Source organism: Bemisia tabaci, chromosome 1, assembly GCF_918797505.1.
Source record: "Bemisia tabaci chromosome 1, PGI_BMITA_v3".
Taxonomy (NCBI): domain Eukaryota; kingdom Metazoa; phylum Arthropoda; class Insecta; order Hemiptera; family Aleyrodidae; genus Bemisia; species Bemisia tabaci.
In genome coordinates, this window is record NC_092793.1 from 71,692,621 (window position 1) to 71,907,021 (window position 214,401).

Here is a 214,401-nt window from a genome sequence, read left to right on the forward strand (position 1 = left end):
CCTTTTATCGGGGATTTCATTCATTAAAATATTAAGTTAATTTCAAAATTTCACTTTGATGTTATTATTTAACTTTTAATTTTTGTACATGAGAAAAATTGAGCTTTTTTAACTAACCGTATAAAGATATTGGAAAATAAACATATACATCGATATTGCTAAATAGTATTTCTATGCATCTACCTGAGCTGATAACTCTCCCACCTTCTTCTTGCACTGATACTCATTAGAGTTTTTTTGGTGACTTTCGTGCTAGTTTTTGGCCTTGATTTCCCCACAGGATATCTTACCTAATTACTCTCATTGCCTGTTTCGTCTCTGCCCGCACACAGTGCGGCGATTTCGGCCTGCCAATGAGAATAATACCTACTCTTATACATTTTATATCTAAAGACGGGACGATTTGTATAATTGGACTGCATTTTGCAATTTGGAACTATAAATTCTGAATCATCTGAAAAAACGCTTATGTGCATAGGTAAACCAATGGCACATACGTTGTTTTTAAAGTGGGCCGGAATTTATAGTTCCTAATTGCAAAATGCAGTCCAATTTAAAACATGTCATTATTCAATGAGAAAACGCACTTGGCAGCATCACAGACACACCGAGGGTCTCCCAAAAGGGTAAGTAAATGCAATGGCAAAGGTGAGGGTAAGTAAATGCAGTGGCAAGTGTGAATTATCGACTATCGACATTCACCCATTTTAGGCTATGGTTATAAGTATCGATTATTGAAGGGTTCGCAACACTCTTAATCGATACTTTGCATGGGTTTAAATAGCATATTATTCGATTCATCACAGTGAACGACTCGCTATTTGCCACTGCAGGGTGAATGTTGCGGCTGACGTAAATGCCTCACCCCCTAAAACTTAATCCCTATAGTAAAATGAGAAGCGAGGTTTTTGAAATACCGATTTGTAGAAGTCCAGATGGAAGAAAAAAGTCCGATGTGTTAGCAACGATAGTGATGATGAATTTCTCAACAAAAATCATTCATTCGCATGCACTTAACTTAAAAAACTGTACTTACAAAATTCTGTAGTACAGACAAACATACTAGAACTGGTAAAAGAAGAGAGGAGACAAAAGTCACATCAGTCTGCATGCATCAATCATCAGTTGGCCCATTGGTTAGCATGTAAATATCTGTTGAATGGTGCAATTTTAGGATGTGACTTTTGTCTCTTCTCTTCTTTCCCCAGTTCTACCTTACAGTAGTTCTCTAATGCTTTACAGATACCACCTACTTGCAGAAATGAGCCGATCAACCGGGATTTTAAAAGAAAAAAAATGAGAATTCTAGCCGAGAGATTGGAGCATTTTCAGACTTGAATGCTTCGTTGCAAACTGCCTCTACCTGAGAGAATTTGAGGTGACAGAATACGCCTTTCGAAGGTATGAATCAAAGCACTACGCGACGTACTTTCTCTTCAAAATTTCACGAAAGAAAACAGATCACTCAATGGAAAGTCCGGAAATCAAACCTTAAACTACATAAATAAAAGAATTAAATTGGTTGAATGGCAAGAATTAAAATTACGCCTTTTTTATAAACTAATTTTCATTTGATCTATGTTAGAAGCACTTGTTATTTTTTCGTTCAAGAATTGATATTCGAACTTCCCGTTGTGCGAATAATTTCCTGCGTACGATTTTGAAGAGGGCACAAGTCTGGCGGTCATGTCTTAAGAATCATTGAGAGGCTATAATAAGTGGTTGTTTGGACGTCTTGAGTGATTTTTAATTATGTTTTCTCCTTTGGTTGACATTAAATTGTTAGCAACGGGAAATATTAAAATGCTTTCTCGACATATCTAAAGGATAGAAATACACGCACGATCTTTCGGCTCTTTACTGCAGACTTCATTACAAAGAGATAAACCTAAAATGTATGACATTTTTTTTTTTGTTGTTTTTTGTTTTTTGTTTTTTTTGTTTTTTTTTTTTTTTTTTTGTTTTTTGTTTTTTTTTTTTGTTTTTTTTTGTTTTTTTTTTTTGTTTTTTTTTGTTTTTTTTGTTTTTTTTGTTTTTTTTTTTTTTTTGTGTTTTTTTGTTGTTTTTTTGTTGTTTTTTTGTTGTTTTTTTGTTGTTTTTTTTTTGTTTTTTTTTGTTTTTTTTTGTTTTTTTTTTTTTTTTTTCTTTTGTTATTTTTTTTTTGTTTTTTTTTCTTTCATTTCTTTTATTTTTGGTTTTTTTCTTGCTTTCTTTGTTAATTTCCATATAAAGTAATTCGATGTTCTAATATGCCAGTTCTGGCATCAGCGAATGACTTTCGTGCAAAAATACGATACGAAAGTTTTTAACAATGCTTTTCCTTCAAAGGTATTATGCAATTAATTTGGTTGAAGGAATTTGCACCGGCATATTCACTTCACTTATTGGGTTCCACGCCGTGTTCATCCGCACCATCAAAATCTTCTGCAGAGGTCATCTTCTTCTCCTTCTCCCATCTTGAGTGTACTACTCGGGTATTTTTCTTGATCCATCGTTGAAATTTGTTGGAGCAAAGTCACAGTCCCGGTTAAGAATAACTCGCGCATTTGAGAAAAGGTGCATCTGACAGAGATAAATTTTTACGGGCTCCAAAAGCTCTCCACTCCAGCCGTCGGATCCATCGACGAATTCTTAGGCTTTCTATATCAGCGTGACATTTGATGAACTCACCGAATCGGTGGCTCTGCAACAAATATTTTTCAAGTGAAACGCCCATAATGACATGTAATCCACGGCGAAGAACGCCAGCCTTGCTCAAATGACCAATTTAAGGTCCATGGACGTTGAAAAGTATTGGTCGATCCGCAATTTCTCCATGTGACTAATTTGTGAAGTCGCTAAAATTTTAGACATAGGTAAGCGAGCAGATGTTATTTGTCTGAAAAAATAGGGTTCGCCGTGATTCCAACTCATCGTGCTACGTTGATTTGATCAGCGGTTCATGCGTCACCAGCCGTTACTAAAGCCCATGTCGGGGCCACGCTACGAGGGCTCTTTGCAGCCCACTTGCTTGTTCCTTAAATGAAAAAAATAAAGGCCACAACCCTCAGCTTGCCTGTGAAAAACAGAAAAAGGCCACAATTCTAAGTCAGCTTGCCTGTTGACAGGGAGAGGCTGCTTCAATTCAAGGACCAGCATGCCTGTCAACGGGGAGAGGCTGGCTTAGCGTATTATGCCGATAAATTTCTGTCGTTCTGTGTTGATTTGATCAATGTTCCATGCGTCACCAGCCGTTGCTGCAGCCCATGTTAGGACAATGTTTACGAGGGCTCTTTGCAGTTCACTTGCTTGTTCCTTCAAAGGAAAAAATAAAGGCCACAACACTTTGCTTGCCTGTTAAAAACAGAGAGTGGACACAATTCTAAACCAGCTTGCCTGTTGACAGGGAGAGGCTGCTTCAATTAAGGGACCAGCATGCCTGTCAACGGGGAGAGGCTGGCTTAGCGTATTATGCCGATAAATTTCTGTCGTTCTGTGTTGATTTGATCAATGTTCCATGCGTCACCAGCCGTTGCTGCAGCCCATGTTAGGACAATGTTTACGAGGGCTCTTTGCAGTTCACTTGCTTGTTCCAATTCTAAACCCCAATTCTAAACCAGCTTGCCTGTTGACAGGGAGAGGCTGCTTCAATTAAGGGACCAGCATGCCTGTCAACGGGAAGAGGCTGGCTTGGCGCACAATGCTCACAGGTTTCAGGACGATTCTGTCTGCAACGGCGCTTCTTGAAATCGCAAGGAGGAAAGAAAACAGGATCATGTCCATGGAGGTTGACGAATGTTGGTGGATGCGCGGAGCATTCTTTTCGAGCGATGAAATTTTGGTATCGGTGAAACTGCGACATCAATGAAATGTTTGTCGAAAGTCAGCGAGCTGACATTCGATTCCAGGAAAAATCGGGCTTGATTTCGAATTATTGTGCTGTATTGATTTGATCAACGATTCGTGCGTCATTGGAAGTTACTACAGCCCAGACGGCTAAAACCTCGGGCCTAAAATGCGTGGACAAGTTATATTTTTCAGCTCACAGAGGTGAAAATTGCTAAATTTCAATTTTCAAATTGACGTACGCAGGGCAGCAATCCGACCGTAAGTATTCCAAGATTTTTTATTACGGACGTTGCTTCTGTTGCCGAAAGAGGGGGAAAAATGAGATTAGCAACCTTGCAAATCTTGATTGCGACTCCAGTATAATCAGGCATCGAGAACGAAATCTCTGCGTCGTAGGTGGTTCAGCGAATTTTGGGTATTGCATCACTGTATCAGAGATAAGGACTGCGACGAAGGTAGTGTCTCCAGACTTGAGTGCCTCTAGAAATGCGCGATCAACAATTTGATGAAATCAGAATCCTATCGAGATGAAGTTCGGGGCCTGTCTCGCCTCCTTTCCGGATTCCGTGATTTTGAACAGTCACGAGAAAAATCCACGAAGTCAAATCAGCATGAACCGTTTGGAGCGTCTGCAACATCGTATGGATACTTCCAACAATGCACCATCAAACGCCAAGATGCGCCAGCTGCCTCACCAACGAGGTTACGTCAGCATGAACCGTTTGGAGCGCCTGCAAAGTCTTACGAATACTTCAAGCATTGCATCATCGAACGCAAGGATGCGCCGATTGCTTACATGGCGCTTACCGTCGATCAACGCCATTTCCGGCGAGGGCTGCTATCTCATCAGGATATTTTCACCAACTCGTGAATTTTTCGCCTCCTCAATGATTTACCGCGGCTGTTTGACTTTGACTTGAAACGAATTTCACTTGATTAAGGAGGAATTTCAGCCAACTAGAGATCAGAATATGTCCTTGTAATTTTCACATGAATTTTGTATGAAACGAAAGTCGTAAGTGTGAGGATGAATGTGATTTGAGGACCATTCGTACTAAGAGTTCGAAAACGGAAAATATCTTCTTCGGGATACATTCATTGACCAAATCGAATCCAGTTGCCTTCTTTGAATAAAAATTCAACTAATGGTTGGAACGAAATCCGGTCGAAACTCCCGTGAGCACACGTCAAGAGATGGGAAAAGGGCTGGAAACGTTGCGACGATAGGGATGTTCGGCATGAAACCCACGGACCGAGAAAAAACGACACTTATTTAAATTCAATTTACAACACTGCCATAGTAAGGAAAAGAGCCGCATGACCATCCAAACGTCACCACTCTTTCCCCTATTAAACATTCATTTTCAGGAAACGTTATCAATATTTTTCTTTGACATTTTCAAAAACAGTATAGATTAAGTTGCGAATGAAATTTCGTGAGGATTAGGAAGAAAAATATCCACAAGTTTCCTTGAAAACTGGTTCTTTATAGGAGGAGATTTGGCAACGTCCGAAGGCTCATACGACGTATTCTTTAGCAAGGCAGAACAATGAAGCTGCAGACAGCCCCTGCAGGCTATAGGCATTTATACATTTCAAAGTCACAAGTACACGAGATTTGAACTTGATTTTGGAAACACGAAGTAGGTAAGTACTATTTCTGGCTTATTTCAAAGACAACGTACGTCGTGCCATTAGTTCCCTTATCTAGATAGGTGCTTTAACAAAAGATTTAGAGTTATTGGTACTTAGTAACTGCAGTCAAAAATAATAAACATAAATAAGGCCGACGTTTCCTTCCAAAATTAATTTTAGCAGTTTTTTCAAGCGCGCGGTAGAAACATCTCAAGTGTTGTTTGAGCTAAAACGATATGGATGTCTTGAAAACGATCAAAATCGCTTACTGTATTGTTTGTTAGAGGGCATCTTTGATTTGTGGCTTATGCTGCTGTACTTGTTGTTGTTGTTGTTTTTTTTTTTTTTTTTTTTTTTTTTTTTTTTTTTTTTTTTTTTTTTACCATAAAATGTAGAGTTACAAAGAGAGCCGGAAAGACTTGTTTTCTTTCCGGGAAAAAACTGATTTTTCTTAAATAATACAGGAAGCAATTTTGGTCATTATATGACTAATACCATACCCATAGCTCAGTCATGAACTAGAAACATTTCTTACATAAATTACGTCTAAAAAATGATCAAATTTTAATTTAGGTATGTGCTGTGCCATACTACGACTACTTTTGACCAAATTTCGGCAAATCTTGATTCACGGGTATTATGAATCAAAAGTAAAATTTAAAAAAAAGGCCAGCTATTTGACAAACAAAATTACATTAAATAAAAGTTGATTAAAAGCTGGAGTGAGTAACCCTTAAACACTGAAGGTAGGAAAATCAGCTTACAATTGGACGTATTTCTATCAAACGGAACTATGTGCATTATGAGGTGAGCCCTGTTGTGCATGTATTCTCATGGGTATCAGGGCTCATACCTTCATGCACATAGTTCCGTTTGGTAGAAATACGTCCGATTATAAACACAGTTATCAACCTTTCCTGAATTCGCAAAAAACTGAACGTACAACATGCGCTACTTAATGTACAACATGAACGCATCAAGTAGAGGAAATAAAACTTTTCGCAAGTTCTCATTGATTATTTAGTTAAAATCATACATTATAAACATTCCACACACATTTGTAAAATTATAAACACATTTAGTTTCAGTAATGCTACAGTCGAAAGAAATTCATCATCACCATACGAAACATGTTTGAACGTTTCCATTTTCATTACTTGCCTGCCATCAGTGCCATCTACTCAACATTCTCAGAGAAAATACTAAATACAGCTGCGATGCTAGCATTATTCGCGAAAAACTTAACGAGGAAGATTAGGCGTCTAAGTCACTGTCATGTCAGGCCTGCCATGATCAGCGCAAGACTTAAAAAAATTGAGAGTCTATTCATGCTCAATGTCAGTTACATTACGATTACCGACAACGGTAATGTTACACAATTATATGATTGGAATAATTTTCTTGCAGACTGAGTTGCAAGAATTTTTGACACCGAGGCGTCAATTTACTGAAAGAGTTGCTCGCACCGAGAGGATCCTGACAAACATTAGAGTTTCTATACATGGGTGGGAGTGGGAACATTTTGCGGGGGGGGGGGGGGACACCTCGTCAGGGAAAGTAAGGGGACATTAAAAAACACCCCGTAAAGAAGGATTGGTGGGACCACTCCGCAGTTCTAAAAAGGAGCTGAGAGGATTGCTCAAACCTTAAAGGGGATACGGGGGGCCTCCCCCGCAAGATTTTGAAAAATAGAGTCGTCTCAGGAGCAATTCTGAGCTGTTCTTACTGTCAAATTACACAGCACCTGATATTATATGAGTTCCGCTCATGCTTTTACGACTTCTAGGAAACGGAAACGCCTTCTGAATTGAGAACGAGGAGAACAGGGAGGGAGTGACTCAGATTTAAAAGTCCAGAAAACTAACGATATTAACGAAAAAACACAAAACTCTACCCTCTGTCAAATCGACAGCCAATCTATGCTCAGATTCCCAAGCTTAAAAGTCATGTTCAAAATTAAGGATGTCTAGTGTTCTTCCTTGAAGAACTTGATCCATATAAAATTTACTCTAAAATAATTTTTCTCGCCAATTAAGTTCAAACTTCATATTAAACTAAGTGAGTTCCAAACACAAGAAACCTCGCAAATTGTCTAGTTTCACGATGCAATTTTGTAGAACTAAGTTTGAAATAGAATTCCTGCTTCACATTAAATGATTGAGAGAACAAAAGCGCCGACGCCGATGACACGAAGTACTTCATAAAAACCTAGAAAACTTTGAGCGTGTGAAAACGCGTGACCAAAAGTTAAAGGCAGCTGAAACCAAAGGCGGCTAGCGAGTCAAAATATCACCAAGGAATGTCCCTGTCTATAATAAAAGATAAGAGGGGGGAAATGCTGATTTTTCTAAATTTGTAACTCATTTTTCCTTGATAAAAGGATGGACTTAGCCATTTTACTAATATTTCCATCCCAAATCATAAATTGGGTTGAGGCGATAACACGACAGTTGATCGAAATCAGAACCATCCAAGTGATCAAAGATAGAAGCTTTTATCTTCTCTTTGTTTTAAAAAACAATATGAAACGTTCCGATCCCTTCTCCATTGGCGACCTTGAATGATACTACTTCGGGTTTTTTTCCAGCTTCTTTGAGCTTCATGATGTTTAAGTTCAATTTTTTTAAGTTTGACAATATTCCGCTTCTCTATGCTATCCTTAAACTCATACATTGAAATCCGGGGCGTGAACGTCCATTTAGCACCAGGGCGCAAATCGGTATGATACAACTATTCCTCAGTAACGAATTTTACAGTCTTAAGGAGAGTTCATACTTAATTTCGTAAAGCTCTAGTGGGGGGGGGGGGGGGATGAGCTTGCGTTACGCTGTGTTACAAGGAGGAAGGGGGTCAGTGCCAGCGTTACGTAACCCTCTCTGTTGGGTAAAAACACAGAAAATCCGAACTGCATCATTCTCAATTCTTCATGGTTATTTGTCACACTATCTTTACAAAGAATTCAGTAATCCAGCTACATATTCAACAGTCCCCCACAATTTCTGAGATATTAAAGGGGAGGGATGTCTGATAAGAATTACGTAATGATTGAGGGGGCCCGTGGTTGCGTTATAAAGCATTACGGGGGGAGGGGGCGGGTCTTAAATGCCGGAAAAGTGCATTGCGTGACTTATGAAGGCCCCCTATACTACGACTCAAGATCATTGGTTGAAGTTTCAAGTGAGCTATGATCTCTCTAACCAATTTAAACTGATTACTTAATTGAGTTAATTTTTTTAAAAAAAAGAAAGGCATTCCACATTAAAGTTGGAAATCTGTTACCTACATGAGCGATTAACTTTATGCTTACTAAAATAAATTATTCATGTAAATTTTTCTATCGCGTTGTTAAATTAGCAAAATTTAAAGTGACAAAATCAAACTTATCGATATATTGATCTAAACTAGCAGATACACGTGTTCAGGAAATATGCGTGGTGTTAAGAGACTCTTCGATGGACAGTACAAGAAGCAAAAAAACATGAACTGAAAGTCTAGAAAGGTCGTCATCGGACAAGATCCAGAAAAATGGCGAACCCAATAAATTGTCTTGAACTTTAATCTATGATAATGAATTTCTTGAAGAGGGTGGCGGACGACTCAAAAGTTCGAAAAACTTAAAAATTCTCGAGAATGAAAAAAATTGTGACGATTTGGAGGAGCGATATTTCAGTCACCTATTCATTCTCGACGACTTGTTACATGGATATCACGCGAGTATGCGGCTTGAAAGATGGGTTGCATTTAAAAACTATGACATTCATTTTTAATTAAACCGCTCCTTGAAGGGACCAATATTTCCAGGAAATAAAGTGCCGGGAAAGGAAAGTAAGTAGAGGGAAAATTCTAGCAAACGTTTCCGGGAACGTTCACAATAGCCTGGAGAATTTGCACGAAAACATTTTATTGCTTTAACTGAGAGAATGCTTATTATGAGCCGGGCTCATGGCATGTTTTAAAAAAAATTTCTTGTATGGGAAATTGTTGAAAACAAGTTTTCAAAGTGAAAAAATGTAACGCTTTGTGACGTCATCAGGAGGCAATTCCCATTTAAACACAATGATTTTAGCAGATTGGGCCATTTGATTATCATTTCTCTTCCAACAACTCTTCAAATTAAAATACAAAGGTATTCTCGTTCTCAGTTCGGTCAGTATAGTTTCATCTTGCACATGAGATTTATCAAATTTTCGATAGGTATCTGCAAATTCTCCACTACAGGTAAGATAAAAGGGGGTAGAGTCTCAGAGTAAGGAGGACAGGGCCGCCAAAACACAAAATGGGCCCGGGACAAATTGAAGTGACGGGCCACTTGGGGGGATTCCCCCAATAAATATTTGAAATTGAGGGTAAAATAAATGCAATTTTGAACTTTCTCAATGTAAATTATTTCAAACCATTTCGATAGCGCTGATTGCCGAACGTACCAAACAAGAATTAAGAGAATAGATGGATCAGAAGGGCTCGTAAAACTGCGAGTGAGGTCCTCAAACTTGGTCAATACTTAAAAATTGTTCTTACACTCAAAAGGTCCGAGGACGGATGAACCTAATGCTCCCGTCCCTCACAAATTTTAAAGCCACGGGAGCCACTTTGACCCCGGGCCCTAAGATTAGAGACCCGTTTACCCTTCCCCCTACCCCCCTTCTGGGCGGCCCTGAGTAAGGGTACATAAAGTAATAGTAGTATTCGCAGAAGTAGTAGTAGTAGTAGTAGTAGTAGTAGTAATAGTAATAGTAGTAGTAGTAAAAAAATTGTGCATAATTATGTAAAAATCAATCTCCGAATAAAGAGACAAATTCAATGAGAGGTTTTAAAAACGATTTTTTCGAGGGCTGCATCCGACTTAGAACCTATTTGAACCGATTCTTTTCTGAATCACGTGAGCGCCAACCTCTATTTTAGTGGTAGAGGGTTGTTTTTTCTTTGTTTTCTCTGATGTAATCAATCAAGTCAGATTTCAAAATAGCCTTCTACAGGAACACTCATTGTTTATGGAATTTGAAAATTGTCAACAAAGCGAAATAAAACGTTTTTTTTTTGTTTTTCTTGAATTCGCAATGTTGGCGCTTGCGTGATTACGGTGATTTGGAAAAATAATTGGTTTATTGCCTCCCGCGTTCAAAAGTAGAAGATTCAAGAGGCTGCAAACGTACGTCTACCGAGTGACGCACGTAAATTTTCCAATTATTTCAAGTCGGGGCGATAGTGAGTCGTCGCTTGTTTTCCTTAGGACACAATTGAGGACACCGCACCAAGAACAGCCTATAGGCGTATAGGTCGTTATTACGCCCATCTGCTTTTCGGATTCTACGTACCCTGGACTATGCTGTGGTAGCGATAGAATATAGATAGGTAACGGCTCGAGGTCGAAAAACCTTTTGTTTTCGAGTTAAGTCAGGCCTCTGGATCGATGGGTGCAAGAACGACCCATAAACGGGCCTATAAGGTGCTAGTTACCCCTTTCTTTACTCACTATCGATATTCTTTCATTTTGCGTTCATGATTTATACTTCATATTGCCACCAAAGTGACTGTTGGGCGTAATAATGGCCTATAAGCCGCTTTTTTAAATTAAATACATTAGAGTGTAAACCCAAAATGTATCGCAAAATCTACCCGGCATCCTTCAATAGAAGGGTTAGGTCACCCAAAAACACCAAAACAGGGTACCTGCATAGAAAAGTCTGCGCAGTACATCAAAAACAAAACTTTAGATGCGTTTTTCTCAAAACGCGGTTTCCAGTCATAGGCTGTTCTTGGTGCGGTGTCCTCAATTGTGACATTTTTAACTACGGGACGCAAGTCGGATGCAGATTTTTCATAAAAGTAAAATTTGGTGCCTTAGTAAAGGGTGAGAGGTGCATTCGGCCCCAGAAAAGTTCCGTTTGACCCGGATTCCGTCCCGGATCGTCCGGAACGGAACCCGGTGTCGTGCATATTACGGCAATGACGCGCAACGCGACGGCCGAAGGCCAGCGCCGGCGGGAGTTCGACCCAGACTTTGCCTCTCGGACGGCAGGTCTGCCAAGAGTGGATGATAGACAAGGAAAATGGCCTCCCAGATCACCATCATAAAGAGCGCTCGTTGCATCAACAGGTTAAGACCGCACTCCAGTCAAAAATGAAGTCATCGCTGACCACACAATGATTGGAGTTTCTGATCGTAACCTGATGGTGCGACGAGAGCCAGGTGAAGCCTAGCGGTTTGTCAGACCGTCAGATGGGCAGTATAGGTCGAACGATCTCTCGAAAGCTTTTTCCGGGGAAAAAGCGATCGACAAATCGTTCGACCGACTGCCCACCCGACCGTCAAACAAACCACACGCACTCACCGTTTGTTTGGCCGTCAGATGAACAGTATAGGTCGTGCGATCTCTCGAAAGCTTTTTCCGGGGAAAAAGCTATCGACAAATCGTTCGACCGACTGCCCACCCGACCGTCAAACAAACCACATGCACTCACTTCACCGTTTGTCAGACCGTCAGATGAACAGTATAGGTCGTGCGATCCCTCGAAAGCTTTTTCCGGGGAAAAAGCTATCGACAAATCGTTCGACCGACTGCCTACCCGACCGTCAAACAAACCACATGCACTCACTTCACCGTTTGTCAGACCGTCAGATGAACAGTGTAGGTCGAACGATCCCTCAAAAGCTTTTTCCGGGGAAAAAGCGATCGACAATTCGTTCGACCGACTGCACACCCGACCGTCCAACAAACTACAAGCACTCACCATTTGTTAGACCATCAGATGGGTAGTAGGTCGTACGATCTCGCGAAAGCTTTTTCCGGGGAAAAAGCTATCGACAAATCGTTCGACCGACTGCTCAACCGACCGGCCAACAAACCACGTGCCCCGTCACCCCCAGTCCCGCCTCCCCCCCCCCCCCTTCTAAGAAAACATCCTCGCGGGAGGGATCAACATTCACCCACTCTAGATCTCAATAAAGTCATATTTTTGTGCTTAAAATTTCGTGAAAAACACAATAGTGCCACTTGTTTTCTCTGAAATCAATTCCGGAGCCTAAAAAGCTGTCCAAGTTCAGTCCGTATTGGAGAGGATACCCCTCGCAACAATGAGAGTCCACCTCCATATCCAAGCAAATTTTCCATGCTAAAATAGGGAGCAAATGCATCAGCAGGATTGCCGTGGTGCCGACTTTGAGTCCCCACACAAAGTGCGGCAACTCTGCTAATGTACGTGCTCCTATCTTTGCATGGAAAAGACTGGATGTAGAGGTGAATTCGCAACGTTGCGTGGGATACCCCCTCCATTACGGCCTCAACTTTGAGAGCTTCTTTTGAGCTTAAGAATCGATTTCAGATTTTGAGATCGCACTTCAGTTGTCATGAGACAGAAAAATTCTCGTACCAAATTTGACAAAGAAATTTAACTTAAGAAAGTCGTGATTTTTTTTAGAGGAATATCGGATTCGATACGGATATCGGAACTGCACTTGAATGTGATATTTTTCCTCTAATAATACCACGTCTTTATTGAGTTGAATTTCTTTGTCAAAGGTGCAGGAATTCTTCAGTCCCATGACAACTAAAGTGCTATCTCAAAATTCGAAAAAATAACAAGTAGCTGAAATTATGGAACGAATCGATGCGATATATCGCACGTCGCTCAGACACAAAAATGGCGTCCATCAAATCACTTTAAATCGCTATCACATGCAAGAACTTAATTAAATTAATTATGTAATTCAAAGATAATTTTTTTTTAAAATAGTTTCAACACTTAGGCTAAGATAAGAAAATAAAAGAACATGAAAGAAAAGAAACAAAGTCAAGAACGATTTAATTTTGTGAGGTGCAAATTGCTATCAGTGAGGAAAGTGAATAGGAAAGGTAAAGAATGACAAATATTGAAAAGGGAAACTCTCAAATCGTGCTCAAATCTACCTGTAAAAGCAAGAAAAAGGAAAGGGGTGAGGGGAAAAGGGGAATAGGTGAGGGGGGAGGGAGAGGGAATGAGAAGTATGAAACGCTTCTTGTCTAACTCAGTGGAGACTAGCAGGACGGACGGTTGAGCTAGGGAAAACCAATGTGTTATCGGCAAACGATAAACGAAGGATTCGAAGAGGAAGGGTGTGTGGTCGCCAGTCTGGAACCACTGGCTGAAATCTGCGGAGCCTAAAAGAATTCCGAGAAATTCCGAAATTGTGCCTCGCTTTGGCTCCCTTCTCCTTGACAAAAAATCACTTTTGCACTCGGACCTAACAAAAATCCTCTTCCGATTCTGCCATACTGAGGAAGAACGCCGTATGAGCACTCAGGCGTTGTCATATTTCCTTCAATAAAAGACGGAATTCACTGGGAAAATTCTGAATATTTTACCTCCAATTTTCCAGACAATTTTGTTCGCAATTTACTCTAAAATATCTGAAAATTTCAAGGAAAAATATGCATAACGTCCTTCAAAAATCCATGTTTTATTCGGGGAAATTTGGCAACTCTCGAATTATCATGCGACGTTAGTCCTTAGCACGGCAGTTTTGATGCACCGATGAAGTTAGAGAATCAATAATCTGATTGAGATATATTTCGTGTGGCCTTATCTCCTTGGATATGGACAAATGTTTCTGACAAAAGTTACTTTTCCTTGTAACAGCAAGTTATAATTATTCAAACGGGCAGGGCAAAAGGTGTCCCTCAACCTTAGAATCATCAATTTCAACATGATTTAAAAGTTACAACAACTCGAAATTTTCTAGGGAGTCATTTGGGCTGGGACAAGGGAGTAAAAAGAACCCCCCCCCCCTTCATCTATCCTTCTTTTTCTCTCTCCAATTTCACCTGATGAGCCTAGTCGACGAAAGAGGACACTCAAAAAATAAGATTTAAAAATGAAAAACAGGTAAGTAATAATAAGTAAATAAAAAACCTAAGGTTTTGCTCTACCAATGCTTATAGAAACCATCTCATGATTTTTCCTGTCTTTATATCTGCACGCCGGTCATGACAATCCATTAGAAGGGGCGGAGGGGGGCGCTCCTTGCGTTCTTCTCTAAGTTTCCGAGATAATAACTATCACAGTAGACGGGAGGAAGGGGAAGGGGGGGGGAGAGAGAGAGAGAGAGAGAGAGAGAGAGAGAAAGCGAGGGTTTGACTGAAGAAGCCGCGATCGTGCAGACCACCCGCACCTGCCATGAAGAAAACTCAGATTCTAGAAGATCAATAAGTGATAATGTTGAAAAGCAGAAAATCGACTGAAATCGTTCCGTGCGGCTTCAGGATTCTGAGAAAAAGGGTTCTCTGCCCGAAAAACCAGACAGGAGACACAAGCCGTGAGGGCCCGCATCCGGTCCCAAGGCGTCAGTTTTCGTCGCCGATTTCTTATCTTGCCCGTTTTGCTTCACTCATTCACTTCAGGCAAACCACAGGGGGAAGGGGAGAGACCCAGCGTGTTGGAATCGGGCGGGAGAAAATCGCCCGGCAAGCACAAGATAAGCGAGAGGGAAAAAAGGCGGGAGAACTCGCCGCTCCTCTGACGGAAGGACGATCCGAGATTTTCGAGTGAGCCCCGGAGAGTTGGATTTTCATGTAAAACAGGGCTCACGTGAACATTCAGTTACACTTTTAGGTCAAAAGACCGACGAATTGGACTTCTTTATGCGATTAGGATATACAATTTCAGGCTCATCTGTAAAAACACGTAAGTGCACAGGGAAAGTAATGGCACATACGTTGTTCTTAGACATTGCTAGAAATGATAGTTCCGAATGGCAAAATGTAGTTCAATTGAGAGATTGAAAAGAACAACAATCGACACATTTTGCTCGGCGTTAGGAAAACCGGAAATAGCGCCCCAAGTGCAATAGGACAGAAAAATCAAATCAACACTGCAGCAGCCTTTGAAACTTTGGCAAGAGGGGTTGAAAGGTCTTCCTACTTTCGAAAATACTAAATTAGTATCATTTAGAGGATACTTATTGAGTACAAGATTTAAGTAGTCTCAATTTTCAACTAACGACGTGGAAACATTTCACAGAACTGTATTCTCACACTGAGCAGCATTTTTGAATTAATAAAAATGTAGCGAAACTTCTCTGTTTCAATGAAATTGCTCAAATTTTACACGGGATTTTCTAATCTTGGTAAAGTAATCCCTTGCAACTGCGAAAAGGAAAGTGGGGGGGGGCAGCAAGCAAGGGCTTGTACGATTGGGTTGAAATGATAAGTTCCAGTTAGACACTTCAAAATGCAAAAAGAAATATGATGAATAAAAGGAAAGCTCGAGATGAGTGAAACAAAAAATTCCAATTCAACGACTCAACCTTCCACGATAGATTTTTAGCTCACATTGATCATACGTGGAGCCCTCAAGTAATAATGAACGATTTAGTCAACCAATGAAGTAACATAAGGAGAGGCTGCAATAACATAAAAAACTGGGACGTTTCGAAAAAATAGCAATTTCATTTCAGACTGGAAAAAAAAACCAAAAAGGAGTCGATTTCTCTCCTACTCTTTTCAAAGCGGACAAAACTTGCCCGAAATGATCGTCTGAAGGTACAAATGTAAGACACAATGTCAATGAAAAATTCATATTATTTTCATCGAACAACCTAGGAATTCTCAGATGAGGGAAAGGTAGCATGGTGAGTCTATATTGGCAACCTGAAATGAGAGGGTACAAAAATATTCATGGAAGGGCTTGGAGGCAAAGGCTCATTCAGTACAGTTTTTGAAAAAATTGAGATATTCATAAATTCATCTAAATCTAATTTGAGAGTAGGCATATTCTTAGAAAATTCACAACTAAAATCCAACTTTAAAGCATCAGAAAGTGAGTTTGAACTTCCTTTCCGCCATTAGGCCCCACGAAATTTTGAAACTAGAAACACGTATATTTCTTGGAAGAGAAAAAATTCAAAAAATTTCCGTGCGCTTTGTCCTCCAAGCCTCTCCATTAAAAACTTGGCAAAATTTCCTTTCAGTGGCTTGCGAGTATGAAAGAAGAGAAATGACTGAAGAGAGAAAGAAACAGGAAAATCACAAGGGTAGATCACATGACAAGTAATACATATTTACACCTTAGTTGAGCAGAATTTAATTCAGAAGTAAGTAAATTATCTCAAACCTCGATCACAGACCAAACCGTGATAAACAGAAGCAGTAGTAGCCAAAATTTCCCATCGAGAGAGCCCATCACAAGATTCAGTTCTGCGTGAAGTTGAAAAGCTTCGCTTTGACCGGGGGAACCGACGCGAAATGTCCACATCTCCAAACGAAATCACACCACGACAAACCGAATTTCCGCAGGATTTAATTGCACGACGAAATACAAAACGATGCGATCAAAATGAAAAACATGACGAGACGGAAGGCGAATCGGCGATGCAGTTCCGAACTTCCGAACGCGTGTACCGATGAAAACCTCGAGACGTGGTGAATGAATTCAAGAAACAGAAGCGTTAAACACGGCACAGATTATCGACACACTTCATAAAGAAACACACGAGACATAATTACCGACAAATGAGAAGAAAACTCAAAGGAAACTCTAATAGTTTTGAGGGTTGTTGAGGAGCCGTAGCGGCCGACGCGTGCGCGACCGAAGACGTGCACCGAATGCGACTCAAGCGGGCGACGCAGGCCGAAACTTGTCGAGGACAGACTCGTTCTCAGCCTCGAGCGTCGTAACAGTGATCAGTTTCGCAGAGGGTTGCTTTTCCCGCCGGCAGAGTGGCTCGCGAGCCAGCCTCCGGCCGGCTTCCGAATTTTGACGATTTGCTCTTGCTCGCACCTTATCTGTTCTGTGATCACACCATGAACAATGATGCCAGATTTTACGAATAATCTTGTGGGGTCTCTCCCGAAATAAATAACTTGTGCGCTTTCTACAAACATAAATCCTCTATTATATTATAATTTATTTCCTGCCGTTCAAGTCTTCCTTTTAAGTTACTCCTGTTAACTAATCCAAATCAAAATGTACTTACCTCCCTTCTCTTGCTCATTAGATGTCACACTATTTTTTCACACTTACATCTCATTCAAAATAATTGAATTAGAGCTAAAATGCGTGTACACAAATTTGTTAACGTTGCTGAAGGTTTCTTCAAAAATAAATTAATTTATGATAAAGTACCGACCTGCGGCACTTTTTTCTGCTGAGAGAGGAAACCTAAGTACGTCTCCTCGGTAGGTACATAAATTAGTCGGGTGCATCATGAGAATTGTTTCATTTTTCTGTTGGAAATGTTGAGATAATTTAGATCTGATTGCGAAGAAAATTCTCTGAAAAACGGGAGGAGAAATATTAACAGATTTCCTCGAAAATTCGTATTTCATCAAGGGAAATTAAATAACGTCGAAAGCCTCATACGGCTTCCTCTATTTCGCATGGCAGCATTCTGGTAAATCCTGATTCCAATCTTGAATCGGTATACGGTTAAAATCAGCCTCCTCATTTTTCAACGAGTCAAAAGGATAATCATTTTCGACGGCAGACTGACTTTAATCATAGGAGCATCTCAAAACTCTGAAAGTAAGGTAGGTACACACATTCCGAATTGTTCGGGGGAGTGTCGGCCTAGCTTTAGGTTCTAGGGATGATAATTATTTTTCTGAGCCCCTCCCCCGGAAAATTTTGAAAATCCATAGGTACTGTGTATGGTGTAATTTTAAGCTACTTTCCTTATCTATAAACATTGAAGTCATTGAAAAAATAAAAGCATTTTCCGCCAATTTTCCTGTTAATCAACATGTTTTGTTTTTTCAATTTTTTTTTTCTTAGAGATTTTATTTATAAATTGTGAATTCTTCTTTAGTAATGAAAACAGTAAGAATGCGAGGGTTTGCAAGAATCATGGGAATGAAGGAAAAAATATAGTTAAATTAATGTCAATATAAGTCCATGGGCCTTCTTGAAATCCTGACAGCCTCCTGAAAACTTTATTTTTCTTACGCCAGAACTTAACGAGACCCTGCGCACTAACTTTTTGTCCAATCTGTCTAGGATCCAAAGAACCCTGTGAAAAATTTCTCCTCTACATCCTTGAGGTTTGTGAGTTCCATTAGGGTCTCGCAAAACTCCACCTAAAAACTTTTTTTCTTATTATCGATGCCGCGGAAGGACACTTTTTCTCGATACTTCTGAGTCTGGATGAGGCCCTGGCCCTGGAGGGTGTCCCACGGACATGACTCCTTATCTTTAGGTTTGGAGCTCTTACCAAGACCTTGGGGGGCCTAATTAAAAACATTTGCTCGATTTTAAGATAGGAAGGCTCCTAAATCCTCTCTTCTGTACTTTCCGTGTCGATTAATTTTGGAATTTTTTTTCGGGAGGGGGGGGGGGGGGGCTGCTGATGCTGAATGTTTATGTGTGAGGTTTAGGCCCCGCCTTTGAATCCCGTGAGGACCCCTGAACAATTTTCTTTATATTCTCTGGGTCTGTAAGCCCCTTTGGTATCGCTTGGGGGTCCCATGAACACTTTTTACCTCAGTCTTGAGGTAAATAGGCATCCTCCGGGACCTCCTAGGGCTCGCTGGAAACTTTTTTCCCCACTCTTGAAGTTTGGAAGCCCCCTCCCTTCCCTTACGTCTGGGGCCCCCTGTGCACCGCCATATTCTCAATTTCCCCAGTTCTTTCTTGAGGCTTCGTCCACATGCCGTAACCTTTTTTTTAAACTTACCTGACGGTTATAGCGAAGGTTCCCTTCTCTTAATATCCGAAATTGGGTGCTTCTTTCATGACTTAGGAACCTCTTCCCCTTGTACTACTTTTTCCATAGGTTTTCTAATGTAACACGATTTTTTTTTTCTCGCCCTTTTCTTTCATTTCCGGTTTCGAGTTTTGGAGGGCTCGTACTGAAGTCCTGTCGGGACCCCCAGAGCGCCTGAGTGACCCGTCAGAATTTCTGGGATGCTCATGCAAGCGTCTTGCCAGTGGCAAGACCACTCCTTGGTCAGGGTGATCGAGGTGGTGGATCATATACTTTGATCAAAATATATCATCAAGCCTCCATAACACCGTCGCGAGGGTAAATTGTCACCCACCCAAACAGCAAATTTCTTGCCCCCCCCCCCCCACATGTTTTCCGAAATTAGCAGAGATAGGTTGAAAATAGCTATGGAAAAGTATCATTATCGGAAAATAACACTTCTTGAAAGTGGGAGGCTTACGTAAGACTGGGGTTGGCCCCCTTCCTCTCCACACGTAGGATCCTCAAGGCAAGCTCAAACACCCCCCCCCCCCCGCCTCCCCCAAGATCTGGTTTCAGGGGGCATAGAATCCCTGCAGTCTGATTGTTGAAATTTTGTGTTCGTCGGGTAGACATAGATGGCATAGGTTAAAAGGCGGAGCGTGATTGGTCGGCTATGTCTTCGCAGCTTTGTCGTGCCCACAAGCTAAAGGCACCTCTTCAGTTTCCGACAGTATTCGTCTATTTCACCTGACAGAGGCACGATAATGCAGCGATAAGACATAGCCGACCAATCACGCTCCGCCTTATAACCTATGTCATTTATGTCTACCCGACAAACACAAATTTTCAACTATCAGGCTGCTGGAGGCAAAAAATTGGATTAACGGAACCTTTAATTATACATAGAAATGCTTGAGGGAATAAGGAGCCTCAACGTCACCTTGCCCAAAGGGTGACAATGGGGGGGGGGGGGGGGGGGGGGGGGGGGGAGGCTCGCCAGTGGCTGGTGTTGACGCGACGGTGACATGCCGGAAACTATGCGTAATATAGTTAACATGTCAGGCAACAGATGGCGACACGATCGCGCTCCTGTGCGCCGTGATTGATGCAGCGCGCCGGGCGCTAATGACAGCTCATAGAGAAAAAAAAGGAGGTGTTTGCATTTCGGGCATCTTGGAATTGTTTGATGACTTGATGACGTAGGTGGGTACAGCGTGAAGGGGATGTCGCTGTACCCACCTACGTCAAGTCATCAAAAAATTCCATGATGCCCGAAATGCAAACACCTCCTTTTTTTTCTCTATGATAACAGCTGGAGCACCCTATCCCCCCCCCCCCCATCTGCTCCCTGAGCCCTCGGAAGGCCAGGATCCAAAACCGCTGACGCGGCCAAATTGAAAATAATTACATTCGCATCTCCGCACTTTCCTCACTGAATATTTCTCCTCTAATTAGGTGACGCTGAACGGTGCCAAATCCAAACGGGGTGCTGATTTCGTCGCTTAGAGGACATAAGGGCGGAACTACACATTCATCATCCCGGGATCCGTAAAGCATTGAATTGTATGTAAGACAGGGTTTGTTACAGAGTGTAGTTACGCCCTTATGTCAGCTAGGTGACGATTTGGATCGCGTTAAATAGAAAGGAACCAAGCCACATCAGCTATTGCCAAAAATAGGGCAATTTAATTTTGTCCATGAAAACGGTTGTACGGATTTTTGTGCGAATTTCAGTGAAGTATCTGGATAGTGAGAAGCAAATTCCTCAAAATGTTCAAAGGAATCCGTACAAACGTTCTCTCGTAAAAAATTAAATTGCCCAGTTAAAGTTTGGCAATAGCTGGATGTGGCTTCGTTCCTTTCTGTTAAACGCGGTCCATTTGTCGTTTCCCTGAGGAAAGAGCGAATCCACATTCCAAAGTTGCCAAATCCCCCATGAAAATTGTATTTTCACAGGCAGAATTTTTGGTAGTGCAACTGGAAAATTTCACTGATCTTTCCTCTGATCTCATGCAAAAATAAAAAATAAAAAAAAATTGCAGACAAACATTGCACAGGGTTATTCTTGTGAAAAATTGGAATGTTTGCGACCTTGGAATGGAGTTACGTTCCCTCGTCCGGGAGAGGACGAATTATGGCCCCGGTCATGATGACAGTAAACTTGTCTTGTTTGCATCACGAGGGTTTCGTGTATCACTAATGGCTGATGCATGAGAGCGAGTAATCAGTGAACCAGTGAATAAAGTTTTCATTGAGAATCCACCAAAATTGCGAACCCGAAAGCATGCTGCCTTGTCAGGGAAGAGTACATCAACATTATGTAGGGAAGATTAGGCAATTACCTACTCACTTTACTTTTAACTGGACTACATTTTGCAATTCGGAACTGTGATTTCTGGCTCAGATTAGATACAGCGTATGTATCATTCGTTTCAAATTATTCCTCTAATTGTTTAGAGAAACGAATTCATTCCATAATCAGTTGCGTAGCCTCGATAATGTAACCTTTTTTTTACTTTTGGAGGCATACATATAATATTATCAGGGCGTACACAAAATAATGAAAATTTACTGTCACGTTTTTTAATGTCTCATTGAAAAAAATATCAGGACAGAAAGTTTTGGGGCTCCAACAGAGATGCGGATTTTGGCAGCAGTTTCTGAGTCGATTTGCTCAGGAATCAGTTTTTGTCCTCGTTTTGGTACCTAGCATTTGTGTGCGCTCATCAACAGTTATAAGAACTTTTTGAGACTTGGCTGAAAATGGTATCAACCCCATTTATATACCAACACAATACAATTTTGAACACATTCTTCAAAGGAAGAGTTGCCACACAGAGGATCTAATAAAATCGGGTACTTCTGTAGTTTCTTTTTTTCTTTCTTTTTTTAACCAAAATAATTTTCTCTTCAATCAGTCCAAGGAATGATGTGATACACATCTTAATTTTCATCTATCAAGAAAGAAGTCAAAAAGCTTGAAAAATCAAACAGCAAGAGAAAATTACATCTAGTCAATCGAATTACTAAAATCTGACAGGTAACAGAGGACACGATTCTACTCATTTTGAAAATTACAGGTCTGCAGTGGCTCACTTGCATCTGAGGTATTCTATATTTTTTTATCTGAATTTTGAGGAGACTATATGCAACTAGATTTTGACAGAAATTTGAAAAAAATTCTGTAGCATGTAAAAGCATCTTCCACCAAAAAAAAATCAAGCAGGGATATAAAAAATGCTTGATAGTTTTAGTAAACTGCTTGTCAAAGTCTTTGGTACTGATTTCATAAATTCAGTGTGGAGGAAAATAATATGAAACAATTATTCAGAGTAAGTGAAAAACAAATTTAATTTATACTTTAAAAAAAAAAAAAAAAAAAAAAAGTTACGGAACAAAAATGCAACAAGTTCACATGAAAAAAAGGGAACCTGAGGAGGGATATAAAGAGTAAAAAGGATAAGGGGAATTACAATTCATTGGTTTGCAGAGTGAAGACTGGCTAGATTCTGACTTAAGTTTGGCAGAGGGGGCAGTTGCCTAAAATTAAGTTTGAAATTTGAGAGGAGAAACTGGTAAAATAGAATTAAAGCCCGCACAGGCACAACTTGTTACAAATGAAGATTTCAGGAATGTACCGGGAGGAGTTTTTCTTTCACAAAGAAACATAAAACAGATTCTGTTTTCCTTTAGTTTAGGAGATCATTCAGACAGCATGTGGGAGCGAAGACAAGCCTAATCAATTTTAGTCATCCTAACAAAGGTTTACAAAGTTTAAATAAAAATAGGAAAAAGACTTAAACTACATTTGCATTGTGACAGTGTTGAGTTCAGATTACTGAAATCTTTAAAATGATTTGACTTGAGACAGCTGTCTCAAAATGAGGGAGATACCTGCAAGTCCTCATTTTACAGGGTTTACATAGAGGTTAAAACTTAAAAATAATTTCAGCTCCTCTTCCTTCCATTAGTCTGTAACAAGAGAAAAAAATTAAATCTATTAGTATTTAATTCACAGATAAGAAATCTTAGATCCTGTTTTGAACCAAACAAATGCTTAAATGTTCTCGAGTTTCTTGAACTTTCAAAAGGACAGATGGCAAATGAAAGTTTTGAAACCGGATCATTTTATGTATGAGACACTACTGGACAGTTCGACCAAAATTCAGCCTAAACTGTGTGCTCGTCTCAAGCTTTACTAGGGGACTTTCACATGAAAAGATTCTCGAGAGTTTAAAAGGGTCTCTTGCTTTTCAATTCAAAAGTTATTTCTTTCATTCTAAGACTTCCAGGATTTATGGAATTAAACTGTTACATCAAAGTTGGATTACATTTTGCAAATAAGGAACCACTATTTCTGGCCCATTTTAGAAACAACATACATGCCATTGTTTCCCTATGCAGATATGTGCTTTTATGGGAGAGCCGAAGATAGTGGTTCCTTATTGCAAAATGTAATCCAGTTAACTTACATTAAAAAATTGTCTCGATCGCATTTCAGATGATACACAGACATTTTGACACCTAGACCATGAACAATTAAAACGTATGGGCGATAGAAACTGCAGGGCTTAGCCTGATGTAATCATTTACCTCAAGAGTCCAAAAACAATATCATAAACGACAGAGACCCCCAAAGTCACGTCTTCAAGAGGTCATCGTTAGGAAAATTAATTTAAAGAGCTACATATCACCTCTTCAAAAGTACAAAACTTTAAGAGGAGGCTCCAATGACTCCAATTGCAAAATGGCATTTGTAGCACAGCTATGAATGGGAAATCACATCTATGCGCTCTTCTCGCAAAATTTTGATTACCGTAGGGTCCAACAATAAGTCTATACAATTGAATTTGAGATGGAAACTATGATGAACTTAAATTTTTGAATAGAACTAATCATGAGAACTACCACCTCATAAGTAGAAAAATCACCACCAATGGACAGCAACTTGAGGTGTAAAACTTCGTACAGACTGCTTTGAAAACACAAAAATTCATCGAGAGGCCGTGGAAGTTTTAACTGACTTACAAGATATATAGCACATCATGGTGCTTAGCTTAAAATGTTTCAGTTAAAATGTCAGTACATGGAGTGGTCAGATGCAACTTATAGTAGTCTAGCTGCTGCATGACATCCACTCTCTCCTGCACAAGAATCCAATATAAGATTTCTTGTTCAGAATAGTCTCTAAGATGCCTTTTTATGAGATGATCAAGTCTCTAGTTAACAGACTGTTTTTCTTTCATTTACAACCATGTACTTTATTCCAAAATTTTCATTGCTTTCTTCTTAATAAAAAAATGCTTCAAATTTACTCAAATTTTACGTAACCTTTTAAGGTTAGAAGCTTAAAATAATACCCCAAGCTTGTCATTGACTCTGCCTGTCAGCTGCCACTTTCTACAGCAAGACTATATTGCGGTGGATATATTTTAAAGTTAATGTTCAATTTCTTAACGAAGAGTTCATGTTATTATTTTGACAGACTAAAGCATATGAGAGGAAAAAATTATGACAACAAGAGCCTAAAAAGGGAAAAAACTCACTGACTGAAGACAACTCAGAATGTAGAACTACCTACTACCGCTTCAAAAACACAACAGTTGATGAAGAGGCTCCGATAGTTCAAATTTATTTACGAGATATGTAGCACAGCTTTGAAAAAGAACCAAATCTGTACGCTCATCTCGAGAAATTGTGAGTTCGTTAGTATCTAGATAGAATTGAACTCAAAGTGGAAATAGTTCAGGGTCAGGTTTAAATACACAACTGAAAAGTTGGTGATGGTTACTTTTACAAACTTAAGCCCCTGCGACCGACCATGAGAAAATATACGGCTTCATAAGCAAAGAAACCCTCATAAATTAGAGACTCTGAGTGTAGAACTACCTACTACCGCTTCAAAAACACAACAATTTATCAAGAGGCTCCGGTAGTTCAAATTTATTTACGAGATATGTAGCACAGCTTTGATAAAAGAACCAAATCTGTACGCTCATCTCGAGAAATTTTGAGTCCCAACGTATCTAGATAGAATTGAAGTCAAAGTGGAAATAATTCAAGTTCAGGTTTAAATACGCAACTGAAAAGTTAGTGATGGTTAGTTTTACAAACTTAAGCCCCTATGATTGACCATAAGAGAAATTAATGCTTCATAAGCGAAGAAACCCTCATTAATTAAAAGATACTCTGAGTGTAGAAATACCTACTACCGCTTCAAAAACACAAAAATTTATCAAGAGGCTCCGGTAGTTCAGATTAATATTCGAGATATGTAGCACAGGTATGGATAAAAGAAACACATCTGTACGCTCATCTCGGGAAATTGCAAGTTTATCATTGATTGCAACAAGTCCTAATTGCATTCTCCTTAACTTAAAGAGATTAACATTGAGAGCCCAATAGGGTGCAAAGAGCCCAGTTTACTTGCTTAAATAAAACTAACATAACACTTCACACATCTGTTTGCTAGGATGCTTTGGCTTTCAAGTCTGGCCTGTTTTCATTCCAAAAGCTACAGCCTATGAATATTTCTATGTCTCTGATAGTGCAGATTTAAGTGCATGAATGATAAGATGTCAGTTCTCCATGTGCCAACAATGATTACACTGAGTCAATGTGGAAATGCTAGAGAACTTGGGTTGTTTTGTGAGGTTGACTGACCAAGCAGCTACCAAAAACTGCTCAGTTAATAAAACCTCAAAAAGGTACGACCGAAAGGCCATGAGGTTTAGAACTACAGGCTGATTGATGTGAGAACTTCTCAACTCACCACAAATAAGACTGGCCAAAAAAAATTATGGAAAAGTAATCCTTCAGAGACAGTCCCACTGAAATGGACTGAGCTAATTCTTTTGATGCATAAACAACTTGCTTCAGGTTAAGGTAAAGTAAGAATCTATAGATCGTAAAGATCCTTTCATTGAAAAGTGATATATTGAAATCTAATATATTGATCAATCTTTAACATCACTATGGAGAAACAAAAAAGAGGGAGACGTATACATTGAAAACTCCTGTATTAAACGAATTCTTGCTGTATCAATTATTTACAGATAGATTATAAATTACTTAATTTTCAAGAATTCCAATTTAAAATAATCGATCATTCACACACCTGATACTTTCGCCTTCTTTGACGATTTTCCTTTCGGATTGGAATTTGAAGCTGCCAGTTTACGTTTTTTTTCTTCAACCTGAGCAAAAAATCAGAGCACAATTACTAGAGAGGCAATTACTAAAGCTTAAATATAATGACTCTCTACTTGCAGTGTGCTTCGCCTATTTTCCAAGAATATCTTACATAATCTGATACAGAGTGTCATCTTTCTGGCATTGTAAGTGGTGAGGGAAAATTTATGACAAATATAGGCAAGGAAAACCTGACACAGCTGCATAAAAGAAAAAAAAAAAAAAAAACAGCATAAAGAAACGAAATCAATGGTGATTGAGGATGATTCCGCTCAGTTAAAAAAATTCTTATCACCAACAATTATCTACTTCTGAAAATCCATGGAGAATACGGAATTATCAGAGAAAAAGAAGCATCTATCACATGGAAATAGGTACATCTAGGAGGTATGTTAAATAGGTGACGATCCGAAAAAGTTAGATTTGTAGAGGCAGAAAAAGTTCATAGATGCAAAATATCAATGTACCTAACTTCAAGTTCATATTTATTGTACATATTTTCCATAACTTCCTACTTTGCAAAATAGAAACAAGTATGTATCACAGCTGAAAACTTGTTTTGAGTTCATGGTTATGTTCATGAAAATAAGGATGAAAATTAGGCTTGCCAACAATCTAAAAAAAAAATCTTATAATTGAAGACCACTTTCACTTCAGTACCTAACAACAGAGATACAGAAAATCCCTGGCATTTCTGTTTTTCAGATGGGTCCTCCTGTGTAGGAAACATTTTTTCTCCTAATTTTCTTAGAAGATACCTTTCATCTCATTTATTATTTTTTTTTTTTCTGAAGTTGGAAACAGCCACAGGAAAACGAAGGACACACTATTTTTGCACTGACGCAAGCCAGATCTTCCATTTTTTAAAACACTAAGTTGCGCACAATGCTGAACACGACTCATCATTCATGAGGTTGCAAGGTTTCTGCAACCCTGAGTCCAATAATTCGATCATCAACTCTATTTTTTTTGCAATCATACAAATCCTTCCCGAACTTTTCTAAACTATCACAACTTTCACTTAAAAGGTTAACCCTCACTCTTGCATACCACTTGAACAGACTTTCATTTACAAGCTCCTCATTGACCGTATTTACTTCTATCAATTTTATTAGTGGCACAAAACACACTTTCCTGAGAAATTAATAGGTAATCATTTGTGTGGAGGCACATCTGCAAGAGGACACTAAGATGCAAGTTTCAAACTTGGCATCAATGCACTGATACTGAGACCCCTGGATTGCTCAACAACACAGAGGTTAGAGGAATAAGCACCAGAGAAAACTCAATGATAGAGAACAAATGATGAGTTCATCGAGTGACACCAGCGCAGATTTTCAAACTCTACATGTGGAATACTGTTACTATTAGCAATGTATAGTTCTTATCTAATTACTAATGTTCTGATAATTATCACTTTGTGAAAACATTCATTAGCTCTTAACTACTCATTTTTCACAGTAATATTATTTCATTCGTTCGAAGAACTGCTCAGTACCTCATAAACCATCCTGAGGTCAGGAAAACTGAATTCAGGAAATCCTTCAAACGTAAACCTTACCCAAACCTACCGCATGCATACATCCAGAAAAACTCTGAACTGTCGTGTGTTCTACTATTTAGATGATTACCTAATAAAATTAATAAGAATGACTTTTTCTTTTGTCATTTTTACTTCGCCAATAACCTTGAAAGATGCTGGTAAAGAGCTGCAAAAATGTAGATTTACATTCCGAAACTTCTCAGGGTCAACCCAAGAAAATTTTGTTGAAGAGCTATGCAAATGATGAATTATAAGTGTAAAGCATTAGTTAAATAACCTAATCTCTTTTCTAAGTATGCGTGAGAATAATTCTGAACACGGCAATTAATTCCGTTACAATACTAATATTTGTTAATGATAGAGGCCAAGGTGTTGAAGAATTTTTCATAGTAAAACCAATGTACTCTTAACAGGAGACCATTTTTAATTTCAGCAAAAATACAGCCATATTCACGTGGCTAATGTTAGTAGATGATTGTATGTCTGTCCTAAACAAAATCTTTGAAAACATGATGCACACTAAGAGAGGGATTAAAAGAACTGGTAAAAAACAAATAAAAATTTAAGTTGCTTACGTTATTTTTGTCTGACATTTCTTCGATCTCATCCATATCTTCCTCATCAAATTCTAAGTCATCTTCATCAACTTCGTCATCATCTTCCAATGTTTCTCCACCTGAGAAAAATATATACATAGGTGAAAACACAAAGAATCTCAACTAATGTAATGTGTGTGATGGGACTCAAAAAGGACACTTAGAACCCAGTTTAAAGTTTATTTTAAATGAACGGACTCGATGAAATAGTGAAAAATACCCGATCTTTCGTCATCCGGCATAAATATATTGACAATGTGTTAGCTCAGGAAAAGTTCACAACACAGCATTTTCAGGCGCAAATTACCATAAACATCATTGCTAATATTGTCAAAAATTGCCACAATGAAAATAGAAGTACACCTTTAACTGGGTGTGACAACTTTAAAGGGCTGTTTTAAGATATAAATAGAATCCTCGCAACCGCTAGGGAGAGCATACTCACAACCACCCTTAGGGCCTTCTCTGCTCCCAGCATTTCTTCACCTCAAGAAGGATGATGGAGAAATAAAACGCTCTGTTCCAAAGTGGGTCAGTAAAAAGTAAATGCAGCAAGACACTTTTTCACAATAAGGAATTGCTGTCTGCTTTAGCAGCATTTGGAATCCTCCAGGACGTACAACGTTCGACATTGAATTGTTCGTCAGTCGCATACTTGTACTCCTCACAGAATTTCTTTGGCTGGCTGAGGTCAAATTTTAGCGGTGGGAATTAATTTTAAAAGGTGGATGCTTGACTGGAATTGGATCTCTTGGTTCCAAAACGGCCAAACTCGGGTTCTTTATGAGTTGACTTTTAGGAATATTCCTTTTCTGGCTGAATTGCGCAGTTTTCATTGTGTCCTAAAAATTGAGATGGATCGTTTCTGAGCTGAGAGATCCAATTACCCAGAAGTCAAACTCAAGTTTGATCTCACTGCGATTCTAATAAGCAGGGGCTGATTGTATTTCAATTTGAACCAGGATTTGAAGTTCTGCACTGAAGCAAATGCTACAGTCATAAACTTAGTTCAATTAAATCTTTATAGTGGCTAGTATATTGGATGCAGTCTCTAATTGGGGATCACTGGCATGGCGTGCTTTGCTATGCATCAATGGGCCTGTTGCAAACTTTTGCTAGAGCAAATATAAGAGTTGTTTCCTACAGATGATGCCTCAAAAATCACGATGGGCGCATCGGCAAAGTCTGAAATGCACTCATAACTTCACAATCTGCGTAAGAAATTTGCGTTTTTTTGAGCTTCCCGCTTCAAAAACGATACTACGGCACAGGTGAACATTTTGTTAGAGGAGTCGTTCCATCGTCGGCAATGTTCATCATGGCCGACGCTTCCGCAGTTCTGCGCGTAATTCGAGGTGAGTTCAGGGTCAATCAAGGCGGGCGAGGAAAATATGAACGTAAACACGCCGATTGTTATCTGGTCTAATGCTGCTCAGGTGTTAGCTCGTCTCATCATACGTGTTTTGGCGAATTGGCGTCGGCCATGATGAATATTGCCGACGATGGAACGCCTCCTCTAACAAAATGTTCAACTGTGCCGTAGTATCGTTTTTGAAGCGGGAAGCTCAAAAAACCGCAACTTTCTTACGCAGATGTGAAGTTATGAGTGCATTTCAACTTTGCCAATGCGCTCATCGTGATTTTTGAGGCATTATCTATAAGAAACAAATCTTAGTTTTGATATAGCAAAAGTTTGCAACAGGCCCATTGATCTGCCATTTAAACCTACAGAAAAGGATCAATGAACGTTCGCAATGATCGCCTTCATGATCGATTCTTTACCACAGCTTCAAATGGGGAGATATCGAAAATCGATCATTCACGCCTTACCACTGTTGGGAATTTGCATCATTTCTACTGCACTAATAATAGTAAGGCTGACTGCAGTCAGTATGAAAAAATGAATTTTGGTGACTTTCTGTACATTCTTTTCCCTCCTTTCACATTTTACATCACACTGATAAACTGAGGTAATTTTACTTAAATTTCAAGTGTAAAGATGCAATCAGACAACTGTAAGGAAGAAGTGTTGTCTATTGTTGCTATAAAAAAATAACTAATTCTTCCTTCCTGAATGTAGAACCTCTGAGGCTGCTTTTGTACATGGCATCCCTGATGGAAGTAAAATTAAAAATTTAGTCCAGTGGCTGTGGTATCATATCAAGGATCTCGTTTTTGTGTCCATCCAACCTCTATACAAAGAAAATGATTTTAACTGTTCTATCCAGAGGGGTTGATCTCTTTCAACGAGTATACTTATTCCATTATGAAAGCCAACCCCAATTCAAGGGAAATTTAGGAAGAGTTCAGCACAAGTAGATACACTTATTAGAAAATTCAACACTTACAGATGCTACAGACAACTGTTCATTCTTTATGTTAAAAACTAAAAAGGACACAAAATTAAATTGTCGATTTGTTACCAATGATGTAAGCATTTGGTCATTAAGTAAGGCTGATTTTTGAAGCATAGCAAGTCTAGAATAAGCTTCCTTATTGCATTTCTGTCTCAAATACTGCACAAGATACAGACTAGCAGCGAATGAGTGCAATGATAACTTTATTGAAGAGTCTACTCTTTAGTTTCCAAGTTCAACTCTAAAGTAGGAGTCATGTTTTTCTGCATGATTGTGATGCCCATCAATGTCTGAGCCACCTTTCCCAACAAAAAGCAGCCTTTTCTGAGCTTGGGGAAAGCTGATAGACTTTTAGGTGGCTATCAGTGATAAATTTAAAGAACCCCGCACAGAGCATGGGGTCAGCGGCTCTCTATGAAAGTCGATGAAACTTTAATAGAATGATAAAAAGTTCATAATTAAGGGAAAGCCAAAAAGTTAGCTCACTTTTGCGAGTAGAAGCCGAGATATTAGCAATTGAATTTGGACTATTTTCTATCATGCCGCAGCATGGCGGAATAATTCCGAGACCCCTCTCCTCTCGTTGTTCGGCGTTCTCGATCAGACCTCACGTCACTCATCTGAAGATAGGTGCTTATGCGCTCGGCCGCCGGTGCGAATGCCTTACTCCCTCCTCTCCCCATCATACGCATCTGTCAATTCTGTCTCAGCAACTACATATCGGATTAAACCGGCCGGCGGCGCCGGCACAGGAGAGGTGCGAGAACCAGGGAACTCCATATCGCACAGCCTGAACGGAGCGTCCTAATGAAAGGAGTGAGTATAAACAATGCGACATTGTAGTTACCTGGTGGGGAGAGGGGGTTTCCTGGCCGAAGTGCCCAAGCAAGGTAAGGCGACACGGAGAATTTACCTCCGCCGCATAGAAAATAGTCCGGGTTCAATCGCGAATATCTCTGCTTATACTCGCAAAAGTGAGCTAATTTTTTGGCTTTCCCTTAATTATGAACTGTACATCAATCTATTAAAGTTTCATCGACTTTCATATAGAGCCGCTGACCCCATGCTCTGTGCAGGGTTCTTTATTAAAATTATTCCCAGGAAAACACTACTAGGAATGAAATCCTTCATATTCAGTTCTGGCTGAAGTAAGAAATTTAAAATTTGGAGCAAAGAGGCAAAATGATGATCAGAGTAATGAAAATTCTCATTGTCAGTGCAAACACACTTACACCCAGTTAAGATAATTAAGTGTTACTTACTGCCTATGGAATGATTTCCTATTAAATGGACTGGTCCACTGCCTTTGACAAGTTTGAACGTAACGGGAGGATCTGGGAATAGGACATCTAATACAGATTGTTGTGTGCTGCCTGCTTTCAATACTGCTATTGGAAATTTCACATCTGCTCTGTAACCCATAGCCTCCACCTCCACAACATTGACTTCTCCATCCTTAGCATCTGCTCCTAGAAGTGCCTTTAAAGAAAATAACAAAGCTAAACATTAGAAAGAGAAATATTTCTCTCAACTAGATCTGATGCTGCCATTATACAGAACTCATGTGCTGGAGTTAGCCCATTGACTTGTGATTTAAATTGACCCTGCCGGGCCAGGAATTACGATTCAATTTGGCGAAAATCAGTAACTTTGAACACTTCAAAATAATCCAGAAAATCTTTAAGGATGAAAATTGACACAATAAGCATTCACAATACAACAATTGAGAAAAATGGTGAAAACTTTGAACACAATGATTTTTTTGTTGTGGTTTATAGCTGTCAAAGTCGCAAAAATCGCAAAATCAGCGAAAATCAGAAAATTTGGAGATTATTTCATGAGCAAACGCACAGTAATATGAAAATAACGTAACAAAACAAAGAAATTACCATGCATGATAAGTCATGGGGTGGCCACACTACTCATATAAACATTGATGAGAACGCAATCTACCGGAGGATCGCCGAAATAACAACAATCGACGGACGGCTCTGAGCCGTCTCTTCAGATCTGGCCCAGCGCAGCGCGGACGGCTCTGAGCCGTTGGTTTAAGTCAATGGGTTTATGGTTACAATTGCTGTAGCTGATAGGCATTGTCAGAGTGACAGCAAATACCTTTTAATGTGCAGAACTACTATAAGATATCTTGGAAAGAGTAAAAGAGGAGGCTCTGATCCCCTCTGAAGCTTTGTAGAATTTTCCTGAACTTTGAGCAAGTGTTTTTAATTCAAGTTTCGTTGACTTTCTTGAGGTGTGAGTGCAACGCAAAAAGCATTGAGTGAAAAGAGAATTTTCGCCTTTGTTAGCATGTTAGTGAGAGGTACGAGATGCAAATGAAATGCAGACATTTCTGCCACTATTTTTTTTTTTTTTTTTTAATGGGTGTTATCTGGTAGAGCAGTATTACTGCAGTAAACATCAGACACTATCATACATTAACAATGCTTCTGAATTAAAATTCACCGAAACTATTGACGCCATTTTGAACCCACTTGCATCATAGTCTTGACAAATTGGAAACTTTCACCACCTGTTTTCTTTGCTGATGGACGTTTCAGAACATGGGTCATGAAGCTCCCTTGCTGGCTGTTGAGGACATGCCCAGTGCGCTCTACACAGTTGGTAATAAAAATGGATCAGAGTCCATCATAATTGAAGAGAGACACATCATGTGGGTTCGCACAAATATAATTCAAAAGTGGGGTAACAGATGCACTACAATTGAACATTTAACATTAGAGGGAAACCTCCGAAAGGTGAACCTTCTTCAGGTTTGTAGGATGTTCTTTGGAGCATAAGTCAGTCGTAACCTCGGCCTCAACATTTTGGTACTTCGCAGAAGCAGCAAGAGCAAGCATTGAAAAGAGCGGGCAATATTTACTTAAAAATCTGCATACCATGAAGTTTCTGTTTCAATCTTCCACTAAAATTAAATAGCCTCTACATGGGGAAACGGTACTTTATCATGGGAAGCCAACAAAGAAGTCTCCTTACTACTTAGCTTATATGCAACTTAGTCTTGGGAAGAAAATAAAGATTGAAAAATGATACTGCTACGTTTAGGGGTTTCGAATAGCAGAGCTGAATATCAAGAGAAATATTATTTCTCAACTCTGAACGAAGTACTTGAGTTCACAGCAACGTAGGGAGGAGCGCGCTTCTCTTGAGTAACTATGACCGAAGAAATTCATTACAACTCACCTGTTTGACTATGAGAGAATGCTCTCCTCTATAACTCTGAGCTGATTCGTTAGCGTCTGGCTTTAGATCTGGATCTGGGTCCCAGGTTTCAGAGGTCTTGTTCTTGTCCAAAGTTAGTCCTGCAAAACAGAAAAATGACTTATAAATCTAGATTATTTCAGAAAAATATACAAGATAAAATAAGAAAGAAAATATTTCAATTTCAAACAGAAATGGTGAAAACAGAAGCAGAGACAGGCACGTGTGTCAAATGCATGACACCATGACTCAAAAGAGAATGAAGAACATTTAAAAAAACTCTTCAGAAAGGTGAAAGTTAGCTTCTCTGCAGGAGCACCTTCTCCAAAATGAATGTGAAGACTAATTTTACTGAAGTAATTAATTCACATTGCTGTTTCAGTGCACAACTGATCAAATACATTAAGAAGCATACACTGGAACCTATAGGTACCCACGAAATTTCATGAGTGGAAAAAATTCATCATACATTCAGGCGCAGAATTTTTGTTGGTCAATTGACAAACACTTCAATTGTCCTCGGCTCAAACAGGGAACTTGGGTGTGAAATACGTTTTAGCAGGAAAAACATCTGACCACACGAATAGCTCTCTCCTTAAAATGTTTACAAGGGGAAGTCATCATGAATTCTGCTAAGCAATGGAGGAGGGCTTGGAGACTTCAGTACCCCTATTCAATACATGCGACACCACATGGCAGGGAAGGAACACTGCTTGCCGGAGACGCCATCCATAATAGTGTTAGGAGATTGATACTAGTCTGAACCAGTGCCAGATGAAAACCTTGATACCTTGGAGAGAAGTCAATACCGCAATTATTACTATGCGACTTTCGCGGTTCGTGAGATTTAGAATGAGAAACATCTAGAATGCTAAAATGTGTACCTCGTTCAGTGGTCGAAATCTTGAGGTTCCTGTCACATTCATTAGAGGTGTCGTCAGATAAGTTGACAATTAATTACTTCCGATTAGCAAGCGCAGACAACAAATTTAGGCCTCTGCACAAAGCGGCATTCACTACTATTCACCTTGAAAACACCAGTCTCATGATTGTGGTGTAGAAGGAACACTTGTCAATTATGATTCGCGACGTTCATGTGGTTGTGATTACTGTGTGGCTAAAAATGAAAGTGTTACAGGACTGAAAGTATAAGAAAACTTATCTAGGCTTGTGTTCTTCCTTCTGCAAGGGTCGGATATTTTCATGTAGATAGTAGCGACTCGAAAACGCTAACAAACCGAAAGTAAACAATGGTCAACTATCTGACGACACCGCGAGTAGAGATAGATATTTCCAAAGCTAATGAAGAGGTCTATTAAGGATCAGTCAGACACAAGGACAGATCAAGTGTACACAAAGAACTGCGGAGGCACCTGCCTCCCCGAAGGCATGGCGCACTGATGAATCATTTGTCGGTGAATGATTGGTGACACAAGCTTTCAGGTGATAGTCTACTTAATCAGAGAAGCTTTATTCCATTCCCTCAGGAATCGTTGAACGTTGATAGCTGGGATGTTAAAATCACGGCAAGAAAGCACTCTAGTCCAACAAAAGATGTGAGGCATGCATGGTAAGAGGGGCCTTCAGATGAGTGTGGGGGCTTGAAAATTGAGAAGGGCAATTCAAAAAGCACGGTGAAATGGGTTGCACAGATACCCAATACATTGACCGGTATCTACGCCGTCATGCTAGTGATATTCATCGACAACTGCTATGGATAGGCACAAAACTAAAATGCCGGAAAAGTGGCCGATTAGAGTAAAACTACGAAAAATTCAACCAAGAATACAGCAAACTAATTCCTTCGTTGGAGCCTACAGATGGGTGGAGTAGGAAATTCAGATATGAAAGCACCGGTCTTACCCCAAATATAATCTTCAGACATTCTGATGTCTTGGTTCGAGGAGGATAAATTTAATCGTAAAGCACTAATCTTGAAGCGAATGGCGTCAAGTCTCTCAAACAAAATGGATTGGGTAGGCAAGGGGACGCACACAAGGAAACTGACTAATGAAATGATAGGGTATGGTGAGGCACGGGGTGAGGGTGAGGAAGTCTGGGAACCGCGAACGCGTAGGAAAAGCATGCAACGTAGAATGACGTAGAAGATACTGAAGGTTAGATTAGAATTCCAATTGGTTGATGACAACGCGCCAAAAGTGTATCCATTTTGAATTGTAAAAGAAATAACAACCGGAACGGCTTCTACATTTTCACCTACATTTTATACCTATTTAGTCCTAACTTGTAGATTGTTTTTGACTCAGAATTTTATTTAAGGGCTTCAAAGTGTATTCAAACATATTTTTCGACTAAAAATTGAAACCTCTAATAAAGAGAACTGATGTTTTGACTTAAGTGCTTGGTGATGAGATCAATCTTCAGCTTAGTGAATTTCTATCGATCATGAAAGATTTGCAATAAGAAGGTATTCCATTCTTAAGCAATGGTACGTATGAATTATTTTTTTTTTTTTTTTTTAGGAAACTTGCCAATCCTCTTGAAATTTTCCTCTTCGTTCAAAAATATTAAGAGAAAAATTTGAATAGATATTTCGTTCCGTTTCCTTTCAAAACATAAATAAGACCAAGATTTCTTGACACTTTAATAGAGACATGCATCTCTCAACTGGCTATCGCAATGTTTCAAATGCAGTTACTTCTGATGGTGATGGTTTAAATTCAACAGAATCATTGCAAATCAATGCTGCTATTTTCACTTACCGATCACAGGAACAAAAATTGACCTCCCTCCTTTCTGGTCTTTTTAAGTGCATGGACGAACAGCAAAAAATGGGCTGAGTATTATTGTGACTTCCTTAAAATGGGTCAATATGCTTCCAATTGCGCATTATACTCATTATGATCAGCCTTCATTTCTCTGCAATCTGCTGCTTACCTAAGATTTTAATCGTATTATTTGCGTCTCTAACACCCAAAACCATAATTCTTATCAATTCTCACAGTGAACAATATTGGAACTTTGTTGGAGAACGTGCCCATGCTTTTCATACGGGCATGTTTTTGTACGCTTCAGAATGAACTAAGCGACTACCAATGCTTCTTACAGCCACAGTCGTTACTAATATGGTTTGATTGTTTCCTGATGTGATTCTCATAATCAACAGCACTGTGTTTGGCGTCAGAAAATACACTAAACAGATTGACATTTTTCTTTTCTTTTCTACACAGAAAAAATTATTTATCAAACAATGAAAAAACATGAAAGATTAAAGACTAAACATTTTTATTAACTTGACGTTGGACGTAAATACACAACACAAGTTTGATGAAAAACAAAACAGGAAAAATAAAAAAGGGAATACAACAAAAGATATTGAAAAAATTTGAAACTCATTGAGTAAAAAATCTGCTTTATATACAGTGTCAAATAGAATATTTACAATGAGGCCACTAAGAGAACAGAGTGAAATAAGTTCTGACTAACTTTTGCAATGAACTTGAATGAAAGCATTATCACGTTCATTGGATACTACTTGCAAAAAATTCCAAAAAATTGATCAATATTTTCTGATCTTCTAATGCTGTATGTGTTCATAATCCCCAAGCCATCTGATCTAGTATCCATGTTCAATTACTATTTTACATCTTTTGGTAATTTTAGGGGGGAGAGGGACGTTATTTTTTAATTGTTTTACAGAGTTCTCAATTAAGAACAAGGTCGAATGTTCCACTGATAGGGAGCAGATTCAAATTAGATTACTGCAGACACAAATACAGCTAGATCTGACAGAGTACGTGATATCGATAGCTCCAGTTGGAAACCACAGGATGGAATTGTTTCTACTGAATTAAAACTGTTGATATAGGATCCAAAATTTGCTTGTATTTTTAAACACACTTGATAGTCGACAGAAAATTTTGGTTACTCTTAATCATTTTTCCAGACAATGAAATTAAAATAGTAACCCACAAGGAATGCTTCAAATACAGGGAGGAAAGATCATAAAAAAGAGAGCCTTAAATAATAAGGAGTGTTTGGCGAGGACTTCTTGAACAGGAGAGTCACATGAAATTAATCTAAAGGCTTCAAAAATATGGGGCCCTCTAACAAAAAGGTTCCACATGATCTCAATGCCACAAAACAAGTAAAAAAAACCTAGGTGACTGGAGCAAGGATGAAGAGAAATCATGATTTTACTGGGGAAATTTTGATGGAAGGCACAAAAATCTGGAAAAAAAGGGGGGGGAGGAGTAATGACCAATTAAAAAGGACATTGTTTCACTGAATGTGACAATTCATACTTGCAAAAAGAAGTTTGAACAATTTTGATGAGTTACTCTTTCAAGTAGATTCAAAAGCATTATTTACTTGAATAGCATTTTTTAAAAAATTCGGCTTTTCTGATTTTATCCTAATGATAACATAAAAGGGTTCATTATGTAGTCGTAATTCAAATACATAAATGTAAGTTGCTAAATCAGTGCACTTTGATGCTCTGCAACACCAAATCGAAAATGATCCCTATCCTCCGTGGGATCATTAGGCAAATGACATCTTACACAGTTCGCACTTTCTTAAAAATGCTTCAAAAACTGATCAACACTTTGGTGTATTTTCCGAAAGGAATTACGCCATTTTTTACTGTAGTTTTTTTCTCCTATGATTTTCAATTTTCAACAAGCCGCTATAAAAAGATTTTTTGAAGTATAAATTTAGCTGTAAACTTTGACAAAGTACATACATTTGTACAGTAAGTACTGGCTCTATGATGATTGTATCTTAATGGTGCCAAGTCTTAATGCTAATGATCAAATTGAAATCATTAAAGTTTATGTAAGGAGTCCATAAAGAGTAGAAAGCAAATACATCAGCATGAATGTATGAGTAATAATTCATGCAACAATTCTCATTCATGAATATGCACGTTTTCTTTGACCCAGGTTAAGAGGAAACTTGAAACTTAGGTAAGACTGATTTACATGGATGCTTTCCTCGATACAACTTCAGCTTCAGGAGATTACACTTGAAGCAAAACACCCAAAGAACAAAAATGGATTTCTGAGACAAAACAGTGATAAATCTATGATGCATTCAAATGATCACAGATAATGGGCTCCTTGATTTCTTTGTCCTTGGGCGGAATTATGCCTTAGTTGTTGGTAAGGACTGTTCTTCCTTTTTCTCGAATTTCTGACAGCATCTGAAATAAAATAGAAAAAACACACATGAATATTCTGAAAATAAGGAAATAAAACTGAAAAAAAAAAAAAAAACAGCAGGATAAATTATACATGGTACTCTTTCTGGAGTCATTTAATTCAGTCAATTCGATGAATTCCACCAAGATATCTAGAATTTTTTTTTATTCCCTGGTATTACCATGATTTTCCCTGATTCGAAAAAAAAAAAAAATTCAGGAAGATTTGGAGTTCCCGCTCATTTTCCAACAGATTCTCTTATGCGGTAGATTTTTTTTAGAGCCCACAAAAATATATAAATTTAGATCATTGTCGTCTAAATCTTTGAGACCAAGTCAATGCTGCCGACCAAATTTAACAACAATAAGATTTCGGAGCATGAAAAAAAGAAATTCCTGATTTTTAAAACCTATAGACCACTAGACAAGGTACGATGCAAAGCATTCTGATACATGTTTCTAGACCAAAATTTCATGTAGAACCCAAGTCGCTGAACGAAAATTACTAAGGTTAAATCCCAACCAAGGCTTCTCTATGGCCAAATTGGTGATAGTCAGCTAATAGGTCAAAATCTGAGACTCAACATAGACAGATTTTGAAGATCCCTGCCTCTTTTGAATTCAGTATTTTGGATTGAGGCCTATGCTAGAATAACCACCTATACGCAAGTAGGTGGTTATTCTGCCTCCCTGCCTATTCAAATTATTGTATCCTTGGGTATCGCTGGTAGTGATGGCGAGTCAATCCCTTGTGTACTCGACAAAAAATCCAATTTTAGAGCAGTGAGGTCAGACCCAGTGGTTAATGCATGGAATAACCACCCATACAAGTACCAGTGTTCTTCTGCTCATAAACATCACTTCAGGTTATATGACAGTTACAAAGCATTAATTTGTGTTTTCAATCAATTAAACAGCCATTTCATCTTGAAACTTGGTGTAAGGTGTAGGTGGAAACCTATAAACGCGTACTCGTACCCATAAGTGTATCAGTGATTTTCTGCCCATCAACGCAATCATGTGCTTCATCAACGCCACAGAACCATTGTTTTGGGTTGAATGACATTTTATGACTGTCGCAAAGCAACGATTATATTACATAAACAATTGATCAGACATTTTACTTTGAGACTAGGTAGTAGGTGGAATAACCACCTACAACAACATGTTTAAAATCAACGTCCTTGATGTGAATTCTGCAATAATTTTCAAAAATGCACTATGTTCAAAGGGTACAACCAATTTTAAAAAAATGCTTTTGCAGTTTTCCTACAGCGCAAAATCAGAGATGCATCTAATAATCAAAACTTCAAATACGATTTTCTCACAATTATGTCTCCTGCAATAGGTGGTTATTCCAGCTAAGGCCTCAATTGGTTTATGGAAAAAATAGTTGAAAGTTTTGGCTGAAATCTTTCATCATCCTCAGAGATTTCCTTTTAAATTCTAAAAAAATCTGTTATCATAATCAGAACAACTCTCAGAAACAGAGAGCTTAGAGGATGCTTTACATCCAGAACTGGTCTCAAGCTGAGCAAAAAACTCTTAATTAATTTGAAGTATCGAAATATTTTGTGGTTGCATTAGGGAATGAAAAGTGTGAATACAAAAAAAAATGACAACACCTTATCCTTGTGAAGGAAATGGAAATATTTACAAGACTCATTTACCTTGTCGATGTTGCGCCAGTTCGTAAAGAGCAGGATTCACTTCTTGGTTGGCTTCCTTTAAAACATTAATGAGTTGTCTTGCCCTAGGAGCATCCATTTCTGTGAAGTAGGTGATAGATGTACCTTTCTGACCGGAGCGTCCAGTTCTACCTATTCGATGGATGTAATCTTCTACATCATTTGGAAAATCTAAATTGATGACATACCCGACGTCGCTTATATCTGGAAAAGAGACAAGTTGATAATCAATGATGAAAAAAAAACATCAAAACTAAAAAGGAGGAAATTTGAAATTCATTTCATCATTAATTTAACATTTAATAATTTTACCGCAACACCCACTGAAGAGGAAGTTATATGAAAATGCTATATTAAAGAATAATCTTGTATTCTAGTCTTTAATAAACTGATATTTTTCTACTACAAAATAAAAAATTAATCAGCAATACCAATAAAAGAGGGCCGATTTTTTTATAAATCGTTGTTCAACTGATTGAATATCTCATTAAATCTATGATGTTATTTAGGTATATTTTTCAGGATAGGGGTCATTGAAAACACTGATGATTACATCATCGATAAATAACACCTTGAGGGAGGAAATGGGGGATTTGTGGTTGGCCTCAGGCAATTATGTTCTACCGTATACGCCCGCAGATAACCCGCACCCAAATTTTGAGAGGGTCAAATTCCTTGTAACCCACACGCGCCTACAGTGGTCTATTTCACTCGCATCGTCAAGTAGCACTTGATGGGTATGCAATTTCCGTGAGTTTCATAGATAATCTGCACCCTGATTTTCAAGCGTAGAAGTCAGGAAAAAAGGTGCGGGTTATCTGCGGGCGCATAAGGTAATTGCCAACATTGAGAGCACTATCAAGATTAAATTACATACAAACTTGATGCTTCCAGCGGGAGCCTCCCTATTAGTCACTAAATTGATTAAGTCACAAATAACACCCCTATAATTATTAAAAAAGTGTTAGGGGGAGCTTCAAATAATTCCCCAGTCTAATCAGCCCTAAAGCTACTTATAAAAAGGACTACATTTTGCACTGTGGCATTTCTATTCCTGGCTCATCTAAAAAAGCACCCATCTGCATTAAGAAACTAATGCAACAAATGTTGTTGCTAAAATGAGTTAGAGATATTAGTTATTTATTGCAAAAAAAAATTCAACTCTAATACTGCTTAATAGAGGTCCAAATAAGATATGCAGACTTTGGCTTGAGAGACGGCAGCAAGAGCTTAAGATGAAGAAGACTTGTACGTAAAATTTTAAAAGGCACATTGAAGGGGGCATCCAGTAAGGAATGGGGGGCAAGTAAAAATACAAGAAGAGGCCACAAAACCTTCCTAGCCAATACTTCCTGTCAATAACTCGGAATTGAATCAAGAATTTTCTCTTTGCTATGCCCTGACCTGCCAGAATGCACGAACAACTGTACCATATCAAAATCACTGTTGGATTTCTGTGAATTGTCACGTAGGCCATAACTGTTGTGAAACAAGATCATTGAGAACAAAGTCTATCCGACAATAGGATAACAAATGTGATGATAAACAAGCTAATATTGGCTTAAAACTAATAACACTGCTAGTAGTGTAGTGGGAATTAAAAACCTCACCTAGCCCTCGAGCTGCAATGTCCGTGGCTACTAAAATTTGTGAGCGACCAGCACGAAACCCTGAAAAAAAGAAAGTCAATTACAGCCCAAAACATATTTAGAGATAAACGAAAAACTGGTGACATCACAACTCTTACCTTAGAGTGTCACTCAGGTATATGTTCAAACCTATGAAGCTTATAAAAAAGTTTTGTACCTGTTCATTAAAAAATGTGTAGATTATCAAGCGATTGATTGATTGAAATGACAAAACCAGGAAAATACTTACTTCTAAGAGCGACATCTCTTTGAACTTGAGATCTATCTCCGTGGATTTCATCTACTAATAACCTGAAATCATTAAAAAAAAAATGAGCAAACATGAACACATTTCATGCATAAGGCTGCTATTTTTTCTGTTACATGTAACATATTTCAGTACCCTGGCAGCAAGCAAGCAGTAATACATACCAATATAAAAATAATAGTGTATTAAAAAATTCACTAAAAACACCGGAAGCAACCAAACATTATAATAAAAATGAAAGAATTACGAAAATAGACAGAAATACTTAGGGACTAGAGCTGTATTAATCAAACTATAGTAATAATCATGATTAATTCTTTTAAATGAAGTAATCATAGATTTGAAAATTAGTCGAAATATTCTTGACTTATCACAAAATTTTGTAATTGAATTTCCTTCCAATGAACATTCCTTTCCTTCCTGAATTTCCTTCAAATCTGCAACATTTTCACAGCGGCACATTGCTTGCCTTGAACAGTAGAAAATTGCATAACATCTTGACAAGCCTGTGAAATCAGTCCTACCATAAGAGTGATGGGTTTTAATGTTTATGATGAAAATTTTCCCCTACTTTTGATGGCGGAGGTTTGCAGTGGATTAAATAAAAAATGATGAGTTGTTAGCAGGCAGACGGACATACCTTCAAACAAAAGTTTGACAGATGACTCACGCTCTGATTTTCTTGCAAGTCCTGTATCCTAACGTTTGTGCTCTTGAATAGTGCTGAGCAATTTATCAAATTTTAATCATAGTCTTCAAAAAATATCGTCCACCCACTCCCCGTGCCATAAATTTCTCTCTCCTGCTCTTCTTTTCCTGCTCTCCTGCTTTCAACGCTGACACAACAACACTTAGTTGTGCAGAGCGCCAGCTGGTGAAGAGAGGCCACCCTGCATCTTCATTCAAACTTTCTGGAACTTTCTAGTATTGACGCAACAGTAAAAAAAAAACTCTTTCTACAGTCACTCCAGAACTTTCTCGGCTTTCAGAGGGTGTCACAAGGTGATGAGGGTAGTTTTTCTGGAACTCTTTGAAACTCTTTCAAATTTTCCCCGAATGATGCGTATTTAAAAGGAAGCTCTCCCATCATTTTCTCTGAAACTTTCTGTGTTTATCCTGGACTTTTGAAACGTTTCACTAGCTAAGGAGTGGAATTTTCTTAAATTGTCAGTAAAAAGAATGTGGCTCACTTCAAGAGTCACAATCATTTACGCCAGGAGTGATGCAACCAAAGGGATGGAGAACTAGCTGTGGGGGCTTGGAGATGATTTCCGGCATTTATTGATGGTATAAGTAAGTAAGTAAGTAAGGCCGGGCTGGCCGGCGAGGCGCCCTCAAGGGGCCAAGGCAACTGGCCACTGCCGTCGTGCACCCCGAAGTCGGACCGTGCTCCTTAACATATCTTCGTACTATTGACACATTGTGTATCCTTTATATTCCCTCAAGGCTCAGCGGCCGTCTGATAGCCAACGGAAGGCCTTATCAAAGACTGTGGCAGACGCTGCAGAGCACGGGCTTTCGGAGCACAGCCATGCCTCCACCGAGTTGGACTGTGTTGTTGCAATCTACACTGATAGGTAGCGCTGGCAGTCGCGCACACTACGAGTGATTACCGATTTTTCACAACCCAGTCGAACAGTGCAGACGGATTACTTACTGGGTGACTATGTCCCTCCCGCACCCTGTTACCTCGAAGGGTCAGGATATTGGAGTGGCATAGTCATCCACGGTCACGATGACTGATATTTGAGTGTCCTCAAATATCAGTCACCTCCGGGGATTGAACCCGGCACCTCAGTGTTGGCAGCCAACTGCCTTGACCACTACACCACTGAGGCTGATTTATTGATGGTATAATGAAAATATTAAAGAAGCGCTTCAGTATACATGAACTAGTATGATGACACAACTTACCCTTCATATCGTAAAATCTCGGTAACTGACTTGACTCTCTTCTTGGTTTCTGCAAAGATAATGACCTTTGTATTATGGTCTTTGCATATTCCTTTCAGTCGCTCTATGATTCTGCAAAAAAGTTATGTTATGTTATTTAAAATTTCATTCCTTACAACTTTTATATGATACCTCAATATGCTTTTCAAATAGTTATTTTTCCTCAATGTAGTACTTTTTCCCTACAATGATACCAGTGACCTATAACAAGAAGTTCCGGATGACTAAGAAATCATCTGATACCTCTTTTGTATGTTATTCATAGCAAACTCGTTTTAACGAAAATTTCTGTAGGACAAAAAATTGTTCCGCTCTCTGCCAATTTGAGACAAAGAGAGAGTATAGTTTATTCTGAATTTTTTGTAAGAGAAAAAATGTTTGGAAAAAATTATAAGAGGGAGGTAGACTTTCTATTTGTTCTAAAAGTTTCTTTTCCTATTTATCAGATTTATTGAGGAAAAATTCATTTCAAGGTTCAAAATAGTTATGGACAATAATTAATCCTTTGAGAACAAAATATGAGGGACTCAAACATACCTGTTTTCTTTATCCTCTTCTTGGCAGACTTCAACTATTTGAGTGATGTCATGATTAGCGCAAAGCTCTCGGGAACCAACATTAAGCTGAACATATTCACCTAGAAAATCTTCAGCAAGATCTTGCACTTCTTTAGGCCATGTGGCAGACCACATTAACACCTGTCGATCCGGCTGTATAATGTTAAAAAGAGAAAAGGATAGAATAATTATTAAAAATTTATTGAGTAGGGCTAGTCTGTGTAAGGTTCAATGCCCTCAGGTCTTTGGATAATGGGTACTTTATAGCAACAAACATTATTTTGTTGCCAGTTACCACGGACATTTTAAATTTGTCAAGCACACTTTGATTAACAACAGGCAAGGCACCTTGGTTAGAAAATTTTATGGGGTGTTCCTCAGTGGGGGAAAGTTACTGAGCACCAAAACATCTCAATATTATGCCATTAAGAGGCAACAAAATCACAAGCAACGTACAATTTTTATTGTTTTACAAAACTTCTGAGAAAAAAAGAAAAAAATCAACATTGGATAGTAAGTGAGCCGTGTTTTTGTGGCATACATTCCTGGGCTGTCCTATGAAGGGCAAGCGTCTTCTGAGAGCTTCTAAAACTTGCCAAATCCCAAGATATTTCTGACATGAAACTCTAGTTTGCAGCTAATTGCAAGGTGAGTGAAATGAAGGGTATCCTCTTTCACTATTCAAGCACAACAAAATTTACAAAACGCTCAGTTGTATTGATTTTGTTTTAGTCTAGGCGGGAACTTTGTTTCAAAGTTCCCGCCAAGACAGAAACAAAATCGATGCAACTGAGCATTTTATCGATGTTGGGGAGTCTGTGGCAACGGAGCATACCTTTTTTCATTTACCTTGGACTGCATGAGCAATCATTCAATCATTGACCTTTGCTTGTCAAATGCATATTCCTATCTTCTAAGTACATTGCACAGAAGTCGGTTTCCTTGGTGTTTACACTTACAGTTTTTATCAACACCACAAATCTGGAGAGGGTTGATTACTTGAGAATAAATCAGTCCAAAACTTACCCTTATTTGTCCTATTATCTGCCTGATCTGAGGTTCAAAACCCATGTCAAGCATCCGATCTGCCTCATCAAGTACTAAGTAGGTTGTTCTCTCAAGATTGGTTCCTTGTTGAGACAAAATATCTAGTAGTCTTCCTGGTGTTGCTATCACCAACTCTACACCACGTCTCAACTCGCCAATCTAACAGAAAAGAACAAAAATGAAAAGAATGTAGTCAACTCCAAATACACTCAACTTAGTATCAATCTATGTCGGAAATCTTAAAAAAAAGTCCTGCATTTGTGTCATTGATCTCTGAACTTGTTCTTGGATTTGAAATATTGCATGAAGAAGAGTTAACATGTAAAAAGTATAAAATTTTTAACACTCACTTGCAAAGCTGTCATATTCTGCATCTAAACTAAAAATAGAATTTAAAAAAATGATACTCTTCAGTTCATATAATAGACTTACTTGCAAAGCTTTCATTAGTTCCTAATTTTATTACACATAAGTTTCAGATCAACAAGTGAAAAACTGTTTTTTTTTATTACCCGGATAATACTTCTGGAGTATTTCTATGAGAAAAAAAAAACCTTTAATACAGCAAAGGCATAAAATAGAAAAAAAAGAAAAAAAAACACTAAGTACCTGCGGAAGTTTGCTAACTCCACCAAATAAACACACTGAGCGCATTCTTGATGATGTTCTAAATTGATGCACAACAGCTTGTATTTGTTGAGCTAGCTCTCGAGTAGGGGCTAGCACCAACGCTATGGGTCCATCACCGGGTTTCAGAGGCTCTTGATTGTGGATATGTACAGCTGCAGGAAGTATATACTGCGGGGGAAAAAGCGTTTGGACCTTAAATTCAATACCAGAGCTAACAAAATTTCATAATTACATAACCAAATATACAAACTCCATAAATACGAGGCTTTACACAAGAAATCCTGCTGAAGCATTTAAGTATATGAAATTATGAACTCAAAAACTTTCCTCGTTAGGGAATCATGCTGCATCAATGCTGTTCATTTTAAAGGGGGAATTGAAAAATAAAATTTACAAGCGCAAAGCAAAATTTCTCTCTTTTCAACTGAGCTGACTGATAAAATTACCTAAAGAGCTTTAAAAACTGGGCTCATCGCATTTTCTATTTCATTTCGTCAACTCTAGGACGGAGAGGAAAAGTTGAAATTCAAATTAAAACCTAGGATATACTTAGTTTCATTTGAAGTTATCTGCCAAAAGTATTCTTGGGAAGACGCAAAAATAATTCTGGAGGAACGCATTTTCATCAGAACTTCACTCTGACAAAAATAGAGACATTATTTGCAAAAAGGGCCCCTGATGGCAGGGGTCTTTTTCCAGAGAGGGCTTTAATTTCTTTTTCAAATCCCTTTCAAAATACCTTTCATGGAAACTGATTATAAGAAAAGTCTTCGTCAATTGATAAATAATACAAGAAAACAGTTTGCCTTGAATTAACCACCTCGGTAAAGATTGAGACAAAGGAAATACAAACCCCAAGAGTTTTTCCAGAGCCTGTTTGAGCAACTCCCACCATGTTGAGACCACTCATTGCGATTGGCCATCCTTGAGCTTGAATCGGTGTGGGTTTTTCCATTCTAGAGGACCTGATCAGAGGATAAAAATGTAATTAAGTGCCATACTTATTGGCTAACATAATACAGCTGAACTATTTCAACTTCCCAAAATTTCACATGTGAGGGGCTTTGAAGACAAGGGGGATAAGTGCAGTATTTGAAAAAATTGAGATATTAATTATTTCAGCCGAAATTATTTTTAAAATATATCCTGTAAAAATTCACCACTGAAACCCAATTTTAAAACTTCAAAAAGTGAGTTTGAACTTTTATCCCGCCATAAGACTCCATGTAATTTTGAAACTTCTGACATTTATTTCTTAAAACAGCACAAACCGCACTTATTCTACTTGTCCCCCAAGCCCCTAATATGTATTTCTTCCCTGACATTCAAACAAAACAAGCCACCAGTTTATAAAATTAATCTTGAATAATTCCTTAATGCACTTATATGAGGAGGAACCCAAAAAAACTGGAATTTTGCTGCAACTTGGCAACGGTGGAAAATGTCCAGGTTCTACCGCTAGAGGGTGTAACTAGAAGCTATGAGGAGTCACTAGGCCAAATTTCAACGTTGTAGCACGTTCCCTTTAATTTTGGCAAGACTTGATTTAAGAGGTTGTCTGGCGAGTTCATCGTTTTGACGATGGGTGATTTTCACAGGCAATGCGCGGATAACTCTGTCAATTTGCTGAGTGAATCTTGCAGGGAACATGTTTCACTCATGATATAAGTGAATAAATGTTTTTCTTCGTTTTAGAATGTGATTCATTGTTTGAACTTCGACTGGACGCCCAGCGGCAGTCACCAGCTAGAAAGCTAAATGAAGGATCAATGCGGCAACAATGCGTTTCAGGCCCAAATTTTTCACAGCAATGTATCGAATATTTCTGCATTACATTCAAGTGATATCTGCTAGTTAACTAAATGATCTTTAACCACCCTCATTCACAAAAATGCAATTTTTTTATTATTATTTGCATCGGTTCTTTCCAATGACGATGGCAGTATGGAGCCATACAGGGGTTTCAGGGGTTACAGCACCATTTTTAGCAAAAAACCGTACTTACACTGAAGTTTTTAATGAGGCTTGTCCTGCAGATGCAACACTTCAAAAATTTAACAGAGAAAGTTGTGTTTTTATCAAGTAAGAGAGAAAAATTTGAGCGCTAAGTGTTGTTACTGAAATTGACCCATCTTCAAAAACGACTAAGTCCCCAAACACCCCTGGAGCAAAGTCTCCCCAAAATTAAATAAAAAGTGCTCCGATGTTGAAATTTGGCCTAGTTACTCTTCATAGCTCCTAGTTATACCTCCATCGTTTTCCATTGTTGCCATGATACAGTGAAATTTCGGGTTTTTTTGGGTCCCTCCTCGTATGCATATTTTTGCATCTGTTTATCTGTGCTCATCAAGAAATATTCAGCAGAGTTCAATTATTTGCTCTGTTAAAGCCAAAATAGCATCTGACGGGTGAGATGAGAGACCACAACAAACTCTACCACATTCTCTTAAAAACTTCTGGATCCGTGACCCAATAATTCCTGTACTTTCCGCAAGACTAGCCTGCCTACCCTACAAAAGATGAAGCTTCATGAATTCTGTATTTATCAACATTTCTTATTAATAGAAAAAAAAAATCAAACATGAATAATATTAAAAAATTACAGAACTATACTTTATTTCATGAATTTTACAAAACTCATTTGTGACAACTCAGCTATCATGATTGTTTTAGAAAATGAAAGGGTGAAGATAAATTAGCTGAGAGCCTCTTTTCAATTATATAGCTTAAGAATTTCAACTTACCGAATGACTTCATTCACATAATCTGGAAGATTCGCCTCTTCAAAACTCAGGATTGGAGCAGGTACATCTCCAAAGACAAAAATGCCATTATCGGTTCTGTACTTCTCTATTTCTTCTTGCGAGCTACAACAGATCACAGAGATTAAGAACTGCTAATAACAGCATGCATATCATAATTATGTACTTATATATTCAAGAGAATATTTGCAGTTTCATGTGTCATGAAAAAATCATTGAATACAATGAATGTAATTTCCTTGGAGGGTATAAATTTTATGTTAGATAAATACTAACAGTGTTTCAATGATATTGTTCTTCACAAGATTGATGTTCTATTAAACCAAATATGACTTCTGATGTACAGAAAGTTCTTGTTTCTGGATTATACATGAAAAACGATCTTGCAGTCGATTTATGCTCACAAGAAAGCATCAATATTGTCCACTTTGTAGATAGCTAGTTCAAACATTGAGAAGACATGCAGAGGATCTTACAAGTTTTTACTTTTGGTCATAAATTCTCCAAAGTCTCCCAGTCCTTTTGTGAAAAAAAAAACAAGAGACACTAAAGACATGATGCTAACGTTCTATAAAAACAGGTGTACAATGACAAGATTATAACTGCATCCTTCTTGGCTACCCCAACCCTGGATCGAACTTTGCCTCAAAATTTGATACAGTTTTTTTCTTTCCATTCTCCTGGGGTTTCTCTCATATCCAATTGGGGCGGGGGGGAGCTATAAAATGACAAAAAAATCTCTAGCATTATAAAAATATTAAATATATTGATTATAATGCAATTTCTTATCAGGGTCATATTCTTTGATAACACTATTTCCTCCTCCTTCGATTCTTAGAATAGAAGAAAACTTGCACGTACATCGCTTTCAAAGGTAACTGAATTTCTGAGAAAACTGGCTGAACATTTTGAAAAATATAAAGCCCTAGAGAACATCATCTTTCGTTGCTTGCCTTATTAAAGGAAACTATGACCAATGAAAATTGTGAAATATTCCTTTTTTCTTTACTTCTGAAGAGAAATTTACACACAGCAAAATAGGTGCTTGAAAAGATGAAGAGTAGGTATGAAAAACTGTTATCAAAAATAAACTCTGATCAACTGCCCTTTCAATCCTCAAGTTGCAGTTTGATTCTAATGGAGCAATATTCAAATCAGACTTTTCTTACCGTCTCAAGACATTTTCATGAGGTTGATAAAAATCCTTTTTAAATTCTGTCAGCTGACGATCATTCCAACGTGGAACAGTTAAAGGTTGATTGAAATCATTTCGAGCTCCAGCACGAGGTGCTATGATTCTTTGATTATATTCATTTCTTGGAGCTCTAAAATCACTGTATTTCCGAAAGCCTTGACACTGTCCGCACCTAAAATAGATACATATACCTGCATAAATTTTAAAATACATTTTGAGCAACACTTGGGAACACATTGTGAATTGGGATCCTAGCAAAAGTTTGTAGAGAAAAAATTAGGTTAGCAGTAAAAATAAAAAGAGCCAGTTTTGTAGAACATTTCATGTTGCATAACAAGCTATTGTAAATGTGGTGGAAATCAGATAAGTGAATTTCATTGCTCAAAAGGTGTCATTAAAACAGAGGATGAGTGGATTAAACTCTAAAAACTCATGAATATCAGAGGATTTCAGCTGATGAGACGAATTAGATTTTTAGTCAGTCACTTTGTTAAATTTCCAAACTTTGGTAGACTATTTTTATCTTTACTGTGAAAGCATATTGAATATGTACAACACCTTACATTTGTTGAACCGAACTGAAGAACTGAATGCTAGTCCAATAACTCACTGTTTTTTTTCTACATTATCCCGACACAGAGAGGTCACAAAAAATTTGATTGGTGTTCGGTCAAAAGTTACTTCTTGCCCCCTATTTCGCCATTTTCAGGAATGAACCCTGGAAGCTTCAAATTTGTTTTGAAAAATTGCCGAAAAGGAAAGTAGCAAAATTATGAGCTCTATCAAAAGGTTCAGTGGTCTTGAGTCCTGCGGGAAAGCTGAGAAATTCAGCCACCATTTCTTAAGATCTCTACATGAATTTTGTTGCTGATCTGTGATTGTTCTATTTTTCCCTATCCCTTATTCACATCTGCTATCCTGGCCATCTTTTGAGGACCTTGCGGATAATATTACGATTCCTTTGTAGTAAAGTAGGAGGGTTGGTTTACTAAAACCTATCTGGGCAATGCCACTCAGCTAACGATAATGGAGGGGAGGCAGATTTTTTCACCAACCTATATCTCCTGGTACAGGATGGCATTAAATACTATCGTCCAAAAATTTTTGAACTTTCAAATATTTTCTGTAAATTGGATGATATTGGTTTTTTTTCTCTTTTTTTTTACAAGTGCCTTAATTTGTGTTGACATGATCGTCAATTGGCTTTTTCATAAAAATAATTGATATACATAAAGGCCACTTGTACATTCTTCAAATGATACAATTAAATAAATAAAAAAAAAATACATGCATTTCTGAAATTTAGAGAGGAAAAGGAACTTTTTAAGAAATATAAATTATTTAAGATTATTATGCACAAGACTTCAGGATAGAGATTCATAAGCAGCAACCAAAATTATTTAAGCGCTAATCGAACTTTTAAAAAGCCTTACTCATTTTCATAGTATAATAACTTGATTATTTCAATCGAGTAAAAGTTTTCAAAAGGACTATCTTCTCTTTTATTCGCACTATTATGGAAAGTTCATTTTTTTCTAAAATTAAATTATGAAAACACATGGTTGAGAATATCAAAATAAAATTAAATTCTTAATAAAAATCAAACTTAAAACTAATTGTATGCTTGTCACCAGTAAATGAGGATAAAATGATGACACTTGAAGAATGTCAGTTCGATGACATTTTCATGATCATTGATCCTGATATCCTACTATTTCATGAACTTACTCGACTGTTCGATAAAAAAAAAAAAATAATAATAAAAATAATACAAAAAGAGGTAATAGACACACGTCACATATCGGTAGTAAAACTACCAGACCATGTATCTCGTTTGCGATGTTTCAAAATCTTCCTTCCCATTTCATTTTTTTGAGGGAGAACAAATTAATATCATTCTATGAGGGTTTCACAGAGTCCACCAACCAAGATATGTGGTCTGGTAGTTTCCCTATCAGTATGCTTCATACATGGTACCTACAATGACTGTGCTGGGTTAAAAAGTTTCTTAGAGGTAGTTTTCTTACTTCACCTGGGAAATCCGCGGTACCTTTAAGTGATCCAAAAAAGACCAAACACTACAGGAGTTCAAAGTAAGTACTGCAATTGTTAAAAATTTTAAAAAAAGAAAAAAAGCGCACTGCAGCTAATAGTCTTCAAATCAATGAGACCCAAAATTTACCCAAAATGTATAGATGTAAGGAACAAAAACCAACAGTTTTGGAGATTTCTCTAACCAGTTTTGTCCTGATAGCTGCATGATATCTGCTGATATCTCTCCATGCACTAACAGAGTTGTAAATGGTTTTTGTATTAGAAGTATCATTATTCGAGTGCTTTTCGCAGGTATGACAAATGGTGGCTAGCTGCTAATTTACATACAGAGGAAAACTTTTTGAGAATTCCTTGAAAATATAAAAAACAGGGATGTATCAAGAGTGTCAACAACCCAAGCAATACAAAAATACTTACGCCAAACTCAGTGCTGACTGAGAACACTTGGGATACTTGATTAATTCCAAGGACGAACAGAATTTGGCTAGTTTCATCAAGTGGGTGACTGGTAAACCAACACCTATTCAAAAAGAAGGGGTAAAAACATTTGATAAGTTTGGTTCACAACGGAGAATGTTATGATCATGCTGATGAACAACAAATTAACTGTACATGTGAGAGGGAGGAGCAGAAAAAAGATCTTTATTTCCAAACTAAATCCTTGGCAGGATTGTACGGCAGAAAAACCCGAGTACAAGAAGTAAATTCAGAGCATCAACTTACAAAATTCTTTCTTAATTTCTGCCAGCAATTCGGAGATGTCAAGAAAATATTTAAGAAACCAAATCATCAGCCATTTTCAAACTGATGGTCAAACACAGACTAGGCAACTGAGGGGTTAACTCTGACAGTTTGCAGCGCAGAAATACTTTCTTATCATTTTCAGACTAAATTCTTGCTGGCAGGTTAAAGCCTCAATGAATTAAGTTGGATGATTACACATAATAAGGGAGAATTTCATTCTCATAAGGAGTCCCCACAGGAGTGTGCACATTCACATCAATGGCTTAAGTGCAGAACCACATAACTCCATTTGCTTCGAAATCTCTGCTATTTCATTTTTTTAAGGACAAACAAGTCATTAACAACTAGTCGGCCTCCTGTGGTATAGTGGTTCTAGCGCTTGCTCTGAAGTCGGGAGGTCCCACTGTCGATTCCCAGCCTAGTGGCCCAAGTTTGATTGTCTCGAATAACAATTATTTGGGGCTGGCTTGATTCGGGACGGAGGGTGTAATAATCAAAAGCTCCTTCATTGGTAGAGTCCTTGCTGTATGAGTGTGCGCACTTTTAGACTGAAACAGAGGATCCGCCATTTTTCTTGGTGCAGTTACGTTACAAGTAAAAGTGACATCAGATGGTCTTCTGTTGCAGTCAACAAGTGCGTAAACTTATTTGGCGTGGACTCTTACAGCAATGCAACTAGCTTCAACCCAATTTCACCAAGCATTCATCTCCAACAGCGCATATCAATCAGGGGTTGCATGTGTTTCTTCCATCAGAATATTGCTGCCGCTTTAGCGATCACATCAGCCAACCTACCGGTAGTTATGCTTGGAAATAATTGGAAAAACAAAAAGAAAAACCTGCTGAAAAAAAGATGGGGAAAAAATTACTAATCATAGGTGCTTACGGAACATGATGCAAGGGAGTTCGAAAGAAAGTAACAATTGATACAAAACACTGAAACTTTAAAAACTGGAAACTGGAAAGTAAGTTGCAGAGTTCGTAAAGATAATATATACTCAGAATCAAAATAAATTCATCGGTAGTTGAAATTCTGAAGCAACGACCGGTCGTTGTTACCGTAGCACGCGACTCAGAAATCAGAAATTAAAAATTTCGATGCTTTGAGGTTATTTCTCAACCTCAACAGCGTGGAAGAGGCACAGAGAACCATAGAGTACAGCATCCGGCAACATAGGCAACATATTATACACTTATGTAAATAAATGGTCATCCTGTCGTTCATCATTTTACTCCATGTTTTTACGTCATTTGTGTTGTGTTATGACCAGAGTTGACTGTTATCAATCTTTTGCATTTTTGAGTGCTTTTACGGTGCAATTTTTTATTTTTTTGGAATGAATCTTTCATGCATATTTGAGGTGTTTTCATACTGTCATAAGAAGAACTAAGAAAATGTGTTCAGTTATACGATGCACGAAGCAATGAAGGGTTTTGGCATTGTTTCCGACTTGCAGTGTTTAGTGGGACCGAACTTCTCTGATAAATTTATCTCTTCATGGCACTTGCATCAGTATATCTCTGCAACATGTTTTACACCCATCGGTAATTTACTAAAGAGTTTTTCAATGATACAGAGATACTCTATTTTAAATGAAGTACGGCATTGAATATCTAGAAGATCACATTACCTATCAATTTGTATGTTTATGTATCATGAATGAGTGTTCAACACATCTTTTACACACCTCAAAAACTCTGCTGAATACCTGATTACCCATGGAATTACAATATGTCCCAATAAGTTTTCCGTCTAGTAACATCAAACCAGCGTCAGCAGAAATCCACACCCTAAGTATTTATACAATTTATGCACGAAGTTGTTGAAAGTCAACTCTCCGAATTTTAGAGAAGGAATAATGTACCTGTTGCTCAACCGTCTTCATTATATTGCTTGTATGCATCCATTCAGGCAGGCATAATGCCTATCCAATAGCCCATTATTCTTAAAATGCGTTGTGAAAGCGTGATAACCCGGTACTTGCTGAATTACTGACTTTCAGTTCACTAAGTAAATGCAGCTCATTGGACCTACGGACTTCTGGAATTCATTGCTTTGCACAAGATAAGAATGTGTAAATAATAGAATTATTCATGTCAACATATCACTCAATGACAAATGTAAACGTGGTCTCATGATGCCACCTGTTAGGTACTGGGCAGTCCTATTTTTGAGCTATTTACCTTGATCATGCATTCTCATTTCTCAGGAAGTTTGATTGTTTTTTAAAGTATTTTAGCATAGTTTAGAAAAATTTGGAAGGCCCAGATGCATGATACACTAAAAAAAAAATTTTACACTTTCCCCTGCAAAAAGGTATTTGGTGAAGCATCTTTTTGGCAGTCTTTCTCCTATCATTCTGTCAACAATTGCATGAATCTGTGAGATCATGACCTCAAATATGATGTCTAATACATTGTGGATGACAAAGAGAAGGCAATGATTCAGAGAGAAAGCACCATGTTGGTGGAGTATAATCGAAGGACATGGGATGTAATGAGATTGCCATACCCGACAGTCCCGGGCTGCCAGGTGTAACAGTGGTGTAATTAGGCGTATAAAATACGCCTTTTAACGCTCTTACTAGCTCCCTTTCTCTTACTATCTCGAGGATGAAAGTCCCCAATTTTCTTGAAAAAGTCCCTGAAAGTCCCCGATTTTGGTTTTTCATTACTGGTAGACACCCTGTAGATATATTTTAAATGAGATCACCAAAATGAAAAGGCCTTGGAAAAAGTACAGAAAAAATTAATCCATGTGATTTTAAGACACCATTGATTGAAAAATGTCTTCTTTTTTAAAAATATAGAAATTATTTTTTCTTCATGTAATATTTTATTTTGTTGCAGTTTTGAGAATCTCAAAAAAATCTTAGCCTAAAATTGTATCCGGCCCTGTTGTGGTAGATCATTTCTCTTTCCAACTGAGATCAGAATTTTACATCTGACCCGGGAAGAATGGAAGAGTCTAAGGAACTGCAACTACTCCAAGAGTGGGCTCCTTTGACATACATTACAGAGCAAATTAAGCGTGAGGTTCGAATTGGTTTCTCGTCCATGAAACAGCATTTGACATGCATTGATTTTACAGATACTCACATTTCCGTTGGCTCTGATTGTGGGGTCATTTACTGGTGTCCTCGTTCTGGTCTGAAACCTAGAGAACTGAGATTACAGGTAACTTTTGTTTTGAGCAATATTTCCCATTTACTTTATTTTGTATATCGGATAAGGTCCCTAGCCATTTTGAGGAATTTAAAACAACATTTTAATTACAGCAGGATAATAGAAAGGAGAGAATTGGCGTGTATGTAAGATATAAGGCTTGGAATGAAACGTTTCTTTAAAGATCCTCCTTTTAAGAATTTGCTCTATGGAAACTATTCACACAGTCATAAGTTCAAAAATTGAATCTGCACTGCAATGCAGGCAAATACAGCAAACATCAAGTATTTGAAGAAAGAAAATACATGTAGACCATACCTTCCACCGGTCCTTTTTTTTTTATTTTTCTACTTTTTGCAATGATTATGTTAATGATTAAGTATGTTGTATTCAATTTCAGGAGAAAGGCTTAATTTTATAACCTAATGTGCTGTGTATCTACTGGTTATATTCTGTTTATTTCGAAACACAACCATTATGAGACTTAAATAACATCATTTTTGACAGCAGTGTTCTGAAATTTCTATTCTCATTCTGTATCTGTCAGGGAGTATTACTTGCTATCTTATATGTGATCTTGGGAGAAGATTCTTGAAAGGGCAGAGGGTTGGTTCAAATAACCACCCTAGGGTGGGAGGGTTGGTTTTTTAGACTTTTTGCACTAACCCTGAACGACAACTTGAAGTCAACGAAAGTAATCAAGTTTCATAACCATTTTTTACTGCCATAACGCACTACACCACAATAATTCATGATAAATTTAAAGAACATCCCTGTCAAAAGTTGAGTTTTCCTTAGATTTAGCACTTTTTTATGGGCTACATTAAGGAGAAAATTAATTAATTTTGTCCTTACCGTCATTTATTATTTCATTCAATCTTTTATTTTCTGGCCCTTATAGGAATTTGGAATACCAATCACAGCAATTCGAATAGGAATTCCAAGTAAAGAATGTAACTGGATTGCAACTGGGGATAAACTTGGCTCAATTCATGTTTTTCAAATTTCAACAAAACACTCTTCCGAGGTATGATTGGTGGTTTTATTAATTTTTCATCCTAAGAACTACTGTCCCTTTTTTTTTTTTTTTTTTTTTGACAATGAGATAAAAAAAAACGTTGTACAGTTTTTTTTTTATTTATTTTTCTTTCGACTCTCAAAGATCACTATAACAAAACGAAAACACGAAAATAAGCTGTGAATACAATAACTCCCAGATTAATATGCTAAAGTAATTTTGATGACTGGGTTTAACATTGAAATGCCAATTAACACTGAATACAGCTACATGCTTATCCAGGTTCCAGCCAATTTTTAGAACATTCAGTGTTTTTTTTCCCCCGGAGGAATATCGATTGCCTCTGCAGTTATGAAAAAAAATTGTTATTATTGCTGGATTCTCAGGTTTTTAACCTTTTGTTTTTGAGAGATGTGCTGATGCATCAAACAATTTTTTGGAAAGTGACTCTTTTTCAAATTCTGTAATGCATGAAGTTTTGCACAATTTACAGGATAGAGTGTACCACATTCCGAAACATCACAAAGCTGCTGTAACAACTTTGGAATGGAGTGATTCTGGAGACACTTTATTCTCTGGTGATGAAATTGGGATAATTAAAACGTGTGAGCTTTTGTTCAATAAGGTTTGTTTTTGCTTCTATTTCTAGTTTTCTCTCTTCAATTAGAATATAATATTTTAAATTGAGCATCTTCAAATATTAGTTTGTGAGCAACATTTATTCAAGTAGGTGAAGCATTAATACTGACATATGATGGCCTCAAATATTGAAGAATCAGGTCCAGAAGGATCAGGTTTCAATCAAGAGAGTTTTACTATTGTTTATTATTTCCCCTTCTACAGCTACTATTTGGATTACATTTTGCAAAAAGGAACCACTATCTTTGGCTCTCACATGAAAGCACTTATCTGCATAGGGAAACCAATGGCATGAATGTTGTTTCTAAGATGGGCTAGAGATAGTGGTTCCTTATTGCAAAATGTAATCCATTTTAACTGTCTACTTAATGATCTTTATTCACGTTAGATCAGTTGAAACATCTATCAATCATGCGCAATGTCTCAATTAAATTCAATTGAAGCCCTGTACTAATTACAAACATATTTCTGCTCTCAGAATAATGCATTAAGTATCCGCATACATGTTGGAAGTAAAAAAAAAAAAGAAACATTCATCATTCTGTTTTTCTTGCTCTACTTTAAGCTTACTACTTACTAACAGTTTCTTTACTTGTTCTTTTTTTACTCTTGCAGACATCATTAGTAGGTAATAAGCAAATGATTGATGAGCAGTACAAAATCATTCAACTTAGTTTTAAGGCACCCAACTTTTTGTTGGCTTCAACTTTACATAGGGCTGTGATCATAAAGAATGCAACTCGTAAAGACTATAGCATTCAACGAATTGGGAAGAAGGCTAGAGCCAGGTAATATCGCATTCTTTTATTGAGCTCAAATTCAATTGCAAAAATCCCATATTTTTTTCAGAGTTTCATAATTTTGTTATCTTGCTAGACTCTCATCCAACAAAATTCTTATTAACTTTGTGTGATCCCAATTACATTCATGATTCAGTTTTGGAGAAAATTTTGAGCCTACAAATACTTATTGTTCTGAGTTTTTTTAAAGAGCAGCAAATACCACCAAGAACAGACCCTTTCATAGATGAGCTGATATTGGAAACTTTTTTACCATGGACCTATTCAGAAGTCAAGATTTTATCCTATAACAACCAATCAATCTAAAATGGAAGTGTATGTCAAGAATCCATGCTATAAAATGAGTCAATTGGAGGATCACTTAACATATTCGTTTAGATCTTGCCGGCTTTCTGAGTCGGTTCAAATGATTGTTTTAATTGAAGGTACATCACTGTATTGCTTTGAAGTGTTCATTTATAAGCATGTCAAAAAGAAGGATTCACCGAACTAACGTCTGATTTTTCTGTCAAACCTGCTGCAGCTGACACTCATGATAGTGCTTTGGTTTCTAATGAGCTGTCCGTAAAAATTATTAATTAATTTGCTTTTATCAACTTCATATGTTTTTCTTCTTTTCCTTTCCCATGTTGACATCCTCATCCAGTTTAATGCCACTTGGAGGTATTCTCACAGGCCCAGATGCAGAACCACTTGTTTTAGCTGCCCGTCCAAGACAAAAACTCTGGATTGCAGACATTAATGGAGATGTTATAAAAACATTGATCTTTACGGTAATTTCTTTGATACTTTTTGCTCTCTCTATCTCTCTTTATACATATGTAGAGAGAGATCTATCTCTATCTCTTGCTGTTTTTTGACCTCTCTCTTTGGGTTCAAAATTTTCCTTCAACAGATGATTAATGAAGACAGTTACATCCTATTCCTATGTTCTCAAGAAAAGTCACGGCAAACCTGTAAAGTTTCATCAATAGGTGAGAGGGAAAAGCAACAATCACCAGAATGGAGAATTTGCACGCAATTTTTTTATTGCTTCATCTGAAAGTGCCTAATGAGCTGAGTTCGCAATATTTTTCATAATTTTTTTCTGACATGGGAAATTGGAGAAAAATTGATTTAAAAGTGAGAAAATGTGCCGCCTTGTGACGTCATCTGGCGGCATTTCCCATTTAAACACATGTATTTTAGCAGAATCGGTTATTTTGTCATATCTCCTCTAATAATTGCTCAATTTATGAATCAAGGGTATCTTCGTGTTCAGTTCACTCAGAGGATTCCACTTAAACAGGAAATTCATCAAATTTCAGACCCTTGCAAATTCTCCATTTCCCCTCTTTCTTTTCTTTCTTCTCCTACACACCTTCTCTACTTCATCTCCTGTCCGTTTTTTTCTCTGAACTTCTCATTTTCAAATTCAAATGAAACAAGCCAAGGCCTGCAAAACAAAATTTTTCTTCTAATTTCTCCTTGTATCCTTGGCAATTAATCAAAAATCGAAAAAGAAGAAGAAGAATAGGTGGTCAGTTGCATTGGTCATGGAATCATGTTTTGAAATTTTATGTTTATAGATTAGCAAAAACGCCTAGCTCGCATGTCCAATATTAACAGAGATGTTGCCCTTCAAAAAACAAGTTGAATGACGTTGTCCACCCCGGTAATTTAGCACTTACCATGGTTTCTTCCACCTTGGATTCATCACTTAGTGATACACACGTTTGCACTGGTTGCTGGAATTAAAACGTGGACAAAACCATATTTTTTAAATGGCGGTATCTCCGATAATATTGGGCGCATTTCGGTGTTTGGACAGATCTTATTATTTTTTGCTGATAAATAATTTGAAATCATCAAAATACGATTCTATGACAACTTTAATTGACTTATTGTAGATGTAATGTGTATATTTATGTTACAGAGGTCGACTCGGTTGGTTCGCTCACTCTGAAAAATAATTGAGGTTTTGGAACTCACTTTATTTAGCTTATGCAAGATATAAAATTGCTGCTAAATTGTCCAAATGGTCAGAATCTGGGATAAAATATTTAGAAAAAGAAAAGAGCTTACAACAGATTGTGTTGACAATAAGTTCCCATTGTCATTTTATCCTCAAAAATATATTCAAGAATGGCTAAGCAGATAAAATGGAACTCATGGAAAGATAGTGGAGGAAACCTCCTTTGCATGGCTTCCCCCCAAAAAAGAATTGCTCAAGCTGAACTGAGAAGGCTCTCAAACATTACCTTTAAATACAAATCCAAGAGATAAGTAGGTACTCCATAAATTTAAATTATAGGTAAAATCATTTCAGTAATAAGAACCGTAAGTGATGAAGCCATGGAAATTTTTTGACAAGATTATATGCATGTAGGGAGAATATGGGTTCCATACTTCCTTAATATTTCGTTTTTTGAATTGAAGTCAGAAATCACTCATTGAATGACAATGAGTAGCTTGAAATGGCCGTGATGGTTCATGAGGTAATTATTTTGTACTTTTCTCCTCCGACTTTCAAACAGTGACATTATTTTCTACCAACGAGATGTCAGTTATCTCATTGTTTATGCACCATTGTCCATGAGTTAATTAGTGCAGTTTATCTATGTAACACCAATTTTCCTTGAATTTATGTTTCAGAACTTGAGTTCGGAACCATTTCCTGAAATCAAATTGATCAACACAGCTGTGAACTTTACAAATTCAAATGATCTCACAAATGTAGAATTTAACCGAATAGAAAAATTCACCAACAACTTTCTGGTTGTTTCACACCATCATGGAATCCTAATATTAGATACAGATTCAATTGCCGTTACTGCCGCCCTAAGTGGCTTACATGACATAAAAAATGTAGCTGTTTTTTGTGATGAAATTATGTTTTTGGAGGGGAATTTTAATATTGTCCGACTTGGATGGGAGCCTGATCCCTACCAGTCCCAATTATCAGGTAGTCCAGAAAATATTTGACCAAACTCCCTTTACAATTGCCTTTCCAACCTTCCTATTATCTACTGGATCAGTTGTGAATAGCAATTGTTTTGAGTGGCCTCTTTAAAAAAATAATCTTGGTTTGATAGTGCTACGATGCGCGATGTGGCAACACGAGACGACGCCCAGCTGACTGGAGAGTCATGGGGAAGAGGTCATTCAGGGACCGGCCTAGAGATATGGCGCACGCCTTTGGAGATTTTGATATTGTGATATTTAAAAAAAAGAAAAAGAAATATTGCAATATCAAAATCTCCAAGGTGAGCCATCTCTCTAGGCCGGTCCCCGAATGACCTCTTGCCCTCGACTCTCCAGTCAGCTAGGCGTTGTACCGTGTTTCCACATTGCCCATTGTAACAATAGTCAGAATCAAAGTAATAACTTACTTGCTGTTGAAAATTGGCAGTTTTCTCGAACGTTCCTAAGCTTTTCTTTCAAGAGGAAACTGATGACTGTTCAAACTACAACAAAGCACCATTCAGTTTTATTTCAAAGATGATTTATCTCCATCTAAGAGTAAATTAAGATGTAGGTTGCCTGATCTATTTTATCAAATTAAAACTAGCATTAGGAAAATGCCAAAACAAAGATGTTCAAATAAGCTCACAATTCAAGGGATTCTCAAAAGCGATGTTGAAATTCTGGTCTTATTACTTCAGAAATTTGTAAAGCTTCATATCTAAAGAGTAAGGGTTCAAAATAGTTATTATCCTCTCAAAATTCTGATTTTCTATTGTCTCCTAGTCTGAAACACTACTTAAGCATTTTGCTGAAAGATAAAATCAATATAATTTCTTTTAGTAGTTAAATAGATGTCTTATGTTTTACTTGCTATGAATCCTCATGATATTTTAACATTTTTGGCAGGAAAAATAGACGATCACAAACTACCAGTTGGTGAAGCTCTAATCGATATCAGTACACGCTTAAAACATGGTGCTTTATCCTTTGTTCCTATTTTAACTGCAACATTTCAAGGTGCTAAGAAGTAAGTGAAAGTTCTGTAAATCATCAATCAAATTTTAAAAAGTTTGATTTTCATACAAATCGCAAAAAATATGAAAAATCAAAATTTTTTGCCCGTATCATCTTATAAATTCCCCTCCCCTCCCCCTCCACCCTAATTTTTTACAAGAACGATCATGCATGGAAGTAGCAACCATGATTGCACTTCAAGACTTTGCAAGAAGCCTTCTCAACGAAATTTTTTGTTGAAGTTTTACATCAGAAATCGGTGATTTTGTACAGTAATCATGGAGTTTTACCAATAAATTTGGTATTTTTCTTGTAAGAATATCCAAATGTTTATTTTGCATCTTACACCTTTAAAAAGAATGTTCTTTATATCTCGAAATTAATTTCAAAGCCATCATAGAAAAGGAGGAAACTCCCCGAGACCCAGGAAAAATTGGGAAACTTTCAGAATCTACTTGAAAAATTGTGGTGCCCAGGAAAGAACTCTTTACCTTCATGCACATTTGATGTGCATCTAAATATTTGTTAATTTTTAGTCAGTTTGTACTTTGTACCGTTGTGAATTTTTCACGCAATGAAATATTGATTGATGCTTAGTCAGCATCAACCATACTTTTTGCCTCTCTGAAAAGTTTGAGCAAAGTTCTAAAGTTCAAGTTCTTTGTGAAAGTCCCCGAAAATAAAGGAGAGCTAGGAAAGTAAATCCTAGGGCCCCGGATGAATTAGGTAGGAAAATTTCTTTCCACCCTTGTATCGTTGTAAAACTACAAAGATGACATCTCAAAGATCATTATGAACAACCTATAGGATTTTTCATCTCATACTTTAATCCTTTCGTATTGTAATAAGTCATAATAGTAGCACAACGACTTCATGTTAAGCTGGTGACAAAAACTAGATCCCGCCATGAGGGAGGACACAAAAAAACACTAAAAACGTACCTAACTCTTGTACAACCAAAAAAAAGACCTTGAAAACTTTAAGAACTGACCTACTCAATTCTCAAGAAAGAGAGTTTAAAATTTCAGAAAATCTTTAATTTTCATGCGCTTGCTTGTTTCGTCAAGATTTCTCGGTATTGACAGGGGAGCATTTAGCAATAATGTTGCATCACAGCAATGATAGATTACAAAATATTTCATCATAGCAGAGCAGGATTCTTCTTTGGGATAAAAGCTAACCTTTCTATCCCTTCCTCCAAAAAAATGCTAAAATCCACCAATTTATTGGTGATACTTTTTTACTTTTTCGACTAAAAATGTACTAAGTAGATGCGGGTAAAGAGATAATTTTTTTGGCAAAATCGAAGGGAAAATGAAAAGTTAACTCGTATTACCAAAGATACCCTCGCTCTTTGCCAAAAAAAAATGTGATCTACTTAACTCTGATGGATATCTATGTATTTCAATGGATAAGTGGAATACTCTGTTTGTTTTTCTGGAGATATAACATGCACGGCTTTATCATCCTAGGTCTTCAGATCAAGTAAGTGAGGCAGATGAAGCTTCTGAACTTCCTCCCATTGTATCTGTGGATGGTGTTGCTCCTTTATGTGTGGATAGATCCACTGTCAGATGTGTCCAGCCTCATGAATTTGAAAACATTGCTCTCGCACAAAAACGGGTGAGCATAAAATTTTTCCAATTTTTCCCTCACAATCGCCCTAAATGTGATTGCTCTTTAATGATAACTACAAACATTGGTGATTGAATGCATGATTCAAAAAATACTTGCTAGTTGAAAGATGATTGACTATGAACTAATTAGTATAGTAAGTGAATGAATCAGAATATTTCTCATTAAGAAGAGGAACTTTCATAGACCGTATTCGATAACGGTTCGATGTATCGTTTGGTTCAAAACAATAGCTCATAACCTCAAACCAAAGTGTAAGGATTTAAGTTGGAAAAGCTGAAAATGAGAAAATTCCTAACAATTTCACTTTAAATTGGCATTAGGTACGCAAAAGAATAATAAATCTGTTACAAAAGACCCGTTCTCTCAGATTTCTGAATTTACTTTTGAGGCTATGTTTATATTTTGAACCAATTGATATCGATACAATCTCAGCCGTTTGATGTATCGAATACGATCTATTTAATAAACAGGTTGAGTAGTGCAAAACTTTTCAAAATTGATTCGGAAGGTTAGGTTTTGAAGAACACGTTTTGGGGTTAAGTGAATCTTCATCAGCTCCTACCATTTCTGTCTCTTTCTTTCCTCGTAACTCGATCTTTTTTCATCAATTAATTTTTTGTATTTTATCCATAGTGTTTTTCTTTCTAATTTAGATACGAAGGAAAAAACCAATCCAAAGAAATCGTAGAATGAAAGTAAGCTCAGGTAATTCGAAATTCTAACATCATTAACTCATTCAAAGATTAATTTCTCGTAATTTCCTTCTTTTTGAAAAATCAGGAATGATTTGATAAAGAACTACTCTGCCGTGCCAAGGAAGAGCGCCGTATGAACATTCGAGAGTTGCCAAATTTCCTTCAGGTAAATGTTTATTTTTTAGGAAAGTTATGAATATTTTTCCTTAAAATTTTCAGGGACTTTAGGTGAAATTGCGAGCAAAATTATCTGAAAAATTGGAGGGAGAATTTTCATAAGTTTACCAGGAAATTTGTGTTTTATCAAGGCAAATTTGGCAATGCCTAAAGGTTCATACGACTCTCTTCCTTAGCACGGCAGTATTCAAGTGTTACATTGTCCGATAGAATCTTTTGTAATTTATTTTTCCTCTCCTGGACTGTTTGGTCAATTGCAAAAGCATGAAAAGCTCAAAGCTCATCTCAATAAAACATTTAATTGCTCTAATCCATCATAAAATGGATTAATGAGCAACAATAACATAAGGTAATAATATTATCTGGATTATTTATAATTTTATCTGTTTTTCAGGTAATAGAAATCCTTATTTTTCAATTGATGAATTTTTCTTTAAAAGCCACTTTGTCTATTCTTTGTTTGCCAAAATACGAAGGCTGTTCCCAAAAAACAGAAAGCTGGTCTGTTTTGAGGGAATTATCGACGTTATAGTAATATAGGTTATAAGAAGTCGCAGCTTATTTTATTAACTTTCTAATGAACCCTTGTTAAACTCATTCCTTAGTAGTAGCAGAGCTCAATTTGTATTTTTTAAAAGAATACAAAGAAAAGATGATGGTAATGGATGCACAATGATTTTATGACAAAAATAGGAAATTTTTGCTGTAAGTATCCTCTTTTAACTATCTCGCCATTTAATGAGAGACACAGTTGTTATTTAAACAATGTATGAATGATAGTTAAATGTTCCTGGTCTTCTTTATGAATTAATAGTCAAGAAAAGTTCAAAGAAAGTTAAAAGTATACGTTTCAAGAAAATCAGCAAGACCACAGGCACATTTTAGGAAGTGGAAAAAATCTTTGGACATCAATTTAGAACCATTCTTTGCATGGAAGCTCTTGTTTACTATTACTTTGTGATAAACATTTTAAAATTGAAACATCCCATCTTCACTCCTAGGTGTTGATTCCGGATCTGATTCCTTAAGTACGACGAGTGCGTTTTCAGAATTCACCAGTGACAGTGAGTTATCTAGGCAACCTTCATTAACTAATATGGCATTGGAGGACATTGTAAGTATTCTATTTTGTATCCTCCTTTTCTTATTTATCATCATCTTTACAGTTCTTGAATTGACTTTCATTTCGAAAATTTATCTCAGAAATTTTGGTTTACCACTAAGTAAGTCACAGTTGAACAATAAAAAATCGGTAAAAATCCTCAAAAGTATGAGACTTGAAAAGAAAATCCTTTTCTACCTGTTATGAGGTGAGAATGAATTGAATTAAAATGTGATCCTGTTAAAAGTAAATGATAAAGGAAAACTCAAGTAAAAGTTCTAGCTTGAGTAGCTTGAATTTGTCTAACGTACAGCATTCGGCAAGCATAGATATTACTTTCAGATGCCCAGAATAATGCCAGCCTTTCAAGTATTCTCTTTTCAGTTATGCTAAAATGAGGTCATCAGGAAGGAGCAATTTTTCCTGTAATGCTGATTTTGGCATCCAGTGCTCACTTTTTCCCCTTGAAAGCTAATCCCATTTTTAGATTCGATTAGATTTAAATCCTGGAGGACAAAGCCCAAAACACGGAAACTCTAAGAAGTTTACTGTGAACACTTATATAATTCCAGAGCTTGGCCTTATACTTTGCATTGATTTGTAGTACAGAGTACACCGATGATGAAACTGCAGAAATGCGTATCTCAGTTTGCAGCATCACAGGCTTCCTGGTAAACTTTACTTTTTACGTGGAAAACTATGAAACGTTATTTTTTGAAATCTTAGATAACTTTTCTAATCTAAGCTAAAAATATTCTGTGAAAATCTCAAATCATGATGTTGGCTCTGTTTCCATTTAAGAAATTAAATAGGGGCAGAAATTTTGAAATACCTCAACTCAGATACACACTTTTTCAATTTTACCATCAACACTGAGTTATAAGAGAATTGGGGGAGCTTAAGTTATTTTTAGGCTACCAGAACCCACAATAACCAGAGACCTCTGTGTAACATCATTCATATCCTTCAATATAAGCGATAAATTTCAATATTCTTTTAACCACTGTGACATTCTTCACTATGCCACCATATATCATGGGAAAAGATGCCTAAAACTTGGCGCATGCAGAGCCCAAAGTTTTTTAGTCAAGGCATGCTTTCAGCTTCTCTGTTTCCTTTACAACTTTCTATACTCCATGGTTCATCATGATAGCAGCCTGGGCAATGTAGCGTGTCACGACAAGTTTAAGAAAAATCTGCTTCTTCTGTCCTTTTGCTTCATTTTGGGGGAAAGTGAACCTTCCACACTGGGTTTAGAGCTGGTGAAAGATACCTACATGATTTCACAATGTTTCTTATTTCATTATTCACTAACTAATGGTATGTTTCTTTCAGCCCAAAGATGAATATTATTCAGGAGAACCATACATTCCGGCTGACATAAAGCCAGATTTAAGAAATTTAGACGCAATAAGTGCTGATGTTTCATCCAAAGAGAAAATCTTAGAGGAATCTTTACACTTAAATGATGTGATTTTGTCATTTCGGAAAACCGGTATTAAACCTCAATTAAATCATTCTTTCAACACTTGTCAATCATTTTCCCAACACGAGTAATTCAGGGTTCCTAGTGACCCAGAAAGTGCAAAGAATTTTGAGAGAAAACCTTAAAAACTCAAATAATTCCAGTATGTTTTAATAAATAAATGCACAAAACAGTGAAGGCCGCCTAAACAGTCTTTACTAAAATGTAATTGTTACCACCTCAGCACAAACGTAAAGAAATTACAGAGACTTTGGCATTTTGAAAATACATACATCACGGAAAAGGTGATTTCTATTTCACTGAGACTCAGTATTGTGGTTATTCCATCTTCAAGTAATGATTGATATTGTTTGTATGGAGGCTGAATTTTTTTCTTTTCAATTTAATCTGGGACATTGATAGATTGCTGATTGGGCAGAAAATGAAATCATGAATGCAAATATGCACGATGTCATGGGCAATGACTGGGTCCAGCGCAAAAACAATCTTTGCAGGACAATCCTGACAATACCTGGGCACCGAGGGCAACAAGTAACCTTTGTATGTTGTGTATGTAGTCTCTGCAACCTGTGCTTTGAACTGGACTATGCCCACAACTTGTTGAAGACTGTCATTTGTTTCCATCTTTGCACTGAATTTTTGGAGTCATAATTGTATACAACTAGTCATTGCCCATACTTTGCAGATACTTTATGTGCTGACCATTTAAGAACTTGCCAGTGTTTCTGAAAAGAAGTGAATTCAGTTAAGGTATGGTGTGTTTGAAAACATGACTGAACGAATGTATGTATATCTGCGCTGAAACTACCAGTCCACACATCTTGGTTTGCAACATTGTAGACTTTCTGTCATGCTTTATTTTTTAAATAGAAAACTACTCAACGTTAATCATCAAAAATATACGTGATTATTCTTCTTTGTGCGAAGAAAACTGCGAAAATTTCAAGAAACAATATTGATGTGCTTTCCTTCCAAAAAATAAATGGGAGTAGAGATTTTTAAACATTGCAAATGAGATACGTGATCTGGTAGTTTCACCGTCAATATATGACTGTCCACGGGAAAGAAAGCTGATTCCATGAGGGCTAAATTTTTGGCTCAACGACTTTTATTTAAATTGGGTCAATCAAAGTCAGATTTTGAGATTCTGATGGGAAACTTTTTCTACAGTCGGAGATTTAGAGGATAAGTTCCCCGCATTCTGTCTCATATTTTTGCCTGTAAATGGTGTGAAATTGCATCATAATTTGGCAATTTTGTACCCTTAACACAGCATACAAGAATTTAAGTAGAGCTTTTTCAAAACTGCGTTTTTTGAGCTTCAAATCTCAAAACAGCATACCTCCTGTTAGTTTTGCGATCAAAAGTAAAGATCATTCATGTGACTGGTTTCTTGCATGGAGATTATCTTATAATTTATCATCAATGCTATTCTCTTTTTTTCAGACATAAGGTCTAATTCAGAAAAAGACAATGAAAATGCGAAACCTAGTCCTGAGTTTGAAGATGCCTTACTATTAATGAACCAATCTAGCAATGATGACTCCAAATTTCTTCAAACTATTAACTCTCATCATAGCGATGAACATTTTTTGGATCTACCATCAGTTACTTCTTGTGCTGAAAGAAATTCTTCCTGTATGTCTACCCCTAAACATCATGATGAAGATAATCACTCGATTCTATCTGAGAAAAGTCATCTTGAAGATGGTAAGTGGGGAAATTGAATCATTAAAGTATCCAAGTATGACCTGCGTAAAATTTGATTTTTGCACAGCCAAAAATGAGTTAAGAACAGTAATATGATTTAAAGGGATCTGGTATAACTTGAGTGTCTATGGATTTCACATATTATCGAGACAAGTCGAAGATGTGTAATTTTATGTACAATAAAAAATGTCTGTCAAGTGTTGTTTAAACAAAGATGATCTGTAGGATCCATGAACTCTAACATGAATTGCCTCCAATTTACCAGCACCCAATGGAATTTTTTGCCATTTAATGCAACTTTCAGACCTTCTCTCATAATATTACAAAATTTGTATGAAAGATATTTTAAATAAAGTAACCAGATGAAATTAATTTTTTCAAACACTTAGCACAACATTTTGTTGATTTGTGTGATAAATACAAGAACACATCTTTGTAGACTTAAGTATCACATTTTTCCTAATTGAAAAAACATGACACATACAGCGATACGATAGGAATGCGTATCTTAGCTTGCAGCATTGTAGAGTTCTTGGCATATTTTATTCTTCACATGGAAAACTGCAAAAAGTAATTTCTTAAACACCTTTTTCTCTTAATTTCTTGATTATACCTCTGTATGTAAAGAATATTCAGTGAAAATTTCAAGCCGCGATGTTAGTTTGGTGTCCTCTTAAGAGATGGAATAAGAGCGGAGATTTAGAAACATGGAACCGGAGCTATCCCTTTTCCCCAGTTGCAACGTTGACATGCTTGTGAAGAAACTAACTACTTTGATGTGTTCCCCCACACCCATGCCTCTTTTGATCAGTGGCTAGAAGCACTACTCACCAGTCAGCCCCCTCCTTCTCTTGTACAGGGTGATCTGAAAGTTCAGCCCCACTAGCACCGTGCATCAGCCCTATAACTTTTGAAAAAATTGAGTTAGACTCGAAATTTTGTGAGTGCTCCTAAGTTGAAGGAAACTATTTTGGCAACCCTTCCCTCCAAATTCTATGGGGACCACCCTGAAAATGGCAACCCTGGGGCATAAGGGTTGCCGCTGAACTCTTGGACCATCCTGTATCCTGTTGCTATTTTTTCTTTTCAATTATACCGTAAGAATTTGAAGTTGCCAGTTCAAGACGTTTCAAACCAAAATAATCAAAGCCTTTGCTAACGAAGAATGCATGTTACAATTTCATTTTCAAGGAAATTTATTTTGTAGTAAATTTTGCATGAAAATTTACTTTAAAATCGTGGATTTCAGCTCTACAACGCAATTGTAGCACCAATTAAAACTTTATTGACCCACAAGACCTAGTGTAGCTTTTACATTTCTCTCCTTTTTTTTCTTTTTCCTCCTGAAGTCACGAAAATAGACTCACCTCCTTCTCTTTTTTGAGGTTCCAGCTTAAATGTATGGTTAAAATGACTCTAATCACATCGACAAACATGAAGAAACTCATCCTCCTAAAAAACAATATTGCTCAAACTTTAACCAGCATTGATTCAAAACAATCTTGCTGAAACAGCGGAAAATTAGTTACGTATGTGCAAACCAATCTTGTAACAACTTTCTCATAAATGAGTACAGTAGAAATTTTACAAGAAAAAAAAAAACTATCTCTAGATTAATTTCATATTTTACATATTTTCCTTTCTCTTAACCTGTTTTCAGCTGCTGTCTCTGCTTTTGGTGGGTTACTGGATTGGGATCAGGTAAAAGCTCCAGAAAGTTTAAAATGGTTCTGTGTGTCAGAAAACTTTATTTTAGCAGGTGGAAAGAAAATGAACGCGTATGTCTGTGATCGAAGAGAGAAAACTATTTCATGGAAGCAATTAGATTTTTCTACTTCTCAGATGTTTATGAGCCCAAAAGGATCAGTGATATGGAAATTAGATGTAAACATAGCCTATGAGTTAAGGAATAATGGTAAGCAATTTTTTCCAGCAAATTCATGTGCCCTCTTTTCTCTGCAACGTCTTCATAATAATTGTAGCAATAAAGTAGAGCTTGCAAGAAAAATGCCATTTTTGGTCCCTCTCTCGACATCCGTTAAATTATGTGTATTCATTAGTCATAATGGAGCCCTTTTTTTTCCAAACATTGCGACTCCTCTAATGAGAGGGAGACGAAAAGAAGGAAGAGGGGGTCAAAGTCAAAACCTCTGCAGCCCAATACCTTCTCAATGCAATAAGGCGTCAAGAACAAATTGTCTCTGAAAAGTGTTTAAAAATACAAACCATTAGAATACATTACTGATTTGATCATCCAACAATTTAAACACACTACAGTGACAATTTTTATTCTTTTTTGCTCGTAACATTTTAAGCATCTTAAAACATGAGATACTAATTTCTCACAAATTATTTTTTTACAACATGTTTTTCAGAAACTGATCAAAACTTTAGAATAAGAAAATAAAATCTTATCCTCATTACCAATAATAGCCACAGGTACCATAGTCCGTCTCCTCTTTCATAACGAAATGCTTGAGGTAAACGTAAAAATTTTAACTGTACATTCATTAAGCTTCTTTTTTTTTATTTCCTTCATTTCTGTTTATTTTTTTTTCTTACAGATTTATTTAAGTGTGATTGGAGGACAGTGTCAAGAAATGTTACAAGTGTTTCATTAAGTGATTTTATTGCTTCGTATATCTGTGATAATCAACTTTACTTGCAAACAGCTTCGAGTTTTGCATCAAGTATCTCTTCTCCTGCCTATTATGTGCCTTCTCCACTGCAGTTGGCAGTTGTTTCTTGCTATAAATTGGTATGTTTTGTCACTTCATCATGGTAATATGTAGTGAGCGTGACTGAGAGAATCAACATTTTCTGCAATCTGCAGAAAATTAATTTCTCAATTATTCAAAAAATCTAACTGGAGATAAAGATCTCTGTTGTATTGAACTTAAATATTCACCATCCGTCTTGCAAATATTCTGTCTATAAATAAATATGAATTACAATTACATAAAACTGCTAAAATCATGAGAAATTCAAATTTTTTACTTCAATGGACCACTAGACAAGGTACGAATTTCAGTATTCTGATACATGTTACTTCACCAAAATTTTACGTAAAACACGATGCGCACAACGAAAATTATCGAAATCAACTCCTTCCGAAGATATTTAATGATTCTTGGTGCGTGAGTTGAAACCACCCGCTCACGAGAACTCAATGCTCTACGTGATTCACATCGCGCGCTAAACGTTATCATGACAGTCTCTGCGATATAAACATCTGGCAACCTCAATCTTGACGCTTTGGCTCAGTTATAGCAAATTACTCATAGTTTGAAAAACACATGGTGGGATTTGAACATTGCTTCATTGAGAAGCTTGCTGAAACCGTTGTAGTGCGCGATTTGACTCACGTAGAGCTTTGAGTTTCTTGTGAGCGGGCATTTCCAATTCCTCGTAACCAATGTGAAATAAAAATGTTAATATCTCCGTTAGGAGTTGGTTTCAGTAATTTTGGTGCGCGAATCATGTTTTACGCGAAATTCTGGTTAAAAAACACGTATCAGAATGCTTAAATTTGTACCTTGTCTAGTGGTCCATTTGGACCATTCTCCATCATTTTTACTCTAGAATAATCCCAACTAGCCACACCAATTCAAAGAAGAAATTCAAATTCGACCCACCCTTTTTTGAAGCCAGAGTTTTGAACTATAAACGCGATTTAATACAATAGAATGTTTATAAAATAATTTAGAGCTTAAATTATTTTATAAGGTTTGATTCTATCATACTATCTTCCAAAGATAACAAGAGGAGGATATACAATGCTGTGGTTAAAAGTGTATTAACATATGGATGTGAAGTTTGGCAGCTGAAGAAATGGACACAGGATATGCTAAGAGCAATGGAGATGGATTTTTGGAGGAGGTCAGCAGGAATTTCTAGGAGAGATCGGGTTTGTAATGAGAGAGTACGACATATCATGGAAGTCGGAAATGACATTGTGTTCGACGTCATGACCAAACAGCTTGTCTGGTACGGTCATGTTAATAGGATGACGGAAGAGAGGCTGCCGAAGAAGATGCTTGATTGGGCTCCTCCTGGGAGGAGACGAAGGAGATGCCCAGTGAGAGGGTGTTAACAGGGGGTGTTAAATGAGATGAGGGAGTGTCAACTCCTTGATGGATTGTGGGAAGACCGAGTTTTGTGGCGATTAGGCGTTGCAAAGCACCAGAGATTGCTATAAAAGCGACTATGTATGTATGATACTATCATACATATAATTTAAAAGACGAGATGAGTACCTCTGAGCAGCCACTACCTGGACCGTAGAATGTACACTTCCAGTCCCTCTGTAATGTAGCAAGCTGCAGTCATGTACTGTCTTAATTCAAATCATCAAATCTGATAACTTTTGACAGTTCATTTTATGTTTTTAATTTATTTATCATTTCAAGACTACGAGTAATCATTCAAAGCCCTGCTTGCTGATCTACAATAGTGAAATAAATTTTTTTGTCCCACAGTTTGTATGGGTGCTGAGCGAAGGAAACAAAGTGCAAAGAAGAGAAGGAGTTTCAAAGGAGTGTCTTACTGGTAATTTTTGGGTCGACGTAGTAACTCCTGATACAATACAAGTAAAAAATATTACTGCTGGGCCTAATTACAGTGGATGGATCAGCTCAACCTACAATAATTTTTATTTTACCAAAGACTGCTCAGAAAATGTACCCACTTGGTTTCAGGTAAAAAGAAAAAACGTGAACTGTCACAAAATTCTTTTTTATTACTTTTATAATTTAGAACTATTTTGATAAGTTACATTCATCTTTGACGGCATGCAACATCGGTTGTAAGACTGTAATGACTCAATCTTCTAGCTGGGATACATAGGGTGTCCCAAAACAGCCGAGACTAAAATTCTTTGAAGATATCTATTCCACTGTGTTAAATCTGGTTTCTGAGAGTTTTTCGAACAAACAATGAGCTTTCAAATACAGCCTTACAGAGCTCAGTAGGATGCTAATTTTCTGTGATTAAACGTTTTTTGAGAATACGTAGACAGGACTCCTGGGGTTATTTTTAGTGTTCTGCCAAAGTCATGCTGATTTTACTCTTTAATTATTACGAAGTAATTCATCTACAGTGTGTTCCCCCTATAATTAGTCAGGCGGTCACAAGAGAATACCTCAATGATGTACTCGATCATTTTTTTTCACTCATTGTCTGATTTTATTGAATCAATTTTTTGTCCAAGTATTCTTGATACTCAATAATAATTTGTCTTTTTTCCATAGCTCCTTCTCATTGAACCACTGCAATCACTCAGAGATCCCATCTTTCACATGGTGGATAGCACACTTTGGATTGCAGAAAGTGATAGTCAAGTTGTATACCACTGTGACTCAGCCATAGAGGGTAAGTGTCAGTCCCTCTGGATAAGTCTTTGGGTCATTAATGTGAACCCCAGCAGAAAGTAGTTTTTATTTTTTTTTCTCTGGTATAAATGCTGATTTAAATTATTAAAAATTATGCAACATTGCGCTGTCTTTAAAATAATCAAAATAATTTGTTTTTTAAGCGAATTCAATCAAACTATGAAGAGATAACATAAGCTGGAATTCCAATTTTTTTATCTCACCTATCACACTAATCGGATCCAATTTTAGCGTATTGCCTTGGCTATAACAGTTTGATGAAACCTTTTCATATCAAGCAGAAGTTGTATTCAAATGTTCTTTTTTAGAACTTGACTGAAAACTGGGAAATAGTATGTGTTTTACTTCCTAATAACTTGATTGATTCGTCAAAAATTGCAAATGTCCCACCCTAGTCCCTTGCCTCTAAAATGACACTCCGTACTCTTAGCTTCAAAATATACTAAAATTGCACAGTTTTATCTCTGCTTAAAGAGGAAACTTTTTGAAGAATTAACTGCAAAAAAAAAAGTTGAGTACTTTTGGCTTTCCACCCTTCACAGCTCTTTCTTTTAAATTTTCACCCATCAAAAGTGGTTGATGTCGAAAAACAATCAGTCAAAATGAAAGTACGAACAGAGCTTATTCTATAGGGCTTTCTTCATGGAGATATATATTTCAATAAAATGATCAAAAGTTCACTTTAAAGGTGTGCGAATGTCCCACTCATCACCTTGGAATGACTTATTAATTCCATTTGCAATATTCTTGCTTGGATGGAATTTCTAACATAGTTTTTACTCTTGACAAGAAATGCACCTAGTTTTGTGAGGGAAAGATGGAAATTTGTCTCTGAAAGCAACAATAACTTTCACAGACTTTGTTTGTGCCATCTTCGCGATAATGTAATTTTCACTATGGATATCATTCTAGGTGAGGAATGGCATCAGCTTTGTGAAGGAAAGTGGAAGCTGGTATCAGCAGGAGGAATCTTCGTTGACTGTGGCAGCCTATGGCTGTGTTCTGAGAGTGGGCGTCTCTATCAAACTTACCCACATTCATGTTCAGTGATGCAGGTCAGTGATGAATTTATTCATTTATTCCTTAGTAATTCTGTACAATTTAAAATTTTAGCATTTTGGAAACGTCGCGGCCAATTTACTTCAAATGTGTTCAAATGAAATCTCTTAATCTGTAGATGTGCCTGCACCTTTTGGTTTTTTATTTTTGTGACCAACATTGCAAAATTTTACTCAACTTTCAGCAATGCATTTTCAAGTCTACTACTTGACAATTGTCCGGTTTTGATTGCTAAATCTGATCACTTGATTTACATTGGATTTACCTCAAATGAAAGTTTTTGATCTGTAAATGCGCTCGCATCCTATAGTATTTCGATTCTTGCGACCCTTGTGATAGATTGTTAGTTGTAAATTTAAGTGCTGTCCGGACCAATTTCCTTATGATAAATAGTATCAACTTTTTTCTTTCTCTATCTCCTGTTATTTTCTCATAATTTTTGGGATTGATTGTTACAGGAAATCAATCCCCCGAATAATTTAGATATCTTATGTTTAGCAGCATCCTCTGAAGTTCTATGGCTGCTGCTGTCTAGTGGGGAAATTTTTATCAGAGAAGGAATTTCAAATGACTGTTTTGCTGGAAAATCTTGGAAACCACTAGACATGGAACAAATTAGTAAGTGGGAAATTTTCTGTCGACGTCACTATTACAATCGGTATTTCAAGAAACGCATTTTTAATGTTTTAAGCTGTCTTTGGTAGATATGATTTTTATAAAATTCTTGTGTTCCAAAATAAGAATTTACTTTCAAAGTGAGAATGGCTTTTTTTGTGTGAAAATTTCCGTCAATTATATATCTGCTTCAGCAGCTGAAGAATCATCTTGTTAGAAATGCATTTGTTTCCATTATTTTATTTTTATAGTCAAAATTTGACTGACTCCAGAAATTTTCTTCTGTGGGCCAATTGAAAGCAGTCTATTTGAAGAAACCAATGTTCAAATTATTTCTTGTTAGTTGTTACATTAGTCTCCGATGCTGGGCTATTCCCCTTCAAATGAACAGAGACAGACACGACAAATTCTGCCTTTTTCCGTCCTGGAAAACAGTGAGATAATATATAATGGACCCTGCAAACTGGATTTGGTATTAGAAAATATTAACGTACTTAATGAATGAAGTCATGAGATATTTGGCAAAATGTAAGGCAATTAGTAACTTGACAAGTAAAAAAGAGACGATAGTAAACTTTTTGGGAAAATTGCACAGAAACTTGGCAGTCGGCAGCCCACTGCTCACAACCGTTTGGCTCATAAGTAACTTACGTGCACAGCGAAAACAAACAGTGGAGCGACAGTTGTTATTTCTCTCTGATGGCATGAACTTTTGAGAAGCAACAATGTGTAGACTGACATATCAGTGAAAGTGTGCAAAAATGTCAATCCATCATTTTAAACTAAATGCAGTGCAGCACTCAGTTAAAACTCTTCTAGCATGTATATCGAGCCTGTGCCTTGTTATGAAAAAAAAAATGACAGACTCCTTATATCTGCCTCATTTTTTCTTCTTTTGCTGTATTTTTTGTTTTTAAATTGATTAAATTTGGATGATCCTTGCAGCAGATAGGCTGTTTCATTCTGGAAAGTTAGCAGATGCCACTTTTTTTTGGCAAAAATCAAAATCATCTTACAGGACGGGAATATCAAAGTTAACAGAGAATTTTCCGTGTAATTCTTCATTTAAATTCAAAGGCATATCATTAATGTATCAATTTTTTCAAAAACTGCACTTATGCGCCTTGTCCTCCAAGCCCCTCAATTAAGGTAAGCTCTAACATCAGAGGAGCGACAACTTATGATGCTAATAACTAAATTAATTTCTTATTTTATTACTGTGTCTACCATTTACAATTAAAATTCCTTTTATCTTATTTTACTCATTTCAGGCAGAAAAGTGATCTTCCAGCACCTGAGTATTGGTCTAGACTCTGTTTGGGCTGTCAGCAAAGCAGGAGAAGTATTTGTTGCTATCGGCTCTCCTTTTTCAATGTCTACTGCTGTCTTTGCTCCTGCTTGGGTTCATGTAGAATCTGAAATTAAGATGGCAAAGGTAAATATGCTCCTCTGTATTTTCTCTAATAAAAACCCCTAATCTACAATTTTGTTTTTTTTTAATTCACCGACATTTTCTGAATTTGCTTTGTTGCGTTCAGTGGATAAACAAAGGATATAAATACTTGTCATTTTCCTCCTCATTCATCGATAATGAAACCACACCCAAAAGCCTATTAAAGCAGTTCGTAAAATTACCAATTAAAAAATTGTACAACTACTGACCTATTAATTACAATTTTTAAGTTTTATACTTATAACTAAAATTTAACTAAAGCTAAATTTGTATTAGCAATTAACCATTCATACCGAACATACCAAATGTCTGTTTCTTTGTACGCTATTTCCTTACATTCAAATTACCAGTGTTGTGTAATTTTTATTTGAAAGAAAATTACTGTCTTTCAATTTCCAAATCTTAATGCAAGTACTCTTTGGTCGGAATTTTAAAATTCGTATTGAGACTATTTTAACTTAAAGCAGTCTCTGGAATTCCTTACAGGTATTTAAATCTCTTATTCAACCTTATTTAACTTATTCTCTTCTTCTTATTCTTTCCAAAAGAGAAGTTATTGCAATAAAATTTACTCTCGCAAATTCTTGATGTTTAATAGGGTAGAATTTACTGCAAGCTTTTCTTTGCGTGCAATTTTTTTTTTTTCTTAACCTACTTCAAATACCTTACTAAGTAAGGATAATACTGAGCCTTTTTAGCTAGGCACTAATCCCCTCTCATGCAGTCTCTACTCTATACAACCAGTCCTAGGTACCATGTTTGAGACCATCAAACTTGGGTTGCCTGCACGGTCTGCCGTCAAACCACAAACTGATCACATCTGTTGACCGTGATAGAGCAAGCTCACTTCTAAACACCTTAAAGATCTGATTTGGATAAGATCTATAAGGTGTTTATCTATAAAGCTTTCAATGGTTGAGCCTGTCTGTGGTCGGGTGGCAGATCATAGAGCCACTGGAGATCGATAAAGGTAGAGAATGCAATCAGAAAAGGACAGAATTGCTGTGTGATCAAATCAAAAGAAATTGAAAACTTGTTTCTTTTTTTCAGGTGTTTTTGGGGCCTGAACTACACATGGTTTGGGCTGTTGATGCTCAAAAGAATGTCTATGTCCGAGATGCTATTTTCCCTGATTTTCAAATTGGTTTAAGTTGGGTTTTAGTTCCTGGCATCAAAGCTATTCATTTGTCTGTGAGGTAAGCACATTTGCAGACCACTCCACAGTACGTGTTAAAAAATTTTGATGTTGTTAATGATCACTCGTGTTTTTTTTTTTTTTTTTTTTTTTTTTTTTTTTTTTTTTTTTCCCTCACTGAAATTGTTAGGAAAGATCTCTAGATTAGGAAAGTGAAAACTCGAAACTGCAAAATCCAAACTGGGGTCATTTTATTCTTTTTTGATTTTTAAGAGTAAAATGGCGTCAAAAACGAATGCATTATCATCTAAACCTCTCATTCTTTGGTTGGATTAAGTTCAAATTTTCATCAGTTGGTCAGTGGTAATCGAGATGTTGAGTTGCAATTATAGGCATAATTCATTGAATAATATACCGTTTTACATGTTGTAAATAATTTTAAGTCATCCCTGATCAAAGTATGTGTAGTTACTACATTTCTGTATTTTCATATTGGAAATTTCAATCAGAAAATGTTAATTTCCTCATTTGATTGAAACCTGTCTCCCCTTTCTGCCTACCTACAGGTCCAAATGCCTGAGTTGCAACTAATCACTCAAAAAAAAAAACAAAAAAAAAAAACAAGATTTATCGATGAGAAAAGTGTATATCATCAACTTGTGGCCATTTATTAAAAATTGAAATCAGCCACAAAAATTCTCTGCGAAGAGGGTGTGAATCCTTGACGGTTCTTATCTGAGATGGCCTTACTTTTTACTTACAGTGTGAATCAAGAAGCATTTCTTTGTTCTTTTTTTTTTTAGCGAGAGGAAGAGAAATATTCAAACTTTACTTTTTTGTGTACCAGCAAACTCTGAGAATTTCAAGAAATCTCTCTCAATTCACACAGCATGTAAGAGGTAAATCTATCTTGGATACTTACCATTCTTTCGCTGTCAATACACGAACACTAATTATATTCTCAATTCAGCTAATTTCAACTCTCTGCTTGTGTGTGCATGTGTTTTTTCCTGAAGAAGACTATTATTCTTTGGATTAAATTGATATCTAACGTATGAATTTCCTTTAAATTTGCAGCAGCATTGGTGTGTGGGCAGTATCCTCTAACCGGCAGGTTTTTCGCAGACATGGTATCACTCAGAACAATTATATCGGAGATTATTGGCAGAGACATACTAAGTCACTATCATTAATATCAGGTCAGCAGAGCTTTTTCATCTGCAATTGAAAACTGTTGAAGAAGGGCTAGTCTTAAGGAGTTGGCGTTTCTTGAATCTTTGCTGGTGACACATCTCTCTTGAAAGACTACATAATTTTTATGAGCCTCAATTATCTTAATGAAAATCTAGAAGAAAAAAAGAATACAAAATTTACAAGGTTTTTGTCTGCTCTAGGTTTATCTAGAGTACCTTTATAGGGAGAGTATGGACACCTCAAATATTTGGAGGTCAGATTTGATCAGGTCGTGTAGCTCTTGGGGCCCAAGTAGGGATCTAGAAGCAAAGTGGGTACTCGCATACCCCTTCTTACAGCAGAGAACAATAGAATCTCCTAGCAAGCCAATGAGAGTCTTGGATTGTTGACTAGTCGCAAAGGAGCGCGAAATGGACCAGTTCTGTCGTGCAGAGCATGATGGGAGAGTATGAATCTTGCGCAGTTGAAAGAACAGTAAGTTTACCCACCATTTGAGACCTTCATTTCAAGCTCGATTTTTTCATCGAGGAAAATTAATATTCAGTAGAAAGTTTTAAAACACATACTTCCTAATGCTGTTAATAAATTTCATCCATAAAAGTTTTTCATTTCTACTCTCACAAAGAGAACTTGTCCATAGAAAAACAGGATTTCCCGATAAGAATACAAGGCGATTTGGATTCCCGCTAAAGTGCGACTAGTCCACGGCTATAACGCTTGTTTACAACGCGCTGTGGGTCATATTGATTAATCTTTCAAATGCTTAGGTTGGCAGCGGCACCTTTCTAGTGATTTTCATTTTACATGTTGTCACCCTTTTAGGCCCTAAGAGCTACGCAATTCAACGTGTCCAGTTTATCTTGAAATGAGCTCATCATGCTAGAATGTGGAGCCTTTGTACGTCGATGGCCAAAGTGCAAGACCACATATCTCCGTTTGGAATGTGCAAACTTCCTGTTATAGGTACTTTATTTTTCTGTGAAAAACTATTCAACATAATTGCTTGAAAACTTTCTTAATTTCTGTTCAATGTTACCAGAATATTCTGTATAAATTTCAAGCAATAAAGTTACACTGTTCCTCCTCAAAAAAAAATGTGATAGGAGCAGTCATTTTAAAAGTGCAAAGGAGATACGTGTTTCCACACTTTCGGCCATCGATGTAGTTCCACACAATTTCAATTGTAATCGGTTCATTTTTAGTAAAAACATCCAATGCTTATTTTTGTCGACTTTTTGGGCTCATGGTATTATTTGATCAGATTGGTACTTCAGAAGAGCTGAACCTCAAAATTGTGCAATGTCCTTTTTTTTCTTTTCCTGTAACCTCCGTATCTTTCGGGTGTGGTCATTGCCAATTGTTCGGAAATTTCCCAAATGTTTGGAGAAGGAGAGCATGCATACAGCTGGTAAGCAGACAAATAAAAGAATTTTCCCTCTGAGGAAGGTAGAAGAGTAAAGCAAATTGATTTTGCAGGCGAGTGCTTCAATTCATCGGAAGATTGAATGCATCAACCCCGTAATGTATGCTTGTTAAATTCAGAAAATGTAGGTACTGGAAGAGTCATCTTGTAAGGGAGCGGAAGACCTCCCATGCAAAACTCGACAGCTGAAAATAACCATCATCATTTTTTATTGGACGATCTTGAGTCAATTCATAAGCCTCTATGTTTTTCGGGGATTTTAGGCATTTTTTTTTTTTTTTTTATTGACATTGAACTTTTTTGCAGAAGCTGGCTCATTCATGGATTAATTTTGTAAAAATATTTGATTTGTTCTAAAATGAAGAATTTGTCAGTTGTAGGAGTTTTAAAGAATTTGATTCATCTTTAATCCGGGACGCATTTTGAGTAAGTGTGTACAGTGAGGAAGTCTACTTTTCAATTGACATTTTCTGATAGATTTCCTTCTCTTTTGTATCTCTCTTTCTTGTCTGGATCAGATCTGTGCAGGGAGAGAGCTTGAGAGTATTTTATCATTGGATTTATTAATGCCAAAAGGGACCACATTTACTCTGCAATTACTATGCTTAAAGTTCCTTTAAGCATTAATACATCCTATTTCCAATCTTCAAGAATATCTGATGTCCCAATGATACATGATAAATATTAGCCGTTCATCATCAATAATTGTAAATAGATAATACCTATGCCGTGACTAAAATCTTCTCTCCTTAATCTTTCAGTGTCTGGTGATGATAGAGCATGGGGACTAGACAGGAAAAACGCCTTGGTCATGCGAAAAACTGCCTGCTTCTCCCTCAATGATGTCAGCGAATCAAAGAACTCGGAAAATCTTGTCGAAGATCTTTGGGAAATCATTGACACAGAAATCTTATCATAACCTGCTAATGGATTAACCAACTTTATCCAAGCTTGTTTTTTTTAAGTAATGAACTGTTCTTTTTACTTTGCTCGTTTGGAACTTTGTTCACCACTGTTACCTGGTTAAGATAATTATCAATTTTAGTTAAAAATGCAAATAGAAAGATTTTAAAAATGTTCTATTCAGCATCAGTTTTCAGAGCTATACACATGGGAAGTTTAAATTTAAGAATTCATCATGCTCATTGTCAACAAACTTTTAGAAAGTCGCATCAAATTTATATGGAATCAAACTGGTGCTGAGATAAAATCTCCTTAATGCTTTTTTCCCTACCTTCCCAATTTTTCTAACTGTTGGCAGCATGCCTATTACTCTCACTTCAATGACAAAGAAACATTTTTTACCTATTGACAAAGTGCAAGATGTGCACTAATAAAATAGGAACATGGCCAATCAGATGTAACAACAACCAATAAATTTTAGTCATAAGAATTCATAACACTCAAGTAAGGGAACTTGCCTATTAGTGTAAAAGTTTAAGTACACCCAAGTGTCTTGTCCCTGAATGTTAGAAGTTTGAGCTAATGTTGCTACATAGTCCGTAGTTGCTGTTTGATCAACTTCAAGCGGTCTCAAAAGTTTACAAAGCTTGTACAGTGAAGCTCTCTAAGGCTTCGTCTCCACGGTACGTTTTCCTACTATTTGTTGCTGAAAAAAGTTACACCAACAAGATAGGGACGAATATTGACTTACTCATATTAATAGTTGTTCCAAGAACAACTGAGAAAAGAAAAAAGAAAAAGAAGCAAAAGCGAAGTGTGCATAACTTTATATTTGTTTAGTTCCTTATATTTGACTCTTCATATTTGTTTAGTTCTTAAATCAAATCAAATTAAAAAATGCAATTGCAACTTCAACGTCCATGGAGCATTGGACGAAGTAACTTGAACTCCAATTTTCCGCACAAAGTTGTTACAAGAATGCGAAAGCTCCGCTCTTTGGAGGTTGTAACTCCAAAAAATAGTCAAAATTCCTCTCATCCAGTTTGACGCTGCCACAAATTCCCTGAAATTAACTGCCCTTGGAGACGAGATCTGAGGCATTATTTCATGACTTTTCGCTTATTGTTTCAGGGAACTTAATCAACCCCAGCAAATTAGACTTTAGCATTGAGAGGCTACTTTTTATGAGATTAGAAGAGTACAAAGAAGATTTACAGATCAATATTCTACAAACAATTGCGTGCCTTTGCAATTTTGTTTTTTTACTATTTGGTCAGATCTCACAGGACCCAAATTTATAGAGGTACTTCTAATGTTTGTCTATTTTTTACTTTTGCCTAATAATTTCTACATTAACAGGATTGAAAATAAGTTCTCTCTTGCAAAACAAATCAGTTGAACATTTATTCACAAACATAGAGAAATCAATAGTACTTACTTACACAAATAGGAACAATACAATCAAAATCGTAACAACAAGAAAATAGTCTCATCAGTAGAATGGCACAAGAACTGTGCATCATATTGTACATTTTCCAAATAAAAGGATTAAAATCTTTCATCACTTTTTCGACTTTTTCCCCTCTTTTATTGTAGTGAAGTAGAACTGAATTGAAGCAACTGAGAAGACAATATATCAATCAATCATATTATTACACCGCTCAACATGGGTTCTGTCCTGAGAACCAAACCAATTTTTTTTGATTCCTATGTGATATAGAAGTCGGAAAATGCCCATAATAACTTCAGAAAAATTGGATGGTGCTCAGGGCATCGCCATTTTGAATTTTCCAAAATTGAGAAAACCTACAATCAGTTTTTTGGAAATATCTCCTCAACGGTTAAGTTTACAAAAAAAAAAAAAAAAAAAAACAAAAAAAAAAACAAAAAAAAAAAAAAAAAAAAAAAAAAAAAAAAACAGCAGAAAGAGCATAAAATTTCCTACCGAGATCACCCTCCTCTGTTTTTTTAGCTTAATTTTTTGGTCGTAAAAGTAACGTTTTCATCAAAAATTAGCTAAAAAAAGGTGTATTTTTGCTGATTTTAGGAGAAACTTTGCTTCATATCTCCAACCACGATTATCTGAGAAAAAAACTGTTATGCTCATTGAAAAGAGTGTAAAATTTACTTCTAGAAAACATATGTCATTAGTTCCGAAACTTGATTTAATCCTGTGAAACAGCAGTTTATTAGCTCCGCCCTTAAATTGTGATTTTGTCGACCATCTCCTTTAAAATCAAGAAAAAAACCTATAAACGTGGCCCCAACTGTGTCTTAAGGTGGTTAAATAGTGCTGGGCCCACACTATTTTTTTGGGGGGGGGGGGGGGGCAGCAAAGCGAAAAAGTTCAAAAATTTTTAATCAGATCCAAAAATTTTGAGTTCTAATGAGGATCAGTACAAAACTGATGGGGGAGAGTGTTCAGCTCAGGCAGTTTGCATTGGACTATTAAGTTGAGGCCACGTCGAGAGATCTATAATTTTGGGTCTTTTCATACTTCGTCAGTGAACCCAACTGAAAATCTTGCAAAATCCAAGACGGCGTTAAAGCACAAGCTGGAAGTACAAGTTTTGTACTGCAACACGGTAACTTTTTTGTACTGCATCACGGTAAGCTTTGTACTGGTCCTCATTAGAGCTCAAAATTTTTGGATCTGATTAAAAATTTTTGAACTTTTTCGCTTTGCTGCCCCCCCCCCCCCCCCCCCAAAAAATAGTGTGGGCCCAGCACTATTTAACCACCTTAAGACACAGTTGGGGCCACGTTTTTAGGTTTTTTTCTTGATTTTAAAGGAGATGGTCGACAAAATCACAATTTAAGGGCGGAGCTAATAAACTGCTGTTTCACAGGATTAAATCAAGTTTCGGAGCTAATGACATATGTTTTCTAGAAGTAAATTTTACACTCTTTTCAATGAGCATAACAGTTTTTTTCTCAGATAATCGTGGTTGGAGATATGAAGCAAAGTTTCTCCTAAAATCAGCAAAAATACACCTTTTTTAGCTAATTTTTGATGAAAACGTTACTTTAACGACCAAAAAATTAAGCTAAAAAAACAGAGGAGGGTGATCTCGGTAGAAAATTTTATGCTCTTTTTGCTGGTTTTTTTGTTTTTTTTTGTTTTGTAAACTTAACCGTTGAGGAGATATTTCCAAAAAACTGATCGTAGATTTTCTTAATTTTGGAAAATTCAAAATGGCAATGCCCTGAGCACCATCCAATTTTTCTGAAGTTATTATGGGCATTTTCCGACTTCTATATCACATAGGAATCGAAAAAAATTGGTTTGGTTCTCAGGACAAACCAAAACCCGAAATTTGTTGTGCTGTGTTTTACTTTTTCAGGACTTCAAAAAAAGAAGTTAATATAAAAAGTTTTAAGCATTTTTCAGGTCTTTCAGTTATAAGAAAAAAAAGTGCAGATAAAATAAACAACTGGAAATTGGGTTCTGACTATCTTTTCTGTTTGTTATGCTTGGAGAGTAGTTGACCAAAAATAACGAATATCTCAGTTTTGGCCTACAAATTCCATTTTAACAAATTTATTGGAACAACTTTAGCTCACTAAGCACCAGTCCAATTTTGGTACATGAATGTACTAATGAATAGACAAAATGTCTGCATACCTGATGTAGAAATCATATCGACGGTGAAAGTCGGCAATCACATAACTCGTTTGCGGTGTCTGAAAATCTCTGCCTCTACGTCATTTTTTTAAAGGAGAACAAATTGATATTATTTCTTGAAGTTTTTGCAGAATTTTCTTCGCATTGAGAAGAAAAATCATGACAGTTTTAAAGAATTGTCGGTGAGTAGTTTTCCATCTAAAAAATAAAGTATGACAGGAAGTCTGCGACGTCGCAAACCGAGTAATGTGATTGCCGACTTTCACTGTCGATATGTCATAAATCTGCGCTTGAACTTCATACTGGTTTACACTTTCATCACAAAGTGTTATTGATCGGTCAATATTGTCTATTTTATTTTGTCAATAGCATACTTAAAGGATATTGAGTTTCGATTAAAATTTATACAATGGATGTATATTTAGAGATTTAAATAGAAACTCTCGCATTCCCTATTATATTTACTTGTGCTAGGAAACTTGTCTTCTCTCAGGACACCTTTTCCTTCCAACATCTTGGTTGATAAAACCCAACTGTATTCTTAAAAAGTTACCCTATCTTACTAAATTTTACAGGTAGGATCATGAAAGTTTGTGGGCAAGTACCTGACGACTATGATAAGTTAATTAATTGCTCTTTGGAAAAAAAGTGTCACGTCAGGCTCATGCCTTTTTTTCACCTACTTTCTGTCCCATTTGTGAAGACCTTGATCTAAACTAAAAGACTAACAGATGGCTAAGTATGAAAGTCTTTGTTGGCTTATTATCGTATCATAGAGGTCACACACATCTGTTGATACCAAAACGATGATAATGTCAAGAGGAATAAAATCGCAGCTCTTTCTCTAATAAAAAGCTAATCCTGGCGACATCAATGCTACTTCAGGTCAAAAATTTAGACTTAAGTTTCAGTTCTCATGGTGCTACTGATTTGACTTAACATGAAAAAATATTCGATGAAGCTGACTGATTTTATTCATTTAATGATCCTTTTAACATTTTTGAGTTCGTGCGATAGCCAAATGGCACATGAAAGTAAAATCAAAGAATTTGACTGATGTAATGCAGCAACTGGGACAGGAACATACAGCAATAAAGTAGTGATACCTAGAGCAACTTGAAACCATGCAACTGCTGCAACAGCATTTGCAGCTAAAGCTGCTCGATGAGGGAGATGACAACGGCGTGATAGCAACCACATCCCAGATGCGACAGAGAGTGTTGATATACCAAGAATTCGATGGACGAATTGAGTTGTGGTGGGATTTTCGGTGAAGTTTCTTAAGATTGGTGAAAAAGCAAATAAATCTTGAGGAATCCATCTATCTGCCATTTTAGGAAAGGAATTGTACACTAAACCAGCATCCAGTCCTGCTACAAATGCTCCAGAAATTGCTGTCAAGAATACTAAGCCTTTTGTTGAGTGTGTAACAGCTCTTAACTTCCTCAAGCTCGGACTGATCTCTTTGAAGCTCATTGATGGCAAGAGTTGATCCAAGGTAGACCACAAAAATAATGAGTACAGAGTAAAGGCCATTGTGAGATGAGCAGCAAGTCGGTACTGAGATACTCGAGGGACATCACTTGGTTCATGAAATCTATCCTCCAGTCCAGATTTGACCATGTACCATCCTAACAGACCTTGAGCACCAATCAAGGATGTAAAAATTATTGTGCGTCTCTTTAGAGAGGAATTGAAATACCCTCTACTCCAAAAATATGTGGCTGGGATTAGGAATACTGCCCCAAGGAGGCGACCCCACATGCGATGCCCATATTCCATGTACCAAATCCACTTAAATTCTGCTAGTGAAATATTTTGATTTTTTAGCTTAAACTCTGGATATTCTTGATATTTTTCAAATTCTGATTTCCATTCTACTTCTGTCAGAGGTAACTTCTCACCAGTAAGCTTCCATGAAACCATAGAGAGTCCTGATTCTGTTAGACGAGTCACACCTCCAAGGGCGACTGCTCCAAATACCATGCCGCTACATCCAGCCAGCCAAAATCCAACAGCTTTGCTTCCCCGAGTGGGTATGGAGCAAGAGATACTATCCACAGCGACAGTCTCAAGTTTTCTGACAAAGGCTGGCACTTTGAATCGGGATAGAAGAGAAGGCAGTATTTTGCGAGATGAGAGGCCTCTGAAATTATTGCGCCGGACTAAATTTGAAGAGAATAATGAGACTTGCACTGGAGCGCAATGTGAATGTGCAAGAGAGCAGGGACATAATCGACTGGTGATTTTGTAAGCTAACATTATGTAACGTCTTGAAGCAGTAAAAGTTCAAGAAAATTATTTTGTTGCACGATACTATGGCACTGCTGCGCTACACTGAGGAAAGCTCTTCGCAAAACCGGCACAAATTAGCAATAGTTTTTGGATGATTAAAATAACATGAATGACAAGAGTTCGGGCATACACACATTAACAAAACTTCACTCCAAACTTTTCTGATATCCTCCTCCAAGCAAATTCGCTAATCTCGAAATTTCAGCACATTGGCACATTATCACATTACATCACCTCCTGAATCATAATAATGAAGCAACCAAGGTGGATGCTCGTTGGCGGTTTCATTTCGTACCTTCTTGACGTCATACAGCATCGGGTCTATTTGCGTATTCGTGGTGCGTCAATGGTGGCTCAACCAATCAAAAAATAACATGCCGACCCCGACATTTACCGCCACCATCCACCATCATTGTTTTCATTTATTGGTTTGGTCTACTTTGAATTTGTATTTTGTACAGTTGAATTGAATTCAGTTGAATTTTGGTTTCTGTCTGTCACATGAACGGAATACAAAATGTGAAGAGCTGAGGTTTTATCATTATTCACTAGTTAAATGAAATATGTTCTTTAATAATTGTTGTCTTCTTTACGTTTTCTTTGATTACCTAGTTTAAAATGAGTGGCCCGATATCTCAAGTGATCGCTTGCGAGCACAATTCACCCTTGAAATTTTATGAAGGTATTTTAGCTGCACTCGGGACTGACCATGTTGACAGTGAATTACCTTTGAAACCATTTACTGAATGCGGAATCGGTACCACCAATAACAACACTTTGACTATCGTAAGTGACTTCTCATTCCTAAGCCCAACTATTTACAGTCCGATCAGGATATTCTTCTCAACTGCTGGGTCCACCGATATCTCATAAGAGGGTGAAAATTCCTGCTAACAGCATACCTTTAGCTTCCAAAGAAAGGTAGAGCTCGCTTATAGCTCAGAATTATTTTGCTCATTCAGTTTTCAATCCATGAAAAGGAATAGATAGGGTTATGTCGTTGTTTGTAGGTTGAAGTTGATTGGCCTGATTCCGCCTTGTGGATATACAGCCACTTTCAAAACTGCAGGATCACACATTAGATGGTCATTTTCCCTGGAAACAAAAAAATTATCTGCGATTCAAAACACTCCTGCTTGAGATCAGGATTGCTTGTAACATGATGACCATCTCAGCAGAGGGCCTTTTTATCTGAATTGTAGAGGATTGCCATGAATCGTGTCTCTTTTTTATCTTGGTCCACTGGCACAGTTGTTGGGCGTTCTATTCGTTCCAGTGGAACACTTGGACCGCTCTTCCGCCAGTTGAACCGGCCAGAACTGCAAAGAACCCAACCCATCGTGTCCCATGCGTTCCACGGATGAAAAAAAAAGCCATTTGGATGGTTCATTGCGATCCTCTGTGGTTCAGGCAGCAGAAAGCCCTCTGGTTACATCTAGATATAGAAAACATATAGTGAATGATATGGCTGTGGCAAGGATTTTTGCAGGATTTTTAAAGGCTTTTTGTATACATGTGTGACGTAGTAAAGAAACCAAAGGGTCCATCGTAAAGTTAAAAAGAGCATTTTCACGGGAAGAAAAAATTAATCGAAATCTAACCAATCAGATGACAATCAAGTTGATATACCTAGACGAATTTTTGTGAGTGTATACATCACACTGTAGCACCTCAAGTATGTTTACATACAATTTGACCAGGAAACTCTTTGAAATAATGCCAAGAGTATGTTCTGAGTGATCATTGCAAATTGCTTTGCCTTTCGATCTCTAATATTTCTGTGGGATGCACTTTTCTACTTAGCTATTTCAAAATTTTTAATCTTCAAATTTTGTGTTTAAATCAAATTAATTATAACTTTCTCACTGGCATGTAATTATTTTGACAAGGGATGCATTTTGCCCCAGCCTACAGAGCATCATTTGTGCAATTCAATGCTGTTCGTGTTGCACCAATGATGCTCCACAGACTGCGGTGAAACGCATCTGTCCTTAGAATTAATATGTGCAAATGAGAGAATTTTGAATAATCGTGGTGGCAGTTGAATAACCATCCAGGGAGCTGATGAAAGAGAAGCTTAGATTTACTCAAAAGTTAAGGGATATTCTCGGAAAAATTGAAAAATTTGCTGAATTCGAAATTGTACTAATTTTAGATTATTAGTTTTAGTGTAATTTTCATTTGTGATGCAAACGCTGATGTAGTTTTTCAACTTCAAACTCGTTTCTTTAAAAAAATCAATGAAACTGTCAATTTATTGTAATAGAAAAAGCAACAAATATTCTTTTATCTTTCATCATGCATCTTTATCAATTATAGTAAAAATTAACCTGTCATTTTTTCAGGGGGCAGTGTCTAAAGTTTACCCTTTAAAAAGGCATGTAGGTTCAAAGGGTGCTGTCAAGATTATCATTTTGGAAGGAGGTAATTGTTTCTTCTTATTTTTCTGCTATCATTTTTGTAATAATTTATTTTCAAACCAGTTTTACTGTTCTGCGTACACAACCCGATGGAAAATTACGCAACATTATGCAGCAAAATTTCTCAATTACGCAAGCCATTACACAGAAATTGTCTATACATATAGCAATTACACAGAAAACTTTCAAATTACGCAGTAATTACTCAGTTTAAGTCAAATTATGCACAATTTCACGGGTATTTTAAAATTCTGAAATCTTTTTGTTTCTTATTAAGGTAGGTATCAAGAAATAAAGGTTGCAACATTGCTCCTTGGTAAAAAATTCTATCTTCACTACGACTATTTACCAATATTGGCAAGACGTACCTAACCTGAAAACTGAGGCAAAAAATTGAAATGGTCAAAAAAATTCAAGTAAGCGCGAATTACGCAGATTTCTTGAAATTACGCAGCCACTACGCAACGATCCTCCAACTACGCAAAACGGCAACACTGTTTTAAGCGGATACTAGTACCTTGATTACACTGTCATCAAAAGTGACAACCTTTGAAGCTTCTCAGTTTACATCTCACAAAGTCTGTATTTTTCAGTTGAATACTCAGGAGTGAATCACTGATAGCTTTTCTTCCAATTTTCAACACTTACTTTCTTAACTCTGCAATATTGTCTGCTGTTGATGCGCTATTTGATGTCTTACCTCATCCACCACCAATGGGTCTATTAATCATATTTTCCTTTGATTTCCTCCACAGCTCTTAAAAAGGACAAAGAGAAAAAATCGCACCTGCGTGTCATGCTTTTCAATGAATGTGCTGAAGAGCTAGAAAGCGCCGAAGTTCAAAAAGGAAATCTCATTGGATTTTATGGATTCCATGTCATTCCAAACAGTTCTGTAGAGTATTCAAAAATGTATTCAAAACAGGAACACCTTCTGGAGTATCAAATCACTGTCAAATGTCAGCCAAAGAGAAGGGTGAAAATGTTCTTCACAACAACGGTAATGTTCATTTTCAAATGGCTCTCTCTAAAGCCTTTTTAAATCACACTGAAAATCGGTCATAAGGACACTCAACTGATCAATTGATTTAGGTTTCTGATGTAATATACAGTTGATCAAACATGCCCTCGCTGCAATGCCAAGCAAGGAAAAAAAGTGTGTTTGCTGAGGTGCAGCAGAAGGTCATGGTTTTTTTTTTGTTTTTTTTTTTTCAACCAGAAGACTCTTCTGTAATGAACCACAAAACAAGGTGAGAATTTAAGAATACTAATACTTGTCTCTTTATCCGAATTTCAGATAGAACACCATTCGCGCAAAAATAATTACTAAAAATAAAATCCCAACCTATATGTGCAATGTTTTCCCATGAGTAAATTCAAACCTCCTTTTCATGAAAAAACGAGTCTGTGTGTGTCATATCGCGCACTAAACTTTGCCGTAACAGTCTCTGCGGCATGAAAATTTGGCAACCTCAATCTTGCTGCTTTGGCTCAGCTGTTGCGCCTTTTTAACATTTTGAACAAGACAGGGTAAGGAGGGAACACTGTCCAATTCAGAAGCCTGTCAAAACTGTTGCAGTGGATGTTTTGATTCAAGGAGACTATTTTTTTACTTGTGAGTGGGAAATTCGAATTACCACTCGACGAAATGCTTGGATTTTTTCTTGAAATTCTGCGATCTGTCTTGCATTGAATCGTTCATGAATGTTTGAATTAGATTTGTGCCAAGTGGGTTCTGCTTACACATGCCTGGAGGTGGCGGGAGACGCATCGAAGGCGGCGGGGGAAAAATAACCTCCTAAGCGTCCTGTTTATCCGATTTCAAAAACTCGAGCTAAAATTAAAGCTGAAAGTATGCCTTATATGCACATCTAATCAAATTTTTCCTATCTTAAATACTTTGAAATGAGATCAAAACACCCGAGGCTTTTGGGATTACCCTTGTAGATTATGGTTTTTTTTTTAAAGCGGGAGGTTCAAATTGATGCACCGAAAAACGATAATATCTTTATCAAGAGTCACTGACTTTCAGTAATTTTCACTGTTCAATCATAATCCATGTGAAACTTAGATGGGAATTCATGTATCATATGCTTGAATTCGCATCTTGTCTTGTAGTATTTTGAAATTTTTTCAGTATTCCTAAGGATCTAAAAAATGAAATTATGTTACCTCAATAACATAACATCTTGCAATGATATTATACTTTCTAGCCTTCCTTTTAGGAAAAGTGCCACTATCTTATTATTCATGCCATGCATCTCTTTTTTCCAGAGCTTAGAGACCACCTCTCAACTTGATTCTATTGAACAAACCAAAGAATCAAAGAATGATAAGGTAAAGATCACTAAAAGACCCCATAAGCTCCTCTCCTTAAGTTCTCAGCGGTCTTATTATGAACTTCCAGAACTTAAAAGGAGCAAAAATGATGAAATCATGCATATAGAGCTGAGTGATTCTGATGAAGGGGATAAAGGAATAACCAGGACAACAAGGTCTAATTCTCAGAAATTGGGTGAAACAAAAGGAGTGGATGGTGAGAATAACCGAAATCGATCAACTAATGTCAGAAAAGAGATGAATGGTCATCTTGAGAAAACCGTCAAAAACTCTGCTGCAGCTAATGTCACAAACGGAAAAAAAGTTGATGTCAAAATCATTAATGGAAGTGCAAAAAATTCAAATGAATTCCTTACAATCGCTAACCACCTCACTTACAAGTATACAAAATTAATAGAGGCACCAAACTGCGAGAAAATGCACTGTTATGCAGTTGTAACAGAAACTGGGGTAAGTAGTACTTCATTTTCCAAGCATATCATTTTGATATCTCTCAATACACATTTCTCCTGAAACTATCTTGAAGTAAGGAGTCATAATTAAATGTAATATAACCCTACACTCTTGTTTCAAACAAGACATTTCAATTCCCATTTTGTGCATCTTAGGCATTGCAATGGCAAACGTTTCCTATGTAAACGAAGACAAAATTCAAAGCATAAAAATGAAAACAATTCTATTAAAAATTTACCATTGCAGCCAGCAAATGTCCTGCACTGATCTTCTGATTTTGCGTGGCCAAGTGAGTAAGTAAAAAATTGTCTGTCATATACCTGTATCCTCTGCTTGAATGAGTCCATCAACAAAGGACAATAATGCCGCTCTTCTCTTTGTTTTCTTAAATTTTTCTAACTATAACTGCTCTTAAGACACCAAAATCCGAAGGACAAAGCATAGAATACCAAGTAATTTGGTGCCAGCCGAATTTCAATATATACTATTTGATATTCTGTTTTGTAAGCTCCCTAAGCTCGATGAACTGTCAAAATTGAACTTTCTCTTTACCAATGTCGAGAAAAGTGGGTCTGCAGAGTAAATTTTCGGTCTTCTCACATGCACTTTCTAAGCATGGAAAAGTAGAATTGTTGATATGTCCATGTGGACGCTGTGCCATACATTGTTATCATTGGGAGAAATTTCATTATGTTTGTTGGTTATTATCTTCCTGGTCTTTGAGGAAATAAAAGCTCTCCATGATCACCAATAAGATGTTGCATTCTTTTTACCATACATTATGTGGAAAATACCCAAAAATTTCACTTATCAGTCCTACTTCCCTCAAGATAAAAGACTCAAGACTTTTGAAATTTGATTTCAAAAGTTCACCATGCTCAAGAGGCTGTAGAGAACATTATATCTAATTATATCGAATTTTTGCTGCAGTTGAATTCCGCGATATTCTGTGCGTAGTCCTTTTTATTTCTTCCTTTCTTTCTTTCTTTAAGCTGGGCTCCCAAAATGTTCTCAAATTTTTTAGCAGAAACATGATTCCCTATTTCAGACTATGAACGTTAATTTCATTAGCATTGAGTTGTAGGAAAACTTGCCTGAATAAAACCCATGTCGAACAATTTCAAGTCTTCACTAAAACTTGCCCTTGAAGTAGAGGAGGAAAAATAAAGTTTGCTGCTCTACTGGAATACCCTGACTAATATTCTTTTTTCAGACCCCACATGCAGGTCCAACAAAAAACGTTCTCAGGATAAAGGTAACCGATGACTCTCTGGACGAACAAGACATCAAAGTATCAATATTCTATGAAAAGGGTTGGGAACCTCCACTAATAAGAAAACATCAAATAATACGGTTTCATCGACTCAGAGTTAGTATCTTTAAGCTCTCTGCTACTTATATTTTTAAATAACGAAAAATAAATGTATTTCAATGTTCTCATCAGTAAGAAGGGAGGCTTAAAGCGATGCATTTCACAACGTTCTATTAAATTCAGAGATAGGTTAGAGTGAGATTTGAAGTCATATATTTTTTAAAATTCTAGTTTGATGTTGTAAGCATATGCCTTCATTAATTTAGTTGTGTTTTAGTTAGTTACACAAAAAAGCAACTTTTTGCCTTATGATCTGCTTGTTTTCAAAGAAGAATTTGACTTAAATTTTATTTTCGGTTTTTTCTACGAAAGGGAAGTTAAAATTTTCTTACTCTACTGTGAATAATCAATGCTAATCTCTTTTCTATGTGTTAATTTTGGGTATTCTTAGTATGTTTAATGTGCGCTGCAAGAAATTCTGATGATAAGATAACATTTCTTGCAGTGCCTCAATTCTTACCTTGTCCAGCACTGCCGTGTTAAAAGAAAAAGACGTATGAACATTCGATAGTTTCCAGATTTCCTCCAATAAATTGTTTATTTTTAAGGAGAGTTATAAATATTTTCTTTTGAAATTTTTAGATAATCAAGATTTGATCGAGAATAAAATTCTCTGAAAAATTGGAGGGGAAATACTCTCAGATTTCCTTGAAAATTCGCATTTTATCAAAAGAAATTTAGCAAAGTTTGAAGGCACATACAGCATTCTTTCTCAGCTCGATAGATTACTCCAATAGCATTCTCTGAAAACCACATTTTTGTATACAGGCTTCACATCTATCAAGTCTATGCCATAATTTTAGTTTATTTGGATGTTAGATTTTGAAGTTTTTCTACAGAAATTTTTGTTAAGTATTTCCTTAACCAGCTGTACCAATGCCTAAATTTTGAATTTATCTCCTCTCTTTTCATGGGGTCATATAATTTTTTTTTCCTGTCCCTTTTTTTCTTCTGTTTTTTGAAACCTTTCCGTTAACTCTTCTTAATATGCTGCTATTGCTTGTCAAATGTTTTTCCTCTTAATTTTTTACCTTACATTTTCAGCTGGAATTATTCAATGGAAACAGGGATGGATCTGTCAATTCACAAGATTTTATGGTATTTAATCCAGAAGAGTGTGATGCAACTGCTAAAAAAATTAGAGGGACATCATGGGCGAAAAAGTATGTCACATTTACAGGTATGTTTGATGAAAGAGAATTTATTCATATTGTTTTTTTTCCATTTTATAAATGTTAGGTAATTGTTTTTTGGCTTGCAGTATTGAGTCGCCACTTTACTCCAACGAATCTGAACTTCTTTCTCTGCTCTATACTACCTGTAACTATTTTTTTTCAATTTTGTATGAATTATGCGATAATTTGACAACAGTTTTCTTGCTTTTGTTTTAATTCTAATGACAAAAAAAGTACTTATAATAAACTTTTCTTCATCATATTAAAAATTTAAGGACAGCCAGAAGAAACTGAATATGAATCTTGGCAGGCTTTCTGTTGGGACTCAAAGCCATATAAAAATGCTCGAGTAGCATAGCTTATCAACGACTTCAACCTTGGTTTTGGGTGTTTTTAATGTAATTCTTTAAAATTGACTGTAATTATTTAATCTTTTTTGGAATAATTCTTTAGTCATAGTTTCCATGTTGGGTCATTTCATATAGAACCTACCAGCCATGCAACCGCCCGACTCGGATTTTGATGATAAATTTTTTTCTTGATCAGACCACCAAATAATGAACTTCTGCAAAATATTAGGTCTCAAATCGAAAAACTCACCGAGATATGAATTTTTGAAGTTTTAAGAATTTTCAAGAAAGTGACGTTTCGAACTTCTGAGAAAGAGAGGGTCGTTTTTCCCAATAAAATTCACACCGGTCCCATTTTTCGTCGGATTGAAGTGAAAATTTGACACAATGTCAATGAAAGTATGTAGAGTTGAGAAAAAAATGCATGAAATGTTCGACTTCACTCATTGATGTGCTGCGGTTGATTCTTTGTTGTGATTTTGTCTGATTTTGGCGACAAAACCTTCCCCTCTTCAAATGCCCATAACTTTTGAGCTGCAAATTATTTTTCGCTCCAATTTTTTTTAAAATGCTCCTAAGAGTATTAGAAAGACGCCTAAAGAACAATTCTGATGGTGTTTTGGGCTTTAGTATCTTTTTTTCACTTTTGTCCAAAAAAGGCGTAAAAAACTGAAAATAACACCAAAATGATTCCGATAATCGACCATTACCCTGAAAAGTCAACTCAAAAATCGCTCATTTTTTGCCTGAATGGTCCTTACTGTGTGTACAATATGTTTGAAAAATACAATCAATGATATTTTGGGTTTAAATATCTTTTACTTCGAGTTTTTGCCCAAATAAGGCGCGCAAAACTGAAAAACACTGAAATTACGCCAATTATTGGCCCCAACTTTGGAGTAGCAACTCAAAGATTGCTCACATTTTTACTGAATGGTTCTAACTGCATGTGAAATGCATCTGGGGAATAAAAGTGATGGTATGTTCGGTTTCCACAACCCTCCTCCCAACAATTTTACTCAAGAGAGGCTCGCTTAACTGAAAAAAGCGCTAGGAAAATCTCATTAACCGGCCATTGCATTAAAAAAGCAATTGATTGGGGGCCCAGATTTTTCACCAAAAGACTCTTGTTGTATGGGAAGCATACTAACTTGAGAAGTGAATATAGTGTATTCTTGGTTGTATATAGTAGTTTTTTCCTTCAATCCTATCTTTAAGATCGGTATTTAAAGGAAGGAAATAAAACTGCAGGTATCCCTTAACTGGTGGGCATCCCTATTCACATTTAAATGCGATATACTGACTCTTGGATGTGTGTTCGCCTGGCTGTTATGTGTCTCTTTCGCACACCCAAGCGTCCCGCCAGGCGATTTTCTTTCTCTCTCGCACACTAAAGCGTCCCACCAAGGGCAACCGCTCTCTGAGGGTCGCGGGGGAACGCGATGCGCGTTTGCCGTAAAAACAACGCAAGTCCAACCGTGCGACTTTCTTTCTCTCTCGCACTTATGCGCGAGCCGCCTGGTTTTTTTCTGTCTCTCTCGCACGACCAAGCGTCCCGCCAGGCGATTTTCCATCTCTCTTGCACACTTGAGCGAGCCGCCAAGGACAACGGAGGGCGCAACCGCTCTCAGAGGGTCGCGGGGGAACGCGACGCACCTTTGCCGTAAAAACAACGCAAGTCCAACCGTGCGATTTTCTTTCTCTCTCGCACTTATTCGCGAGCCGCCAGGCTGTTTTCTATCTCTCTCGCACAACCAAGCGTCTCGCCAGGCGATTTTCTATCTCTCTCGCACACTTGAGCGAGCCGCCTGGCTGTTATGTGTCTCTCTCGCACACCCAAGCGTCCCGCCAGGCGATTTTCTGTCTCTCTCGCACTGGGTACCCTTGAACGGGGCGACCGAGGGTGCAACCACTCTCGGAGGGTCGCGGGGTAACGCGATGCTGCTTTGACGGAAAAACCACCCAAGTCCCGCCTGGCTATTCGATGTCACTCTCGCACTTATACACTTCCTACCTGGGCGATTTTCTGTCACTCTCGCACACTTTAGCGAGCCGCCTGGCTATTTGCTGTCTCTCTCGCACTTATACGCTTCCTACCTGGGAGATTTTCTGTCTCTCTTGCACTGGGTGCCCTTGAACGGGGCAACCGAGGGTGCAACCACTCTCGGAGGGTCGCGGGGGAACGCGATGCTGCTTTGACGGAAAAATCACCCAAGTCCCGCCTGGTTATTTGCTGTCTCTCTCGCACTTATACGCTTCCTACCTGGGCGATTTTCTGTCACTCTCGCACACTTTAGCGAGCCGCCTGGCTATTTGCTGTCTCTCTCGCACTTATACGCTTCCTACCTGGGTGATTTTCTGTCTCTCTCGCACTGGGTGCCCTTGAACGGGGCAACCGAGGGTGCAACCACTCTCGGAGGGTCGCGGGGGAACGCGATGCTGCTTTGACGGAAAAACCACCCAAGTCCCGCCTGGCTATTTGCTGTCTCTCTCGCACTTATACGCTTCCAACCTGGGCTATTTTCTGTCGCTCTCGCACTTATACGCTTCCTACCTGGGCGATTTTTTGTCTCTCCCGCACACTTGAGCAAGCCGCCTGGCTATTTTCTGTCTCTCTCGCACACAATCGCGTCGTGCAAGGCGATTTTCTTTCTCTCTCGCACCTATACGCTTGCTACCTGGACGATTTTCTGTCTCTCTCGCACCGGGTGCCCTTGAACGGGGCAACCGAGGCTGAAACCACTCTCGGAGGGTCGCGGGGAAACGCGATGCTGCTTTGACGGAAAAACCACCCAAGTCCCGCCTGGCTATTTGCTGTCTCTCTCGCACTTATAAGCTTCTTACCTGGGCGATTTTCTGTCTGTCTCGCACTTATACGCTTCCTACCCGGGCGATTTTCTGTCTCTCTCGCACACTTTAGCCAGCTACCTGGCTATTTTCTGTCTCTCTCGCACTTATACGGTTCCTACCTGGGCGATTTTCTGTCTCTCTCGCACACCCAAGCGTCCCGCCAGGCGATTTTCTGTCTCTCTCACACTGGGTGTCCTTGAACGGGGCGACCGAGGGTGCAACCACTCTCGGAGGGTCGCGGTGGAACGCGATGCTGCTTTGACGGAAAAACCACCCAAGTCCCGCCTGGCTATTTGCTGTCTCTCTCGCACATAAACGCTTCCCACCTGGGCGATTTTCTGTCTCTCTCGCACACTTTAGCGAGCCGCCTGGCCATTTTCCGTCTCTCTCGCACACAATCGCGTCGTGCAAGGCGATCTTCTATCTCTATCGCACTTATACGCTTGCTACCTGGGCGATTTTCTGTCTCTCTCGCACTCGGTGCCCTTGAACGGGGCAACCGAGGGTGCAACCACTCTCGGAGGGTCGCGGAGTAACGCGATGCTGCTTTGACGGAAAAACCACCCAAGTCCCGCCTGGCTATTTGCTGTCTCTCTCGCACTTATACGCTTCCTACCTGGGCAATTTTCTGTCTCCCTCGTACACTTTAGCGAGCCGCCTGGCTATTTTCTGTCTCTCACGCACACAATCGTGTCGTGCAAGGCGATTTTCTATCTCTCTCGCACTTATACGCTTGCTACCTGGGGGATTTTCTGTCTCTCTCGAACTGGGTGCCCTTGAACGGGACAACCGAGGGTGCAACCACTCTCGGAGGGTCGCGGGGCGACGCGATGCTGCTTTGACGGAAAAACCACCCAAGTCCCGCCTGGCTATTTTCTGTCTCTCTCGCACTTATACGCTTCCTACCTGGGCGATTTTCTGTCGCTCTCGCACTTAAACGCTTCCTACCTGGGCGATTTTCTGTCTCTCTCCCACTTATACGCTTCCTACCCGGGCGATTTTCTGTCTCTCTCGCACACTTTAGCGAGCCGCCTGGCTATTTTCTGTCTCTCTCGCACTTATACGCTTCCTACCTGGGCGATTTTCTGTCTCTCTCGCACTTATACGCTTCCTACCGGGCGATTTTCTGTCTCTCTCGCACACTTTAGCGAGCCGCCTGGCTATTTGTTGTCTCTCTCGCACTTATACGCTTCCTACCTGGGCGATTTTTGGTCTCTCTCGCACACTTTAGCCAGCTACCTGGCTATTTTCTGTCTCTCTCGCACTTATAAACTTATATCGCGTCGTGCAAGGCGATTTTCTTTCTCTCTCGCAACTATACGCTTGCTACCTGGACGATTTTCTGTCTCTCTCGCACCGGGTGCCCTTGAACGGGGCAACCGAGGGTGTAACCACTCTCGGAGGGTCGCGGGGGGACGCGATGCTGCTTTGACGGAAAAACCACCCAAGTCCCGCCTGGCTATTTGCTGTCTCTCTCGCACTTATACGCTTCCTACCTGGGCGATTTTCTGTCTCTCTCGCACTTATACGCTTCCTACCCGGGCGATTTTCTGTCTCTCTCGCACACTTTAGCGAGCCGCCTGGCTATTTGTTGTCTCTCTCGCACTTATACGCTTCCTACCTGGGCGATTTTTGGTCTCTCTCGCACACTTTAGCCAGCTACCTGGCTATTTTCTGTCTCTCTCGCACTTATAAACTTATATCGCGTCGTGCAAGGCGATTTTCTTTCTCTCTCGCAACTATACGCTTGCTACCTGGACGATTTTCTGTCTCTCTCGCACCGGGTGCCCTTGAACGGGGCAACCGAGGGTGTAACCACTCTCGGAGGGTCGCGGGGGGACGCGATGCTGCTTTGACGGAAAAACCACCCAAGTCCCGCCTGGCTATTTGCTGTCTCTCTCGCACTTATACGCTTCCTACCTGGGCGATTTTCTGTCCCTCTCGCACACATTAGCGAGCCGCCTGGCTATTTTCTGTCTCTCTCGCACGTATACGCTTCCTACCTGGGCGATTTTCTGTGTCTCGCGCACTTGTACTCTTGCTACCTGGGCGATTTTCTGTCTCTCTCGCACTGGGTGCCCTCGAACAGGGCAACCGAGGGTGCAACCATTCTCGGAGGGTCGCGGGGGAACGCGATGCTGCTTTGACGGAAAAACCACCCAAGTGCCGCCTGGCTATTTGCTGTCTCTCTCGCACTTATACGTTTCCTACCTGGGCGATTTTCTGTCTCTCTCCCACTTATACGCTTCCTACCCGGGCGATTTTCTGTCCCTCTTGCACACTTTAGCGAGCCGCCTGGCTATTTTCTGTCTCTCTCGCACGTATACGCTTCCTACCTGGGCGATTTTTTGTCCCTCTCGCACACTTTAGCGAGCCGCCTGGCTATTTTCTGTCGCTCTCGCACTTATACGCTTCCTACCTGGGCGATTTTCTGTCTCTCTCGCACTTATACGTTTCCTACCTGGGCGATTTTCTGTCTCTCTCCCACTTATACGCTTCCTACCCGGGCGATTTTCTGTCTCTCTCGCACACTTTAGCGAGCCGCCTGGCTATTTTCTGTCTCTCGCGCACGTATACGCTTCCTACCTGGACGATTTTCTGTCTCTCTCGCACCGGGTGCCCTTGAACGGGGCAACCGACGGTGCAACCACTCTCGGAGGGTCGCGGGGCGACGCGATGCTGCTTTGATGGAAAAACCACCCAAGTCCCGCCTGGCTATTTGCTGTCTCTCTCGCACTTATACGCTTCCTACCTGAGCGATTTTCTGTCTCTCTCGCACACTTTAGCGAGCCGCCTGGCTATTTTCTGTCTCTCTCGCACGTATACGCTCCCTACCTGGGCGATTTTCTGTCTCTCTCGCACTTGTTCTCTTGCTACCTGGGCGATTTTCTGTCTCTCTCGCACACCCAAGCGTCCCGCCAGGCGATTATCTGTCTCTCTCGCACTGGGTGCCCTTTAACGGGGCGACCGAGGGTGCAACCACTCTCGGAGGGTCGCAGTGTAACGCGATGCTGCTTTGACGGAAAAACCACCCAAGTCCCGCCTGGCTATTTGCTGTCTCTCTCGCACATATACGCTTCCCACCTGGGCGATTTTCTGTCTCTTTCGCACACTTTAGCGAGCCGCCTGGCCATTTTCCGTCTCTCTTGCACACAATCGCGTCGTGCAAGGAGATCTTCTATCTCTATCGCACTTATACGCTTCCTACCTGGGAGATTTTCTGTCTCTCTTGCACTGGGTGCCCTTGAACGGGGCAACCGAGGGTGCAACCACTCTCGGAGGGTCGCGGGGGAACGCGATGCTTCTTTGATGGAAAAACCACCCAAGTCTCGCCTGGCTATTTGCTGTCTCTCTCGCACTTATACGCTTCCTACCTGGGCGATTTTCTGTCTCTCTCGCACACTTTACCGAGCCGCCTGGCTATTTTCTGTCTCTCTCGCACGTATACGCTTCCTACCTGGGCGATTTTCTGTCTCTCTCGCACTTGTACTCTTGGTACCTGGGCGATTTTCTGTCTCTCTCGCACTGGGTGCCCTCGAACAGGGCAACCGAGGGTGCAACCACTCTCGGAGGGTCGCGGGGGAACGCGATGCTGCTTTGACGGAAAAACCACCCAAGTCCCGCTTGGCTATTTGCTGTCTCTCTCGCACTTATACGCTTCCTACCTGGGCGATTTTCTGTCTCTCTCCCACTTATACGCTTCCTACCCGGGCGATTTTCTGTCTCTCTCGCACACTTTAGCGAGCCGCCTGGCTATTTTCTGTCTCTCTCGCACTTATACGCTTCCTACCTGGGCGATTTTCTGTCTCTCTCGCACTTAAACGCTTCCTACCTGGGCGATTTTCTGTCTCTCTCCCACTTATACGCTTCCTACCCGGGCGATTTTCTGTCTCTCTCGCACACTTTAGCGAGCCGCCTGGCTATTTTCTGTCTCTCTCGCACTTATACGCTTCCTACCTGGGCGATTTTTTGTCTCTCTCGCACACTTCAGCCAGCTACCTGGCTATTTTCTATCTCTCTCGCACTTATACGCTTCCTACCTGGGCGATTTTTTGTCTCTCCCGCACACTTGAGCGAGCCGCCTGGCTATTTTCTGTCTCTCTCGCACGCAATCGCGTCGTGCAAGGCGATTTTCTTTCTCTCTCGCACCTATACGCTTGCTACCTGGACGATTTTCTTTCTCTCTCGCACCGGGTGCCCTTGAACGGGGCAACCGAGGGTGCAACCACTCTCGGAGGGTCGCGGGGCGACGCGATGCTGCTTTGACGGAAAAACCACCCAAGTCCCGCCTGGCTATTTGCTGTCTCTCTCGCACTTATACGCTTCCTACCTAAGCGATTTTCTGTCTCTCTCGCACACTTTAGGGAGCCGCCTGGCTATTTTCTGTCTCTCTCGCACGTATACGCTTCCTACCTGGGTGATTTTCTGTCTCTCTCGCACTTGTACTCTTGCTACCTGGGCGATTTTCTGTCTCTGTTGCACACCCAAGCGTCCCGCCAGGCGATTTTCTGTCTCTCTCGCACTGGGTGCCCTTTAACGGGGCGACCGAGGGTGCAACCACTCTCGGAGGGTTGCGGGGAAACGCGATGCTGCTTTGACGGAAAAACCACCCAAGTCCCGCCTGGCTATTTGCTGTCTCTCTCGCACATATACGCTTCCCACCTGGGCGATTTTCTGTCTCTTTCGCACACTTTAGCGAGCCGCTGAGCCATTTTCCGTCTCTCTCGCACACAATCGCGTCGTGCAAGGCGATCTTCTATCTCTATCGCACTTATACGCTTGCTACCTGGGCGATTTTCTGTCTCTCTCGCACTCGGTGCCCTTGAACGGGGCAACCGAGGGTGCAACCAGTCTCGGAGGGTCGCGGGGTAACGCGATGCTGCTTTAACGGAAAAACCACCCAAGTCCCGCCTGGCTATTTGCTGTCTCTCTCGCACTTATACGCTTCCTACCTGGGCGATTTTCTGTCACTCTCGCACACTTTAGCGAGCCGCCCGGCTATTTGCTGTCCCTCTCGCACTTATACGCTTCCTACCTGGGAGATTTTCTGTCTCTCTTGCACTGGGTGCCTTTGAACGGGGCAACCGAGGGTGCAACCACTCTCGGAGGGTCGCGGGGGAACGCGATGCTGCTTTGACGGAAAAACCACCGAAGTCTCGCCTAGCTATTTGCTGTCTCTCTCGCACTTATACGCTTCCTACCTGGGCCACCCAGTGCGAGAGAGACAGAAAATCGCGCAGGTAGGAAGCGTATACGTGCGAGAGAGACAGAAAATAGCCAGGCGGCTCGCTAAAGTGTGCGAGAGAGACAGAAAATCGCTCAGGTAGGAAGCGTATAAGTGCGAGAGAGACAGCAAATAGCCAGGCGGGACTTGGGTGGTTTTTCCGTCAAAGCAGCATCGCGTCGCCCCGCGACCCTCCGAGAGTGGTTGCACCCTCGGTTGCCCCGTTCAAGGGCACCCGGTGCGAGAGAGACAGAAAATCGTCCAGGTAGCAAGCGTATAGGTGCGAGAGAGAAAGAAAATCGCCTTGCACGACGCGATTGCGTGCGAGAGAGACAGAAAATAGCCATGCGGCTCGCTCAAGTGTGCGGGAGAGACAAAAAACCGCCCAGGTAGGTAGCGTATAAGTGCGAGAGAGATAGAAAATAGCCAGGTAGCTGGCTAAAGTGTGCGAGAGAGACAAAAAATCGCCCAGGTAGGAAGCGTATAAGTGCGAGAGAGACAGAAAATAGCCAGGCGGCTCGCTAAAGTGTGCGAGAGAGACAGAAAATCGCCCGGGTAGGAAGCGTATAAGTGGGAGAGAGACAGAAAATCGCCCAGGTAGGAAACGTTTAAGTGCGAGAGAGACAGAAAATCGCCCAGGTAGGAAGCGTATAAGTGCGAGAGAGACAGAAAATAGCCAGGCGGCTCGCTAAAGTGTGCGAGAGAGACAGAAAATCGCCCGGGTAGGAAGCGTATAAGTGGGAGAGAGACAGAAAATCGCCCAGGTTTGAAACGTATAAGTGCGAGAGAGACAGCAAATAGCCAGGCGGGACTTGGGTGGTTTTTCCGTCAAAGCAGCATCGCGTCGCCCCGCGACCCTCCGAGAGTGGTTGCACCCTCGGTTGTCCCGTTCAAGGGCACCCAGTGCGAGAGAGACAGAAAATCCCCCAGGTAGCAAGCGTATAAGTGCGAGAGAGATAGAAAATCGCCTTGCACGACACGATTGTGTGCGTGAGAGACAGATAATAGCCAGGCGGCTCGCTAAAGTGTACGAGGGAGACAGAAAATTGCCCAGGTAGGAAGCGTATACGTGCGAGAGAGACAGAAAATAGCCAGGCGGCTCGCTAAAGTGTGCGAGAGAGACAGAAAATCGCTCAGGTAGGAAGCGTATAAGTGCGAGAGAGACAGCAAATAGCCAGGCGGGACTTGGGTGGTTTTTCCGTCAAAGCAGCATCGCGTCGCCCCGCGACCCTCCGAGAGTGGTTGCACCCTCGGTTGCCCCGTTCAAGGGCACCCGGTGCGAGAGAGACAGAAAATCGTCCAGGTAGCAAGCGTTTAGGTGCGAGAGAGAAAGAAAATCGCCTTGCACGACGCGATTGCGTGCGAGAGAGACAGAAAATAGCCAGGCGGCTCGCTCAAGTGTGCGGGAGAGACAAAAAACCGCCAGGTAGGAAGCGTATAAGTGCGAGAGAGATAGAAAATAGCCAGGTTGCTGGCTAAAGTGTGCGAGAGAGACAAAAAATCGCCCAGGTAGGAAGCGTATAAGTGCGAGAGAGACAGAAAATAGCAGGCGGCTCGCTAAAGTGTGCGAGAGAGACAGAAAATCGCCGGGTAGGAAGCGTATAAGTGGGAGAGAGACAGAAAATCGCCCAGGTAGGAAACGTTTAAGTGCGAGAGAGACAGAAAATCGCCCAGGTAGGAAGCGTATAAGTGCGAGAGAGACAGAAAATAGCCAGGCGGCTCGCTAAAGTGTGCGAGAGAGACAGAAAATCGCCGGGTAGGAAGCGTATAAGTGGGAGAGAGACAGAAAATCGCCCAGGTTTGAAACGTATAAGTGCGAGAGAGACAGCAAATAGCCAGGCGGGACTTGGGTGGTTTTTCCGTCAAAGCAGCATCGCGTCGCCCCGCGACCCTCCGAGAGTGGTTGCACCCTCGGTTGTCCCGTTCAAGGGCACCCAGTGCGAGAGAGACAGAAAATCCCCCAGGTAGCAAGCGTATAAGTGCGAGAGAGATAGAAAATCGCCTTGCACGACACGATTGTGTGCGTGAGAGACAGATAATAGCCAGGCGGCTCGCTAAAGTGTACGAGGGAGACAGAAAATTGCCCAGGTAGGAAGCGTATACGTGCGAGAGAGACAGAAAATAGCCAGGCGGCTCGCTAAAGTGTGCGAGAGAGACAGAAAATCGCTCAGGTAGGAAGCGTATAAGTGCGAGAGAGACAGCAAATAGCCAGGCGGGACTTGGGTGGTTTTTCGTCAAAGCAGCATCGCGTCGCCCCGCGACCCTCCGAGAGTGGTTGCACCCTCGGTTGCCCCGTTCAAGGGCACCCGGTGCGAGAGAGACAGAAAATCGTCCAGGTAGCAAGCGTTTAGGTGCGAGAGAGAAAGAAAATCGCCTTGCACGACGCGATTGCGTGCGAGAGAGACAGAAAATAGCCAGGCGGCTCGCTCAAGTGTGCGGGAGAGACAAAAAACCGCCCAGGTAGGAAGCGTATAAGTGCGAGAGAGATAGAAAATAGCCAGGTTGCTGGCTAAAGTGTGCGAGAGAGACAAAAAATCGCCCAGGTAGGAAGCGTATAAGTGCGAGAGAGACAGAAATAGCCAGGCGGCTCGCTAAAGTGTGCGAGAGAGACAGAAAATCGCCCGGGTAGGAAGCGTATAAGTGGGGAGAGAGACAGAAAATCGCCCAGGTAGGAAGCGTTTAAGTGCGAGAGAGACAGAAAATCGCCCAGGTAGGAAGCGTATAAGTGCGAGAGAGACAGAAAATAGCCAGGCGGGACTTGGGTGGTTTTTCCGTCAAAGCAGCATCGCGTCGCCCCGCGACCCTCCGAGAGTGGTTGCACCCTCGGTTGTCCCGTTCAAGGGCACCCAGTTCGAGAGAGACAGAAAATCCCCCAGGTAGCAAGCGTATAAGTGCGAGAGAGATAGAAAATCGCCTTGCACGACACGATTGTGTGCGTGAGAGACAGAAAATAGCCAGGCGGCTCGCTAAAGTGTACGAGGGAGACAGAAAATTGCCCAGGTAGGAAGCGTATAAGTGCGAGAGAGACAGCAAATAGCCAGGCGGGACTTGGGTGGTTTTTCCGTCAAAGCAGCATCGCGTTACCCTGCGACCCTCCGAGAGTGGTTGCACCCTTGGTTGCCCCGTTTAAGGGCACCCAGTGCGAGAGTGACAGAAAATCGAGCGAGCCGCTTGGCTGTTTTCTGTCTCTCTCGCACACCAAGCGCCCCTAAGGCGATTTTCTATCTCTCTCGCACACTTGAGCGAGCCCCCTGGCGGTTTTCTGTCTCTCTCGCACGCCCAAGCGTCCCGCCAGGCGATTTTCTACCTCTCTCGCACACTTGAACGAGCCGCCAAGGGCATTCGAGGGCGCAACCGCTCTCAGAGGGTCGCGGGGGAACGCGATGCGCCTTTTTTGCGCATTGATTGTATTTTTCAAACATATTGTATACACAGTAAGGACCATTCAGGCAAAAAATGAGCGATTATTGAGTGGACTTTTCAGGGTAATGGTCGATTATCGGAATCATTTTGGTGTTATTTTCAGTTTTTTACGCCTTTTTTGGACAAAAGTGAAAAAAAAAGATACTAAGGCCCAAACCACCATCAGAATTGTTCTTTAGGCGTCTTTCTAATACTCTTAGGAGCATTTTAAAAAAAATTGGAGCGAAAAATAACTTGCAGCTCAATAGTTATCTGCATTTGAAGAGGGGAAGGTTTTGTCGCCAAAATCAGACAAAATCACAAGAAACAATCAACCGCAGCACATCAATGAGTGAAGTCGAACATTTCATGCATTTTTTTCTCAACCTTCATACTTTCATTGACATTGTGTCAAATTTTCACTTCAATCCGACGAAAAATGGGCCCGGTGTGAATTTTATTGGGAAAAATGACCCTCTCTTTCTCAGAAGTTCGAAACGTCACTTTCTTGAAAATTCTTAAAACTTCAAAAATTCATATCTCAATGAGTTTTTCGATTTGAGACCTAATATTTTGCAGAAGTTCATTATTTGGTGGTCTGATCAAGAGAAAAATTTATCATCAAAATCCGAGTCGGGTGGTTGCATGGCTGGTAGGTTCTATATGGAATGACCCTGTTTGCCTCCTCCAAAGTAAGTAATTTTGGGTTCTCAACTTGATTTGTGGCACTGGATTCTTTAATTGTTTTTTACTTCCCCAGCAAAATTTTGCTTTAGTTAGATAGTCAAGATTTAGAGCAGGCTGAATGAATTTTAAAAATTCACTTACTTATGTAGCTGCTAAATTTCTTTGTTAGCTACGAAAAGTTTTATTGACTTGCTGAAATGTTAATTCTATCCACATTATTTTTGTATCCATCTGGTTATCATCAAAGAACAGTCTAAGTTTGTGTTTGATAACTGTTTGACCCTTTCTCTTTGCCTTAACTTTTAGAGGAAGATGCCGAAATCATTTTCAAGATAAAAGAATGGATAAATTCAAATCTAGAGGCGGAAGCTAATACACAGTCACCTGAACACAATGAAAATGACATGATTTTAACACTAGAAGAAAATGCTCCTGCAATTGATAATGCTGAAAAAGTTGAGGCGCTATTTGAAACAATTGATAAGAAGCTGTCTGCTGAAGATTTTACAGACCTTAAATACGAGTCTGTTTGTCACATGTTTTGTCAGGTAATGGCAGTTTTCAAACTGGCACCGTGAATTTCAATTTTTTATCTGAAGGTTTTACGCCGAAAATAACGTTGGTCAGCTTTTGTGTCAAGTCATCATTAGTCTCAATTTAAATTATACCCTTCGCAACAAACAACATTACCCTTGAAACCAAAATTACCAGATAATGAGAATTATTGGAGTAATTAGAGTGACGTGAAGTTACTATCCAAAACGTTTTCACCAACTTGTCTACTATTTTTTTTTTCTCTTTCCTTCTGTGTTAGTTAAGTTTTCAAAACATCTGCAGAATTTCGAAAAGGTACAAAACAGCTTCACTCAATTTTTACCTTGCACATGTGAACCAATAAGGAATTCAGATAGTTGAAGATGTGTATTTAATCAAATTTGAATCACAATCGCAATTATCTTTTGAATCATGATAGCTAACAATTTGAAAAAGAAAGTAGCATTTGATTTTCTAGCCTGTTTCATTTGAATTTGCATCGATTCAACAGTAGCGCATCAGTGGTTCTAGTGAACGAAATTGCACTAAATATGTCGGCAGTCCAGTGAAAATAGCCCGATTTTGCATGTGCTGCGTTAAAATATTGATTTAAGATTTTCAGATATTCTTTATCGCGAAGGTTGGCAGCACTTGAAATCAAAGATGAATTGTTGACAGGGATATATTGTAGTGCTAATTATGTAAGGTTAACTAATGTTCTGATATTCTCATGTACCTTGTGTTTACGTGAATTGGGTTTGGTTCCATTTTCATCCCCTTTTAAGAGATCTCCTTCCCTCTCTCTAAAGCAGGAACCTAGGAAAAGTCTGATTAGTTTTGATCGGAAAGGATCTTTTAGGAAAGAAGAAATTTGAGTCAAATCTTTTTTTAACAAAATATTAGTGGTAAAACATTATCATCTTTCAATTCTACTTCTTAAACTTCCTCAAAAAATTCTGACACTTCTACTTTATTAGCCACTAATAAATGAAAAAATAAAAATACACTAATAAATTACTTTTTTAATAGCCACAAATAACTGACAACCAGAAAATTTTGCACCTGTTTATTCAAAAAACAAATCCTTTTGTCCAATTTTAGTTGAATTTTAATCATAACTAGCTGCTTCAGCTCGCTACGCTCGCTTGCGTCGACTGTTGGCTCGCCTCGCGAGCCAAATTTTGCTACTACAAGTAATTAGAGGACTTCCTGGAGACAAAATGATAAATTCAAAAACATAGAATAAGAAACTAATAATGATAACCACCTACTTCTAAAAAAAGAAACATCCTCGAAAAATAAAAATCACTCCTGGAAAAGAAAATCAAAACTTTTTGTGAAAATTTAACGGTGCGAAAGGGTGAAGATTAATCACCGATTCTCTTGAAAAAACACATAAGCTGCTGTAAAAAAGTTAATTTTTAGTAAAACCTGTGCTGCTGTAAAAAAGAAAATTATCCTCTGAAAAATACACATCAAAATTAAGTAATTTTAATAATGTAAAAAAAAAACTAAAGACAAAATCAAGAAAGCAAAACTCTAGATGCACTGATAGGAAACCTGGACAAACCGAGAACTTATTATGAGCAATGCGATGGAGGAAATTCGTAGCAGGTGTTCCAAGTCAGACAGCATAAGGAAGGGAGTGATGCTGCCGTAGGACTCATGCCAGAGTAGAAGGGTGACACGTTTTGTGAGCAGGTAGGGATGGGTTTACGTGGAGAGGGTAACAGAAAATCAGACTGTGGGAGGTCCAGGTCCCCCAACCATATGACTCAGCTATTAACCTGCTAAAACCAGCAGCTAGTTTGTTTAATCGAGGTAATTTTGCAACATCCATCGTGCAAATCGAAAAACCAAAGAGTGCTGGCACATCTAGAGCCTAAGAGCTTTCGTTTACAACAAATCCGAGGAAATTGGTCCAGTAGTTTCCGAGATCGAATTAGCACAAACTGTCCAAACTGAAGGATAACAAAAAAAGCCTTGGGATTTAAATACAGGGTGTTTCAGACCACCCGTACCAGGCCTTTTTCTCGGTTGGTTTAGGTCGTACGAAGTCGGAGACTGCGGGGTTGAATAGGGAATTGACCCCAAGGAATCCGAATTTTGTGGTCCCGAAACCCCCCATATTCCCTTGGGGGGTAAAGGGGGGGTCACGATGCTAAAAGTCACGGTTCCCGACCGAATTGCGGATCGATCGCATTAGAATTGAAAAGCACGGAAAATTTCACGTGGAATTGACCCCTAAAAATCCAAAATCGGACCATCCAAGGCCCATAAATGATCCCCTAAAGAGGGGGACAGTACCCCCTCCATAATTTCTCTTTGGTCTCAAAATTGACGTAAATTCTCCAGAAAAAGACGGTTTCCCAGGTAATTGACCTCGAGAAATCCAAATTTCATGGTCCCGAAGCTCCTCCAGCCTCCCTTGGGGGGTAAACGGGGGGCCCAATTTTAAAAATCGGGGCTCCTTTCCGAATCGCAAATTGATTGCATCCAAATTGAGGAGCAGAACACATTTACATCTTAAGTGACTCCTAAGAATTCTAATTGACCCCCCTGAACGGCAGAAAGTAACCCCCTGAGGAAGGGGGCCTCCCCCCCGCCAAAAATTTCTCAGGATTCCTCTTTGGTCGCAAAATTGACTTCGATTCTCCAGAAAAAGACAGTTTCCCATGTAATCGACCCCGAGGACTCTAAATTTCATGTTCCCTGAGCTTCTTGGGGTCGATTACATAGGAGACCGTCTTTTTCTGGAGAATCGACGTCAATTTTGCGACCATTCAGGAATCTTGAGAAATTTTAGGCGGGGACGAAGCCCCCCTCCTCAGGGAGTTGCTTTCTGCCGTTCAGGGGGTCTATTAGAACTCTTAGGAGTCACTTAAGATGTAAATTTGTTCTGCTCCTCAATTTGGATGCAATCAATTTGCGATTCGGAAAGGAACCCCGATTTTTAAAATTGGGCCCCCCCGTTTACTCCCCAAGGGGGACTAGAGGAGCTTCGGGACCATGAAATTTGGATTTCTCGAGGTCAATAACCTGGGAAACCGTCTTTTTCTGGAGAATTTACGTCAATTTTGAGACCAAAGAGAAATTATGGAGGGGGGTACTGTCCCCCTCTTTAGGGGATCATTTATTGGCCTTGGATGGTCCGATTTTGGATTTTTAGGGGTCAATTCCACGTGCAATTTTCCGTGCTTTTCAATTCTGATGCGATCGATCCGCAATTCGGTCGGGAACCGTGACTTTTAGCATCGTGACCCCCCCTTTACCCCCCAAGGGGAGGTGGGGGGGTTTCGGGACCACAAAATTCGGATTCCTTGGGGTCAATTCCCTATTCAACCCCGCAGTCTCCGACTTCGTACGACCTAAACCAACCGAGAAAAAGGCCTGGTACGGGTGGTCTGAAACACCCTGTATATAGATGGCAGTCAATTTTGTTATTAAATTTTTATTGAACATAAGGATGCTTAGTGAGTACACCCAGTTGTCAATCGCATAAACTCTAAGCTCTCTCTTTTATTATAAATTTTTGGGCAATTGTTTCGGAGCTTTCTTGCTTCACCTTCAGCTTTATCACAACTGATCCTTGCTGATAAATCCCAGCATTTCTTTCTTGATTCCATCAAGGTCATTGTTGTTTAAGAGGTGTGTTTGATTATCACTATGTTTAAGAGTTTGTTTTCAATAAGTTTTATCTCCATCGACTTTAAAGATATGTCAGCAGGCTGATTGTTGAAGTTGGTAGACAAAGCTATAGACAAAGAAGACCAAAAGGATATGGAGGGGTTGTATTGGTTGAAACGGGTGGTTGCAATGGACAAAGGAGGTGGGTAATAAACTGACTAAGGGCAACCCACGAGAGACCCTTTAGTTGGTCCATCATTTTCTCCCCCAGTCTATGAGAACCACCCACTGATCTCCTCTTCCAACCTAATCATGCCAGTAGATTATTATTTATAATTATTTCAATTTATTGAAACCTATGCCCACAAATCTGATAAATTACAAATTATAATATCACTAAACGCCCCCTAATTTCAATACCTGAAGTAGATCATGTTTTTTATTGAAATTTTTCAGATTGTAGAATTTCACAAGCTTGATGATGACCATGTAGCCTTACGGGTTAAAAGAAAGAGCAGCTGCCCTTTAAAGCTGACAGTCTTTCCTCTTAGCTTGAGGAAATTTAAAACTGTCAATGATTGTCTCAGCGCTGCAACCATTGAAGAAAATCGACAGGATGTTTCAATTTTACTGAAGAACACCTCAGCCAAACCTGTTTTTCAACTGTTGCAGGTAAATAATCACCATCTGGTATAATTTGCTCCACCTCTAAACTTTTGGTCCATCTTGCATTGTTGCTCGTTTCTTGCAAGTTTCTTAGAATGATGTAAAGACCCAGTATACCAATTTGAAACCAAATCAGAGGGGGTCAAGCTTGGAACCTAATTGTGTCCTAGCGGAATGACCCAGCTGTTGAAACATACGCAGAGTATGCTAAGAGCTAGAGAGATGGATTTCTGGAGGATGTTAGCTGGAATAACACAATTCATCAGTCCATGGAAATGGAAGATGACATCATATGAAGTCTTGTATGTTCGTGTTATCAAAATTACAGAAAAGAGGCAGCCTAAAAGGATTGGGTCTCTACCGGGAGTGGATGCAGGAGACCCCCAGTAAAAGGCTAGTAACAAGAGATCTAATCATAGTATGGGTGTGGTAACTCCCTAAGAGGCTTTTGGAGGGCAGAGGGCTCTAGGGGTCAGGCTATGGAGCTATGAAAGCGACCCTCTTGTCCGTACATGATGGTGTGGCTTTGAGTTTTTCTCATGTTCACCAAAGTCTAACTTTTCATCATGTCATATTTTTTTCTGCTACTCAAAACAACAAAATTGAGATAATTCTTCACTCCTGTTCTACTACAAGCAGTTCCTTATTTTTGTCAAGTCTTCATGCTGTTACGGTTAAACATTCAACAATTACTCACAGCATTCCACTCCTCTTTTTGTTCTTCTTCTAAAGTAGCAATTATTGTTGTGTCTATTTTAAGTTATTGATTTTTTCCCTTTTTTCTAGGATGACAAAGATATTTTCATTTTAAATTGTAAAATACCACCGAGAAAAGGTACAAGTAAAGCAGACCAATTAATAACATTGGATATAAGTGAGGGAGACATCATCTCCATACATCCTCGAATGAAGCAGTCATTTAAAAAATCGTTGAACAATTGGAAGAAGTAAGTTTATATTTGTCTTGAAATTGGCATCAGGAATTATAATAGACTCAGGACAACTAGGAGCCACAAAGTAAAGAAACAAATAGACCAACAAACAAACAAAAAACACGTTTTTGACTGAAAGCTGAACGAAACATCCATTTTTTTTGTAAAAGACATAAGTTGAATCAATTCAATTGAAACTATGCAGATCTCAAAAAGTAAAAACAAATTATGCAAGCAAGTATCAAAGATAAGTGTTGTGTTAAATAACTGAGGACATGACTTTTTCAATGGTTAGTGATTCATTGGTATGGCACTGATAAGTAAATTAACTGAGTATATGTAAATTGTTCAGAGCCTCAAAGTAGCACAGGAAGTCTACTATATGGAAATAGTAAGGATACACTGAAAACTTACAGATATTGAAAGGTTGGTACAGAAGTACAGAAAGTGTAGAGATTCACCATGGGAAGGTACTAATGTACTCGCTTATGAGGATAAAATTTACAAGTAGCCCTAGGAGTATGCAATTTCTCAAAATAGTCCTCTTAATCATAAATTTACTTTTCCAAATCTAGATTTCTCAGAAGTTCTTTTTTATCGCTCGAAACTAAATCTAACTTTGTTTTTCTCAAATAAATACCACAGCTCTCATTATGTTTTTGTTGCTGGATTTTGAAGACCTGTGTACACTAAGAAAACTGTTTTTGTTAAAAGCTGAACAAAATTTTCTGATTGTATGTCTTTGAAAAAAATTATGTTCCTTGTTAAGTCGAAAATGTAACTAATTTAAAGAAAAAGAAAGAAATTGGTATTGGGTAAAAAGGGGCTTTTAAAAACCTCTCCTAAAAGGAATTTTTGCAGAAGTAAGGAAAAAGTGAGGAAAATATTTAAAAAAGCAAAGAATTCAAGTGATGAAGTACCATTAGACACCCTGCAGTAGTACTAGTGAGTAGTAAGTAGCCGGACTGACCAGTGAGGTGCTCTCATGGAGCCTAAGCAATAGCATAACTTATGTCATGCACCATAAAGTCGGACCGAGCTCCTTATCTTGTAACAATGACGCATACCATATTCCTATATGGCTGTCTAACGAGGTAATGATAGGTGGCAGTGAGAACCAGTGGCGTCCTTTCAACATAACTTTGGGGACAGCAAACGACTTTTTGCTTTTGCTTACCTGTTGAAATTACATGATACCTAAGTAAATAAAAAAATAAGTAAATAATAGAATTGGTGCCAGGTATCCAGCAATTATCAGGATTGCCGGATTATTCGGTCCGATACTGTTTGCGCGGGTATCCGTATCCGGCCGGATAATCGCACTATCCGATTTTTGGACCTGCCGGATTATGCTTTTTTGGCCATGAAAATTTCGAGAAATTTTTGGTGATATTTTGGCGCTCTCCGGCGCACTTTGACTAGTAATGGTAATTGTTCAACTTTTTGAAACTTGTACTACCGGAATTAAGTACATTTTCCGCGAATTAACACGATCGCAACATGATCCTTAGTTCCTTAAGGCCGCGAGTTTAAATTTCAAAGACGGAGAGTGCAGGTAGAATAGGAAAAAAAAACAATGCCACCAACAGATGCATAAGTTCCTCCGTTGGTAACGTTTTTAGTCCGAGCGTAACTCCGCAAGTATCGTAATGTCGCAGTATGCAGTCTGTCATTGCAGTATCAAGACAAAGGCCAATTAAGTTCGTAATGGGTTTAAACATCCATTTCTCTTGTTCATTTAGAGATCTCTATCAAAAGAGATTGACCAAGCAACTTTTCGTATCAAGACAGGCTTTGAAACGCTGGGACTTTTGATTGGCAAGCGGCAACGGTGCTTTCAAAAGTGTGAGGTTGGCAGCGCTGTTTTCCACTTTAGTCTCGTTTACTTACTCTTTTGATAATATCTTTCTTTCTGCACATCAGAAGTAGATCCCATCACATCACGAATCAAATGAAAGCTAATGCTGCTCATCTGCCGGGTCATTTTTTATTAGTATTCGTTATAGCAGGCCGACTTATCGCGTGTCTTTGAAAATTAGGAGGTCGCCAGTACAAAGGCACATACATCGTAGATGACAGTCTCGATGGCACACAGTGTGCCTCTTGTCCCAAGTGCAAAACCGTGAGATTTTCCTCACGCGAAAAAGCACTATCCGGATCCGGTATTATCCAGTTCTGGTCAGATACCTCAGCAAATTATCCGGTATGCGGCCGTAGACGGATACAAAACATTTCTATCTGTATCCGTATCCAGTGCCACAAAAAATCCATTTCGGCCCAACTCTATGAAACAAATAAGTAACATGATGAGGGCATTTATTGTAATCTGAAAAATGTAGCTTGATCTATTGCTGTTCTTCCTGCTATGTATTTTCCTCATTTTTACTAGGCCCTCAGAAATGCAGGCCCGCCTCAAATGATGCCACTAGTAACAACTGGGGGAGACGCTTCCTAGGGCGGAATATTTTGGAGTATGGTTTTCCTCCCATTAACTTGAACTCTGTTGTTTCTATCTCTCTCTGGTAGGAAGCAAACCATTGAGCTAGGTGCTGGAGAACGTAGGCTACAAGTGATCTACAATTAATTAAAACTCAGTGGAACTACAGAGCTTAATAGTTTCTGTGAAAAGAATTTGGAAAATCTGTTTTTAAGGTTCTCTCATATCTTTAATGTTGAGTTATCTTTCAAAATAAAAAAATTTTTGGTTCTCATATGAGATTACCTTTTGAAATGCATCTTTGAAGTATACCTTTTATTATTTTTTTCAGACAGTGTAATGAGATACAAACCACATCATCAGACAAACCAGTTTTAACTTCCAAGGAAGTCACCTCCATTTCTAATGTGCCAGTGAAAAAATCACCAGTCAAGAAGTTAAAGAAGTTCAATGAAGAAAATTTTATCAGCTCTGATGAGCGCCTTGAAAATGTAGCAGAAAATGAAAGGCTCCAGAATGAAAATGGAAATGGATTTGTGAGTGCCGCAAATAGTGATCTAACGTATGTACAAAATACAAGACAGTTGGATGATGAAGAGCTAGCATTATCGCAGGTGAGATGCATAACAAAATCACTAAAAGAAGGCAAGGATAAAAATATTCCTGTAAGTAATGTACCTCCTACAACAAAATTATCAGAAAAAGGAATGAAAGAAGCTATTGCCTCCATATGTTATCATTTACATCATAAACAAAAAGCCGAAAAACAAACAGCGGATGTGAACACCTTGGATGAAGTTCTGTCCCTGTCAAGGAGGGCCTCGACTACCGCAGCTGCTATATCTAATAGGTGTTTCGATCGTTCATTTGATTCAGTCAAGTCAAGTGAAGAAACTTTACTGGATTGTTCTGTGAGTATACAAATTTTTAACCAAGGTTTGTGTGTTGTTTACCTTGTCTGCACGTACTGATGAAGAAGAATGCATACTGTGGGCTTCTAGAATTGCAGATACATCTTCTCTTTCTTTTTTATGACCTGTTTTGCCGTCCCTCCTCCTTGTGTAGGAATTAAGGATTTCTATCACGCTAGTAGCTTTTGGAGAGCTTTATGATAGTGGTAGATATATATTTGGGTCAGGACATTTCCTGCACTATAACTTTCGAAGATGAATACACCCTATAAAACCCTCCGAAGTAAATATTTGCGCACTAAGCGCGGGCCAGCCCCCCCTTCCCTCCTCTGGAAACGCTTTGCGCCTCAGGTGTTATGTGTTACTCTCATGATTTCTTATTACAGAGTTATATAGTAGCTACCGCACTGATGTGATAAATCTTCTCCAAAAACGATTTTTCTCTCATTAGTTGCTCGGCTTGTATCCTTTCACACACTTCACAGCACATGATGATCACCATCTTCGTTTTCAAGTCATGGAGTGAATAAGTTTTCAACACCCTATCAGACTGTTTGATCGAAAACAACTGTTGTTGACTGTTGAAATCGGTATATTATACTTGATGTATTGCAAGAACATATGTAGACATGTACCCTCCAGTCCTTCAAAGACCGGCCATTTTTAATTTGGGCAACTCGTACCTCATAAAATCAGGGGGTGTTCACTACTTCAATTTTTAAATTATTGACCGAAATCACGCAGTAAGCGGTACCTTACTCGACTTATCAGTGAATATCTAACAAATATACCCTCATGCTCTTCAAATTTGGTTGTAATCTCGGATTTGGGGCACCTTGTTCGACCAAGGAACTTTTTTGACCGCTTAATTGAAATCTACGACCAAAATTTCAAAGAAATGACACCCCACATGACGCTATGACTCCATATAATTTTTAATAAGCTGAAATACTATTCAGCCATATCATGGCCGATATTTTGAATTATAGGCATTCTAAGGAGGTTCTGGGATCGAACTGTGGTAAACCTTTGTATGTAGCATTTAGGACGACCTGATGATTATGTTCACATAGGTGAAGTTCACTAGGCAATTTGCTCCATGGAACTCCCCTTTTTTCCATATTTCTCCCCTACCATAAATCAAGCTTTTATGGCATCAACATGGTTTCTCTATGAGGGAAAGTATAGAATGGCTTTGTCACACATAATTTATGCCTTGGTATACTCGTGAATTTTTGATCGTAGATCCAAATGGAACTCCTTTGTTAGCCAGTTTGCATCCATTCTTTGTTAAAGCCTGTGATCGATCAGTTTTTTCTTTTTCTCCCAACAAGCCGAGGAATAACCTTGCAGTTAGTATAACAGAAAAAATAGAAACATGTTTTGTCTCACACATCTACACAATTTTATCTAAAGTTGAAAAATTTTAAAAAGTTCAGTAATGCCAATGCTAATGCATAATGGGTATGCATACTACTGGGAGTATGCATACTAACAATGGGTATGCATACTGGGTATGAATAAATGGGCAAAATATAGAGGTATTTCTTATCCGAAAGCTTTAGAGAACCTCATATGCATATCGAATGTGGAAGCTCCGTTAAGCTCTCTGATGAAAAGAATTCTCTGCCTGTGATGTATCATATTGCATGTAAAAGTATGAAGTTCTTCACTCTTTAGACCGTCAAGTTTTACATTTGTTTCATGTTTGAAGTCACTCACCAACACATTTTTTCCCTTGTCTTTCTTATCATTCAGATCAAAAGCAATTCAGTAAGCCCGACAGAAAAAACAGTGACACCAGTCAAAATTAATTCAACCAAGTGTGGCTCTCCAAAACGTTCCCTTCGATCAGCACCTACTAGGATAGCTGAAGTGAAACAAAATGGTAGCGACTCCATGAATTCATCTCCTAGTAGACATGTGAAGATAAGAAAATTTGAACATTCCAATGATGTCAGTCGAGATTCATTGGATCCCTTTGAGCTTTCTGATGCAGAAAACTCTTCCACAACAGAAATTGAAGAAGAAAAAGAAGATGATGATGATGATGATGATGACCTGGCTACTGTAATTATTGAAACTAAAACGAAAAAATCACCTCCCAGACCAGTTACCAGCACTCCTAGGAAAGGAGAAAAAGCTGTAAGTTTTCTTTTCTCATAACTGTATTCACTCTTTGTATTTCTAAAGAACTTATGACCATAGAATCTGCTGTATTTATGTCAAATAAAAGACATCGCCATCCCATCTAGCATCTGAGTCTAAAAATTAATTTTAAAAAAGAACTTGTTCATTAAATCAAGTTTTTGTGACTGTTAAGGATTGATTATACTATAGAGATGAGCCCCAGGTAAACATTAAATAATACAAATCTCAGTCCAGTAAACAACTTTGAATATCTTTGTCCAAAAATTTGGGTTCATTTATGGTTTATTTTCATACTTATGGTGATTTTTTACTCAGGTTAAAATCTTAGATCGATTGTTCAACTTATTTTTCAAATATTCTTAGAAAATTAAAATCAAGGTATTAAGAATTAATCCTAAAAATATTGTGCTTCAAACCACAGCACCAAGGGTTGTGTCATTCCGCCATACCTGGACTCTTTGTCCCGCATAGGTACCAGTTGCAAGTGCATGAAAACTTCCACTTTGAGGTGGATTCATCCACCTTCTATGGGAAAAGAAACAAGTTTAGTTTTCTGGCTCAAAAAGTGATAATATTTTTATGATTTTTTCTGTCTTTTTTGCCCTACTGCTCTTGCACAAGTTTACTCTCTTATCTAGAAAAGCTTAAATTGTTTATTCTCCTCTTTGGGCATAAAAATGTTGTAATATTGCTGTTATTGTTGTTTTAGGAGGATAGGCTGTCTTCAAATCACAATACAAGTAAGCCTTATTTTTCTACTTTTTTAACTCTTACATTAATAACCTAACCTAACAGATGGCACATTAGCAGCCCGATTGTTTCCACATCAATAAAGACATCATTAAGTTTGTGAAAAAAAGTTTATCTATCAAAAAGTTGAAGTTATAGAGATCGTTTTGTCCAATTTATTGACTAATTGTAAGTAAACTGTGCCGTGTTGCGGATATGGCAAAGAGTAATCAACCAATTAGCATCAAGACCTGTGATTGGCTTTCAGCGCTCTGACAGCAGCAGATTTTGGTACAAACGCAATTGAAAACTCAGTTTTGAAGTTATGTTTACATCAAAAACTAACATGTGGTGCAGGGCCTATGTTAGTTATCGATTGACAGAGGATTTTGTGTATCAATTTGAATTATCAATGCCAAACAAATCGGCCTGAGGGTAGTTGAATGAAAAACGCAAGGTTTCATAAAGTCATGCTGATAAGGGTCTCTTTGTCATCCAGAATGAAGACTTGTGGAAATTTTAGTAATTTCTTTCACTCCATGCTTTTCTCTACCCTCCATAAAATTCAGTGTGTCACCTAATAGGAATGAGAAGCACTTTTTGAAGGTGACTTCTCCAGGTCTATAAGAGCATACACGTTATAATGCATCTTCCGTTGCGTTCCTTGAGTCAGTCACCTCTCATTGGCTCTATTATGTCCACACATTAAGCTGGCTATAGTGACTGATTTTTTGCTGGTTGCGCTGGACCAAAACAGTTAATGACTAGAACCCTATTAGTGACTGGTGTTTTGACCGGCGCAACCTCGATGCGCTGCTGTGCAATAAAATATCATTTATGTGTCATTATTTAACAATATTTCTCATGCATCATTGATTAAAAATATTAATTATGTATAACTTATTTAAAATATTATTAATTATTAAAGGTGGCCCCCCAGTCAGTGGCGCTAAGCCCTAAAACAAGCTTGCCATGATCCTCTAAGGGGAAAGTGTTTTGTCGAAGAATTAGTCCAGTAATAGAGGTCTCCATAGCGAATTCTTGTCCAAGATCCTTTAGTAGCCCTTTTGAAGTCCCCGTTCTGATATAATTAGATAATAATTGTTTCGTTTTTTTTGTATTTGCTTATTTGCCATCAAAAGGTTTAAATACAGAATAAAATTACATCAAATCAGATGAGAGATAGCACAAAAGAAAACAGTAAAATTATAAGAGGTAAGTTATAACTAAATAACTGTAGACTGTCTATACACTTTTGGATGGCTACCGGAAATCGCCGTTGGGCATGTCATCAGCAGAATTAGCTAAGATGTTACATGATTATTGTTTTTAAATTTATCTTAATATTTCAATCATGATTAATTTCTTTGCATTGTTTTTCCTCCCCTCAGCTCGAAGGAGACTTAATGATGATGGAGGCAACTATTATCTTCTAATCAAAATCAAGCCCACGGATGAAAACAGTAAGCATATTTTCTCTCCAATTACAAGGGTCATCTAAGAAGTTATTTTGTCCACCCTATATCCTCTGAACCAAAAAAGATAAATCAAACCGAAAGAAAGGTATTTATTAGGCATACTCTGAGCTATGAAACAAGCCCAAGATTTTGGAAATTGGTCATAAATTTCGTAAAAAACCCCGCTTTTACTGAGACCACCGACCATTACTGCGAGCCGACTTCCTGATGCATTAGCAGATTTCGCAAGTATCCTGATTTTTTGGTAACGAACGTATTAGATTTATTTTGATCCTCTTATCTGCAGCTTCAATCCAGCACTATCTTTAGTTCTGACGTTTATGATCCGCTATTTTTTTTTTTTTTTTTAGAAAATCAGATTTCTTTTGGAAAGACCTACAATGCAAGTTAATATCTCCGTGTGCCTTGAATTGATAATTTCTGATGCTAGAATCTGCCATTTTTTTTCTAATGTTAAAGATATACTAATTAATACCCTACCAATGAATTGTTCCATTACTATCAATTGTATATAATTAGTATATTTTGCCTCAATTTTTGGAAAGCTATGAATGTAACGTAACTAGGCACGGATTTCTTGAAAGTCCTTGAGTTTCAGTTTGCGTAGGTTAGGGGTTGCTTAGGTTTGTTTATGTATATGAGTCTGCTACCAGGATAGTGCAAGTCAGGGTCGGAAGTCTGTATTTTGGGGGCCATTCAAGTATTATGCAAGAAATTATGGCCAATGGACTTTTTGACTCCCCCCCCTCCACCATGTAAATTCCCCATTAAACCACCTCTCACTCCCTTTCTGAAGTATGTAAGAGTGGTCTTACCTCCCCCCCTCCTCCAATTTTTCATGAAAAAATAGATAAAGCCTAAGAAATAGCTGGAAAAATTTTTTTTATTAGAATATATAATCTGCAGGGTGTCTACTGTACAGAAAGAGTACAGATACACTGTAAAAGCAGGGATTTCGGAAGGTTGGAATAGAAGTACGTATAAGATACGGATTTTCTGTGAAAAGGCTTGGAAATTTGAGATTTTCATGATAAACTCTGAAAGGTATCCTTGGCGGTATGCGAATTCTTAACATAATCCATTCATTAACAGGATGTCTACAAGTCCGGAATTTCCGGAAAGTCCGTAAATAGTACTGATTTTTTAAGGGCGGTCCGGAAGTACTGAGAAAGTGCGGATATTCCGCAAGAAGGTCTGGAATTTTCTTCATTTTTGTCGCATTTTAAGAGAGAAATTCAAATCTTTGAAATGCCTCGAATTTCGTCAATTGGAGGTACTGAAAAAGTATTAAATTTTTTTGTTAGGAAGGCTCTGAATTTCTTTGGAATGTACTGAAAAAGTACTGCAAAAGCACTGATTTTTTGCCAGCCTGTTTTAGTTGACACCCTAATTAAGTTCCTGGTCCGATTCCTTGTGTTTTTCGGTTCATTCCGTTGCCATTTATCATTCATGTATTATATTATTCCTCTCTGCCAATCTGGATACAGTTAAAAATGTGTGTAAGGTAAGGAAAAGGCAAACAAAAAGCAAAGATTTTTGAGAATCGTCATAATGAGGAATTTTCGAGACAGTAAGGAAAAAGCAAGGAATTTGAATGGCAGGGTACCAATAGATATGTAAGACTGAGTTTGACCCCCCTCATAAAAGACGGTGAGACAAGCTCAGACCCCCTCCCCCCTCTAAGTTGCTCACGTGTTACTTGATCAGCTGTATATGGCGGGGACCCCTTTGCATGTATCGTAAACTACTTTCTCCTATATGGAAGAGGTATTTGAATCATTAAAAATTCCTCTTCCTCACTAAAAAAATATTTAAAATAGAGCTCATGTTCTAAAATGCTATTTCGCCTCATCCGCAGTTATGCAATGGGCCTGTTGCAAACTTTTGTTAGAGCAAAAATAAGAGTTGTTTCTATCAATGAATGTCTCAATAATCACAATGGGCGCATTGGCAAAGTTTGAAATGCACTCCTAACTTCACAATCTGTGTCAGAAATTTGCGTTTTTTTTAGCTTCTCGCTTCAGAAACGATACTACAGCACAGGTGAACATTTCGTTAGAGGAGTAGTTCCATACAACCCTTTCGCGACAGCAATACCCAACATAGCCAACGCTTCCACGCGCAAATCGCAATCGGGAGCACAAGGTCAACCAAAGCTGATCTTTATCAACGCAAAGAAATCGTGGATGTAAACAAGCTGGGTTGTTAACAAATGGTTAGAATCTCGTGCAGGCACATACTTTTCGGCGGAATTGTGTTGGCCATGTTGAATATTTTGTAGAATACTAGTGAACAGGGGTTGAATGGAACGACTCCTCTGACGAAATGTTCACCTGTGCTGTAGTATGGTTTTTAAAGCGAGAAGCTCAAAAAAACGCAAATTTCTTAGGCAAATTGTGAAGTTAGGAGTGCATTTCAAACTTTGCCAGTGCGCCCATCGTAATTTTTGAGACATTTACTAATAGAAGCAACTTTTATTTTTGCTTTATCAAAAGTTTGCAACAGGCTCATTCAAAAGTTCAAACAATTAATTCTAAAACGAAATTTACCGTGGTTTCACTGGTTTTCCTCTTCTCTTTCTAGATGGTGATCCTGCTATTGTTACTTGTCATTGTAGAGCTTGTCAAAGATATGTTCCAATAACTTCATTTCCTATCAACTACATGTGTCCTGATTGTCAAAAGAATGGTAAAAATGTCCTCTTTCTCATTTTAAAATTCAGCTACTACTCATAAATATGCTATGTATTAGGTTTTCACCCTTTCATTATCAGGCTAGATCCTGTGTGTGCATGCTCCACAAGGGAAACCCCTTACAAATTGGAGCGCTTTTTGTTGGAAAGTCTCTAAAGTTGTAGTTTAGATCCTATTTGACGGGTAGAGCTACAAATGTGAATACTTCTGAGTGGCAGTCATTGAGTGATGGCAGAATCCTTACAGGAGGGATGGGGTTACGCTGAATGCAAAGAAGCTGCGTTTGTGGTAATGAAAGGGTTTCAAATTTATTCTCTTGGAAATTTTTCTTAAAATGAACCCTTGTGGATGCATCACCTGATATGAGCCTCACAGCATTAATTGTATAAAAAATATCATCATTTCGATTTGTCATGAGGAAAGTTCAAGGTATTTGCACCAGCTGTATATATTAGCCAATGACGTCGGATTGCTAGGGTGTCGTCGACTAAGCGATGTTTACATTGCTCAAGCAGCGTCCTCGAGTAATCTGACTTTCCAGTCAATATATAAGCTGGGGCAAAGCACCGAGAAGAGAGACCATCCAACTGGCAAGACAGCTCATTAAGTCAGTTTGGATCTAGCATTTCATCGCTATCAATTTCCCTTGGTCCTGCGACACTCATAGTGCACCGAAGCCTCCTGCGATTACCGAAGTGTGGCCCCCCCCCCCCTTGCATAAAAGAGCAATAAAATATAAAGGAGTGTCCATGTCTCCTCATGTAGGTGTAACCGTATACCTGATTTAGTGATTTCTTAGACCACCTCACCCCATATCACACCAGATTGCACTGCATCAATTCAATCAGAACATTTTACGTATCACATCATTATTCAGGGCATTTCAAGCTGGTCTCTCTCCTGAAGAGCATTAATGTCAATGTTACTGTCACTAGTATCAATGATAATATTTTTGATGTGATACATTAATGCATCTTATGCATTACCAATATGTCATCGCTGCAACTGATACTGTTCCTGATTCACCAAGTTAATAAAGAATGTCATGGTTGATGGTGCTGATGACATCACATATGCCCTTTGACACAAAAGAAAGGGCAAATCGACACCCTGAGATTTTGTTCTTCAAGAATCTTTCTGATGAAATCCAAAAACATTTTTTTTCAATGTCATAAAGTTCACTTCAATTTTTATTTTACAGGTAAAAAGTCTAAACTTCAAAAACCATTATTTTTGATGATATTTCATCTTTTGCACTTGAACTCACTTGAGCACAAAGAAGTTGTTCTTCGATCGCCAAGAGCTGAAGAATTTTTAGGAGGTATGTGTTTTTAATGTTTTTGATACTCTCCACCCGCAGAAAGCTAAGTGTTGTGAATAATTTTCCTTGAAAATGTATTGCATTTTTTCTATTATACCAACAAGTAAACGATCTTTATAAAATTTTTATGATTAGGAAGTATTGGCAGGAGCGTGAGGTCTAGGTAAGCAAAGCAAGCTCTGCCTGTCCTAAGATTTCAGAAGGAAGAAGAAAATTATACCCATCAAATTTGTTGAATTTTTGCTGATCGTAATTGATGAAAGATTTTAAAGAGGTAAATTTTAGAAATAATAGAAGAGGAGAAATATAAAAACGTATAGAACAAAACCAGGCAAATAGAGGCAACATAGCGCAGTACACGGTCAGGTCGCCAGTCAATTTCTGCTTTGGAAAATCACTTGCTGTGGAATGAACGGAGAGTCGCAACTTACAGAGGAATTCAAGATGCAAGGGCAGTGCGGCATGCACTAAGTCGAAGCGATGATCACTGCTTGCTCCCCTATGCTCTTGAATGTGGTATGCTATATTTCGACGGTGTCAGTCGACAATCTTATAACTCGATTTTTGTCGATTTTGAGTTAGCTGCAGAAATAAAGTGTAGTAGATGCCCTTTACCTGCTATCAAAATATTTCAGTCGAAAAAAATCTGGAAGTCACCCAAAAACGTAGAACTCAAAACACGTATCTCGGCGTTAATTCCAATTACACATAACTCGTGCCGTCGCGCCGCATTGTTACACAACGCGCGCTCTCCCGGGAAGAATTGTGAACAGTTCAGGAGGGGAAATTAAAAGTTAGTACATCCTGGAATCTTCAAACAACAAAAACATTGTTATTGTTTTAACATCTAACATCAACTCCGAAGGATAACTGAATAATCGTCCGCTTATTTTTATCTTCATTTCATTTTAATTTGTAATTTGATGGCGTAAGTCCGCCATTATTATCTCGTTCACGATGTCTGAAAATCTCCGCCTCTATGTTCTTTTTTTATAAGAGAACCGATTGACATCATTCCTTGAAGTTTATACAGAATTTTCTTTGCAGAGAGAAGACAAATCACGGCAGTTATAAAGAACTGCCGTTGAGTAGTTTTCCGTTTAAAAAATAAAGTACGACAGGAAGTCTGCGACGTCATAAACCGAGTTATGTGATTGCCGACTTAAGCCGTCGAATTGTTTTCTGGTGTCATTCTTAAGATTCGCTACCAATTAAAGTTTGTAAAAAGGAACTTTAGGCTACTTTTAAAGTGAGGGGAGTCTTATTTAGTCTTTATTCAGTCAACATCCGCAAAGAATAGTTTGAATCAGTAATTCGCCAACCACGTATCTCAGAATTCAATGCTGGACCTTAGTTTCACAAACACAACTCGGTCTTTCGGTCATTTCTCCCGACAGAGGAGAATATTATTCAAAATGATGATAGAGTCTTATAAAGCATCTTATCCTTGCTGTCTCTAAGAATTATTTCTCCTCTACCTTCAAAGATGAGGAATGTAGAGAGTTTTTTCTCTCTCCTGAAAAAATTGCGTTTTCCGAGTTATGTGATTGCCGACTTACACCGTCGATTTGTCCTTTATGCACTCTCTCGCTGCCACTCTACGGTACTCTCTCCAGAGCAGGTGCATGCTGGCTGCCAACAATTCTTTAATATAATGTCCTTTTGGATATATTTGGTAGTGAATGAGACAAGTTCAATCCTGCTTTCAACGCAGAGAGATAATTTTTTCTTGGAAACTAATTTGATTCAAAACCTACGTATATAAAGCTCTAGAACTGAGACCTCATCTGCTAGGAATAACGTTCTGCCAGATTTCTTTCATATCTAATTTCAGTTTTGACCGTTTTGACTGGCACAACCTTGTTGGAATCCTGATCTTGAAAAGAAAGGCACTGATTGCTTGTTTTCTTTAATTCTACACCACCATTGTTGCTAATTCTGCCTTGCTCCTGCTCACCCTTGCATACCTCATCATACTGCCCGCTTGAAAGAAAGCAACAAATTGTTGTAAATACACAAAAGGAAGACACATGCTTTGTCCATAGGAAAGGTAGATCGGAGGGATCTCTGATCTGATCAAAAAATAATGTTTTTTTAATTGATAATATCTTGGCTTTAACCGGAACGAATCACCAATGTTTTTTGGTCTCAGGCCTATGATGAACTTGCTGTTAACCTTTTAAAATTTCATCAAAATTTACCTCGACCTACTGTTCCCTCAATGATCTTGCAGGGTTTTCTATCTCTAACGACTTCAAAAAATCCTAGCTCTGCCAGAAAAATAATAATGAGAGACAATAACTATACCCCAATCATTTTTTCTCTATGTTAACAGGTTGCTCTGTCAACAGTTTCATTCAAGATGAAGAAGTACGAAAAAGAATCTTGAGCAGCTTGAAAAAACTCAGTATCCTCTCTCCGCCAATGGAAAATGGAGTTTTTGTATCTCAAAAATTATCTTTACAACTAGGTACTGTTATTCTTGGAAATTATTCACAAGAAATAGTAAGTTTTGAAATACCCAAGGGTTTCAAATCATAGTTAATCCATCCTCGGTCTTTTTAGCTAGAGAATCCTAAATGTCAACAAACGCATGGGACCTGAATTCTTGGTAATCTTGTATTTTTTGTTATGCTTATTTAATATTTAACTACTCGTTACAGATGTCTCAAAGAAAAATGTCTAATAGTATGTCACAAATTAAACAGAGCATAAATATTGGTGTATAATAGTCCACATAAAATCCTGTAGGCATTACTTAAGTAAACTTTAGATTGCCCAATACTTTTTTTCTGAACTTTTAGACATTTATTTTTTTCTTCCTTGTGATTTGTAACAAACAAAACAGTTTTTATTTTCTTTCTCTCAATTTTATTTTTGTATAGCCCTTAATTTATGAATGATTGTTGGGTGTATCAATAATATTGTTACCTATTTGTGAAATTCAGGAAATAAAAATATATAGCCTGTAATTTTCATTTACCACGTTGCCTACCTGTCAATTATTTTATTCGATCACCTCGACTGAAAAGGAGGGGGGCTCAGAAGTGACTGCTTTCGATTTTGATGCAGTTTGCGGCAAAGAACGATTCAGGACAGTTCATCAAAGAGTGACTTTCATTTTTTGCCATTTGACTTCTGAAACCTTTAAAAAATTGTCAGAAATTGCCAACAGAGGGGAATTTCTCATCATCTGCAGTACGAAAAATGACAGTCAGTGTACTCTATATTCTTCAGTATTTGCCTTGCATGCTTCATGTCAGTGACAAAGTTCTTGTTTTTAAAGATACCTTTGATATTTAATGGTAAGGGAGTGGGAGTAAGGGCAGCCTTTTCCGTAAAAAGTCATTTTTCTTTGACTGAACCACCTCCTTTCAGCAAAAAAATCCCAGACACAGCTCTCGACTCTTGAGCTTAATTTGTGATGGTTGTCCAGTCTTAAAAATGATTCTGGCGATTGTGGAATTTTTTTTAATGAACGTTTTTCTTGCAACCGTTTCCAAAATTAGATAGAACTAAAGACCACGTATTTTGATTTTACAGCCATTTTGTAGCAACAGTTTCTGATTACTTCATTGAACTTATACTTTTACTGATTTAAAATATAATACACGATTTTTGCACTGCGTCTTTTTGCTCCAGTCGGTCGTGAAAATATTCTCTAGTCAAATTGTAAACAGTAATGATCTTGAAACAACAGGGAATACATAACTCATTCTCATCCTTTATTGATACTAATTGTAGCATTAAAAGTTGCACAGCTAAATGTAGGCTATCAAAGAACTCAGAATACTTTTTCATCTGAAAATTGCCTTTTTGCCTTGGAAAAAGAAATTGCTTCACCATTTCAGAAACTTTGTTGGTGTTGTTGAACTCCTGATATTGATAAAATTTCGTATTCTCATGACGTTGTTCTGTCGCCAACGGAATATTCTTTCCAGAAAAATGAGAAGGAGCAGCACACTGTCCTATGTGGCCCTTTACACCTACTCACTCCCTTACCCTTAAAACCTTCTTCCCTAGATCCCCTCTTAAATCATTCGGTCCTATGAAATTATTATAAGTATGATGAGCTCCTATTAACTAAAAAAAATCATGAAACTCACCAGAAAGACTCCTTGGCATGACATGCTTAGAGTGAAAAAATACACAAGCAAAACCGGGAGGACCATCGAAAGGTTCGATGCAGAAGGCCGGTTTACGACCAGTTCGATTTCAAAATCTTGATTTGAATTTTGATTTGGGTCCTTTTTTTAGCATGGTTTCCATTTTTGAATTTTATGTGGTACGAAGATTCAGGAAATGACCAATAAATACAATCATTAATTTCATCATTAATAAAATTCACTCATTTATTCCATAATAATTCTTTTTATGATAATTTTATTTTTTTTTTATTTTTCATTCTTCATTTGGCCAATAGAGTTTCTTCTGCGCGTACATGCAAATCTGGCTTTTACTCAATGAGTCTTCAATTCAGAAGAAAAAATGCTGAGGAGCAAAAAAAAAAGTACTGGTGTAACCCAGAGTAATTTATTAACTTCCTGATAGTTAATCTAAGTACCTCGTTTCAGGTAAACTTAAAGCTAGAACTTCACTACATGTCATCATCTACAACAATTGAAACGGTGGGTGCAGAGTGGGCACTTCTTGGTTCCATTGTCTCAGAATCTCCGTCAACATTTCATTCACTATAATCAAAGCAAATATATCGACGTTGTAAATCGGCAATCACATAACTCGGTTTGTGATGTCGCAGACTTCCTGTCATACTTTACTTTCTGAACGGAAAACTACTCGACGGCAATTCTTTAAAACTGCCGTGATTTTTCTTCTCTGTGCAAAGAAAATTCTGCATAAACTTTGAGGAATGATGTCAATTTGTTCTCATTTAAAAAAATGACACAAAAGCGGATGATTTTCAGACACCGCAAACGAGTTATACGATTGCCGACTTACGACGTCGATGTGTTCCATTGGAATGTTTACTGAATACTCTTCATAAATTTTAAATGCTCTGAACGAAACATTTCGGAAAATTCACCCTATACCTAGCGTTCTCTCCAAAGTATAAATTGGCAGTGGAAATTCAGATACACCGCAACCAAGAAGGGCTCCCTCTACATCTAATGCCTCCATTGTATACAGTATAGAAGTATAGCATGGTTTGATTTCAACCATGAGATTAGGAACTCTTATTGTGAAGCAAAGAAACTTACAAGCAGTAATAGCTAAAACAAAAATAAATATTCCAATTGCATAAGTTCGTTTTGAAGGAATAAGAAAAATAAAATTGTAGGTACAAGCAATTTTTTGGTTTGTTTTGGGGGGGGGGGGGAAGAGAGGGCTCCTTGGACTGCAGAAACGCAAGATAAACTTTAAATTTATCACTAGATTGCTGAAATGGGTAGTAAAATTATTCAATAAAATAAAAAGAAAAATACAAAGAGGAACAAGTAGATCGATCACTAAACTACTTAACTGAGGGTGGAATTTTAATGTTGGGGGGCTCACTTTCTATTCAAAACATGAATTCCCTTAAATTGAAACCTGGACGCAAAATCATTTTTGAAAGATAGTAAAAAAATACTTCCTGATACCTCATACTTCTCAAGATATCAAACCTTCAATAAAGAACATACTCTGCAGAATGGAGAAGATAATATTCACCAAACTTTTTGAGCACTTTCCAAGTTTACAAAGCGGGTAAAGCAATAATTTTTTTCCTCCTCAAAGAAATAAATCATTCTCAGGGACTGGAAACATGATTCGGCCTGGTTCCAACACCTCTCTATACAGTTAAAACCTCTTGAGTCAAACCTTTTGAGTACCTACTTGTCTGTTCTTGAATTAAAACACTGATGTGATATTTCGTGAGAATTTTACTTGCTTAATAGTGAAGATGAATGTCAAATCAGTTAGTGTCGCAATTTTATAAAACTAGGTCTCCTTTGCGAAAGCATTTGCCCGACTTTTTGCTTATCCCTCATTAGTCATCATACCTGTAAAATCTGAGGATTGACTCCTGTAAATAACTTGTGTACCCTGGAGAAGATAGCAGGCTATGTCTTGTTCCATCTTATCGACAAAACCTGATAAAGTTGTAACAATCAGGCTGCTGGCCCTATATAGTAGATGTTTTCTCAAGGTAGACTCGTTAAATACTAACAACAATGATAATGCTGTAGAAATATTTTAGACGATTATTAGTAAAGTGGCTTAAGTCTAAGTCCTATTCATTTTTTAAGTAATAAAGAAGCAGAAATGTTAGTTTTTCAATTCCCTCAAGAATCAATTTTTTATCACAGTTGCTTGCATAAAGATCATGGAAAAAAACTTAAATATTCTCTGAGCCAGAGAGTCTAAACTTTAAACTTATGACTGAATTTTCTTAATATACAAGAAAAGCTAAAGATAATTTTTGTCTGATGACAAAACTATTTTCAGAGAAGACTCAATTTCCCTCTAAATTCATTTGAGAGAAAAGTTAGGGGGCAAGTTAGATGGTTCTTCTTCCCTTCTGAAAAACTACATACGGCTTGTGGAGAAGTAATGACCAGTATCAACATCAGCTGCTTAAGCAATCGAGTAACAAGGCTAAAAAGGACCCTCAATAATTTGGTAATTTATTTATCTATTTTCTTTTATTCTTTAGACTTTCGGATGCGTAGAATGGTTCTTTAAGGGCTTTGGCTCAAAATTTAAAACTGGAGAATTTTTCTCCACCAAGTGCAATAATGTTGAAACCAACGAGAGAGAATCATGATGAAAACAACAAGTATTGAATCACTGAAGATGGTTGTACTCCACACTGAATATTAATTACATATTTACATATTCACAAATATGCTAGAATATTAACATAATAACAATTAAAATGGGGTTCGCCGACAACAACAGAAGTAAGGCAACAATGCATGAAGTTTACAGGGTGTGCAAAAAACATGGATACTTGTTATTAAATATGTCTAGAACGGTTGCAGATATTGACATGCAGTTTAGACTAGATTCCCTCAAATGAAAGTTGGTCTTTTGTGAGAGGGTTATGGCTCCCCTCAAAAAAATTGCGCACTTTTATTTGAGGGAGTTTTTTTCAAACCGTATGTAAATACCTGCAACCATTCTTATGATATTAACAAGCAAGAAAAAAAAAATTCCTTCGGAATATACACAAAAAATGTGGTCCGAACTGTATGAAACAGGTTAGTGGAGTAGTACTGGGTCCACACTACTCTGCAGGGAAATCAGGGCAAAAAAATTCCAGAAATTGTCATTACATTAAAAAAGTTGAAATCTAATGAGTATCAGTGCAAGACAGAGGGAGGCGAAGAAAGTGTTGAAATGCTATGAATACTAAGAATAATTTGCTGATGAATTTGCTAATTTGCTGCAGAGTGATATGGACCTAGCACTAATACTCAGCTGCCATCCTGGTTTTAACAGGTACCCACACTTTTTGATCGCTCCATGTAAGAATGTAGTTCAATTTGATATAAAATGCAATGAAACTTTATGCTGACTCATTTGGCACCCACCCTCTTTTCCAAAATCTTTGGAAACTGATGATGCAGAAAAGGGAAAAAAGGCTTATTCTACAAATATAAATACGCGTAATAATCAATAAACAGTCTTATGAATTTAAGATTTTTTGACACTTCCCCCCCACTCTGAATGTGGTAAAAATGATCTGAATTTAAATACATATTTAGGTTATTAAAGGCGTCAAAAATTACTTGAAGACTTATCATCAATAACACAAGGCGGATATGCATAGGTGGCCACACTTCATACCTTCTTGACATCACAAGGCACAGCGTTCATTTCAATTTTGCACATTTTTATATCAGGGTAAAACATATGCCTTTGTGCGTCTAGTCTCTAAAATAATGGCTCAACTTGAGATACGACCACCATTGCTTATCCACTTTTCAAATAGTGGACTAGTGCCAAAAATGATTTCAGGTTGTTCAAAATTTTATTTCTGAAAACTGCTGCACAACATACCACTAACACTATCAATCTGACATTACTTGCACTGCTCTAATGTTGGTAGCTCTTGGCTTGATATGCAGCATGTTCTCTTGATGCTTGGAATGATATGCCCCGTTTGACTCAATTTTCAATGTTTTCTCACTTAGTCTGTTATATAAGTCTGTTACTGTCATAAATCTTCACTTTAAACCTTCATGATTTTTTATAGGACAATTAAAGATATAACTTTTCATGGATATGATGGACCATTTCTACAAAACCATGATATTTAATACTGCATCAAAGTCACTTAAATCTCTGTAGTAAAACATCAGCAGTAAAAGGGTTTATACGAATTAAAAGTTGAACATTTAACAGCTGCTAGGGATGTAAGAGTAACAATAAACTCCCATCGATAGTTGGTGGATAAGCCAATGTCATCAAATTACTTTCTCATTTCATTTAAAATTCTCAAAAAGTCACAGAAGTAAAGCTGAATGATGAAGAACTGCATGTTGTAAGCTTTTGGGCTAGAAGAGATTTTACTTTACTGGCTAATCGTAATTCATGAGCTTATTTCTCTCTCACTTCGTTTTAAATTTTATTGATTTCTACACATGTTCTTTTTATTATACTTAAGTTATGCGGAGTTTTATTTCATAATGATTAATATAAAACAGATCAATAACACTGTACATTGTATTTACATGAAAGCAAATTTTTTTTTAAAAAAAAAAAAAAAACCTTATCAAAATGAAAAGGGGGGAAAATATCAAAATGGAAAAAACTTTAAAAAAAATCCTGATAAATTTTCAACAAGGTTTTTAGAATTCTCAGAGTTTTCCATACCTCCAACGACTGTACTTGTCCTGAATACCAAAGTATTCATTGTACGCAAGCTTAAAAAGAAACAAATGAAATACAACAATGAGAAACCCTACTGAGACCCAAAAGAAAGTTGGAAGACCGCCCAGATGATGACCATGTTTATGTAGTGCAATGACATGATGCTCGTGAGCAGGGGCTGAAACATTTCCATACAAATTTCAATTAAAACCTCATTTATTTATGTACCTATTGATGAAAATCTCCCGGAGGTTACAAGGCGGTACCATTTTCTGACCAGATGGTAATTTTATGAAACTTCCTCCTAGACCTTAAAATAGCGCAATTACTAATAACTGGGAGGCCTTGCAAGCCCCCTTCTAGCATGTACCGCGCGCTGGTGGCCATTATCCCTTATGACCTTCGGGTCCCATATAATAATATAATATGGTCATTGGGTCCCTCAATTGCCATTTCTCCCGGACGGGGGGATTTGTGCTTGAGTTCACTCGGGGAGGTAGGTGTAATTCCTCCCGCCACCATACGGTTTCCGTCCCCCTGGATGCTTGCACGAGGGGGGGCCTCCCCGGGTAACTCAAAGCAGCTGTAGGAGATAACTCCCGGTTGTAGGAGTAATTCCACCCACATGCGGTTTCCGTGTCCGGGATGCATACCAATAGTAGGTATGTGCGAAGGGCAATCACCCGGAGTATCTCTTACATTCTCCCCACCCCACTACCTGGCTTCGGCCATTTAGCTTCGGCCACATAATCATAGACCCCTAAAAAGCCCGCTAGCTCGGGGTTCCATCTTAATAAAGAACCGCTAATTCCTGAATGAGGAGGTGCGGACGGCTAGCTAAGGTCTAAAAAAAAAAAAAAATTGATGAAAAGAAGACAGCAAGACCATTATACCTGGAAAAGGCTATGCAGCTCTTCACTTACATACCATCTTCTCTTGAGATATAGTCATTTAGAATAGAAGAGTGAGTGTACACCCCAATAATCATGCAAATTGAGAGTTGAGGATGGAGATTGTCACTTGAACCTTCCATTACACTCCTCCACTTTTCTCCAAAAAAGGACCAATGAAGTTGGTGAAAAATTACTAAATCAATAGTAACAAAAATAATTGTTCTGGATAACCCGATTTATCCTTTAAGCGATTAATTGGACCCATCTGCCCCCAGGGACATGACTGCTTAATCCTAACAATCTCCATGGTTGCTGAGTTTTCTTACTTTTAAAATAAATATCAAGCATCACAGTTTGGCAAAACTTTAAACAGGTATTAATTCATATCGATGGATATGAAACAATAACGCCAATCTTGGAACTGACGATTTTATAGGACGAAGAGAAAACTACGCCATTTTTATTATTTTGAGAGTAGATTTGCAATGTTTACATACATTACAGCACCATTACAGCACTCTCATGCAGAACTGGTAAAAACTAAAAACATCAGCTTGCGTATTTTATGTTGTAGAATACAGCAAAGTTCCTAACTCATTTTCACCAAAATTGTCAGTAGGGCGGTACTGTTCCTTTACCATTGATATGGAACCTTCAGAACACATTTATAAACTAGCAAAGCGCTTATATGTTCTCATAATAATTTCTTAAACCACACTGACTGGGAGTATGTTTTCTTGGATCCTGTTAAGAATCACAGTGAACCAAGATATTGCAACCAATATTTTCAAAAAAATATTGCTTAGAAAGGTTCAAAATACCATAGGTATCTACATGCGTGTAACACTATATTGTTAAATACCTGATCCACACAGACTATTTTTTACATCTTTGGGAGACAGGGTTAGGTTTACAGATGGAGCAATTGCAATAATTTTCATGGAAATAAAACTGATTAAGAGTTAAAAGTTCTCACAACCGTTTTAGAGGAGGAATTAAAACAAAAACTATGATGTGAGAATTACCTTCAACGACTTCTTTTACATGAATTGTGTGCCTCAATTCTTCCATGTGCTTCTTATCGTAAGTAATGTATAAAATTGCTGTGACAGGCTTGGTTAGCTTGACTGGAAACTGCACCTTTTCTGAGCTGAAAACCAGACAAAATTAATTTAATGAATGGGAACATTAACAGAAAAATCAACAGGCATTAGAATTCAGAAGTTACCATTCATTTTTCCCTCATTTTCCGTAAATATTCACTGAGTGTGTTTCAAAAATTTGATTAAATGAAAACACTGATGCACTAGAAAGAAAGCCATAAGAGCATACTAACGTTGCCAAATTTACGCCGATAAAATATTTATTCTTGAAAAAAGTTATGAATATTATTCCTTGAAATTTTTACATACTTTCGATAAAATTGCAAATAAAATTCAGTGCAAAGTTTAATTACAAGCTTTTCAGAAAGTTTGAGTTTTACTGAAGGAAATGTTGCAATGTCTGAAGGCTCTTACAGCGTTCTTCCTTACCATGGCCGTACAAGAGGCGAGATTCATACCAAGCTTCATTTAGAATCATCTATGAGCTCCTGCTCATTTCAATTAAAATGCACAGCAGGCCGATTATTGAAACTGATAGGCAAAGCGATAGACGAAGAAGACATAGGGAGTATACAGCGAGCCTATTGGTTGACATGGTTGGTTCTTATAGACTAAGGAAGAAAATGATGGACTAATTGCCGGGTCTTTGGTGGGTTGCCGTTAGTTAGTCCATTACCTACCTCCTACGTCCATTGCCACCACCTGCTTCCACGTTTCCACCAATAGGATCCCTCCAAATCCCTTTTGTCGTCTTTGTCTATAGCTTTGTCTATCAGTTTCAATAATCGGCCTGTAGGACAGATTCTTGAAAGCAAAGACAGAGAAGATTACCAAACACTAAAAAAATTACCTGAGCAGGACAGGATCATCCAAACAACCACCGTCACAAGCATAGTAATCTCTATCACTGCGATCTAAGGCAACGTAAAGAACAGCTTTGTTATCTTCTTTGATAGCGACAGAGACGTTCACATGAGTTAAATTACCGTAACTCAGACGCCTAAAAAGGAAATCTCTGTCCAAGAACTGAGGATGAATGTTGAATTCTAAGTGCTGGTTGCTGAATCGAAAACTTCCATAACTGAGCACCATGGCTTGAACAGCTCCATTAGCCCCAGCACTCATCAGTTTATGGCAACCCTGATAAAACAGACCCATTAGTTGAAATATTGTAGGAATAAAGTGGAACACTGCAAATCAACTTGAAGACATACAAATTAAAATAATTTTAATGAATTGTAGCACTTGGAGAATGATAAAAAGAAGAAGGTAAATTGCCGGAGTAAACATCTGAAAACTATCATGGACATTTAGTCCTCTTGCCTAAAGAGAATACAAGTTACTGCGACTCAAAATTTTTGGGACTGGTACTCCAAATCAACATCTCAGCAACCAATGTAGCTGGTTTTCGTCTCATTTCATAGATTACGCAAAAGCAGTTTATAGAAATCAAGATCAGTTTCTTAGACTGAGATCTAGTCAAATAATGGTATGTAGTTGGAACATGGAGCAAAGGACAACAGCTTACAGCTTTTTTGAAGAATTCATTCTTACCAGAATGGTAAGAATGAATTCTTCAGAGGCGAGAGAGCTTTTCTACTTGAGAACACCTAGAAAATTTTCTGTGGGGTAGGGTTTTTTTTTTTTTTTTTTTTTTTTGAAGGGGCGGGAGAGGAGTGGGTCTAGTGCGCTTCTGATTACTTCTCTGACCGCTTTTGCACAATTTTTTTGAATATAGGTGAAGAAAAAGTACTAATGAAAGAACAAGAGTTTAAAGAAACGAATATGAAAGAGGCACCAGCCACAATGAAAAGCTGCACATGTTGTGCATTTGACATGTCTGCACCAAAAAAACAATTCGCCTGACAAAAAAATTCACAGGATGTTCCTACAAAGCCCATTCATTTGCAGTCGAAGTGCATTCAATTTACACATCACACACACACACACACACCCACACACACACACATTGTATTTACAGATTTTTGCATCATTACCTCTTATTACATTGTTTCTCTCTTGATTATGAGTGTATAGTTACGCCTTGAGCCATATAATGACCAAACAGCATTGCCAAATCATGAAAACCAGATAGTATTTGTTGGCCAAACGGCATCAGAAAAGTTAAATCGGCAAATGTTGCTGAGAGTAAACAGTCAAAAAAAAAAAAAAACCTAGGCGATTGCCATTCATACAATGTTGAAACTACCATAACTTGACCGATTTTTGTTCAAAAAAGTTTATCTTGATTTCAATCACTTGCTTATTACATCTCCTCTCAAATGAAACCACAATCAGCTAGATAGGTTGCCTAGTTCATGAATGACAGCACTAAACCTGGCCATTTTGGGATATCATTTGTAGATCAGAAGCTTCAATCTTGCAGACAACATACACATTCTTAACTAGTGCGTTTTGGTTTTTTATTTCATTATGATCATGCAATTGCCTACTTATTCTTCCATTTTCTCATAACAGTTAATTAACCTTCTCATAATTTTGCATTCTAATTCTTGAGAGAGGAAGAAGAATGCAACTAAAAATTTGCCTCTTGCAGCCGTACATTTTGCATTTCCTTTAATCCAGCTGTGTTTTCCCCCATTCTTCGTTTCCTGGGACCTTCCTAGCTACACCCATGTCCGTAAGTTACTTCAAGGTAAACGTTTTATCTCAGGTCTGCAAGCAGGTTTCTTATTAAACTCTCTTAGAGGTATAATAAATAGGAACAAATCCACAACGAACCTGTTTTTCAAGAGTTAGTATCCAGACAGAAACAACCTTATTCACCTCTTGGAGTGTTGTCAAGTCTCCCCACAAATTGACAGCTTGGCTATAATAAAATAAACATTTTAAAAGGGGTCATTGAGGAAATTTTATTTCTGCTTGAAATATCTTATGTATCGCGGACACTCTCTTTTGCCAAAATTCTGCAGTCACTCTCTGGACCAATTACCCCAGAAACCAAAATACGTATTTGTATCAGATACCTGGCTTCCAGATAACGTCTCTCATGCATATTTGTAACATTCAGATTATGAATAATTAATTCTTGTACTTCAACTTCAATGCGTTACCTTATACCAATTTTAAATGCACAAACCTGGTAACTAAATTCACTACCAATTTTATATGTATAAAAAAATTGAATTATAAAAAAGATGTGTCAAATATTTCTGAATTCATACAATGTGGGATATGCCAAAAGTAGCTCCCGCATTTTCAGCTTGTGATCTATACTGCCATTTGTTTTTGCAAAGGTCATGAGTTCATGATTATTTCTCTGTTTCAGATGATTTAATTATATGTACATATCTAATCATGTTCAAACTATAAATGAAATAATCCCTAATTAATTGTTTTTGTACTGAGTGCATTTTTAAAATTATTCTCCATTTTTATCTACTGTACGTGTGTAAAGTATCCTTAGAACTTTCATTGCTGTATTTGTCTTTTTCTAATATTTACCAGTCCTACTCTCTTGGACAAAACTCTATGAAGGTTTAAACAAAATCTATGTAACATTATTTATGCATTATTTATACTGATTTGTATGATGACTGAATGAAGCTCATGTAAGGATCAGGGATTTACAATTTAAGTACTTTTTCTCTCTCGCAAATTCTTGCATGAGACCTGATAATGCCACTGGTTTTCTCTGAAACAAGCGTCCAAGCTAAAACTCTAAAAGTTGAGGCCGTAATGGAGGGGGTCCCTTCCGCTTTGCTCAGAGTCCATTTCTATATCAAGTCACACACTCTATGCACAGACAAGGAGTAAATACGTTGGCAGGGTTGCCGCGGTTTCAGCCTTGGAGTTTCCAAAGAAAATGGCTACCCTGCTAATATATGTGCTCCTTATGTGAGCATGGAGATTTTGACTGCATGTACAGGTGGATGCTAAGCAAAGCAAGGGGGATTTTTCCATTAGGGTCTTCACTTTGAGAGCTCTTTTTTAGCATAGGAGTTGACTTCAGAGAAAATCAGTGACACCATCATGTTTCTCGTGAAATTGTATGCAAAAATAAGTACTTAAATTGCAAATCCTTGATGGTTTCAAAATTGAAAGAAGTTTTGCGACATTCAAATGCTCACGATGCATTCTCCTTACGGTAGCATTGCAGTTTTATACACTGATATTAGATTTAAATTCTAAGAAGAAGCTTACAATGTTTGATGATGACCTCCATAGCAGCCCTCAGCATAGGAGAGATTGTTGATTACTTCGTTTTTTGTCTTTGCACCGGTGGTCAGTTCATGTAAAGGAGCTCTCAGATGAGATAAAACATAATACATTGTTGCATTGATGACATCACCATTGATGGCATCTGCTGCTTTTGAGGTGCTGACGTAAAATCCTGTGCTCCAAAGTTGAGACCAAACAAGAACATGATCTTGTTTCAACCGATCGATGCTTTGTCGTAAGACGTGAGATATTATCTGAAACCAAAAAAAAAAAAATGTAAGTATTTCTTGAGGGGAAAAAAACAGAAATGAACATAGCAGCTACAGCAAACCATCACGGACAAACAACATCGGAGTAAAAAAATTAATGAAGCTCTCATACAGAAACTGCAAGTCAAACCATCTCTCATCGATACACTTACAGGGTTCATGTGACCAAGCAATGGATTAAAGCCCTTGATAGACAAGTCAGACGTATTTTAAATTGAGGAGGCACACATTACACAACTTAGAACATTGACAAAGGCAGCAATGCTTCTACATGATTAGATCCATACAGGAAAGAGACTGGTTTAAGCCTCGTATGGAGTGAAAATTATTCCTATACCTGTTTAAAGTATTAAAAAATGAGTCACATTGCAAGATTTGCAATGCATGCGTTTTGCAGTTCTCCATACATGTTCCTCCATACTGCATGTGCTCACTTAAACATGCATCCAGAATGTGCTAGCCCAATGTTTTCACTGAAACGGATTCTACTTCCAAATACAATTGATTCACTCTCTCATTTTTTGTAAATATGTCTAATAGGACTTATTCCATTATGCTTTTCATGTGATCTCTGTACCCATGGACCTTGTAACATTAGTCGATGACGTAACTAGAAAATCTTGTAGGTATCATGGTGAGCAACGTTGGAAACTTAATTTTTACATGATTAGAAAGCTGTTGGGGCTCTTGATGGCTCCGACCCAAAGTTGCAAGCTGGCCTTGATGGAGACCTGATCCAATTTTTATGGTATTCCATTTAAACTTCATTATTTTAAAAGTGCAACCAGTGCATCAGTTTGTGAGAATATAAAATTCATTGATTAGAGATGGTGTTTTTTCTTTGTTTGTGCATAATCACAAGAAAAGCACCTATGGAACGTCTACCAGAAAAGCACCTATAAAAAAAAAAAAAAACTTGATTTGGTTGATCTCTTAAAAATTTTTCACGACTTTTCTTCTCTGATTTGAAGTTATGCATTGAAGAGTTAAAGCAATAAAGTCAGCTTATGTTCTTTTAAGAGAATAAAATTGCGAAGGTCATTTCGATGCAACACAGTCAAGATATGTGGTTTTTAAGTTTGGCCATTGATGTATACATTCAAAATCAAACATTGGGGAAGCCCCAAACTACCACTATTAGAAATGCTGCATATGAGCTTTTACTAACAGAGCTGAAACATTATTCAAACAAGTTCGGCAAAAACTTACTTCAATAGCTTTTTTCTCAGTTGTTTCTTTAGTTTTTTGAACATCAGATACATCCACTGGATCAGAGTAATGAATTACGGTAAAAATATTTAAATTCAAATCTTGTAAAGATTTAACCTGTGAATGAAAAAAATTGAACAAAGTCAGAGAAACGAAACAAACAGTTCTACTAATATTTTAACCATGAGTTATGTAAACCGAGCAAAAATATAAGTAAAACAAAAGCAAGGAAATAGTAAATAGAGGTGATTTATACATCGTGAGAGACAGTCTTAAGTACACAGTAACGTAAGGGCTGCCTAAAAAATGTGAAAAGAAAGGAGTCTTACAAGGACATTGATGTGAAGGCAGCCTTAAAATATATGAAGGCTGCCTCACAAAATGCGAATGCAAAGAACTTTCTGCACCCCAGCAATCTAATTCCTGTTATTACTAACAGGCAAATAACTCAGAAACAGTGCATAAAATCCTAGAGAGCCCAGCTAGACTTCTGTTCTAGGAGAGAAGGTTCTTAATAACATTTTTTTGGTGGACAATTTTCAGAAATTTGCCCTCTCATACGACATACAAAAAGGGATTTTAAGACTTTACTCTTGGAAGTATTAGAATAGTATAGTATATTGGTGTATTTTACAGCTTTTTTAGGCTTGACAGGGTTTAAAATCTTTTTAGGTTTAACACAAAAGGATTTACTTTTTGCCTTTTTTTGAAGTGGAAGATAGCATAGATAAGGAATAAAATATTGAGATTCAAATAAGTGTTGTTCTTCATTGTTACATTGGTACATCTTACATAAATTTCAATAACTGTAAGTTTTGACTCTTTTAATAAATTTTTATTATTTATCTTTTTTACGTTAGAAAAAGCAGACATAAATTACCAAGAAAAAGATAAAGCAATACCTCTACTCGATCTGGGATTTTCTTAGTGATTATAGAAACAACTATCACTTTTTTTGATTTTGATGGTTCAGGAATGGTTTCAGATATCACCATGTATTCAATTTCATTTTTTAGGTCATCCTGGAAACTGAAAGCACAAGATGGAATAGCAGATATGAAGGAGATGGAAGGAATTAAGGTATGACATGGTGAATGTAAGTAACTAAAAATTTGAAATTGTATGAAAAACAAAGAGAAAGAAGGCATCCCTGAAGGGTTGAGCTTCGGAAAAATAATGATTAAACTGATCATCAGGCTATTTCACAGTCCGATCAAACTTCGTAATTCTTGGATAGTAGATTACCTGCTTCACAATTTAAAAAGCATCATTATACTATCATTATAAAATTGTAATTTTCTGACAGTGAATGAAATAAAGACGAATCAGTTTGTTGTCTTCCTTTTCATAATATATAAGTGTTTTTGCTGATGATAATTAGTGGCAAATACCTCAAAATGGTGCATGAAAATTTGAAGTACAAAACAGGACTTACACTTAGAGCAATGAGAGTATACATAATGCCTTTTGAGGAAAAATTAAAACTTCTCCATGACTCAATAAAATAAAATCTGTGCTGTCCTTCCAGGGTTTCCTGATCTTGAAGCTCATACAGTGTAAATATGGAGGGAAAATAAATGCTACTGGTTGGTTGACTTCTGTGTTCACACTTATCCTCTCTTAAGTGAAGACTTTAGGTACACCCTTACAGTCTTTCTCAGAATGGATCAAATAAAAAATTGTATCAAATTAACCAATCATTAAAACCTGGAGGTACCTTCTGGGTAAATTCCTTTACTAGAATATTTCATGATTCCATCAAATTCCCTCTAAAAGGAGGCAGTTCAGAGATTTGTTTTACTGTAGCCATTAAAGCTTCATGTAGGCATGAATCGGCAAGAACCGACGAGAAAGCAGCACACAAACTGCCATTCTCTCCCAAAGAGAATGCTTCAATGTACAGTATAGTCATTCATTGAGGTTCCACCAAATTCCTCAAAAAAAGTTCAATAAAGGTGTGATGGCAACAACAAAAAAACAAAAAAAAAGGCACCCAAAAGAATTTTCCTAGCTTTGTAAATATTTGTTCATTTGTGTGCTTGCAAGGAAAATAACCCTAGTAATCATACCTGCTTTCTGTAAAAAATTGGTTCCTGATGTAGTTACAATATTTTTCCCAATTTAATTATGTTATAACAAAAAGAAACTTACGTTTTTGTGCGGGTAGCATCTGAAGGCCAATTAAAATGTTTCTTTTGAATCAAATTGAAGTAAAGATTTTGACTTGTAGGATTGCTAATTTTGATCTGTTGTACAAACAATGATGGAATCACTCTATGCGCATAATACTGGTGAGTCACATACGATCCGCGTTCATGACATTCATAGCCATAAGTAATTCCACTGAGAAAGTGAACAACAGATGCTTTCTCACTGTCATCTAAATATTCCACTCTGACCAACGGTGACCAGTTGAGAGGTAACGATAAGACACGGCCATGTTTCAAGTAAAGGGGTGACTCATTTTTCACAACAATACCAAAATACCCATTTCCGACAAATGGGAGTAGATCCTTTTCATTCTCTCTCTTAGGTGAGTGAACAATGTTGGCGTCAAACTCTTCAACCTCATAGTAGAATGTTGTTAAGCGGTCATCCAAACATCTGCCAGCAAAATCTAGAGAAAAAAAAGAGATGCAGAAAATTGATCCTTTCCTTCCTCCGACAAGGACACATCATGTCAAAAATTCCAGGAGGTGCACAAACAATGGGACTATAGAGTAATTTCATTTCTGGCTTATATTGCCATCCCACTTCAATATTCTGAGAAGATCTTGCATTGGCAAAATTGTATCATTTACCTTTCACTCAAACAAACTTTCGAGTAAAAGGTAAGTTTTTATTACAAGTAAAATATACTTCAAAAAATGTTCTAAAATTGTTCTTGAAGTCTCTAAAATTGAATATTACAGGTAATGGATCAAAAATTACCAGTGAAAAGCATACTGCCATCCTTGGCATATGATGTCGCCTAAAGCTAATGATTTAAATCCAGTATTAATTCAACAATACTGCTGTCTTTAGGTTATGTTTAATCATTATGAAGAAATGTGTCAATAGTGTAAATCCGCGACCTCGGATCTCAGTTTGCGACGCTACAGACTTCCAATCATACTTTATTTCTTCTCTGGAAAGCTCATCGATGAACTTTTTTGAAAACCTCCTTGACTCTTCTTCTCTGTTGGCAGTATATATTGTATAAATTTCAAGCTATGGCCATTGATATAATTCTAAATTATAGGGACCAACATGACTCTCTGCAAAACATTTGGCAAACTAATTATTAGACCCTGATTTCTTAACTTTTTCAAATTTTCACTGTTGTTCACCACGTTTTGAATGCATCCTTGACATAGCTGGAACCTATGTAAAATCACAATATGCTACTTGAGAGAGTTGGATTAAAAGAGCAAAATAATTACAATAATTACTTACTGACAGCATTTAAATCCCCACTTGAAAAATATGGTTCAAATGCAGGTCGTGCATACAGGATGATTAATAGAAGAGTGACAACTACAAAGAGCAATTTTTTATACCTGAAAAGAGAAAGGAGAGGAAATTTGATTGAGTATTCTTGGTACATACAGCAGTAATAAACATATTAAAAATAAATCGTGTTTGATGACTTCTGGAGGGCAATCACTTGGAGAGATCTGAGAAGAAAAACAATCAAGGTCCTTGAGGTTTGAATAAAGTTTCTTGATACTTTGAAATCAGATATATTACTTAACATCTTTTGTGTTTCCTAATTTTTCAGAGGTATGTACTCATCCAGTGAAAGCTTCACAGAGAACACGGTTGTTATTTCCACCACCACTACCATGCTGTCATTTTAAGCAAGAGAGCATGTAGGTAATACATTTTTCATGGTAGAAAGTAGTCATCGCAGGAAAAATTGGGCTCTTACGGTTGCAAGCTTTTTCATTTTTATAACTTTTCATTTCACCAACTGTCCATCCAGTTGGCGCAAAGTTGAAACGAAATCCTCCGATTGACAGTAGCCACAGCTGTATCTTCGTGAACTGGAGGCTGACGGTGATACCTGAATTCTGTTTGATGATATCACACAGCAATGGCAATTGAATCAAATTTTTTGGCATTCATATACTTGTGTTGTATGGAAAGTTGAACCATGTGAATTAGGTTTGAGAGGATACTGTCATCAGTCCATTTCAAAGCTAAGCTTGAAAGTTGATATTTTCTGATATTTCTAATAATTCCCAAGAGTAAATGGGCTGTAGACTTTGACTTGACTTGTAGACGACTTTGGCAGATAATATTATAGTCAACTTTTCATCTGACTTTCAACAACATCAATTTTACAGGAAGTAGGAAAAACTTGGGTACAACCGCAATACTACGACTGGTTTTACTATTCTAATAATATGTTCCTGCTGAAGTCATGCTGTCAAATAAAAGTAAGAACATTGCAGGAAGTTAGGCAGAGATGAGGAGCCTTAAAAGGGATTTAACTACCACTAATTCGGTGAGAAAGTTGGAAGAGTAAACCTGAAAGAAAGAAATGGTTTGATGGTGCTTCAACTTACGAAAAATTGTTCTCTAGAGTTCTATAAATTCTGAATCTGCGGCTGAGCTCGAAGCATTCCATGTTAAAGGTTTTGATGAAGTTCACGAGATGATGGATTTTAAAACCACACAGGATCCGTTCGAAAAAGAACAATTCTGGTTGGTGACTGAACAAATGTTGCGAAAAACATTCATTATCAAACTTTGAGTAAAGTCTATTTGTTGATGGATCACGTTTTCTATGGCTCGAAATCACAGCAAAAATGGCATTAATGTTCGAACTAGAAAATTTACAAGATTAGATAAATTGCTTTGAGAAAGTACTTAGCGGAGGCAGGGCCAACCCATCAGGTTTGAATTGCTTGCAAAAGAACGGTGATCACAACAGAATCTAAACATAACCTAAAATTATTTTAGCTGGAGGCTTATCAATTTTTGTTGTTATCAAAAGGCTGGTTTGTTTACACAGTGCACAGTCCTCCCCGGTCTTTCGTCCTGCTTTCGTCTTTCATTTCCGTATGAACAAACTGCAAGTTCCCTGAATCCTTCTCTCCTTCTTATGTTGTCATGGTGATCAGAACAGGGCAGTGATAAATGTGTGAAGTTGATCATGATATATATGCTAGTTTGTGTAAGTGTTTGTCTCAAGTCATCAGTGTTTGGAATACCTACATAACATTGTCATAACATAGTTTTTTATTTTCAGATCTTGTCGAACAACCTTTGCGCTCTTCGCCATGAGAAGTTGTGACAACAAGTTTGTCATCAGTTGCTTGAATGCGGAGCCATTCAACAAAAAATTCAATCTTATCTCCTTTGATGCCATATCTCCTGAAGAACTCAACCAGGTTCGGCAAGTTCTCTTCTATCAGTAGCCCTACGGATAAATCTTTGTAGACCTTTCAAAAATCTGCTTGTTTTTTTTCTGCAGACTTTTTTATTATGTAAAGGAGCTTGTTCTGTTTAAAAAGTTAGGTACAGAGAACTTAGGTAACCTAAAATAAGAGTGTGTACTCGCATTTCCGTCTTACGTGCAGAGGTGATCGTCTAATCCAAAATGGACAATCTTTCAATGCACTCTGGGTTCGCTGCATAAAGGAACATTTGAGCTGGAAAGTCCTTTTTCTGATTGGTACTGCCGCTTGAAGTGCGCTAAAACTCATCCCTGAGCGAAGTATCAGAGGTATTTCTGAAGTAAATATCTTGAAAATGTACCGATATAATTTTCCGAAACTTTGATACACCAAAGATCAGAGCACAAAATGCAGATAAAAAGGATACACTGACCAAAATTCAATGATTTGTAGACTGACAGCAACGGTATTGCCCATTTAAGTACACGTGATTTTGAGCGATCTAGATGAGTGGATCCCAAGCAGCATTTTTCAATGTCAAAGTTGCAACAAGTTGAAACAATGTTGGTATTAGTTGCAACAAAGTTTCAACTTTTGGTCAACTTTTGGTCGATAAGTGCCGATTTTCGGCGATCTGATTGGAAGACAAAGTTGCATCCTGCTGAGATTGCAAAATTGCTGAACCAAACTTGTTTAAAATCTAAATATAGGCAACCAGCAATACTTTGAAGTTGAAACATGTTTCAACTTAACTGCAACTAGTTCCAACAATGATAGCTCCTTCGGGGGAGAGAGTAGGCAATCTGCACATCAATCTATGAGTTGCAAGAATCAAACGATTTTGTTGCTAGTTGTTGCAACCACTGCTACTTGGGATAGTTTATTTTTGACGATGTGAGTACCCATGTTAATTCTAGGTTGCCCTACAGGGAATCTATTCCGCCACACCTGCCAGCTGGTTCTTCAACCCCAGTGGAGAACTGCCATGATTACAAATGCCTAAATTTTAGAAGAAAAAAGTTTTTCTTTCGATGTCTTTGGAAACCTAAAAATCAAGGTAAAGAGACCAGCCTGAGAATTCAATTTTCTCATGACTCAATATGCTAAATACAAAATGACCATTATCTTAATGTTTTGCGCCACCTGACGTGGCTCACTCTGCTTCAGTCTCGTGTACATTGCATTAGATCAAGATGAGGAATAGTCATGGCTTTACATCAGGTTTTAATTTTATTAATTTCATGTGTAGTGATTTCAAATTACTCTTCTTCACTTGAAATTCATCAAGGCTGTCAGAAATTGTAATGTTTCCTCTGTGGCCATCTCTTTGAACTGCTCATTTAACTACAAGATTTTCAACTTACAGATTCTTCAAGAAGTCCTTGCCGAAATTGACAAGAATTTCAAGCCTGCAGATGAGCCTGAAGATCCAGAGCACATGATAATAAGATTGTTGAACTCTCTTAGAGTCCTAAAATACAAACCTGCCAATAATTTATCCCGTGAGTACTTTTTTATTCATAAATTAAGAATTTAAAAATGCCATCTTCAGCTCCTAATATCCTCAAGTAAATTTTACTTTATTACTTTAAGTATTTTTCTTTCAACCAATTTTGTTGTTTAGTTAGAGAGTTGGGTGGTGTAGCCGACATGCATTACAACTCAGCATAATACTGAGAATCTCAATACAGAGGGAAAAACCTCATTGGAGAACAATTTTCCCTTAAAGAGACAAGCTGCGTAAATGACTCGTGCATCTACCGCCATCAGTTTGTACTTCTGCTGTTTGTAGTAGGCCAGCATACTAAGACGTCTCTAAAAAAATAGGAAGAATAAGATCATATTTTACTTCACCTTTAGGTTTAATACCACCCAATCCAGATATCATAATTTTGAGGCAGACTCCAAACAGCCAAAGAACAAACTATTTTGACTATTATTCTGTAAAATAGTGTGAGAATTTAAAAATATTTGTGTGCATTGTGGTAAGAAACTAAGGGAAGCGCCTGGTAGAAATTGCCACCCACAACATGCGACAACATGCAATAGTGTTGCAACTATAGTGCAATTACTTTCTGTTTTTCAAGATACTATATATATATATATCTTTAAAATTTCATGTATCCCCTACTGTGTTTCTTTCTAACCCAACCTGCCCATCCTCGCATCTTTTAGTTTTTATATTTTTTATCTCCACAGATTTCTGAGAGTGGTCATTTTTTCTCTCCTTTCCTGCTCAAAACTATCTTTACCAGAATTGTAATAATTTAATGATAATTTTGCCACCAATAATAGTCAATGCCAGAGTCCACGCCAAAGAAGTTTTCGCACCTCTAGACTGTGATCGTCTGACATCACTTTTACATGTTAAGTAAATGGCAGAATCAAGATGGCGGATCTTCTGTCACAGTCTAAAAGTGCGGAAACTTATTTGGTGTACTCTATTTTGGTAAGAAGCAGGAGTATGAGGCTGTATACTTTAACAGGTGATTTTAAAGGGTAGGTTTGCTAAGTTACAAATCTATCCAATAAATCCCAAATATTCATTGGTGAAGTAATCCTCTAATTATCTTATGTGTCCTCATCACTTTTCTGTTTTAAATTTTAGTTCAGATTTTCGGCAAGGCTTGGCGAAAGGTGATAAAAAAATTATTCATCCTATCCTTGAATGGCTGTTCCAAAATATTTCAGAGCTCAAAAAGAGGGCATATCTGGCACAGTTCCTAGTGAAAGTTGAAATTCCTCTGGAGATTTTAGCAAATGTTGATATTGCTGCCTTATATGAACAGGTAAAGTATTAATCTTCCCATAAATAAAATTTTAAAAGTAAGAATCCGCATTTTTTCTCAACAACTATTGAGGCAATGAAAATGGCCTTTTTTGGAAAAAAACACTGCATAAAGTGGGTGATCTCAGCCAAAAATATGTACTTCCAGAGATGGGAAAATTTGGTTTCCTCCTCTGCCTTTTTTTGGTCTTGTGAAGAGCACGTAATTTTCTGATCATTTTCGTCCTGGATTTCGAAACTCAGTGGGAGGTCTCTATAAATTTTTGTTTAATTGAAATGTCCTCACCTCGTTGAATTACTGACCTTGACGAGTACATCACCTCTATTTTTCAAGACACTTTGTATATATCTTTAAAATTCCACGTATCCCCTACTTTGTTTCTTCGTAACCCAACCTGCCCTTCCTCGCATCTTTTTTATTTTTTATATTTTTTATCTCCACAGATTTCTGAGAGTGGTCATTTTTTCTCTCCTTTTCTGCTCCCATTCTCTCACCCCTTGAATACCGCAATTTTCTTTATACGTGTGAACTAAAGCAAGCCTGAAGATGGACTAATTTAAACATCTGAAATGGTCATGGTTGTCCAAAAAAAGAAAAATATCTAATCAGGGATACAAAGGTAATTTTCCAGTTAATTCGAATGAAACCCGATAAAGATTACCTACCCAACTTATATGAAAAGGATTTGACAAATTTTTTGCTGCCCATACACTGGGCTGAGCTGGAAAAATTTAGAAAAGAACACTTTGATTTAACACCCTCACTAAAACTCTAGGAAAGGCACAACTGTCCAATATCCAGCCCTGATTTGTTAAATTTCTTTACTGCATCCATATTCAACTAGGGAAAAGAGGATGAAGAACAAGTTCTAAAATATTATTTTGGAAAGTTTGAAACTCTTTTTGAAACTAACACTTGCTGAGCAATTTCTACGGTCTTTTCATTTTATTCCTCAACGATAATATTTTATAATCACCATCTGTATCTCTTTTTTCTTCTAGTATGGAAAGTTAATCGAAGAATTCAAAGCTGTCCACAAAGAGTATGTTGCTGCCACTACTGCGAAGATCAATATTGCCGAGTTAAGAGCAGATTTGGATGCCATGCAAAGAGAAAAAGATATTGTTTTAAAAAAAATCGACCAGCTGAAGAAAAAGGTGTGAATTTAATGCTGTCTATACAATTGTCTATTACGTAAAATGGTGATTGAATAGAGATACTCGTTATCCTGGAAACGCTTGTAGATATTGTCATGCTGTCAATAAAAGTAGGAAATAAAATGAGGAATCTTTTTTGAGCTAGTCCTAATTTCTAGTGACGTGGGGGGGGAGCAGTTTTCTAATGGAAATTTCCATCAGATGACACCTTGTTTGAAAAATCTTGAAGGATGGAAATTTTTTGTATGAACTGATAGTTGCTTCCTAGCACCATTGGTAGACAGGTTGTTTACTGATGAATTAGACTGACACTTGTCTCAGAGAAGTTTCGCAGCTCTAGAAGAACCTCATGAAGGCTTTTTGTGATTTAAATGAGATTAGAATGTGCACAAATATATCATGAACGATCTCTTTTCACACTTCAAAATGTACTTTTGTGCATTTTAGGGAAGTTTTTGTCAGTTTTGATATCATATCTTTCTTTGCTCTTGCAGTGTGTCATCGCCAAGTATTGTAACCTTTTGTACCTTTCAATTATTAATGATGGGTAGGAAAAAGAAACTCGCGTGTTTTTTAAAAGTTTCAGGTCAACTCAATGTGGTCATTTTTAATGTATCGGGACACATGTAATTTTGGAAATATTTGTATCATACCATATTCAACTTTGAAGCCGAAATTACGGATTCTGAGTGTAATGAAGCTGGTTATAAACTGCTAGAAGAGGAGTGTGACACCTAGTGACATCGATTTTTTGTTTCAGACGGAACTTTTGCCAGAAAAAGATATTATGTTTCAAGAAAGTCGCCTTCTAAGAATTGAGAAAGAGAAACGAAAAGAATTCATGAATCAAATATCGAATGAAACAGTACTGTTACAACAGTGCCAGAAGAAACAAATGAGCATGATGCATCAATTGGAGGACCTGAAGCAAGCTTCACAAGGAATGACAGTCGAAGGTATTTTTCAATACCCACTTTAATGCGATTTCACAGTTGCTGTGAAATGAGCTTCCTAAAAAACCGAACATGACTGTCTTTACTCTTTCCGAAGAGTTTCTGTCAAATTAAATTTCAAAGTTCTTTTCCACCAGATGAACTTTAGCATTGATACAGTTGTAAATTTTCAAGGAATTTGCACCAGTTCGCACTATGAAAGTTTGCGAGTTCAAGTCTAAGATGCATAGATTTTGCCAAATAACAAGATCTCCACTATTGCTGTGAATCCTCTCTTTGTGTAATTGTGAATTGTAGTACAATATCCCAATTAACTGAGTAGGTTCATGCGCCATGGCTCTTAGTGAGAATGGAACTTATGCTTTTAGCTGAAATTAGAGTGCGGCTAATTTTGGTCATGTTTGAAAATTGAGTGGACCTGAGTGGCAATTGGTTCTTTCCATGAAAAGAATAAGTTACCTAGAAGTTGAGCCAATTGAAAGTATTTTTAGATAAAGTGCAAAGCGATTTATATTTCAGAAAAAAGTACATAGTTTTAAATGAGGAGGTAACAGGCTGACCAGCAGAAATGTGTTATTTGGTTACGAAATACAACTTAAAAAAAATTGACTGCATCTCTGATGAAGGCATCAGCAGCCTGATTGTTGAAATTTTGTGTTTGTCGGGCAGACATAGATGACATAGGTTAAAAAGCGGAGCATGATTGGTTGGCTATATCTTATCGCTGCTTTATCGTGCCTTTGTCAGGTGGAATGGACGACATTCTGTCGGAAACTTGAGAGGTGCCTTTAGCTTGTCGTGAGTTCCACCCGACATAGGCGCGACAGAGCAGCGATAAGACATAGCCAACCAATCATGTTCCGCCTTTTAACCTATGTCATCTATGTCTACCCGACAAACACAAAATTTCAACCATCAGGCTGCTGGGGTCTATTATGAATGAGGAAATCACCCTCTCGACTTATGGGTGGTTAGATCAAGAGGAATGAGGGTGGGGGGGGGGGGGGGGTGTCACTGCACAGCTGATCTGGTGAGTGGCAAAACGATCTTACTTTGACATTCATGTCATCAAACTCAAAACATGCCTTGCGAAGTTGTAAAGGCACATATGTCCCACAACTTGTTAGAAAAAAATGTACTCTTGTTAAATCAAAATTTGCTGGAACAGCAAAAGTACTGAAACTCACGAGCCGTGGCATCCTTTCTCAATAATGTTAAGCATAGCTCATGGATATTGAAGCCTCCAGCCTTTTTGCATGACGAATGTTGAAATTAATTGTATATTTTAATGTACAAATAGGTGGAAGTCCAAGTATCTATGAGACATGCTAGATTTTTTTCATAATGAATGCCACGGCTTATGATGTTTTGGACCTCTGCCCTTTTCATACCTCTTAATTCTGTTGTTTTAGCATCTGGGAACTTAATTCAACCTTTTACACTGTTGCCATAATCACTAGAGCATGGAACAAATTAGTTTTTTTAATACTGTAATCAAGTAATTTTGGCATTCATTCAAATAGTTAAATACAGGGTGGCCCAGACCTACCGTACCAGGCCTTTTTTTCGGTTAATTTGGGTCGTACGAAGTCCAGGATCGCGGGGATGAGTATGGAATCGACCCCCAGGAATCCGAATTTCATGGTCCCAAAGCTCCCCTGGCATCCCTTGGGGGGTAAAAGGGGGGTCTGTACTTCAAAAGTCAGGGTTTATGTCAAAATTTTGAAATTATTTCATCGGAATCAGAACGTACGGAAATTTTTTACTTAAATCAACACCTAGAAATCCAAAATCGGCCAATTTATGTCCAACATACCGATCCCTAAAGGTGGGGGATGGAACCCCCTTTCAAAAAATTCAAGTTCGTTAAATTGACGTGGAGACTCGGAAAAAAGTGTATTTATGGGTAATCGACCCCAAGGAATCCAAATTTGAGGGTCCTGTTGTCCTCAGAGACATTTCTGATGGGGCACAGGGGTAACCTCCACACCGGTTGAATTTAAAAGTTCAGAGACCCCCTGTGCCCCATCAGAAAAGTCTCTGAGGACAACAGGACCCTCAAATTTGGATTCCTTGGGGTCGATTACCCATAAATACACTTTTTTCCGAGTCTCCACGTCAATTTAACGAACTTGAATTTTTTGAAAGGGGGCTCTATCCCCCACCTTTAGGGATCGGTATGTTGGACATAAATTGGCCGATTTTGGATTTCTTGGTGTTGATTTAAGTAAAAAATTTCCGTACGTTCTGATTCCGATGAAATAATTTCAAAATTTTGACATAAACCCTGACTTTTGAAGTACGGACCCCCCTTTTACCCCCCAAGGGATGCCAGGGGGGCTTTGGGACCATGAAATTCGGATTCCTTGGGGTCATTTCCCTACTTATCCCCGCGTTCCTGGACTTCGTACGACCCAAATTAACCGAAAAAAAGGCCTGGTACGGTAGGTCTGGGCCACCCTGTATAGTTCCCAAGGGCTGAAATAACAAGTGTGTATTATTTTTCAACAGGTTGTAAGACATATGCATCTTCTCGATTTCCTGAGACCTATTTTGAATTTGATAACAAGAGTGTCAAAATCGCTTCGCTGTGATACTCCCCCCCCCCTTTTTACCACCATTTGAGTCAAAAATATGATTCTTCTTCAGAATAAGTCAGGTTTTTTCATCTGGACACATTTTTTAGTCAAAAAAGACATTTCTGCAGGTTGGCCTGTTTAGTATATCCTTGCTACTCAGGCACAACTCGAAAACCTGGATAAAGTTTCTATTTTTTGAAGAGCGAAGTACTGCCTTTTTTCTAGGAATTCTTCAAAAGCTAAATGAAGAGAAGGAAGTCACAACTTATGTCACAAATCAAAAACTACCCCGAGAAATCGAACAGGTTGAAAAGGAATTAAAAATTTTAGAATCGGTCTGCAATGATGATAATTTATCCAGAGACTCAGTCGTTCAAATTAGTGCAAAGGTGCTGTTCCTCCTGTCTCTCATCACTGTGCAGTTTGTGGCCTACTGTCAAGTTTGAAATTGCATACTCATGGCTAAAGTCAAAAAGTATGCATTCCCATTTGCAATGCTGTAAATTTCTGTCAATTGGTATTTTTTTTAAAAGGAAAATCGTCGAATATTTATGTATAATTTTCTGTGAATCCTGTTTGATGTATGGAAAGTAAGCTGAAAAAGTAAAAAAGTTGCTGTAATCTTTTTTAAAATGATAAATAACTTATTGAAACTTTGAAACATTGCAACAGTACTGTGCAATTTTTGACCTCAGCCATTCATATCCTTGCAGATCATCTTTGCCTTCTTGGAGATTGCTTTCTCACCCTTGCTTTTTTGGTATTGCTTTTTAGTTTGCACCTTACTGGAACTTCTGTTAGACAAGACAAAACGCATTAGAAAATTACAGGGAACAAAGTAATGTTATTGCCTAGTATCTATTTAGATATTTGATTTTAATTTAAAGGACCCCGCACACCTCTTATGGGAAGCTGCACCATGACCGATTGCCTTCTGACTTATGTCATTCGATTCTCCTCAAGATGCTGATCAAAAGTTATAATTGCGCCAACTTTCTACGATGCACCGTTTCCGCAAAAATGCAAAGAGAAGATTCAATTATTCGGCGACTATGAACGAAAAAGAACAAAGCTTTTGAGAGCAGGCCCGATGTAAATAAGGAAAAAACGTAGCGCGTGTCCGTCTCCTTATCTGTACCTGCCGACTCAGGGGCTATCTCCTTCCCACACTCGCCTGGCAGACGTTCAGACTTTCCTGTTCTTATGCTCCTCAAGAATCCGATTTGGATGGTCGAGCAAAACGGCGTGCGGAATGTGAGATAAGACTGTCCCTCGGTGCGGGAGTCCCCATGATTTCCTTGTTGAAACACAGCCGCTTGTCAATCAAGCACTGAAATGAGGAATCTTTCTGGCTTTTTATCATCGAATAATTGAATCTTCTCTTTGCGTTTTTGCGAAAACGTTGCATCGTAGAAAGTTGGCGTAATTATAACTCCTGATCAGCATCTTGAGGAGAATCAAATGACATAAGTCAGAATGCAATCGGTCATGGTGCAGCTTCCCATAAGAGGTGTACGGGGTCCTTTAGCTGAACAGGAAATGTCCAAAGTCTCCCACTCTGCCCTCTCTCCTATTTTTAAGCCTGTTTTCTTTAGTTGATGAAAAGGGAGGGTTAGACTAAACTGATAAACTCAAGGACAAAATATGCACAGTAAGCCCTGCAGCTTTCATGTCTTTTGCTTCTTGAAAATTTATAGTGTGTTTCTTGTATTTTTCATACTTAGAAACTTTTTTGAGCACTATAAGTATGAAAAGACAACTTTTCAGGAAGTCATTTCATTTTAACTGAATTTTTCTGTCATGTTCACATGTGATCCTCAATATTTTTTTTGTTTCTTGCATTTAATATTTTTTCTCTCATCTGCATCACTGTTAGGTCATCAACGCTGAGCACAGTTGCACCTTTTGAGAATTAATGTATACAATTATTTCATAGATTATAGTATTTTTCTTTGTTTTTAAATAATGGCTGTTGTTATAGAATTCTGTAATAATTCTATGAGTCTAGTAAGCATACAAAATAAAAATAAGAAGGCAAAATGCAATGGAGTTTCATCATTTTGCAAGAAAAATAAGTACCTAAAATGCATATTTATGTATACAATTTTTTTTGAAGAAACCGTTTTATTTTATAGATTGAAGAGGTCAACCAAGAAATAAATAGGCAAATTGAGAAACATCTAATCTCAGTAGATCCTGCTAGTGAAAAATTAGTACCTTACCGCCAACAAGCAACACTTATTGCTCAGAAGAAAAGCACTGCTGCGGAACAATTTGCCTCTCTGAAAAAAACTCTAACATCTTTAGAGACTGAACTGAAGGTATCGCATAGCTCTTCCTATTTAAGTATACATTATAGAACCTCCAAAGCGCTCAGTTCATGCATCGCTTACTACAAGAGTACCCTAGAATCCATCGTAATACTGTCCGAACGTGATCTTAAGTGATCTGGGGACAAGCTCTGCCTTTGCATTGCGCTGTCATAGTCTCGGTCTTTGAGAGGCAGTAATTATTGTAATCTACAAATCAATGCAAAGAACTGATCCATAATGTGTAGCAGCGCTTATACTGAGTAGTATGACATCAAACTTGTGAGGATTTATTGAAAATTTACATGAAAAATTACCAACCACAATGTTGCTCGTTGATGTATTATGTAGGAGAAAGATAGTGCTATGATATCTTTATCTTAAAACTTGATTGAAAGAAGGACGTTCAGTTTGGTACTTTTTGATATAAATTATCAACAAATCTTCAAAAATTTGGTATTATACTACTCAGCATCAATGCTGCTACACGTTATGGATCATTAATTTGCTATGTATTCCATTCTTGTATTAACTTGTAAATTATGGTAATGGGCCTGTCGCAAACTTTTGCTAGAGCAAAAATAGGAGTTGTTACTCATAGAGAGTGTCTCCAAAATCACATGAGTGCATCGGTAAACTCTGAAATGCACTCCTTACTTCACAATTTGCGTAAGAAATTTGCGTTTTTTCGAGTTTCCCGCTTCAAAAACGATACCTACCACGGCATTGAAGAACATTTAGTTAGAGGAGTCATTCCATCCAACCCCTACTCACAAGGACACTACGCAATGTAACATAGCCAACGCCAATCCGCCAAAACACTGTGACGGGACGATGATTCTAACCACCTGATGACAATCAATGTGTTTACACTCACATTTTTCTCGCTTTGATAGATATCTGCCTTGATTAACCTCGTGCTGTCCTCAACTTGCGTGCGGAAGCGTCGGCCATGTTGAGCAGGGATTGAATGGAATGACTCCTTTACCGAAATGTTCACCTGTGCTGTAGTATCCTTTTTGAAGCGGGAATCTTAAAAAAACGCAAATTTCTTACGCAGACTGTGAAGTTAGGAGTGCATTTCAGAGTTTTCCAATGCACTCATTGTGATCTTTGAGACATTTTCTGAAAGGAACAACTCTTATTTTTGCTCTAGCAAAAGTTTGCAACAGGCCCATTATCTTTTCCTAAAGACTGACTGTGTAGCAGGGCAACGCAGTGGCAGATCTGTTCCCTAGATCACTTTGAATCACCTTAATCTTTTCTCATGAGAGGCAGGTTTTTTTGTTTGCAAACCCCTAAACAAAAAATAAATACAAATTCCTCTTGAGCAATTTTAGTTTGTTAGGATGAAAAAAGAACAGATACCTGAAAAGAAAGAAGACAAACCGCACTAGCAGTAAGCTAGTAGCATGTCTATCCACCTCTTTGTAAGGTAAGACTTAAAATGTAGTTTATTGTATACGAGATGGGGATGAAGGAAGCTCTTGAAACTAAACGCATAAACTAGTCTATCTCTATTCAATTCAACAAAATTCTACTTGCCACTCAAAGCAAAAACATTGTCACGCTAATAAATCTATTCTAAATTTCTATCTAAAAATCTATTCGTGGCAGAATGCATTGCAATCCTGGCTCAGGCGGCCTCTGTATTTTTTTCTGTGAACCAACAATACATTGTTTATTACTTTTTTTCTTGGTTTTCTAATAAATAAATGTAATAAGTTCAATGGCAAAGAGTAAAGAAAAACTCCCTCTTTAGCCTCCTACCCAGCCATCATTAGGGTACGTTTGCAAGCCCCCAAATTCTAGATGAATATCATATTGTTAAGTCTTGATTTATTTATTTGCAGGAAAAGGAGGAGAAGATCAAAGATATTCTTGGTGAAGAATCGTTAATTTTGAAAGAGGAAGACTTCAAACGCTATGTCAACAAATTAAAAACACGCAGCTCTTTATACAAAAAATGTAGATCAGAGTTGACCATCATAAAAACTGAGAAAGGGATCTTGTCCAGGACTGCTGACTTGCTCGTAGCCAAAGGAAGGAAATTGAATGTCAAATTGGTGAGCAAGTATATTTATAAACAACATTATGCTTGACGTTAGTAATAATCTTGAAGAACTGTCCCGACCAACATTTGAGTTTTAAAATAAAGTGTTCATTCCTTGATGTTAAGTAAGAATGGGAATCCAATAAATGTACATAATAAAGACTCAACAGCAGTAGCAAAAGAGAAACCTGAAATACGAAAGAATAATTGGACTGCATTTTGCAGTTAGGAACCACGATATCTGGCTCATCTGTGAAAACAAGTATGTCCAAAGGGAAACTGATGGTACATACGTTGTTTCTAAACTGAGCCAGAAATTGTAGTTCTTAATTGCAAAATGCAGTCCAATTGGACGTATTGAACCAGGGGCAGTCCAACTTTATAAGGCGTTGCCTAATTTCCTCTTGTGTTTTATTTTTGTAACAGAAAACTAAGTAATACTCCAACCCATTTTGAAATTTGTTGCATTTATTCTTGTTGATTGAGGGGAAAATTTTCAGAAAGTTCAAAGGAAACATATTTTTCAAAATTCCTCTCTACAAAATAAAATAAACCTTGTGAGGAAATTAAGCAACGTGTAATGCACTCAGGCTGATTTTTGTTAAATCCAATCAATTCTTCAAAAGGAAGAACACAATTAAACAACGAAAGAAAAAGACATAGCTTTAGAATTCCAGTGATAGAGAAATGATACAAGAGACATCATGGAGGACCAAGGATAAAACCTCAAGGTCTGATCCTCAACCAAAAGTAAAAAAAGGCCAAATCAGACAATTTCATACCTCTTGAGTGAACTCGTCCAAATTAAGTATAAATCTACACTCAGCTGAGAAGAAATTAATTTTAGACTTACAATTTTTCTCTGAATCATAAAGAGTGGTTTTGAAAAAACCTAGAAAAGGAGGTGAACAACTGTGATTGAGAAAGTCATTGAGTCAAAACGAAAATTGCCTTAATGGTATTTTCAAGATGCACCTTGTGGGAACTTATCAAGCAGCTGTGATTTGCACAAAAAGCATTTGAGAGACAACAGTAAAATGTCTAAATTTTGGTTCTCCTCAAATATTGCATCTCAAAGTCTCTGATAATGTGTAGTATTTTAAAATTTTGCATTTTTTGGTACATTCAATCTTTCAAAATTCTTTCAATCACATAATTGACCCAACAACTTTGTTATAAAATTTTGTCATAATTATCATGGAATCAATTCAAAGTTACCTTTGAACAGTCAAAGTACCTCTGAAGTTATTGTCGCATCTTTCTTCATGGGATCAACAAAATTTGGATAGTCTCTCGTTTTAAACACATCCTTTTTTCACGTTTTCACGACCTCTCGAGCTTGGTAGCAGAAAATTCAGGAGGCTGCACTGCACTGAGGATTGGCCCAACAAGGCCGAAACGCGTCTGTAGTTGCCTTCCTGAATGGATGTAACTAGTGTTGCTCGAAACAGCATATCTCTTTGAGGGAAAATTGTGCTTGTGTGTGAGCTTTTTCCCTCTCTAATGAGATTTCAGCTTTAAGCTGAATTTTTTACGCACGTTGGCTAAAAAACTCCAACATCTCGACATCCCTTTTTTCCTCCCCCCAAAAAAAAATTCCCTCCAAACTGTGCTTATGTAATATTTTCACTGAATTGTTCCTGTTGTAGGATGAAACTGTTTCTGATGACCCTGAGACAGCAAGACAAGACAACATAAAAAATATGGGTGGTGAAATTACTTCCGATGTTACCGAGCTTGCAGTTTTAATATCACAACTCCATAGTGACATTGCCGAATGCAAAGCGAGGATAGTTCCAAAGTTAGATGGTGAGTGGTGCAGAGAATAATGGTCAAACTTTTTTTGAAAACGACAAAAAATTCAACTCAAATTCACCCTCAGTATTTGAAAGCTCTCTCTTTTGTGTCCTAGAGTAAGAGAATTTTTCACTACTGTGATTTGAACCCCCAGATCTACAGCAAACAGTTATTATAAAAAACATTTTGTTAAGTTGAAGCTTTTTTAAAGGGAAAATGATCTTATTTTTCAGACTTGAAACCCTTGCAGAAAGAGTTCAAAGATATAGGTTTAGAATATGAAGAACATCAAAATAACTATAATCGAAAGTCAGCCATTTTGGACAGCAGTATTATGAAATTGAAACAGGTACACACTTTTGTTTTTGACTAGCATCTAATCTTTTTTGCTTAAATTTTCCTGTATGTTTTTGAGATTTACTCAAGTACTTTTTTCTTCTCCTGTAAGTGCATGTTCGCGTGCTTGTCTGCTTCTCTCTCTTTTTTTCATCAGAAGTATTTTTTACTTTGTGATATTTTGTACGTAGGATGTGATTCCTTGGAGTAAAAAGCATATCCCTCAAATTATTTCCTGCTCCAAAACTTAAACAATGATCCAATAACTTGAATTGCGCAATATTCCTTACAAGCTCCATTCCATGTATAATATAATTTTTCTCTCCTCTTTCCTCTTTGTTTAGGAAGTGAAAGCTTTAAGAGAAGAGCAGGAGCGTATAGAGTCAGAGAAAAGTTTGATCATGGCTCAAAGCACTATTGCCAAGGTAGATCTACAGCGAGTGAGGAATGAATCTCAACTGTACCTAAACAAAAGTAAAACAGAAACAACCATCAAGTAAGTACCTTTGCGCAACCAAATAATTGATCAGGAATTAAGTTTTTGCTGATTTTCTAAAGTTTCAAGCTTTTTTCTTTTTTAAGCAGTGGAGGCACAAACAATTTGGAAAACCCATTTTTGGTGATGAGAATTATGATTAGTGGCTGCTCTCATTTTTCCCCTATTTAATATTCCGTGCAAAATATTTTACGAAAGTGATGACCCCTTTGGCCGCTCTCAGTAACCCCCTCAAAATAAATGTAACTTTAAAAATGGTAATGTGAAAATCTTAGCAAGCTGCTTTCATGGCCTTTCATGTAATTATTCTCGTAGAATACTTAATGGGGTTGATGCATTTTTTTTTTTTTTTTTAAATTAATTTTCAGAAATTTTGTAAAAAATAAAATGTCTGCATTTTTATTGTTTCTCGTTTGATACAAATTTAGCTGAGAAAAAGACTGTCAAAGTCGCCAAGAATCCAACTTTGTGTCCAATGGAAAAATATCGCACAAACATATTTCGTAACATATTTATGACCTCACATGCTTGAATGCAGCATGTGTCCCATTCATGGTATCAAGGGCTATGAGGGGCCAAAATGGGCCCTTTTATAACAAGAAAAGAGGCGTTGTCTCAAGTGTCTGTTATTATCTGAAAGAAATTGAGAGCTTTGTCAATGAGATCAGATGATCAGAAGGGATCATCAACTGGAACTTACGTTTAATGCAACAAAATTAATTATGGATCTAGTTCCTACAAAGAAACTATCAGTTTAATTAACACTGAACTTACTGAGGTTTTTTTTTATTTATTTATGAAATAGAAATTATTTATTTGAAACATTCCTATAATTTTTCAGGGAAAAACTGAATGATAAAATTGCAGAAAAGGAGCGAGAAAGTAAAATTTTAAAAGACCAACAACAAGTTATTGACCGGTCACAAGCAAAACTATTGAAGCAGCAAGAAATTTGGACGAATTTAGAGCTGTAAGTACTTTCAATTTTATGAAATTTATCTCTCACTATCCTATCTGGATGGCTTCTTTCATGTTTTCTCAGCTTAAAAGACGAGGTGAAAAATGATGAGATAATGCGTCAATGAAGGACCTTTTTCAGGATCTTAAAATTATAAGTGGGGTACAGCAAGAGCACCATAGGCGGCGCATGCACGGGTCCTCTGGGGGCTATGCTCTCTTACTTATCGGGAAGTGGGTCCATGAGCAAAATAAAAGAAACAAAAGTTACGTAATTAATTCTTCAATTTACTGCAGCCCCAGTTTTTTACCCTGGACACCATCCATAAAAGGCACTTCCTACAAATGGCCAAAAATAACTTGTTTGGAAAAAGGAAAAAATCGTATTTCTAAATTAAGAGGCACTCTCCAAGGTAAATTTGGGGATTCTTATATACTAGAGGTAACTCGTTGCCCTTATAACAAATGCTGAATAAAACTATCAACCATTAACAGCATCATGAAGTTTTTAACCTTCCACACTCTAATTTTCATCTTCAATGCTGTGGTAGGTTATTCAAGTTAAAACTCAATTGTATGGAAAAAGCCAAGAAAAAAGATGGTGTTCTATACTTGCAGGAGGGAGCAGAAACGTTGATCCTGCAATAAATAAGGTATGTAATATTCATCCTCTAAAATTCCTTCGATAACTTTTACCCTTTTAGGTCAGTCTTGCTCTATTCAGAATACCAACAATATTTGCAGTACCTACTATGTTCGCTCATTCTTTTTTTTGTAATCATGAAATCCATCAGTCATGCATTCCCACTTATCACTTCATCCATATTCCTATCTTGAAACTTGGCAAAAAGACTTATAATGGTGAAAAATGGTTCCGTGAAATTTTGGTTCTAACCCTTTATTTTCAGTCGCAAGCCGGGTTGAAAAAACAACCCATGATTAACCATGTTGGTGGCTTCAGGGAAAAGTGGTTCTGAAATTGTCATTAAAAAATGCGAGGAGCTCAAAATGGGACAAGTAAAAAATACCTATGACACACTCCATAAAATGCATCCTTCAGGCTGTACACACAAAGAAAAAAAGGAACTTAAGGTAAAGCGATTCAATATCAGCAGATCAATATCAATAGATTCTTGTTAACTTTGGATTTACTAATGTAGGATATTCTTAATCGATTAGACTGTCACTTTTTGTTTTTTCAATATTTTACTGAGAAAATGCTTAGCAATGGAGATGTTGCATGTGTGAGGAATTTGCGATTTGACTATTGATTCTTGTGTAAAAGTTTGCGAGGAACACGATGGTGCCACTGGTTTCCTCAGATATCAACTCCCAAGCTCAAAAAAAGCAGAGTTCTTTATCCTCAAAATCCCTTATTTAATCAACTCATCGATCAATATTCCAATGAAGCGGCAATTAGTTCGGGTTACAAATACTTATCCAGAACTCAGACAGCAGGTACTGTGTTTTCGCTCAAGATCCGAGAACTTGTCCCGCAGAGGTTGGATTTCCCCTTTGGAACTAATTAGCAAAGCCGCTGCTTTGGATTCAAAACATTCGAACTTATTAAATAAGACGCTGTTCTTCTCTCCCCTCATTTGAGCAAATACCAAATGGCCCGGCTTTTGTACCAGATCTCGGATCTGAACTCAAACCATGGCGGCCCGTGGGCTCCCTGGCTGCTTTCTATATCTCTCGCACACTTCGGCGTCCCGCCTGGCGATTTTCTGTCTCTCTCGCACACCATGGCGGGCTTTCTGGGTGTTCTCTGGGGCTGACCCCCGGGTTGGGCTCCTTAGGGTTCAGGGGGCTGACCCCCGGGTTTGGCTCCTTAGAGTTCAGGGGGCTGACCCCCGGGTTTGGCACCTTAGGGTTCAGGGGGCTGACCCCCGGGTTTGGCACCTTAGGGTTCAGGGGGCTGACCCCCAGGTAGGGCTTCTTGGGGGTCAGAGGGGTGACCCCCGGGTTGGGCTCCTTAGGGGCCATGGGGCTGACCCCCAGGTTGGGCTCCTTAGGGTTCAGGGGGCTGACCCCCGGCTTTGGCTCCTTAGGGTCAGGGGGCTGACCCCCGGGTTGGGCTTCCTAGGGTTCTGGGGGCTGACCCCCGGGTTAAGGAGCCACCTGAACCCTAAGGAGCCCGACCCGGGTATCAGCCCCCCAACCCTAAGGTGCCCAACCCGGGGTTCAGCCCCCTGATGAACCCTAAGGAGCCAAAACCGGGGGTCAGCCCCCTGAACCCTAAGGAGCCAAACTCGGGGGTCAGCCTCCTGAACCTTAGGAAGCCAAACCCGGGGGTCAGCCCCCTGGCCCCTAAGGAGCCAAACCCGGGGGTCAGCCCCCTGAACCTTAGGAAGCCAAGCCCGGGGTCAGCCCCCTGAACCCTAAGGAGCCAAAGCCGGGGGTCAGCCCCCTGAACCCGAAGGAGCCAAACCCGGGGGTCAGCCCCCTGAAGCCTAAGGAGCCCAACCCGGGGATCAGCCCCATGGCCCCTAAGGAGCCACACCCGCGGGGATCAGCCCCCTGAACCTTAGGCAGTCAAACCCGGGGGTCCGCCCTCTGAACCTTAAGGAGGGGTCGCCTGGCGGAACACGTATGTGTGTGCGAGAGAGACAGAAAGCCGCCAGGGAGCCCGCTGATGTGTGCGAGAGAGACAGAAAACAGCCAGGGAGCCCGCTAATGTGTGCGAAAGAGACAGAAAACAGCCAAGGAGCCCGCTTATGTGTGCGAGAGAGACAGAAAACAGCCAGGGAGCCCGCTGATGTGTGCGAGAGAGACAGAAAACAGCCAGGGAGCCCGCTAATGTGTGCGAAAGAGACAGAAAACAGCCAAGGAGCCCGCTTATGTGTGCGAGAGAGACAGAAAACAGCCAGGGAGCCCGCTAATGTGTGCGAGAGAAACAGAAAACAGCCAGGGAGCCCGCTTATGTGTGCGAGAGAGACAGAATACAGCGAGGGAGCCTGCTAATGTGTGCGAGAGAGAGAGAAAACAGCCAGGGAGCCCGCTCATGTGTGCGAGAGAGACAGAAAACAGCCAGGGAGCCCGCTTATGTGTGCGAGCAGGGATGAGTTCTATAGGACGCCGTTCTGTTGTGAGCTGGTGATTGCAGCGCATTCTCGCGTAGGACCATAGTCAACTCAGAGGATCCTTCCCCCCCAACCTCGACTCATCCATCACCCGCTCAAAAAGTGAGGTTAAACCGAAGATTGAAAAATAACACACAAGGCGGCTGAATTCTTGAAAGATAAGTATATTTTTGGCGTTTTTCGACCCCTTTCGACTAAGTAGGGCTCGACGAACTCACACGTAGAGTGAAAAATTCGATTTTTTGCAGTTATACGCGATCCTACGGATTTTAATGAAGTCCAACAACTGATAACAGCAGTGAGTTGCGAGGGTCCTACGCGAGATAGCAGCACTAGTACCTGCTCACGAATTTTTACATTGGCTCTTACGGGAGTCCAGGGTCCTATAGAACTGGTCCCTGGTGCGAGAGAGACAGAATACAGCCAGGGAGCCCGCTACTGTGTGCGAGAGAGACAGAAAACAACCAGGGAACCCGCTTATGTGTGCGAGAGAGACCGAAAACACCCAGGGAGCCCGCTAATGTGTGCTAGAGAGACAGAAAACACCCAAGGAGCCCGTTTATGTGTGCGAGAGAGACAGAAAATCGACTGGCGGAACTAGAGTACCTTCATAGACAGAGTATGGCCATTTCTGTTCCGGTTTTTCATTGGTCGCGAGCGAATAGGCTGACACGATGTTCTTAGGGCCGTGAATAAACAAACAAGATGGCTGTTATCAGCAAGCAAGATTGAGGTTATGCACATCTTACATCCTCCTGTGATAAAGGTGAAAGGCGATTTAACAATGTTTTCGTGTTTGCGAGTGTGTGTGTGTCCCTTTGACGAGCCGCGGGTTGCCGCATCTGATCAATGAGTGGGAGAGAGATAGACGATAAAACGGCGGCTTGTCAAAGCCGAGTGTGCTCCTTTGACGTGCCGCATCTGAGCAATGAGTGCGAGAGAGAGAAAGGACAAAACAGCGTATGGACCAATCCAAGTTGAGCCTTAGTCCCCGTTTACGGCCGTTCTTTCCAGGGCTCATGGTCGGAAAGCACTCCGGTGTTTTTTCGGGGCACCCGGATTCGGGCTCGCCACTACCACCGCGGACCAAATTACGAGGCCCAGCCTGTATTTTTGCGTGTGTGTGTGTGTCCCTTTGACGAGCCGCGGGTTGCCGCATCTGATCAATGAGTGGGAGAGAGATAGACGATAAAACGGCGGCTTGTCAAAGCCGAGTGTGCTCCTTTGACGTGCCGCATCTGAGCAATGAGTGCGAGAGAGAGAAAGGACAAAACAGCGTATGGACCAATCCAAGTTGTGCCTTAGTCCCCGTTTACGGCCGTTCTCTGCAGGGCTCATGGGCGGAAAGCACTCCGGTGTTTTTTCGGGGCACCCGGATTCGGGCTCGCCACTACCACCGCGGACCAAATTACGAGGCCCAGCCTGTATTTTTGCGAGTGTGTGTGTGTCCCTTTGACGAGCCGCGGGTTGCCGCATCTGATCAATGAGTGGGAGAGAGATAGACGATAAAACGGCGGCTTGTCAAAGCCGAGTGTGCTCCTTTGACGTGCCGCATCTGAGCAATGAGTGCGAGAGAGAGAAAGGACAAAACAGCGTATGGACCAATCCAAGTTGAGCCTTAGTCCCCGTTTACGGCCGTTCTCTCCAGGGCTCATGGTCGGAAAGCACTCCGGTGTTTTTTCGGGGCACCCGGATTCGGGCTCGCCACTACCACCGCGGACCAAATTACGAGGCCCAGCCTGTATTTTTGCGAGTGTGTGTGTGTCCCTTTGACGAGCCGCGGGTTGCCGCATCTGATCAATGAGTGGGAGAGAGATAGACGATAAAACGGCGGCTTGTCAAAGCCGAGTGTGCTCCTTTGACGTGCCGCATCTGAGCAATGAGTGCGAGAGAGAAAGGACAAAACAGCGTATGGACCAATCCAAGTTGAGCCTTAGTCCCCGTTTACGGCCGTTCTTTCCAGGGCTCATGGTCGGAAAGCACTCCGGTGTTTTTTCGGGGCACCCGGATTCGGGCTCGCCACTACCACCGCGGACCAAATTACGAGGCCCAGCCTGTATTTTTGCGAGTGTGTGTGTGTCCCTTTGACGAGCCGCGGGTTGCCGCATCTGATCAATGAGTGGGAGAGAGATAGACGATAAAACGGCGGCTTGTCAAAGCCGAGTGTGCTCCTTTGACGTGCCGCATCTGAGCAATGAGTGCGAGAGAGAGAAAGGACAAAACAGCGTATGGACCAATCCAAGTTGAGCCTTAGTCCCCGTTTACGGCCGTTCTTTCCAGGGCTCATGGTCGGAAAGCACTCCGGTGTTTTTTCGGGGCACCCGGATTCGGGCTCGCCACTACCACCGCGGACCAAATTACGAGGCCCAGCCTGTATTTTTGCGAGTGTGTGTGTGTCCCTTTGACGAGCCGCGGGTTGCCGCATCTGATCAATGAGTGGGAGAGAGATAGACGATAAAACGGCGGCTTGTCAAAGCCGAGTGTGCTCCTTTGACGTGCCGCATCTGAGCAATGAGTGCGAGAGAGAGAAAGGACAAAACAGCGTATGGACCAATCCAAGTTGAGCCTTAGTCCCCGTTTACGGCCGTTCTTTCCAGGGCTCATGGTCGGAAAGCACTCCGGTGTTTTTTCGGGGCACCCGGATTCGGGCTCGCCACTACCACCGCGGACCAAATTACGAGGCCCAGCCTGTATTTTTGCGAGTGTGTGTGTGTCCCTTTGACGAGCCGCGGGTTGCCGCATCTGATCAATGAGTGGGAGAGAGATAGACGATAAAACGGCGGCTTGTCAAAGCCGAGTGTGCTCCTTTGACGTGCCGCATCTGAGCAATGAGTGCGAGAGAGAGAAAGGACAAAACAGCGTATGGACCAATCCAAGTTGAGCCTTAGTCCCCGTTTACGGCCGTTCTTTCCAGGGCTCATGGTCGGAAAGCACTCCGGTGTTTTTTCGGGGCACCCGGATTCGGGCTCGCCACTACCACCGCGGACCAAATTACGAGGCCCAGCCTGTATTTTTGCGAGTGTGTGTGTGTCCCTTTGACGAGCCGCGGGTTGCCGCATCTGATCAATGAGTGGGAGAGAGATAGACGATAAAACGGCGGCTTGTCAAAGCCGAGTGTGCTCCTTTGACGTGCCGCATCTGAGCAATGAGTGCGAGAGAGAGAAAGGACAAAACAGCGTATGGACCAATCCAAGTTGAGCCTTAGTCCCCGTTTACGGCCGTTCTTTCCAGGGCTCATGGTCGGAAAGCACTCCGGTGTTTTTTCGGGGCACCCGGATTCGGGCTCGCCACTACCACCGCGGACCAAATTACGAGGCCCAGCCTGTATTTTTGCGAGTGTGTGTGTGTCCCTTTGACGAGCCGCGGGTTGCCGCATCTGATCAATGAGTGGGAGAGAGATAGACGATAAAACGGCGGCTTGTCAAAGCCGAGTGTGCTCCTTTGACGTGCCGCATCTGAGCAATGAGTGCGAGAGAGAGAAAGGACAAAACAGCGTATGGACCAATCCAAGTTGAGCCTTAGTCCCCGTTTACGGCCGTTCTTTCCAGGGCTCATGGTCGGAAAGCACTCCGGTGTTTTTTCGGGGCACCCGGATTCGGGCTCGCCACTACCACCGCGGACCAAATTACGAGGCCCAGCCTGTATTTTTGCGTGTGTGTGTGTGTCCCTTTGACGAGCCGCGGGTTGCCGCATCTGATCAATGAGTGGGAGAGAGATAGACGATAAAACGGCGGCTTGTCAAAGCCGAGTGTGCTCCTTTGACGTGCCGCATCTGAGCAATGAGTGCGAGAGAGAGAAAGGACAAAACAGCGTATGGACCAATCCAAGTTGAGCCTTAGTCCCCGTTTACGGCCGTTCTTTCCAGGGCTCATGGTCGGAAAGCACTCCGGTGTTTTTTCGGGGCACCCGGATTCGGGCTCGCCACTACCACCGCGGACCAAATTACGAGGCCCAGCCTGTATTTTTGCGAGTGTGTGTGTGTCCCTTTGACGAGCCGCGGGTTGCCGCATCTGATCAATGAGTGGGAGAGAGATAGACGATAAAACGGCGGCTTGTCAAAGCCGAGTGTGCTCCTTTGACGTGCCGCATCTGAGCAATGAGTGCGAGAGAGAGAAAGGACAAAACAGCGTATGGACCAATCCAAGTTGAGCCTTAGTCCCCGTTTACGGCCGTTCTTCCAGGGCTCATGGTCGGAAAGCACTCCGGTGTTTTTTCGGGGCACCCGGATTCGGGCTCGCCACTACCACCGCGGACCAAATTACGAGGCCCAGCCTGTATTTTTGCGAGTGTGTGTGTGTCCCTTTGACGAGCCGCGGGTTGCCGCATCTGATCAATGAGTGGGAGAGAGATAGACGATAAAACGGCGGCTTGTCAAAGCCGAGTGTGCTCCTTTGACGTGCCGCATCTGAGCAATGAGTGCGAGAGAGAGAAAGGACAAAACAGCGTATGGACCAATCCAAGTTGAGCCTTAGTCCCCGTTTACGGCCGTTCTCTCCAGGGCTCATGGTCGGAAAGCACTCCGGTGTTTTTTCGGGGCACCCGGATTCGGGCTCGCCACTACCACCGCGGACCAAATTACGAGGCCCAGCCTGTATTTTTGCGAGTGTGTGTGTGTCCCTTTGACGAGCCGCGGGTTGCCGCATCTGATCAATGAGTGGGAGAGAGATAGACGATAAAACGGCGGCTTGTCAAAGCCGAGTGTGCTCCTTTGACGTGCCGCATCTGAGCAATGAGTGCGAGAGAGAGAAAGGACAAAACAGCGTATGGACCAATCCAAGTTGAGCCTTAGTCCCCGTTTACGGCCGTTCTTTCCAGGGCTCATGGTCGGAAAGCACTCCGGTGTTTTTTCGGGGCACCCGGATTCGGGCTCGCCACTACCACCGCGGACCAAATTACGAGGCCCAGCCTGTATTTTTGCGAGTGTGTGTGTGTCCCTTTGACGAGCCGCGGGTTGCCGCATCTGATCAATGAGTGGGAGAGAGATAGACGATAAAACGGCGGCTTGTCAAAGCCGAGTGTGCTCCTTTGACGTGCCGCATCTGAGCAATGAGTGCGAGAGAGAGAAAGGACAAAACAGCGTATGGACCAATCCAAGTTGAGCCTTAGTCCCCGTTTACGGCCGTTCTTTCCAGGGCTCATGGTCGGAAAGCACTCCGGTGTTTTTTCGGGGCACCCGGATTCGGGCTCGCCACTACCACCGCGGACCAAATTACGAGGCCCAGCCTGTATTTTTGCGTGTGTGTGTGTGTCCCTTTGACGAGCCGCGGGTTGCCGCATCTGATCAATGAGTGGGAGAGAGATAGACGATAAAACGGCGGCTTGTCAAAGCCGAGTGTGCTCCTTTGACGTGCCGCATCTGAGCAATGAGTGCGAGAGAGAGAAAGGACAAAACAGCGTATGGACCAATCCAAGTTGAGCCTTAGTCCCCGTTTACGGCCGTTCTCTCCAGGGCTCATGGTCGGAAAGCACTCCGGTGTTTTTTCGGGGCACCCGGATTCGGGCTCGCCACTACCACCGCGGACCAAATTACGAGGCCCAGCCTGTATTTTTGCGAGTGTGTGTGTGTCCCTTTGACGAGCCGCGGGTTGCCGCATCTGATCAATGAGTGGGAGAGAGATAGACGATAAAACGGCGGCTTGTCAAAGCCGAGTGTGCTCCTTTGACGTGCCGCATCTGAGCAATGAGTGCGAGAGAGAGAAAGGACAAAACAGCGTATGGACCAATCCAAGTTGAGCCTTAGTCCCCGTTTACGGCCGTTCTTTCCAGGGCTCATGGTCGGAAAGCACTCCGGTGTTTTTTCGGGGCACCCGGATTCGGGCTCGCCACTACCACCGCGGACCAAATTACGAGGCCCAGCCTGTATTTTTGCGTGTGTGTGTGTGTCCCTTTGACGAGCCGCGGGTTGCCGCATCTGATCAATGAGTGGGAGAGAGATAGACGATAAAACGGCGGCTTGTCAAAGCCGAGTGTGCTCCTTTGACGTGCCGCATCTGAGCAATGAGTGCGAGAGAGAGAAAGGACAAAACAGCGTATGGACCAATCCAAGTTGAGCCTTAGTCCCCGTTTACGGCCGTTCTCTCCAGGGCTCATGGTCGGAAAGCACTCCGGTGTTTTTTCGGGGCACCCGGATTCGGGCTCGCCACTACCACCGCGGACCAAATTACGAGGCCCAGCCTGTATTTTTGCGAGTGTGTGTGTGTCCCTTTGACGAGCCGCGGGTTGCCGCATCTGATCAATGAGTGGGAGAGAGATAGACGATAAAACGGCGGCTTGTCAAAGCCGAGTGTGCTCCTTTGACGTGCCGCATCTGAGCAATGAGTGCGAGAGAGAGAAAGGACAAAACAGCGTATGGACCAATCCAAGTTGAGCCTTAGTCCCCGTTTACGGCCGTTCTTTCCAGGGCTCATGGTCGGAAAGCACTCCGGTGTTTTTTCGGGGCACCCGGATTCGGGCTCGCCACTACCACCGCGGACCAAATTACGAGGCCCAGCCTGTATTTTTGCGAGTGTGTGTGTGTCCCTTTGACGAGCCGCGGGTTGCCGCATCTGATCAATGAGTGGGAGAGAGATAGACGATAAAACGGCGGCTTGTCAAAGCCGAGTGTGCTCCTTTGACGTGCCGCATCTGAGCAATGAGTGCGAGAGAGGGAAAGGACAAAACAGCGTATGGACCAATCCAAGTTGAGCCTTAGTCCCCGTTTACGGCCGTTCTTTCCAGGGCTCATGGTCGGAAAGCACTCCGGTGTTTTTTCGGGGCACCCGGATTTGGGCTCGCCACTACCACAGCGGACCAAATTACGAGGCCCAGCTTGTATTTTTGTTTTTTTCGTGTGTTATTCGTAAATCTGCTAGTTTAAATTGTTACTGCCGTATAATTGAAATTTATGTCAAATTTAGCTTCTAATCGATGTTACGGTGAGTCGCCATCTTGTTTGTTAATATCCGGCCCTAAGAGCATCATGCAGCCTAAAAACTCGTTGACCAATCAAAAAGCGGAACAGTTTTCCTGTAGTAAAAAGATACGAATGGCCATACTCTGTCTATAAAGGTACTCCAGGCGGAACGCGAATGAATTTGCGAACGAGACAGAAAGCAGCCAGGGAGCCCGCTAATGTGTGCGAGAGAGACAGAAAACAACCAGGGAACCCGCTTATGTGTGCGAGAGAGACCGAAAACACCCAGGGAGCCTGTTAATGTGTGCGAGAGAGACAGAAAATCGCCTGGCGGAACACGTATGAGCGTGCGAGAGAGACAGAAAGCATCCAGGGGGCCCGCTAATGTGTGCGAGAGAAATAGAAAACAGCCCGGGAGCCCGCTAATGTGTGCGAGAGAGACAGAAAACAGCTAAGGAGCCCGCTAAAGTGTGCGAGAGAGACAGAAAACAGCCAGGTAGCAGCCCAGCCAGGGAGCGTTTGTCGGCGGTTACCATCCATCAATGTTGAAGTTTTTTGTTGAGTATCGCGTGTCGCATGTTCCGTCTTTTTGAGGTTAGACTGTCAGATTGTCTTGTCTTCTCCGTGTAAATCGTTAAATTTAATGTTAAATTAACGTAGTCTACAAGTTAGATACCAGTATTTGTTTCATCTCTCGGACTTTTCTCAGTTTCATCGTTCTTCTGCTGTGAGTTTTACCTAAGTCGCATGTTTATCATCCTAAGTCCACTTAAAATCAGGAAATTTGATGAGAGCAGCAACGAGTACTTAGCCGCATTACTGTAACTTGCTTTTAGTCTCTTATCAATATGACCGCAGAAACTTTGATATCATATTTTCACTTGATGTAGGAAACCTTTATTCTATGAAGCTTCCATCTGAACGTCAGATCAATTCGGTTGTGTCTTTCCTACGGGCTTCTTCAAATCTTGTGAGCAAAGGAATTCAGTTTCAATGTTAGTTCCTCACATTCCTCATGTTACTTCTCACAAGATGTTACTATAGAGAGCAACTTTTGATAAATTCTACAAAGATTCTTAGTCACCTATGTTTTCGAGAAATAATTTAGTACATTTTCTGCTCACAAAGCTATCCAGTTGTACTATATATTATTTCCGGGATGCAGAAAGTTCTTAGCCCTCCCATTTTTAAAGTTAGTCTTCCCCTCTCATAAACTCCTTTTTCCCTAAAATTTCACAGAAATGACTTGTCTATGGATCTGCACACATGAATTTCCACGATAACCACGCAACTCTTACCACATGTGTCTGAAGAATGCATGATTTTTACCGCAGTTTTGGAAAAAAAAAAATTGCGATTTTACCGGCTTTTCAATCTATCCTCAGAGCCTTCCCATTTTACGCCCGTCTGATTGGGTTTCACCGTCTGTGTAGTTAAGAAGTTTTTGCACCCCTGGAGTATTTCATTAAGCCTTCTTGATTTCATAATATTCCAACAAATCATTTTTACAGGAAACAATGATAAAACCAATAAAGGAATCATATCAACAACTTTCATCATTTATGATACATATTGCACATTGAAAAAGTGTTGTCAATTTGGCATGTCAGCAAGGTTTCTTGCCAGAAGTATCTAAATTGAATCAAGCCTTCTCCTTCCACCTATTGAAGTGCACTTACTTAAATTAATAACCGGTGCGCCTCTGAAAAATCTGTTATTTCTTCCACTCCATCTGAGTACTTCCCGAATGTTATGTCTAGATTTATCCCTTACACCTTACCTATCTGATGGAAGTGGCTATTCCCAATTTTTACTACAGCAGCAGCTTGTGTCACACTGTTGTATGGTAACTGTCATACCTTCCTGCCATTTCATTCATCAGTCATCCAAGATCAAGTATCACCGCCTCAAAATAAGCTTTTAAGTACCTCACTGGTCTACAATACATAGATAGGCTTGATTGAATCGATACCTCTGACAATATGCCATCCCCTTTCTAATGCGATGAAGACTGTTCAGTATCCCAGACCAAAGCATACAGGTCATTTGTTCCTGTGGATGATTCTTCAGACACTTCAGCACATTGGCAGCCGGAATTCCTTCAAATTCATTTTTGCCTGCTATTCATTTTTTATGGGAGAAGCCAATGCTTTATCATACTGTTCGCAATCATTCTGGCCAGATTTTTAAAGGATGCTCTTTGACTGACCTGTCTGGATTTGTCTAGGGTTCAAAATCTGTGAAGGGTGTTTGAACGGCAAGCCAAGCTGCTTATCAGGCCGCCTGACGTCGGGCTTGACGGGCAGCAGGTCAAGTCCTCCCTATTGTCATTGTAGAGCATCTTGGGCAGAGAGTCTCCATCCCCGAGTCGTAGAGAGTGATTTTGGAGCGGAGCGGTTGACACTTGGCAGCTTGTCCGAATTACCTCTCAAAATATTCCTGTTCACATTGTAGGGCACTTATGGCCAGGCACATTTTGGTGTCAAATCCTTATTTTCAAATTCAATCATTGGTACTTTTTCATCTTGTTCATTTAAGTATATATCATCAATGAATAGTATTTGTATTCTGTTTCAGAAATCAAAATGGCAAAAACAAAGAAAGGGTCCAAAATGAAAGCAGATAAGCCGAAAGGATCGGCCCACAGCCTGAATCCAGACCGGGACACAACTAATTTGAAAAGAGTTAGTAAACCTAGATCTGCCAGCACAATCAAACGGTTACAGATGTACAAGAACTTCAAGCCCAAACGAAACAAGAGGGGAAAAATTCTTCGTGCAGCTCCTTTTCAAGGTAAATTGCCACAAGGGACCATGGCAAGGGTGGAACCTAATCGTAAATGGTTCGGTAATACCCGAGTCATCAGTCAAAAAGCTCTTCAACAGTTTCAAGAAGAACTTGGAAAAGCTGTCAAAAATCCTTATGACATTGTGATGAAACCAACTAATCTACCCATAACTTTGCTAAATGAGAAGAAAAAGTTTGAAAGAATGCATGTCTTAGAAGTTGAAAGCTATGAAAATGTCTTCGGGCCAAAGAAACAGAGAAAACGTCCCAGTTTATCGTTCCAAAATGAGCAACAGTTCGTTGATAACATTAACACAAAGGCTGATGAATACAAAGTGGAAGATGATTTGAATAAACCAGTAGATAATGAAGGTGTGAAACGGGGTCAAAGAGATAAAATTATGTCTAAAGGCCAAAGTCGACGAATTTGGAATGAGTTGTACAAAGTTATTGATTCCTCAGACGTTGTGGTCATGGTATTGGATGCACGTAATCCACAGGGCACGAGATGCGCTCATATAGAGAAATTTTTAAAGGACGAAAAACCTCACAAACACCTATTCTTCCTATTAAATAAAGTAGATTTAGTTCCAATATGGGTGACCCAAAGATGGGTCCAGATACTGAGTGCAGAATATCCAACTATTGCCTTCCATGCCTCATTAACCCATGCTTTTGGCAAAGGATCGCTAATAAATTTACTTCGTCAATTTGCGAAGTTACACTCCGAAAGGAAACAGATAAGTGTAGGATTCGTAGGTTATCCAAATGTGGGCAAAAGCTCTGTTATCAACACATTAAGATCCAAAAAAGTCTGTAAAGTTGCTCCAATAGCTGGTGAAACTAAAGTTTGGCAGTACATCACCCTTACCAGGAGAATCTACCTCATTGATTGCCCTGGTGTAGTATATGACACAGCAGAAAACGAGTCGGATACTGAAAAAGTGCTGAAAGGAGTCGTGAGGGTTGAAATGGTCCCGTACCCAGAACAGTACATTCCTGATGTCTTAGAAAAAGTTAAAAAAGATTATGTCATCAGAACATATGGAATCAAAGATTGGGAGGACAGCGAAGACTTTTTGAAACAGTTGGCTGTCAAAACAGGCAAATTAATGAAAGGTGGAGAGCCAGATTGTCATAATATTGCACGTTTAGTTTTGAATGATTGGCAACGAGGAAAAGTCCCGTTCTACACTGCTCCTCCAGGTTTTGAAAATCCGCTTGATTCAGCCTCAAACGAAGAGGAAGAGAATGTAAGCGGAGAGGCGGTGTCTAAAGGAAATGAAAGTGAACTGAAGGATACTGAAGAAAAAGAATCAAATGAGACTGAAACTCAAGAAGAAAAGCCTTTAACCACTGAAGAAGAGAAGGAAGCCAAACTATTGAAGGTTAAAAAGATGAAAGCCAGTATCACTCAAGATTTCCGCAAGATCCGTGTAATCTCTGACTTTTTCGATGAACCTAAATACGCCTTAAAATCGCTCATGCAAAAATCTGAGGAAAAAGATGAGGAAGAGCAGGAATCTACCGAAAGTCATCCCATCAATGAAGATGTTGACAACGATAATGATGACTCATCCTCCAGTGAAGATGAAGCTGAAGTTCTTGAGAAACAAAAGAAGAAACGTGAGAAGGAAGAGGCGCTTTGGAAGTCAATGACAAGTAAACAAAGGAGAGCATTAATTCGTAAGCTTAAACGAAAGAGAACTGGTAGTGACTTTTATGAAGTTACAAATGTTAAAAATAGGAGAAGGAAATAATAAATCTGTTTTTTTACTGTTATCTCTGCTTTATGTCACTAGTATTATGTTTTTTTCTTTAATTTTAGTGCCCTTTTTTTGCGCAAGATCATCACTTAACACAGTATCATTCTGCATACATCGAAAGCCTGGCGCAGTTTTAAGATACTGATAAACAGCTGCCCAGGCAAGTTTACAAGGACATGGATGCTTTTCTGAATTTTCTTATTTTCATTGACAAACTATCGATAATATCTGAATAAGTGAGAGCACAACAAGTCAGGAGTTAGTAGAAAAAAATTTATTACTCTTAAGAAGATCTTTGGAACTGAAAACCATATTCCGTTTAAGTAAATTTCGTTAATTTTTCTACAGAATGGATATAAAAGCTGTTGGTCTTGAAAGGCCAATTCCAGTTTTTTTAAAAAGAGCTATTCCTGATTGGGAAGACATTTTCTTTAAAAAAAAAAAAAGTGTGAAGAAAAGTTTTGGTGCAAGAGCAAGTCAAAGAATGGTAACGTTACTCAAAAGGTCTTCGTACATCCCTCTTTAAAAAATGACAGCCATCAGGCCTTGTCTCGACAGGATGTTTTCATGAGCTTTATCCCAAGAAAAAGTCCCCATTTGCGGAGTTGGAGAGGATGTTAACCAACTCGATATCAATCGCAGAAACAAGAACTATGGCCCCTGTACGCCTTGTAGAGATCTTAGACCTACTGTGAGAGGAATAAGAAGGGAAAGCAAAATTGTGATATTTTGTTGTTAACTCGGTTGTTCAAGTTTGTCTGATTCAAATAGTTTGTTAAATTGTTAGTTGTGTTCAATATTATACTAATGTCCGTTAAATACTCGGATTTGACTGATTTATTCTCCTGTGCAAAACTGTTATAACTGCGAAAAATCCCTGAAGTCTCATTCCTGCGATTTGACCCTGAGGCAAATCTCATGAAAACATCACATAGAGAAAGGGCCTTATAAGATCCCGGTACGAAAAACCATGGGATTAAGCCCTGCCTAAATGTCAATATTTTTTGAGATGATGTTCTTTTACAATGCCAATGGACCACTTGACAGGGTACGAATTTAAGCATTCTGATATATGTTTCTCAACCAGAATTTCACGTAGAGCACGATTCGCGCAACGAGAACTAATAAAACAAACTCAAAATGAAGATATTAACGTTTTTATTTCACATAGGTTACGTGGAATTTGAACTGTTCGCTCACAAGAAACTCAAAGCTCTACGTGAGTCAAATCGCGCACTACGACGGGTTCAACAAGCTTCTCAACCGAGTAATGTTCATTTCCCACCATGTGTTGTTCAAACTATGAGCAATTTGCTACAGCTGAGCCAAAGCGTCAAGATTGAGGTTGCCAGATTTTCATATCGCAGAGACTGTCATGATAACGTTTAGCGCACGATGTGAATCACGCAGAGCATTGAGTTTTCATAAGCGGGTGGTTTGAATTCACGCATCAAGAATCATTAGATATCTTTGGAAGGAGTCGATTTTGGTAATTTTCGTTGTGCGCGTCGTATTCTACGTGAAATTTTAGTTAGGAAGCATGTATCAAAATGCTGAAATTCTTACCTTGTCTAGTGGTCCATTACAGGCAACAAAATTGCTACATACACTTTAGGTATAAAAAATCAGTCATTATGAGGATTCTTAAAAAGCAGCTAACAATTCAAGTGATAAAAGTTCATGAATTGATCTCTCACAAATATATCAAGAAGTCTTTGCACTGGTGCTTCTTGGCAATCTATCAAAGCCAGGGTTTTTAATTAACAAAAGAGATTAAGATCTGAGTTAACCAATAGAATTTTTCCTTCTTTAATCCATTCAGAATGTCCTCAAAATTGGGAACGAGTCAGTCATGCCTGTCACAGAATTAAAATGTGATGGTTCAAGCATAAGACTCAGCAAAAAATACAAAGGAAAGTCCAAATACCCAGTTTCTACATTAAATATCGAGAAAAGAAATACCCCTTGGAAAAACAGTGTTTAATATATCATCCACTGCTTTAGTACATACCATAGTCACTGTCACTTTGGATTCATTAATTAGTGATCTGCAGATTTTCACTGATTGCTCGACTTAGTGCACAAATGAAATCATGGTACACATCACTGCAGTGGATAAAGTCATATGCTGCATTTTTTGAGGGCATATATCTTATTCATTATTTAATAATTTGGAAACTTGGGAGTTTGGACAGGTCTTATTTTTTTTTTGTTTTAAACTTATTAACTTGAACCATCAAAACTTGAGCCGGGGACTAGCACAACAAAACCATTTCTATTTAAATCATCAATAATGTTAGAGGTATTTATCAGCTTAAGGATGGCTGTAAATGGGTAAAATTGGGTAATGAAAATTTAGAAATAGTTATAGTAGTTATAGTTAGTATTATTGAAAGTTCATTACAAGTATCAGTCTTCAGAATTTTCTCAGAAAAAATTTTAGGTATTCTCCATCCTAAACAAATATTTATATTACAATTCATTTCAGGAACCCCACTGCGTGTCTGGATTTTAAAACACAATTCAAATGAATAGTTGCATTAACAATAAAAACTGAATTTCTACCAAATCATAGCTTTCTTGTTAAAAATAAACTGATTTTGGGATAGGTATCTGCAAAGCATTTAGAAAGTAAGTGAGGAAAATTATTTTTCCTGCCAAGAGATATTGAAACAAAAGAAACTTTTAGACACTCAACACAAGGCTCCGCCAACAAATATGTGAAGAAGAGTTGGGAGTATGTTTCTTACTGACAAGGACATATTTTACTTTTTCTTCCTTGTAAATTAAACATTTAATGTAGTTTCTTTCGACAAAAAATCCTGCATCAGTATTATGCTAGTTTCAAATCTAAGTGGGGCAAAACGCAACTACGTTCCACCCACATAATAAGTATTATAGTAATGAATAAATTCAAATGCAACTTCAACCATGATTAAAACTATTATCATCCACTCTAATCTGACATGATGTCTGTCACTTAAATGTGTGGACAGTAATTCGACTAACTCAAGACAATGATTCAGCTTTTCGTTCATTATCTGAAACAAATGAAAATAATTAGATAGTAATTGTATGCAATTAGTGTGTCCAAGATAGAGAAGCTGGTTGTGAGAGCAGCGCATCAACGGCAAAGCATTGAGTTTGAGGATGGACGATGCATCAAAGAGTGTGACGAGTATAAGTATCTCAGTGTCTGGCTGATCAGGATGGAAGGTTTTGGATTGGGTACCACCTGGGAAGAGGTGACAGGGACGTCCCGTAAAGGGTTGGCGGTAGGGCTTTGACAAAGAGATGTTGCGGTGTCAGTTGCCTGATAACCTCTGGGAGGACGGGCATATGTGGCGTTTAGGTGTCGCAGAACGCCAGAGTGCGTTATAGGAACAAATATATATTTTAAATGCAAGCACTTTAGCTTAAAAACTTTAGATTTAAAGCTTCATTTGACAGAAAAGATAGATTTTGAAGGATTGATTGAATTCCATTCCCAGCTCAATCTCACTAAGCATATTAATTACTGTATCAGGTCCGAAAATGGGACATGGTCAAATCTATGACTATGGTTCACATACAAATTTTAACCGATCAGATGAAAGGAAAAGAATTTGATCCAATCCGAAATTGAAATGCTTTTTGGATCCATAACTTTAAACTTTTCACACTTCCTCATAAAACTGGTTCAACTGTTATTTAAAGCTACTTATAAAAATATATAGGTATCCTAAAAAATGATCGATCCATCATTGAGAAGGGGGCATTAGAAAAAAGCAAAAGAAATTCAAGTTACCTTGGTTCTGCGAGGTATACTAAAGTAGTTGCATGTCAAAAGGTACAACTTTTCTAATTGCTCTCGGTCCCAATAGAAATCTGGTACATCTAGAAGATCAGAGCTTAGATTAATTGAATGTCGCAGGGCAAATATTTCTCCTGTTTTGCGAAGTACCTCCTTGGGCCCAATCTTTATTCTACGACCCATTTTCATGTCCTGTAAAGAAATACAAAAAAGTATTACCTACCAGAAACCTAATGTTTTTTGCGATTACTCTTACTTAAAACTTAAGAAACAAGCGATGCGCATAGTGGGCCCTCGGCAAGTGCTAATGCGACACAAAAAATTTACAACTTTAAAAGTTCATGGTTCAAAAACAGCAGGCATCAGCGTCTTAAAAACGTATGCATTGTCATTTTTACCTACACTATGTTCATACTGAACTAGATCTAAGGAGAGAAATCAAAAGCTTCCATTTGTTACATGTCAGCAGTTGCAGAAAAGTCAGAGATTTTTGTTATTGAACCTAGAAACTTTTTTCCCAACCCGAATTTTATATTTGTCTGTACTAGTGCTCAATCGCTTCACTGGCTAAAGTTTTCACTCTTCAATAGTCTTTCTAAATCTGAAGATCGTGATATGGTGAGATCGCTTTTTATTCACCCCCAAGCTCTCAATTTTCTACCCATTTACATGCTCGCCCAACCACATAATCATATGAAAAGGCTTGAGAAATGTGAGAAGGGGAACACATTTTTAAGGGTTAAAAGTTTTACTCATTTTTGCCTCAGTCTGTACATATAGGAATTTTCAATACTAACGCATTGCTATAGACAAACTAAACAACGCAAAATTTTGAATTATTCTGAATTGATAAGCAAAATAAAAGAGAAAAAGGGCAAACAAAAAGTAATTACTTGGGAAATTTGTGGGAAAAATGTGGAAAGCCAGTACTCGGGCACACGAAAATATGGAAGCCTCAAGGCATCTGCACCCTTGGGTGGCATTTACACCATTTTCAGTGTGGACACAACAGTAACTGTAAGAGAAGCACTTCTTTGACACATGCTAAGTGAAAGATTGAATTAAAAATATGATAGAATCAGGTGGCAAAAGAGTTTTACTTAGCATACCTCAGTGATATATTCAATTGATTCAACATATTTTTCTAAAGTTGCCTCCCAAATGCCAAGTTTGACTGATGAAGCCATCGCATTGGAAAAAGTGTACAAATCAAGGTCAAAATTGCTGGAACTGTCCTTGCATAGGTAGATGTTGCCATTCATTAGAGTGCTCTTCTTCCTTTAAAAAACATTGAAAGAAAAGTATAAAATTGATTAAAAGTAAAATGAAATGTGAGAGATAAAAAATTTCATTCACTTTAAAAGGGAAGGAAATTTGAAGAAGTCTCTCAGTGAGATGATGATGGATAAAGGCAAAGAGGTCGAAAGGAATTGACAAAGGTTTAGATGGACTAAATGTACGAGTCTTTATCAATGGATGCTACTGTAATTATATCCGATGAAAATATTGCACATTTTTCATATTACATTCACCACCAGTGGTATACCTATTCACAACGGATTTGAACCTTTATTCATCATAAATGTCCTCATGATATTGAATCCAATTTACATCAAATCATACAGCACTGGAATTCTTCGATGACCCTTGCAGATGATAGTTTGTCCGGGGGGAACAGTACCTACCAACTTGATATAAAGTTACTTGGCACAGAAAAATAATAAAAATTTACCTGTCAGCTTCAAAAAATAAGCTCCTCCATTCTTAAAGCCTCATTTCCTCCCGATTTTCCTCTGATTACCTCCCTCCAATATAACCTCCTTCAGTGTTTCCTCCATGAATTATGGCGCACACATTGGGTGGTTTTTTAACATCTTTAATTATTTCCTAGAAATTCTAAAAATTGGGTTTTTTCTTGAGCACCTCATATACTTACACATTGATGGTGAAACTGCAAGGGTGCAAGATATCTCCGTTTGCGACGTTACAGACTTCCAGTCATGTTTTTTTTTTTTTTTAAAAGATATCCTCAACGTCACTCTTTGAAAATTTCCTTGATTTTTCTTTTCTCTATGTTAAGAATGATCTATGAAAACAATAGCATTGCTTTGATCTCCTTTGATGAAATAAAAAGTGGGAGTAGACATTTTGAAACAACGCAAACAAGACCATGTTCCTGCAGTTACACTATCAGTAGGTACGTATATAGTATAGTGATATTGATACCTTTGAGTAAGTAATATGATCATCTTGGAATAGTGTTGTGAAATGAAATATGAACAATGACTGTAAGTAAAAAAATAGGAAGGTAAATTTTTCATCTGCCATACTTATGTCGCAAAAATTGCCAGACTAAAAAGACTGCATTTTGCAATAAGAAACTAATATCTCTGGCTCATTTTAGAAACAGCGTGTATGCTATTCGTTTTCTTAAATGGATAGGTGGGTGCTTTTACACATGAGCCAAAAAGTAGTACTTCATAATTGCAAAATGTAGTTCACATGCGTTTGCAACTTTAATTGGCACAGAGATGAATTGAACTACATTTCGCAATAAGGAACTACTGTTTCTGCCTAATCTGTAAAAAGCACCTATGTCCACAGGGAAACTGATAGAAAATACATTTTTCCTAAAATTGGCTAGAGATAGTAGTTCCTTCTCGCAAAATTTAGTCTAGTTGAACTCCTCTCAACTTATTTTTTAGAGTATTAGGTAAACAAGTTTTTTCCCCATTAAAAATTGAAATTCTAATTTTTCAATTTGTATGGTAGTGTATTTACTATTGGAGGACCTGCCTTTGATCACTAAAGGTTCCTTCCCTTGTGGACTGTCAGACACATACAAAACTCTTCAAAAACACATTTACCATAAGGTCTAATGAATTAATTTTTGGGAAAAAGAAACTTTAGGGCATGAAATAGCAAACATATTAAAAGAATGGACATAAAAATTGTTGCTACTTACAGAGAATCAGTATATTTGTAATGCATGAGCTCCCTCTCCGATTCGATGAGCTTTTCGTCATAACTTTGTAGCTCATAATGTTTCAAGAACATAAGAAAATTTGTATACTCTAGCTCACTCACATTCCATAAGACAACAGAGCCTTCCCGAAATATGAAAATTTGTCTGGGCTCCTCTTCAACTTGATAGTGAGCTACAGCATGGATGAAACTGTCAGTACCTGAGGAAAAAAAGAACCAAACTTATGATGAATTTTATCAATTGAGCTTATGTGCTACGAAAAATGGTTTGATTTTTTTTCTTCCTTTTCTTTTCTTTCTTACAAAATATCAAGTCAAATTTGGTAGCTAGAGCTGTGGAAAGGTCTTCTATCATCTAGTGATTCTATGAATGAAATGAATAATGTATAAATAATTGAAGAACATAAAAATATTTTTACTCAATCTTAACCTGAAGATCTCAAATTTTGACAGCTAAGACAAACGGGACCTCTTCACAAAAATTATGACTTGATAGAACTTAGAAAACACGAATCATAATTGTTGTCTTTCAAATTTCTGTTCCTTCCTCGTTTTGTTGAGAGAATATAACTAGAGATTTTCACACAAAATCTTCGATATTTTTCCAAGTCCAAGGGAACATTACAAAAAGTCCAAAACTTATTATCAGTTATCCTATTGGAAAGTAAAATGCACCAGGAAATCTAGAACGTTGCAAACTGTGATGCCAGGTTTGGTAATTTCATTGTCGAAATGTATTTGAGTATATTTTGTCGATTCTACAGGATTCAAATAATTTCAAGTATGAGTAAAAAAAGTTGGGGGAAAATTTAAGATTTTCCACGATTTTCAAAAATTTGCAGGGTCCGAAAGTTCATTTACATACTTTTTCAGAAGACATAGCTGAGTAGGGTACTTAAAATGTATGGAAAAAATTTACTTCATGGAGCTTATGACGTAGTTAGCTAATTGAGCAGAAAATATGTGGACTCTTCGCAGTGAAAAGTTACCTGCCTGAACTCCCTCAGTATCAAGGGGATGAACTTCATATAAATTCTTGGTTTCTAGACCTATTCGAATATTGTCTAGATCATATTCTTCGGCTGTTGAAAATGCTACAACATTCCAGTACTGAAAGAGAAGAAAAAAATCTTGATACAGTTATATTTATGAGCTCTAGAACTGATTCTAGGCAAAACCAGTGGTGAGTATGGCTTGACAGGCTTCATAGCGATCTTCTGCCTTCGCTTGTAAAAGTTTTGGGGCCATCTAGGGTGTTCAGCTCTATTTTTCGGAGCATAAATAAATGTTTTCTCGTGCGTTGATGCTTCCATAAAGCAAAACTGAAAGAATCAACAGGATGTGTTGACTGTTTCTTGGTTCCACAGTGGTCCTGATTCCCCTTATTTTAGGTGCCACCATGTTCCAGACTCTTCTTATTTCACGTGCCCAAGCCCCATGTTAAAGCACAATAGCAGCGAGTTACCTCAGGAGGGCAGAACATAGCTTAAAGGGCTCTTAATCAGAAATATTGAGATGACTTGTTGTGAAAGAGTTTCAAAATATATTCACTGAGAAATGAAAGAAGAATTCATTGGTATAACAATAAAGATTCTTACCCCATGTTTGTTTGGAATTGTATCTCGGAGCTTTTTCTTTCGTGTTGTGAGCCCTGAGCGTATTGTAGGGGAGAAAAGTGCACCTTTAGGTACAAATTTGGGTGATGCAACTTTTGTATTAAGAAAACGGATTAAATTTGAAGAACAACTAGAGCTTGAGAATGAAGACTCTGGCACCAAAAGACGCCATGTATAATGAGCATTTCCTTTCGACAACACTTGACACCACTTGGAGCAGAATTTGAGGGAATTCAACATAATGAATGACATAAGGAATACATTAAGGCTTAAAAATATATGATTTAATCATTTATGTGAATGAATTCAAATGAAACAGCCCGTACGATGCAATGAGAAATGGTAACTCTTGACTCTTTGAATAATTGACACCAGGAAAAAATGAGTGCTATGACTTCACTTTGGTTGCTTAAAATTCTAGCTTAAAATTTTTATTTACATATGACATTTGAACACGTAAAATTCTTCATCCTTGATTAGAAAACCGGAAAAATGTGTGCACTGTGCACTGTCTGACAATTTTTGATAACGTTTCTCGTTTGTTTACTACCTCGCGCTACCTAACCTAAAAAAGTATGTTGTTATTGTTGTTGTTGTTGTTGTTGTTAGAAAATTGAGATTTTCCTTATCAAGTCTCAGACCTCAGACTTATGTACAAACTTTCCAAAGAAACTTTCATACATGTGTACGTATTTTTCTCACCATTTCTTACCGCAGGTATCGTAATCGCTCAGCAGATGTATATTTAATCTTAGAATCCACATATTTGCCTACTTCTGATCCCTCTTGCTCATTTATCAGAACTTCTTCATTCCGAATGACTGCTACTCTACCATCGTACACTGCTATAGCCTGCTTCTGCCGAAAGTTCTATCTCTCATGGTATGTAGAGCCAACTTTTTCCTAGCTAACATCATAGCAAACGTAAGGCTTTAGCACCTGGTCAAAGCCGAGTCCAGAACCACTTACTCTCGTCCAGCTGTCCATCTATTTTTTTCACTCTCTTCCCTACTCTTCCTCATTGCCTCTATCTCCACGCAAGACCTGCAAGCGATCATCAGTAAAATGATTGGTTTTTTTAAGTACCCCTAAAGCACCAAATATTTCTCTGAAGGGGCATCTATATGAAGTGATGCTATTTTGCCAATCAGAGACAGATGTTAAAATGTCCTCTCACCCACTGAAACTTTGTGAAATACGTTTAGTCCAACCGTGCATTCTGGAGGAAATTCCCTTTTCATTTTTGCATCAAAAGTGGATGCAAAAGTCAGAATGGTTTTAACCATCTAGAAGATAAAAATCATTTGTGGCACTTAGTCAGATTCATGTAAAATCTGATTTTATTAATTGTTCATGTCTTTTTCTCAGAGTGAAAAGCCCACCTGTAATGACACTGTCTGCAGCCGATCTGTCTGTTACTGAAGTTGATAATTTGTTGTTCACGGGATGAGAATCTTTTTTTGAACAATCTGTAGATCTGTTGATGTGGAAATTAAGTTCATCTAACGCATGACTTTTGAAGGTGAGTCAATTTTGTATGCCTCCTCTCTAGGAATCCAAAACAATTTCAGTGCTTTTGTGAGTCAAAGTACCAGAATAGGTACACCTTAACCCATCTATTTATGGGCAATGCATATTTTTCACCTTGTGACTTTCAGAATCAGTCCAGTATCTTTGAGGAGAACATTAACCCCTTTAATAACCATGAACGCAACATCTGCATCCAGCAAAACGAATTTGTCCTGCAGCTTACCATTTCTCAACAACTTCACTCAGAAATATTCTCTTTCATAGCACAATCTGTTGTGAAGGGCCTAAACTACGACTTTAGTCACTCTCTGGCAAAAAGCTTTCCAATCTGTTTGAATGACAAGCGATTTCTGTGGTGCAGCATGGGCACGTTAAATCTACCCTGGTCTTGAGAGAGATAAGTAACTCTTGTTTTAGGAGCTGAAAACCAATTATCAATATTGTTGTCTTCATTGAATTCTAAGAAAACATGATTTTTACGTGAAAATGCTCCCTAATAATGAAGAACTACTTCATCTTAGGTAGCATTTGAAACAGATGGTCATAGTTTTTTTTACATCAGAGCCCAATTTTGTCGGTATTTTTAGCTCAAGTCTACTTACAGGATAAGCAAGTCAAAACTTCATAAAATTGTTTCCCATCTAGATGATTAATAAAACGAATTTTTTTTAAGAAAGTCATACCTTACCATTTGAGCGCTTGGCATGGTTAATCGCATGCTTATTCATGCTACCTCCGAATCTGGTATCTTGTGTGTACATATACAAGGACCTTAGTGCAAACCATGTAGATCATATAACTGTATATCTGGTAAAACAGTTTTGTCTTTAAAAGAATTGCATATTGCATATATTTAAGATAAAAATAATGAGGTAATAATATGCAAAATTCAGAAATGCTGACATAAATGTTTTCATTCTTTATGCCTGCATATTTTATTTTTTAGGAACAGTTATCATCAGGGCTTGCATGGTAATAATGTGGCAAAACACTCATATACCACTACATACTTACATAACATATCAAAACTGTGTAAGAAGAATAAAAATGAACAAGATTACATGCTTCGTCAAAAAATTAAGTATTATAATCAAAAAATAATATGAATCAGAAAAGCAAATCAAGAAGTAGCAAGAAGTAATCCTCGAGAAAGATGATAGCCCTGAGATTGGGGGGCCTTAAAGCCTTAAAGGGTGGTGGGATGTATTTATTTTATTTTTCATGAAATCTTGTTAAAATTGGCTGTGTTACTCATGTAAACCTGCTTGAAGTGAAATAAACATATTTGATTTGGATTTTTGAGATTACAATACACATATTATTACCCTTTAGGATAAGAAGACCCTCATACTGTTTTTGAAGTATCTGAGCACTTTCAAACTCTCAATATAAATTTTTCCTTCCTTTTTCCCCCAGCAAACTGCAGAGATGCCAAATGATCAAAAATGGAAGGCTTTTCTCTCAGGACTAGGAAAATCTACATTGCGAGGAGTTAAAAAATGCCCAAAATGTGGAACCTACAATGGAACAAGGGGTGTGAGCTGCAAAAACAAGTCTTGTGATGTTGTTTTCAAAGAAGCTGGAGAAAAACGGAAGCTTTCTACCGAAGCCTGCAAACTGGTGACTGGCACTTCGACTCAGGTAAAAATAAATTTGCTGACATCCAAGGAGTCTCTTTGCATCCCCCCAGCAAAATTGGTTTCTTGCAGAAAGGCTGATGTAATTTGCTCTGATTTAGCATGTACAACCCAATGCCAGTGTGCCATTGGACCTATAAGGCTGTCACTGGGAAATTAATGTTGACAAGCTGGCGACCTACTAATGAAAGCTACCATAAAATTTAAGCAAAACATTTTTTGTCTTCGGCTTTTAAAAAGTTCCTCAAATGTACTCTAAATATTGTCCTGTTTTCAGTGATTTTTTCTGGCTTTACAGGAACATATTTATGTTAAAGACATTCTAATGCAATATTTTAAAAAGGAATTAGTTCATAGCTAAAAATTAAATGAGGTGATGTGCCATAGGAAGAAGTTTAAACTGATGTTCTAAAACTTTAATTTGAGGTCTCAAATTCTATCTTCTACTTTCAAACCATTTCATGCAGAAATAAGACTCAGCACAAAAACCAGATAGCTTCAGCAAGATATGTCTTTTATGATTGAGCTGGTGAAAAAACGAGAGTTTTCAGCCCTCTCGGAAGGAGAACTCGTATTAGGACCAAAGAACCAAGTCTCTTAGCAATGAGTGGCACAGGAATCATTCTTTGGTTCTTAAAAATCCAGCTAGTTGAGCGATTTTGTCAAATGTTCCATTCTCTACATGCATCAAAAACTATGACACCATGGTACCAAGTAGAAAAAATATAGAAGGAAGTTGTAAATGCTAAAATTTCATTCATTGCTGTCTGAAAAAAAGAAAAGAAAAATATCTAGTATGAATTTCTATCATTAAACTATGCATGCAAATGTCTATCTCTTTTGTGAACTTGATTTTGCGTTTGTTGTGACTAGACTTTGTGACTGAATTGGTACTGGTTCTACAAAATTGGAACTGAACCAGTTTCAGCTCCACAACCAACCCAAGAATCGGTACTTGGACATGCTCCAAATCTGGTTCATGATTTGATATCAGAACCAGAACCAGTTCCTAATACCAGCTCTGGTTCTCATTCCAGATTGCATGCCTACCAATGGTTTTTTAAACTTTGTCCCTATGTATTTTACTATCTATTTTTAAAAATGTAATGCTCTTTAACACATTTTCTAGATCTTCTCTGTGCGTATGCGTGACAAAGGACCTGACTACAGAGGTTTTGTGCAACTTCCTGTGATTCAGTCCTCTTTGGATTCTGCCCTAGACTCTGAAGAATTCATCCAGCAGACATCAGCCCTGTGCTTTGTTGATTCATGTCAGCGCATTTTTAATACTAATATTTTAAAGTGTCACGTAAGTATTCAATTTTTAAATTTATTTTCTGCGCAATTCTCAGTAGTTGTTGTGTCTGCTACTTTGAAGAAAAATACAGCAAAATGATTTTATTCTTGTGTCATTGGAGTTTGAAGTATTTGCACCGATTAGAAGTCCCTGAAGGTCCGTGATTTGTACGTTGAAAAGCTATCATGAATTCGGTATGCGTTAGTGCATTTACATTCATCTGGAGAGCTAGAATTTGCATTGATCATTGAGAAACAAATAACTTAGCACGAAATTTGACAATTGTGGTAGTTAACCCTCTATGAAATGAATTCATTTTGGATCTCAGATTTTGGGGGCTTTAATCTATTTTGTAGCTCACATAGAAAACATTGAGCACCAATTTTTTTTTTCAAAATTTTAAATTTTAGAGAATCAGATCTTTAAAAAAAGAAAAAACTAATGAAAATTTACAAAATTATGCCAAAGAGAAAAGATTCCGTTTTTAAAAACCCCAACAATTCATTGTTACGAATTTGTGACACAGCAAGCAGACTCCGGTTTTTATGTGAGTAGGAAAAGCAAATTAATGTTGTTTTTCTCCAACCGATAAGTTGAATTTGAAAAGATTCAATGCGTCCATGCATAAGATGTTCTGCATAAAATGTTGATGAAAATGCAAATATGCGGTCAGTAAAATTTTTGGACACCCACACAAACAATACTGTCAACAATATTGCACAAACAATATCAAGTTACAAGTTTGAAAACGCACAATCAATGACTGCTATCATCAAAACACAAATAAATGTTTAAGTTTTGGAAAAAATCGTCAGTCGTAATCTCATCTTGATTGTTGCATCGCTTAAAATTGCTTGCCCTGTTTTATGACACAGAACATTTAAGAAAATCCATCATGGCCAACAAGTCAATATTTTCAATGGCTGACAATCAGGACTCCTAGAGCCTGGTTCGGATTTTGAGATATCCATGGCTGTCTAAAAAAGAACTGCAAAGAATAGCTCGCACTTTAAGTAGTAGATTTTCTCCCACTAAATGTTTTACAATCTACCTCCACAAAATTTCAATTTGCTTATCCTCAGAAAATGACATTATATTTGTCTCCTGACCCTTGTGAAGATTTTCTTTGCCCTAAGCAATAAGCGTGTCCTTCATACTTTTGCGTTTTTTCTCTTCATGTAAAATATGCTGACTTAGGTAGTTTTTTTTCCAGGAGAAGGATGTGAACTCTCCACCAACAACCTGCCAGCACATTCAAGCAGCTTTGCGATGTTATTCAGATGCCACTCCACTACCATTTGATAATGCTGTGTTTCAATCTTTACAGCTTCCGGCTGATGTCAAGCAGGTAAAATATTACCTGAAATTGCCTTGTCTATCGAATGGGCCTGTTGCAAACTTTTGCTAGAGCAAAACTAAGAGTTGTTTCTTATAGATAATGCGTCAAAAATCACGATGAGCGCATCGGCAAACTCTGAAATGCACTCATAACTTCACAATCTGCGTAAGAAATTTGCGGTTTTTTGAGCTTCCCGCTTCGAAAACGATACTACGGCACAGGTGAACATTTTGTAAAAGGAGTCGTTCCATCGTCGGCAATAATCATCATAGCCGACGCCAATCCGCCAAAACACGTTTGATGGGACGAGATAACACCTGAACTGGATTAGACTAGATAACAATCAGTGTGTTAACGTTCATATTTTCCACGCCCGAATGGATTGACCTTGAACTCTCCTTGAATTACGCGCGGAACTGCGTGCAAGCGTCGGCCATGATGAATATCGCCGACGATGGAGCGACTCCTCTAACAAAATGTTCACCTACGCCGTAGTATCGTTTTTGAAGCGGGAAGCTTAAAAAAACGCAAATTTCTTACGCAGATTGTGAAGTTATGAGTGCATTTCAGACTTTGCCGATGCGCTCATTGTGATTTTTGAGGCATTATCTACAAGAAACAACTCTTATTTTTGCTCTAGCAAAAGTTTGCAACAGGCCCATTCCCATCTCAAAAGTGTATGGCCACCTGAAAACAGATTATTGTCTTGGATTTTTAAAATTACATCTATACTGTAAGCTCCGAGACCTCCTAATTTTGCATAGCTGGTAACACTTAGTTCCAGCGTTCTACCGGGCCGATTTTCATGATTTTTTCGGCTATCGACGGGCTTGTCTCTAGATGAGCCCGCTTTATTCAGATTTTCAAAATATGATCCATGTTTTTTTTATATTACAGGGAAAAGTTGCGAATTTTTCCATTTAAACAATGTAAATTCGTGTTTTTTGTCATAGTTCGTTTGAACGTTCCACCTGGCTGATTTCCATGATTTTTGCGGTTATTGACAGGTCATAGGCCCTAGATGAGCCCGCTCTTATCAGATTTTGGAAATAGGACCCAGGTTTTTTTACAATCAAGTTATAAAAGTGAGTGAATTTATAGAATGCCCTGCAACCTGCTGGCACTATGCGCAGAAAGTTGCGCAGTGGCCGAGGAGGTTGCGCAGAGGCTGAGTATAGCCTGCGCATCAGCTCTACTTATCAACATAAGATTCGCCCCAGTCACTTCAAGATGAGCGGTGGCCAAGTCTTTTAAGACGTCAGAAGCGCCCACACGTCTCAAGATGTGGGTTCGATTCCTGACTCCTCAGCTACTTAATTATGACCCGATCAGCATTATGTGTTGTTTACCTGCAATGTTTTATTAATCAGTCATTGTAAAATGCATCCTTTTGACTTCAAAAATTTTTTTCTTTCTTTATTCATCAAAAATGAAAATAATTTCATTCTAAAAGTAAAGTATACCTCATATTGTAATTTTTTAGGGGAAAATAAAACAAACGTTGATAGGAGGGTAAAAATAGAGCTGTGAAGCGTCTCATTGAATGCGCGGAGCGCTTTCAGGGAGTTAGGCAGCATAGCGGCCAGGGGGCGTAGCCCCCTTTTATTCTTACACTGCTTGAAGTCAAAGCCTTGTGTGTGCCATGTGCATGCCCAGTGCTCTGCATGATCTAAGTTTTCTGGATGCTTAGCAGTCGACCATTTCAGCCTTGGCATCAGTGACACATATAGCGAATTTTATCAATTAGGTTGAATATTCTGGGTGAGCGCTGCTATGATTCATGTGATTTGTATGATGTTCCCATTTCTCATTTTAAGATCCAAGCCAGGGATGAATTATTTGAGTTCTACTGATTTCTCTCACCTTGCTTGTTTTGGATCACCGAAGCTATTTTCTTTAAATTATGTTATTTTTTTGTTTTATTATGGTCTTCACCTAACTGTCCTCTTGTAATTATTATGTAATTGTACATCTTGTAAATGGGTTTGCACGTTGAAAATATAATCATTTAAATAAATAAATAAAATTCTAGAGATATGTTTTCTCTGACTTAATTTTTGGGCAGAGCACACTACAGATAGTTACAATTTATGTTTAACTTCTTTTGGCTCATGCAGCGCTTTTCCTTGCAGTTAATACTGCAAAAAACTGAACCTGGGCGTGAAGCAGATCTTGCAAGTCCAACCATGGCTGGTAGTGGGCTTATAAGGGTCAATGATGAAACTTCCTTTGCTTTTTAGAGCAAGATACTTAAATCATTTCAAAACCAAAATATTTGTTTCATTAATTTTCATTAAATTTTTCAGACCTTGTGGCTGATGGCAGCTGAATCACCAGGTCCAATTGTACAGAGAGTTTCAAGGACAATGATGGCTGTGAAATGTAACGTTAGCTCCAAACATCCCCTTGGATTTCTTCATTTTGCTGTATTTGTAAATAGAACTAAAAATAAGTTAGAATACAAATATTCGTGTGCTTGTAAATCATACATAAAAACTGTGTCTGATTTGGGTGAAGAAAACTCGAATTCAAAGCAATGCATACATTACTATGCATGTGTTTGTGCGTTTGCAAGTGATGCAAAACACAAGGAAGAATTTGCATTTCTTATAAATCCTGAACGTCAGACATTCTTACCTTTTGATCTTCCAACACCTGAATCTCAGCCTACTCAATCAGTTGAAGTACCTCTTGAACCAGAATTGACAACTGTCAATGATAAGCAATTAGTAGCCATTCTCAGTGATGTCGTTAACAATCAGTGTCAAATAGAAGTGGAAGTTTCTGCAGAGGATGCGGCTTTATTGAATGGATTTGCTCTAACTCAGGATGGATCAGTTACGCATCTACCAACTTTAGAAATGATCCAAAGTTTAACAACAGACAACCAATTTACAATCTTGCCTCTTAGACAAGACTCAAAATCTCCTCTTTTCATAACTAACATTAATGATAAAAAAACAAATCTAATGGAAGCACCTAACCCAAAAACCAATACGAAAGCTACCAAACGTAAACAAGAAGAAAATTTTGCCCTGAATTTCCAAACAGAAGGTGTTCGGCCTTTAAAAGTTGTAAATAAAAACCGAGGCTTTCTAAGAAATGAACCAGAAGTAGATGAAGAAAACACAACGTTTTCTTTTTATCAATGGCTTGCATCTGTCACAGAAAGAATAAACCAAGAGATGCACTATCAATTTGATGGGAAACCGCGCACTTTAACATTCCAAGTTCCTCATGCATTTTTTGAATGTTTACGAGAAAGAATTTCGTCTATCAGTTCCAACCGGAAACGGCTACCCAATTCCACTGTAGAAATTATACGTGACACAGCAGTCCCATTAGGCACTTTCACAAAATCTACATGGAATATCAACAATATAATCCATTTAAAACAAATCTTTGATACTCCTCTAATGTTACTAGATATCACAAGAAGTTTCGTCCAAAATCCAGATGGTACATATGATTTATTTGAAAGTAGTAAAATGATGGACAATATTGTTGTAAATGATAAAAATGTCACCCCGATTAGACCATTTGAACTGAAAACGTACATAAAAATTGGAAGAACCTCAAAAGATCAAGTAAAACCAACACCATTTATTATCGACTGGATTCCAAATATGCTACCTGCTTCGAAAATTGGTGAAATGAGATTGACCTTTGAGTATGGCCATCAATCTCCTTTTGGTTTTGGAAAATTATCATAATGATATAATCATAATAATTCACCTCTTGATTAGACATCTCTTGTCTGTGACATCCTCATCTTTCTTGTTGGTTTTTGTACTTCATCAAAAACAATATTTTTTTCCATTTCTCCTTGCCCACACCACTGTGTATAGAGCGTATATATACGGCGTAAGTCCGCAATCACATATCTCGTTTGCGATGTCTGAAAATCTCCGCCTCTATGTTATTTTTTTAAAGGAGAACAAATTGACGTCATTCCTTGAAGTGCTTGCAGAATTTTCTTCGCACAGAAAAGAAAAATCAAGGCAGTTTTAAAGAATTGCCGTTGAATAGTTTTTCGTTTAAAAAATAAAGAATGATAGGAAGTCTGAGGCGTTGCAAACCGAGTGATGTGATTGCCGACTTACATCGTCGAAATGTTGAACAGGCAGCATTGTGCTTTCATTTACGCAATCACAAATTTTGTTGAAACATTGTTTTACTCTTGAATAATTTTATTCTTTGTTATGATTGTACCATTACTGTGGAAAAAATATTTAGTAATTTATTGAGACTAATCGTAGCTGTAGGATAAGTATTTTTTGCTTTTTTCTACAGATAAGTCTGAGCGTATAGTTCATGTAATCGTACAGATAACTCATACTTAGTCACAAATGGATCACTCTTAATTTTAATGGGGTACATGCCAAAGATATGACAGGGTTCGCTCAAGCTGTGATATTCGGGTTTATTGCCATCTTAAAAAAGGCGTTTGAATCTCCAGCATTCATCATTGGTGGTACCAGTAGATAATAAGAAAGTTTTCTTTTTCTTTTTTTACCCTGTAATCATTCATAAAAGTTAGAGAATTTAGATCACCAGCTATTGATACAAAATTTTCTCTTATCGGGAAAGCATGAACAAGTTCTAGATTACCTGAATATGATATACTTATGAATTTAAAAGTGATTTAACAATCCATTTTAAAAAATTAAAATCCCTCTCGGCCAAATTATATATCTGTTGAAGTAGGCACAATGGTGAAATTTGTGAATTTAAATCCCAGCTTGCATATTTATCGTGCCATATGTTCAATTACTGTGAGTTTTGCATAATTTGTGACTGTAATTTGACTAAGTTTATTTTTAAATATTTTAAAAAAATTTCATCAAAGCCTTGTATCCTCTTTTATTCAGACAGAGAATTCTCACTTTCATTCATAACTTTTGTTTGTTTACAAAAGCAGAGTTTTTTTTTCGTATACAGTATATAAAAATCCGTATTATACAATTGAAGGATCCCTGTCCAGAATCAGAAGGACGAGTCTTTCATCTTCTTCCACAATTTTATCATTAATCAGAGAAAAGTCTCGATGGCATTGTTTTCATTAAAATAGTTTCTAATCGGCCACCAGATTAAGTCTTAAATAGAAGAAAAGTCATACATTGTTCTTCAGAATTTTATGCGCAGCAATTCTCAAAACAGTAAATTCGGAAATTAACCCCCAAACGAGAATTCAACAAGTATTTTCAACAGCTATCAAATGAAAGTTAAATTGTACAGATGAAGTTATTCATGTCTCTTTCATTTAACAATTGTTACTTGTAAACGCATACATCTTGTTTAGAAGTTGATTTCCGGAATTCCCATTGTTGGATTAATTTTCCTTGTGGAATTTTGAAGAAGTGCCCAGTGCTTTGGTCCGTAACTTGTCAAGAGGCATAGTGTCAACTGCTGAAAATATTTTTCATAAAAATTCTACCACCTGAATGCTCTTTTTACATTAAAGAGTGATAATATAGCCTTTTCATGGCTACAAAATTATTTTAATTTATTCATATCTAGTACTTATACATGAATATTTTTCAGCAATTGTACTTCTTTTGGTGTAGCCTTTGTTTTACATAAACCATCTTGACATTGCTTACTGCACCAGTGATGAGAATAATATGTTTCAGAATTGAGGCATCTTGAAGCAAAGAGAGCAAAGTCCACTTTGCTGATGAGCCCTACAACGCTAGTGTTTTTAAGTAACGTCGGGTTTATCAGCAAAATTGACCGTTCTCCCTTTGCTTCAAGGTGCCTAAATTATTTAAGGGAAAAATCCTTGAGTAACTGTTTGGTATGTTAGGCATCGAAGAAGAGAAAATCATATGTTTGTAAAAATCCCACAAAAGTGAGCGAATTAGATATTGAAAGTTTGAAATTGGAGTGCCTGATTATGGTAGAGTCTGTTAATTTCTTCTACAATTAAATCTCTTGAGGAGATGCTGAGGATGCAAATAATCCATTGTTTGTTTTTCCTTCTGTTTTCTCCAAAGTTTGCATCCTCTTATAAATTCTCTTATGAATGCGCTCATCAATTATTTTTTCTCATCCATCTTGAGTACCTAATGAAATTACAGTGACAGTTATTTTAAATTCTCCATCTTGTACTTCATAAAATTTGCCTAAGAAGTTCATAACTTCTAGACATGAACTCTGTTTTGTTCATTTGCATGACTGCTCCAGTGTAAAAATGTTTGAAAAGGCACTGAATCCAAATGTGTAAACATTATTTTATGCAGAATTTATATCCCAAGCAAAAAGGCCATTATTCATTTAATGAAAGTATATTTTAGTCCTAAAGAATGATGGCACGGACATTTCTCCATTATTCTTGTACCTCTCAAAATGTTATTTTTTTCCATGGGAAAATGTACATTTTACTGAATGTCCAACCAGAATGTTGATACAGAGTGTAAATGTATTAATTGAAAGCTAATTTTGTGTGATACTTATTCATTTTTTTTGTTCACACTTCAAATTAAATAGCTTTTATTTTATCTCATTTCCATTTTCTCACTCATTACCTACCCAAGCTAACCAAACAAAATATTTCAATATTTCTCTCCATTAAAATTACTATTATTGTTATAATGTTTCAAATGTATTACTGCATCTTAATGTAGTGCATATCATTTCAGTAACAAAATGTTACTTGCATGGGAAGGTGCTACCTTCAATGAAACTTAATAAAAGAGGTAGATAACCTTTGTACTCCTCATTCTAATGCCTACAGTCCTGTAAGCACACTACTTTGCTGCACAATCGGCCCATCCTCTCCTTCAGATCTTATGTGAATATTTCAAAGACAATCCGTCTTCAATCGGAAAAGAATGTGTTTACCCCTTTACATGTAGGTATGTATACATAAAAAAAAAAAATCAGACCGCAGTTTAATTTGTCCTCATCGGTGGGCACAAGAAATGGAAATTAAATTATCCTCTTTCATTCTTGAACCCGGACTAAGTAGTTCTTCAGTGAAGATATTTGTTTAAAAAAGAAAAAAATACCTCGCATTTAGATGAATTCAACTGTTAATCAGCCTGACAGCATATCATTCACGTTACCTAACTTCCCTAAATGGTTTATTTTTTAACGAAGAACTACCTGAGAACTTCTTGGAACTTTCTTCGAATTTTCCTGAGGTTTTGAAGAGTAAAGTACTGAAAAAATTTCAAGTCCATATAATGCTTAGGTATAGTTTTGTGATTAAGAAAATAGAACACAAGAAGTTATTCGATGTCTGCGATGTCTGATGTAGTCAGGTTTATTCCGGCTTGTTGGTAAAGTCATGTTAAACTGCGTCCTGTGCTTATCAAATCAGTAGAAATTGACAGTTTTGGTAAGTATTGTTCAATTATTCGACTTGCAATGTTAGATCAGGGTCATTATATAGTTTTCATCATGAATTGTGCTTTTTTTTAAACAGCGCGCCAATCCGTGTACTGTACTACGTCACACCCTATCTTCAAGATGGCAGCCTCGCACGAAGTTGTGCCAGTGCCACAAGAGAGCGTGCAGCGTGTAGATCAAAAACGAGACGAGATCGTGTTGGGAAAATTCTAGAATTTTACCGTGCATTCGCCCTCTTTGACAAGGCTGAATAAACTTTGCTATTGATCATCGAGCTCGGCTTTCTTTCGTGCGATTTCACTACTGCGATCGAGTTTTTTCTGGAGCGTCAGTGACATTGAACGAGAGTACGGAACCCTCGTTGTGACTCGACTTTTCTTTGTGCAGTTTGAGCCGTCGCTCATCCACGTCCGTTCCCGATCCTTTCGGTCATCTTGTAATTGTAACTAGCACTTCCTTATTCCCCAAATTCTCCTCGCGGTAAGTCAGGCTTTCTTCCGATATCCTCCTCATCTTAATTTTAAACTCCTGCTTGCGACCTCTGGTCGTTTTGTACAGACGAGTCCACCGTGCTTCCCTTAATCCTGATGAAACCTGATATGTAATCTAACAGACGCATTATCATTGTCACTATTATCTATCGTCAAATGGCTAGTCGGTCCTCCAGCCGAAATAATATCCTTTAGGAGAAACCCATTGCCTAATCTTTTAATTTATAAATGTACCCTTATACCCTCATAGGCATTGAGCACAGTCTTTACGAGTGGTGATAAGCAAAAGCTGCAGCGGCAACACAATCTGAACAAACTTTAAAGTTAACTCGTATTCTGCTCCTGCTCAACTGCCCAATTCTCCCAATCAGATTCCAGAAGTTACATTATGTTTATGTTCTCTTCTTCTCTATTTTTAGCCATTCCTCCAAAAACTTGGATATATTCACAGGATTCTGTAAACTTGATACTTCCAGCTGTGTCATCGCAATTGAGAAGCTGTTGAAAGTAGAATATGCTGAAATAGCTGTATATTGTTTGTAGTGACTCATTAATTCGTCGAAGCTTCTGCTGTAGGATAGTTCAGAAGGTCTATATGTTTATTAACCATTGGTGAATTGCCGGGCTACAGGTCAGACCATGACCCGATCCCTAATAGGTTGCATACTGAACCGAGTAGAAAGTTCTAGGAGTGAACTCCACAATGTGAAGTTCTTGTTTACTTAGCAGCATTCAATCTGCCGTCCTCCTAATTCTATGCTCTGGTGATTCCCTCCCATGTTCACTTCTTGGTTTTAGTCACATTAACCTCAATGCCTCATTTTTGTTACTCAGCCAGGTACTTACATAGACCTAAGAAATGTTCATGGCAAAAAAAAATTCAAAATTAGAAGAAAGGGTATGTATCAGCACTTGATCAGGAAAAATATTAATACAGCGATCAAACTCGTATCAAGTGCTGTTGGAATTATTAAGAGATCACACCTATTGAAAAGGCCCATTGCCCTACGCTTCACTTTGACACGTCTTTACTACTTTTAGCGAGTGCTATGTCTTTTTGTAGCCAAATCCTGTCCTGTTTTCATTTCTTCGAATTTTGCAATTTTTTTTGTTGTTTGCTGGGAATGATTATTTTAACTCATACTCAAGTGTTGTCATTACTTTTTAGCAGGAAAGCTCTGCAAATAGTTCTACTCACTTGATGTGATATATCGCCTGCGAGTTCGAACTCAATCAGAGCCTGAGACTCTTGTAACCCAAATGTCAAAACTGTGGCTCATTAATGCACGTCAGCTAGGGAGAAAAAGTAATGTTCCTTATTATCTGATCATTAATCGCACTTTGTTTCGCAGGCACTGAAATATCAGAGGTTAACAAAATGGTGGTTGAAACAACTTTCTACGACATTCTGGGTGTAAAACCAAATTGTAACCCGGATGAACTGAAAAAAGCCTACCGGAAGTTGGCCCTCAAGTACCATCCGGACAAGAATCCTAATGAAGGAGAAAAGGTATGTAATTGCAAGTAACAAAGTTAATTTCCTCTTAATCTTTGGGATTATTCAGTAAGGAATAGACAAAAAAAAAAATGAGCTATAAATAACGAGTAAAGTACACCTAGCAGTTGAATGTAAACCGACGCTCCAAAAGCATAATTGCACAGTGAAGAAGATAAACTGCAAAAGGGAAATGGATGGCACCCAGCGCGCCCCAAACAGCGAGATTAGTAAAAAATGGAACTGCCCTCTTATATATCATACATGTAATACATATTAATTCAAGTAAATCTAATTTTTCAATTTGGTTTTTGATTTAGTTTAAGCAAATTTCTCAAGCGTATGAAGTGTTGTCAAATCCGGAGAAAAGGTCTCTGTATGATAGAGGAGGTGAACAAGCATTGAAAGAAGGTGGCATTGGTGGTGGCGGTTTTACATCTCCTATGGACATCTTCGAAACAATTTTCGGCACTTCACGCTCTAGAGGACCAGCAAGAGGCAAAGATGTTCACCACCAGTTGAGTGTAACTCTGGAAGAATTGTACAAAGGATGTGAAAGGAAGTTATCTCTAGAAAAGAACATCATCTGTGAGGACTGCAAAGGTACACGTCAACTAATCTCGTTCTCTTAAATCTTTAGCTACTGAACCCTCCAAAACTAATGCTAAAAAAGGAGAAAAAAAATTACAGTCCGATTCGACATTAAATATCACAAAGGAGCAGGAGCAATTCCTGCCCATGAATTTAGGGAAGCTGAATTGGTCCAAGAGGGGGGGGGGGGTGTCCTACACAGATTTGACGAGACCGAGTGTAGGTAGTGGTATATCAGGCCACGGCGATTACAGCGCTAGTACGCTGCGACGCTCATTGCAACCTCGGCACAATCGTCTGGTGGAGGGAAGGAGCAGACAAGAGACTGGAATGCAACGAGCCTCTCCCCTCTCTGCCGCGCACCAAGCCTACACGCTGCTCGAGGCCGCAGTGCTCTAGGGCTGTAGTCGTCGTGGCCTGATATACCACTTCCAACACACGGCAACGCTTTCGGTGGCTTCGTGTTCCTTGTCGCGAACGCTAGCCCGGACGCTGCAGTGACTTCTGCGTACAGGCGGTGTTGTCCCGTTCGCATTCGCATATAGCTGCCAGATGATTCAACGTCTTTCATTCGCTCCTCGCTACTCTGCATTCTGTGAAGCGATTTTCTAATACCTGTCACTATAATTGTTATAGATTATTAGGGTGATTTCACGATAACAGGAATAGTTAAAATGTGAAATACCTTAAAAATAAAAGTGCACCAATTTTAACAGGATTTCATTACCTCATTTTAAAGGTATTAAACTTCCTTTTTCCAGCTTTGGCACGCTCTATTTTGATTCAGTGCAAAGTTAAAGTGATTGATAAACAAGCCATTGAATCAGGTATCAGCACTTCCCGCGGGACTGCTGGAGGTCCATGCAAACATGGCGGCCCTGCCAAATTGTGTCGGTTACGTAACAGACACAGCGTAACCGACACTCAAAAATGTGAGATTAAAGATGATACAAAAGATGAAACTTGGCGTTTCTTGAGTTATGAGGTGGAATTAATGCTGCCTAAAAAGTTTTCTAAACTTAGGAGACTTCCTTTTAGTTTAATACTATTAAATTGAGGTTTTTGCGTAGTGAGGAATTAGTGCTACACACGTAAAAATCACTGGTTTTCATAATAATTAAAGTTTTCATTGCAAAAAAAACTGACTTATCAGTAATGGTTTTGTCAAAAAGACTTCAGCGAACAATTTGATGGCAGTTTTGAAACTCCTGACTCCATCTGGCGAGATAAACACTGCACTTAATACAACTGCAAAAATTTGTTGCCAAATGTGGTGACACCTCTTTCTTATGACTTTTCTCGCTCAATAATAAACATTTCAGTTCAAACTGGCAATTTTCTTGAACACTAGAGTCTCTTTTCAGTAAATGTTGCCAAAGAGTTCATGATCAGTACTGATTTGTTACCGCAAATTGCTCTTTTGCTTCAAAATCGGGGTTGGCGACGCGTAACCGACCGGACATTTTCGGCCTTTAAAGTCTCATACTATTGAATATAATAATAATTCATCATATTTTTTAGCATGGATAGGTTCAGGGACATCATTCCTATTGATTAATTAATTTGGTTTTCAATTGTTTTGCCCTATGTCGTTCATAACCCACGGCGACACGACTATTCCTATTATCGTGAAATCACCCATTAGTGTTCTTGAAAAAAAAAAATCATTTTCAAAAATCAAAAATCATGTCGGCCTCCTGTGGTGTAGTGGTTGTAACACTGGTCCTATGACCAAGAGGTCCTGGGTTCGATTCCAGGTCAAGTGATTTGAGTTTGATGGTCTCAGGCAATGGTCACCTGGGGCTGGGGTAATAAGCGTGGGATTAGCCGATAGCCTATTTGAAATTGGTAAAAAAAAAAAAAAAAAAAAAAAAATTCACATTGCTCAGGGGAACCAGTGCTTCCCTAGAGTACATGCAAAAATCGCCACTGCAGAAGCGCAGAGGAATGATTATCATACTAATTATTGGGGGAGGAGGAAGGGGACTCATAATTAATTAGAAACCAATTTTCTATCTTTCAATGCACTACCTCTTTGGCTTTGAGAGGTTTGATTTTTGGACCCTTACTCAATAGAAACTAAAGTATTAATACCAAGTAAAAATGATGTTGAAGTCTGCATTTTGACTGGTCTAAAACAAAGATGTCCTGTTTTAAACGATGCATGGATTGGTAGACAAGCACGATTTTCCAGATCGCTGCTAGAACTGTCCAATGCAGGTTTATACAATAGTACTTTTTCCCCCACTCACAACTCACTTTTTAACTTTTTAGGTGGTCAGCCGTCAAAATATTGAAAAGGTTGAAAAAAAAGACCATCTTTAAGGACAGCCTGTAAATTTTTCCTCTACTTTTTGATGAGTTCTTGATTTAATTATTTAATTGTCTATGGTAAACAGGTCGCGGAGGCAAGAAAGGAGCTAATGAAGAGGTTTGCAGCCCTTGTCGAGGAACTGGTCGCATCACAGAAATCCTTCAGTTGAGACCAGGAATGATTCAACAAAGCCAGTCTATTTGTGGTGAATGTAGAGGTCAAGGTCGCAAATTCAGTCATAAAGATATGTGCAGAACTTGCATGGGCAGAAAGGTACAATATCTGTTGGTTTTTAAAAAAAGTTTTACTGCTCTCTAAATATATGTATGTATTTCAGAAGTAAAGTGAAATATAATATTTCATGTTCATTTCATAGTGATAATATCTCAAATGTTGCTGATACCTATCGTGAAAGTTTCAGCTATCTTGTAGAAGACCTAAAAAGAGTATTACCCATTACTAAATGAAATTGTCGCCCTCCCGACAATACTTTCCCGAGCTCATCTCTAAGTAAAGTGCAGTTATGCCTTTTTGTCAGCTAAGGAAAGAAATGCTGCAAGTTGTAGGAAGTATTCAACTCAACTAAATTCTTTTCAGAATCTCACTTGTGAATAAAAGCTTTTGTGTTAAGAGTCGAAAAAATGCTGATGAACCGTCAGACAAAGGCAAATTTCCCCAGTGGGGTCTTGAGAATAGTCCTGAAAAAACCGCCTTGAAATTTTCAGAATTTCTTGACTAAACTGTGAAAAAAATTATCTGAGACATTTAAAGATAAATTTTCACAGGTTTCGCTGAAATTGGATGTATTACTTATAGAAAGATTTCGTTTTATCAAAGAAAATTTAGCTATGTTAAAAGGCTCTCCTAATGCTTCTCCTTACAACGACTGTGTATATTTTGAAATGTTAGTATTCACACTGTTTCAAAAACTCGATAATTTGTTTCTAAGTTGTTTTTCCTTTAATTAGCTGTTACCCGATTAAAAACTAATCAACAACATGAATCGAAATGTATAATGTATCTAGTGATCTCTAACTTTGAGTGTTTTAAATCACTGTCCTTGAAGATAGCGCAAAAAATTTTCTCCACATTGCCTCAGCTATTCATCTCTTCAGTTGTATAAGAATTTGTTCTGCTTTTATTTCTAGTTGGTCAGAACACGCCAGATCATCAAAATAAATATTGAAAAAGGAATGGTTGACAACCAAAAAATCGTTTTGTCTGGAGAAGGTGACCAAGCTCCTGGTCTAGAAGCAGGAGATGTGGTAATCATTTTGGACGAAAAGAAACACGATGTCTTCAAGTATGTACCTTTTTTTGCTCTGATTTTTTGAACTCTCTAATCTCAACTTGTACCAGATTATTCTTATTTTTGTTATTTCCTGCAAGAAATATAATATTATTTATGTTGAGAAATTAGGTGATGTTGATAGTTTTATCATTATACCAGGAAGAAGGGAGGGGTGGATTTTTAAGTAAGTTTAAACGCACCTACTCCCAGCTTTCTATGAAGCTGTAATTCCTCAATTTGAAGTTCAAGTCTTGCGAAAAGTGAATTTTAGTCATAATCTCAGTGACTGGAGTTAATAAACTCTTTTGCAGCATTTTACTTCACTTTTCGACGCACTCACTCTCCATATTCTTGAATTTTTCATAACCGTGCTGTAATCTCCCGATGCCAGTTTCATAAAACTTTTTGTCCATTTTCCCCAGCCAGGTGTTGATGTAAACCTTCATTGCCAGAGTCCTTGCGGAATGCGTTTTCAGACTTTGACTGAAAACCGTCTAATGTCATTTTAGCATGGAAAGTAAATGCAAAAATCAAGGTGGTAGATCTCTCATCTCAGTCTAAAAATGAGTAAACTTATTCGGTATCAACTCTAAAACATTTGTCTCCAAGAAATTCCTTCAATTCCAGGAAGAGGTGGACATCTCACAGGGTACTAAGTTTTTAGAGTAGAGTAGATGCAGGGAAATAACGCACATAAGCTTACCCAATGTCAACATTTGGCTGAGAAATATGGACCAAGAGTTTTACAAAACCAGCTTTTAAAGATTGTCGCATGGTCATAAAAAGTGCAAGAATCTGGCAAGTATGTCAATGAGTAAGGTAAGGTGCTGCAAGAGTCAATTATCATTATTAAATGTATAAACTCCAATTTACTTTTCCCAAGACTTAATGTCCCGCAGCACATTCAAAAAAAGGCACTTTAGAAGGAGAGGTATGTATGCTATAACCATGGTTTCTCTACAATGCAAGAACAAATTTGAAAAACCATGTAACTTATTAGAAAGCTGATAGTAAGTGTGTTTTAACACTGGTTTGGTCTTTTCCCTAGCCCTGATAGTTCTTGAGAGAAAAAATAGGTAATCTTACTTTAAATCCACTCTTGTAGTTCCAAGCGGAGTGTATTTTGCTCTATTAGAACTCTTGTTGTGGTAAAATCAAGAGAGAAATGAAATGGAGAGAACAAAATTATTTCAGAGTCAGAGCTCGGACGTTTGTCATCAGTTATTAAACTTTGTCTTCTTTTTAGAATTAGCACAATGTTAGGGACTCTCAGCCTTAAACAGATGGAAATTATTCCGTTCTGCACTCATTTTATGGCATCATTACTTGTATTCCAGACTTTCACTGTAACAACCTTTCTTTTACTCAGTTAATTTTATTTGTGTCATTTTTTTCTCCGTAGGCGCAACGGTAGTAATCTCATCATGATGATGCACATTTCTCTAGTGGAATCACTCTGTGGTTTTCAGAAAGTGATTCACACTCTAGATGACAGAGATCTAGTAATAACAGCAATTCCAGGTACTTTTTTGTTTTTTGGAAATTTTGTTTGGAAAAGGAAACTGGAATCAGAAAATCAGGAGTGTATTAAAAAAACTGCTCAAAGGAAGAAGGTATATATGTAGGTATCAGCGGCAAGGTGTGTTTTGGGATATAACCATTGATCTGCCTTTTAAACCTATGGAAACATATTGATAAACAGGGTGTTCGTAACATACATCTTAATAATCGATTCTCTACCACAGCTTCAAATGGGGAAGTATCGATAATTGATCATTCACGCTTCACCACTGGTAGGGAACATGGAGCCAACATTCAAAGCTTCATCCTAAGATTTCTTATTAATAAGTAGCTATTAGCATCATGAATTTGCAATCAAAGCACACTGAATGAAATATTTTTCGAATTAATTGGATTGGATATTGCAGTTTATTTATTTATTCTCAGACTTTACAGGCAAGACCATTAAATAAAAAGAAAAGCATAAAAATTAGTGTTAGAACACATTAGAGAGTGTAATACAAAATTAAGGTAGTAGATAAGAAAAAGGACTATATCTCAATGTAAGTGGGGTTGTTCTAGGGATGTCGATACTCGGGGAAGTATCGATACCGGTATCGAGCATCGAGCTTAAGTATCGGTACTTTTGAGGTATCGATACTATTTCGGAATTATGCTGTAATTCCGAGTGTGCGTATGTCTGTCGGCCGTTAAATTCCGCCTGATTTACGCCTCTCTCGAAACAGCCCTATCCGCGTCCTTAGTCAACTATTTTGAGCCCTTTACTGCAGTTATTGAACTGAGCTTTCAACATTTTTAGCGAAAGTAATCATCTTGAGAAACTTGATTACTCCGTCGCTTGTCACAGCGCATAGTGAAGGTAAAATAGTGGGGAGAGAAGTTTTTAAAAAAGAAAAAGAGGCCTTCTTCTTCTTCATGGCCAATCAGATTTAGTATCGATACCATCGATATTGGAGTCTGAGGATCGATACTACGTGGTATCGATATCGTTGAGTATCGATGCCAAGTATCGATGAGTATCGATCAAAAGTATCGATACTTTGGAAGTATCGGTTAGGTATCGACATCCCTAGGTTGTTCCATGATTCAAGAATAACCGTGATACCTTAATTTCTTGTTGCCTGAATATCTCTTATGTTTTATTTTTTTAACATTAACAAAACTGCTTAACCCCTCAAACTTGCTTTGAATTTACTCTAGAGTTAGAGGAATGTACTCTCAAAATTTCAAGTTTTAGTTTTGCCTACACTGATAAAAAAGGATTGCTAATTCACCAGTTTAGGGTGGAGCAAAATTTGCTTCACTTCCTAAAGCTTTCTTATCCGTGCACGGTGTTGAATCAAGTGAACAACTAGCACGAATTACTACACCAATTTGCTACATCTGCGCGCCTTCATGCAGTTAATCTTGCATCGAGTGGCTTGGAAGCGTAACTGCATTTTTTGGTATTGGTACTTTGAGAACAGTAAAAATAGCTCAATAGTCAGGCTGAAATAGCGAAATTTACGGAAGAATAACTAAAAAGGTAACAGACGTAGCTTTTCAGAGAGCAAAATCACCTACACGCGTGTGTGTAAGTTAGCTGAAATTTGTGTAGCGATTTTACCTGCATGGTTTGCACGTTCGTTTTTTAGCTTCACCATGCCATGAAATACCCGCGTGCAAGGCAAATTCAGCAATATTTTTTTTCAGTGTAGTTTTCTTCAAAATCAAAGATTGGAGACATTTAAGCCATGTTTAGAGTAGCTGGGCTTATCTGGGTTAAATGCCGTAGCCCAGTTGGATGATTCCAAGGTGGAAGTTTTGCTGTACCACCAAGAGGCTAGTGCAGGGTCTGTATTTTTTGTAGAACAAACCAATGAACAGGTTTAAATTTTCTCTCTCCCCCTCTTCTCCTCTCTTTTCCAATTTATCTCATATTGACTCTTCGTTCCATCTCTCCAACTAATTTCAGGTGAAGTCACCAAGCATGGCGAAGTAAAATGTATCATGGGCGAAGGAATGCCTCAGTACAAGAATCCATTCGAGAAAGGACAACTGATTGTGCAATTCTTAGTTGATTTTCCAGATTCGATAGCAGCGGATAAAATAGCAAAATTAGAAGCTTGTCTCCCACCTCGGTCAGTTGTTATTTCCTTTGATTACAAATCACTATCAACTCAAATCGTCCAAGCCCTAAATAAAATTATTCCTTTCATCATTATTACTGTACTAAATTTGATAAACATTATTCAAAAAGAGTTGGATTCCATGGGAAAAATAAGAAATCTTGCATGAGAATGAGTTTATTAACTGTAGAAAGTCTATTTTTCAAACTATTCTTGAATTGTCTCGGATGAACGTAGACTGATGCTACCATTTAAAAGCCATCAACCCTGAAGCTGTAAATATTTTACAACATTATTTTCTAAAATTCTGTTTTTGTCCCCAGAGCCTCTCCAAGCATTTGGTTTTTTTTAGTTCATTATCCCCCACCCAAGTGAGACTCGCATTATGAATCCCAAGTCTTCATGGAGCCAACTGCCTGAAGTTATTTTGAGTGTCGGTAACTTCGCCGACGTCGGCTCAAATTCAGTCTAAAACTGATGTCTCATTACAGAGGAAAAGCTCACCAGAGCACATATTTTTTTCTTAAGAGAGTCATACTGCTTGGCTTAATCCAAGATAAGACCAAAACTGCAGTTGCCTCCCAGATTGATCTTAACAAGTATTGCACGAAACAGCAGACATTTTTTTAAAGAAATTTAGCGCTCTGTTAGGCTTATCCTCTCCATCATAAGGTATCAGTTTTATGCTGCAACCGATGGCATATTGTAAAAATTACCAACACCTTGTTTAAACGACTCATGCATCGAACTGCTATCAGATTGAAGTTATTGTGTTCCAATTCAGTCTATCGGAAGTAAAGAACTTCAAAACTTCTTGTTACATGTTATGGAGCAGGATGAAAAAATTTCATAATATTTCTGGAAAATTCAGAAACTTATAAAATGGGAATAGGACATTTTTAATTTGGAATTATGTGCCAAAGATCAAGGTCTCTTAGTTTACCTTAGTTGTACCTGGCCTCTAAAAATATGTTTAAAAATGTCATCAATATCATGAGTTTAACTGGCCCATGAAATTATTGAGAATTGCTTATGGAAATTTCCAATATTTCATATCTTTCTTACATTTTATGCCATCCTGATGTAGAGCACTGTTTGCTATTTCCTACCTTGCCTAGGAAGTATAGATTTGTTAGAGTTTTTGTCATAAGTGAATCATCAAAAGCATGAACTAACATTTAAACCTAAATTTGTTCCACCGAACTGTTGCCTTTTGCAGTATGTTAATCAGCATTTGTGAAAAAAAAATCAGATGGATTCTTTGAGCTGCGGAACAAATCTTATAGTATCTGCCTTCTTAATTTCTAGAAGTCTTTTCATTTTTACTCAAGTTGGTGCTATTTTGACTTTTTTCAGGCCTGAAGTTATCATTCCAGATGATGCAGAAGAATGCACACTTCTTCCCATGGATCCAAATGCAGATGCCAGGAGGCAAGATTCAAGAAATGCATATGATGAAGATGAGGCTCATGATGGTCAAGGTTTCAGAACAATGCAATGCGCTTCTCAGTAAAATGTTTTCCTCTGTTGAAAGAGTGAGTCTTCATCTCTACTATAATTCCTGTTTTCTATTTAGTTTATCTCTTTTGAAAGGTATTTTTTCAATTCTGTTCTTAATTTTTGATTTGCCTCTGAAAAAAATTTCCATTCATCAGCGTATTTTTGCATTTTGATGCGTTACCCCACTTCATGATAATGGTGTGCAAGAAAAGGTCATGGCTTCCGATCAATTTGAATCGACATGCCCCAATCAGGGTGACTGTGTTGATCCAGTTTGGAACTGCCCAATCATTACAAATTACCCCCCTCCTCTCCCCCTCATTCCTAAAAAAAAACTGCTTTATGACAAAAAATCCTCGTAATTTGGATATCTTTTTCTTGTTGTGTTCTCAATTGAAGTATTTATACTGATTAATTTCCCTTACATTAAATAATTATTTTTTGCCTTATTGTTTCAGGTGATCCGCATCTTAAATTTTATCTTCGACAGAGAGGACTACAGAACTTGATTTTATCATTAAATAATGGCGTTTAACTATGGATTCCTTGTTGTAATTATTTAAGTAATTGTAGGTGTAATTTTTACTTTTAAAGTATTAGTCAATCATCATTCACTTTCTTTAATTTTGTTTTATCCCATCTTTTATATAGTTTTTTAATACAATTACTGTAGTTTTGTATTTGTTAGCACCTGTTAGACCAAAAAAATCGGCTAATAACTATTGCATCAATAAAAAGCTATCATCTCAAATCACTGTTCGCTAATCGCTTGTTAATTTTCTGTAAATCAATTTTCTTCTCTACGCTCACCACAGGAAAGTGTAAATAAAAGGCTGTGATCGTGTATCTTTCTTCTTTCTTGATTGGTCAGATAAAGGATGCCTTCGATTCAAAAGAGTATCTAAAAAATTTTAAAGTACATCTCCTATCTATTGTCAAAAACTTTCAAAAGCCTTAAGTAATCTTAAATTATAGCTCTTCAAGTGACTGTACGTCAAGTTAACTACTTTTAAGTGAACATATTTTTAATGAGTTTTCTCTAAATATCATACTCTTTATTTTGTACTATCCAAATCAAATTGATTGGTTCATAATGGGCCTGGTTTTTTAAAATTCATTTACGGAAACGTATCATGTTTCCGCCGAAAATTTACTGTAGAAACATCTATTTCCAGCTATTTTCCTGACAGTTTCTGGATTCTGCAAGAGCTCTTTTCAAATGGATCATCATATCAATCAAAGTAAAAGCAAGAACTTAAAACAGAAACTGAAAATCTTGAGAAGAGCCATAAAATGTTTCAGGCTTACTTAAAAGGTGGCTCAATTCATAAATTCAGAAAAAGGAGGAAAACACTTAACTATCTAGGCTAAATCTTTTTTTTCTGGGAAAAAAACTGAAGATAATGTTTCATGCTCTGCAAGTTTTTCCCACAAATCAAAATCTCCCTCAAAGAGCTGATCTTTTCCCCAAATTCTTCATTGAGTAACTCAAGAAAGTTTTCTGTAACTCTTCAGTAAGATTCTTTACAGGTTTCTTTTAAGTCCAAAATGTGCTTGAAAAGTGTGCTTGAAAAGTCATTGAATTTATTTTTCATTGGAGCTTTTAGTTAAAGTATTAATTTTCTCAAAATCACTAATGTTCGAATGTTGCTCCAAAATAGTATTCAATTCCTGAAAAATTTGCAGCATAGAAAGTAGAGATTTTGTTTCTCCGTAACACTTTCACAATCATGGGCGTTCCTTATTTTTGTATTGGAGGTACCCGCCAATTCAGGGCAAAGGCTTTTGGTCCAGAAGCATATTTTGGTCTCAAATTTGTTCTTTCGAGCATTTTTCTATATCCCATGTTTCCAATAAGATCTAGAGAATAGTTGAATAAATCATTTTGTTGTGAAAAATTTAATTTCAAACAGACACATATGGTGAAGTCTTATGTAGCTGCCATATTTTCAAGCTACATTGCCAAATCTGTGGGATTTCCCAATTTTGCTAAAAATAGTCTAAGAAGAAATTTTGGCGCCAAATCCTGGAGCTCTGAAAATTTTATGCTGGCAAAATCCCTTTGGGCCTGTACTCATGCACTTATCTTTAATACACACTCCAACTACAACTTTTGATTTTCGAAAGAGGGTGTCACAGTGATCTATCCTACCTGCCATGTGTAGGCTCATGTTTATATGGACCGCGTTAAGCAGAAAGGGCCCAAGTCATATCAGCTGTTGCCAAATTTAATTGGGAAACTTTATTTTTATATGAAAACTGCTGTGCGGATTTTTAGGAAAATTTCACTGTATTTTCTAGTACAAAGCAAGTTTCTTACAATTTTCAAAGGAATCCACACAAATGTTCTCTTGTAAAAAATTAAATTGCCTAATTACTTTTGGCAACTGCCGATGTGGCTTGGTTCATCTCTGCTGAACGCAGTCCATATCGACGGTGTAAGTCGGCAATCACATAACTCGGTTTGCGACGTCTTCCTGTCATACTTAACTTTTTAAACAGAAAACTATTCAACGGAAATTCTTTAAAACTGCCTTGATTATTCTTCTCTGTGCGAAGAAATTTCTGCAGGAACTTCAAGGAATGACGTCAATTTGTTCTCCTTTAAAAAAATAACATAGAGGCGGAGATTTTCAGACACCGCAAACGAGTTATGTGATTGCCGACTTACACCGTTGATATGTTCTTGATAAGTTCAGGTCACCAGCAATCTTCCAGAAAATTTTAAAAGGGAAAATTTGGAAGCTCTTTAGATAATTGGACCGTGTTAAACAGAAAGGA

General features: G+C 38.3%; 10 protein-coding genes across 19 annotated transcripts; 5 read left to right on the forward strand and 5 right to left on the reverse strand.

Annotated features, from left to right (window-relative positions):
• Positions 1-22,447: 22,447 nt before the first annotated feature.
• LOC109033195 (nucleoplasmin-like protein) lies at positions 22,448-36,052 on the reverse strand. Of its 2 annotated transcripts, XM_019045696.2 has the most exons (6): positions 35,890-36,052; positions 34,009-34,127; positions 32,070-32,286; positions 28,430-28,530; positions 26,238-26,316; positions 22,448-23,092 (listed from the first exon to the last, which is right to left on the reverse strand). In XM_019045696.2, the coding sequence occupies exons 1-6, from the start codon at positions 35,909-35,911 to the stop codon at positions 23,088-23,090; spliced, it is 543 nt and encodes a 180-aa protein (XP_018901241.1). In that variant the 5' UTR covers positions 35,912-36,052; the 3' UTR covers positions 22,448-23,087. The 2 variants fall into 2 exon arrangements, with proteins under 2 accessions (XP_018901241.1, XP_018901242.1); XM_019045697.2 differs by lacking the exon at positions 26,238-26,316.
• Positions 36,053-37,255: 1,203 nt separating this feature from the next.
• On the reverse strand, positions 37,256-54,832 carry LOC109033193 (ATP-dependent RNA helicase p62). Its single transcript, XM_019045692.2, has 13 exons — positions 54,601-54,832; positions 53,388-53,490; positions 50,890-51,087; positions 49,703-49,825; positions 47,812-47,923; positions 46,938-47,126; positions 46,308-46,487; positions 45,262-45,434; positions 44,686-44,796; positions 42,754-42,815; positions 42,486-42,545; positions 40,858-41,079; positions 37,256-39,190 (listed from the first exon to the last, which is right to left on the reverse strand). Exons 1-13 carry the CDS (start codon positions 54,605-54,607, stop codon positions 39,090-39,092), a joined length of 1,641 nt encoding a protein of 546 aa, XP_018901237.2. The 5' UTR covers positions 54,608-54,832; the 3' UTR covers positions 37,256-39,089.
• A 128-nt stretch (positions 54,833-54,960) lies between these two features.
• LOC109033187 (tectonin beta-propeller repeat-containing protein 2) lies at positions 54,961-84,843 on the forward strand. 5 transcript variants are annotated; one of them, XM_019045682.2, is made up of 24 exons: positions 54,962-55,259; positions 56,565-56,891; positions 57,781-57,906; positions 58,391-58,522; positions 59,152-59,324; positions 59,983-60,109; positions 61,971-62,280; positions 63,189-63,309; positions 64,769-64,919; positions 65,588-65,639; positions 66,808-66,920; positions 68,244-68,403; positions 69,841-70,104; positions 71,765-72,019; positions 72,669-72,862; positions 74,583-74,801; positions 75,354-75,474; positions 76,407-76,549; positions 77,012-77,171; positions 78,440-78,603; positions 79,672-79,817; positions 80,834-80,955; positions 83,135-83,337; positions 84,408-84,843. In XM_019045682.2, exons 2-23 carry the CDS (start codon positions 56,673-56,675, stop codon positions 83,290-83,292), a joined length of 3,630 nt encoding a protein of 1,209 aa, XP_018901227.2. In that variant the 5' UTR covers positions 54,962-55,259; positions 56,565-56,672; the 3' UTR covers positions 83,293-83,337; positions 84,408-84,843. The 5 variants fall into 5 exon arrangements, with proteins under 5 accessions (XP_018901228.2, XP_018901230.2, XP_018901227.2 ...); XM_019045676.2 differs by having other exon boundaries at positions 83,135-84,843; XM_019045678.2 differs by lacking the exon at positions 54,962-55,259 and adding an exon at positions 55,637-55,866 and having other exon boundaries at positions 83,135-84,843.
• A 2,498-nt stretch (positions 84,844-87,341) lies between these two features.
• On the reverse strand, positions 87,342-89,430 carry LOC109033205 (heme A synthase COX15). The gene has a single exon (XM_019045720.2). The coding sequence runs from the start codon at positions 89,161-89,163 to the stop codon at positions 87,877-87,879; it is 1,287 nt and encodes a 428-aa protein (XP_018901265.1). The 5' UTR covers positions 89,164-89,430; the 3' UTR covers positions 87,342-87,876.
• Positions 89,431-89,597: 167 nt separating this feature from the next.
• On the forward strand, positions 89,598-129,924 carry LOC109033194 (uncharacterized). 2 transcript variants are annotated; one of them, XM_019045693.2, is made up of 16 exons: positions 89,598-89,982; positions 91,542-91,620; positions 92,372-92,616; positions 93,891-94,406; positions 95,623-95,778; positions 96,826-96,961; positions 109,776-110,017; positions 114,087-114,302; positions 115,083-115,243; positions 117,997-118,576; positions 120,335-120,721; positions 121,437-121,467; positions 122,848-122,919; positions 125,518-125,622; positions 126,829-126,948; positions 129,284-129,924. In XM_019045693.2, exons 1-16 carry the CDS (start codon positions 89,815-89,817, stop codon positions 129,487-129,489), a joined length of 3,420 nt encoding a protein of 1,139 aa, XP_018901238.2. In that variant the 5' UTR covers positions 89,598-89,814; the 3' UTR covers positions 129,490-129,924. The 2 variants fall into 2 exon arrangements, with proteins under 2 accessions (XP_018901238.2, XP_018901239.2); XM_019045694.2 differs by having other exon boundaries at positions 117,997-118,279.
• Positions 129,925-133,122: 3,198 nt separating this feature from the next.
• On the reverse strand, positions 133,123-148,328 carry LOC109033166 (uncharacterized protein KIAA2013 homolog). The gene is made up of 10 exons (XM_019045641.2): positions 147,972-148,328; positions 146,857-146,960; positions 145,573-146,038; positions 144,324-144,450; positions 143,422-143,538; positions 141,926-142,197; positions 140,504-140,591; positions 138,612-138,901; positions 137,684-137,808; positions 133,123-135,943 (listed from the first exon to the last, which is right to left on the reverse strand). The coding sequence occupies exons 1-10, from the start codon at positions 148,031-148,033 to the stop codon at positions 135,753-135,755; spliced, it is 1,842 nt and encodes a 613-aa protein (XP_018901186.2). The 5' UTR covers positions 148,034-148,328; the 3' UTR covers positions 133,123-135,752.
• Positions 148,329-148,429: 101 nt separating this feature from the next.
• Positions 148,430-178,775, forward strand: Ns2 (nucleostemin 2). 2 transcript variants are annotated; one of them, XM_072306119.1, is made up of 14 exons: positions 148,430-148,799; positions 150,172-150,307; positions 151,419-151,594; positions 152,596-152,751; positions 153,512-153,707; positions 156,509-156,672; positions 158,419-158,604; positions 160,446-160,658; positions 162,295-162,454; positions 162,676-162,791; positions 163,123-163,274; positions 164,116-164,244; positions 164,783-164,884; positions 176,784-177,021. In XM_072306119.1, the coding sequence occupies exons 1-13, from the start codon at positions 148,689-148,691 to the stop codon at positions 164,877-164,879; spliced, it is 1,992 nt and encodes a 663-aa protein (XP_072162220.1). In that variant the 5' UTR covers positions 148,430-148,688; the 3' UTR covers positions 164,880-164,884; positions 176,784-177,021. The 2 variants fall into 2 exon arrangements, with proteins under 2 accessions (XP_072162220.1, XP_018901184.1); XM_019045639.2 differs by lacking the exons at positions 148,430-148,799; positions 150,172-150,307; positions 151,419-151,594; ... (8 more) ...; positions 164,116-164,244; positions 164,783-164,884 and adding an exon at positions 174,776-174,933 and having other exon boundaries at positions 176,784-178,775.
• A 2,349-nt stretch (positions 178,776-181,124) lies between these two features.
• On the reverse strand, positions 181,125-187,663 carry LOC109033183 (required for meiotic nuclear division protein 1 homolog). Its single transcript, XM_019045664.2, has 6 exons — positions 187,136-187,663; positions 186,527-186,647; positions 185,518-185,737; positions 183,662-183,830; positions 182,547-182,744; positions 181,125-181,800 (listed from the first exon to the last, which is right to left on the reverse strand). The coding sequence occupies exons 1-6, from the start codon at positions 187,403-187,405 to the stop codon at positions 181,630-181,632; spliced, it is 1,149 nt and encodes a 382-aa protein (XP_018901209.2). The 5' UTR covers positions 187,406-187,663; the 3' UTR covers positions 181,125-181,629.
• Positions 187,664-187,730: 67 nt separating this feature from the next.
• LOC109033181 (uncharacterized protein C2orf42) lies at positions 187,731-199,461 on the forward strand. Of its 3 annotated transcripts, none has more exons than XM_019045662.2 (6): positions 187,731-187,838; positions 188,522-188,675; positions 190,100-190,324; positions 191,450-191,629; positions 192,831-192,965; positions 195,263-199,461. In XM_019045662.2, exons 3-6 carry the CDS (start codon positions 190,112-190,114, stop codon positions 196,667-196,669), a joined length of 1,935 nt encoding a protein of 644 aa, XP_018901207.1. In that variant the 5' UTR covers positions 187,731-187,838; positions 188,522-188,675; positions 190,100-190,111; the 3' UTR covers positions 196,670-199,461. The 3 variants fall into 3 exon arrangements, with proteins under 3 accessions (XP_018901207.1, XP_018901208.1, XP_018901206.1); XM_019045663.2 differs by having other exon boundaries at positions 187,752-187,870; XM_019045661.2 differs by having other exon boundaries at positions 187,793-188,035.
• A 982-nt stretch (positions 199,462-200,443) lies between these two features.
• Droj2 (DnaJ heat shock protein family (Hsp40) member A4-like) lies at positions 200,444-212,466 on the forward strand. The gene is made up of 9 exons (XM_019045716.2): positions 200,444-200,789; positions 202,153-202,310; positions 202,616-202,898; positions 205,286-205,473; positions 206,349-206,503; positions 207,894-208,012; positions 209,967-210,132; positions 211,477-211,655; positions 212,079-212,466. Exons 2-8 carry the CDS (start codon positions 202,179-202,181, stop codon positions 211,631-211,633), a joined length of 1,200 nt encoding a protein of 399 aa, XP_018901261.1. The 5' UTR covers positions 200,444-200,789; positions 202,153-202,178; the 3' UTR covers positions 211,634-211,655; positions 212,079-212,466.
• Positions 212,467-214,401: the final 1,935 nt, after the last annotated feature.

What these genes read in the sequence shown, in the direction of transcription:
- LOC109033195 (XM_019045696.2), bottom strand. Translation starts at nt 35,911, where the DNA reads ATGTCTGAAGATTATATTTGGG. An exon ending in ATTCTCTCATAGTCAAACAG is followed by an intron (nt 32,287 to 34,008) that starts GTGAGTTGTAAT and finishes TTTTCTTTAAAG; the next exon opens with GCACTTCTAGGAGCAGATGC. An exon ending in AGGAAATCATTCCATAGGCA is followed by an intron (nt 28,531 to 32,069) that starts GTAAGTAACACT and finishes TATTTTTCTCAG; the next exon opens with GTGGAGAAACATTGGAAGAT.
- LOC109033193 (XM_019045692.2), bottom strand. An exon ending in CAGTCAGCACTGAGTTTGGC is followed by an intron (nt 51,088 to 53,387) that starts GTAAGTATTTTT and finishes TATCTATTTTAG; the next exon opens with GTGCGGACAGTGTCAAGGCT. An exon ending in ACTGGCGCAACATCGACAAG is followed by an intron (nt 39,191 to 40,857) that starts GTAAATGAGTCT and finishes ATTTTATTTCAG; the next exon opens with ATGCTGTCAGAAATTCGAGA.
- LOC109033187 (XM_019045676.2), top strand. Translation starts at nt 56,673, where the DNA reads ATGGAAGAGTCTAAGGAACTGCAACTACTCCAAGAGTGGGCTCCTTTG. An exon ending in CAACAAAACACTCTTCCGAG is followed by an intron (nt 57,907 to 58,390) that starts GTATGATTGGTG and finishes CACAATTTACAG; the next exon opens with GATAGAGTGTACCACATTCC. An exon ending in ATTCATGTTCAGTGATGCAG is followed by an intron (nt 76,550 to 77,011) that starts GTCAGTGATGAA and finishes TGATTGTTACAG; the next exon opens with GAAATCAATCCCCCGAATAA.
- LOC109033205 (XM_019045720.2), bottom strand. Translation starts at nt 89,163, where the DNA reads ATGTTAGCTTACAAAATCACCAGTCGATTATGTCCCTGCTCTCTTGCA.
- LOC109033194 (XM_019045693.2), top strand. Translation starts at nt 89,815, where the DNA reads ATGAGTGGCCCGATATCTCAAGTGATCGCTTGCGAGCACAATTCACCC. An exon ending in AAACTTTACTGGATTGTTCT is followed by an intron (nt 118,577 to 120,334) that starts GTGAGTATACAA and finishes CTTATCATTCAG; the next exon opens with ATCAAAAGCAATTCAGTAAG. An exon ending in AGCTGAAGAATTTTTAGGAG is followed by an intron (nt 126,949 to 129,283) that starts GTATGTGTTTTT and finishes CTATGTTAACAG; the next exon opens with GTTGCTCTGTCAACAGTTTC.
- LOC109033166 (XM_019045641.2), bottom strand. Translation starts at nt 148,033, where the DNA reads ATGGAATGCTTCGAGCTCAGCCGCAGATTCAGAATTTATAGAACTCTA. An exon ending in TACTAACTCTTGAAAAACAG is followed by an intron (nt 138,902 to 140,503) that starts GTTCGTTGTGGA and finishes CTGTTTTATCAG; the next exon opens with GGTTGCCATAAACTGATGAG. An exon ending in GATGATCCTGTCCTGCTCAG is followed by an intron (nt 137,809 to 138,611) that starts GTAATTTTTTTA and finishes TCTGGTTTTCAG; the next exon opens with CTCAGAAAAGGTGCAGTTTC.
- Ns2 (XM_072306119.1), top strand. Translation starts at nt 148,689, where the DNA reads ATGAGAAGTTGTGACAACAAGTTTGTCATCAGTTGCTTGAATGCGGAG. An exon ending in CTCCTGAAGAACTCAACCAG is followed by an intron (nt 148,800 to 150,171) that starts GTTCGGCAAGTT and finishes TTCAACTTACAG; the next exon opens with ATTCTTCAAGAAGTCCTTGC. An exon ending in GGAAATTGAATGTCAAATTG is followed by an intron (nt 160,659 to 162,294) that starts GTGAGCAAGTAT and finishes TTCCTGTTGTAG; the next exon opens with GATGAAACTGTTTCTGATGA.
- LOC109033183 (XM_019045664.2), bottom strand. Translation starts at nt 187,405, where the DNA reads ATGTCATTCATTATGTTGAATTCCCTCAAATTCTGCTCCAAGTGGTGT. An exon ending in CAATTCCAAACAAACATGGG is followed by an intron (nt 186,648 to 187,135) that starts GTAAGAATCTTT and finishes CTTCTCTTTCAG; the next exon opens with TACTGGAATGTTGTAGCATT. An exon ending in TACTGAGGGAGTTCAGGCAG is followed by an intron (nt 185,738 to 186,526) that starts GTAACTTTTCAC and finishes TTTTTTCCTCAG; the next exon opens with GTACTGACAGTTTCATCCAT.
- LOC109033181 (XM_019045662.2), top strand. Translation starts at nt 190,112, where the DNA reads ATGCCAAATGATCAAAAATGGAAGGCTTTTCTCTCAGGACTAGGAAAA. An exon ending in TGACTGGCACTTCGACTCAG is followed by an intron (nt 190,325 to 191,449) that starts GTAAAAATAAAT and finishes CACATTTTCTAG; the next exon opens with ATCTTCTCTGTGCGTATGCG. An exon ending in TTCCGGCTGATGTCAAGCAG is followed by an intron (nt 192,966 to 195,262) that starts GTAAAATATTAC and finishes TAAATTTTTCAG; the next exon opens with ACCTTGTGGCTGATGGCAGC.
- Droj2 (XM_019045716.2), top strand. Translation starts at nt 202,179, where the DNA reads ATGGTGGTTGAAACAACTTTCTACGACATTCTGGGTGTAAAACCAAAT. An exon ending in GAACTTGCATGGGCAGAAAG is followed by an intron (nt 205,474 to 206,348) that starts GTACAATATCTG and finishes TTTTATTTCTAG; the next exon opens with TTGGTCAGAACACGCCAGAT. An exon ending in AGTAATAACAGCAATTCCAG is followed by an intron (nt 208,013 to 209,966) that starts GTACTTTTTTGT and finishes AACTAATTTCAG; the next exon opens with GTGAAGTCACCAAGCATGGC.